Genomic DNA, 236,339 nt, shown 5'->3' with positions numbered 1-236,339 from the left:
CCCCGGCCAGCTGAGCCTGCGGGCTGCAGGGATCGGGTTATTCCTGCCTCATTCCCTGCTCTGCGGGCAGGAGCGATCCGCCGCCGCACCGCCCCCGAGGATGAGCGCATGGCCTCGGGCCGCCTCTGCTGGGCTCTGCTCCCTGAGCTCCGGGCTCTTGGACGCCGCTCCGGAGAGGGACGTGCCCCGGCCCCTCCGAAGGCTGTGGGAAGCAGCCGAGCCCGCCGGGCAGCGAGGCACCGAGCCCAGCGCCATCCCCGCACCCCTCAGACGAGGGACGGAAGCTGAAGCGAGGCGTTTCTGATCGCGATACGCGTTTAGGTGTTCCCGGGCATCCCCAGCCCGCTCGGCGGGCCTAACGTGAAATAAGCGTTTGTCTTCCCGTGTCTGCTTTTTAACCTTTGGTAAATTAACATTGTTTTTATGAGCTTTGGGTCTTCAGAGGTGCCTCTCCTGGTCTTGGCATTAACTGTTTTATAGCAATAGTAAGGCAGTGCACTTAGTGTAATTAAATCCGGTGTGTGTAAAAAGTGAGCAGAGATCAGACGTGAGTTTGAATTAATACTTCAGTCTTTAACCGTGCAGCAATATCATTAAGATTATTCGATATGGAGTATTTAAGGCAATTCAGTATGAAGTAAGTTTTCCTAGAGTGTTACAGTTAGTGTTCTCCTAATTAGAATATTTTTAAAGTCTTGGTTTGAACTTTCACCTCTCCTTGCAAAACTTCACATATTTTTGAGAAATTCTAGCCTAAGTCAGATTATTCCTGAGTAACTATTTTTATGGAGTAGATTTCATTCCCTCACACCCCTTATGACCTATACTGCAGCCTATATAATTGATCCTTACAAGATGTTGTTAAGTTAGTCAGGGGTAACATCTCTGTTTTCTAAGTGTCATTAAATGTCTCAGATAAATCTCAGAGGGAGTCAGCTGTGGATGGGATTTAAAAATCCTCGTTCTTGATTTGGTTTCTTAAAGAATTATTTTTCTGAACTGGGTTGTATTGAGGGTTAATATTAAATTATTAATATATTTCAATATTAAAATTCTGAGCTGGTACAAAACTAAATAGACTCTGATAAATTCCTCTTTTATTGACACTTGTCAGAACTAATGACTGAAATTTTCCTTAAGTTTCAGCTATTCATCAGTGCCAAGGAAAGGAAAATGTTGTCTGTCGAGTTATTGTGGTACCAGAAGTGCCCTTTGGTAAAAATTGCTTCACTTGTTAATTGCCTCCAGCACTGAGGTGAGTGAAGAAGTTCTGATACTGATGTACCACTGTAAGTGAAATTTGTTCTACATGAGAAAAGCTTAATGCTGGAAAAAATAAGATTTGCAAAATGAGAGCATGCAGGTGTCAGGAAGGCAGATCTCCAGAGGCAGATGGAGTGCAAGGTGAGTTGGAATCACAGAATCCCAGAATGGTTTAGGTTGGAAGGGACCTTCAATTCATCTCTTTCCAACCCTGTGCCATGGGCAGGGACACCTTCCACTAGCCCAGGTTGCTCCAAGCCCTGTCCAGCCTGGGCTTGGACACTTTCGGGGATCCAGGGGTAGCCACAGCTTCTTTGGGCTCCCTGTGCCAGGGCCTTCCCACCCTGACAGGAAAAAATCTGGTAAAATGCAAAAGTATACACTGGCCTGTAAATTAACAAACTATAAATATTTCTAGGAACCTTTTGCTGAAAGACATGCAAAAAGAGATTCAACACATTTAAGCCACGCTAACGGTGTCCAGCTCGCTGTGTTTCTAAGAATATTTACTTGATTCTGGTTTATATTTCCTGTAGGATTTAATGGTGGCACCATGGATCTCCTCTGCGATGTGGCGTTCTTGCTGCTTTTCAGGATGTGAGAAAAGGCCACCAAATACTTTCCAAGTGCAGGCTGTCCTCCTGCCAGGACATCCACATGAGGGTTTTGTGTTTGGGGGCAGCTGTGTGCAGGTGCAGAGCTGTGCTCCCCAGCAGAAGCCCTGCTTGGCACAGGGACACTGCTGTCATGGCCAGGGATTGGGGCCACGGCCCTCATGCTCAGCACTCCCTAGATCGTATCCAGGTACTGGGTCCAGTTTGGAGCTCTTCCTACAGGAAGGGTGTTGGCAGACTGGAGGAGGGGAAGCCAAGGGAGGCCCCCAATGGTGGGGGCTGGAGAATGTTCCCTGAGAGAAAAGTCCACGGGAGCAGGGCTCAGTCAGCCTGGGGCAGGCAAGGCTTTGGGCACCCTACACATCCAGCCCCTTCCTGTGAGGTTATTGAGCCAACTTCTCTCAGGCAGGGTGAGAGGTGTCAAGAAGCCAAAACAAAGTTCTAGATGAATAGAGGGAAAACCTGTTCCCAGGAGGACACTCAACAGCAGCACAGTTGCCCAGCAAATTATGCCATCTCCATCCTCAGAGGTTTTTCAAACGTAGGCAGTTCGAGCCCTGAGTGGCCTGGTCTGACCCTAGAGCTGACCTGCTTTGAGCTGGAGCTTGGACAGGGACCTCCTGAGGGCCCCTCCAGGCCAAGTTGTACCATCATTCTGTGATTCTGCACTTGGGTGCACACAAGAAAGCCTGGGAGATGGACAATATTGTATTTCGATACAATACAATGCTGTGTGTTGGGAGCATTTTTGTTCTCTGCAGCAGGTAGCAAAACCATGCAGCGTGAGAGCTGAGAGAGCTTTCATCAGCTCCTGCTTTCCACTGTTCCTGCTGTAATGGAAACGTTTCTTCTACTCCTTGCAGCAGCAAAATAATAGTAAAGAAAATTACTCCAGTCAACTGAGATGATGTTTCCATCCTTCCAGGTAAAATATTTATTACCTGTTAAAGTGATTGAAGGTCACCCGTTCACTTTCTTTCAGAAACCAGCATATAGAGGGAAGGAAGAGAAAATATGTTTTAAAAAATCTGGAGGTGGAGAACTGTAAATAGGAGGCAAAAGATGGGAAAAATCAGGAGAAAATGTCCATGTCAGTGCATTACTCCGCCGCGGTACTTTACAGCAAAGCAAGATAAGGGTATAAATAAATGATAGCAAAGGAAGACTAAATGGGCATTGGTAGGATGAGGTAAGGTCTGCCCTAGCAGTAGTAAAATAATCCCTTTCCCTTGCCAGGTGTCCCTGTCAGAGAGAGTAGGAGGGATTTCTGAGGCATTTACCCTTTGGGCAGGGTACAAACTGTGCGGAGCAGCTTTGCTGAGGATCAGCTCAGGTACAGTGGGGCAGGAGGAAAAGGCACTGAGGTTGTTCTTATGAACCAGCACCGGCTCAGGACCAATGGCTTTGCTACAGTTTAAGATTTAGAGTCTTTGAAAATAAAGCAAGCAAGCTGGGTGATCTTTAATGAAAAATGGCGGATATTGTGAATGGGAAAGAAGAGAAATTAAACAAGATTGCTCAGCACAGATTGATATTGTGGTTGTAACTGTGATGTGCCTCTTCCTCCTGCCAGAGCTGTAGCAGTCTGGTAAGAATGTCCAGTGGCAATCAAGGGGAAAAGCCCTTTTCTGGATCATAAGAGACTGGCTAGATAATACCTGAGTGATATATCTGCAGAACTGCACAGATTGTGGCTTTATTTTGAGGCTTGTAAACAAAATAAATGAGAGGGAGAGAGTTGGGGCACAGAGGTAATATGAATAAATGTGAATTGTAACAGAATCCATGTCGCTCAGGGTTCAAACTGTACAAATTCAGGATTCTATTGGCTGTATTCCTCTGGAAAAGAAGTTTGGCATGAGGCACTACAGGCTCTTCAGGATTTCAGGCCCTGCCATTATTAAGTACTTGCTTTCAAAAAAGTCACTTAGTATTTAGACAGTCAGTGGTGACCTTAGAGGGAAAGATACTGCTAAAAACATCACTCACTAAATCCAGAATGAGCTGGGAGTGGCAGAGACAGGAGCAGGTAGTAAAACAGTGGATCTCATTGAGGAAGGGTCAAGGACTTCTTTTTACCCCTCCAGTGTATCCCAGAAATTGCAAAGTACTTGACCCCAACAGAGCTTTAACGGAGAAATGCACTGCTCAGGCAGTGAGTGAGCAGGGGCACCAAATCTTCTACCTTTGATGGGAATGGTGGCAGGCAAAGTTCTTTGATGCAAATTGCTTATAAGAAAGCAGGGGGGAAATGTCTTGAATATCTCAGCTCTAAACTTGCAATATAGCCCAAAAGCTTTGGCAGCTTCAAGGGCAGGAGGCGTTCCAGTGTAGGCACGAGTCAAACAATCCCACAATCACACCAGCAGGACGGTGCTGTCAGTGATTGGTGGTAATTCAGAGATGTTTTCATAGCAGCATTCAATTGCACGGTTCAGAAAGTGATTGTATCAGCAAAGTAAAAACTTTGAGATCGAAACTGGCCAAGAATTTGATGAGTAGCTGCAAGATATTATCAGCTTCATAAAGTAAAGTTTCAGGCAGTGATCAAAGGGTTTTGCCAGTTTGATAAATGAAGGATAGTTCCAAGTAGCACACCCTCAAATCACAGAAATGGCCATGCAACTGGAAGAGTATCTGAAATTCACATTCTTCAACATTTCATGAGGTAAAACCCCAAACTCACTTAGACTGAAAAAAAAAATGTATTTACAAAATCTATAGCCTTAGGGCTTACACTCAGAAATTCATAATATTTTCAGAGTATTAGTTCTTTGAAAAGACATTTTATGTCTCCTTAGCTTTGGAAATGTCTCCAAGGCACATTAAGACATTTGACTGAGAAGAGGTGGATAATTAGTGGCATCATTTGTAAACACATGCTTAATTGGACTTTTGGAGAGGGGTAGCATGCACTTAATGGCTGGTATTAATTCTGCATTTGATATTTAAGACAGTGTATTAACAGGTGTAGGATGACAAAGCATGTAATCATTTCATCCGATAATTATCTTATTACAAATATTTTAATTTGTTGGGATTTTTATTTTAGGCTTTACCTTTATCCCTTTAATGCAGTAAGAGAATTAATTCCACTAATCTAAAGCATGTTGTTCAGCCCCTACAAAATCAAAGGTAATAATTGTTTCTGCTTGCACGTGCTGCCAGAGAAAACCAGAACTGAGGAGAGGGCGGCTGTTTGTCTGCCCAAGTGACACCTTTGTGCCAGTGCTCGGAGGCACCCACGTTCCCTGACCCTGTGGGACTTCACAGACGTGAAATGCAGCCAGCTGGTTCCATAGGATGGGAGGAGTACACTGAACACCTGGCTGCCTTCCCCCTGTAGGGTGCTGTGTGGATGGTCTGTCCCATGTAGCCAATGGATATTCCAAATTCAGGCTCAAAAGATAAAGTCAATTTCTTCCATTCCCATAAATCCAGGGCTGGGATCTCATTACAAGTAGTCACTAAAGGAAAACAAGAAAATGTTGCTTCTGTGCTCTGCAAAGTGGGCAGTGAGTAAGACAGAACCCAGCTTGGGTATCAAACTGCAACTGGTTTTCCTTGTAACTCCTTATTTATTACTTTTATTATAGTAAGTGGACTGAGTGGAAAGAAATCTTGTTTTTTATCTTGCTTTCTCAAAAGATTTCACACATCTTTTCAGAAGGGTCTAAGTAGTGTCAGGGCAAAGAAAGCAGAATGCTCCAGCTCTGGTGCTTAGCAGAGGTATTTGAACTGAAATAGGGACATGATTAAACCCTTTTTACAACTTTTACAACAATCTGTCATTCAGCAATGTCCTGCTCTCTGCAGTAAGGAAACAAGGGCGATTAAAGCCTGCCAAATGATGGGAAGTTCTGTATACAATGTTTGGAAATAGTTTTTAAAGAAATAACTATATAGAAAGTGTTGCAAAGATGAATTCAAAGATTTATGAGGTGTATAAAGTGTGTGTGGGATTAACTACAGGCAGAGACTAACCCACACTAAAGCTGTCTCTTGCACTGATGAACTTTTCATTTGTGGTGAAAAAACGTGCAGTGCCCTCAAAAAAAAATTTAGCACTGGCTATTCTCATCCTAGGGCTCTGGGCAGTATTTTAAATATGTGCAATATTTTTGGTGTGTGACACAAGACAGCCCAGCAGCAACATTAGAAAAAGGAGGCTATTGGGAGGGAGAAGCAATACCTGCACACAACTTCTTGGGATCCAGACAGGAGCTGGAGGCTGATCGTAGATGGAAACAGTGCCACTGAGTGTTCCTGTATTGAGGCCTGACTTGTAGCTGATTAATACATCTACTGATCTCTAATTAGGTGCAATTAATAACCTGTACACAACTGCTGCCTGGGTGATATTTAAGCTCATTATCTGCTGCCCTCTTGTGGAGCATGGGACAGAGAAAATCAGACCCCTTTATTTTTATTTTTTTTTTCCCTCTGCAAAAAGATTTATTTTTTCTTCCAGTGAATGGGCCAACCAAGAATCTTTGCTGAAATCATTGAAGGCATATGCTTGCACTGAAAATCATACAAAAGGTAAATAAGTATGAGGATGACTTGGTCTGCTGTGTTGATCTTTACAAGTAGTGACCAAAATTTATAAAGCAGTGACCAAAGGCATATTTTGAAGGAGACAAGAATAAGGAGAAGGCAAAAAAGGAAGAGAGCAGAAGGAGAAGGAGAAAAAAAGGGAAAAAATCCTGAAAAAAACCCAGGATACATTTTAATGATCCTTGGCTTAAGCCAGTTACAGGTAATGAATTACTATTCCTTCACTATTTGATATCTTATTTCAGAAGATTTCCTGTAGCACAGACTTACCTTGTTTTGTAGCTGGTCAAAGCCTGCAATCCTCAACCCAACTGTTTCCTTGAGTGGAGAAGCTCAGTGGATGATTTTGCCACACTGTCCTGGTTTAGGGCAAATTTGGGAGGAAACTTGCAAAGGGGTCCCTCTAGAAAGCAGATTCAAGTGGCCCCCTCCCCCTGCTGATTTGGGAAAAGATTTCCTTGGAGAGGAGTGTGAAAAAAAGTTTATTTAACAAGCAAAGTATTCACAAGCATAAAGAAATTAATAATATTAAACAATAAAACCTCTCACTGTTCTGAAGAGATGGCAAATTCAGACAGTCCTCGTCAGGGGGTGCAGTTTCTTATCAGTCCCTCCTGTGCTGGAAAATGCTGTGTCCTGGGCCCAGGTGGGCCCCAGGTGTGAGCTCCCAGTGTTTATGTGGTTTTTCACTCCAGAGCAGGCTGATCAGTTCTGAGGAAAAGAAAAGCCCCAGTCCGGGGAACTGCTCTGCCTCAGCTAGCTAAAAACCAACTAAAAGCAAAGGAGAGCTCTCCCTGCTGTCCGTGCTACAGACAGCACAGTCCATGAGCAGGAGTGCAGGGCAGCAAGTGCAGGTTCTGAAACCAAACCGTGTGCTTCTTCTCCCCCTTCGCTCTCAGAACCAGGCTGAAAGGTGCAGAACTTAATGTCCAGCATAAACAGAACAGATGACTGGGAATACAAGCACCATAAAGTCACCCCAGGACACACACTTTCCAGAGGCTGCTTAAATTCTGCAAGCCTATCCCTGAGCTGTGTGTTTCAAACATAATTTAGGGAGGTTTGCTTTTAACTCATCTGTTTTTTCCATTACTTGAACTTCAGCAGCGACCTCAAGAAATGATGGAAAATAGGTGTTTGCCTTGGCTCCAAAGCCACATGTGACTACCAAAGCAGCTGTGCCCATTTCTTTGTAACACAGCTCTGCTCTCTAAATGGTGGAAGTTCCCTGACTTTGCTGCTCCAGCCTGGACAGCCCTTGGGCTTGGGTTCTATAGATCTGAGGTCTGATTTATTTGGGGGTGCTGGAGCATATTGAACACACATTTCAGCCCAGCATATTAACTAGGACTTTGCAGCTGGAGTTTCTTTCCAAGATCACAGTTGCCAGCCTTATGAATTAGGGATCTACAGTGGACTTTGGTAGGTGCTCGGGGCAGGCATTATATTAAGGGTAGAGGTCTAAAAAATAAATAATTTCTCTTTTTGGGTTCTATTTCCACTATTCTTTGATTATTTTCAGGCCAAGGGATGGAAAAGCGAGATCGTGGCTGTATGTTATTACTTACTTCTTGAGTCTGTGGTTCTGCTATTTGGCAAATTGCTGCCTTCCAAAAAGCAGCAAGAACAGAGTTTGGAGAAATACAGCCTCACACATCTGCTTCAGATTTGCCGCAGGAGGAGAAATGGGATGTGTAATTCCGGTTTATGGACGCAGCAGATGTCCATACATCTTACATGCACACACACTGAATGCAGAAGACTTAACCTTTTGGGATTCACTGAAATGAGGCACAAGGCTAGTGAGAAGTACAGAACCGTCTGTAATAATGGTTTCCACAGCACTGCTTTTTGTGAAGTCCTAATTCTCCACAGGGTCTGTAATGAGGAGAGCTTTGTTGCCGAGTGTCTCTGTGCAGTAAGAGAAGAAAAGCAGTTCAGGCCTTATTCCTACACTGTTCTTTGTTCCTCAAGAAATCTGTCAGAATATAGATTTAGGAGGTAATGGCCTGGAAGTAAAATCCCACGGAACTGTCTGTGTTAAAAGTTGTCAGAATTTACTGCTGTCTTTAAAACAATAAGTGGAAAGGCTAGAACCTGTTTCAGGCAAAGAGGGAATAAGAGGGAATAAGGCAATCTTTCCAGACCAAGAAAATTATGAGTATTAATGTGCAGTCATTTTAGATTTCTGGCAGGACCTCTCTCCCCACAATATTTGTCTTGTGTAGTTAGAAATGGAAGCATTACTACATTCTGCTTCCATGACCCCCTTCATGGTAGCTGATTGGAAAGATCAATAATGTGCCTCAGGTTGTGAGTCATTACAAGTTTATTTTTCAGTGTTGATTATTACAATGTACGTGGGCAAGTCTGATCAAAGCAGATTATTTACAATACTCAGCAGCACATTTCCAAAGCTGGGGAAAGTGGTTTCAGAAAGAGCTGACACATTACTACAATGTTTATCATTGTTACAGCCTCAGTGGGAGTCTGGTTTAATCTAATTAACATGACAGTGGGAGCACAATGACAATAAAAATTAGAAGCACTGAAGCACTCTGTTGTGTGGCTGGTGTGACTGGGAATTACAGACATTGCAATGAACGCACAACGGGAGGATGCTCAGGGGTGACTGCTGCTCAAAGAAGACTGGTTTTGTACTCATGACATTAAGCTGAGATTGTTGTGGGTTTTTTTCCCACACAGTCTGCTCTGAGCACCCACTTTAGGTGTTCTGCATTGCATTCTCTGTTCTCACACACCTCTGAACTGGCTAAACTGGCAAGATGGCTCTGGTCAGAGGAACCCAGACTGGTTTGGGGTGGAAGAGTCCTTAAAGCTAACCCAGTCCATTCCCTGCCACGGCAGGGACACCTTCCACTATCTCAGGCTGCTCCAAGCCCCATCCAAGCTGGCCTTGGCCTCTTCCAGAGATGGGGCAGCCACAGCTTCTCTGAGGAACCTGTGCTAGGGCCTTACCACCCCCTATTGTAAAAAACTTTTTCTTAAATTCAGTCTAGATGTCTTAGGTTTTCCAGGAGCCACAAAAATTATCAGTTTTTTTGGTGATAATTTAGTAACAATAGAAAGCACTATCTTTAAAAAACAAGTTAAAACACGCCTACTTCAAACCTCAGAAGCAATTTAAATAGTACTGTCAATAGATACCGAGGCTTTGACTACCATAAAAAAGTAGGCATTTTTGGGAGCTTTGTTCCATACTTCTGTGTTCTTTAGAGAACTACCTGTTGTGTTCCAGGAACAGTTATGCTGAAGTAAATCTCACAGGAGGCAGTTTCAATTCATGAAACCTGGTGGGTTCCTTTTCCCACTGCTTTCAGTGGTTGATTTTGCAGAAGTCTAGTGGGTTGGTGTGCATGGGGAGGGGAGACCTAAATCCACAAAATCCACAAGTGGAGGAGCAACTTTCACAAACTTCCAGGCCTGGCACATATCCTGGTCCTAAACACCTCCAGCAGGAACAGAGGGAAAAAAAAATCGTATGTGTCTAAACAAGTCAGGGATACAGAGTTGTTGGACAATAAAACTATAGAGTGTACACCTGATTTCACACAGCAAGCAAACAAAATTTTAATGTCCTTTCTTGTGAAATAAGTAACAGTAGTATTGTGTAGCTATTGATCAGAGGAGACTCAAACAGGCCACCCTGCTGAAGGATTTGTCAAAGGCACCGACAGACCATGAATAGTGACTATCTATGAATTTTTACAGAAAACAGGCATCTACTCCTCATCCCCAACCTATAATAAAAAGTCTTTTAAAACATATGCATCAAATACCATAAACATTGCAGCAGAGCATTGGCCAAAAGTCAAAGCACTCTGGACATAATTTCTCTATAGGACATAATTTCTCTTCATTTCTGGCAGTTTTTTGATGATAAACTAGGGAAATATGATAAAGAGAAGTCTTGGAACACAGTAGGGATGAGGAAGCCGTGTGAACAACTTGAGAGAGTGTAAAAATGACAAGAAGAAAGCAGGGTGCAGGAGAGAGAGTGGTTTGGTAATCAGCCCATGAGAGGAGGATGTAGAAGTCTGGCGATTCAACGTTAGCCCCACATTGTTTCCTCTTGTATGAATTCTTAAATTTCTCAGGATTTGTGCCCTGTTGTTTGCCTTTTGTAGGAGTTGGAACCTAGATTTTCTTCTCAGATAAAAAGGTGGGTGATTCTCTGTCACAGCAGGGCAAGAGGACTCATAGCTGGAGCAGATTTCCAGAACTGCTGTTGGTGATTGTGATAATCTCAGCTGGATGAGCTGAGCTGCTGCTGTCAGGAGGCAAAGGCCACATCCCACCTCTCTGGACTCTCTCCTGGCCAGAAGACTCAGACTTGGAACTGACACACCAAATCTGCTGCTGCTTCTTGCCTCTCCAGAGTGCAGGGACAATCACTGACACCTAGTTACTGCTGCCTCACTATGGGGAGCACCAAGAATGCTGGAAGGGGCATGATGGGCTGTTGTGGTTTGACAGTGGCCAAACACCAGGCACCTGGGCAAGAGCTGCTCACTCACCCTCCCCTGCCACAGCTGGGCACAGGAGAGAAAAAATTAACAGAGAGTTCATCAGTTGAGATAAGGACTAGGAGAAAACACTTGAAAGGCCAAAACAGGCTCAAAGGTCCAAAGTGAATTTATTACTAACAGAGTTAGAAGAGGATAATGAGAAGTGAAACAAGCCCTTAAAACATCTTTTTCCCCCCATCCCCTCCCTCCTTCCCACCAACAGCACAGGGAGACAGGGCGTGGGGGTTTGGGTCAGTTCATCCCCTGAGGTTTTCTTGTGCTGCTCAGGGAGAGGAGTCCTTCCCCTGTGAGGCCGTGGGGTCCCTCCCACAGGAGACAGTTCTCTGTGAACTTCTCCAGCATGGCTCCACTCCCACGAGCAGCGGCCCCACCACACCTGCCACAACGTGAGTCCCTCCCACGGGCACACAGCCCTCCCAAAACTGCTGCAGCGTGGCTCTCTCTTCCCACGGGGTGCAGTCCTCAAGCACAGGCTGCTCCAGCCTGGGAGCAGGGCCCCCTCTCTCCAGCGGGTCTCCCACTGGGTCACAGCCTCCTCCAGGCATCACCTGCTCCAGCGTGGGCACCTTCCCCAGGGGCTGGGGGTGATCTCTGCATCCTGGGGATCCCTGTGAGTGGATCTCTGCATCCCTGGGGATCCCTGTGAGCTGTGAGTGGATCTCTGCATCCCTGGGGATCCCTGTGAGCTGTGAGTGGATCTCTGCATCCCCTGTGGATCCCCACGGGCTGTGGGTGGATCTCTGCAGCCCCTGTGGATCCCTGTGAGCTGTGAGTGGATCTCTGCATCCCCTGTGGATCCCCACGGGCTGTGAGTGGATCTCTGCATCCCCCTTGGATCCCCATGGGCTGTGGGTGGATCTCTGCAGCCCCCTGTGGATCCCCACAGGCTGTGAATGGATCTCTGCTTCCCCTGTGGATCCCTGTGAGCTGTGAGTGGATCTCTGCATCCCCCTTGGATCTCCAGGGGCTGTGGGTGGATCTCTGCAGCCTCCTGTGGATCCCCATGGGCTGAGTGGATCTCTGCATCCCTGGGGATCCCTGTGAGCTGTGGGGGGATCTCTGCATCCCTGGGGATCCCCACAGGCTGTGGGGAGATCTCTGCATCCCTGGGGATACCCACGGGCTGTGGGTGGATCTCTGCATCCCTGGGACTGGCTCTGCTGGACATGGTGGAAGCTTCCAGCAGCTTCTCACAGAAGCCACTTCTGTGCCCCTACCCCTGCTACCAAAAACCAGGCTGCACAAAACCAACACATGGGCCCACAGAGATGAGTAGAGTGGAACATCTCTCCTATGAGGAAAGGCTGGGAGAGGTGGTGGTGCTTACCTGGAGAAGAGAAGGCTCCAGGGAGACCTCAGAGGCCCTTCCAGTGCCTGAAAAGGGCTCCAGGAGAGCTGGAGAGGGACTGCAGACAAGGGCCTGGACAAGGGGGATGGCTTTAAGGTGAAAGAGGGCAGGGATAGATGGGATATTGGGAAGAAATTCCCAATATGAGGGTGGTGAGAAGCTGTGGCTGCGCCATCCTTGGAAGTGTTCAAGGACTAGAACAACCTGACTCTAGTGGAAGGTGTCCCTGCCCATGGCAGAGGGTAGAACAAGATGATCCTTAAGGTCCCCCCCAACCCAAACCAGTCTGGGATTCTATGATTTTGACTTGAGGATACTTGGAATTCTTTTGCTTTGTAAGGAAAACTAATTGCTTGGTAACTCTTTATTAGCAAAGCTAAGATTGCCTGGGAGCTTTCTGGAGTGTAATGAGCGGCCACAAGTTGGGTATCTGAAAAACAGAGAGGTGTGCGGGCTCAGGAGGGACTTTTGTATGGAAGGATTTTACCGGAGGAGGAGGAGGAGGAAGAAGAGGAGAAGGAGAAGGAAGAGGAGGAGGGATTCTCTGCCACCAGAACGGCGACAGAGGTGAACGTGCAGGAGAGGGCGCTCGACAGCAAGGAGTAACTTCTGGTGTGACAACATCTCTCTAAAACGCGAGAGAACAGCTGGTTTAAAGGTTTGGTTGAGGTGGTATTTTGCATAACCTCAGAGAGTTAGAGTGGCCAACTGATCATCCATGGTTTTGGTAGCTAGTGCATTCAACATGAGTGAAAACCTGATTGCTATCCCTCCAGTCAGCAACTCCAGCCTTCAATCAGTGGGGAGTATAATCTTTACCAGTCCTCTCTAATCAGATGTGTGAGAGCAAACTGGGTAGGAAGTGTACAGCTTCCTTTATTTCTTGTGTCACACCACTACCTCAATCCCAGCCGTGCATACCAGCCTCTGCAGTGGACTAGTTCCTTGTTCAATGAGAAAATCCCCTTGCAGAGCCTCCACATTGCTACAGTTAGTGTTGCTTGCCTGTGTCCCCAGAATGCTGAATGAGGTTGCAGCTTGGGCTGTGTTTATTTTCAGAGCTGTAGCCGTGCAAGGCTTTTGCAGACAGCAGAAATATTCAGAAACCCAGACACCGGACCACAGTCAGGGTCTACTAAGTCTTTTTCCCTGGCAAATCCAGCATTTAGGGGAGCTGCACTGAGTGGCAACTACTTCTACCCATCCTGTCCTCAAACAGGACAGAGTGTTCTTCCTAAGCACCTAAGCACCTTCCCCTTCACCTGCTTGGCTCATTTAAGGCCAAGCTGCCACTGGGCTCTCTTTGAACATTCAAACTCCAATCCCATTTCATTGCTGTGACAGCTTACTGGCAAGCAGAGCCCTGTGTAGCAGCGGTGAGAAGGTTCCTAACCCCTCTTGGTGCCTTTCCTGCACTGCTGCCTCACCCAGAGCTGCAGTTACAGCCCTGCCAAGTTGCTTCTCCTCACTCTCCTTTGCAGACACATCTGATACAGACACAGCTGTGGTTTGGGCAGCTCATTCTAGTGAGAGTTGTCATCCGTTGTGACCACGCTGGGGGCTGGTGCTTCCTGGGCTCCACCTGGAGTACTGCATCCAGCCCTGGGACCACAGCACAGGGAAGATGGGGGCCTCTTGGAGCCTGAGGAGGCCACGGAAGTGCTCCCAGGGCTGGAGCTCCTCTGCTCTGAATCCAGGCTGGGAGAGCTGGGGGTGTTCACCTGAAGAAAAGAAGGCTCTGGGGACACCTTAGAGCCCCTTCCAGTGCCTAAAGGAGCTCCAGAAGAGCTGGAGAGGGACTTGGGACAAGGGCTTGGAGGGACAGGACACAGGGAATGGCTTCCCACTGCCAGAGGACAGGGTTAGATGGGATATTGGGCAGAAATTCTCTCCATCCCTGGAAGTGTCCAAGTGGATGGGGCTTGGAGCAGCCTGGGCTGGTGGAAGGTGTCCCTGCTCATGGCAGGGGGTAGAACTGGATGGGCTTTAAGGTCCCTCCCTGCCCAAACCATCCCATGATTCTATGATTTTACATGAACTTCAGTTTATTTCTTCTTCTTTTCAGAGGATTTTCGCTTTGCACAAGGCAAAACTCTGGAAAGGCTCAAGTTGCCACTAAGCTCCCCCAGCCTTTGTTGTGGTGTATTGTTCTTGTCCATGGACTAACAATACAGCCAGCGCCTTCAGCTGGGAGCCAGCAGCCAAGTGGAGACCAGCGATAAAGAGAAGGAAGGAGGAGCAAGGGAGAGTTTGACCTCAGAGCTTTTGTTTAAAATGCTGGTTCTTTTTAGTATTTCCTCTTGCTATTCTTTAGGTATTTGGGGAAAGAGAAGGGAACCATAGCCAGACCATTATGTACGCTTAGTCCATAATCTAAACATTTTTATCATCTTTTTTTTTTTTTTTTTTTTTTTTTTTTTTTTTTTCCTTGCTTTATTTTATTGGTTGTTCAAATAGCTACAGAAATATACCAGAGAAATGGAGACTAAAATTTTATTCTGGGCAGTGTGCCAAGTAAAAGGTAATTGTTGGCAAGACTCCGAGGTTTGGTTTGCATACCGCTTTCAGTCCACAGCAGGGATCCTTACAGCTCAATTATTCTATACAGACAAAATGCTCAAAAAGCTTCATTTTAAAATGGACTGACTGGCTGTTAGAGAACACTAACAGCCCCGATTTCAGCCTCCTGCCCGTTTCTGTGTTCCTGGGCTCTCTGGTCCATGACAGAGTACTGAAAGACTCCCCAGTTCTATCCAGCAGTTACTGCAAGATGTGGCAAAAGTCAGCCTTAAGGTAGTTCGACTGCTGAACATCCAGTGTGCCATCAGAAATGAAACCAGGCCACCGCTGCTTCTTCTGTTGGTTATTTAGACAGGCAAGAGCTAATTTGTGCATGTGAACACATCAAGGGAAAACACATTAAGGATAATACAAACAACTTGCCCCAAGGAGAAATTCTGTCTGGATTTAAGTGGAAGAAAATCACTGTGAGAACAATTAAACATTGCACTAGGCTGCCAGGGAAGTGGTAAAATTTCCCTCACTGGAAATATTCAAGGTTTGGCTTGACAGAGCCCTGGACAGCCTAACTCAAGGGTCCTGCTTTCCTGCTTCCAGCAGAAGTTTGGAGCAGATGGGCTCCAGAAGTCCCTTCCAAACCGGATTTTTCTGTGATCTAGGATAATACTTTTAATTATCATGTTTCAAAGTTGGGATAACAGAAGAAGGTTGCTATTTTCTCTCATGTCAGGAAAATGAGGATTCCGGTGTCTACGGAAATACTGACTTTATTATGAAATAGAAAAGGAAGGAAAAGCAATAGTTGCATTTCACTTACAAACACCAGTGCAACTGACTATGGTCAAAACCAGTCTGGTAAAACTGAACTGCACAGGCAACCAGGAGAATGTAGGTTTCTGCTAAACATCATTGAAAAAAGCAATAAAATCGTCTCTTTTGATCTGCAGAGAGTGGTTTTAATGCAGTAAATATGACAGTGTGTTCAATACTGCACAGCAAAACAGCTGGGACTGTGATGATGGATGTGTCCAAAAGCAAGCAAGTTTTAAAATAAGTATTATGGTTTCCTATAACTGCCAAATAAACACTGGCATTTAAAATGCTTTGAAAAAAACCTACAGAATTACTAGTGATTTGATAGAGTTTATCAATTCTGAGTAGATCATTACTACATAATCAAGGCCACTGCTGTTCCTTCTGTTGGTTATTCAGAGAGGTAAGAGTGAAACCAAGGAAGGTACTGTGCTAAAAAAAAGCAGATTAATTGTTACCCACATTAACAACTGGACAAGCAACACAGTGAGTGTAAGAAAATCAGTCATGCCCCAGTTAACAACATCTGCATCTGAAAGACCTTGTGCCCAGGCTTTATCACACAAATAAGTCATGGTAATAATTAACTGGAAAGGTTTTTGCTGGCTGTTCCGCCATGAGGATGTCCTGGTGCTGCCAAGGAGGTGATGCTCTCCTTCTGTCCAGGCACACTTTGGGTGAGTGCAGATGAGCTGGAGAGGAGCAGGAAGCTGACAGGATCCCAGGGATGAGGGGTGCCTCACCCACCGATGGGCTTAATCTGGGATTGCTGTGAGGCTGCTCGCTGGGTGGCTTTCTCAGCCCAGGAGCCAGGCTTGGGTGGATGGACTTGTGCCTCAGCATCAACACTAAGTGAACAGAAAAACTTGAAAACACTTTGTGATCCATCTACTGTAAGTTCAAAACCTTGGAGGGATAAGGTTTTTATAAAATTATCTGGAATGAAAATGAAGCAGACAAGACAATCACTTCAGAGAGGGGAAAATACATCAAAAATCCAAACTATTCCATTTTCCTTTGTGTGTCTCCTTTTGAACTCTTGCAGGCCTTTCAGTGTGCAGGCTGGTTTAGCAAATCCCACTTTATTTGTTACATATGTCTCCCTGGATAGGGTCCTGAGGAGAAGCTTCTCCATGGAAAATGGAGACTTGGAACAGGAAAGCTGTATTTAAACCCCAGCCATGCTTGGTCCTAACGAATATACTTGGAATAAAAAGCAACCAAAACCATCTGTGGCCAGAAGAAGCAAATCCAGATGTCGTGGGGACTCAGCCCTCTCCTTCATTAATCATGTCTGCAGGATCATTCAGCTTCTGCAGCCTACGCCTGCTGGATTTTTGAGGGGTTGTTAATAATACAGGAACAGCAGCTCACTGGGTAAGAAAGTTTCAGTCACGTGTTTGATAATAAAATGGAAGCAGAATTTCTTACTCCTCTAAGCAGAGTCACTATGATTTCCTTAGTTAAGATGGGAAAATGACAGGTTTAATTTCTGGATTTGGCATCTTGCCTCACTAAACCCTGTTCAGAGGCAGTGAGACGCCTCAGCTTTCCCCTCCTACCAGGCTGCCTGCTACAAATCCCTCCCTCTGAACTTATTCACCAACCACTTAGGAAGGTTTTGGTCTTCTCAGGCAGGTGTGGCTGCCCATTTGGGGCAGTAAAGAACCCACTGGACCTCCAACAGATGGCTTTTTATTGTGGATTTTCTGCTGAGATCAGCAGATTGGGCCGTGTGTTCTGCAGCCATGGGAGCACTGGGCAGTGGGAAGGGCACTCAGCTCTGGTTTATTCACTGGTTTATGTGCACCACCTCTATTTTCACATGAGGGAGCAAACCCATGAACTTTGTTTGACAATGAGGGAACTTCAACAATGAATTTGTGAGATCCTGTGCATTTGTTGTTTTGACATGAATGTCCCAACTAATTAAATTACAGCTTCTAATGGCAGCTGAGCAGGAATGATCACCTCATTTGTCATTTAACAGATTTCATAACTAGTGACTAAGCAGAGAAGGAAATGGTGTTTAAATTTACCAAATATGTTTTGTGTATTTAAAAAAACAGGAAAGTTCAACACATGTATTTTATTTTCATTTCCATATATACAAAACCATGTGATTTCTTGGCCACTTGGGCAGGCAAATGGAGTGTGCCACAGCTGGAGGTGATTCTTAACTCTGGGATTCCTTCCTTTATAGGAAATAAAATCCAGAACCATATCTTCATGACTCTGAGTTTTGCATGCCTATTCAGAGTTTTTAGTCTTGTCCCAGATGCCCTCAGTCCCGTGGCATGTCCTCACAATCCATTTCACTCCCTTACCAATTCCCAGGGGTGCTGGGTTTGCTGCACCTCTTTATTTTCCTGTTCTTCTAGATCCAGCATTGCCCCCCAGCCTTCCAGAAGGAGACTCCAACTTCAAAGAGCCACAAGGCTGACATCAAAAGAACAAGCACACAAGCTTGAAACAGCGTTCCTATCAGGTTCCTGACACGGCAATGACAGGGCTAGCAGCATTCCCACAGGAAAACTGGGGAGAAAACAAGTCCAAGGCAACGTTTCACCACAGGGCTTGAAGAGCAATTACTTCTCAAGGTAAGGCAAAGTCTCTTGTTCTTGTGGGGTTACTGATTTGAGGGGATTTTTTCACTCCAGGTGTGCAGTGCTTTCCCTTCTCCACAGCTGCTGCCTGGAGCTGTACTTGGGACAATCTGTTCATTTGTAATAAATAAATTTTAGAATCTGTTTTAAAAAGCAGTCTCGACAGGCAATTTGGTAATGCGCCCTAAGTACTAACAGATTGTGTATTTGGTTGTAAAGAGTACCACTTGCTCAGAATAGATTTGCAAGTGTTTGGTTGTACTCCATAAGAACTGGGAACCCAAGAGCCACTGAAGAGCCCTTGTGGATAGAAACCAAAAGAACAGAGCTCCCTCGAGTGAGTATCATGAGCACTGTGCTGTTCCCCTCAGTTCTGAGAAGGAATCCTGGGGGAGCAGCATTCTTTTGTTGTGCTTACCTGATGACTTAAAGGCCCAGCTGCTTGAATCCTCCCACTCCAGAATCTCCAGTGTCAGAAGAGAGAGAAGTTTCTCGTTGTCATTACTGGGAAGTTTTCATCACCCCATCACACTCTTGGGCAACAACGAAAAAAGAGGTTTTTAACCTCAAGTTTTCTACCTTTCCACTCAAAAGTATTTAGTGTATGAGGAACCAGATGTTTGTTGTTTGGATATTGAGGATGGAAATTCCCAATTTGTAGCAATGCTGATATCTAACTGAGCCCTGCTATGGGCTAGGGCTATGTTTGTGTATATATATTTACTAAATGCAGCTACAGAACTCTGCCATGTCACCATGAATGCATTATCAGAACATTCTATTGCAGGAGTTTCAAAAACCTCTCAGATCATGTATCACATACAATTCTGTGTGCAAAATTGACATATCTAAACAATTTCCAACCAAGCAGGGTAGAATAATGAGTGTCATTTAAAATTTGTTGGGGGTTTTTTATGAGCACTGTTTTTCAATAAGTATTCCAATTAATGTTGTTCACATCTTGAATGTGAGCAACATAATAAAACATAATTGGGAAGAAAATAAGGAGTGAGAAAGGGAACCAGCAAAGCCTCCTCTTGCTTTGAACAGTGCACTTAGCAGCTTGATTATATTTTGATCTACATAACCTTTGAAAGGTAGAACTAGAGATAAAATTATATAATCTCACCACCATTTGCTATTGAAATATTCCTCTGCCTTACTTTCCCTCCTTCATGAGTGGTTCAGACTGTCATCCGTACTTTTCAGTTACAAAAATAAGGGGTATTATCTGATTTCTTCATTTGAATAATATCCATAAACAATATTATAACCTCTTTCCTGGAACATTCAGTTCATATATGAAGCAGCACGTCATATACTGTCTCCACACCATGCTTTTTCATTTTATCTTGGTATAAGAAATATACTTTCTATAGCAATTCACTGGCACAACCTCCTCAGGGGCATGGCAGAGCCTCTGTTGCTGAAGTTCTCAAGGTGCAATGGCACAGGGTGTTAGATCATCTCTTTAGACTCCCTTTCCCAGGAGAGGTTTGAGGAACTTTCGAGGTCCCCTCCAAACCTGGGCTGTTCCATGATTCTGAGATTAGGAACCTGACAAAATCTGCTCTTCTGTGTGTGGGTTTTCAGTGCTCCATGCTGGTTGATCTCTCAGAATTAGGGTAGTAGCTAAAGCACAACCAACTCTTAATTTTCTTTTAAGGCTATTTTATCAAAATGTTATTTTTGATTTTCCAGCCAGAACAGCTGTGATTCTCTTAGAGTATCTTCTGCAGCTAGATTTTAAGACCTCCTCCTAACCTTTTGAAAATAACTCATAAGAATAACATTTTTGTTTCACTTACAGGGAAAGGATTCAGAACATACTTCAACCAACAGTCTGTCCTGAGAAAAGGGCTGTTTTTATTTTGTCACACATCTCTCACACTGTCTGCAACCTAATTTTGACTTTCAGACAATAATGATTAAGAGTTTCCTCTAGCAATAGATAATTATTATTTATTCGCTGCAGTTTCATTACATTCGCAGCCGGCTGTGTCAACAGCATGCTGTTATCCTGCTTACAAAGTCAGTGGCCTTAAAATGGCTCCTTTCCCTTGGAGAAATCCTAGAGGGTAGTTTTGGATCGTGAATCATCTCTCCCAATGGATTTCACACACCTTTCACTTTAGTGCTTCTGTTTGATAACAAACCATGTCTCAGGCACCAGGAAGGCTGTGGGGGACCACACACAGGGTGAACCTGTGCTCCCCCTGGAGCCAAGGGCTCTTGTGCAGCCTGTCAAAGACACTGGTTCCTTGGCACGTCCCCTTTATGGTCACACAAAGAGAAGCAGCCAGCAAGGTGGCCAAGATTTTATCAGTCCCTCTGATGATACCTCTGCAGGCTGTCAGCCCTGTGGTTGGTGTTAAGGACTGTGTGTTTGACTAACAGCCCTTGGAAGTTCATTCCATGGTATGCCCATGGCGCTGGGAAGGGATCTTGTCATGTGTGAGGCACATCAGGGTTCCATCACAGTGGGAGATCAAATAGATGAGATTGTGGAGACAGCCTCCTTCTCTCTCCCACCCCCCTTCCTTCCTTCCTTCCTTCCTTCCTTCCTTCCTTCCTTCCTTCCTTCCTTCCTTCCTTCCTTCCTTCCTTCCTTCCTTCCTTCCTTCCTTCCTTCCTTCCTTCCTTCCTTCCTTCCTTCCTTCCTTCCTTCCTTCCTTCCTTCCTTCCTTCCTTCCTTCCTTCCTTCCTTCCTTCCTTCCTTCCTTCCTTCCTTCCTTCCTTCCTTCCTTCCTTCCTTCCTTCCTTCCTTCCTTCCTTCCTTCCTTCCTTCCTTCCTTCCTTCCTTCCTTCCTTTCCTTCCTTCCTTCCTTCCTTCCTTCCTTCCTTCCTTCCTTCCTTCCTTCCTTCCTTCCTTCCTTCCTTCCTTCCTTCCTTCCTTCCTTCCTTCCTCCCTTCCTTCCTCCCTTCCTCCCTCCCTTCCTTCCTCCCTCCCTTCCTCCCTCCCTTCCTTCCTACCTCCCTCCCTCCCTCCCTTCCTCCCTTCCTCCCTTCCTCCCTTCCCAAGGCAGAATACAGCAGTGACAGTGCACTGCACTTTTTTACCAGAGCTCCCAGTACTTCCACTGGCCACCTCATAGGTCCAGAGGATGAGAAAGCCTGGACTGGGGTCATGTAAGAAACCACCTCTCTGTCCATGTCACTGTGCCACAAGAGAACTCACAGAGACAGCAGAGGTAGATCTTCCTCCCTTTGTTAAGAAAGAAAGACTTCTCCTGACCCTCTTCACTCAGGAATTCACTTTCATTTTGCCCCTTAGGATATAATACAACCTTTAGGATATAGTACAAAGCAGGTGTTTAGAGAAGGAATTTTGGGGTGTGTAAAGATAAACACAACCCTTAAAAATTAAGATTTCATAGGAGAACGAACAGGTGGGAAAACACTTGTTTTGGTTCTGGTGTTATTTTTGTTTTGATTGTATTACTTTATCATCAGTGCAAGTGTCACATCAGCTTAAAATTTAATGTGGCAAATTTCTTATCTTGAGGATGGTCTTTGTTTTAAACAGTACATAAATAGGATCATTTATCTCTGTTCCTGATTTGGCTCACATTTCTCATGGTGTCTTTTTAAGATGCTAAAGACACAAGCTTTGCCATTAAAACACAGCATTTCCCTATCTTGAAAAGGAAATCACAGTCTTTAATTAGCAAGCATTTATGAAATGCCTGGGGATCCTGAGGATCAGGTAGTACCAAAGCATAGAATGTTTTAACTAAATAAGCTCTTCAGTTCTCATTTTGTTTTTATCCTAGCTGTAATTAGACAGGGAGGTTTCCCATTCAGTGCACATTCTGACATCTGTTCTGGGATATGAAGCTTCTGGGATTTGGCATATTTTCATCTGCTAAACGATGAGACAGAACTGCAATCCACTTCATGGCTCATGAATTCTCCAAGGTTTATCTCTCCAGACTCCTGGAGCTGACTTGTCCATTACACGTGACTACACGTTATGAAAATCTCCTTAGCTACATTTGATGAAAGATGCACTATGCTGAGCAAAGCCTGAATTCTCCTCTGAATTAATGCTTTCAAAATGCACACCAGTAACCAGTATTTCCTCACGGGTGTCTGCTCACACAGCTCACAGAGATGCAGTGAGCAAACCACAGCAGCCGCCTTGCTGAGAGCTCTCAGGCAGAGTCTAACAACCAAATATATTTAAACCAGCCTGGTTCACATTTGACCTCTAGAAGTGCTGTTGATTAAATGTTTTAGCTCAGCTGAGGTCTCTGTAGACTTGTGAGATGCTGGCTCAGTGATGCTCTGGATGAGCCTGCTCTCCTCGAGGTAGAAGCAACTGCTCCTTCACACTTAGATACAACCAGTGTGTGCCCAGAGAACTTGAATTTTGGAAGGAAAGAGGTTGTTTAGCACAATACTGAACTCAATGTCAGATATCATCTGCAATATTTCAAAGCTGATCAAGTTCGGTGCTTGTTTAAAAAGATTCAACCCCGAAATGTTTCACCATTCTGTGATCAGCTGAGTGGTGTAGCGATAAACCTACCAACCCCACAGCTCACATTGGCAAAACTCAACTATGTGAAAGCAATTTCACAGTGAGTGGCAGATGTGTACAAGCTGAATGAGAAGTATTTAATGGTAAAATGCGTAACTTCCAGTCACTGTGAACCTCCAGCGTGTCAGCAAAATCCATATTCATTGCAACTCATCAGCTCCATACAAAACATATGAGGCACAATAAGGGATGGCACCCTGCCCATGGCCAGTCAGCTGGATTAATGTTATTAAAACAGCAAAAAGGAAGGAAATACTTTAGAAAGTCACATCTGGGTATGATGTAAAATTATTATTCAGGGGCAGGAGAATTCAGATATCTGTTCCATACTGTCTTACATTGCTGTACTGCAGACTGGTGCACTTGCCTGTTTTAAGAAGCTGTTTCAATCACTGGACAATATTTACTGAAGTGATATGTATTTTAGTGCCCGCTTGTGTAGGTTTATTGTTCATCCTGAAATCAAACCTACAATAGCAATTTGCAATATTCCTGGGAAGAGTGGGACAATACGGCCCTGAAAACTGAGCCATCAACCACAGAATCACAGAAGGACGGAACGGGCTGGGTTGGAAGGGACCTTAAAATCATCTCATTTCACCCCTGCCACAGGCAGGGACACCTTCCACTAACCCAGATTGCTCTAAGCCCTGTCCAGCCTGGCCTTGGACACTTCCAGGGATCCAGGGGCAGCCACAGCTTCTCTGGGCACCCTGTGTCACACCTTTATCACAGAATCATAGAATCATCAAGGTTGGAATAGACCTGCAAAATCATCGAGTTCAAGCATCGCCTCAGCACTGCCACTGTCACCCCTAAACCACTGCACACACGGCCCAGCGCCAGACCCAGCTGCCTCTTGGACCCCTCCAGTTTAACTGTGCTTTCACTGTGGCGCGGTCTTTAACGCGGCCTCCGGGGAAACTCCGGAGGCTCCCACCGCCTCTCCGAGGGGAGGTGGATTTTGCAGTGACCAGTGACAGTGGGGCAAAGCAGAGAAGGGGACACCAAGAGCAGCCGGGACAAGCGTGCCGGGGGCCCAGAGCCGCCGCGGGCCGTCAGGCACCGCGGGTGCCCGAAGGGTCCTTGAGGAGCCCCTGAGGAGCCCCTGCCCGGTCCCCGACGGGTCCCCGAGGAGTCCCCGCCCTGTCCCCGACGGGTCCCCGAGGAGTCCCTGAGGGGTCCCCGACGGGGCGGGGCCGGGCCAGGCCCGGGGGCGGCGCCTGCGGAGGAAGCGGCGGGAGCGGTCCGGGCTCGGCGGGAGCGCGGTGCCGCCGCAGCTCCGCACCGAGCCATGGGCGCCTCCGCCTCCTCGGCGCTGGACGACAGCAAGTGCGCCTACATCCGAGGTACGGGGCTGGGGGACGGCCGGCAGCGCTCCGCGTACCCCGGGGCTCGGGAAAGCCGCCGGCAGCGCCCCGGGAGCCCCGCGCATCCCGGGCAGCGCTCGGCAGCCGGCGGGACAGCGCGGTTGAGCTGATTCTCAGCGTCCGATGGAGTTTGGAGCATTTTCTGAAGGGCGATGCTTTAGAAGTTTCCAGTGAGGGAATTATAAGTAGACGGTGAAACTTGAGGGAGTGTGGAGCGCTGCGGCGGAGTCTGCCCGTGTGACAGATCCCGGTGCTCCAGAGCCGGCAGCTGCCGGGGCACCGGGCTTTGCCTGAGTGAATCCACGCAGCAGCGCACGGGCTGATGCACTGCCAAGCCCGTTGGAGGCAGTGGCAACCCTGCTACGTGGGTACCTTAGACAGTCTGGACTGCTGTGTGAGGGCAGTTCTTTATCCTATCAAAATGTTAGGAGAGAGCAAATAAACAGAAAAGGCTTTAAATGATGTATATTGCTATTAAACTATGAAGGGAGTGTAATTCTGGGGTTTAGGGTGTCTTTTTGTTACTTGAATAGTTCAGTATGAAACACATCTTATTCTTACCTGTGCTGCTTATCACTCAGACAGCAGGTAGAGTATTTGCAAAGCAAATTTTAAGGCTGAAGATTTACAAGTGGGATAAAAGTTTGCATGAGAAAAGAAAGGCCAGTTCTAGCGCTTGATGTATGATGCATGCAGAGCCCTCTCTCTTGTGGGCTGGGAGATCAAACTCTGTGCTGAGGATTTGGGCCGGAGGGGGACTCCTGGGTGGTGCCCACAACCCGGCTTGTGCTTGGATTTCTTTGCTTTGGGATTTTTTTGTGGTGCAGAGGGAGTGTAAACATTGAGCCGCTCCTCTGTTAGGACTCCTTTGAAATCACAGAGGGTCTTTCAAGAGATTCCCATATGGGGAAGGATGTCCAGTTATTAAACGGCTTTTACCCAAAAAGCAGTCAGCTGAGCTACTGGCCTCACACGCTGAGATTTTTTGACAGTGTCCTGTCAGTACCTTTCAGTTTTTCCTGCCCCATTCAGTGTGGTTTCAAGTCCCATCAGAACCATGAGGGTGCAGCCTCCCTGGATTTCTATTTTTCTTTACATTCATCCCCAAAATTGCATTTGCACAGTTCAGCGCTTTAAGTTCCTGGTCCCTGAGTTGTGAGCACCTGAAAAGGTTGATGTCTATTTACTGAATTAAAAAAAAAACCAAAAAAACCAAACGCAAACAGTTCAGGAAAGGAAATTCAGGGAGTTAAGGAGTTTATTAATTTAGGGGAAATCATGCAGGTCCTTGCCCTGGGCATCATCTAGAATTAGAACTGGGAGCTAAAGCCGAAAGGTTTGGAAATCCCTATGTGTAAAGCAGGGCTGATATCTATGTCTGAGACTTGCCTGCAGCTCACAGGGAGGGTACCTTGGTCATTCTGAGAGCTCTGCAGCACTCCAGACACAGCTCTTGTTTGCTCATCGCATCTTTTCACAGGCAGGAGCCAGTGGGAAGTAATTGTGGAAGAAGGAACTAAAATCCTGCGCTCATCCCCTGGCTCACATCTGCTGTTCGTGCTGTTCATGAGGATCCCCCACTCGAAGCTCATGCTTGGAAAAATTATCAATGAGGCACTTTATACAGAGGCTGCCTGTGAATTAGCATTTTCAAGGAGGAAAAGCAATAGTGAAGAGCATCTTAAATGGAAACAGAGCGCAATTTGACCAGCTCACCAAACCTATTGCTGATGTTAGGCTGGAGTCCGCCAGAGCCAGGCCTTGCCTGTCAGTCTTACACACCTGGGTGTGATTTATTTGCAGAGGAGCTCTGTGGTGAGCTCCTCATTCCAAGAGGGACCACGTGGAAGCACTGAGTCTGCAGCTTGAATAAGCAGTATGTTTTTTAGCTGGCTTTCTGAAGCTTAGGTGGGTTTTTCTATGGGCTGTCAGCTTTGGGGGTTCTTTTCCTCCACATGTGATGCAGGGGTGTCCTCAGTAAAAAGGAAAGGGGAAGACTTGCTTTTTGTCATCAGAACTGTCAGTCCTTAGGTGCTGGAATGGGAGAGCACTGGTGAGGGAGGGAGATGGGGAGACAGCACACCAAAGGAACCAGCAACGCTCTCCAGACTTTGTGCATTTCAGGATGCTCCCTCATATTGGCCCAAATACCAGTACCCTGAAGACAGGAAATCCTGAGTATTACTTCAAGTGAGAGCTTGTGTAGTTCATAGTTGTTTTCCTCATGATATAATTTAATTTCTTTCTGCTGTAATGATAATTTAATTTGTCTGAAATTAAATGGATTGTAAAGCCTTGTAGTTTACTTAGACAGCATTTAAGCTAAAGCACAATGTAATGAATGGAAATGAGGGGCTGAACACTAAAGGCAGAGGGTGTCCTGTGCAGGGCAGTAGTTGGACTTGATGATTCCTGTGGCTCTGTTCCAGCTCTGGATATTCCACAATTCCGTGTTACAGCTTCTACATCAACACAGGTACAGTTCTACAGGTTTTCTGACTTCTGGAAGTCTGTCTGCTCACATTGTTTGTGGGATGAGAGGAGAACCAAATGAGGACAAGAATTATGTGAGATGTAAAATTATGTTGAAAATATGCTAAACCCAGTCAAACAGGTGCCTCTATAACCCCTCAAGAACCTGCCCTCAGCACAGGCATCCCCAGGTAGAGCCTGGGAGCCGCTTTGCTGTCTCTGATTTCCCGTGGGTGAATGGGGATGAGCCTTGTCAGACTAGCTGGAGAAATGAATCCCAGAGAAAACCAGGAAAGCATCCCACGCAGCGTCTCAGTTACTGAATGTGAAGCCTGGGATTTCCACCTAAAACTGCTTCCAGTTCCCATGCCCTTAGGGAAAATGTGGTAGGGCTGAACCAGCCAACTCGGAAAGCTGTGTATGGTTGTACACAAGGCAACACTTGGGCAATATCATGACCTGAAAGTCAGAAAATATAATTATTGACCTGGTAATGTGCATCCCCTGCTGCAAACAATGCCTAAGAAGAGAATAGACAATGCCAGTGCATGATCTTCCAGGTGGTCTTCACAGGGAAACTGAGGCTGTGTTTGAAACTGCAAGAGCAGGGATCTTCCTTGTGAAGTTTGAATCAACCACCTTAACACTTAGCTGGCAATGAAAATGCTTTGCAGAACAATTTTTGCACTCAGAAAGTCTTTGCATATATTTATATCTCATGAAGTTACAATTTGCAAGCCATCGCAACATCTTTTGTCTTTGTCAAGTAGAAATTAATGGCAATTTCTCCTTGTTGGGGGATGAAATAGTGAATAAAGTGTCAAGACTAGATACTCCTTACTCCTACCTGAAGGAAATGAATGTCATAGTGAAGTAATGGAAAAATGAGTCAGCAGGGACTCCTGTGAGCAGTGGGGACAGTTTGTGTCCTCTGGGAGAAGGTGTGTGGAGGGTATTTAGGGGGAAGGGAGAGAAAGCCAGACCACATGCACTGCAGCATTAGTAGTCTGGAATCCTTAGCAGTTTCAAAGGTGTCTTTCTGTGGTGTGCCGCACAAGCCTGTTTTTCTAACCAGTCCTATGGAAAAATACATTTTCCCACCTATTTAAATCCGTAAGATATTTTAAATCCACACACATTGTAAGCAGTAAAATGATTTAAAGCCCTCTGAAATGAAAAGAAAATTTTATAGCAATTCCTCTAGATTTTGGATTTTGGACTGGGGCATTGAAAAAGATGACTTGTGGCAGAGATAATCCTGCTTTGTGGGGTTTTGGTGAGACTACACGGGGATTATTCAGGCTGTGACTGAAATGGAGTTTAAAACATGGCAGTAATAATTAGGAGACTGGGAGTTTGCCATGTGAAAAGCATTTATTAAAAGAATTTGTGCTCTCAGTTTGATGAGGCATGGGCTAAACTTATGATGGGAGTTGTTTGTTGGGTGAATTGTCTAATGATGCTTAAGGAGTGCTACACCCAAGAGGGAGTGGTCCAGGGCGGTGGTGGGGAGTTACAGGCTCGGGGTGCAATCGTGAAATTCAGGAATCAGCTGAAAGTGCCTGCTAAAGCAGCTTAGTGGTATGTCCTGAGAGATTGTGCCAAAGGTATCATCATTGCTGATGGAAAAGCCTTGCTTAGTGTCCCTACTGGCAGACAGGAAACCATCGAGCATGATGATCTTACAGCAGGCAAAGATGGAAATGCCTTAAAGTCTGATGATTTTCCATTTCTGCAATCTCAGCGGCAGGAAGTAGTAGGTGACCAAGCTCTGCTCTGTCATGTGTTGTGTGTCGGGACTAATATTTTTTTTTTAATTTGCAGAACTGGAAAGATTTCAAGCACCTAACATCAGTAGTTTCAACAGGTGCATCACCAAAACAGTTCAGCATATGAAAAACTGAACTTCTCTGAAGGCTGTTTTTTCTTAAGAATACTTGGTATGCTTGACCATATCCTGGCTATCCATTTCTATAAACAGACATCTGTCCAGAGGATGAGGCTTTGTAGTCATTTGCTTTGGATTTGTTTGTTTAAATGCAGTTTCTTCCTTCCCTTCTTTTCCATCTCTTTCCTCCCCCAGGCAGGTGGGATCTCCCAGCGCAGGGCACAGTGGCTGTGACCCTGCGGCGCCCAGGATGCGTCCTGTGGATTTCCTCATTGTTTAGGAAGCTTTTCCAGGCAGACCTTCCAGACACTGTTCTTTTGAGGTGACAGTGAAAGCTATTACTTGATGTCTGTAAGAAACTTCCTTCTAGCCATCTATTTTATTTCGGAATTTCAGTGTGGTTGGGATTTTGCACAACAGTCACACACTGTAGGTGTGTTCTATACAAGATGTAGCAGACTTGAAAAAGCAGAGACTCCTATTCTGGCCGATTTTAGAGGGTGAAGAGGAGCCTGCTTTACCCTTTACTTGAAAGACAAGATAGGAAATGGGTCATTAGCTTTCCAGGAAATCAGCTGAATAAATTCCACTGGTGGTACAGAGATGAGTCCCACCAGCTCAGAGGGACAGAACCAAAGTGCCTGATACAGCTCTGGAGTGAAAGTCTCAGCCAGTATGCACAGAGCTGGCAGGAGGAGTGCTGCAGAATGGAAGAATGACTTGGAATTAATTGTGGAAAAGCTGGTCTTTTTTTGGACAGGCACTCAGCCTGGGTGTTGGATTTTCTGCTTTAAACTGTCACTTATGCTTCTGGTTTTAATTTGGCGTGTCACTGCAAGTACAGCAGGGTTCTATGCAAGTCCTGCTGCACTCCCTGCCTTTGCTTCCAGCCTGTTCCAAGCTGGGTTGTTCCATGTTCCAGAAATTCTCTCCTCCATTTTCTGTAGGTGAGCATGGCTGTGGCATCATACAGAGCAGGAGTGCCCCATCCCTGGAAGTGTCCAAGTCCAGGTTGCCCAGGGCCTGGAGTAACTTCCTGGTCTCGTGGAAGGTGTCCCTGCTCCTGGCAGGAGGAAAGAGATGGGCTCATTCCAACCAAATTCTACAAATGTGGGGTCTCTCTGGACTTAACAGCATCTAGTTTATAGCTCTTAGAGGCTGCTTTCCCTTTTCCTCTGGTGAGGTTTATGGTAAAAGCTGATTGGATTTATCTGCAACTCCCAAAAATCTAAGGAAGAGGCAGAATAATATTTTCATTCAGAAGCATGTATTAAACCCAGAATTCACGATAGTACCATCGAGTCCAATCCAAATAGGGATAAATGCCCACGGAAGGAAGCAGTGAAGTAAAGTGCATAGGAAATTCAGATTTCAATAAGCATGTAAGATTCTGTTATATGCACCTTGCAAAGTTTCCAAGTTCTTGAAGACTGTAAGAAATGAGATTTTTAAAGGAAAATCCTTTTGGCTTTACTTGTTTTCTGTGAAGTTTTAGTGCTCAGAGAGATTGTTGATTTTGGAGCCAGTAGCAGATTTTCATCTCACAGTTTTGATGAATGGTGCCTGCCTGTGCTGGAAAGGAGAGGAAGCTTTTCTTTGGGTTTTATGGCCTTTAATTTAAGGGGCCAAGTGCTTTTTCTTACCTTTCGACTGAGTGCAAGCAAAAGGCATCCAGGGATGTGATTGATGGAAAAGGTATTTGCCACCCAAGTGAACAGAATTTACTGTCCTTGGTAACTTTCAGCTTTGGGAGACTAAGGCAGGATATACCTTCTCTATTCCATTTCCATTGCTCAAGCAGTCTATTATTAACTTCTCTCAAAAGCTCCACGAGCAATTCTGGAAGTTTCCAGCCATGTTATCTTGCAACAGGCATGGTCAAGATTTCCCTGATCAAAGCAGGAGGTGAAATTTTTCAGTTTTCCTTTGTTGGTTTGTCAGAAGTATTGTCGGTGATGACACCCCATTTACCTTCAGTATATGGCTTGAGGTTTTCCTAAACCCAGAAATCCCAGTTACCCAGTTTGTGTCCCAGAGCTGCGTTAGGCTGTTCAGCAGGATCATCCCAAGCCCCTACGTGAAAGCAACCCCCATACCAGAACTACCCTTAAAGATGATGTGCTGCATCACTGCGTCTGAAAAACGAAAGGTGGCTTTTCTCTGGTCTTTTTTCGGGTAGCGTGAGGGAAGGGAAACCACAGGGTTGTAGGGGAAGGCACACGGTATTTTTCATGTTTTTCTTGTCACTGTAGAAGAAAATATGTACAGTGTTGAATGAGGCACAGGGCTCAATAGAAAAAGAGAGAAACAGGCTCATCCTTGCCCCAAATCTATAACTGAGACACGCTGTAAGTGTGCTGTGCCTTTGTAATTGATCTTTTCCAAAATCTTGAATACTGGGAAGTTCTTAAATTAGTGCAGCTTGGCCACAAATGATAAGACAACCTTTGCATCTGACAGACATTTTATTGTTATGAAAGGGAGAAAAAAGCAAGCTCTGAGATGATGAAAGCAGCTTTGTTGGTGATGCCTTTGGGCAGTGGCAGCTGCAGAGCCAATGTCTAGGTGGGGAAGGATGATATTCATAAGGAATGTGCTTTTAAAATACAGCTTTTTCCTTTGCATGGAATAACCACGCTGTTTTCTTCACACTTAGAGAACAATTAAAAGTTGTTTCAAGTTTTTCAACATATTTGCAAGCATTTTACTTGCTTTTGCAGTTAAAGGACAGCGATGAAACAAGGCCAACTCTTACATCAAAGCAAGATAAAACTTGTGCAAATGGCTTAGACTTCTGAGAAGAAAGGGTTTGCCTGCGTGGGTCTCCTAAAATCTTTGTCCTATGTCTTTCTAGTAGTCTTATATATATTAAAAAAAAGTTTGCTGCTGATTCTACACTGAAGGTTATTTTGGTATGGATAACCTAAGATTTTAGTGACTTTGTTTCTCTAAGTATTTAAGTGTTATATCTTGAATTCATAAGCCTTTAATTTTCATGCTTCTGTGATATTTGCTAATAGGTCTGACCAAGCAGTTCTCTTACACTTTGGCTAGTACTGAAGCTTTAAGCCAAAATATTTAGATCATTGTAGCACTACCAGAGTTGTTATGTAGTTATTGCATCTTTTTTTATTGCATGTATTTTAAAGCTAGGGAGTTGTCTTAGCTGCAGTGCAGGAAGCAGAAAACAAAAGCAAGGCTGACTCTTGGGCTCTTGTGAATACATGAGTAAGAGGTTAAAAGCAGTATGCTTTTCAAAAGCATGTAGATATTTTTGGTACGGTTGAAATTCTTTTAGGAAACCAGTGAGCTGAGGAGTAAAGTATTTATTTTATGAGTAAATATTTTAAGCTGAAACTAGCGGTTGAAGTGACCTGTCGGGTGCCGTTTGCGATGAGGTTGGTTCTAAGCCTGCAGTTGTGCCGTGCCCGGCGCCCCGTGGTTCCTGAGGAGCGGGCAGTGCCAGGGATGGCACCCACGTTGTTGCAGGACGCTCTCAGTGGCTCTGTGCACTCCCTGTTGGGTGCCCACCGGCCCGGTGTTTCCCGGGTGGGTTTCGGGGTGTGAAGGGGAGAGGCACCAGTGCAGCCGCGGCGCTGGCTGGGTGCTGCAGCAGGAGCCCGGTCACGCTGCGGGGGCTCTCAGGGACGGGGCTGTGCCACCCCTGGGTCGGAGCAGCGTGTGCTGCTCCCGGGCCGCCTCAAGCCGAGCTGCTCCCGGGCTGTCACAGCGGCAGCCACGGGCTGCAGCGGCTCCTCTCCTCCGTGGAAAAGAGCGGCAGGCTTTTGGCTTGCTGCCCACTCCCTGTGCCTTCCCAGGAGCAAGCCGGGATCTGTCCTCCAGAGGGAATTCTGCTTTGGAGCTTTTTGCAAAGTGGGTGTGTCAGCTGATCTCCAGGCTGGGCTTTTTACACGTCACTGCTTGAAGAGTGAGCACGGAGCATCCTCCCGTGAGCAGATTCTGCCGAGAAAAGCCGCCCACGGCAGTTTGTGGGCTCTCCCTGACACCACCAGCGGTGCCTTCTCAAACCACAGAGCGCTTGTAAGGACATCTTTGGTAATGCTGTAAGACAGTCTGCTCAAAGTTCCCCAAAATGCTGGTGTTCTTCCAGGTTCATTCCGTGTAGTGGTTCTAGGGCCAGGGAATGTTTTGGGTGTGGCTCTCATGCATTGCAACAGGTAGCCTGCAGAAAAGGCTCAGTTCCATGCGGGCTGTTGTGTGGGGTGGGGTGTTGGTCCTCAAAAGGAGTGTGGCACAGACTTCATTAGGTAATGCGTGTTCCTGGTTCTTAACTATGTAAGCAGGCAAAGCTAAAGCAGAAGTCCAGGGACCTGAAGACACAGAACCAGGCTGTGGCAGGATCAGGAGAAGCAGCCTGTGCCAACCCTTGGAGCAGGGACAGCCCCTGCAGCAGCTCCAGCTGCACGCTGCTGATGGATCCCAGCAGGCAGAGTCAGTGACTGACACGTGCTGGGGACCGGCTGGACCCTTAAGCACCCACGGAATCATAGAGTTTTGGAATGGTTTGGGTGGGAAGGGAATTTAAAGCTCATCCAGTGCCACCCCCTGCCACGGACAGGGACACCTCCCACTAGCCCCTCCCACTATCCCAGGCTGCTCCAAGCCTGTCCAACCTGGCCTGGGACACTTCCAGGGATCCAGGGGCAGCCACAGCTTCTCTGGGCACCCTGTGCCAGGGCCTCCCCACCCTCACAAGGAAGAATTTCTTCCAAATATCCCATCTAACCCTGCCCTCTGGCAGTTTAAAAATCAATCCTCCTTGTTCTGCCACTATCTGCCCTGTCCTTCATTTTTTATAAGCCCCCCTAATGTTATGAAAGGCTTCAGCAAGGTCTCCCTGAAGCCTTCTCTTCTCCAGGCTGAACAATCCAAGCTCTCTCAGCCTGTCACTAAATGCTTTCACATCCAAACTTAGAAAAAAATACCTACAGCTTCTGTATGTCATAAACCCATCTGAGGTTTCCCCTGGAGATGTATGTTCCATGTGAAGGGAGCTGCGGGTTTTACAGGGCTCAGAGGCCACCTCTGGCCATGCATACCAGATCCCTGCTCATTTCCTGGGATAACCCATTTACTACTGATTTTTGGTTCGTTGTGCTTGGCACTTCAGCCAAAAAAATTACCCTCATGTGCTGTGTCTGGAAATTTGCTGCCTGCCAAGGAGCTTTTCCTTGCTCATTCCAGAGGTACACGGGCATTGGTGCTTCAAATTTACAGAAGATGCCAGCATCATCCTGCCACTCAGTATCCCTCTCACTCAGCCCCTCTCATCTTCTGTCTCAGGAAGGCATTTCTAAAGCTTCACGTGGTGTTTCCCTTCCTCTGCATGAAACCACAGTTGCTGTTTGTGCTGTGATTCTCTGCAGGGCATTGTTGTGACGTTGGTAACTGGAGACACCAGTCTTAGAGGAGGATTTGGGATGTTAAATACCTTGGGTGAGCGCTGTCTAAAGACCAGCTTGCTTTTACAGAGCATGATACAGAGGATCTTTATGTATTTTCACTTGATATTCCAATATTGCAGTGGTCACACTAGAGGAAAGGCAAGTTTTCATCAACCCCAGGCAAAGATTTAATGGCAGAGCCTGTGCAAAAGAAAGGACAAAAATGCTTTTTTTGCTCTTTAAAGATATTCTGTAAAGTAATATCGCTGTAATTTAGTCTGCCAGACACTTTCCAGTGTCTGCAGTTGCAAGATGAGGCTTTGCCAGCCTTCAGCTGTCCAGACCGAAGTTTCCATGCTGAGCATCTGCCCCGAATTGCCATTTAGAGCAAACTGCAGCTAAAATGGATGAGGGTTTTTGTTTGGGGGAGGGGGGTGTGTGTTTGTTTTTTGTTGTGGTCATTTGGGTTTTTTGTTTGGTTGGTTTTGCTTTGTTAGTTTTTGGGTTTGTTTGTTGTTTTTTTTTTTGGGGGGGGGGGTGGTGGGGGGAGGTGGGTTGGGGTTTTTTGTGTGAATTAGGCTAAAGAAAACATGTTTTTCTCTGTTTGGACGTTCTTTTGAGCATCTCAGGTATGGCCTGCAGGGAAGGGAAGGGTTTGAGGACCATAGAGGTAGAATAAGGGAAACTCGAGGTGAGTGGGAAAAGAGGTTTCCAGCCACTACCCATGTTCTCCTGCTGGACTAAACCTTTTTGTTTCCATGTTTGCCCTCTGTGCAGGCTAGAAAAGGCTGCAAAGCCCATGGCCAGCAGCAACTGTCCACCACCGTGGGCAAAGCAAACACAACTTTGTGCCTTATAGGCTTAAGTGTGAATGGAAAAGCTCCATGGATCTGAAGCCCCAAACTCATTGTTGATGCTTGAAGGGGACCAGGGCGCAAAGGCTCATCTTTGGTGTATTTTTATACTGCTTCATTCAGTAGGAAGCCCCAGATTCATTGCTTGGGTTTTTTTCTTTCCTTCTGAGATTTCCTGAACACCTGCCAAGCTACAAAAGCTGTGCTTAGCTGATCTTGCTGCTATTTAATTTCATGCACGAAGAGTTATGGCTGTTAATTTGGGGCTTGACAAACCTGGTCCCTGATTTTCTAGGGAACTGATGGTTTTGATGCGTTCCTGAATTTCCAGCCAGGTTCTTGCTGTGCTCAGGCACTCAGCACTTCTCTAAATCAGAAAAAGAAGGTGTCAGGAGCTATGTGTGAGCTTCTCCTGTAAGTGGTGCATGTTAAGTCCAGCTTCACATTCTGCATTAGGCATAGATCTGGTTTGCTGGGGTGGTGTTTACCTGCTTTTAAATATAAATCAAGTTGCTGCTATTTCCAGCTCACTATCCCGCAAACTTTCTGAGTTCTGCAATGAATGGGACAGGTACCATATGAGGTTGATAAGGGGATGGTATTTTTAGGTGTGATTGTAAAGGAAAATAACTTTAATTACTGCTGCTTGTGCTCCATCTTTGTTCTGAACCCAGGAAGTAGTAGCAGCGGAACTACTGACACGAGGAGTGTGTGATGGTTTGTGAGCACGGCTGAGAGAAGGATGTCAGGGCTGCATCTGATGTGTCTGCAAGGAGGAGCTCCAAATGCTCCAGGTTGTCAGCTGATCAAAGCTGATGGTGGTTTTTATGGTGCTTTTGGAGGAGAAAAGGTCTTGGATTGAAAGGGATCTTTAAAGCTCATCTTGTTCCATCCACTGCCATGGGCAGGGACACCTTCCACTATTCCAGGTTGCTCCAAGCTCTGTCCAACCTGGCCTTGGACACTTCCTCTGGAACAAAGCTGTCCTTTCCACAGGACAAGAGGAAATGGCCTCAAGCTGTGCCAGGGGAGGTTCAGATTTAACATCACGGAAAAGGTGGTCAGGCATTATCAGGGGCTGCCCAGGAAGGTTTGGAATCCCCATCCCTGGAGGTGTCCAAGGAAGGCCTGGACATGGCACTCAGTGCTCTGGGCTGGTGACACTATGGGGAGCAGGCACAGCTGCGACTCAGTGGTCTGGGGGGGTTTTCCAACCTGAATGATTCCAGTATTCTATGTTTCCATGATGTCCTACCAAGCCCAAGGGAAGCAGTGGGGAGGAAGGGTGCCCAGAACAAAGTTGAGGTTATATTTGGTGTGACACACCCTGAAGATCTGCGACAAAAGAAGCTTTTGGGGAAGACTTTGGAGACTGGGCTTGGTGTGTTCATGGCCGTCCCTTAGGAGCTGTGGCCACATAGTGGTGACATCAAAAACTGAGGCAGCACTGCGTTTGTTCGAGGAAGAAGCTGAGTTGCGAGTGAATGAAGGAGGAAGGCCCCATCTGAACTCAGCACCAACTTCCCTTACAACTGGAAAAAAACATGAAGCTGCTCAGCACATCCCATACCAGCACGGGGGGGACTAAAGCTGGTACCACACTGGGAGACATAAGAGTTACCAGCATAAACAAACGTCCCACACCAATGTGTTGCTAAGAGTGTAAACTACGTGGTAATTTTGAGCAAGAGCTTGTGGTTTGTTAGTTACTCATCTCTTGCTACATGGCTTTTCCTTCGCGTGCCTTAAATATTCAGGCAGCAGGAAGTGTGGTCAACTGAAATGTTGCTCTTTCCCTAGCACTTGGCATTGGCAGGTGTTACTTTTGTGATCATGAACCAAATTCATGATTGCCTTGGGGGGTGCTCCTAAACCTGTATCTCACAGGGTGTTGGGGCTGAGCAGTAGAGGGAAGCACTGGCTGGGATTGTTACCATCTGCAGAAGAGCTGCTTTTAAGTAAAATCCAGCCTATCTGACAGCTGAGTGTCTGGAGTTCTGCTGTTGGACGGGATGAGGGGCTGCCCCAAAACTCAGGCTGAATTTGAGGATACTGCACAGTGTTGAGTTTCTGTGGCTGTTGTGTTTGGTCGCCTTGGCTGAACCGGTGCCAGGGCTGTGAGTGTGCACAGCCTTGGGAGGATGTGAGAGCTGCATTTCAGATGGGGCCCATCTCTCTATTCAGAGATTTAACTGTTTGGATGATGAGAATGGAGACATCTGTAAAAAGTAACATTCTCTCTTCCTTCCAGAATAAGGCTATGAGCTTTCCAGCTGTTGGCTAAGACAGGTTTTCCTGTTGAAATAACTTTTGACTGAAGTAAGTCTATAACAATATGGTTATAGTAACTGAAAATATTTCTCTGTCAATTCTAGTTGTAAATCCAAGTGTTTTGATTCATTGTTACCTCTTGTAGCAGCGGCTTGATTCAAAAAAACCTTATGAAATCTTCCCACTTATGGAAGTGCCCACTGCTGGTAAAATGCAGTTTTGCTTATATTCTGTATTTTCTTTACCATACTGTGTGTGATTAATTTTCTTTTATCTTCACAGTCTCACAATTGCAGAACACACTCTTGCTTTCCTTCAGAAGTCCCATCATCCTGAATAATGCAAAGACAAGCCCATAACATTCATTCATGTGGTTCTTGTTTGCAACCACAATAAAATGGATTGCGCCATATATCTGTCAGCTGATGCTATCCTATATTCAGAAAACATGCTTGGGATCTTTTTTTAGTTCTGCAGAGTTTAAAGATGGATACTTATTAGGCATCTCTCTGATGTGTAATTATTCTGGGCTGAATAATGTTAATCAGAATATATGCAATTTATATATAGTAGAAAAGCAAAGAAGAGTGTATGTTTAAAAAATTAGTTGATTTCCAGAGCAGATTTGTAAAAAAAGTGGATCTAATGTGCTTAAGAGATTTCTATTTTCTTTTAAATACCTTTTTCAAGAAACAATCCATGTTTGCTGGCTCAGGAGAGTTTTACTTCTGTATCGTGGGTGTGTCTTGACTCCATTTGTGTGTTTTCTTTCAATTGCAAGGTATGGTATTTTACAAATCAGAGGAACCCTCAGAGATTAGGAGTTTAAAAAAGCATGTCAGGGTATCTGCTCAGTCTGGAAGCCAGGGCTGCATGATCTCCTCTGACTTTGTTGGTGTCGCTCTGTACTAGACACTCTTGAACGAGATAAGATCGTGTTTCTCTCAGCGGGTTCTTCTTGAGCACACTAAGCAGATATTTTTAATACACCCAAACAAAAATTGTAATTTTTAGAATGTCAGTTGGCGTTTAGAGCTTTGGTTTGGCTTTAGAGGTGGTGAGCACCCACCTGGCAACTGGTGGTTGGTACCAGCTGTTCTGGGAACAGGAGGAGTTGCCTCACACCAGTGGCAGCAAAAGTAATTTTGAAAAATGTGTGTTTGAGTTTTCATTGAGTGTATCTTCTTACTGCCAGAGGTGCTTCAAAAGGGGAAATAATTACAGCAGGAGGACCTGACCTCATTTCTTGTTCAAAAGGGGTTGTAAGAAGACTGTCATCTCCTGAACTGTGGATTTGGGGCTGTTGGCTAAGGCACACGTCCCTCAGAGGGATCTGCCTGCAAGCAGAGTTGGAAAGCAGGATGTTAAATTTGAGGCCTGTGTTTTGTTGTCCTGACCTTGGCATTTCTGAGACTAGCGAAGAAAAAGTCCTGACTCCATGTAAGCCCAAACCTTTGGAACCAAGAGGTTCAGCCTGACTGACTTGTTTAAGAAGGTTTGGTGCACTTTTACTAGTAAAGCTCAGAGTAGGGCAGAGACCATAAGATGCATTTTTTTTTTCAACACTCTCTATGTGTTTTTTCACTGGAAATTACAAAACCACCATGAATCTTGTTGGTGGGGTTTGTGAATACACTTTTCCAGAATTCCTGGCTTGTTCTTGTTCTGTTACTCTTTTCACTGCTCTGGTTTTTCCTTAATCAAGAGCCTGCCTGTTTGTGTGAAGCTGCTGGGTTTATGCAAAACCTGTGGTGAAACAGTTGGTGAAACGGTTGGCTCAGAGATGCTTGAAAGGGCAAAGAGCAGAGAAACAGCATCTCAGGGTAGTGAAAAGTTCTGCTGTTGCGTGTGTAGCACACAGCCTGAGGAGTGCTCCTTGGAAGGGATGATTGACTGTATAGTAAGGGTCTTTGGGAGCAGTAGTAAGGGGTGGAAAAGTCTCTGAAAGGTTCTTGTGATTCAGGAACTCTTCAGGATGTTTTGAAGCCACACTGGATGCTAAGTGAGAAAATACTTCATAGAAATTCAGGGCTCATCTTTAGCTCATCAGGCTGGTGAAGTCCCGTCAACCCAAATGAGGATAGAAAATGGGTTTATATGGTTTTCCCTGTATTTGTTTCTCAGAAAGCCACAGGCTGCCTTTAAGCCACCCTTGAAGAATGCAAACATGGCTTGAAATGTAGCTCTAGTGAGGAAATGCAGGCAGCCTTTGGAGGAATTCGGGTTTGGATGAGACTCAAAATGAGCATTGTTAGACAGGGGCTAAATATGCTTAAATTCACATTATTAGTGATTACTTCTGCATTCACAAAGTGAAAATGTGATCTGATATACATAAATTTACCAAATAAAACCCTTATCACACAGCTCTTGCACACTGCATTCTTATGGCGGCTGCTTTTTTCTTGATGCCATAAATAAAGCATTTTACAAAACACAAGAAGATGAAGAACTCAAGTTTTGATACAGACAAGTGAAACATACTCTTTTCCGGAAAGAGAGAATATATCAGCATCACATGGCAGGAGCTCAGGTTGGATTGATGGGGAGAACTTCATGGAGACCTCTGATGAAAGAGCTGAGACTTACCAAACTGGAGCTCCATAACCAGTCATACAAAGGCATGAGACATGAAAGCAAAGTGTTAAATGCACTGACTGAAGCACTGCCACCATGGATATAAACCCAAGCCTTGAACATCTTCTGGTTGGTTATAGCAGCCACAGACCATGGTGTACAGGCAGGCCAGTTTGATGAGTCTGCACAGAGCGGGCCATGAAGGGACACTGTGAACCAGCAGGAGAGCTCTCACCAACCCATTTCCCAATAAATTCTCAGGAACAAATTTCCTTTCTTAATAATAACCTGCCCAGCTGCCTTTCTGAGCCCTGACCTCACGTGGTCCCACTGTACAAACACAGCACAGGGGGAAGGTGGTTTTGATTCGGTTTTTTCTTTCAAGTCATGTTCTCACAAGCCCTTTGAAACATGAAAGATAAATTAAGAGGAAATGAGGCATCTTATCTCCTTTTTTTTTCAAGAGAGAAGAAGCATTGAAACATTGGGGTGGAAGAGCTGTGCAGCCAAGGAGCCACAAGCACAGGCTTAGTGAGAGGGACAATAGCTGAGTGGAGCTTCTTCCCGGGAAGTCCTCTTAGAAATGGAGAAAACAAACACCAGTGGAAACTATTGTCCTCTCAGTGATGCTTTCATGAGTGTTTGAGGAACTGAAAGTGGTCCAGGAGGAAGAAGAATAATGCACAGCACTTAGCATGTCAGGTGGCTGGATGGAACCCCTCTGCGCTGATTTCACTGAATAAAAGAGGACTTTGGTGAAAGCAGCCCCATGGAGGAAACAAGGCGACTGGGACCTCCAGAGCTGTGTGTCACCAGCTTCCCGTCACAGCAAGTGACACTGTGGCTGTGCCTGTCTGGGAGCAGATGCTTTGTTGGGCTCTGGCCTTTCTCTGAGTTATGGTTAGAAATAGCAGCCTGAAAAAGAAAATAAATACTTTTGAATAGTGTGCCGGAACAAAGAGGCCTTAAACACCCATATTTGCACGGGAGAGACTGTAAGAGGAGTGTTCCTTTGTGTGTGTCCTCTGCAGCATTGATATCAAATTCCTTCTGAACACAGTTCTTTGTTTTCCTCTTTGCCTTAAATTCCCCATACCTATGCCCTTGTCACCTGGCAGTATTTCTGCCTCTGGTGATGTGGGTTGCTGGCACTGGTGCGTTGTAGGAACAGAAAACCTGGGGAATGTAAAGGTAATCCTTCATCTTTGATACTGCTGCAGCTGCAGAAAGTTTGGGGTTGTTTGTATTTTTACTTGACCTCTTTTCAGGATAAAAATTTGGGAATTATTCTGGATTTGGCAGCAGAAGGTGTATTTTTATTAGTAAAGTCACAGCTTTAATTTAGGAGTCAAAGGCACGAACTCTGCCAAGTAAGGAACAATTAATGAAGTTTAATGGGTCCTTTTAGCTTTGCCAAAGAAAAACCCCAAAATGTTTAAATCACTTTGTTTTATTCTTTTACAGTGCTTTGGAAATACTGGGATCTTGATTATGGCCTTGTTCAACTTTGAATGGGAGAAAAGCGGGGAAAGGAGGCCACTGGCAGGTCTCCCATGTTTAGAAGCCCCAGGCGGCCAGAGGGCCATCTCCCATCTTCTGTCTTTTCCCATTGATTTTGTTTTCATTTGCCTCATTTTCTCTGCTTCTTCCCTTGAATTGTCCCTGGACCAGATTTAGTAGGGGCTTTTGGAGTGATTTCATTGGTTTCACAAGGGAAGAGGCCAGTTCTGTTCCTTTTGCACCCATTTCACATCTGGAAGAAAGCAGAAGGCTGTTCCCTGTCCTGCAGTGGGACTTTGGGGCAGCAGCAGATGCTTTAGGAGAGTCAGAGTAAAGTGTGAGCAAGAGAACCAGACCAACATTGAGGAGTGAGAGGAGATGTGGTCAAGGTCTCCCTTTCCAGCAGCATCAGTGCCAACCCTTTCTTGAAGGAGCCTGGATCAGGGGGCTGATGCTCTGCTACTACTTCCCAGTGTTTCTGCACTAATTATAAAGCTGATATGTTGCATCAAAGAGCTGTAGTTTCCTTTCCTCATCTGTAATAAGCTCACAAAAAACTGTCTTACACAGGGTTGGGTGAGCAGCTTCACGTAATAATTATACATTTATCTTCTAAATTCGACCTTAATTGATGCTTTTTAGCAGTCATGTGAAGAAACCTTTCCCACAGGATGAGGCACCAATGCTTCCTCCTGTCTCACCTGCAGGGTGAAAAGTCCAGTGAACAGTGGATTTCCTGAGGGACATTACCCTCCATGGAGAGGTAGAGAAGGGTTTGTCTGTGAAAGAGGAGACCTTCAGTTGCATGAGTATAGACCTTTTTTAATGTTTGGCAGTATTCCTTGCAAAGGAATGAATGCAATCCTTTTTACAAATCAATTTATTTCTAAAGATTTAGCAAATGTTTTTAGAGCTATTTTATTTTTCTGAACATGACAACAGATTACCAGCAAGGAGGGTTTGTCTGGTTTGTCTTAGCTAAGGCTTTGAAGGATTAACCACAGTGCAGTGCAGTGGAACATTTTTGTCTTGCAGGATGTGTCAGCCTTGAACAATTTCTGCTGTAGCATCTGTATAGCCAACAAAGTCCATGTGGCATCAGAAAGTGATCCCATTGTATCACCCTGCCGTGTGACAAAATATATAACAGATTAAGGAGATTTTATAAGCTTTGTAACAACAAAATATATGATTGATTAAAGAGATTTTATAAGCTTCACTCGAACTTCTAAGTTTTATGAAGTCAAGTCTCTCATCCTCTGCCCAGTGTTTTGCTCAGACAACAGTTACATTTTCCTGCAGTCATATTCCAGTATTATAACATGAAACTAGTGAGAGCCTGAACAAATGACTAAATATGCACTGCAAAGGAAAAATGTTTTCATTTTTGTTTTTCAAGCTCAGTGAAAAGTGGAAAGTCAGGTAAAAAAAATAAAAACTCTTTGGAATGTGAATTGCATTGTACATACTCCTCTTCCTGTATTACAAAATTTTATTAGAAGCTTAATATTATATTTATATATATATATGTATAATTTTTTGTCCTTGTTAGAAGAGGGGGATGAGGAATAAAATCAATTACTGATTTTCACAAAGAGATGGCTCTTTGTCCCCCTCAAAATGCCCTTTCACAGTTGCTGCCCTACAGAGGACCAAGGCAAGGAGGTGCTTGCACAAGCAAAGCAAAACAGGTGAATTGGAAAATAGTCCCAACTGGCACAACTGTGACATGGATGTGGCCTTGGGCTTCAAAAATCTGAATGGTCCTTGTTGTTTGGGTTAAAATCTGTGTATTTACCCAGGTGTTGCTGTGGGGTTCAGAATGGCAAGAAGGGGCTCTGTGGCTGAAATTATTTCTTGTGATAAAATTAAGTGGCATGGTTGTGTTGCGAGGTCATTAAAGTAAATGTCCCTGCTTTGAGACCTCTGTTTGGTTTAGAGATTAGTCTTGGTTTTACCCTTCTTGCACATAGGCTTAGCTGAAAATCTTTTGCAAATCATGGGATTTACTCATTTTCAGTGTATACAGGAGCCAAAAGAGAAGCAAATACCTCAAAATTGATGAGGAAAATTGTAGGAAAAGAGGCTCCAGTGTTACCATTATTATCATACTCTGTTTTGTGAGGTTTGTGTGTTTGTTGAAGAGAAATGGAATAAAATCCTGCCATGGAATAATGGCCTTCTGCTACAGTGCTTAAAAAATGATACCTTTGTGGGAAATATGGTATTCTGAGGAGTCCATCTGGGCTAATGGTGAAAGGAGTTGGAATGGCGAGGGAATAAAGGGAATTTATGACTAAGGTAAGGAAAACTCAGCATAAATGAAGCCCCTTATGGAAAGATATGTGTGTACTCATAGCTTTGGCCAACATCATGTACTCCCTGGAGTGATTTTGTGATAGAGCTATGTAGTGTGGTATAAGTTGGCAAAGTAATTAAGAAAAAAGAAATTAGTAAAAATATCTCCCAGATCTGTATGAGCATATGCTAAGCATTGCATGGAGATAAAATTTTCAAGGTGTGTGTGTCTATATAAATATATATATTCAGAAAAAAGCTTCAACTAATATAATGAAGCCGGTTATTTCTGTTATCTGTGTCTCTGTATCTTCTTGTTATTTTGTCTTGTGGATGGTTGGGCAGTGAGGTAACTGCCACCCGAAAGGGCGGGAAGGGGGAATACATCATCCTGATTTAAAGGGCGATGCAACATTGGCTTACATTTTTGGAATGCTGTTTAGATGTTCCCAAGAAACATTTTTGTGTGATCTCCCATGATGTGTTATGTGGTGCTGAGACCCAGATTGGAGAAAGCTGCTCAAGATATGCCTGGTGTCTGTGTCCCCATGAGCGGCTCAACTTGTAGCTCATGGAGTTGGAAAAAAACCCCAAAAACCCCTCGAAAACCATTGGCCTTCACCAAATTTATATACCACAGATCATATTTCAGTTTCATGTGATCCCCCAGGAATTAGATTGGGTTCATTTGGTTATTAAATCCCAAGTCCTTCTGGTGCTGTCAAAGAAGCTTATTTATAGTCTTGTCAGACCTTATTGTAGCTTAATCTGACCATGAGTAATTGTTTCTAGACAGAGCGTTGCTGCTTCTAACCCCATTACCAAGAAAGGCTAGATTTCAGCAGCCTTTGAGATAAGCTTATCTGACACAGTGTTAATCAAACCCTTGGCTTGTTTCAGCCTGATTAACCACAAGCACTGGCCTTTATGTAATTCATGATTATTAGGATTTTTTAACCTGACAGAAATAACAAAAGCAACTCGTGAAATCTTCCTTCTGCCATAAATAAGGACTGGGCAGTAGGAGCAGGGGAAGGGAAAGCAGGCTGCAGGAATGAGTCTCTGAGTTTGACCCAAGAGCCACTCTGTGTTTGTGCAGGATCTGTGCTCTGCTGTTTGTTCTTCATTTTAATAATCAGACAGCATTCAGAATTAACTTAAACCAGTGCCATAGTTAGGCCACAAGCTACTCTTCACAAAACAAGCATTTTTTATGGAGTGCATGAGGTCTCACTCAGCTCAGTCTGCTCCCAAAGCTGCCTGGGAACAATATAAGTATGTAAACCTGTGGAAATCTATGGGATAATTGCCCATCTCAGTGTTAAATTCAGCCTCGTGTAGTGGAGCACTGGGGGAAAAGCAAAGTATAGGGGTAAAATTGTAGAAAAGGCAATCTGCAAGGTTGGAATGGAGCCTGTTATTTTTGGCACTTCTTTTGCCATGAATCACGTCTAGATGGACTTAAAAATGTGTTTGTTTAGCTTGCTGTGAAACAAAAAGCTTTGCTTCTGATGGAGCACAAATATCACACCCACAGTCTCAGCTGCCAAACTTGTGAAAAAATCTGATTTTTTTCACAAGACAGCATCAGTTTTTTCCCTTAGAAAAGATGGACTAAGCACCCAAGGAGTGCTATATGCTGAGACTTGCTGCTCCAAGGTGTGATGGGTGTTACCCACTCCTTGCACAGAGTTTTGGTTGACTAACAGGGATTTTACCAGCATGGCAAACAGGTGATTTGAGGGTGTGTGCACACCACTGGAGTTACGGAATTTTAAGTTTTTTATTGGTAGCAGTTTCCATTAATATAAACCAAGGCTGGGATAAACAATTGGTTTCACTATTCCACCAGGTGCAAACCACATGTTCCTGCATGGGAAGGAGGGGTGGTTCCACCAGAACTGCTGGGTTTGGCTGAGTGCAAACAAACCTGTGAAAGGTGATCCAGCCAAATCAGAACCTGGGATTTGTGTCTGCCATCCCTTTTTGTCATAACAGGTATTAAGTCATGACTCAAAATAATTGAAATTCTATTTCTACAAACAAAGATCAAAATGAGTTCTGCTTTCAGCAACAAAGAGGGTAGTTTACCTTGCCTTCCTAGATAAAATCTGGGAGCACTTGAACTTAAACACTTCCTGGGTGGTATTGTAAGTACTGCACAAGGAAGGAGACTGTAGGAAAGAGGAAATCAGTTGTAAGTCCCACTACACTGTAAATCCCACTGTAAATCCCAGAGCTCTGGAAGGTGGTGGGCACTGTCAGGATAAGCCAAACAGAATCACTTTCATAGGTTTTCTGTTACCAGATGCATTTAACAACTGATAATGATGTTTGCAGTGAATGGATGATCTGAGGAAAAGCAGTTTTTATGGTGAGTGGCTGCTTCCTTCTCCTCCAGCATCCAATTGAGCATCCAGTCCATTTCAGAGCTGCCAATACTGACATCCAGCTTTCAGGGTTTATGCATATCTGCAATTTCAGACATTTACCTCAATCAGAGTTGTGCTTTTCTTGGACTTGGGATGAAGTCGGCCCAGGAGTTGAACACTGGAATTATTTTGTTAACTCATTTTGCTGCTACCTTGATGGGGTATGAGAATAAGGCTGTGTTTATGGATAGAAAAATGGATGGATGGATGGATGGATGCATGGATGGATGGATGGATGGATGGACAGTAGTAATTGTAAAGTTCAATTTGCATTACGGCACACAGTGTATATATAGATTAACTGGTTTCTAGTTTATCATTTAAAAGCATGTCCCCAGTTGTGGGTTACATCCTGGCTTGTGAAGCACTGTGTGGGTATGATCAGCTGATCATTTTAGATTGTTTTCTGACAGCTTTGCTCATGGCCTGGTGGAGGAAATAAGACAAAGTGATTTGTTCCTGTTCTCTTACTGCTTTACTTGTTTGAAGTGCTGGGGGTGCTGACATGCAGCACACACAGTGCCTATTTCTTTTAGATTTTATTCTTTTAGGTCCAGGATTTGTTTTAATACAGCAAATCATCTACTTCCTTTACATTCATGTCCCCTAGGGCTTAAATGTTGTAAGAGGATACATCAGCCCCCAGACCTCCAAAGAGATTCATATCACTGATAGTGGTATATTTGGAAAACCCTCTCCAAAGGGTGCTGTGTGCAGGCAGTTGTGCTGTCAAGGGGAAGGATTGTGAACATTTTCCTACTCTTGGAAGGGTCATCTTACTGCCAAACACCAATATTTAAGTGAAATAGCTTTTATGGCAAGTCCTTCACTCTTTCCATTCTTAACTTCCAAGTGGCTGAAGTTCTGGGAGTGTGAGCAATCACTCTCTTGTATGCCAGCCAAGAAGTTATTGTTTTCTGACCTTTTTTCCCCGAGCTTTCCTGACCTGCACCTGGACTGGCCACGTGGCAACATGTTGAGAACAGGCAGGGTGAGCTAGATAGGCTGCACTGGGAGCCAGTGACTAAGCCAGCAGGAATTCATCTCTTGGGAGAATTTGCTGAAGAGTGCCCTTGTTTGAAAAAGCTGTATGTCAGTTATTTCAATAAAAGCAGTGAAACCCCCACTATAAAGTTGGGTATTTGAGGTGATTCGGTGGGCCCAATGACTTGGAGTTACGTACAAGTGTCCAACATGGGTGACACAATTAAGAAGGTCAAAAGCAGGGGAAAAGCAAGGAAAAATAATCTGAGGGTGATTACTGATTTCAAGGGGGGAACAGGTAGATGTTTCTTGTTTCTCAGTGCAGTGATGTTTGTTTTTACTCTTAAATGAGGTAACATAACTCATGCTAAAGTTTTGTGGTCATGTGCAGGGGCAGTTCTGCGGAGTGGGAGGTGCATCATGAAGCATTAGTAAAGTTTATTCTGGAGCAGGATCTAAGCCCACAACAAAGGAGGAACAGACCCTTGCCATGTTAATTTGATGGAAATCCTTCCACCTCCATCACAGTAGTCTTTTCCTGTTGGTAATTTCAGTTCATGGAATCACAGAATATCCTGAGTTGGAAGGGACCCACAGGGATCAATCATTGAGTCCAACTCCTGGCCCAGCACAGGAGCAGGAGGTTGCATGCAGGCTCATCCTGGAACTGATCAGACTCCTCATTCTCCTAGGATAAACATCCCAGCTGCTGGGATTCAGATCCCATTTATAAGGCCTGGAGCTATCCCGTTGCCAGACCAGCCAAGTGGGAACTTTGGCCATGCTCCATATAAACAGCTCTGACTAAGCCAGCCACACTAAATTTGGAAAAGAATTAGGGGAACTCATTTTTCAACTGCCCCAGATTATTTCATCTCCAGTTGCCCCATGTTATCATTTCATGGGAAGAGCTTCTGTTACTCAGGACCGTTTCCATTGTTTATTTTCAGATAGCATATTTTTATTTTTTGCAAACCAAAAGAGTTTAAAGATCCATTGAGGAACAATGGATCAAGGGTCTGTCTGCTTCACTTCCCACCTTCAGGTAGCACTGCAATTGCTGTTCATCTGAGCCCTGCAAGGCCAGATCCTCATGCGGTGCCACTCACAATCTCTTTAAATAAACTTTTCTTCTAATTTTAAGAGGGAGGAATATTTTTAATGCAAAGCTCCTTTGCAACAAGTAATGTGAAGATTGGAAGAAACAGCCAGAAACATTTGCCTCTTGATTCATGTTTTGGTTTGTCATAAATATAGTCTGCACATAAAAATAGCATAATCAATGTCCTATTTCTGACATATATGTTGTGAATTGTAAGGTTTCTTTCCCTCCAGTCATCGTGCTTTAAGCTGATCTAAGCAGTACTGACAGTGAAGAATGACACTTCTGAGGCCATTTAGCCTTAATTGAAAGACTTTGCCAAAATTACAGGTATTTCCCGTGATTGTTGCAAGTGTTTTCCCAACACCAGAATTTTATTCTTTGTCCCACTTCCTCTACAAACTTTTACTGCAGGATGCAGGCAGTAGTCAAGTGAGGTGCAGTGTCCCAGAGCCCTCTCTAACAGATTAAGAGGATGATACGAGCTGGAAAAGAAAAAGCCACAGTGCAAAACAGGGACAAACCCTGAGCAGGAAACTCCACTGGGGCTGGGGCCAACAACATCCTACTGCTGGCTGGGATCGGGAGGAAAAAAATGCTACAAAGAAGGTTTGGGGAAACTTTGTCCTTATTTGGAGAATGTCTATGCCTCTACCCAAAGCAGGCTAGTTTTTATAAGGCTGGGATGTTCTGCTCTAGCAGCGCCATATCCTGCTATTATACCCAAGCATATCCTATAATCAGTATGTCTCTAAAAATACATCTTAAACCTGAAGATTTGGAGTCCACATTGTCACCGGGTGCTGTCCCACAAGTAACTCTTACATAAGTGGTGAATTGACTCTGCTTCTGACATCCCTCCTGCTGAGTGGAATGGCAGTTCCAGTGCTGAGCCGGCTCCTCTGTGTGCCTGGAGACGGCTCCAGGGCATCAGGTCTGTTTCCCACTGCTGGTGTGGGATTGGGATGGGGCAGCAATTGGGCAAAAGGGTTTCCAGTTCAGTGGAAGGCAGCAATCATATTGGTGCTCACTAAGGAGAAGGCTCCAGCTCACCCCTCTGAGCTGGTTACACAGGAGCAGCTGGAATAAAAGGTGGTGTTACGGAATGGAAGCGTTGGCATTGCCCCTGAACTTGGGGGATGCGTCTTATTCTGCATCACACTGGAAATTCACCTGCAGAAGCAGAGGAGCTGGTATGTAGGTCTGTCCTCTCACGCACGTCCATGTTAGGAAATTAGGGAGCAATTCATAGAATCCCACAATGGTCTGGGTTGGGACAGATCTTCAAACCCATCCAGTCCCACACACTGCCATGGGCAGGGACACTTTCCACTAAACCAGACTGCTCCTTGCCCCTGGCCTTGAACACTTCCATGAATTCCATTTCAGGAATGCTGTGTGACAGTCCTGGTCTAGAAGTCCATATAAAGGCATTAAGAAGTCTTAGTTCGGAAATTACCATTTTTTTCTTGTACAGAAAATATTATGTTTTCCACCCCCAAGCAGAAAAAATAAAATTCTGAAAGCATTAGAGTTGCTTGAGATGTGAAATTTCTCTGTTGTATGCTCAGAAAAAGCCCTTTGGCATGGAGCTCCCTAATACCAAGAAGAAAGGGATCTCTCCAGTATCCAGGATGTTTGGGATGCTCTCTAGATCATAGGCCAGGTTCTGGCTTTTGCATTGCTACAGACCCTTTCAGTCACATATATGCACATGCCTTTAATTTTAGCCTCACTTCCCTGTCTGCAAAGCACCATTATTTCTTTGGTAGGGTTAATGAGTTAATTGCTTGTAAATTAAGATTCTCAGAAGTGAGACCTCAGTGTGTTTATTATTGCAGTTGCTGCTACCCATGAGATCTTGATCACAGCGAGACAATACCAGATTAGTGTTTATTGCAGCATGACTGAGGATATGTTTACATTAAAACAAAGACGAGACTGTAGTGCCCAAGCCTAGAAAAATCTTTTGTAGAGCTTTGACTCAGCTTTAGAATCTCAGTAAGCGATAAAATTGGCTCCTTTGGCTGAACATTAGCCAGTGTCACTGGTTCTCTTTGAAACCCCTTTCAACCCTTGACCACCCTTGGACTCCAGGGCAGCATGTCCCAGGGAGAGGCAGAGAGCATCTTTCCTTAGATAAATGGATTTGGGGAATTCTTTGCTTGCTCTTAGGGAAAAGGGGAAAAAAAAAAAAAAAAAGTCCCAAACCCAATGTTTTCCTGGACAAATTCTCTCTGAATGCATCTCCAAAGGTTTCCTGATCTGGGCAGCAAGTGGCCCTTGGTACACTTAAGAGATCTTCTCATGGAATTATGGAATGGTTTGGGTTAGATGGACCTTAAAGCCCATCCAGTTCCACTCCCTGCCATGGGCAGGGACTCCTTCCACTAACCCAGGTTGCTTCAAGCCCAGTCCAGCCTGGCCTTGGACACTTCCAGGGATCCAGGGGCAGCCACAGCTTCTCTGGGCACCCTGTGCCAGGACCTCACCACCCTCACAGGGAACAATTCCTTTCCAGGATCCAATCTAAACCTACTCTCCGTCAGTGAGAAGCCATTCTCTGTGTCCTGTCACTCCATGCCTTTTCCAGAGTCTCTCTCCATCTTTCCTGTGGGCTCCCTTCAGGTACTGGAAGGTCACTGTTAGGTGACCCTGGAACTGCTTCTTCTCCACAGAGAAGAGTTTGGGTTGCTGGTGAGAAGTGCCTTGGTTCTGTGTTAGAGGTTGAGAAGCCATGTACATGAAATACATTTAAATCTCTGTTTCACCTCAGGGAAAACAGAGGCCACCATCAAGAACTTCGGCCCCCACTACCGCCGCCAGTACGCCGTGGCTTTCTGCAGGCATGTGCAGGAGGAGCTGGAGCAGCACCGCCACTCCCAGTCCCGCTTCCTAAAAACCAGGGTAGGAGGACACTGATTTTCCTGTCTGTGACCCAAGTGCACACAGCAGTTTGCATGTGCAGACACTGGATTTGGGTCATTTTGGTTTGGGATGGAAAAGCTGCATCTGGGTGCAGGTTTGAAGTTTTATTTTTGAAAATTCATCTTTATTTTGGTCTCGTTTAGTTGTTTATCATGGCACAAGAAGAACCATGACACAAATTTCTGGTACAAAGAGTTGGACATTTGAACAAAACTGATCCCTTCTTGCTGGTTGTAAGGTTCTGCAAAATCCAGGGATCATGCTTTCAGGGAAGAGATTACATAGGAAACGTAATTAATCCTGTCATCCATGGCTCAGGGTTCTCTAAAGAACATGGCAATAATTCCCTCTGTGGAGTGAACTATGGAAAGCTGTTTTTTATTAGAGGGGAGACAAAAAGAAAGACAAAAAGAGAGATAAAAGTCTCTTTATTAGAGGAAAATGCAGAGAACCTTCAAGATTAAGAAGATAAAAATTTAAATGTTCTGAACATACTGGAAATCATGGATTTCCGATTCTCTTGAAATGAGTAGGTAAAGCAGTGAGGTGGGATGTTAGGAGATCTGTGTCTTTCAGAAAGGTGCATATCAGTTACTATAGCACAGATGCAAAAGCATTACAAAGAAATGGAAAACAATTTGCGATATGATAATAAAACCCTGCTTTTTGTATCAATGAAGTATTTATATTACATAGTGGAAAGCTGGAGGTGGTGAACTCCAAGTCATTCTGCAGGAGTTGGAACTAGATGATTTTTAAGGTCCCTTCCGACCCAAACCACTGTAGGATTCTCTGATCTTGCATTCAGCATGTCAGCTGAAAGGTAAATAAATCTCTGTCTCAGAAATCTGGCAGTGTTTTGGAAAGCAGAGCTCTTCTGCTGCCTCCTCGCCTTGGCTACAAGAATTTACTTGTGTCCATAGAACCTTCTGAAATCAGAGATGTTCATGACTCCAAATTGCATTTGAAGGCTCAAAAGCCCTCAGAGCAGCATTATGGAAATGTAGAAATAAAAGTTTCAAGATGGTCAGTGGTGCAGAGGAGGAGTCTCAAATGTCACCAATTGTCCCTGTAGCCCATGGGGGAAGCTGGGACAGTTCTGTACGAGGCAGAGCTGCTGCACTTCGCTGAGGACCTGAAGAAGTGGAAGGACAGATACGTCGTGATCAAAAATGACTACACTGTGGATTGCTTTGACACCAAAGAGGTGAGTGCTGCTTCTGCAGATCTGCTTGTACATTCCCAGATAAACCAATAGCAAGTGGATTTGCTGCTGCTGCCGCCTTGCCCTCAGCAATAGGAGGTGAAATCTTGTCCTCATCAGGGTGTCTCCAGTGGAAGCCCCACAGGGATGTCTGAGGGTACAGCCAAGTGCCCTTCCTTGGCCAGATACATCAGCAAGAACTAACAAATCCTTTTAACAGCATTTGAACCTTCCTGTGCCTGTCCCAGAACACTTCTCATCTGTACATCTCTGTAATAAATCCCTGTGCTCCTGCAGTTGGATCTGAAGTAGCAGGATTTGGGTGGCTCCAGGCTGACTACAGTGGAGGTTTTTGCCTGGAAGCTGCCATAGTCAAACTAGTCCTGGCTGACAGATCCAACAAATTGGGCTCAGGAGAAAATCCATCATTTTTCCCTCCCTTCCATCCCTGACTCCTCATCACAGCAGATGAGCACCAAGAGGATATTTGCAAATATGTTTTTAACATTTAATCATGTTTTAGATTTGACATGCCTAGGGAACATTTCCAAAATTCATCCTGACAAAAAGATTCTCCCTTTGGGCAGTATCTCCATACATTAGAATCACAGAATATCCTGAGTTGGAAGGGACCCACAAGGATCATGGAGTCAACTCCTGGCTTAGTCAGTGAATTGTGTATTATATGTTTTCTCTCTCCTTAAATCTCTATTTGACAATACTTCCTCTCTGTTGATTTTCCAGGCCTACCAGAAGGGAGCCAGCCCTAAATATCACGTTCTTCCTGCAGGAGGCAAAGTCCTGACTTTGGAAGAAGATTACAATTTGCTGTCTGATAAACATTTTCCAGACCCTGTTGGTAAGTCCTGCTCAAAGCTGAACTTCCAAAGCCCAGGCTCTGTTCCTTACTCTGTTCTGGGAAGGCTTTCAGGCTCCAGTTTAAAATGGGGTAGCAGAAGATGCCCACAGCCCTTTTCCCAAGTTCAAGCACAGCTCCAGAGTGGATGAACAAAGCAGATGCTGTAAGAGAAACACTGGCTCCCTTTCTTCCCAGCATACCGGCACAAAGCTGCTGTGGAAGCTGTGCAGAAGCAGGGCAGGAACCACAGCACCATTGTTCCCAAGCTTTGTTAATATTCCTGATTTATTTGTTTCCATTTTTAGATGCCAGCTGTCTGTGTTGACTTGCAGCTGATACTAAGTCCCACAGAGAGGGCAGGAAGGTGGCTGCTTCTGAGTTTGTTGTTTCTGGGCCAGGAACTGCTGTGCTCCTGCCTGCCCCTACTCCACCAGGACAGAGAAAATTCAGGCTTTACAAAAGCAGGTCTCACATTGCAGAATCAGATTTGGAGAATGGGATGCCATATAACTAAAGGGATAAGGACACCTTGAAGACAAGGATTATTTTTTGAGTCCTTTAAATCCTTAGGATTTAAAAGCTAGGTGCCCTCTCACACCCTTTCCCAAGGCACGGGGCAGTCAGAGGGGTTTAGAGGTGGTCCTGTGTGTGTCACCACAGCTCTTCAGCAGTTGGGGTTGAGTGATGTGGAACACCCCAAGGTTGCTCATGGGCTTCCCATGGCTCTCCCTTCAAAAAGAGCATCACTTCATCTTTATGGCCCTACTCCCCATCTGTGAGGTGCTGAAGACTCCAAGGTGAACCTTTTGTGTCTGGGCTCTCAATGAATGTCAGTGACTCCACATTGGGATTGGTCATCCCTAAATATGCTGTCCAGCATCCCCTGTGTGCAGGGACCTGGGGCAGGGTGGAACTGGAGGTACTTGGTGCTTTCTTTGCATCACCTGCAAAGGCTTGAAGGGACGGTTTTTAAGGGAAGTCATGTGTGGAAGTCCTGGAACCAGGGAAAGCACTGCTGTTCCAACGTGGTGTATTTAATGCAGTTTATTTCTATAAGAAAATCCATATACTCCTAAATGATCTTTATGTAGAACAGACCAGAGCTCCCCACTAATTTACTTATCTGCCATGAAAACAGTTTCCCTAGCAGCTGCAATCCAGTGAAATAGTTTATTGGAAATTTTGCCAAAACTAGATTTTTGTCACCTTGAATACAAAGCAAGAGGCCATCAGGTTGCTGTGGTGTAACTCAGAGAGGTGGTTGAAGCCAGCGGATTGTGCCCATCCCAGCCGCGTCCCCCTGCCCTCCGCGCCCAATCGCCTGGACTGAGAAGGACATTAACCTGCTGGCAAAGGTCTGGCACAGAGCCAGCCCCGAGGAAATCTGCAGCTCTCAAGCAGAGGTGTTTTTGTGCAGGCTCAAGTGAGGAGGCAGCTGCAGCCTTCGTTCCGCTCCCGAAGGAGTTCCCGGTATACCTGTGGCAGCCCTTCACCCGGCACAGCTACTACTGCTTCCCAGAGCCAGGGGCACAGAGACGCTTCAGCGCCGTGCTGGGGGACTGCGTGCGGCATTCCAACCACGGTGAGTGCGGGATGGGACTGAGCCGGACATTCCAACCACGGGGAGTGCGGGATGGGACTGCGTGCGGCATTCCAACCACGGTGAGTGCGGGATGGGACTGAGCGGGACATTCCAACCACGGTGAGTGCAGGATGGGAGTGAGCGGGACATTCCAACCATGGTGAGTGCGGGATGGGGACTGTGTGGGACATTCCAACCACGGTGAGTGCGGGATGGGACTGAGCGGGACATTCCAACCACGGTGAGTGCAGGATGGGACTGCGTGCGGCATTCCAACCACGGTGAGTGCGGGATGGGACTGAGCGGGACATTCCAACCACGGTGAGTGCAGGATGGGACTGAGCGGGACATTCCAACCATGGTGAGTGCGGGATGGGGACTGTGTGGGACATTCCAACCACGGTGAGTGCGGGATGGGACTGAGCGGGACATTCCAACCACGGTGAGTGCAGGATGGGACTGTGTGGACATTCCAACCACGGTGAGTGCGGGATGGGGACTGAGCGGGACATTCCAACCATGGTGAGTGCGGGATGGGGACTGTGTGGGACATTCCAACCACGGTGAGTGCAGGATGGGACTGAGCGGGACATTCCAACCATGGTGAGTGCGGGATGGGGACTGTGTGGGACATTCCAACCACGGTGAGTGCGGGATGGGACTGAGCGGGACATTCCAACCACGGTGGGTGCGGGATGGGACTGCGTGCGGCATTCCAACCACGGTGAGTGCGGGATGGGACTGAGCGGGACATTCCAACCACGGTGAGTGCAGGATGGGACTGAGCGGGACATTCCAACCATGGTGAGTGCGGGATGGGACTGAGCGGGACATTCCAACCACGGTGAGTGCGGGATGGGGACTGTGTGGGACATTCCAACCACGGTGAGTGCAGGATGGGACTGAGCGGGACATTCCAACCACGGTGAGTGCGGGATAGGACTGTGTGCAGCATTCCAGCCACGGTGAGTGCGGGATAGGACTGTGTGCAGCATTCCAACCACGGTGAGTGCGGGATAGGACTGTGTGCGGCATTCCAACCACGGTGAGTGCGGGATGGGGACTGTGTGGGACATTCCAACCATGGTGAGTGCGGGATGGGACTGAGCGGGACATTCCAACCACGGTGAGTGCGGGATGGGACTGAGCGGGACATTCCAACCACGGTGAGTGCAGGATGGGACTGAGCGGGACATTCCAACCACGGTGAGTGCGGGATGGGGACTGTGTGGGACATTCCAACCACGGTGAGTGCAGGATGGGACTGAGCGGGACATTCCAACCACGGTGAGTGCGGGATAGGACTGTGTGCAGCATTCCAACCACGGTGAGTGCGGGATAGGACTGTGTGCGGCATTCCAACCACGGTGAGTGCGGGATGGGGACTGTGTGGGACATTCCAACCATGGTGAGTGCGGGATGGGACTGAGCGGGACATTCCAACCACGGTGAGTGCAGGATGGGACTGAGCGGGACATTCCAACCACGGTGAGTGCAGGATGGGACTGCGTGCGGCATTCCAACCACGGTGAGTGCGGGATGGGACTGCGTGCGGCGTTCCAACCACGGTGAGTGCGGGATGGGACTGTGTGGGACATTCCAACCACGGTGAGTGCGGGACGGGACTGAGCGGGACATTCCAACCACGGTGAGTGCAGGATGGGACTGAGCGGGACATTCCAACCACGGTGAGTGCGGGATGGGACTGTGTGGGACATTCCAACCACGGTGAGTGCGGGACGGGACTGAGCGGGACATTCCAACCACGGTGAGTGCAGGATGGGACTGTGTGGGACATTCCAACCACGGTGAGTGCAGGATGGGACTGTGTGGGACATTCCAACCACGGTGAGTGCGGGATGGGACTGAGGGGGACACTCCAACTGTGGTGAGTGCAGGAAGGGCTCAGCCTGGGACAGTGTCACCCACCCAGGAATGCTGGAACAGCTGCAGGAAAATGCAAGTCACTCATGAAAAGTGTTTGGCTTCAGCGCCCCAAGGAATGAATCAACACAGCCCTGCTGCTTGCTGTGCTGGGAACACAGTTGGGTGGGGTTTGGGGTGAAGTGGGTCTGAGCTTGGGGAGAAAACATGGGAATTGCTTTGGAAGTTGTATAATGATCCAAAATCCCTAGGAGGTGTTTATTACTAAGGCACAGCAAACCCTCACCTGTGTTTGCACGCTGGCTAATGCATCACAGCTATAGAGTCAGGAGTAATGGAATATTCTGAATTAGAAGGGACCCACTAGGATCATGGAGTCCAACTCGTGGCCCTGCACAGACAATCCCAAGAATCCTACCCTGTGCCATACAGGAGACCAGGTGTGTACAACACAGAGGGAGTGTAGTCCTGCAGCACATTCCCATGTTGTTACACACACATCACTCCTGATCAAACATTGGGCCTTTCCGCAGGTGTTTCAATGGCAGCTCAAGCCCCAGCCATGGTTAAGCCTTGTAACTGGTCCATGAATGGTGTGTAGGACACAGTATTGATTGTCTGCACAAAGATGAATTCTAAGTGTCACTTTCTGAATAGGTCAGACTAGAAAACCTTAAAAAACCCTTAATTTGTGACTTGCTAGGGTTGTAAAAACAACTCCCATGAAATTAGATGATCATTTATGAGCTGGATCCTTCAGAAAAAGAAATGCTTTCCTGATTTTCAGACGACATTTTTTCCGCCACGATGCCCTCAGCTCCCCACTGATCTCCAGGGTCTTCCATGCCTTTAGTGTCACTCTGGAGTCCCATCTTCTCCTGCTGCTCTTGGTGGAAAACGGGAACACTCAGCATCTTCTCCACTAAACTCAGCTGCTTGGGTCTGAAGTCCAGGCTGGTGGGTAAATGAATTGTGAGTGCAGAGTGTGAACAGTCCCTTTTATTAGCAGAAGTGGCTGCTGGTGAATGGTTTTTAGCTGTCACTTTAGTCTCCTGGTCATCAGCTTCATCCCATTGCCCTCAGACAGCTTTCTCCTCCTGTTCTCCCTGGATCATTCTCGGCTGCCATCTCTTTTCCCTTGTTTCCGCTGCCAAAGGCATTCCTGGTTTCCTTTAGGACTCCATTTCCATGAGGAAAACACACATGACTGCATTTCTAGGCAGTTTCCTAAGATGTGCAGTTACTTGTGTGGTGCTCAGGACTGGTTGGTTTCAGGGGCCGCCTTCACAGGAAATGTGGGATTCCCGATCCCGATGCTATCCTCGTGGTGTACACACCTCATTCCTGGTCCCAATGCTGTCCAGGTGCTGTACAATCCCCAACTTCATTTCCAATGCTGTCCAGGTGGTGAACAGCCCCCATTCCCAGCGCTATCCAGGTGGTGTACAGTGCCCTGACACTCTGGACTTGGCTCCTCACTGAGGTTTGGGAGGGAGATAGGGATACAGTCAAGTTTTCCTGGCACTCCATGACTTGAAGCCTGTTCATGATGTTTGGGGATTTTCATTTCTCTCCTAGAACAAGTGTAATGGGTTTGACATAGCTTTTGGCTGCCTGGTCTTTCCTTAAAGTTCAGCACATCACTCTAGGGGCCAATCCTAAACTGGCAGAAGCTGGGTTTAGATGACATAAGAGGTCTTTTCCATCTCCAAAGCCTGCAAGTCTGCACTTCATTATATTTCATGTGGCTTAGCTATTGCTCATTTATGCATCTGTTCCAGGATTTATCCCTCTCAGCTTTTCCTGTGGTCCAGTTTTTTTCTGACAGACAATGCCTTAAGGCTCATCCTTACTTCTGCCCAACAGGATGAGAAGCAGATAAAGACAGTCTGGATTAGGATCTACTGTTGTACCAGGAAAAGAGTTTTAACAGCCATCAGGGAAGGAGGAGCCCCTTTTATGTGGATTTCTTGGAGTTATGTTATCCCCTGGAGATCCAGGTGCTACAAGTGGAAAAATTATCATTGACAAGCACCTCAGTAACCTGAACTCTGCCCTTGGAGTGAATTTTTTTCCCAAGGGCTTCATATTGATTCCTACTCATTCGCACATCACTGAAAAATATTAGTTTATTAATACTTTCAAAAGTCTTTTTTTGCAAACACTTCTGCTGACAAAAACACGTGTCTGAGCAATCTTACAAAGTTACAGCTATGTGCAGCAAAACACTGGGTGGTAAGGATTGCAGTAAAAAAAATATTAAAAATAATTGAAAAGAGAAAAGAACTGTGAAAAATCCTTCATGTTTGATTGTGAAATATAATTTAGCAGCATAAGGAGCATGGACCAAGGCAATACTCACTCCACCTCTTCCCAAAGTTCCGAGTTCCCATTTACCAAGGACAAAGATAAATGTCATGTCTGATCAGAAGTAGCCTTTCTGTCCCTGCTGTGATCTGCCACTCCTGGAAAGGAATGTACTGCACTGGGCTTAAGCCAAGGACTTGGAGGAGTTCGTGGCTACAGTGTGTTTTCTTTCTCCCAGGAAGCAGAGTTAAACACGGAAAGCTGGAGTGAATCAGCGCTGGGAGCTGCCCTGGCATTCAGCTGCTTCCTGTCCCCAGTCTCTCTGGTATAAATACCCAGCCCAGCCTGTGTTTCTGGGATTTCTGGGTAGAGCAAAAGAATTGGGATTTAGTGAGCACCACTGGGAAATGGCATTGAGATGTTTGGAGTGTGGGCTGTTGTGTCATTCCCCTCTCAATTTTCCTCTTGTCTTTGCCCTTTATACTCATTGATGAGGGCTTGGTGGTTTGAGGACACAATGATCACCTTCAGCAACAATAAAAGATCAAATGCTTTTTGGGTTTTAATTTGTGAGCTGGTGTGATTAGGGCTGATTAGTGAGAAGACAAGTACCCAGGGCATGGCAGAGGAACCCAAACAGCCTGGTGGGTGCAGGGGGTCCCTGGAGGGGACTGCTCTGGGGAGCCAGTCCTTCCCAAGTGTCTCTAGAGGTCAGACCTCTAGCAGTGTAGGATTTTTAAAACTCCTCAGCTTTTTAAAGAAGCTGTGCTTGAGTTTAGGTGTGTGGAGGAAGCAGTTTAGCATTTTCCTCCAATTTCTTAAACTGCTCCTGCCAGGTTAGATGGGGGTGGGAGCATGGCATTCTTTGCTTTGCCTTATCTTCATGATCCACTTTGATCCACAACCTGGACTTACCTGGTTCCATCTTGCTCCCTGTTTCTTTAGTGAAATACTGAGAAGTGCACACCTCAGATTTGGGGGAAATCTGCTGCTCAAACGGCCACCTAGCCCCCATCGGGGATGTTCTATCAGTCCCACAATGAGTGAGGGAAAGGCTCAAATATTAGATATTCCCCAGGTTTTAATCCTTTATGTTTGCATGCTTTGAAAGTCAGACTGAAGTTTCTTCTGAGTACTTCTTGAATTGGTTTTTTAGGAGGTCTTCTTGCTTCCTATATGACTTTCACTCAGTATTTGCTCTTGGAAGTGGAGAACCCTGACCACTTGGGGCTGGGATAGAGGGAAGCCTGCACGATGGAAAGGAAGTGACTAGTTCATTCTGGGAGACAGTGAGTTTCACTTCTTGATTTTATTTTTTTTCATCTGGTTTGATTTCACATCCACATCTTGACAATCACCCTACTGACACAGGAAGCTGAGGGACTTTCAAAACCATATCTTGTCATCTCCTATTTCAACAGAAACAACAACAAAAATTATTTTGAGCAATAAATATATTAAAGAAGTATAATAAAGAAATACATTAGGCAAGAGAGAAAGACAAAAGCTTGTGCAGGGCAGATCTTTTATTGCCATCTCTGACTTTCAGGGTTGCCATTATCAATATGTGCATTTCCTTTTTCAGATCTGAATTTATCTGACAGATGTTTTTCTCATAGTTGTTTCTAAATTTCCTATGTTACATGTAGAGGACTCACCAAGTCTTGGACTAGAATTCAGAATAATTCCAGGAGCACTGATAAAGTTTGAGAAGCTGACATGAAATCCTTGAGCTGAGGGATGAATGTGTCTATATATCTCTACATATGGAGCAGAGCACTTGCCAGGAGTCCAGATACCACTTTGGAAGGGTTTCTGAGTCTTCATGCCACAAACAGGGTGGCTTTTCTTCCCTGGAGCGGGAGATGAAGGGAAGGAAGGATTTTCTTGTTGCCTGTTTCCAATGGATGTGGAGGGAGCAATTAAAGGAGAACTGAGGAGGAAATTGCTTTTTATGACATTAAAGAAAAATGTCCTTGTGTACTGGGATGAAAGTGAGGCCTTTTGGAAGATCTGTGCGGTAATTTGGGTTGGGAAAAAGTACAAATGGAGAGAATATTTACCCCTTCATCTACCAAGACTTGTGTCTTTGCTCCTCTCAAGCAGCTGCTGTACTTGGGTTAATTAAATCCCTTTTTGGTTAATAATATAAGACCATCTGTGATCCACATGAGTGGCTGAGACCGTGGTTGTTCTTTTACCAGTCACATGACTTCCAAATAGATTTTTGAAACTGATGTGTAAGCATCCATAGGAATATTAATTTTGTCATAACAGACAAAGCCATGATGAGGCTCATGGCGTGTTAGAAAAAAACTGACTAAAACTTTTAGGACATAGATTTTTTTTACAATTTAGAATATTTTGCTTGAAATAAGACTATTTCTCCTCTTTCTAGGGTGTTTTTGCTCTACAGCAAAATGCTGACTGAATGTGTGTTCATTCAGTCAGCATGGCTTTTGCCTTTCCTGCCAGCCTGGTTTCCTACACTGTGGTGAGGATTTTCAGTCTGTAGGAGTGACATTCATTCTGAAATATCAGAATGATGAATGTGCTAAAATCATAGCTGCCATTACATTCTTCCTGTTCCTCTCACCTCGGGCTGATTATCTCCTTCTTATATACTGCCAAGCATGGGGTGGTGCAGGGGAGCCACTGCCCTGAGCCCACCACCCCAGCCTGTTTTAGGAGACTCATTTGTGCAGAGGAAGGTGGTGTTCAGGCTCCAGCTTTGAAGTTCTGCAGCAGAGAAATCACAGAATCATGGAATGGTTTGGGTGGGAAGGAACCTCCCTGCCGTGGGCAGGGACACCTTCCGCTAGCCCAGGTTCCTCCAAGCCCCATCCATCCTGACCGTGGACACTTCCAGGGATCCAGGGGCAGCCACAGCTTCTGTGGGCAGCCCATGCCAGGGCTCACCACTCTCACAGGGAAGGATTTCCCCTCAATATCCCATCTAACCCTGCCCTCTGGCAGTAGGAAGCCATTCCCTGTGTCCTGTCACTCCATGCCTTGTCCAGAGTCCCTCTCCAGCTCTCTTGGAGCCCCTGTAGGTTCTGAAAGGCCACAATAAAGTCACCCTAGAGCCTTTTCTTCTCCACATTCCCACCTACTCCAGGAATATAGTAGCTGGTTTGGAAAGCACTTGGAAAATGTCAGAAATAAGTGATACTGTGATCCTTTGTGTGTGCTTATGCAGTGTTCATTAATTTTTTAGACTATGAAACCCACAGCTGCTGGCCCCCCCACTGGAGGTTCATTGTGCCCTGTCTGGTGCTGCTTTGAACAGCTTTAATCTGGGTGCTGTGTGCTGATAACCAAACAGTTAACCCTGCTCAGTGATGGTTTGGTGGCCACGGAAGGAACTTGTGCTGCAAAGCTCTATTTGCTATAAATACAGCGTATTCTTACAGGGCTGTATCATGTTTGGAAGTGACCTCATCTAGCTTCTGTTGGTGGTTAGCAGCCTCACACCACATGCTCTGTGGGTGATGTATGTGCCAGCACACTGCCTGCAGGAGATCCCCAGAGTGGGAGGTTGATGCCTCACAGGCCCAGAGCACCATAGATACTTCACTTTGTTCTGTTTGGATGCTAACAACACAGGACAGCATTTTGTGAGGGTAAAACGTATGTCCTTTTATTTAGGTCATCTTCAGCTGTGCTTGGGCCATGTCCCAAGCCCCAGGTAACCTCCCTTTTCCTAAGGTGCAGTTCCTGAGCTTTCCTCATCTCCCCAGGTTCAAAGCATGTTCCTTCTCTTACCTTCTCTTACCATCCCGGTGGGGTTATTTTTTGGAGACAGAATTGCTTATTTTTTGGAGACAGAATTTCCACAGTTTAATTTTGTTGGAGTTGATGGCCATGTCCTTTTTACCAGCTGTCTGTGGTATCGTAAAAGCAGCAGCCCTCAAAATGTGCTGGAGCTCACGTGAGCTTTTAGAAAGGGAAATAATTTTTTATCATGCTAATTTATTTTTATTTGAAGGGCGTTCCGTAACTGTGGTTCTGGGAGGTTGGCAAAGTGATTCCTTCACTACAAGAATGTCTCTTGTCCCCTGATGGTCTCCAGCTGCCTCCACACCAAATCCTTGGCGGCTGGCAGAGTGGGAACACTTATGTTTGAAGTGCCAGTACCACAATCCTGTCTCTCTCCTATCTCTGTATTATTTTTTTTTTACCAGCTTTTATTTTAAAATAACTAAATTAAAAACAAACAAACAAACAACAAAAAAAACCCATATAGAAATTGTTTATTTTTTAAATTCCAGAGTGTGTATAGTGGAAAGCAGGGGAAAAGCCAGTCTAAATATATACAAAAGAAACAGATGCCAAGGTGAGAGGGGAATGACTAGGAAGGATGAGAAAATTGGGAAAATGTAATTTGCATTTCTTAGCATGAAATCTGTTCTCTTGAGAGCAGCAGTGTCCAGTGGAAATAAGAAGGGGTAGAAGCGCCAGCTTTTGCAACTGCACTTCAAATTCCAAATATTTCTTAATCTGCCTCCTGCTGTCTATTTGTAACATCACAAAAAGGAAGGCCCTGCACCAATACCTGTACTGAGGTTTTTGTGTACCAGGAAAAGGCTCTCTATATAGGAGATATTTCCTGCATGCAGAATCTGAATGGGATGCTGCAGGAGGCAGATGAAGCCAGGGTGGATTGTTCCTGAGTTTTAGTGGTCACATGAAGGGCGTTACGTCAGAGTCAGCATTTCTTTAATTAAAACCTGTGCTCTGTGAGCTCAGACTTCTGGATTCTGGTTTAACACTTGTTCAGCTGTGTCTTTGGGCCTCAACCTTGTGTGAAATGTCAGCCAAAAGGCTGAGGTTATTCTTTGTGGTGGAGCTCACTTTGTCCACAGTCAATAGACCCCTTCACTGTTACTGGATTGCAGCTGAGTTCAACCATTAACCCAGTCATGTTCACCACTAAACCATGTCCCCAAGTGCCACTAGTGACAGTTATTGTTCAGAGGGACAGCTTAAATGGGATGTTGAAATAATCACTTTTTAACAGCTATGCCATGTTACAAAGACATCTTCCTTTGCTTGTGATTAAGAAAAATCATCATCCGAGTGATTAAACCTTCTCACCAGCAGCCCCACGCCAGCGGTGTGCAGTACAGACAGATGCACAGTTTGAACTGAAATGTTCAAAAGCAGATTTTGTATTATCTGGATTTGCTGGAAATCCAGTTTGAGCCATTGGCAGCTGGAACACTCAGCCTCTCTGGTAACGAGGCCCTTCTGTAGAAATTCTTGCACAGAGCTCTCCAGTGTTCTGACTGGTGTAATTCCAGTTGCTCTGTGGTTGGACATACGTGAAGTGTTGGTGAGTTACAAAGGGGCAGCCTGTCCTGAGGGGCTTTAGCCATGTCCATCTCCAAGGGTGCAGCTGTCCTGGCATGGACGGGGCTGGGAGGGCCCACAGGACCTTGGGAATGAAGATTTTCTCTTCACTCCCCAAACATTGACCTGCCAAGGGACAGGAGGAGCAGCTCATAGCCCTGGGCACTCCATTAGGAGACTGCCAGTCCCAGGGCAGCCCGAGCATGGGTGACAGCTGAGACTGGGAACGGGACCCTCTAAGTTAACTCTTCTGCACCAGGGGCAGGTGCTCTCAGACGGTGTCCAGTAGCCTGGTCCTCTGGGTATCATTTTGATGCGTTAAGGTTTGACATAATTACGCTTTTTAAAAGAGAAATTATTCACTGAAAGGAAGCTCCTTCCTTCCCAGAAAGCTTTCTGCAGTCCTGAACAAACTGAGCCATACCATTGGGACATGTGCAAGTTTGGGGAGATTTATAAAGTCATGGTGCTTCCAGTTGTCCTTCCATCTCCCAGAGTTGAAGGGAGCTTTATGGCAGTTACTCTTGCATTTATAAAATGAGTCTGTGGTTAGCAGTATGTTACTGAAATCGGGCTCTATGCTTGCATATGTAGGGTCTCTAGGTATGTTTTCTTTTTTAAAAAATTAAACAGAACAAACAGATTTTTGTTTTTATCTCCACACATAAGGGATTTTATGTTCATTAGCAGCTGGAGAAGGTGCTTGGGTGATTTTCCAAGTGCAAGGCATCCTGTTCTGTCCTGATAGTGCAAGCACACACTATCAGTCTGGGTACCTGTAAAGCCTCACTGGCCTTTTGCTGGAACACTCAGTAACGTTCCTGGCTTTATGTGGCATTTGGGTAAGGAATACTGCAGCCAGCACTGTCCTAAGCTGCTCCCCTCCGTACCACCAGCAGTTCACGTGGATCACTCAGGATAGGTGCCAGAATGCCTGAAGGGAAGCCCCTGTGAGATCTTGAGGAGAGAGGAGCATCCACGGTGCTTTCCCCTGATGAGCACTTGTCCCTGGCACCACTGGGCTTTGCCACCTGCCCCGTTTGCAGCTGCAGCTCTGCTGCCATGGCCCACGGCCCAGCTGCTCCCTCGCACGCGAGCGTGGCTCCCCCAACAGCCGAGCCCTTGTTTCCCTGGCCCTGCTGTGGCTGCCAAGCCACTGCCCTCCTGCAGCCTTTCCATGGGCTGCTGGATGGGATGGGCAGAGCCCTGGCTCTGCCCCGCTGGGGTCGTGCGGGATGTGCATGGCAGCTCCTTTCAGCTGGGTACAATTCCCTTTTCTTGAGCCCCGTCCATGAATGTGGTTCTGTCTCGTGCCTCGCCAGCAGCTTCTGCACAGCCTCACGCTGGATGGATCTACTTGTTCAAAGCCTTAGCACTGAGGCAATCTTTTCCTCCTATGGAAAGTGAGAATGAAATTGCCTAAATTAAGCAATTGTAGCAGCCTTGAAGGATAAAGCTTTCTTTCTGCTTGGAGTTGTTTTTGTAACAAGACTGCCGTGACTGTGTTTGTGTCCTGTGTTTACTGGCATAGGAAAGAATGTGGGATTGGGATTTTAGCCACTTACAGCTTGATGTTTTTCCCATGAGCTATTGAAATTAATCACTCTTGGATTTTTAGCGTCTTCTTCCCACTGTATTACGGGCTTGGGGACAGTCAGAACAGAGAGAGAATACTCCCTTAAGCATGGATTTAAAACACGATGATCTTAGAGGACAGACTCTTGTCAGCACTGGTGCATCACCATCCCAGCAGTCTAAGAACCAGCCTCTTGGATGGTCTCTTGTCCCTTTGGGTTAAGAGGGAGCACAGCTGTGAAGGAGGAAAACATGTGAGTCATGACTGGAGGGCTGTGGGAGCTGCAGTTTTCCTTCCCTGCAGCCAAACCAGGCCCTCTTCTCATCAAAATATTTTGAGCTTTATTTTGGGAGGAGAAAAGTTTTTGAATGCGATGCTCCACCTCAGTTGCTCAGGTGGAACACTCCATTCTTTCATTAAAACTGTGGTCAGAGGATGTTCTCTCAGCACTGAACAGTCTGACTTACAACCAATACTGATATTTTAGCACCCTGGTTTGTGACTTGCTATGACAAATGCTCTAAATCCTGGAGGTGGCAGTGAAGGTAGGGTTGGGATTTTACCTGGCTGATTTTTTTTTTGTTTGATCATTGTATGGGCTTGGAGAATTTGTGTGATGTCTTTGGCTCTCCAAATATCTGCAGATGAAGAACAGTATCAAGAGAGTTGCAGTGAGAAAGTTTAGTGCCCCTCGGGGTGTTTTACAAACCTTCCTGCAGTCATTGCAGCCAGGCTAAACTCTGAAAGGGCAAATTCTGACATTTGGGCTCTGAGCAGACCTGAAACCATGCAGCTTTCAAGCAGTTTTCAAGCTTCAAGGATAAAGCCCTGATGACATTAATTGTAGGTTTATGTAGCTTTTGTTTTTATTGGAGTATATAGAGGAGATATTTCAGGCATCACTGTGGTGTTAATCCTCCATGTTTCCCATAATTTCTCTAATCCCTGCATTTATGCAAGGCTCCTGTAAAGCTCCTCTCTTGAGCAGTTTTCATGAACAAGCCCAAAGAAGTGTTGCCTGACAAGCAAGGCTTGAGGACTTCTGACTCTTTTCATCACAATTGTTTGTATGTATCAGTACCTTCTAAAGCAGCATAATTCCCTCTGAGTCAATCAACATTCTTGTTCTTCCCTGCTTTCTTCTTGGAGTGCAGAACAGGACTTCAGCTGCTCAAGGCTGCAGCAAATAATCTTGGAGAGGGGACAATGAGCCTTTGTGGCTTTGTTTTCCCATAAAATAATAATCCTGACACTCTGATAGTGAAGACACAGCACTTCAATCCCTGAAGTGTTTGGGGGTGGTTTTCTCATGCAGGTTTGCCAAGCAGCCACTCTGCTTCACTTTGAGAACAAGGTGTCCCCGGGCCACCACACTGTTCTCGGGAAGAGCTCCCATCTGGCAGAAGTGGCCTTGCACAATAACCAGATATTCCAGAGCTCTGGTTGAACATTCCTGAAATACTATGGGAAATCAGCACGATCTTGTCAGGAGTTTTTGTTCTTAACTGGTACAAGCATAGTGCTTTCTTTGTTAAGGTCTGTTTTGTTGTATATCCACAAAAAAAAATCTTGATCATCAGTTTCTTAACAAAATAAAGGAACTAAAATGTTATTGGGGCGTGTTAACTCAGGATTTAACGATTTATCCAATGAGCTGCCTGTCATTATCATAAATTAAAGAGGAAGAATTCCCAGCTGTTGGCCCTGCCACACTCTGTCAGTGTCTTCTGTGTGCTACCTTACATTGCTCACAGTTGAAAAGGCAAAGCATGAGCTTTTCTATGTTAAGGCACTTCTAAATCTTAGTGAACGCCCAAGATCTCCAGGCATTTGGGCTTAGTAAATTATTTAAAAATACCACGGCTAGGTGCATGTGGAATGGGAAATGGATCAGAAAAGGATGGTTATTTTTTGAAGGTTATTTCTGGGTAAATCCTTCATGTTACTTTTTGTTTTCTCCAGACTTTCTCAAACAGACCACGTATGAAGTGGAGGCGTTCTTAGAGGCCATTCAGTTCTTCCGGCAGGAGAAAGGCCACTATGGCACGTGGGAAATGCTAACTGGCAATGAAAAAGAGGTAAAGGAATATATTCCTGATGGGGGTTTTGGCTTTGGGTATGGCAGCTCTGAGGATAGTGAAGATTATAAATTCTCTTGGCAAAAAAGGGCATCTTAAAAAAGAAAATTTAGTAGATAGAAATACCTGAGATTTTAATGCATCTCTTACTCATATGTAAGTGATAATTTGTTTTTAATAAAAACTTCTGAAATAGAGTCTTGCATAGTAAGGGTTACAAACTCTTAAACACCAAAAATCTGCGTACTTCAGTTCTGCAGAAATGAAATGCTAAGCCCAGGGTCTGGGTCCATACTTGGGCACCCAGCTTTGGAGTACTCATGGTAGCTGAGAAACCCCACAATCCCACTGGCATCACTCCACATGACTTTTAGTGCATTATTTACACCCTGATTTATATTTTTTTCCAAGCACTGAGCACTCAGCAGCAAATGTTTACTTAAGTGCCAACTGCTGGCTGTTTTCTGTGATAAAATCTGGCTTCCCTTTGGAAAATGGAAAAAACCTTAAGGAGAGTGATTTGTTTTAAGGAACCAGATTATTGTTTTAGAAGAAGCCTACCTTTGAAATGCTGAAAAATGTGGAATAGGAAGAAAAATCTATAAACAGTGTCTCTCCCACTGCCATCGTGTCAGTGATTGAAGTTCCCTGCTAACATCTGATAATAAAATCCTTACTTCAAGGAATTACATGAGGGTTTTTCTCCTCTCCCCTCCTCCCTCATGTTATGGAGCTACTATAGTGCTAGTTTCATTTTATGTTTTATTTTTCCTATTGCTTGCCAACAACTTACTCATAACCCATATGTCTCAAGAGAGCTGTAATCAGAAGACATCCAGCCTAGTTCCACTATTATCTTCTTAGCAATAATTCATTCTGTAAGTATAGTGTGTTCTCATGGCCTGCTTGGACCAAACATAATAATTATTTTAGGCAAATATCCAAGCTAAGTGAGTGGTTTGGAGCAAGCAGGCTGAAATTTGTTGCTGTAAAAGTCCCTGCAGAATGCCAAGAAATGTATTTGCTGACACTCATTTGTGGTGGCCGAGTCCTCACAGTGTCAGTGCTCCCTGGGGCTGCAGCATGGCTGGAGTGGGAGCATGAGCTCAGGCACCTGAAGGAAGATCCACCAATGCCTTAAAAGTGTTCCCAGAGAACTCAAGATTCTTCACAATATGAAACTGTGGAATCACGGAATATCCTGACCCGGAAGGGACTCACAGGGACCATTCAGTCCAGCTCCTGGCCCTGCCCAGACACCCCAACAATCCCACCCTGAGAGCGTTGTCCAAATGCTCCTGGAGCTCTGTCAGCACCTGGGGCCGTGCCCATTCCCTGGGGAGCCTGGGCAGTGCTCAGCACCCTCTGGGGAGGAACATTTTCTTGAGATCCAACCTAACCCTCCCCTGACACAGCTTCATGCTTTTCCCTTGGCTCTTAAATCTATCTGATCTGTTGTCATGTTTATTATTTGTGATAGTTTGCGTTACTCACGAGACCTTTTTTAAGGAAGCGATTAGTTCAGGACCTGAATTAGTGAATTGCTTTTGACAGACACTTGAGTCAGCAGAACTGAATGTGAAGTGCTGCTGTGGCATTATCTAGAAGTACCTAAATGAAACTACAATAAAAGTGTATTGCATATTCAAGGTATATTAGAGGTATATTACAGCAGGGTATTGTGTGTTGTATTTCCCTAGGGACTGTTCATGCCCTGTTTGACACTGGGCTGCAGTCAGAGTCCTCCTTTACTTGTGGTGCTCTAGTTCCTGCCACTTCCCTCTGCTGGTGTGGATGCATGCCTCAGATCCTTCTGGCAGCTGTAATACACGAGGTGCAGTGTCTGGAAGCACTGACATGAATGAAAAAGCCCTGGCATGATGAAAATGGAAAGTTGAGGGGTGTTTTTGCACTCTGTATTGGCTCTGCCAGCAGCTGGGTAGAGCATGGATATGATCCTGAATGCGGATTGTGCTGGGCTGTTGGTGCAGTCTTCTCAGGCCAGAGACGGTTTCTATAAATAAAAATGTGGAGAGGGAGGCCTAGAATCCCAAAATCATATGTATTTTAAGTCTTGCATATTTATTTGGTGCTTTGAGTGGGACGGGTAAGGAAGGAGTTGCAGTTCAGATCTAGGCAGAGAGTGCGCAAAGCCTCCGTGGGTAATTCCTGGCAGCCGGGAGGGACAGCTGAGCCACTGCCTGCACACATCGCTCTGTGCTGCAGTGCTCAGCCTTCAGGTAAAGAACAGGGTGTGAACTTGTCATTTTCCTCTCCTGACCGTACAGATCCTGAGCAACCTGGTGATGGAGGAGCTGCTGCCTAACCTCCAGACGATGATCCTGCCTAAAATGAAGGGAAAGAGGAACGACAGGAAACGGGCTTGGTTTGGGGTAAGGACTGACACTTGCAGAGTGGCTGTTGCTCATAGCAGCTCTCTGTGGGTGCTGATTCTGATCTCTGCTTCTCAATTTGATTTGGGCCCAGATCGTAGAGGAAACCTATGGCTTAGTCCAGCAGCAGGTGGCAGAAGAATTAAGTACCTTGAAAGAAGAATGTAGAGAATTTGCAAAAACTCTTGAAGGGACCATTCGTTCAGACATGGATCAGATTCTGAACTCCAAGAACTTCTTAGCTGGAAAAATCAAAGGTTAGTGGAGGAACAGCTTTACTTTGGAGCATTTCTCTGTTTCCCATTGTGTCGCTCGAATTACCAGATGTGCTTGTTTTGAAATCCCTATGCGTTTTGAGAAACCCGACTGGAGACACCCATTTTCAGAACACAAATGAGCGTCTGCCGTATTTGATGGGAACTTATACCTGTGGCCACTGTGAAAATACCGGGTCTTTTCAAATTGGAGCTGACAGGTTTTGAGTATCCCGATCAGAATTCATTCTGCTTTCATTTTCACTTGCACAGTCTTATGTAGTGAAGATACAGGTCACATGAGCATAATTAAAAGACCTGATCTCTAGGAATGCACCACAAAACCAGGTTCTGGTTATGTGACAAGTACATGGGCTTCCAAAGAATATTTAAGCCAAAGGGCTTCTTAGGTGGTTTTTAATTAATGTGAAGTAATAATAATTTTGTTATGAATATAAAAAGGAATGTAAAGAGCAGGCAAAATGTTGTTGGTGCTGCTTAAGCTGGCAAATATATAAATAAATAAATAGCTGATAATCCTACTCAGAGCTGCCCTTTCCTCTGTCCTCACAATGCCCCCAGTTGTCAGTGTTTGCTTAGGTGAAGCTTGGGACAAGAGTTTTCATTGTCACCCATAAAGCTGTGAACTCCTTTGACACCCTCATCGCCTCTGTGGAGGTGTGACTCCTAAGAAAAATACAAACCCACCGAATTAACGGTAAAGAGATAAGTTCCAATTACTTCTTTCACTGTCTCTAAATGCAACTGTTGCCCTGTGTGACCCTTCAGGCAGTGTTTCTGAGCCTGCCCAGAAGTGCTGCACAGAGAATATCCAGCCATTTCTCACCTCCATCCTGGAGGAGCTCATGGGCCCCGTCAGTTCTGGATTCACGGAAGTGCGCTTGCTTTTTGATAAGGAAGTGAATGAAATCATCCAGGACTTCCAGAAGACTAATGACATGACCAGGCTAAAGGAGGTAAGACAAAACAGAGCTGGAGCCTTTATATCAGCACAAGTACCTTCTGGCTAGATCTTGGCTGGCAGCAGGATTTGCTTTCCCAGGTGGAAGCACGTGAGCACTTGGTTTTGTCATTTAGAAAATCTTGTGGTATTTGTGCAACTGGAGCGCAGACACCAGAATTTGGGTTAAAGGCAAATTGTTACATTCTCTATTTAAAAATTGACCTCTGGTTGCTTTTCTTTCAAAACCTGTATGGGGATGCAGAACGTGGATCAGCTTATGACCCTGCCCTTCAACTCGGTGAAAATGGAGCCCTGCTATCTGAAAGTGAACATGCTCCAGGAGCTCCTGCAGGACCTCAAGAGCCGCTTCAAGGTCTATCACATCGATTTTGTCATTCAGAGGACACAGAACTTCATGCAAGAGGTACTATAAGATCCAGTTTTTCCTCCTGGGAGAACAGGTTAGGTTTGTCCTGTGAATCTGCTTCAAAGTAATCTTGATAAAAGCAGCAAAAGAACCTCAGAGTGTCGCTCAGGCGAGGTACAAATAACAAAACCTGAGAAAAGCAGCTAGAAGCTGCTTGACACTTATATTTGTGACACTCTGTGTATGTGTGAGTCATTCAGCAAGGTGTGAAAATTTTGGATGGATCATCTGTTCCCCTGAACTTTCAGGTTCTGAAGTCCCAGCACCTCAGCACCCAAGAAAGCTGTGTGTGTAACTAGTAGGGTGGCTAAAATTCACCTGATTCCCTTTCTCAAGACTCGAGTTTTCAGGAAGAGTCTTAAATGTATTGTACCAGAATGGAATGTCTCTTCCTTGGTAGTTGATTTTCTCATTAACATAAAGTAAAGCAATTCATGTTAGAAACTCTGAGACAGACAACATCTCAGGGTGTAGGTGCTTTATCCAGCCTCACTTTTCAGGGGACTGGTGGAGGTGACAATCGTTCCAGATGAAAACTGAAATCCACCTCTGTGTCCCCTCTTCTGTGTGTTGGTATAGGCTATAATTCTGCTTTGCCTGTATTTCTCCTGGATGCCTGGCCAGAAGTCTCTGAGGAGCTGGCCAGTGAACTGATTACAGTTGCCAGATCACAAGGCACATTTGGTCTTGGAGCTCTAAACTGAACCTGTGATTTTAATCTGTGTTTGGGATATTTATTAATCTGCTCAGTAACCTTGTGAAATGGAGCTCGTCCAGATCAATGGAGTAGAAGTTATGAATATGGAAAACAAGTGTCTAGGACAGTACTGGGATAGGGTTTTCCTAAAAGCAGCTCTTCTGAGTACAGCCAGGACCAGCAGCCAAGGAATTACTCAGAAATAAAATTCTGATTTCATGTCTGGGTCTTTCAGGGGGTACCATTCCAAAATGCTGCCAAATAAAGTATCTTTCACTTTGTGAAAACCATGAGTCAAGACAAAGAAGTTGACAGAAAATAAATCCCATATAAACCAAGAGGTCGTTTTTTGTTTTTTTCTGAACAGAAGTCAAAATTAACAAGAAATAAGTTAAATTATAGCACAAGTTATTCTAAACATGCTGTTATTGCATCTTCCTCTTTAAAAGGCTGGTATTTTCCTCATAAATATATTGTGTAGTTTCCCTTTTTGTCCATGGACGTTTATTTCATAATAAGTAAAATCAGACACGTCTGTGTTGGTGTAGTATTTCGTTAAAATATACTTGGCGCGGAGGGTGGAGCAGGATTCCTTGCCTTGGGAGCTTGGCATCCTCTAGTGGCCAATTTCAGGAAATCTGGGAGCACGCTGCTCAACCGGTTGAAGGAATGCCCCCCCTGCATATCTCCCTGTACTTAACCAACAAGAAAATGTTAAAATTTGAACGGGAACAGCTAAAGAAAAGGCAAAGCCTCATTAAATAGACTCAACTGCCACTTGCAGAACGGTTTGTCTGAAATATCTTCAAAGTAGGGGTGTATCATTCTTAATGATAAGCTGAAAATATGGTAAATGCCAGCTTAGCTTAATTCTGTGAGAAATGATTGCTCTCTGTGTGATTTTGCTGATTATTATTTGTATTATAATGAAAGTGACTGAAAATAATGTGCAATATTATTTAAACACTTTGTTTATTAATGTTTAATGGTACAAGTCAGTGGGAGTCTTCTTACTAGGGATAATGAGTTTTGACTGTGGTCTGTGTCACAGATAATCAATTCTACATTTTGGCTCTGTTTCCATCAGTTTGGGTGGTGACATGAGACCAGAACTGTACAAGAAAGCTGGGACAGCATGATAATGATACCACAGCTTTAATTTTATTTATTTATTGCAGCATTTCAGTGCTCTTCAGAGCACCTTCTCAGAAACACCATTTAAATTAACAGTTGCACTTCTCATGTTTCCAGGAATTTGATGTTACTGGTCTTTAACAGACTTTTTTAATTACTATTTTTAGCTGATGGAAAATGCAGTTTATACTTTTGAGCAGCTGTTCTCTCCAAGCCACCAGGCAGACTCGGCCAAAGTTGCAACAACCATTGAAAAAGTCAAGCTGAGAGTGCTGAAGGTAAATGTCATGTAGCACATTTGCAGGCTGCCTTTTTGGAAACAGAGAATATATTTGATATGAATGTACCTCTGCATTTGAAACAAGATAAGCTTTTACTGTCTAGCTGAAAATATTGATTTGGTGCCTGTTTGGGGGATAAAACCTAGTTCTGGGAAGACACTTATAAAGTATTTGCATGTGCAGTCCCTTTAATTGTAGGTAAATCAGATTATTAATATGCTGTGGATCGGGATAAATAATTTTTAATTAACTTTATAATTAGCCTGCCACTACTCTCAGAAAGGGCAGTGCTGAAATATCTGGGGAGGGCAGTTGGGGGCTGTTTCTATCCTAAGAGTTAGAAGAAGCGAAAGAGATCCCAGAACCTAGATTTTAGAGTGATTTTGTAGAAGCTGGACTAACCTGCATGGCCATTCAAACCCCTGTGCACCTGTGATGCAGCAGCTGACAGGAACCAGTTCCCTGTGGGAGTGGTGAATAACCCCAGGCGTGTGTGGGCTTGTTTCTTTCTGGTGTGTTTTGGCAGCAATATGACTACGACAGCAGCACCATCCGCAAGAAGATATTCCAGGAGGCACTGGTGCAGATTACCTTGCCCACAATGCAGAAGACACTGGCTTCAACATGCAAACCAGTAGGTGTCTGTGACTAAAAACCTCAAAAACCAATAACGAAAGGCAGGGGAAGAACAGCACCTTGGCAGTAATTCCTTAACACTGTAAGGCAGTTTTCTCTCAGAGAACTGCAGATTTCCTGCCTGCTCAGTGCTTAGATTTTCCACTTCATGGGGTGGGTAGATGTGTGGAGCCCAAGGAAGATTTCAGGACACAGGGACACTGTGTATACAATTTGCTTTCTCAAAGGCAGTTGAAGTCCTTTGCCCATCCCTGGTTCATTCCCTCCCTAGAGATCTGAAGTCCCTCAAACTGAGTTCTTCTGTACAGATGGGATGCAGGGATGAGCTGGGCCTTGTGTTCATTCCTCTGCAGCAGCACCCAGAGGCACATCCAGGACCTGCCCAGCCTGTGCTCAACTCCTTCAGCAAGAGACAGCCCTTGCTGTTGGTGGTGTTCAGTGCAAGGGTTGCACAACAGTCAGGAAATTATCACAGAGACCATCTCTGTTCCCCTCATCAGACAGGACATGTTCAGTCAGTGAAGACCAGTTTGCTGGAGGTGGTATCCATGAGGCTGCAGCAGGGGATGGTTGGAATTCTGTTCACCTAGGCTCAGAATGAATAGTCTGAACCCTCTGAAAGCCCTAGGCACCCTCCTGTCTTATCCTGTGCCTGCTGAAAGGAGACTGCCCCAAGCCATCCTGGCATCCTGCCCTTCTGTTTCCATGGATGTTCATCTGCTCCCCTTGGCTATGAGCTCTCACCCCCAGTGTGCTGCTCTTGATTATGCCCAGTTGGTTTCAGTTTCAAAAACAAGTTTAAAATTAAGCATTTTGCCAAATTATACTTGTGAGTCTTTGAGTGGGGATTGTTAAAATTTACAACTTTCAAGAATATATTTAAAATCAGTCCCTTCTGTACATCACTCTCCTTTCCTTAGGATCCCCAAGTAATAGTCTCCTGTAGAGCATCAGCAGTGCCTTCAAGACAGGGTGTTTGTGCACAGGGACAAGCATTTTATCACCTGGAATATGTGTGCAGACACCGCATGCCTCTTTCACAGAGGAAGCAGTGCTGGAGCAAACTTCCACAAACCCCTTCTGTTTAGTTTTCCACCAGCCTTTTGTATTTGTGCCTCTGCAGAAAAGAGCAGCCAGCTCTAGAAGCCAAGGTGTGGCACAGCTGACAGGCCCTGCCAAGTCCTGACCTTTCACTTGAAAATATCCAGGTGATTTATATGGGTGCCTCTTCTAGAAGTGGGCAGAGGTCACTTAATTTACTTTTTATAGACCACCAAGCAGCTGCTTGATTATAATGATTCAGTTAGACAGCCTGTTGGGTATAAATCAGTGAGCTCAAACTGTTACACACCTATTAGAAAAACAACACCAAACCCCCATCTCCCTTGCACCATGGATTTGCCTCCTTGGACAAACAAGTTATGAGGCATATCCTCAGCAGCTGTTTGTTTCAGCAGGCAGTGATCTGTAGTGCTTTTAACTGTGGTTGCACTGCAGGAACCCTGTTTGGTAAGTACATAATTGATTGTGGAACGAAGCTCATGGAGTCATAGTTCAAACAGTGCACCCCAGGAGCTGTCACGGGGTGTTGCAAGACCTGCTCCATGGCATCTCCAAGCTATTTGTTTGCAGTAGGACTCAGAATCCCTCCGTTTTCTCCATCTGTTCCTTTCTTCCCTACCTGCACAGGAGCTGCAGAGATACGAGCAGTACATTTTTGCTGATTACACAAGTGTGATCCAAGTAGAGAACGTGTATGAAGAGATTTTATATCAGACACTGCTTGAAGAGGCCCTGAAAGGTGAGAACATTCTTGAGGTGACAGGAGTAACATTGCAGCCTGTGGCCCATGAGCTGTTCCCTCAGAGCTTCCCAGAGTCCTCACCTGGCTGTTCCTGTCCCACTTTCTCCAGTACTGGTGGTTACATCCCTACAGTGTTTTTTTTCATTTGGCTCACTGAAGATGTGCTGCAAGCCCTAAAATCTGAGTTATGAGGCAGCTTTACTAAACCCGTGGAACTCTAGAGTGATGGCTTGGCACAAGCCTTTTTCTAACAAAACGTAATTATGGCAACTTCACTTGATCTCGATTCCTTCGAGGGCCATGGAGGGAAATTTTGTCCTTCCTTATAAAAATTTGGTGATGACTAAATGGCAAGACTATGTCAATTGCAAGACCAAGAGAATTGCAAAGACTAATGGCAACAGAGATTAATTTCCTCAAATGAAATTAACTGCTAGATGCAGTTTCCAGTACTCACTGATGCCAGTGCAGTACTCCTTGCAGATCTCTCTGCTTCTGTGTCAGAAAACAAAACTATTCTTTATAAATATTATATATATATATATATGAATACTTATAAAATACTTGTATCTCTCTATATGTGCCTGTCTGACTATACCCTGGATAAAAGACAAGCAGATGTACTGCACACGATGTTTTCACAGATCACAGGCATTCCTGTTCCAAAACAGCAGTATAATAATTGTAACCGCTTTTAACACTTTTATTGGCATATTCAATGTAAATCCTTCTGCACTGAAGCATTACCATTATGCGTCGTGGGTCCTCTGCTTCAGAAATGCTTAGGTCAATACTAAAGTGCCGTTATTCAAAAAATAAAATCCCCATCCCCAGAAAAGAATTGTGAACTAAAATGAAGCAGAAAACGAACATTAGCATTGTCTTTAAAATCAAAATGTACAACATGAACTTGGGAAAGCACTGTATGTTCTCCCCCGTGCCTCTGTCAGCCTTCCCAAAGCAGTCTGGTGTTTGTGTTTTATGCAGTGATCAAAGAAGCTGCCGTTCTGAGGAAGCACAACCTGTTTGAGGATAACCTGAACGTGCCCTGCGAGAGCGTGTCCAGCCTGACGGAGCTGAGGACCCCCACGGGATCAGCACAGGGCACCCCCGCCAAGGTGCCCACAGCTGCCCGAGCTGAGAGCTCGGACACCGAGAGCCACGGCGAGGAAACGCTCGTCGTGACAGGGAAAATCGTGTGGGAGAAGGACGCTGATGAGGGAAAGTCACCAGACAAAGAGGCAGGCGCCTCTGGCAGCGCAGCTGGTGGTCAGGCCAGCAGGAGGGAAGCAGTGGCTGTTACAGACACTGGTGACAAACAGGAGTCCCCTTCGGCTGGCCGCACTAAGCAAGGAGCTGCAGAGGGACAACGCGCGTTGGAGAACGAATCGGAGCGTGTAGTGAGCACTGAGAGAGAGCTCGAGGCACAACAAAAACCTGTGGAGGAAAAAGTAGTTTTGGAGACTGACACTGCAGTAAAAAATTTTGGAGCCAGCCTTAAAAAAGAACTTAAGGTACCTGAAGGAGCAGCAGAGGAAGAGGTGACTTCAGAGAGTCAAACGGTAACAGCTACCGTGTCTGTCAGCAGCACTGAGAAAGCAAGCACAGAACAGGAGAAAGCTTCTGAGATAAAGCTCGCTTTCCCACCTGAGAGTGTAACAGATACAGACATTTTAGGGAGTGCCGAAAAGAAAAGCAAGGTAGAAAATGAAATTATGGAAAAATTATCTCAGAGTGAAAATGCAGTAGTAACAGGGTTTGAAGGTGATAGTAAAAAAGAAAGTGGTGAGAGTTCTGAGACAAAGATAGTTTCCCAGGATGGAAAGACAGGGAAAGCAGGGTTTGGGGATAGTCCTGAAAAAGAAAGCCAGTCACAAGAAAGGAGTTGTAAATCCCCCGATGATGTGAATGAGATAAGGAGTTTGCTGATGCTGACAGTTGAGATCCCAGCAGATACTCCAGCTGAGAACATAAAGGAGGTCTGTGAGGGCGAGCTGCTGAAGCTGCAGGAGCACCATAACGGGAACTCCGAGTTGAGTGAAGTGGCTGTGGCAGAAATTCACATGAGCCAGAAGATGAGGAGTGAAGATGCAGCAGAATGTGTGGAGTTCAAGGAGGAGCGGCCTTCCTCAGCCAGCCTGGGGCCAGATGGTACGAGTGTAGAGAGCGTGCCCAGGGGGGCACAAGCACCGTGGCTGGTGGAGAGCTCGGCTCCGCCTCAGGCGGCAAAGGCAGAGGTGGAGAGCAAGCCAAGTGTGTGGTCCCCGGGTGCGGGAGGTGAGAGGCTGCAGCCGGAGGAGCACACGGGAAATGCGGTGGAAGACAAAAGGCTGTACGGGGAGGAAGGAACAGGGAACAGCCACGCTGTCCCGGGGGAGGCTGGGACACAGAGCTCCTTTCGGAGCCCCGCTGCAGACGGAACCACGAAGGACGTGCCCATCCTGGATAGAGCAAACCCGGGCCCAGGACTGCTGAAGCCGGTGTCCCTGGTGCCGCAGCAGCCCCGGGGGCAGCCCAGGGCAGAGAGCACGGCAGACACGGAGCCTGGGGGGCGAGAGCGGGAGCCGGGAGATCGATCATCTTCACCCGCAGGAATTCAAAGCACAGGAGGAAAAGAACACCCAGGAGATGGTTCTGCACAGCAAAACTCGGAGGAGTAAAAAGCAGCTTTCAGCCCAGCCCTGCAGGACCGATTTACTCCAGCAATCCCTGTTCAGTTGTGAATACTCATTCGGGTCGGGGCTGGAGGAAATGAGCTTTGTTGTGGTGTCCCCAGCTCCTGCAGGTTTCCCACGAATCCCTTCCTGAGGGATGGGTGATGGGTTTCCTCTTGGTTAAAACCAGATTACTGCTGAGAAACCTTACCTGTCACTTCAAATCTGCTCCCTTTTAAAGCTAGAGAAAAAGTCTTTAAATGTGACCACTGAATGCTTCAAATGCCCAACTATCATCAATTTATTTTAACAACTTAGCTGTTCTTAGGGATCCTCTTGATTTTTCAATGCATGGTTTTGACAAGTACTGCTCTGATTCTGGTGGTTGGTACATACATACTCGAGGATGCTTTTAGTATTTGCATGCAGTATACAGGAAATAAAAACATTTTTTAGTAGTAAACAGAACCAAATAGTTGATTTAGTAGATTGCTGAAAAGCCACACTGTGCAAACTCTACAAACTGATTACTTAATTATTTTCAAGTTTTGGCAGATAGCAAAGACAAGCAAATAATCAGATGATATTTTTTTTTTTTTTTTTTTTTTTCCTCTTATTGCTGTATTTAAAAAGGGGAAAGTATGGGAACAGGTTTCTCAGTTACCCCTCTGCACTTCGGGGTTATTTAGCCTTCCAGAGCACTTTATGGCTATTTTGTTTCGTGGAAGGGAGGGAAGAGAATGTTTACAATAACTATAACCATTAGGCAGCATTTCTCTGGTTTAAATCCCACTATAAAATAAATTCACTTACAGATGTTTGATATAGAATATTGAGTCCTGCCATTCCCATTCACACTGAGTTACTCAGGTCTGCAGACCGTTTTAGGTGTGGAAATCATGTAATAAGTGGCAACCGTTGTAAAATAATGGAATCATTGCATGCAATTTCTAATGCAGATGTTAACCGAAGTGAAAGGCAGACAGAGGTTGTTTTACATGTGCTTAGATTTTGGAGGGCAGAATCACATCACAAAAGCAGTTATTAAAATGAGACAGTTGCTTTCGTACATACGATCTGTATCAAGCCATGGTCTTGGCACAGAGTTGCTTAACTGTGTTTTTTGCATCTCAGTTTGCACAGAAAAGCTTGGAGATGAAACCCAGGATTTTAGTAAATTGGCCTTTCAAATGCAAGACCTCACTTTAGAGGTCAGTTTAAGGCACCTTGAAATTCTGGCCCAATGTTTTGAGCCTGTTTCTGAATGTCATACAGTACAGGACAGCAAAGATTAATTATAATTGCTGCAAGGACTGCAGGATTTGTGCCTATAAAGACACGGGAAGAACTAACAAAGTCCCAGGAGCTTAATGCGTGTTAGCATTTAACTTCAGCATACTGTGCAAAGTCTTTTAATGCTATCAAAATATTCTTTGATACTAACAGAAAATTTACACTAGAGGAACGGGCAAATATTACTGTGTGAGGAAGGAACCTTGTTGAGTAACTGGATTAACTGCTCTGACACGGCAGTAAAATAAATGCAGTTCCTATTTATTCTAGAAACTGTATTGTGGTATGGAAAGGTGAAGATCACAGATGTTTTCCTTGCAGAAGTATTTTGACTCATTTCCTCCTTATATTTCATGCAAAAATACTAATTTGTAAACATACAAACCACTGCCAGCCAGTTTTTTTTTTTTACAAATCATTGGTTATTTCACTGTCAGCTGCTTCACCTTTACAAATCATTAACTATTTTAAATTGGTATTGAGTGTTAAGTGATTTCAAATTTATGAAGTGCTTGAGTTAAGCAGCAGCAAGCAGCCTTTTAAAGCTAAAATTAGGGGATGTGATGGGTTTTTAATACTTTTTTTGTTTGAAAGAATTAGCATGGCAGCAAAAGAGACTGCAGCCTCCTGCAAAAGGAAGCTAATTCTAATATGAATTAGATACAACTGTACAGAGAGAATTTTGCCTAAGTATTCCCATAATGGTAATTTTGGAATTATTTCTGTGGCAGGCCTAGATCTGGGTAATATTTTCCTGTTATAAGAGTTGCGTTGCTGAATGCAGATGCTGAGATGTTTTTCACCAGTGAGATGGGGAAGGATGGGGAAGGTTCAGCCTGTACATTGCCTGGTTCTGCAATTTAAATTGCAGTTCCTCATGGCCAGGGTACTTTTTTCTGGTTTTGGGCATTTTCTGCCCATTTGCAAATGGATAAAGTAGTGCTTTTCTAGTCTTTACTACAGTTGGTTAGAAGCGACAGCTTGGTCAGACGACCTCAGCAATCTGCAAGGTTACGTGGGACCACCTGATCAGAAATTATAATAACGCACCCATTTCATCATTTTTGTTGCTTTCTTGCAGTTGCCTTCACAAACTGGGAACTGTAATAAATCGCCTCTCGTGGCCTGTGGCCGAGAGTCGGGCTGGGGTGTTGAATTCCATGGGCTTTCCACTGTTTAAAGGCAAGGACACGAAACACATTGTATTTGCTTGGAACTTTGTACAAACGCTTGTCATGGAAATAAAGACGCTCTTCCCTTCCATTGCTGGGAGGCTGCTTTTGTGAGTGTGTGATAATTTGGGGGACTTTATCAAACAAACGTCCCTCAGGCAGCTGGGAGTCACGGAGGTGTTTCCACGGTGAGGGAGTTTTTACGGGAGCACGGAGTGACAGCGTGAGGGGGAATGGCTTCAAACGGAGTTGTTAGATCGGGTATTTAGGAGCAAGTTCTTCGCCGTGAGGGTGATGAGGCCCTGTCACAGGGTGCCCAGAGAAGTCGTGGCTGCCCCATCCCTGGGAGTGTGCCAGGCCAGGCTGGACGGGGCTCTAATTCCGTCCCTGCCCGTGAAGAGTCGAGCTGTGCAGCCCCTGCCATCCCGAGCCGTTCCATGATTTCCCGGCACGCTCCGCGCGTGAGGCTCGCTCGGAGCCGCTCGGCGCAGCGCCTGAGGGAGCGCGGGGGGCGGGGCGCGGAGCACGCCGGGAGCTGTAGTTCTTCCCCTTTGTCCACGTCGACCCTTTCGTTACGCGTTCCCTGCCGGCGCACGTGACCCCCGCACCACGCTCCCCCATTGGGCCGGCGGCGCGCACTGGGTGGGCGGTGCCGGAAGCGGCGGCGGCGCGAGGCCGTTTCCTTGGCTACGCCCCCGCGGGCGCGCGCGGAGGGGCCGGGCCGGGCCGGGCCCTTCCTGCCCCGGGAGCCGCGGGAACGGCTATGGGCCCGCAGCGGGACTAGCGGGCACCCGGCCGGCCGCCATGGCCCTCAGCGGAGCTCCGGGCTGCCGCGCCGGGGAGCGAGGGCCCCGCTGGAGGAGGCCCTGGAAGCTCCTGGCCCTTGGCCTGCTCTCCGCCTCCTCCGTGCTGGCGGCCGCCCCGGGCGCCGGAGCCATGAGCAGAGAGGAGAAGCGCCGGCTGGGGTGAGCGCGGGGACGGCGGGAGGGAGGGAAGGACGGCGGGCCCGGCCCGGCCCGGCCGTGCTGGGCAGGGGGTGTGCGCTGCGCCCGGGGTTGGGGTGAGCCGGGCGGCTGCGGGTGCAGAGCTCCGGGACGGCGTCCCCTGTCCCTCCCTCTGCCCCCGAACGCTCCAGAGGACGCGTGGCTTCGGTGCCCGCCCGTGTGGGAGCTGCGTGTGCCGGAGCCTGGCGGGTGTTTTGGGCCAGGTCACCCGGCTCTCGGGGACACGCGGCCCCTTCTCCGCTGTGGCATCAAGCCATGTGCTGTGTGAACTTGTAACTCGCCAGTGCTTGGGGGCTCGCCTTGGAGGTTTCAGCCAGGGTTTGCGTGGAGCTAGGGTGAAAGTGATCAAAGGTAAGTCTAAATCCTCGCTCGGTTTAATTATGGCCGTGCCTCTGTGAGAGTGCGGGAGTCATAAAAAAGGTAAATGTTTACGTGTGTTCTGCCTAGTTCCTGTATGTGACCTCAACTGCTTCGCCCCCCGTGCATGTACATGGAAGAGGCTGATTCTTTTGTGGTAGTTTTTAGTTGAAGGGTAAATATTACAAAGTGTGTGGAAATACATTTTCCTGCATAGAGTGTGATTGGTTTTTTTAATAAATTTGCAGTCAACCGCTTTTTTGTCTTAGTATGTTATTGGGGCAGTTTAATCGTCCTCTTCTCAGCCAGTGGTCAGTTGTACAGAACAATATTGCAAAAAGTCTGCTGGAGAAATAGTTTGGATACTCTCACAGTTGTTAAGGTTGGAAAAGGACCTCAAGATTATCAAGTCCAGCTGTCGAGTATAAGTTGATATTTAACCCCAGTGTTTGCAGTTACTGGGGTTCTCCTGCTTGGGTTCTTAGGATAATTTGTCTATGCAATCTTTTATATGTTTTCATCATGAGGCTACACAAGGAGTTGAAGTTTCATTCCCCAATTTGTTTTTAAAATTTTGCATTGCACTTAAAATACCATCTGATGCCCCAGGTATTTGCAGGCCACGTCCTGCCATGGTTTGTGTTTTTCTGTAAATGTAAGTTTTGGCAATTTTCTGTGTGGTGCATCACCCGGGAGCTTTGTGTATTTATCTGGGGTTTTGCTTGCTGCAAACTGAGAGGCACCTTTGAAAAGCACCATCCACTGTTCTTTTGATGCCTTAATGCACTTGATGAGTTAAAACTACTTCTTGTACTTCCAAGTCATTGAACTAAATTGAATATTTACAATATAATTGTGGTGTTCTTGGCTCTTTTATGTTCGGTCTTATCAGCAGAGATTGTGAATTATGTTGATGGTAGAAATTAGCATCCTTTTTTTCCTTGCAGGGCTCCTTAGTGAAACAATTAGGAGTGATCAGAAGTAGTGCTGTGTCTTAAAAAAACAATGGTTTTTTTGGGGAGTTTTTATATATAGAAGTATTTTGGTCCTTTCAAACATATGAAATAAATGTCAGGGTTTTCTTTGGTATTTGTTTGCCAGGAGATCCCCAAATAATTTCATGTTAGGTGAAGAAAGAGTCTTTCCTTTCTGGAGTGGACAAGAGTAGCTGAATCAAGAAAAAAATATTATTCTGTATTTCATTTACTTGAGTAGAGTATGTTAATAGAGGACCTGCGCCTGACATTCAGATATTAAAGGGTGATACATGGAAGGTGATGTATTAAAGGCCATTAGGAGACAAACCACTCATGCTTTTTCTTTTTTCTGTTTTAGAAATCAAGTGCTTGAAATGTTTGATCATGCATATAGCAATTATATGGTAAGTCAAATACTTGTTCTGTGTTTTTCAGAGGAGTTATTGCTGACCTGGAGGGGAAAGCAGCCTACAGTGTATGACATTCTATAGAAATATCTGGGAAGGAGGGGTGAAAACAAAGCTAAAATAAATAATACCACCTGTAAAGCCTTTAAAAAGACCTTAACAGATATTACATTCAGGAGGGTTGTGATGGCTTTTAGAGTGGTAACTAGGAGTTGCTTGTGGTAACTCTCCTAATCCCTGCCTGATCTTTCCCAAACCAGTTTATCTCATGTCAGGCTATCAACAGTAAAGTATTTGGTTTGAAATTCCAGGAAAAGGAAGCTTGAGAAGAGCTGTCTTTAGGCATCAAATTTTGGAGGGCACAAATTGATCTTATTTATTTTGTAGGTAAAAATGACATTTAATGTTCCTTCAGTGGTAAGCCATGTCAGATGCAGTTTGGGCATTATTCTACAAACTGTATAAGAGAAAGGGGATCTTGTGCCATATGCAGGCATTCCGGGCTGTGCCCAGGATGTGACTGTCACATGACCATAGGCCCTACTGGCTGTGGTTTCTTTTGCTCTGCCTTGTGATTCCTGTGCAGGTGTCCCCCTGTTCTGGATCTCTGAGCCATTCCACACACCCTGGGCCGGCTCAGTTTAGAAAAGCTTAAGAATAAATACTTACTTGGAATGGACTTCCTCAAGTAATAATTACTTTCAAATATTCTATAAGTAATACACTTCTGAGGAGAAGAGTGTAGATGTGACTAAGATAAATATAAAAGATTAACTCTTACTGGCTTTATATGGACATTCTTGCACATTCTTTGTGGCTGTTGCAGAAACCCGTCTCAAGTTGCATCAGTTCCTGCAGTACATACTACTGTCTCCTGGCAGCATCTTGCCACATGTCCCAGGTTCTGTGTTATGGTTTCAACTTTAATATGTAATTCAGGCTTAAATCTCAGGAGTTAAAACTCTATACAGCATGGGAGAGATACAGGACTGTGGAGTAGACAGAAAGCCAAGTAAGAGGATTTTCAAAGGGGCACAGTTTCTCCTTTTAACTTAAGCTCTGTACTTTTGAAACCTTTAGCAGTTCAACATCAGGCTTTTTGGTTGTAATTTTTGTAAACTATTTCCTTGAAAAAACACTTGGCTTGGGTTTCCTCAATGGAAAACCTACGTATTTGGCAAAATTGGATAAAATATTACAAGGATCTGTGCTCCTACTGTTCCTTGTGTGATAAATTGGCAACTAGTAGGGGTCTTGCCACATCTGAAGCAAGAAAATTCTGTTTGAAGGAGAGGAAAAACTTCAGCTATCCCGGAAACTTTGAAGCCAAAAGGATATTTATTTGCCACGTATGCTGAAACACTAAACAAACAGAGAAATGTGACTTGTTTGTTTAAAGTTGAAGAAAAGATTAGAGTATCAGACTTGATTCTGACAGCAGGAGAATGAAGTAATTTTGCAGGTGTTTTTGAAACAGCCAGCTGAAAAGTTTTGATTTTCTGTTTCTATTAATACATGTTTTAGATGTGTATTTAGAAGACCGAAATTTCATGTTTGATTGCAAGGGAAACTCCCTTGCCTTTTTTTTTTTTTTTTTTTTAAGTTGTTAACCGAAATTTAGAGAAAAAGCTGCTGTTTTTTTCAGTCCTTCAACAATTTTTGTAATAATGGGGATATTTTTCTTCTAGGCCATCAGAACATGTGAAAATATCAGTCACTTGAGGCCAGTGACAAGTTGGGAAGTAACTCAATCCAACAGCTGCTTATATTCTGCTGTAGGCAGAGAATAAGTGAAGTTTTATTTTTCTGAATGCTTCTAGTTCTTTATTTGTAAAGCTAAAAGTTTATTTTTCCAGATTTTTATCACATCTCTTATCGAAAATTTAAGCCAGAGATCTCAGTTTTGACATTGCTTTTGTTGTGTACTTCTTTAATCTGTTTCTCTGAATACTTTGCAGACATTTTCAGAAACTTCTGAGCTGTATTTAAATGATCTAGATTCTGCCTTTCATAGTTAAACTTGAGGAGAACAAAGAGTTGAGCAAAGACCAAAACACTCAGGAGGGTGGTATACAGGGAAGCAAACCATCAGTTTGAAAAGAAGTTGCTGTAAGAACTGTTTATTTATAGAAGAATGTTCCTTTTTAATTTTTATTTTATGCTTGAATACAGATTATTTTTGTACCATATATTTGGAAAGATTTTGAATGTGTTTACTTGCAGTTTTAGTGCAGCAGTTGAAGTTGTCTATCCTGCCACATGTTAGTTCCCCACTAAAAGTCAAGCTGGAGACCTCAGTCCAGCAGCCAGTTTCCTGCTGAAACCAAGAGAAAAGCTCCATCCCAAACCACTTGTGTTGAGCTTCTAAAGGAGACAATTCTGTGTTCTTTGGAGTTAGATATATTTAAGATTCATGGTCACTGATGTCAGTGTTATATTTGTTATATTTATATTTGTAAAAGGCTCAGTCTTGTTGGGGTTTTGTTGGTGTGGTGGGGTTTTTTCTGGTTGGTTGGTTTTGTTTTGTTGGGTTGTTTTTGTTTTTTGTTTCGGGTTTTTTTTGTGCATGTTATCTTTTGTGTCTTATGTAGTAATTCAGCAGTTTTTTATTTGAACTTCTGAGTTCTCTTACCTGTCACTGACTGTCCCCCTCAGCCAGGTGAGTTCATTGTGCAGAGCCCAGTGAAGGGCCGTCAAGGTGATGGACAGGCTGGAGCATCTTTTCTGTAAAGAAAGGCTGAGGGAGCTGGGGCTGTTCAGCCTGCAGAAGGGAAAGCTCCGGGGAATTTAAGACGGCAGTCTGTCAAGAAGACAGAGCCAGGCTCTTCTCAGCGGTGCTCAGAGGAAATGGGCACAAACTGCACCACGGGAGGTTCCCTCTGAACATGAGGAAACACTTTTTCACTGTGGGGTTGAGCAGGCACTGGCACAGGGTGCCCAGAGAGACCATGGAGTCTCTCCCTCCTTGGAGATGCTCAGGAATTGTCTGGACATGGTACTGGGCAGCTGGGTCTGGGTGGCCCTGCTCGAGCAGAGGGCTTGGACAAGATGAACTCTAGAGGTCCCTTCCCACCTGCAAGGCTCTGTGATGGCCATGCAGCTTTTCTGAAGAGCAGCATGATGAGGATTCCTTTGACATGCTCCAAGAGTGGCTGTGAGCACTGTTACTGATTCCCCTGTTTTGTTCCCAACAGGAGCATGCGTATCCAGCTGATGAACTCATGCCTTTAACTTGTCGTGGACGAGTGCGGGGTCAGGAGCCAAGTCGAGGGGATGTGGATGATGCCTTGGGAAAGTTAGTGTCTGAAATGTCACTGTAAACATCTAGGAATAGAAATACAATTGGCAGCCCATAAAATTTGTTTGTTCGGTTGATAAGGCCAGAAACTTACGCTTGTAGGAAGTATTTTTATTATCATGAAGTTAACTGATGTGAAATTGTACCTTAATTTGAAGAGGAGAATTGACTAGTGAATGAGATCCAAAGATACTTTTTTTAACCATTCTCCAGGTATTTTCTATAGGAAAACCTTCCAAATGTGGGCTGACATATGTTAGTAGTGGGGATTGTAAGGGTTAATGATCAGCTAAACAGAACAATAAACTCTTATCCGTGCTGCTGGCCTCATAAGTGATATTTAAAGTGCTTGTTTTTAAGTAGAAAGTTTCTGAAAACAAGCAGTCAAATGATTATCATGTGTACGATAGCCTGAGGCCTTTGCTGAAGTATAAAACATTATTTTGGACGTGGAAATATTTTCTATTCTTTCTTTTAAGGGAGGTGACAGTACAAAATACTGATCCTTTGGCTAGCAAAATGTAGATTGAAGGACTGGAGTTTTCCATGTTAAATGGAATAATCAAAGGCAAAGTTGACCTACTCTAAAGGCATTTGTAATTGATACCTTTGAATATGTGCAGTTTATCAGTCAAGTTCTTTAATAACAAATAGCTGATTTTTTTAAATATCATGGTTTAATGTCTCTAAGCACAATAGTGTTAATCAAAGCTGGAATCCTTCTCTTAAATACTGCTTCTAATTGTCTCTAGGATATTGAGCATGTTATTTTTTTGGCTATGTTTTGTTGTGTACAAATGTTCTTTGGTTTAGTGATTTCCATATAATCCTGCTGCCTTGGAGGTATCCAAAGATACAGCAGATGAAAAATGTCAAGAAAATGTATTTTTAATTCTGGTCATGCATTCTTTTTAATAACCTTTTTTAAAAGTAACATACTTTTATGTTTGTTGGCATTTGAGTAAAAATACCTTTCAGTCCCTTAGATGCATTATATGTATATATTGTTTCTCTGTCTTTATTCTGTACCTTATAATTAGTTACATTATTATGTAGCAGATTTCTTATCTAATCCTTTTTCTTGCCGGTTCTTGTGTTCTCTGCCAGTTTTTGCAATCACAAAATGGCAGGGTGAGGCAGCTGGGTCAGTTCTGTTTCCCTGGAGAACTTAAGAGCCTTCCATATAGATGTGAAATGCATCATTTCCCTCCTTTTGTACGGAAAAAGTTGTGGATTTGTTAGGCAGTTGTGCACAGTCATTAGTTAATCTCTGTCTCCTGCAAAACAGCACACACAGAATGCCCTTATGTCTTTACAAATCAAAGAGAATTATAGGAACACTTAATTAGAATTTTGTCACATGTTGCCTGCAAGGTTTCAAATATTGGGCACTTACTGAAATCCTTGGTGCGTGCTCCTCAGTGGGCAGCTTTAACTGTTCTGAAGCGTTCAGTTTTAACACCATCATGTTCTGGAAATTCTATTCTGTGTTGTGGGTGTGTCTTAGCATGGGAGCAGTTGTTGGAATTAGACATATTTAAGATACAATTATAATTCCTGGGATGGGGAAAGGTCCCCTCAGCTTGGGGTGCACTAGAACAGTCCTGGAGAAAACCTCTGCTCCTCATTAGGATGTCCTGTTTCAGACAGCGTGGAGCTGACTTGATGCTCTCTTCTCACAGAACAATCACAGAATCCCAGCCTGGTTTGGGTTGGAAGGACCTTAAAGCCCATCCAGTGCCACCCCTTGCCATGGGCAGGGACACCTTCCACTAGCCCAGGGTGCTCCAAGCCCTGTCCAGCCTGGCCTGGGACACTGCTAAAATAGTTCTTTATTTTAGAGTAAATAAAGTCGTTCTGTATTTTAAGCCTACCACTTGCTAGTGCTGGAACAGTTTCTGGTAGGAGAAATTTAGCTTGGAATGGCTTTTGATCTCAACATTTTTCCTTTTTTTGAAAAAGCAAGTGAAACAGAGGCTGGAAGAAGAGTTGAACTTTTATGCTGGGTTTCTCAATAGATTTGATTGGAGACAAGAAATAAAAATTGAATTTGCTTACCAGAAGTTAGAAAGCTTTGCAGTAAATAAATGTATGTGTAATCATAGCTTCTTTGTCAGCTTCTATTCTGGTCACTAGCAAAGGTGAAAACCTTAGAAAGAGGTTTTGATATTAAACATCTTGAGTACAATTAAGTTTTTGCAGCTGGATGTCTGTGAGAATTTAGTTTCTTCCCTGGTATCAGTTATGATTAAAAATCACTTAATTCCTACACATACAGATCTATAGTAAATCTGTTTTAAATTTTCTTTCATAGGTTTTCACTGACCTTAATTGATACCTTGGACACTCTTGTGGTAAGTTTGATCTGTTGATAAGCTTTGATAAAACAAAGAGATTGTCTTCTGATGCTCAGACTTATTTTTAGAATTCTTTTTTGTGGCCATAGATCTCTGGCTCTGTTTGAAGTGACTTTTTCTTGGGGGAACTTTGAAATGCTGTGGGGATGGAGTTTGGAGTTGGTTGTAATAAAACTACAGTAGTTCTTTCACATTTCACTGATACTTTTTTATATTGCTCTTTTTTGGCTCTAAACACAATAGAGTTTGCTTTCCCTTATAGTCTAAAGCAAGAGGCTCAATTAGTGGTGGGCATCTCTTAATAACCACTGATGTATTTCTGGTTTTAATTGTCTGCACGTATTTCTTGGGTAACTTTGTGTGCACTGAAATATCCTGTGTGCAAATACACTGTGACTGCATTAGCTATACTGGGACTGAACACCCGCTCACTGTTGTATTCCAGGTGTTAAATAAAACCAAAGAGTTTGAAGAGGCTGTAAAAAAAGTAATAAAGGACGTTAATTTAGATAACGACATAGTTGTGTCTGTCTTTGAAACCAACATAAGAGTCCTTGGGTGAGTAACTTTTGTTTTCAAAACTTCTGAAAATGTGGATTTTAGTCAGTGTCTTTAAGACACCTTTCCCAGCTGTTCCGCCTAATTGGAACAGTTGTGCCTTTGTCAGATCGCCTGAGAGTGGTTTAAAAAGGCAAGGCAGGACTTGCTGCAGTGGTGCTGGATCAAGCTGCCCCCATCTCACTGCTGCAGTGATTAAAAATCAGCTTTGCTGATTAAGAACCCCGTGTGCATGCTGTGGGTGCAGTGGGTTTGCTTAAGAGGAACAGGCTTGCAAATGGCTCTTTTCAATACCTGATTTTCCAGATTTTGATACTTGGGATTATAGATCATTTCAGCTTGGAAGGAACCTCTGGGGCTCAATGCAGGATCAGAACGTGGAATTTTAAGTTATTATATGATGTTTTAGAGGTCTTGGTTGATATTCCTGTCTAAAATTGATGAATCAGTGATTCCAATGATAATAAGAATTGCTTCGAAATACTGGTGGCTAACTGATTATAATGGGAATTGCATCAGCAGTCGAAAAACGAGGGCCATGGTTATGTCCATGTCATCTAAATTGTAGAGAGTTGTCCTTGCTGTTCAGATGAACATACCTTTTGAGATGTGGATAATTTCTCTTGTGTTTAGAGGTCTCCTAGGTGGGCACTCAGTGGCAATTATGCTGAAAGAAAAAGGAGAATATATGCAGTGGTACAATGGTGAACTCCTGCACATGGCAAAGGAACTGGGCTACAAGCTTTTACCTGCTTTTAACACCACTAGTGGTCTCCCTTATCCAAGAGTAAGTTCTGTTTCTGTAATGCAGGATTGCATCTGTAATCAAGACTTCTGTTGTTTTGATTTTATATCTGTTTCCAAAATAATTTCTAAATCTATTAAGTGGACAGAAAATTGAAAGCTGATAAATTGCAGGTACTCTCCGGAGCCAAAAGTAGTGGGATATTTAGAAAACTAAATTTCCAGGAACACTTGTGATGTCCTGCCTGATTTGTTGCTAAAAAAATCGCTCAAATTAGATTTTTAGAGCGTATTCTCTTATTTAAATGTCTGGTGAACCAGGCAACAGGTTCTTGTTTGGGAGGTTTGAGATTTAGAGTATCTGTGGATAGTTCTCTGTGCATGTCTAAGTTGGCAGAGCAAAACCAAATGGATCTGTTTTTTCTTGTCTTTAGAAAGAGCATAGATTATATACTTGCTATACAATCATAGGAGTATAAATTCTTTCAGCTAGGAAAAATAAAGATGTTAATCTATTTTTCTCTAGGTAAACTTAAAATTTGGAGTAAGACATCCAGAAGCACGAACAGGAACAGAAACTGATACCTGTACAGCTTGTGCTGGTACCTTGATCCTGGAGTTTGCAGCTTTAAGTAGATTCACAGGAACATCTATATTTGAGGTTTGGTTTCTGTGATACTTTATTTTTTTGCCTTAGGTCTTTAGCATTCTGTTCACATTTTGTAATTTTGGAAAAACAATTCATGAAATGGATGTCTTAGCTGAGCTGCACAAAAACATTTGTATATGTTGAGATTTATAGTGTTTGTGGGCTTTCTTTTAAGGTTTGATTTTTTAATCATTTTTTAAATCACAGGAAATAATTTTGGTTGAAAGTAGTTAGAGTAATACAGAAGTGTACAAGATAAATATTCTGAAGATTAGAAGGAGTTCTGAAATTGTTAGACATGAAACATCCTGTTCCTTTCCTAGCATCTTAACTGAAATAGCCAGTAGAATCACAGAGTTTGGTGTGGGTGCTTCCCTGATTCCCTGTCGTTGTTGCAGGAATATGCCCGGAAGGCGCTGGATTTTATCTGGGAGAAGAGGCAGCGCAGCAGCAACTTAGTGGGGGTCACCATTAACATCCACACTGGAGACTGGGTCCGCAAAGGTGGGGCCTGAGCCACAGGCAGGGAGCAGGGCACATCCTTCATACCCCCAGCATGCTTACCTGCACTGCCGAAAGATATTAATGGGATAGGCACTGGAGAAACCTGCTGCCCCAAAGCCTGGATCTGCTCTGAGTGAGCAAAGCCCTCTCTGGTAGAGAAACTGCTTTTATTCATGGCAAAGTGTTCCCTGATGCTCTTTAACACCAAGAGGGAAATGCCTTGGGATGAATTTTCAGAGACTTTGCTATAAATACATAGGAAAAATATAAATAGAACGGGAGAAGTGATGTCCTGTGAAATAAGTGTCTCCAATGCATGCCTGTCCATGTTATTCCATGCAAAGGCTTTGGCATAGACATAGTGTTGATTCCATCTGTGCTTTAATTCCATTGAAAGGAGGCTTTTCCTTTCACTGGAAGAGCCTTCAAAATCAAAGTGGGAAAATACCCATGTCACTACTTATAGTAAACCCACCTTTTTATTTTCTCTTCTTCCTAGATAGTGGAGTTGGGGCAGGAATAGATTCATACTATGAATATTTATTAAAAGCCTATGTCTTGCTGGGAGATGACAGTTTCCTGGAAAGATTTAACACGGTAAGTTAACACCTTGCTCAGGTTTTGTGCCTTCTGCAGTACAAATTTCAGAGTAATTGTGTTGTCAGCTGTTAGACTGAGAAGGGATCTTTAGCAGAATTTCTGTGACTTCTGCTGTGTTTAGTGCCAGCTGTTTTTACTGAGGGTTTTTGCTAATCTTGGGTGATTAGCTGTCACTTGAGCAGTTATTAACCCCATCCAGTAAAAATCAGAACCTTCGAGGCCTTTATCCATGTTCCCAGTATGGGAGAAGCTGTATTTCCAGATCCTCTAGGAGAGTGCAATACTGCAAATGTTTCTGTAATAGAACGTAAGGGCCTCTTCTTCAAACCCATTGTACAATTTCATTCTGTCCTGGAGCAAGAAAAATACCCAATGTGGATCTTGCTTTGCACTGCAGAGCCTCAGGCCCAGGATACATTTAAATATACAAGCTGAAAACCACACTTAGATTTTTATTAATTCATAAATTACTTAGCAAGTTGGTCAGCATCATAGTTCTTTCATAAAAGCATTATTTATTTTAAAAATAGCAATATCCATTAAAAGCATCTTGGATCATAAAATTATTTTATATCACATTAGCATGATGTCTTTATTAGAAGTGAAATAATTCCATAGTTAAAGGCCTGTTGTAAGACTTTAGGTGTAATGATGGTTTCATGGTCCTAAGGCAGCCCCCAGTGTTACATTTTCCTTGAGCTATATCTATTAAGTGTTTCCTGTCAGTTTGGCTCATGTGCTCAGGATTCCACCTTCTGAAAGCAAAGTTTAGGATGGGAAGTCAGTAACATGGTAAGTAATGTAGGTTTAAAAGTTCTGCAGAGCCATCTGGTCCAGCTGCTTTGTTTGGGTTTTTTTAACCCCTTTTTCCTCCTGACATCCATACGCTTTGTAATTCTGTTGTTCAGAGAAAGCAATTTCAGCTTTCTTTAGAGTGTGCTTTAAAATTCAGCCAAAACAAATGTGCCTTAACTGTGATAGTTCCTGGTTTATCACACGGCTGCTGGATGTACTTTTGTGTATTTCTTGGAAATGTGGTGAGTTTTCCAAGGGTAGTACTGTGGGGCTTTTCAGTATTTACTACACTTGGTTTTAGTTTGCAAAAGAGATTAGTGGCACTGCCAAATGTTGTAATGATTGGGAATGTAGTAGTGGCTTTTCCATTCAAATACAATGCCCATCTGGTGATCCATCTCTGTTTTGGGGAATGAATTGATACACAAAACTCCTGCTTTTCCTGATGTTTGGCAGCACTATGATGCCATAATGAGATACATCAGCCAGCCACCTCTTCTCCTTGATGTTCACATTCATAAACCAATGCTAAATGCTCGGACCTGGATGGATTCTCTGCTTGCTTTCTTCCCTGGATTGCAGGTAAGGTGTTAAACACATGTAGAGGTGGTTTTAATAAGAAGGAAATGATTAACTGGGTTGGATATACGATTTTCAAGTCAAGCTTGGTAATTTGATTTTCAGAAATATTGAGGTAACATCCCTGGAAGTGTCCAAGGCCAGGCTGATGAGGGCTTGGGGCAACCTGGGCTAGTGAAAGGTGTCACTGCCCATGGCAGGGGTGGCACTGGATGGGTCCCTTCCAACCTAAACCATTCTGGGATTCCATGATTTCTGTACTTAGTCTTCCAGTCACTTCAGTGCTATGATGCGAGTTAATGTGCTTTTCTGGCTGTGTGGAGTATCAGGAAAAGTACGCTGATGAAATTTTCTTCCTTCACAAAAAATACTCATGAAAATGCCATACTCATGAAGACTCATATCCAGTTAAGCTGCCTTTTAACTAGTCACTAATTTGCTACTTTATGTGCCATTGACATCTTTAAGATAAACTAAATCACATTTTCATCCCGGTTCTCTGTAAATGTCGGAGTTCCTTGTTCTACATAGGCAATAATTTTAATGAGTTCACTGATTTTGCTTAAAAGACTCTTGAGGAGTATCTGTGACTTACACTGATAGGGATTAATAATTCCAGCATGTAGTGAGTGTTCTGTAGCTTTACATGAACTCACCGTGAGTGTTTTTAACCTTGAGTAGTATTCCTATGCTTGGTGAATTTACTTTTATTTTTAATTTTAGGTGTTGAAGGGTGATATTAGACCTGCTATTGAAACACATGAGATGCTGTATCAGGTTATAAAAAAGCATAACTTTCTTCCAGAGGTAAGGTAGTGGTTTTTTGATTGTGTAAATCAAAAACTTGTAATTTTGATTGTGCAAACTGATTCTTACTTCAGTTTTTTGTACTTAAAAAGGAAACTTCAAAAGGTCAGGTAGTTGTATTTAAGCCAAAAGACCATCCCCTGAGCAAAGCTTGGTTTATACCTTAGTATGAAATAGTAGTGAATATATGACAGAAGCGGCTTTTCCCAGTGCACATTAAGAGTGACTAGGTAGACTAGGAAATTTTTAGATATCTGACTTCTAGCCTGTGGTATTAATTTAGAAACAGCTGCTTAACCATCTGTCAGTGTGCGGTGACGCTTGACTGCACTGGAGGTGTCAGGTGGTAGGTATGTGTGCACAAATGGTGTTTATCAAAGTTAGGCTGGTTATACATAGTTAGAAAAATTAACACAGTTAACATAGGCGTTAACGTAGAATTCAAATAAACCTGTGTCTGTTCTTTTTCATCCTCAGGCATTCACAACAGACTTCAGAGTTCACTGGGCTCAGCATCCTCTGAGGCCTGAATTTGCTGAAAGCACCTATTTCTTGTATAAGGTACAGTCACATTCATTCCTCTGGCCTTTGAGCACTTTTTCTTGCGCACATAATTTTGTTGCTGTTTTGTTTCAATACAGAATTGAGTAGCGTGTTTCCAGCTTAACTTATTCACTGGAGCCTAAATTTTATCCAGTTTAGGATATAAACAAGATGTAATGCTTAAAATTTTTGTTTGTTTGTTTGTTTTATTTCATAGGCTACAGGAGACCCTTACTACCTAGAAGTAGGAAAAACCCTCATTGAAAACTTGAACAAGTATGCCAGAGTTCCCTGTGGGTTTGCTGCAATGAAAGATGTTCGTACAGGAAGTCATGAAGACAGGTGAAGTTTGCCCAGTTATTTTTTTAAATATAAAAATACGGAAAAAATCAAATTGCCCTGTGTAATTAATTAATCTTTGAGGAGTTGTCTGTCTTCAGTCTGATAACCAAATCTTAAATTACCTGTTTGTAATTGTATTGAACTGTAAATGCATTGAAACAATCTGTAAACTGTTTCAGTAGTGTTATAGGGTGATCTGTAAGAATATTTTTAGTTTAATAACCTTTCATTTGTCTGAGAGCAATAGATGACTTGCATTCAGACTAAATATACTTCAAATGTGTAAGTTTGTCAGGAGCTTTATTTGTTTTGGTTTTTTTCTATAAAACTATTTGTTTTTTTCTATAAAGCTCCTCTGCACTGAATGTGCTGAATCATTTCCCTCCAAACACAGCTTCTTCCAAGTGGAAGGAATGCTAGTGGAATTATGTCCAAGTAGTAATAGTCATGAAGTCTTCAGAGATGGAGCACTATGAGTATTTATTTTACTGATCTAGAAATGAGGAGATCTCCCTAAAGGACCATCCCCTTTTTCTCCACAGGATGGACTCATTCTTCTTGGCCGAGATGTTTAAATATCTGTACCTGCTGTTTGCTGATAAGGAGGACATGATTTTTGACATTGAAGACTATATCTTTACTACAGAGGCTCATCTGTTGCCACTCTGGCTCTCCACTACAAACCAAACCATCTCAAAAAAAAATACAGTATGTAATGGCTCCAGTCTAAATCAGTTTCTGTGGTACAGTTCCTTTTTTTGAAGGGGAAAGGGAAATAAAATCAGGAAAGATCATAGTTTGAGGAAGTGCACTAGTTTGAACACGTTGTTTAATAGGCACTATTTCATCATATTAACAGTCACAAGAGTAGGAATAATGACTGGATTCTGCATTGCTGAACCTTGTGAGATAAAAGAAAGGAATTATTAGCAAGATTTAAAAAGACAGTCAATCCCCACTTCTGTATAAATTGGAAGATAACACAGTAGGATACTTTTGTCCCCATCTTTATTTTTTTAATTATTTTTTCTAAAGCCTGAGTTTTCCTTGTTTGTTTTAGGACATGAACAAATTTTGAGAGGTTTTTTGAGACAGCTGGGGAGTTAATTTGACAAGATACAGCTGCAGACAGATTTGGGATGTTTAATCACTTTAGGCTATGCAGTAGGCACCTATTGCGTAAATATGAGAACACTTGCGGATTTATAAATTACTTAACTTTCCCAAATTACCTGGAGTAATGCAGCATCACTTTTTTGATTTTGTGGTCAATAGGGTGACATAATTTGTCTGTAAGGCAATAAAAAAAAGGAAGAGAAAGAGAAGATGGTGTCTGAGACGTCAAGGACACAAATTCCCTTATTTGTGCCTCTATTTTTAACATTTTCTAAGAGTTTTACGATAATGCCTGGATCAGAGGAGGAAAAGGCTTATATTGTGTCTCAAGCCATGTATCCTGGAAAAATCACCCTGTCTGATGGACTTCAGCATTAAGCAGTGACAAATCTTTAGTTATTTGATTTCAGTGTTGAATACTGGTTATGTTTTAATGGGTTGTGGGTTTGGTGTTAAATGTTCCTTCAGGGTGGAAACCCCACAGCCTCTCTGAAATGTTCCTTCCCTGAGAATTTATCTTTCCTCTGAGTTTTGGAAACAGGCTGTTTTCTGAACTAAGCAAGAAGTTCTCTGAAGGGTCTGAAGGAGCATTTTATATAAATTTTGTTCCAAATATAGGAATTTAATACCTTTGAAGACAGGCGGGGTTCCTACAGCTGGTTCTGTGTTAAGTGCTGGCCTAACTTGTTTTTTTTCTCTTGAGAACTGCAAATGTTAATGAAAGGCCAACAGAGAGGATAGAATAAATTGCTCAAATGCAGTTTTTTAAGCTCTTTGAGTGGAAGCTGTAATTGGGCATAATCCAAGTAAGAAAAACCCATTGAAAATGGTGTCAGGTGGCTGAAAGGCTGTGACGTCGGGTGTTCCTCTTTTGTGGAATTTTATCTGAACAGATGGAATGTGTAAATGATTTTTAACATAAATACAGTGCTATTAAAACAAACTGTGAGAGACATACTTGGTACTATCAACCCAACATCCTGTTTGTATTTGCTCTCATAAACAAGGAAGGTCATGTCTTAGTGACAGCCCTTTAGGTTTTGGGGTTTAGGGAGCCTTTAAATACTTGATTTTTCACTGGCCAATATGTTGCAAACAGGAGGGGTGAGTCTTTTCATATAGATAAATACTACATTAATTTTTATGGGTTATAAAATGAGCTTGCCAGTTATCTATAACCAGTTATTTGCTAAGCTAAGGACATGCTAAATATGGCTCCAAACCACCAGACGTGTTCCACATGGTTTCACATGTTACAAACCAGCAATTTGTGCAGATGTTCACTCTGCCATCTTTCCTGGAAATAGAAATTGTTTGAGTTATATAAAGATTCATCCTTGCTCATCCAGATTTGCAAGTTTCTGTGGCTCCTGAGGAGGAGAATCTTTTGTTCACATGAAAAGATGTGCCATTTTTAGAATGACCTAAAGCCTGCAGCTGGTCACTCGCTGTAAAGCCAGTGTCAGGTGAAACCAGAACTACTCCCTTTACTTGTCCAGCACATAAAATACAGGGCATTGGCTTTGTCATGAGCAGGCTTGAGAAGTACTGTCTGCCAGCAGAGGATTAGCTGTTTCTGAAAAAAAAAAAAAAAAAAAAAAAGAAAATCCCCCCAAAACTGCATATAAATTTAGTAAATTACAAATTAGAATAGATATTGTATTCATCTGTCCAAGGGGTTGCAGTGCACTGGCTCCCCCCTATTGCACTCAGCTGCCACATGTCCCCAGAACACAGATTACTTAAGTTAGGCTTACCTGTTGATGTTCTTTATGTAAAAATATAACCTGCATTTTTTTACTCTGTATCTTTCATTTTAGAGCACAGAGTACACAGAGCTGGATGACAGCAACTTTGACTGGAGCTGTCCGAACACCCAGATCCTCTTCCCAAATGATCCCATGTTTGCCCAAAGCATCCGTGAGCCTCTGAAGAATGTGGTGGATAAGAGCTGTCCCAGGGGCATTTCCAGAGCGTAAGATGGACATTTCCTCTCTTTTTGTTAGCACAGGACTGAGTGGAACAGGGTCTGCTCTGCGGGGAAGAAGCATGAGGTGGGCTGGAGCTGGCAGTCCTTGTGGGATGGGCCAAAGGGATGATTCCTGGTCACAGGAAAAATAACTTCGGATTTCTCTGGCATCCTCAGCAAGACTTAGTTTGTTTCCAGCTGGAATTAGCAAGTCTTTCAAAGCAAAAGGAGCTGAGTGAGCTGCATACCTCAGCTGCAGCTCCCACTTGGAGTGCTGCAGGAAGTGTGTTTCTCTGATTTGTAATATTTTTGCAGTCTCTTGAACAATTCTCAAAGCCTTATTTGTAGTAAGGAAATTATGCTGCCACATTTTTTGAGGAATTTAGGGCAGTGTTAAGGCTGACAAAGTTTGTCCTCCTGACCACTTCTTCTATATTTGTATTTCATGAATAAAACTGAGTTGCAACTGTATGGGGCACACTGGGTTTGGTCACTGTTGCAGTAATGCAGACCATTTACAAATGAAAGAGAGTTTATGGCAGTTTTCTTATCAGTACTGGGGGCGGGGGGGGGAAGGTTTTGCACTATAAAATTATTGATAATACAGACAACTTTAAAAAGATAACTTGATTGAGAAGTTGCATACCACTGAAGCTTGCACTCAGTATACCAAGAATTCCAATCTTGTGACAGCAGGGATAACGCTAGAGTTCTGTTTCAAGGATAATCAGGTTTTTAAATCTTTGATCTCTGATGTCTTTTGGCAGAGAAGAGAGTTTGGGAAGTGGACCAAAACCACCGTTGAGAGCCAGAGATTTCATGGCCAGTAATCCTGAGCACTTGGAGATCCTGAAGAAGATGGGAGTCAGTTTGATCCATCTGAAAGATGGACGAGTACAATTAGTGCAGCACGCAGTGCAAGTAAGATGACCTGGCAGGATTTTGTTCTTTAGAGATCTTAGCAAAGTCCTCCTAGCAATGATACTTGACTCCTGGAGTTTCAGGAGGGACAGCCACCATGTGGAAGGAGGCACAGGAGCTGGATATTGTAGCTATATTTAGCAGGCTGATACCTGTTAATATTTTGCCTCAGCAACACTTTCAACTAGTCTTCCACTAAATTAGGTGGAGGCTGCTCATGTTGAAGTGAATGTAGCCAACAGCATGTTGAAACACTGCTTTCAGCCTGCGATACTGCCATCTCTTTATGAGGTCTATATATTTGTATATTTTTAGTTTCCTGGGTGGTGCAAGTGTTAAACATTTTGTGTGACCATACATGAGTGGAAGTGAGCATCCACCCTGTGTGTTGAAGCCTTTGTAGCATTGGTCTGAGCAAACACAACTTCAGTTTCTTTTCCCCCAAGTTCCTCAAACATTTAAGATAAAATTGTTTATTGATTCTTTTCTCTGCAGGCAGCGAGTTCCCTCGATGCTGAGGACGGCTTACGGTTCATGCAGGAAATGATCGAACTCTCCAGCCAGCAGCAGAAAGAGCAGCAGCTCCCTCCTCGTGCTGTGCAGATTGTTTCCCACCCCTTCTTTGGCAGGGTGGTCCTGACTGCTGGGCCAGCACAGTTTGGGATGGACTTGTCCAAACACAAAGCAGGGGTATGTGAGGTGTGGGTGTGTCTGTTCCTTTCCCTGTTGCACAAGCCTCAATTTACAGTACTGCTGTTTGAGGGCATCCAGCTGGTCCTCCAGGTAATCAGTTAATTACAGTGGTTAAAACGACAGGGCCCAGTGGTGACAATGACAGCAGTGACAGTCGTGGGGATGAGTGGCTTATCTGTCTGTACTCTGCTCCTGAGTCATCAGCCATGCTTTAGGATTTAAAACACACGCACAGCGTGAGTTGCAAAGCAAGCTTACCCAGTCTGCAGTGCACAGCTAAGGAGATGGTGATTTAGAGGAAGTTTCCCTTCTATGTCAGCCAGGAGCTGGCAGAAGCTTTTTAGAGTTAGAGCAAGTTGTTCTAATGTAAGCTTTTCTAGAAGGCTCTGTAGATGGAAGAGGGCAGTACCACAGAGGCAGGGGTCCCTGTGGGAAGCAGTAGGAAAACCCACGTTGCAGCCCCAAAGAGGATTTCCAGACCAGCAGTTCACAGAGACAACACTTCCCAGGTATAGACAAACCACACTGATGATGAGAATTAGGTTTTTATTCAGTCATTCATTGCTTCTTGAGCTCCAGTTTCAGGGCACAGATTGTCTGCACTGACACAAGACAACACTAAATGCATTAGAGTGACTGAAGGAACAGAAATACTCGGGAATCTTTCACAATCATGACCATAGTGCTCTAATTCTCTATTTGTTTTTGTTTTTTCCAAATAGACAAGAGGATTCGTTGCAACCATTAAGCCATATAATGGATGCTCAGAGATCACTAATCCTGAGGCAGTGAAAGAGAAAATTGCTTTGATGCAGAGAGGCCAGTGCATGTTTGCTGAAAAGGCACGAAACATTCAGAAAGCTGGAGCAATAGGAGGCATTGTCATTGGTAAATACAATTCCAAGTTCCTAATTTGTGTAAATGTAACCTAATTTTACAGATTTGAAGATACAGGAAAGCTGACAAACTTTAAGCAGAGAAGCACAGCAATTGTGCTCTCAGAAGATGAAGAGAATGTTCGGGGTTTGTCTGGGTCTGTGTAGACACAAGTTGGAATGGGGGGTTGTCAGTGTTTTTGCAGATTAAAAATTGCTACTTTAAGGATTGCAGGGTGCTGTCAGTACTAAGTGCTGAGGAGGAATCGGGATAGAAATGAAAAGTGGAGAAAAACACCCCAGGTTGGGGTTTGCTGTGAAGTGACTGGGCAGGGGAGGCTGCTCCAAGTTCAGCTGATCTAATGGGAAGTTTGCCTTCCTCCGGTGCGCTCTGCCTAGATGACAACGAGGGCAGCAGCAGTGACACAGCCCCTCTCTTCCAAATGGCTGGGGATGGCAAGAACACAGATGACATCACCATTCCCATGCTCTTCCTCTTCAACAAGGAAGGGAACATCATCCTGGATGCCATCCGGGAGTATGAGGCTGTGGAGGTGCTCCTTTCTGATAAAGCAAAAGACAGAGGTAAGGTTAGAGGTGATTTATGTAAATCCAGCTCCCATCTGTGCCGTGGCACAGTGGAAAATGGACAGGAGTGATTTGCACTGCAGCCCAGAGGTGCTGTGGTTTTCTGTTTGACACTGGAATTCATTTTTAATTAAGCAAGCCATTATCTGAGAGATGTCATTGATATCCACTCCCCCCACTAGGTAACATCCAGAAATGCTGTTCCTAAATGTCACTTTGGTTCATGAGAAAATCCAGCCTTTTGGATTTCTTTTGAACCCTTTTTGTCATCAGCTGCTTTGAAGCAGCATCAGGAACAGTGTGTTTCCAACGCCCTACATTGTGAGCATCTCTCCTCACCAAGATCCCCAGTGACATTCCTGAGACCCAAAAGGAGAGACAAGTGCTAGAACTATTTTGCCTATCTAAGGAGAAGTGGTTAACATGGGAAATAAGTCTGCTGACCTCAAATGTTTTGTGGGTGTTCTTGTATAATGCAAGAAAATTGCAAGCTAATACATTCCCAGTTGAAATGTTTGAATGCAGCAGAAAATTCCAGATTTCCCTCTTGTAAGCCTTCCTTGTAGCACTGCTGTGTCCAAGAAGAGTAGGTAAGAACAAAAAAATCAGCCTATTTGCAAAGGGGATATGCCAAAATCTTGCCTTGTTTCTTCCTAATTTACAAATCCCTCCTGTTTATAACTGTGCTAAGTGCTCTGACAAAACGCTAAATACAAGGTTAGAGATTTTTTTTGAGAGTTTGTAATCCATTATTTGCTTCTTCCCCCCTCCTTGTGCTTCCGTTTGGAATCCCAGCAACAATCTTTAAAGGTAAAATGATTCCAAACTACATTATTGATAGCAGTAAGTATCCCATGTCAACAGTGGCTTGTGCAGTTAAGATTCCCTAAAAATCCCAAAGTCTCAGTGTCCTGCTTATAGCCATGAACATCAGACCCAGAGTGTGGGTGCATGACTCAGTTGGGCAGTTGTTGGGAGCTAAGCTGGGACATGAGAGATGTGTGTTACTTGCTTTGCATGGGGAGCCTCTGGCTTTGGCTCTCTCAGATGCACAGTTCAGTAAACTTAGGAAACTCTGTCCAACTCCCATGTGCTCCGATGTGGGATCTTGGTGGATCTGGGAGTGCTTTAAAATCCAGCATTAAAGTTCAGTGCACGCAGTGGGTATTTGCTTAAGGCTGAAGGAGGGTAACTGGCACTGACCCATAAGTCTTTCCTGAAGTTTGAGGAACCAAAATGAGCCTCAATATATTGTTTGCCTTCATGTAAAATGTGTTTAAAAGACTTCCCTCCTAAACCTCTGTAAAATACATTCCTCAGTACCATTAAATTTTCCTATCACTGGAAATTCTGCTCTTCCTTGAAGAAATAAGGCCAAGGGAAGTGACCTTGATTTTGGAATACATAATAAAATGCTGCATTCCTGCAGTTGTTTTAACTTTTTTTTTTTCTTTCCTTTCAAAGACTTGGAAATTGAAAATATGGACCAGAAGTCATCTGAAAATGATTCACACAAACCAAGTTCCGAGGAAGCTCCTTCAGAATCTCAGGATGCTGGAGCAGTCAGCGAGGAGCCTGAAGAAGGAGTAGAAAGCTCTGCTGTTGGTGACCCTGATCCTTTGTCCCCTGCCAGCACAGACAGTGCCAGTGTTTCCACGGCAGATCCGGATCCCCACGCCCCTGGACCTGCAGGGGCCGGTGCTCCGGAGCCAGCATGCACACCAGGGGACAGCCAGCCTCAGGAAGAAAACACCCAGACAGAGGCCAATTCTAAAACTCACTGGGATAGTAAAGTCCAGCCTATGGAATCCATATTAGCAGACTGGAATGAAGATATAGAAGCATTTGAAATGATGGAAAAGGATGAGCTATGACTTTTAATAGTAACTTATTTGTTAATAAACAAATGGAGACCTCTTTGGGTAGAAGTGAGGCCCTGATATCCAAGAAAACATATTCAGTATTGGGATGAGCAGCCAGGTGTCACCTGGAAAACGACATAGAATTCCAGCACAGGCTCTTTGTGTGTTTTAATTTTTCCTGTTTAAAAATGGGAACGTGCAATCGAAGCATTTGTGGCCCCGTGGCTGGTGCTGTTCCCCAGGGGACGAGCCTGACTCGTGCCTTCCAGGCTCCGAGGGGACTCCTGGGGCTCTGCGAAGCAGGAGGTGAGCAGGGTGGGGTGACAGACCATGGAGTGGTTCTTGATGGGCCACCCAGCCCTCCCCAGCTGAAAGCCTTCCTTACAGCAGCAGGGGAATGGTTTCCAGGTGTTCGCACAGCTGGAAGCAGCCTGGTTTTGTCTGACATATCACAGTGCTGCTCATCACTCCTTGCACCCCTTACCATGAAGGAACCACACGGGGACCTGGGAGTTCCCCTCCTGCTCTGCTTCCGGCTGGAGGAGCTGGACAAACCAGAGGCGGAGCGTGAGCAGGTGCCATCAGTGGGGCCACCAGGAAAAGGCGTGGGACCGTCCTGCTGGCGGCTGAGGGGAAGCAGACGAGGCAGGTGTTGAGTCCCAGGTGTTCCCCTTGGCCTCCCAGGTGGAAAAACTCCAGTCTGCCCCAAAATCTGAAACAGTCTCGGAAAGGACACAGCTCCATCAGCTGTAACAAAACCTTTTTTCTACAAGTTTGACTTTCCAACAGCTTGACTCCATTGTTCTTTTTATATACAACTCGTGGATGCGGTGTTTCAGGCAGGGAGGCCAGGGCCAGTGGGAAAAGGCAACAGTTCTGGCTGTTGGGTTGATAGTTCAGAGTCCAGAGGTTTTATTCCAGGCTCTGGAGCTTGTTACAGGTAAGTGGGAATCTGAATTTGTTTCCCCATTATGTTTAAGTAAAAATGGGGAAGTTGAAATAACATGGAGGCATTCTGACTGTGTCCAAAGAAACTGCCAAAACCTAATTAACTTGATTTATATAAACTGCTTTTAGTGAATTGTGGTTCAGAAAATGGTTTTATATTAAAGACTAAATGAACACTGCCTATTATGCTGCACCAGGCTAAAAATGCAGGTTTATGTTCATCATTGCAATGGAGTAAATAAACAGGAAGCCCCGCTCTGGACTGCACCTTTGATTTAGCTGGTGAAATGACACATGCTGAATATGCAACTGTTAATTAGCACAGCCATACTCTGTATTTATACTCTGTACAGTGAACAATCCCAGGCAGTGTTGGATCCATGTACTCAGCCACACTTGCTTTCAAAAGTCTCAGAATGCACAGGCACCTTTTGAGAGCATGGCAGTCCATCTAAATATCATCCAGAACTTTAAATCACCAGGGTAGGAGGGAATCTGAGGAGGAATAGTGAGTAAGTGTCCTTTGAAAGAAATTAGCTCTTAAATGGAGTTGTCATTCCTTTGCACAAGTAACTGTCTGGAGGTTTGGACTTGAAGCAGCTGGGGGGTTCATCGGGGAATGTTTTTATTGATGGGTTTTGTTACATGAGTTCATAGAGAGCATTTGACCATGGGAGCCTTGTAAGTGTCCTTGGTTCCTTGTTGCCCTGGGAGCACCAGGACGTGGCCAAGTGCAGGATCAACCCATGAGGTGCAGATCAAATGTTTTCATTCAGAGAATTCCGCTGATCTGTCAGTGCTCAGTGCCACAAAAGGAGCATCTTTGTTCCCATGCTTTTTGACATGGACATCATCTTCTTGGTAGCTCTTTCGGTGGAAATAGTTATTTTTATATCCTAGAGCCTCTGGTCATTACTATCTCAATATAGCAGCTAAAGGTTTTCTTTTTTTACTTGCGGATTTAGGTGTAGATGTCAGATTTTATGAAAAGGTTAACTTTCCTTGCCATCACCAGCTCATTTTTAGTAACTGTTCTCTCCACCTGTTAGTAGAGCAGCAGGCATTACCTTTCAGGGATCCCAGAACTCCATATGGATTTAGGGGGCAGCATTTTGGTGGTGGCCTACCTCAGATAACTGTTGCGTCCTGCCTTTTGGAGTGGTTTTTGTTTCATTTAGTTCTGCTTCACCTTTGAAACCATCACAGGAGCCATAGCTTTGTTTACAGAAGTGAATCAGGCAAGGTTGACCTTTTGGGAAAGGATTAAATTGGGAGGACAGTTTTATTCAGGTTACTTTTACTTTGTGTTTCCTTATGAGGACATAGGCTTTAGTTTAACCTGTTCATATCATTCTGGGAAGAGTTCAGTTTTCTGTTACGAAAAAAGCAAAAAGAATGTATTCATCAAAAAGAAAAACCCTTTTGGAAAGGGGAGAGTGTTCTTCCCAAATGTTTGGAAGTCTGCTCCCTGCATATGGAATATTGCTCCTAGATCATTAATCAGGAATCACCCTTTGTGTATAGCATTGTACATTTCTTTGTATGGTATTGAACACTGAAAATTTCAGGAATCACAGCTGCAACTAGCACTTATTCCATGCCATGTAATTCAGATCAGTCAATTATTTTCTCATTTGATCTTAGAGGAATCTTCTTAATTGTTTACATTTATAGTTTCCTAATGAAGTTTGAGAATGAGCCCAGCTCTGGTTCTTTTCCTCCTGCCAGTGTCCCTGAGTAGGCACCAATGAGTGTGAGTTGAGAGGTGAACAACAGGACATCTTATGCAACAGGCATCCGTCAGAACATAGAAAACAAACCATTCTGTGAATGAAAACTGTATGTTCAGATTTTATAAGATTTTTGGTTTGTTTTTTTTTTTTTTTAGCCAGACCAATTTACAGCCGTATATTTTCTTATGGAAGATGTCTAATAACAGGTGCTGTAACACTATTGTTGGGTTTTACTCTCTGGTGATAAGTGTACACAATATTTCTAAGGGCAACTATGTACTGTGATGTAAAAGTCTGGGCTAAAATGTACATAATCCATGTACATAATTGTGTACTTGATTATAACTGCTGATTGTAAAGATTTAATAAAATGTAAATATTCTGGTCAAGCTGTGCTCAACTGGTGTTCATTCCTGCACTGCTGTTGGCTGTCATTTTCAGCAAGGCAGTCCCACGGATCCTTCATTGGCAGCCTCGTGGCTGCCACCCTGGAGAAGCCTGGAAATTTTCCCTGAGCAGTTGCCTGAACCCAGAAGTGTTGTAATAACCAAAACACCTTTTCAGTCTAGAACTGAAACTGGACAGGCCCTCAGCAACCAGATCTAACTGGACTATTGCACCCTCTCTTCTCTATGACTTGGGCATTATTATTTTATTTTTAAATATTAAAAGCCAGAATCCAGACCCTCAGAAGTTCATTTTGACTGCTGCACCTGTTTTATTTAGAATTTAAGAAACAGGTCATGCTTGGACCTGCTGAGGTGTGTCTTGGAGGGTTGTATCCCCCATCCTTCCTCTGTTACGAGGTCTCCTCCACCGCCTCTATTCCTGTAAATTTTTCCTCTCTGCAAGTTAGGATTAAGATGCAGGAGCCCTAAATTGCAGTCCTTGTTAAGTGCTGAGGAGTGTTTATGATATGAAGTAGAAACCATTGCCAGCCTTGCTAGGGAAATGCAAAATTCCTTCAACCTACTGTTTCCTGTGTTCTGGGAACATCAGGACTGAGGGACTGGAGTGTTTTGGAGCAAAGGCCCTTTCTGCCTCCTTTGAGGAACAAGGGACACTCTGCACGTGTCCTGCACCCGGTTCAAGGGTCAGAGGTGTTGCCTGTGCAGGCAGAGGGATGTGGTTGCTTCAAAGGCGAAAATAAAACGATTGACAGCCAGGGAGGGCTGTGCCCCTCCCTGTATTTCTTTTATAACAAGAAATCAGGACTGCTGAGGTGTTTCTTCTTGGATCTGAACAGGTTCCTGACACTCCCCCAGGATGATCCTTGCATGGATGGATGCCTGAAGGACAAGGGAGGCATGGTGGCACCAAGTCCTCACCCTTCCTATTAAAACTGTATTTATTAATTTATGCCAGTGGCTGTCTTGAGGGCCTGTTGCTCAGTTGTCACATTTCCATTTTCCATGCAGGGCACCCAAAGGTGTCACACCCTTCACCCAGAGGATTTGGGCTGCTCGGACTGAAATTCAGCCACAGCTGCTGCTCGTCCCATCAGTCACACTGGCTCCAAGCTGCTGTGGCAGGAGTTCCATTTTCTCCCAAAGTGCTCCGTGAGAAAGTGATGTTAATAAACGTCTCCAGCTGGAATGGAGCCTATAAAACACTTGTCCTGGGGAAGTTCTCCCAGTCTATTAATGCCCAGCACAGGCAAATCCATCTTTCCTAATGCTTTGGTGGAAAGCACAGGGTGACGGGCTGGGGCTCCTGCAGGGGAGTTTCAGCCAAAATTGTGCTAAAACTCCTGTGTGGCATTCACTGGTACCCAGAGGTGTTTTGGGGGAGCAGTGGGGCCACCCAGGGATGTCCCAGATGCCTCACTGGCTGCCACGACAGGACAGAGCTGGTGGCAGCAGTGCAGGGCAGAGAAGAGAAGCAATCTAGAAATCCAGATTGATCCTTAAAAAACCCAACCCAAACCCTACCCCAGCATTTCTCTGCCCTCTGCCTGGGGCTGCCATCAGTCAGGAACGCCGGGCTGGGAAGGATTTTGGGCACAGGCCTTGGCTCAGGGGATGCTCAGGGGTTCAGGAAGGGACACGGAGCAGCAACATGGGTGAGAAAAAGGATGAGCTGGTGGTGCTGAATTTGCTGCATTTCAAGATTTCCCCATGGACCTTCCCTCTTGGCAGGCAGGTTGATGGTATGAGACGTGTTTTAGGCCCCCCTCCGCAGCAAAAGCCATTTCCTCATCATCCTCTGGCCCAGTGCTCCTCAGGATTGAAGAAAATGAGCAAAGAAGGCTTAGAAAGGCCTAAAGGAGGAAAAATCCGGGCAAAAGATGCTCAGATGAGGAGAGAAAAGGCATCTCCGCCCCGTGCTGGCTCTCCAGCGCTTTTATGTAATGGAGCACATGGCTCCCCACGTTCCTTGTGGGGCTGGACACGGGTTCTCTGACTGCCAGGCTGGAGCATCTCCCTCAAATGATGTCAATCTTCACTGCACTGGCATTACAGCATCATAAAAAATTAAAGAGCTGCTATTTTGGGTAGCAGCTCTCTCCGAGTCAGTGAATAAATGCAGCTCCATATGACTCACTCTGGGGGATTATTAATAGACACAAAAGCAGAATGCCAAAAGCCCAGGAATATGCTCTGTTCCCACACGGAGCTTTCTAGCTTCTCACAGCAACTGCTCTTGAGAACTTTTTGTCTCAAAATTTAATTTAATATACTAAAAGAATTCAATATATAAATTTTCCATTGAACTTGCAGCTTTAGCAGGGGCCATTCTGCAGGGGTGGAGGATGGTTGCTCCAGGGTACCAGGCTTCATCCAGGGTGGCAGAGCAGCGGGGTGGAGAAAGGGAGTCATTTCAAGAGGGAAGAATCACAGGCTCCTTCTTTTGCTGCCAAGGGTGTCCGTGAGGCTGGTGCTGGAGTCGGCTTTTATGGAGGAGGTTCACAGTGCCACACGTGTTGATGATGAAGATGATGATCCTGAGGATGATGATGGTGACTCTCCCATCTTCCAACTCAAAGTGAGCATTTCCCTGGATGCCATGGGTAGATGCGTGCAGCTAAACTGGAAAAGAATAATATGATTTTTTATAAAGCAGAGACTTTGAGTTCCATCCACTTTCCTATCTTGCAGTACCCTGAGCTGCAGCTTCTTTCCCTTCGCCACAACAACACAGTAACAATAACAGGAATTTCACTCAATGCTTACCCAACTTTTTGGATGTCTGATCTCCCCAGCAACAAAGCAAATAAGGTGCCCTTCCAAGGCCATCCCTGCATTTCTTGTCTCCTCTTCCCTAAACACCTACAGAATTAAATTAAACCTGCCCAGACAGGTAAAAGCTTCTTCAGCATAGCGATGTTGCTCAGACTCCCCAACACCCCACAAAGGACCTGAGTCAGGGCACTGGTTTTAGTCATGGAATCCCAGAATGGTTTGGACTGGAAGGGGCCTTAAAAATCATCTTATTCCATGGGCAACCTGGAACAAGGCTCCCTCCTGCCACGGGCAGGGAAACACCTTCCACTAGCCCAGGTTGCTCCAAGCCCTGTCCAGCCCAGCCTTGGACATTTCCAGGGATCCAGGGGCAGCCACAGCTTCTCCGGGCACCCTGTGCCAGTGTCCCAGCACCACGGGAACTGGAAACCACTCTTTTTGTGCAAAGCCCATATGACATTTGCTCTTTGACAGACACACACACCACCCAGCCTCTCCTATCCTGAAGGTCTGGTGTGTCAGCCAGGCTGATCTGGAGCTGAGTCATTGCTAAATCCACAACGAAAAAGACAGGAAATTACCATTTTACAGACCTGGTAAAACCGAAAGAGCTGAGAACAGAACATTTATCTCCAGGCTGGTTCTCGTGTGATGACAGCGATGTCTTCCGAGTACAAACACGCTTCCCTGGTGCTTCATGGGCCCCTTGGCTCCTGTCTCATCATCCAGACTTCCCATACCTGTTGGACTCTGGGGCCAGTCATCACCCTGGGAGTTCTTACAGCAAGAAAGAGGCACACCACAAAAACTCCAGGGCTGCTGCTGATCCCTCCCCTGCAGCCGTGGCAGCACCGGCTGCCATCCCGCTGCTGGGGCCAGAGCACACCCAAACGCACAGCCCACGACAGGATGAGGGTGTTCTGGGCTGCAGATTTCACCTCCTGTTCAAGCACTGTGCTCCTGCTGTTTGCAGGGGCTCGTGGAGGGGCAGTGAGCCGGCCTGGGGCTGCACAGCCCACGCGTGCCCACCAAGGGCTCTGCCAGGGGGGACACAGAGATGGCTCTGCTGGATCCCGGCAGGGAGAGCTAATTCAAAAGAACCAAACCTCAGACTGAGTGCAAGGGAAGAAATTAATGTTAATTGGGGGGGTGGAAGAGGCTGGGAGGGGGCACAGGTGAAGTGGAACTCCCAGTGATTAAACAAGAGGTCCAACACAGGCCAAGGCTGGGTCTGGGGCAGGCAGCAGCTCCCCAGTTCCCCTCCCAATGCCTGGGGCAGGCTCCAAGGAGGAAAACCAGCACCACTCCAAGGGCTCTGGACAAAGGAAGAAAGCACTTCAAGAGAAGAAGCTTGATTGCACCACAATTTCCTCCAAGATCCCAGAAAATGATGTGGCGCTCAGGAAATACTGCATCGGCCTCCTAAAGAGAAGTTTGGGCCTCAAATCACTTCCCTGGCACTTGAGAGGAACCTTGAAATTCCATTTACAGCCAAGCATAACATACCAGATGGGAGCAAGTTTTCCTTCTCTTCCCAGCCATCCTCCTTTCCACGCTGCTGGATGTATTTTAGCAGAGCAAAGCAATGAGCTCCAAGGAGAGATGATGCATTTTCACCCCGAGTAATCTTCTTAATATTATTACAGACCTTCAGCTGCCACATATATTTAGACTTCTAACAAAATCTGCCAGGATTTTGCAAAGGTGCAAGAATTACAGCAGGTTCCACCCCGGTGCCACCCAGCCAGCAGCACAACAGCCACGACACCAGCCCTTCAAATATTGCCATCGACAGGTCCAGCAGGGCGGCTCTAATTCACCCACACGTCTCAAGCTCCTGCTGCTGGCTGGAATACAAGCACAGGTAAGATGGGAACTGCTTTTTCTCCTCTCACTAAATGCCCAGCGAAGCACAGCTCTCCAGTGCCAGCAGCAGCAAGGGAAATATTCAATAAAAGAACTATTCAAACGAAGACCAACACGGTGCTTGTGTGGGGACATTCACACACGAGGCGTTCAGCACCTGGACAAGGAAATGCTGCAAAAGAACAGACCCCACCCCACCCCTCCTGCACTACTGTGAAAGCTTTCCAAAGTGCTTTGCAGAGAAGGGTTCGTGGGACCAAGCCCCAGGACTCTTTATTAATTAAAGTGTTTTAAATAATTGAAATGCAGTCTCTCGACTCTCCCAAGCGTAGTCACCTGCTCAAGAGCTGGCATAAATTATGGGAAAAAAAATCATATCCAGGAGGAGAGAGACAACACCGTGAAGAACTCATCACAAAACCCACCAGCTCTGCAGCACTGAGATGCCACAGCCCCAGGAACAGGGATGTGATGGGAGGGAGGCCAGGATACTTGGGAGGGGCTGCCTGGCCAACACTGCTGCTCAAAGGAGCAAGGATTTAGGGAAGTCAGAGCTGGCTGGTGCTTTTTGACCATTAATAGGGTAAAGCTGAATATGCCATGGAGGACCCTGACACTGAGCTTTTATAGGGCAAGCTGTTGAAGCTCTTGGTTGTCCGAATCCTGGAATACAGCAACCACTGGGCTCAGACTGAGGGGCCTGGGGAGCCTGCAGAGCTCAGAAATACCTCCTACCTTTAGGAAACAGCCTCACAGCTGCTGCTTGGAAAGCTGCTCCCGCTGGATGGGCTCACACCCAGCAACTCCCAGCTCTGTCCCCACTGCTCATCCCCTGCCCAAAAGCCAAAGGTAAATCCAGTGCAGGGGTGGCAGCAGGAGGGAGCTGGGGGTTTCTGGAGATATTCCAGGTACAGCACAGTACTGATGGGGAATGAAATCTTCTGATGTGGGCTGTCCAGCCCCACTCAGAGTGAACAGTCAGGGAAAACTCTTTAGTCAAGAAATTCAGCAATCACTTAGATATTTGCAGAGGTCAGAGGTGATCTCTGAGGGACTTAGATCCTTTAGAGGGATCTGATTTTCAGAAAGCCCAGTGAAAGATGGCCAGTATTTGGGCTGAGTGCCCCCCTCAAGTGTCAGCCACATCCTAAGAGATGCTGTTAATGTACCCTCAGTCTGTCCACACCCATCCCACAAATGAAAGCAACACAATGACAGCAAAGGACACCGACAAAGCTTCTCCACTGGATGCAGTGCAAACCCTGTCCTCTTATGGCATCAAAGCTGGAAGAAATATCAGCACAGGTAACAATCTTCTTTGAAATAATAAATACAAAAGCTGTATTTTTTTCTTTTTTTTCTTTTTTTTTAACTCATGACAGCATTTGTTAAAAATATTACATCTGCTTCTGAGAAGGTAATATCCTCTCCATTTAATATGGAAAAATAAACTCTACAGGACACACAACACATCCCCCCCAGTTGGCACAGAGCTGCTTTAAGAGATCAGATCCACGGGACACATCAAGGCAGAGGAGAGGTTTGGTCTTCCTTGTCCCCAGACTCTTAAAACATCATATCGTAGGAATGGTAAAAGACAGGAATACATAAAAACAGTAAAATGTTTATTTTCTTAGAAAAAAAGAGATTCAAAATGATTGTGATCACACTCCCATTCGTGCTCAGCAAAGCCAATACTGCAAGCTTAGTCCTTGATTAAGATACCTTTTAAATGAAACTTTTTTTTTTTCCTCTTAAATTACAAGTTCCTGCTCCTGTATCACTTCCAGTATTTCAGTGATAACATGCTTTTAATGGGTAACAGTTTCTCAGCTTCTTCTCAGCTGAGAAACAAGGCCTGCCATGGCAAAAACATCCCATCTCCAAAGCCTGGGATCACCAGCACTAACAAGCACTCCGGCCCCAGCACGGACGGACACACAGCTCAGGGGTGTTTCTTAGATGCTCGGATGTTCACTTATGGAAGCTTGGTATAACACTACCTCATCTGATAGAAAACGGGCCAGAAGCCTCAATAAAATCAACAACGTCTTTTGGATTAACTTTTAAGGATTTGCTGCATATCTGGACACAGAAAAAAGTGAGAAGTTGCAACAAGTTTTAACTAGCAGCAACAAAAACAGTTCCTTACGAGTTCTTAGCAATATTCCTCATGTGTTCATTAGGAAACACTGTAACTGAATGGAGCATATAATGTGGAAATGGTCTTCTTCTGTTATGGAGCGCTGTTCACTCGAGGAGACGTCCCAAAGGTTGTATCCAGAAGGCTGGGTTGGATCTATTTACACTGGAGGTGCTCCTGGGGCGAGCGCAGAGCTGGCACTATGTGACATCCTCCTCCTCCTCTGAACAGTAGTCACGACCCTGCAGGGACAAAGGCCAGGCAGTTGGTACGTGGAGACAGCACACGGGAATAAATCCAGGGAACGCTTACAGAGAGCAGCTCTCTGAACTTGGGGGTTTAAGTTCAGAGCTGGGCACAAACCTCAAACACAGGGAATTTGCAGGCAACCAGGATAGGAGACACTTCCTTTTCTGTCACTATTAATCTCATAAACATCATCCCCCATGTACTGAATTCCAGGGGGGATCCAACGAACTGATTTACAAACCTGCCTGATGTAAAGACCTGCCTTGATGGACACAGGCCCGAGATTTGTTGTGAAAGGATAATCTCCGAGGCAAAAGCAACAAAGCACATAATCCTGCGAGCAACACAAGGCAGCTGCTGTGAACAAGAATCCCTCATCTGATAACCCCGGAGAAAAGTTTAACCCCACAGCAAAAGATACCATTCGTATTGAAATTATGCTCCTACTACAGGGGATTCAGCCTAAGCCTCACAAAACACGGATTTCTTATCAGAGCAGTCACGTTATGCCTTCTATCCCATGCCAAACACAGGTGTGGAGCAGCATCTCTCTGGGTGTTCCCCCTGGGATGGTCTGGAGAGGGCACATCCCATCCCTCCCTACCCAGTTCCTGCAGAGCAGCAAGAAAGGAGCTGCTGGGAGCTCCTGTCCTTGCTTCCCTGCACGAAACCAGCTGGAGCTGAGCTGTTCAGTACCAGCCACCCTGGGTATCTTGCATCAAACAAGTGCCTCAAATGAAGGACCCAAAATCTCAAGCTCTGGACAATTTCCCATTGTTCCCTGTGTGCTGGGTGTATCACCTGAGCACCTGGAGAAGGAGAGGCAGAAAGGAAAAAAAAAAAAAAAAAAAAAAAAAAAAAAAAAAAAAAAAAAAAAAAAAAAAAAAAGAGAGAGAGATGTGTCTTAACAGAGATCAGTTTTTCTGGGACACACAGCTGGGCTGCACACCAAGAACAAAGGCTCCAAAACATCTCTGCAGTCCCAGTGCCAATGGTGGGACTGCAGAGCTGGCTTTGCTGGAGCCCAGACCAGGAATGTGCAGTGCTCTGACAGCTCCCTGTGGCCCAGCACTGAGAGCAGAAGGGTTTTCTAAGTACACTAAAATAACCCCCAAGAGACTCATCAGCCCAAATTCCAACTCAGCAACCACTGACCCAGAAAGAAAGGAAAAAAAATTACATTTTTGAACTAAAATCTGTGACTCAAAAAGAAGGAACGCTGAATTCTTTGCAGTGAAGCACAAATCTGTTGGTTTTCTCCAGGCCAGGGGCCACATTTGGACAAAGCCAGGAGACTGAGCTGGTGATGACGAAGGCTTGGTCCAAAATGCTTTGGAGCTGTGAAAGGCAGCAGCAGTGACTGAGAGCTGAGCTCGGGGCATTTCCAGGACATCCATTTACCTGCTCAAGAGGAGCCCCATGGCCCAGCACTCCCCACTGGTGGCCATCACTGCTATTAAAGCCTCAGGCAGACCCAAATCTGACAGAAGAAAAGCCATCCTGCATTTTTTCCCCTCCTACTCCTCCTGCCGTTCTTCTGCTTCTGGGCTTGCTCCGTGGCTGCTCCAAACCAAGGTGCTGAGCAAGCCCTAGCCATGGCACAGACACACCGCCTCCCACCACGGCCTGAAGGCCACCAGGAGCTGGGCTAATCCTTCCAGACGTGTCACTTCCATCTGCACACTGCTGGGGATGGGGATGGGGATGGGGATGGGGACACATCTGTATCCTTCTGGTGACCCGGCCAGCTCGGGTGATGCCCACGCTGCGGTGAGTCCCAACAGAACTTCGGTCTAAACGTTACTCCCCAGGTGCATTTTTGTCAGTGATAACCAGGGCAGCACTGCTCAGGAAGATCAGAGAAGGAATCAAGTGCTCTGTCATCACAGCTTTCCCCGCTGCACCAGAAATCCAAGACAAGGGCTGTGCCCTTGGTGCTCCTTGGGCAGACAGGCAGGGGAGGGCTGCCCCTCCCTGCTGGCAGAGGAAAGGCAGCTTCAGCCCCAACCCAGGAAAATACTTGAAAATGTCCATTTTTGAGCTGTTGGTTGACAGATGCTGGAGCAGATGATCCCTTGGTCACTGAGAGGCTGCTGTGTTTGACACGGGCAGTTATCCTGGTGGGGCTGGGAACACCTCATGGGAAATGGTCAGCCAAGAGCTTGCAGAAACCACACTGCCCTAGTGGAAGTGTCCCTGCTCGCTGCAGGGGTTGGACCAGGTGGCCTTTAGAGGTCCCTTCTAAGCCAAACCACTATCTGATTCCATGATTCCATGACTGGCAGTCAAAATCTGTCCAGGGGAGCCGGAGGCACAGAGCAGGTGGCTACTGACAGGAATGTGTGGCCCACCCATGGACTAAGTGAGCTGTGGGCTCAGTCCCTGCATGGGCCATTCATTCACTTAAAAGTTGGACTCAATGATTCTTGTGGGTCCTTTCCAATTCTGTGATTTCTGAGAAGTTTTAATGATTGAAAGCGTAAATGAACTATGCTGACGAAGATGAGATCTGTAAAATGTGCCTCCAAGTCCATCTAATTCCTGAGGAATCCCATCTCCCACCTCTGCAGTTTCAAAATAAAACTGCCAGCTTTCCTAGATGTTCACAGAACACCATGAGTGTTTCTAAACGAGTGAGTGAATTTAAGGTACATTAAAAAGCAGCCTGATGCTCTTTTCTTGCTGCCTGCACCCAAACCAGAAGGGCTCATCCCCTGCCTCTCCCCTCGCTGCACCTCCAAAGTGCTCCCCTCTTGATGCCCCTCCAGGGGATGCTCATGATATTCTTTTAGGGAATAAAAAGAGAAAGAAAAAAATCGCAGGAAAAAGGCCTTTTTCCCCATTGTGTGGGTGACAGGCCAATAAACAACACGGCCTGGCTCAATGGGCCCTTGTGCTGGAGGACCGGGCCAGGGAGGGGAGGGACAGGAGGACGAGGATGGAGGGGAAGGAGAGAGAAGAGGCAGGGGAGGAGATGTGGGAGGGGAGCAAAAGGAGGTAGAGGAGGCAGAGGAAGGAGAGCAGGCCTTTCTCCGGGGGGCTGGGGACACAGTGGCCCCTTTGAGGGGCCGCGCCGCGCTGGGAACCCTTTTCATCAGCCCGGTTTTGTTTACAGCGCTCTCAGAAAGGACGGGAAGAAAATGCCGGAGGCGGCACTCAATCATTGTATACTGTGCTAATTTTTGTCCGTTTCTCATTTTGTTAGGGAAAAAATCAATGGAGTCATTAAGAGCAATCCACTTTGCTAATGAGTTTCGGCCTAATCGCTGCGCCCTGGCGTACGTCGGGTTGGCAGCCCGTTCCCAAGGGCGCTCCCTCCATCCCGTACAAGGAGCTGCTTTGTGCCCACTCCCTGCTGCCATGCCCAGCGCTGCTAACGAGGGATGCAGGGAGCCGCTGCCAGGCATCCTTCCCACGGGCTGGGCACTCTGCCACCAGCTCCCGGGGGCCAGGTGAGCGCGCTGCTGGAGAAACCCCTGCCCAGCAGCCCCACACCAGCGCTGGTGCCCAGGACCAAGCTGACCCACAGCGGCATCCCCCACGGGCACGGCAACACCGCGTCCCGGGCTCGGGTACCCATCAGAGCTCACGGCAACACAGCCTCACGGGTTTTAACCTCATTTTTGTCCACGAGCGTGTTTGCACTGTGATTATTTTTTACAAGCCACCACAGCCACGCAGGAGACGGTTCATGATGACGGGACCAGCGATGGTTTCCCGCTGGTACAGCTGCCCAATTGTTTAGCCATGGTCCCTTTTGAACCACAAAGCCAGAGGTGCTTCTCTTGTGGGGTTACAAGCCCCAAATATAATCCCAGGAATTGCCTGTCAGTTGTTCCATTACCCCTCAGCCTTTTTCCTATTGGGAGACAGTTGCCTATACACTCTGCCACAGCAATAACACACACTTCAAGGAGATAATTCCTCCAGGTCATTGTACTGCTCCACGTAAGATTCAGAGACAGCAGCTGTCCATCCAACCACGTTCCAGAACAGCCATCAGCAAGATGTTTTTGCTAGCAAGCACTAAATGGGTAAATTTTTCACAGTCAAGACTTCCTATGTTGCACCATTTAAATTTTATTTCTATTTATTTCATGCAAGCCCTGGTGGGACAGGGCCCCTTCAAGGCAATGGACTTGAGCTCACAGGGCTGTGCCCAGGATCAACTCTGCTCGGAGCCACGCCGTGCAACTCATGGAATCCCAGAAGGGTTTGGGCTGGTTGGGAGGGACCTTAAAGGTCATCCCAGTCCCACTCCCTGCCATGGACAGGGACACTTTCCACTGTCCCAGGTTGTTCCAAGCCCTGTCCAGCCTGGCCTTGGACACTTCCAGGGATCCAGGGGCAGCCCCAGCTTCTCTGGGCACCCTGTGCCAGGGCCTCCCCACCCTCACAGGGAAGGATTCCTTCCCACTATCTCATCCAACCCTGCCCTCTGACAGTGGGAAGCCATTCCCCGTTGTCAAATGCTGCTCCAGGCCCTTGTCCCAAGTCCCTCTCCAGCACTTGCTCTGTGTCCTTCCTGTGCTGCAATTTCTTTTCAGGGGTAATGTGGAATTTGCATGGAGTCCGGGGAATCAGGGTCCAAATAAATTTGAGACGTAAAAAGAAGAAAAAAACAACCAAAGACTGAAGAAACTTTAAGAGAGACAGGTTAGTTCTTCATTAGTGTTTTATAGCAAATCTTTTTGAGTCCAAATGCAACACCTGACTAAATTAGTCTTTGATCTAGCCGATTGGAGAGAACCCAGGTCATGACTTCACTTACCTGAATACCAACACAAATGGTATTTAGGACATGTTTCTATCTTCTTAATCAGAACTGGTAGTTCAAAACCAGATTTATCCCATCACAGGAGTACAGTGACTGTCCCAGTCCCAGCTGCAGCCAGTGGATCCCACACCTCCCCTGCTGGGCACAGCAGATCTCAGATTTATCCAGTAGCAGCTGCACAGTTTCCTTTAGGAGGACTGTTCAGTCAGTTTCTGCTTCCTTCTCTGGTTTCCAAAGCCATATTTCTGTGTATTTCTGCCTTCATCTCTCAGGTCAAACAAATCACTTGTACTCCTGACCCACATCTTTCTAATTTACTCCAGGGAACGCTCTCCTCGAGCCTAATTGCTGCTATTACCTGTTGCTCATCCTCCACTGGAATATATTTCTGTGATTTCAGGCTAATTTTCAATGAATGATGATAAGGCTGACTGCAGATGAGCTGCCTCCTTCCCACTGCCTGTGTCTGTTCCATTTCCCCCTGAACTCTGGAACACACGTGCTTTTTGTCTCCCAAAGCAAAGCCTGTGACTCTACTCACAATAACCTCAGCGAGTGGGAAGCCCCAAGAGGACTCGCTGCAGCTGCTGCCAGATGTTGGGAACATTTCTGAGCCTGTTCTGCCACCACTCAGGGCCTCGTGCTGAGTGCACACAGGTCCTCGGTCTTCCCCTTTGCTCTACCCTCCATGGTCTGCCACAGGTCAGGAAGTGTTTGCACAACCCTTTTAGGCACGTGGTGGGATTCTTGGGGCTGCCCTGTGAGTTGGACTCCACGGTCTCTGTGGGTCTCTGCCAGCTCAGGACATTCTAACTACAGCTGCAGTAGTAGAGTAACTACAGCTTCTTGTGCTTGTTGACTGCTCAGCTCTCTCCAGCTGCTCCCAGTCTCCCACCTAACCTGCAACTCTGGCTTCTCAACAGGTCTTGGGAGTATTTTTACCTCAGATTCTGGTGCTTCTGAAAGGACTGGGATGACTCCAGCAGAACCAATATCTAAGCCTACATTTGAGACTGACTTTCACCTTCTCAGTCAGCCCTACCCCAGCCCTCATCCCAGTATTTCTTCCTTCCAGCAAACCCTCTGAATGGCATTACCAGCATCACAGGCAGTTCTGTACATGCCAGTTCAGCTACAGCTCCTGAAGCAGGGACAGACTCACTCAGAGACAGAGCAGATGTCTCTCTCTGAACAACTCACAGTATTTTGACACTGAATTTTGGTAGACAGAAGCTCCATGCTTCATGACATTCTGTTTTTTACCTTTGGGTGGCATTTGCAGGAGGCAAATGGAGCAGTAGAGTGGAAAGGAGGAGGATGCAGTGGAACTTTGTAGGGGCAGCCAGGAATGTGCTACCAAGGACAGGACGTCCAGAGAAACTCCCCAGACTGTTTCAATAAGGCTTTTTCTGATCTCCAGGACTCATAAATACTTCCCGTTAGCAGCTGACGAAACACCAGCCCATGTTCTTTCCATTTCACACTTTGGCTGCAGGAGTTTTATTCCAGCTGCTCTCCCTGTCCACGGAATGGCTGTGCCAGGTCCAAGCTCCCCTGTGATGTTCTGGCTAACGCTCACACATCAGAGTGGTTGTCACACTTGGATTTGGTGACCCAGCACCCCTTGGGATCTCAATGGAGCCGAGGGTGTTTTGCTCCTGACTGGAGTTTCTGCAGCACAGCCCACAGAGCAGCATCTCCATCACAAATCCAACAGCCACGGTAACCATGGGAACACCACAGCGTCTGGGACCTCACCAGCCACAGGCAACAACCCCCACACCTCTGCAGACTTTTTCAGCTGCTCACTGATACAATTCTAAATGTTTGACCGCTGTCCTCCATCTCCCCGGAGAAGGGACTGAAAATGCAATTTACGGATCAGACAAAACCCCTCATATTTTCCAATCTTTTTGGCATTTGTGACAACACCTAGAACAAAAAAGTGCTGCGAGCAAAGATGAATTAAAACCCCCCCAAATTTCTCTTATGAAGACTATTTCCTCAGGCACAGGAGGTCCCCAAGGAACACAAATCCCACATTCGGCTGCGCATTAACTCCTGCCAATCCCATCAGCTGTTGGGAACTTGGTCTCTGGCAGATAAACTGTGGATTTCCCCGGAACAGACAATCTCCTGACCCTGAAGATAAACTATCCCCAAGATAATGAGCCCGGGAGATCACCTGGGAACATCACAAAGCGGATCCAAACAGCTCCCAACACAGGAGACAGGGTCAGCTGCACCTCAGCGTGGCAGCTGGGGAATGAGGGTGTTAGTGCTCTGCCACAGACCTCGGGAACAAAAATTATCCAAAGCCCATAATTAGATACGGCCTGATGGCACTGTCTGGTCTGCAGATAAGATACATCTTTGGAAAGTCCATTTCACTGGAGTGAATGTGCTCAACATTATGGAAGGTGGTGATGTCCAGGAAAAGCATCTGAATATTCACAGGGTGAATGCCTTTATTCAAAGGAGATACAGCTGTATTACGGATATGTAGAAATTCTACTTTTAAAGGCATTAGGTTAAATAAAATCTTACCCCTGTGAAATACTGGGTACAGAAATGTTCTTCTCATGAGTCTATGAACTCCTGACTTTTACTCTTCCCCTTTCTGTCTTCTTTTGTTTTCATAGTTTTTATTTTTTTAAGAGGAAAGTAACAAATGTGTTGCTTGGGACAGACATGAGATGCACCCACTGCAGCACTCTGACTCCTATGACCAGGAGTGCTGACAAAAATGGCAAAGCTTGGAGCCATGCAAGTAAAAATTTCCCTTCTACTCTGCAGCCCCACATGACAACTTAATGGAATAGAACAGAAAAGAACAGAAGAGTGGAACAGACTAGACTAGACTAGAAGTATTTCAGTTGGAGGGGACCTATAATCATCAACTGCCTGCGCACTTCAGGGCTGACCTGAAATTACAGCATGTTGTTAAGGGCATTGTCCAAATGTTTCCTGGATGCTGACAGGCCTGGGGCTCTCTGGGAAGCCTGTTCCAATGTCTGACTTCCCTTTACATAAAGGAATGCTTCCTTCATATCCACTCTGAAACTGGGAGTACAAATTAGTGTACTGCTACTGAGGAAGCAAATATTTAATAGAAAGTATTAAACAAGATGTACGACTCCAAAACAGACAGTGTAAAGAGTAAATTGATGTGTGAACATCAGCCCCCTCATCTCCCTCAGCCATTCCAGGTGTGAGCTGAGCTCCAGCTCCTTCACTGCTCTCTCACAAAGAAGTCAAGGGTCTCATTTAAGAGGTTTCTGAAACACACAAAAGCTGCTCTCAGGACAGCTGAGATACACAAAGAATTATTCATCCTGTTCTTCAAATCATCTCCAGCACCATTATTTCACTGGCACAGCCCTGGGGCAGGGTTATCCATGCTCACAGCCACACCGTCCCTTGGAGCCAGTGGCTATTTTGAGAAGATTCAGCAAGAAATTCCCAGGATATCCCAGCTACCACCAGCATTAAGACTCCAGTTGGCTCCCATGGAGACGAGATGAAAGATCAAATCAGCAGTGATGTAAAATCCCGCCTTGCTCTTCACCTTGATCCAGCATGTATATCCTGAACATCTGAGTTGGCCTGCCATTAATCTCAAACTGGTGACATTCCCACAAAACAGAGGATTCTCTCAGTACCTCCTGCAAACTCTTTACCTTCCTGGTCTTCTTCGCACTTGAACTACCAAACCAAGGAGCTGGGAGGGAAATCTTGGAATCTCCAGATCATGGAGAACATGGAGAGCTGCAGCAGGCAGGGCACTGTCCTCCCCATGGAGCTGGGAAAGCTGTGTCCACCCCTGAGGGAGATGGGATGTTTACTTTACTGTGTCTTACCTTTTCAATTTTTTCATCAAGCATTCTGAAGAATTCTTGTTGGCTTTCGGAGATGTGCATGCTGGAAGGCAAAGGAACAGTATCAATACCAACAGGATTTCTTCCATTATCAAACAGCCCAGGCTTGCTGAGGGGCCCAGCTGTCAGCTTCCACCACTGTGAAAAATAAATCACTTCATGCTTTCATCTACAATGTCAATTTTTAATCTTTTTTTTCCCCTATTTTTTGTTCACCCACAAAATATTACTGCATTTAGCTCTGTGTACACGTGCAACATCTGGGGTGGTGACTGGGATCCATATGCATCCAGAGACCCTTCCCTTTTCCAGGCTGACTGCAGGGAGTTAATAGCCCAGCACCGGTCCCTCTGAGAGGGAGAGTGAGAGCCCCTCTCTGTCAGGACAGGAGGTTTCCCAGGACTGCCAGCCTCATCACCACAGAATGAGGCACCCACAACGTGAGGTTAACGACTGTCCTCTTGTCCTGCCACTTGTTATGGGGGAGACTGACAACTGCCACAACCTGGTCAGGGAGTTGTGCAGAGCCAGAAGGTGCCCCCTGAGCCTCCTCTTCTCCAGGCTGAGCCTCCCCAGCTCCCTCAACCTCTCCTGGTGCTCCAGACCCTTCACTTCATCTAATTCTGCACCACCAAGAGGCTCAGTGACAGGATTTTGCATTACTAAAGAGGACTGGAAAATACTTTTTCATTGTCTATAAGACTCTTGATGGTCACATAAGATCACAGGCCCTTCCCCATGGGGAACTTGCAGGGCTAAAACCATAGAAAGGATGGGGAGACAAGGGTGAGGATGGATGGCAGGTGGTATTTGGGGTGCTTATTTATGTGAGGGGATGGTGAGAGCCTCCTTCATGCACAAGTACTACCCCTCCAGGAAGGTGAGGCTGGAGCATCCTCTGGACCCGCAGCAGGGTCACAGGCAGCTGGGGAAACGTGCCAGGGACTCCACATGCAACACAAAAAGATGCAAAAAGGGAGGATGGGGACTGGTGCCAACGGCAACAATGATGCCAAACGGTCAGAAGGACACACGGCTCTTGGAGATTTTCCCCAGCACAGAAAGCTGGCTGGGCTTGCTGAATTCTGACCCATCCCCTCTTCCTCAGCGATCCTTTCAGCTGTAATGAGTTAATGCTCTCCCAAAGTGCCCCACGACGGGCTGCACTTCCCCACAAAGCTCAGCATTGAGCCCTCCCTGCTATCGGCTGAACGTATACAAAGATCTGCTTATGTGAGACACAAATGAAGCTCAGTTCACAAGAGGAGGGCTCAGAAATGGCATTAAAACCTAAAGCTGGTGATTCAGGAGCAGGAACAATTCACCTTTCAGTGGCTGAGGGAGTTCTTGTCCCCAGCTGTCTGCCTGTTCCTCAGGTTCCCACCTCCACCTCAGCTGGGGAAGAGATGCTTCTTTGGGACAGCTGACCCCATCACCTGCATATTCAGGCACCTTGGAGAGGGATTTTAGGGCAGCACAGCCCTTTCTGAGCAGGGAAGGGCTTGAAAAATAGTCTTGCCTTTACAACATCATAAATCCAGTTCCTAATAAAGTGAGATAATACTGTAGTGACTCACCCCAATCATAATTCATAAGAAAACTAAAAGAAGGTGGGGGGTGGAAAAAAGGACTATTGTGTAGTAATATCCCTGAAAATTCCCACAGGATAATCCTACAGATCTGGTCGAGTGGAAGGTGTCCTTGCCCATGGCAGGGAGGTTGTGTTAGCTGATTTTTCATGTGCCAACCCTGAGAGTCTGTGATCTGGCAGGGTAAAACTGGCCTGAAATAACCACTCTCATTTTATGCTTCAGGCTGCTGTCACTCCCTGAGTTATGAACTTGTCCCAGGGTACTTGGGTAGGTGTGTTTGATCATTCAAGGTGTCACTGGGTCAGTTTGGTGATGAGCAGACAGAGCAAGAGCCTGTGAGGTGGGGGCAGGGTGCAGCGGGAAGCCCTGAAGGTGTGGCATGTACCAGGACTGGGTGTAAAGAGGAAGGACCAACCCTCCTCCCTCAGTCAAAGACCCCCATAAAGATACTGCTGGCTTCCTACATGCCCTGCTTTTAGAGTCCAGGGCTCTGGATGGAAAAAATCTGAATCCTCCTGCAGGGGGAAGAGCCCTCAGTACCTCCTGTGAATTCTTTACTTCCTGGTCTTCTTTGCACTTGAGCTATCTAACCAAGGAGCTGGAAGGGAAATATTTTCATTCTTTTAAGCATTTGAAATCTTTTTACTTTTCAGCTGACATCAAAATATTGTAAAAGAATTTATAATTTGATACTTAGTCCATCTTTTGTTTAGAAGTAACAGATCCATTAGACCAGAACAGTACTGTAAGATGCATCTAATGACCTATCTATTAATTTCTGCTCTTCCAGCTGAGTAGACCTTTTCCACCCAATGCCACCCTGCCTAGCTGTCAGAATTGCCATAATTTTAAGATGATAAACCTTAAAAAAAAAATTGTACATTACAGCAGCTGTTTGCTGACTTGGCAATTAGCAACTCAAACACATGTAGCCACTTTATAAACAGAAATGCAGTGGTAGGTGGGGCAAACACTGGAGGATCTATCCAACAACCTTATGTTACATACTGCATCTCTCTGGGAATTTTCCTTATTTTTGCAGGTCTGTGACAGAAATATTTATCTCTGTCAATGCCATGTAAAAAATAGGCTTTTTGGTCAGTTCTGATTTCTGCAGGGACTTTTCAAATTAGAGTTTTATGAAGGAATGGAAGCCCTGGCCATGCAATTCCTCTGCTGTGGATGTACCAAAAGATGACCCACCAAAAGAACAGCCAGAGTAATTAGCCTCATGTTAGAGCCCCTTAAATACATCTCTGACCCTGCTGGGAAGGACTGAGCCACAATAATGAAGTACAGCTTTGCTGAAGAGTGCTTCTGCCTCCTCCTCCCTACCATGAATTTCTTTGCAATTACATCCAAAGCACTCGGCTTCTCCCTTTGAAAAGAGCTGAATTACCGCAGTCAGCTGATGAGGAAATAACTAAAGTTTCCAGACCTGAAATCATGTTCAAGGCACTTGACAGGCAGCAAGTTTAAGTTAGTAAGTGCCCTGAAGGCAGGGCACAAGAACAGCATTTCCACTGGTGTTCAAAACCCAAATCACAAACCTTCATCACTTGTTCTTCATGACCCCTTATGTGGCTCTGTAATCTGTTATTTTTCAGCCAATCAGTGATTAAAATGTAACACTGATCAGATCAGATAAGAAACGAGTTACTACTATCAATAACCAGCTCTACCACAAGAGGCAAATATTTCAAGTAACACTGACAGACCCCAGGCAGAGCATGGGCATAGAGCTGCCAACCAAGCAGGGAAGAACTCGCAGCTACAGAGCAACCTTTATTTTAACAACCTGACCAGCCCCAGTCCCAGCCCCAGCCCCAGCCCCAGTCCCAGTTCTAGGCAGAAGAGCTGCTAATGTAAACCAGGAGCTAGCACAAACCTCCCTGGGACTGACCCAGATGTATTCAGGAACACTAGTGGATACAGAGAAGGTCGTAAGTTGTACAGAAAGCTGAGAAACAGCACAGGGTCTTCTGTTAGGCACAACAGGATGCATCTCACCTTTTTTCAAGTCCTGCATCTTTGCTGTGCAAAGGAGAGGATGCTTCCTCTCACTACAGGTGATCCTACCTGCAGTACTTAACTCAGCATGACTTTAGGGCTGCTGGAGTCATCATTTGGTCTTTGCTGGGCAGTAATTGTGAGCCTCACAGACACTGCTTGTGTTAATTTGCATTATGATTCAAAAAACAGAAATTGAACTTACTTTGCTCTGGGTTGATGTACTAGTCCTGGGATCTCTTTATTAGATTTAAGTCTTGCATTTGAACTGGCACTTTTTTCCTGAAACACACAAAAAGCACACAACAGAGGTGGCATCAGTCTTTATGAAGCACACAAAGGGTGACAGGTATTTGTCATCAGGGTGTCACACTCGGCTGGGTCCAGGCTCTTCTGCCCACACAACCAAACAAGAAAAGCTCAACAAAAATGAAATTAAAGGTAACACAAGAGATGAAATTACCCCAGGTGGGTAATTTTTTAGCATCCTGGGCTTGGTGGCATGCGGAATTGCTTCTGGGTCACTGGATGACATCCAGGGATCAAACTCCGTGCTGGCCAGTAGCTCTCCAGCAGTCCATGGAAAATGGGGGGTGCTCATATAAATCAATAACAACACCAGCCTCCACCTTCACCAGAGCAAGGCAAAGCACTGGGAAGGCAGTGCCAGAGTCACCCAGCACCCACAGGCTGGCTCAGAACAGAGGGGCGGAACAGACGCATCAAGGAACTGTCTGCAGGAGAGAGCATGTGCCAGGGGTGCCAGTGAAGAGCAGCAAGGGCAGACATGACCTGCTCAGGGGGGCCCAAGGAACCAAATCAGCCCTCAAGATCACAAAAATAAGGATGTGGGGCTGCTGGAGAAAGTCCAGAGAAGGTCACAGAGATGCTCCAAGGGCTGGAGCCCCTCTGCTCTAGCCAGGCTAGGAGAGCTAAGAGTGTTCACCTGCAAAAGAAAAGGCTCCAGGAACACCTCAGAGCCCCTTTCAGGGACTAAAGGGGCTCCAGGAAAGCTGGAGAGGGACTTGGGACAAGGGCCTGGAGGTAAAAGGGGAAATGGCTTTCCACTGCCAGAGGGCAGGGTTAGATGGGATACTGGGAAGGAATTCTTCCTTGTGTGCTGTATTCTGTTGGAATGGTTTATTCTTGCTTCCCCTATATTTCATGTGTTAATGGTTTACCCCAGATTTTGTATACTCCCTTTTGTTCCCTATGTAGTTATTCCACACCCTTTGTTCCAGCACCTTCCTTGTCCATCACCTAAACCCCACCTAAACTCCCTGTCAATTACTGTAAAACCTATCCCTTTTATCCAGAAAGTTCTATGTCTGTTATGTACTCTTTGAAGCCCCACTGGACTCTGTAACACAATCCCTCCCACAGAGTACCCCTATTGGTTTCCCCAATTGTACTGTCCTCCCCTCTTCTCCTCCCCAGCTGTATCCCATTGTTAATGGTTTGTATCTACCCCTGTTACACCCCCTGCATAAAAACCCGTGCACATGGGTGCTCTGGGCCTGCTTCCCTCATGGACCCATTCACAACAAACACGTGGATTTACCCAGGAGAAGAAGGTCTCCTGTTATCCTTTGTCCTGGTCCCGTGGACTCCAAAGGCTCAAGGAGCGTGCCCCGGCTCCTACAGGTTCCGTGTGTCCTAAGGCTTTGCCCAGGGAGCACGGTTCCCGCTCCTGTGGTACCACCGGGGTGCTGAGATAGCCTACACACCCCGAAAGCCAAAAAGGCACATCCACAGCTGTGAGGGTGGGACCCTGGCACAGGGTGCTCAGAGAAGCTGTGGCTGCCCCTGGATCCCTGGGAGTGTCCAAGGCCAGGCTGGGCAGGACTTGGAGCAACCTGGGATAGTGGGAGGTGTCCCTGCCCATGGCACAGGGTGGCACTGGATGGGCTTTAGGGTTCCTTCCAAGACAAACCAGTCTGTGTTTACAGACAAGAACACAACCCTGTCCTTTGCACAGGAACAGGACCATTAAAAACATCTTTAAAAGGCCTGGGAGGGGAAAGAGAGAGCTGAGAGCCAGCACTGCTCGGTAAGACCTCCTCTTCATGCCATGAGCTTCTGTAACCCAAAACTCAGTGCACACACACATCTATTATATCCAAAATCCTCTGGAGGAATCCAGCCCCTTCCAGATCTTCCCAGTGCCGTTTGTTAGGGAAAGCTGCTGGTGCAGATGGGAGAGGTCTGAGTCAAATCTTAGAGCTCACCTGCTCCACAAATCCCTTTGTATTTCTTAGACATGTCACACTCACGGCAATTTAAGAAACATAAACCCAAGAATAAGTGGTTTTGTGGGTAATTCTGGTGGTTTTATTTAGCCTTATTTAGTCTTTGAATGTCTGAATCACACAACGAGATTTTGGAAAGGGCTACTAAATCACTGAATTAAAAAAAAAAAAAAAAAGGAGGCTGTCTAGCAGTTAATATTTTAATGAATAATTCTACAAGGGCTGTAAACATCAACTGCCTCAGCATATTTAACACTGTTTAATGCATATTTTCTAATCCTCCTAGCCAGGAAACAGTGCCTTGCATGAAAATAGCAGTGAGAGAGAAACAAGCCCTTCTTCCAAGCCTTAACAAGGGTGTCTGTGTTTGCTACACCCCACCAGCCACTGCCTGCTCAGGATCCTGTGAGATCACACCAGAGAAGCAGAACAAAAGGCAAAATCACTTTTTTCAAAGCACCTTCTAATTTTAACAGTTCTAGGAGGGTGTGACATGTACATACATGTTGTGTGTGATGAACACATGTGTACACAGACACAGAACCCATGAGCTCATGTCTGACCCACGTGGCTGTCAAAGCAAAACAAAAAGAGAGGGATGGGTCTCATGGAGAACACAATGAAGCCATAAATCAGCTAAACCCCAGCCTCCTGCACCAGGTGAGCCTTTATCCTCAGATCTACTCCACTGGAGGGAAGGGGAGACTCTGATCTACAACTCCTGTGTTGGGAGCTGTGATAAAACAAGGCAGTACAAACTCAGCTTTGCACACCTCTGCTCGTGGTTTGGTGTCAGTGCAGCTCTATCAGGAGCTGGAATTAGCCCAAATCCCAGCCTAAAGAAACTTCTGGCACTTAGGAACAAACAGAAAGACACAAGAAAAGTTTAAGTTGCCTTTTCACTGTGGGTCCCAGAGCAATATTCAAAATATTAACTGACACACATAGGAAAAGAGAAATAAAATCCCTGTTTAGTTGACTTCAAGATTACAGAGTTTACTCTTTCCCTCCTATTGCTCCTGGTAATTACCACACCTCAATTATCTATTACAATTCTCCTATTTAAGCAAAGAATATGTTACCTTCTCCATCTGTTGCTCAGCAGGAACAGACAGAAAAGGAAGAGTTAAGAGAAAAATAAAACCCAAACAGGTCTCAAATTGGCTCATTGCTTTGTTTATAGCTCTTATTTATGACAGTGACATTTCATTCCACTGATCGAAATATTGGCTTGGATAAGAATAGCTATTCAAAAATAATTCTTCCAAATGCAAACAAATAGATTTTTTTTTTTTTCTCATCACTTTGAAGACAAACTGATTCATTAGAAATTAATGGCTGGGCTTCTAATACTAAGCTAAAAAAACCACCTTGAAATGCTTTAATGCAGTCAGACTGTTCTTCCAGACTGACGTTGGCTGAAGGGTCACTTCTTGCATTCCAACCTCATTTTGTCCCTTATTTAACATTAAATAAGTTATGACGCACCAACAGAACCACAGCTGCTTTTAGAGACCTAATCTGTTGCAAATCGAAATGAATATGCAGAAGTTTGGTTTTAATCTAGCTTTGCTTATAAGGATTATTTCCAATAAATGCAGTAAATGCTGCCTCACACCACAGGCTTGAAAGGAAATCCCCCAGGATGCTGCACTTGCAGAGCAGCAGTAGCAAAAAGAGGAAAATACTGGACAATTTATTCCACATTATTTTGCAATTAATCATTATCAAGGTAAGGCTGTCATCCAATCAAGGTGATTTCATGTGATAGATTTGTTAATTATTGTTAATTTCTCCATAAAGGATGCACCATCTCCAGGATTTCAGGGCACTAACAGATGGCAGTGACTCTGCTGCCAGATGCTATTAACACAGCAACAGCCACTACTGCCATTATAATTAAATATCTGTCAGCATTTCCCTTGATGCCTCCCCTCTGATGAACCCATTTCTGGAGACATGTGAACTTCATTTGAAGTATTTTGCTTTTCTTCATAAGGCTGCCACAGATTGACTCAGGTAAGCTGAGTCCTTATAAAATAATATTCCTGATTTGTATCAAGATGACACTTTTCTTCAAAGGAGCCAACAGCCCCTTTAAACTGCTTTCTAGAACCAGGCAAATCATCATTTAAGTCAGTAAGAAGAAAAAGGAAGTATTTGTTTTCTTTTTATACCATAAAATATTCTTTAAAATAATTGTATTTGAAAAGTAGGAACCAAATGCAACTCTTAGAAATGGTCTGAGATGTAAAATTTCAATACGCCAGCCCAGCACTTTTTAACCTCACTCAATCACGAGCACCAGCCTCAGGTAGTAATATCTCATGTGGGCTGTCTGGATCCATCAGGATGAACAAGGGAGAAGCACTGACCTATGAGATTTCACTGGAGTTTCCTTGCTTTATATGTACATAAAGACTCATTTTCTGTGCTATCCTTTGGCAGGAAGAGAGCCACTCTTTTTTTTTCTATCTGCCTGGAAGCAAAACCACCTGAAAATGTTATCTAGAGTAGCTTTATAACGAAGGAGCAAACCAAATATGGAAAAATCTCAGATACTAGTCAAAGGAGATTATTCTTGGATGCAATTTCATTAGAGGAATCACATCACCCCTGCCAGAATGTGTACAGGCATCCAGCCCAGAAGGGTGTCCTGGGCACGGCATGGATCCTGTACATTGGATGGTGCTGACACAGGAGTCTGAGTCCTCCTCTCAGTACCCACACAGGAAGAAGGGATGATGAAAACCACAGACCCATCTGACCAGGAGCTTTGGAAGCCAGGCTGGGGAGGAGCTCAGTGTGCACACACCAAGCACCAAGCAGTGCCTCACAGGATCACAGAACATCCCAACTTGGAATGAACCCACCTGGACCAGCTCCTGGTCCTGCACGGGACACTCCCAGGACCACACCAGGAGTCTGAGCGCTCCGGATGCACATCACCCCTACAAAATACACCAGACACTAGAGCCAGGGCTTAGCAGTGAATTTAACCATCATGGCACACTGGCAGGAAAGGATTCCTGTGGTGAGAAGACACCTCAGAAAGACATTGTCACCACAGTCCCTTGGCTGTCCTGCTGCCTGGAGCGCCTTGACCCTCACAGGGAGGACTTGAACACATGGCTGTTATTTGTGCATTTGGGTGAAGCTCAAGGTCACATTTCATAACAAAATCCTTGTCTTAAACGGAATGTTTTAATAAATCCTCCTGCTGTGCCAGGTCAGTATCTCCCCAGCCCAGCATGAAGGAGTCGCCCATGATGCCCCAGTCCTGTCAGTATCTCCATCCTTGGAGATGTTTAAATGGTGTCTGGACTTGACCCTGGGCAGGAGGTTCTAGACAGCCCTGCTTCAGTCACTGGACCAGATGACATCCAGAGGTCTCTTCCAACCTCATCCAGCCTTTAGTTCAGTGATAATCAGACCCTGGAAGAAACCCACGTTTGAGTAGGTTTGTTGAGTTTTATTCCCAAGCAGCACTGGGAGAGACTGAGGCCATCCAGGCACGCAAAGGGAAGGCAGCAGCAGACACAGTGCCTGGCATTCACTTTAGAAAAAACCCTGATTCTGCAAACCCAGCCAACATCACGCAGCGAGTCTGCACTGACGCAGGGATTGTAACCCAGGCTTGGCAGGGGAAAATCCTGTGCTTTCATCACGGATCCAAAAAGTGCTCCAGAGGGCAGACCTCATCCTTAATAGAGCTTCTCCTTCCCAGGGAAATGACTGGGAAATTCTGTTGCAGCATCTCCAGCTCCTGGAATGCAATATGGAAGAGTAGGATTCATAAAATTCCCTGCCCCATCCCTCCCCCTCCAAAATTACTCAAAATGGGATAAAAACAGGTAAAAAAAGAGAAATGTGTAAATCCTGAGCAGCTTTCTGCAGCCCACCAGAAGGCCTCCATTGCTGAGAAGTCAGGGAATGCTGGTTTTGATGTTTATTTACCAGTCATGCATAGGGGAACACACAGTGGTGCACTTACATATTTGTAATTATTTTTAAATGCTTTTGAGATGTTAAAAACTATGAAGGGACTATTTTCAGAACACCTAACATGCCCTTTACACTCAACTCAAGCTGCAGGAGCTCAAAAATCAGAAAAATCCAGCTGAAAGTATAACGTCAGGGGGGCAAAAAAGAAGAAAACAGAAAGGAAGAGGAAGGAAAAAGCTCCCTCTGCAGTGAGTTGCAGGACTTCTCCTGCAGTACCTAAATATAGTTCACCCTCAACCCAAGTTGTTGGCCTTTGAGCTTTGATGGAGGACATCCTTGAAGAGCAGGGAATAATAAGAGGAGGGCAATTCCCACCACTGAAGGATTTTCACAGAGCATATATTTACTATGTAGAATGGGTACAACTTTCTAAAAATCCCCATCATCTTTTCTCCCAGTCAATATTAGAAAGTCTGGACTAGTTAGTTACAGTAATTCCAATTAATTCTGTCGAGTAGCCAAACACCGGGATTTTGTGTGAAAAACAGACATGGGAGCAGCTGGCCTGACGACAGGAAATCAGGACAGGTAAACAGATGAAATTACAAATAAGGCACATAATAAATCCTACAGGGAAACTCTTCCCTGCACCTTGCCATCCTGCTCTCTTCCTGAGCTTTTATCAACCCACATGTGTGAATCCTTGAGGTTCTTTACAGCTTGGGACGCTAAGGTCCAGAAAAATAAAACCTGGATTTCTATCTCCAAGTTCCTTTCTGCAGACAGACTGATAAATCTCAAGGTGTCCCCTACAGAAAAGAAGTGCAATCACTGGTGAAATGCCTCTGTTGTGAAATATGAGGATTATGCTGCCCTGACCATCAGGGTTTTCTGGTTCCTTCAGCCTCCGCAGCACCCTGAAAGATCAGCCAGGATAAGAAAATGAGCGTAGCAGAGATAAATAAAGCCAGAACACTTGCCTCCAAAGGTGCATGAAGTTTCAGGTCACACAGGAAATTTCCCTGTTCCTGCAGTGGGAGCCCTGCCCATCCCTGTAATAAACCCAGAGAACACGGGCAGGGAGCAGAGGAAGGGACACGTCTGCAGGACTGAGAGCAGGAAGGGATTTGCAAAATGAAGATGGGCAACATCCCCTCTATGAACAGCTCGGCAGGAGGCTGAAAACTGTCCCTCACAGCTGTATGCCCCAGGATCCAGGTGGCAAGGTGCCTTAGAGAACGAAGAACAGTTGCATCAAAAGATATCCAAAATACTGCAAATAAAATGCTATGGGCAGAAAGGTGTCCTGCTCTCCAGCTCTCATTAATACACCTGATCTTCAATGGCTTTGGTACATTACACTGCTTGAAACTTTTATCTAGCAAATAAAAAATAGATAGAAAAAAGTTAAAAACTCCATTACTGATGACCTGGAAGACTAGGCTGACTCTTGAGGAAACTTCAGAGAGCATTCAGCAACAAAAAGCACTTGGCAAGCTTGCACTTCTGCAGGTATGTTGCTCTTCTGGATTGCAGAGCCACCCTAGATAACAAAACCTGGATCAAAAATTAATTTTCTGCTTATTAAGCCTGTGTCATCAATTATTCTGTCTCTCTTGCCCAACCAGCTTTTACAAAAATACACTTCATTTATAGGAAATGTAGATATTACTCATGCTCCCAATTCTTCGTGCATGTCTCCTGAAGGCAGTTTTCCACCAAGTGCAGTAACACAGAAAGAGCTGGCAATGAGCATGGAACAACAGGACTGGGTAAAGTCTGTGAAGTATTTACAGCCAGGGACAAATGGTGTGAGAGGGAGTCAGGGTGTCATGGTATTCCTGCTCCATGAAGGCACCTTGCTGAAATGGCAGGAGGCCAACAGCCACCACAGCTTTGCAGAACTTTTTACTGGGATGGTTTTGAAGAGTTTTCTGCCCTTCAAACATATATGAGAGAACACAGCTAGAGAAGGAGGTGTGCCCTGTTTAAATAGCTGGGTCTACATTTTCAGCAGCTGTAGTGATTTCTTAAGAAGCTTTTCTAGAGCCAAAATTAGTATTTTTCAGCCTGCTTTTGGAACATGCTCTACTTTAACCCTTTGTAAAATCAGTTTTCTAAGAGATGTCTTCACATGCAATCAAAGCCTCCTAAGATCTTCCTGTGTTGTCAAAGCCAACCAAGACCGACAGAGATGTACACAGATCCTCCCTCACTGCCTTAATACAACATTTGGGACTACATAGTAGGATGGGCTCATGGAAACAATGGTGACCACCAAACAGCCACTTTGAGGAGCTGTTCAGAGCAGCAGTTGGTTCCCCCCACCTGCAAACAACAGCATGGTGATGGTGCTTCTTGCAGAGTCTGGGGTTATGCTGGTACCTTTGATCTGTCAGCTGTAAGTTTGGGCAGACTATGCTTATGACATTGTTCCTGTTATATCCAGGCAGTTCCACAAAGCACTGACATCCTCCTAGACGTCAGGATAATGACAGTGTCCCATTAACCAAGTCTTAACAGGGAATTTAGCCGGATACACATAAGATGGAGCAGCTCAGCCATGAGAAAAGGCTGAGAGAATTGGGATTGGCCAGCCTGGAAAAGAGAAGCTTCTGGGCGACCTCACTGTGGCCTTGCAGTGCCTGAAGGAGCCAAAAGGAAACATGGAGACTGTTTAGAAGAGATGGGGTGCCAGGACAAGGGGAAATGGCTCCCCACTGGCAGAGGGCAGGGATAGATGGGATATTGGGAAGGAATCCTTCCCTGTGAGGTGGGGACACCCTGGCACAGGTGCCCAGAGAAGCTGTGGCTGCTCCTGGATCCCTGGCAGTGTCCAAGGCCAGGCTGAACAGGGTTTGGAGCAATCTGGTCTGGTGGAAGGTGTCCCTGCCCATGGCAGGGGGTGGGATGAGATGAGTCGAAAGGTTCCTTCAACCCAAACCACTCTATGATTCTATGAAGATACTTTTCACTCTCTAATTCCAATCTGGGATTTACAAAGGATGGAACAAGGGAAAACAATGAAAGTCAAAGTCCTTCTGGGTTTGTTGCTTACAATTAAGAGGAAAACCCGAACTAATTAAAGATGTGGTACAAATGAAAAGATCCTGTTAAGCCATATGTAAACAGAGTGAAATGGTAGCAAGAAATTATGAATGAGGTAACCCTGAGAAGCGAGATAACAGAAAACCAAGAGTGGTGCTACTCAGCAATACAAATACATTCACTTCAGGAAAGGTTTGCGTGTTCTAAACCAGCAAGAATTCCCTATAACAGGCTCTCATTCTCCCAGCACTGTCCAAGGCTCTAATTTTGAGATTTTCAGTAATTGCAATTATGTAAATGCCACTGCTGGAACATATTTTCAATGTCTGTATTTTGCTTCTCTCAACGTCTGTTTTATTTGCATTAATTCTCAAATTTGCACTAGGCATAAGATTTAAGACCCAAGAGAATGAAGTAACAGCTCTTGCTACACAGCAAATTTCAGCACTCCTGGGTGAAATGTACATTTTAAAGGACATAATAGTTGGAATATTATTAAGTATCACATATGTACTATGACACACGTGAGAAGCATTAGGACTGCAGGAGAAGTCTTAACATCTGATCTGTGTATTTTGTACCATCTTCTCCTGGGTTTAGCTAGCAGTTACTTTTGAACAGCAGAAAGAATGATTATTGTTTCACAAACTATAGTGGCGTGCTCACTTACTGCATTTCCAATCCTCAGCTGTATAAGCATGGATTTTGCCTGGATTCTGCCAACACATTTATCTGAGAGTAATACTGAGAAGAGAAACCATATACATCAGAAAGATAAATGGTTTAAAAATTTTATAAGCCACTTAAATCAGGAACAGAGGCTGGGTTTTAAGTGTTTATCTCCTCTAAGTTGCCTTGGAAGAAGAGCAGATAAATAAATGTAACTCCTAAGTGCTGGCAAAATGAGGCACCAATATACTCCAAGGAGGATGTAGAAATATAGCTCTGATGCAGGTGGTGCAGATTAGAAGATATCCAAACCAATACTGGGAGAAGAACTAGCCTAAAATTCAATTACAGTCCTGGAAATACTCAAGTCCAACATTTAGGACATTAATGGTTGGATTCAATTACCTCATAGGTCTTTTCTAACCTTAACAATTCTGTGGTTCTATCAATCTAAGATGACAAGTATTTCAGAGTCCCAAAATGACTGTATGCCCGTTATAGCCTTTACTATCCACTCCGCTTTTCCATCCTCTCATCTTTGGCATCCCCTCCTCCCAAAACCACTCCTAGAAGGTGGGAGAGGACAAGGAAAAGACTCAAAATGAGCTCTGCCCTTCTTTTCCAGAAGGCATTAAATCTTTCCTCCCGGAAAGGGTGAGAGCCAGCCCAGGCTGCTGTGTCCATCAGTCCCAGCAGTGCACGGCCATGAGCCCAGCCAGGGCTGGGGTACACTGTCAGCTCCCTTGGGAGCAACTGGCCAAGGAAAAGGAGAGACCACGCTGTGCAAGATCAGGCAAGCAGGGATGGATCCATCATTCACCCACAAAATTTCAATGTCTCCTTGATCAGAACATGAAACAGCGTAGTGAAACAAGATCAGTCTCCTCAGATCTTCACCTGGTATCAACCATCACAAAAGAAAGATATTTCAAAATACCACCCAACTGCACCACCCCAGGGCATGTACCCAAACCACTTCAACAGATTTCTGTCTAACCTGTTCTCCAAACTCCTATCCCACAGGTTTTCCCAACAGTCTGTCTTTCATTTTACCACTTTCCTCAAAGTTCAAACGTTTATCCTACTACCCAAATTTAATCCTTGCCTGATGCCTTCCTGCCTCTCTAAGGAGTAATGGAGAAAAAACATGATTGTCGTGCCTTTTAAAGCAACCTTTCCTAAATCAACCTTCTGTATTTTTAGGCTAAACAAATCAATTCCTTCCATCTTGCATTACAGCTTATGTTTGCTGAGTGTCCTATTCTTGTCACTCCCCTCTGGCTCTTCCCCATCTGCCCACATCTTTCCTACCAAGCACACTTCCAATTTCAGCCACAGTATTTAAAGGCCCTCTGAAGTCAGGATGGATCACATGCATATTTTTTTTTCCTGTTTTTAATTCATTACCTCAAACAAGCGAGGTTGACCTGTAAACTATGCATTCATACTCAAAAAAACATAAGGTAATAGAACGTTGAAGGAGAAATTAGCTCAGCTCACCTTCTCTAATGGCTACAAAACATTTATGGTACAGTGCTCAAGATCTCTCTCAAGCCAAAAAAGTTGGTGAGGATGGTCTGTCTTCCTGCCCCAATGCTTGAAATATTAAGCAAAACAATTTGGTGCTAACAGAAATAACAGGAAGTAAAAAATCCACATGTCCTATGACTCACAATCCATCATGTCTTCTTAAAATTAACCAAAATCACATGCAACATGCAAAGCAGGTGTTCTTAAATCATTTCAATTTTGCTATCCAAACAAAACTGACTTCCAAGTCTGTAAGTTGATTTCCAGCCATTTGCAGACACCAAGTTTTAACACAAGCTCTATTTTCTTTCCAAGTGAGGGGAGTGAAGAGATAAGCACCTCTAAAATTTACACAGGGTTGTCCCATCAGAGGAATGTTGAAAAATGATGGACCGGCATGTCCCAAACAGGAAAAGTTCTCTGCCTGAGTCAGAAGTGCACTCCAATGTATGGTCAGAGGCATAGTACTTAAAATGAGGAGAAAACTGGAGTTTAGTATGGAGACATGGCCTCATTTTTCACTGCAGTGTTGCAGTATTAGCATTCAATTACTTCCCTACACTTGATTAACTCCTTGTTGAATCTTAATGTGATAATGAGAACTTAAATTCAAACCATGTACCATGTCAATGCTATGATCCTAACAGCAAAAATAGATTTTAAGTCACCCAAGCCCCATAATCCCTCTGCCTTTTTATAACACTGTGATTCATATAAAAGTACAGCAGGGGCATCAGGACAAGAATCATCCCTGATTGCCTCTAAAAACATTAACAAATAAAATCTATTTTGAAACCAAAATCAGTTGGCTTAATAGTTCTCACTTGTTCATCTCTCCGGAAACTGAAGAACAGCAGAGACGGTGATCAAGCCTCTCTGGAGATCCTGTACCTATGTTCAAGCACCTGGTTAGATCATTCATTCTAACAAAACTTTCACCTTTTCAACAACCCACAGCAGAGACACATGATATGAATCTCTCTCTTAGCCCTTCTCTGCCTCACACTCCATAAACTCTTAAAACCAGACTAGAGACCTACCAAACCCGTAACATCAAGACCCAGCAAGGAGCACACTTGACCTTCCAGCAGGCTCTTCAACTCTGTAAGAAACACCAACAACAAACAGATCACGCAACTTTACAAAGAACACTAGAAACATCAAGCTTGGCACTTAGCAGCCAAATCTAAGAATCTGAAAAACCCTAAACTTCCCAACCTGAAGGATTGCAAAAGCAGTTTTGAAACAGAGGCATGAAATGTGCGTGAGGATCATGTGTTCTCCTCACCAGTGAAATGCAGGACTGCTCCAATTCCCTGACTCCTGACGAAGAGCACAGCCTCCCGCATCACTGAGGCTCTGGGATGCAGTAGAGTATGTCCTTAGCAAAGCACGTGCCTAAATTCACTGTTGATAGTTTCCCTGATGTAAACTTCAACCTGGGCACACTTTGCTCCTGGATCTGCAAAGCACTGCAAGGACCGTGGCGTGTCATGGAGGTGCCTAAGCCCCCCGTGGGTCAATGGTGCACAGGCCCATCCACGGCTCTCCTGATTCATGGCCTGCACAAGTCTTCCAGCAGGTGGTGAAGACTTATCTTGCAGTTATTAAACATGATGATAAGAGGAATAACTCCACACTGGAAGGACTCTGTTTAGAACAGCTGGGTAAGGCCCGCAGGGAGGGAAAACCGAGGGGGAAGATGAGCGGACAACCTGCCCCAGGAACAGCATCCTGTGCTATTGGCAAAATTGCTGAAATAACCTTCAGCAGAGAAAGAAGGGCAAACAGCAGATGGGGATCACAAGATGACGGCACATTTTATGATGTTTGAACTTCACTTAAACAACAGTTATCATCTGAGTGTAATGAGCAGAAGGAAATATATTCCTTTCAGTCAAGGTTCCTCTACTTCTTTCTTCTAAATGAAGGGTCACACATGGCTAAACTTACAGCTATAAATAAGCAGGTGGTAACACTGCCCTGTCCTAATTAAGTTCTAGGGCCATTAAATCCCTTCTACTGCTATGCACATGGCTTGCTGCTTTGCATCAGCCATCGCAAGGCCTTGCTACGAGCTGCTCACCTGACTTCCTGCCTCAAACCTGAGCTCCTGTGCCCATGAACTCTCTTCTCCAGCCCTCCCATGGACTTTCCTGCTGCTTAGCAGCACCAAGTGAGCAATGTGTGATCATGCAGCCCCAGAACGGGTTGGTTTTCAGCTCTCTCCCCCATCCCCTCACTTCTGAAAGGGCACATGGAGCAGCTCACTCTGCAGCTGGGATGCAGGGAATGCTCAGGATGTTATCAAGGCTTATCTGGGAAGACAAATGCTTAGATGATTAGGTAGTCTGTTCATAATCCTCAAATTCAGAGTTTAGTTTAAGCACAAATTCGTGGGGCTTAAAACTGCTTTCAGTGCATTTTAATATGAGGCATGTTGGGCACCGGGGGAATTGCACAGCCAGCACCATGGGCACTCAGCACACACTCTCCTGAACTGACCAGAAACCCTGGCCACCATTAATAACACCGTATGTGTTCTGAGAGTATTTTTCAATACCTAAAGGTATTTATTTTCCTCTTAGCAGGTCCCTCTCTCATTAAGAGTGCAACTTCACAGCCAGTTTGGAATCATGGAGTGGTTTGGGTTGGAAGGGACCTTAAAGCTCATTCCTTCCAACCCCTGCCATGGGCAGGGACACCTTCCACTGTCCCAGACTGCTCCCAGTCTGACCTTGGACACTTCCAGGGATGGGGTAGCCACAATTCATGGTCACTTGACTGAGGTCAGACACCAAACAAAGGAAGACTGCAGAGGAGAAACCACAGATGCATCAGGAGTCTTTCATTCCAAACATGCAATAAGCTGGACTTTCCAAATGAATTAAGAAAGCAAATTTCACAGCATAGTTATCTTGCTGAAAGACAAAAGGACCTCTCAAAGTGTTGTTTAAAATTCTTTAACATTCTTTAACATCAAAGTATTGATTTATACACTGTAGAGTTACTATTTATCACAAAAAGACAGAAGACAGTGAATAATTTTGAGACAAGAAAAATAATAAAATAGCTACTAATATAATTTAATTCTACATGCAGTACTCTGCTTCTTGTTATATTTGGTCTCAGCTATCAGCCTACTGTAAAAGCCAGCCAAGAATTCTTCAAGCCCTGCCAGAGCTACAAATACTGGCCAGAAATATTTGTAATATCACAGCTCAGTTTCCAAAAAGTAAGATGCTGGACTTTTACAGCCAGAAAAATACACGGTGCAAAGGACAATAAAAAATGATCTTACTCAATATTGTTGAAATGCATTGCATCAAACGAATGCAAGTACTCTTAATCCTGTAGGACTGCAGCATGACAAATACACTTCATCTAGATACTCAGGCCCCCTGAGTCAAACCAGTCTGGAAGATTCAGCCTCACAACTGCTGGATGTTACTCAATTAGCGTGAGGCAATGATTTCCAGCCCTCAGCAACCAAGGCAGCCTCCTCCTTTGGAGAGCCAGACAGCTTTACCTTGGATTAAATGGATCGATTTTTCCACTGTGTGCATAGAACAGCACAGTCAGGCAATTTGAGTTTACTGGCCCCATTACTAATGGACTTTGCTGATTTTTTTCAAAGCGCTCATAAAATACAAAACATGGTTTTTTATAATGAGGTGTAATTGCAGCAGCAGCTTCTGCAACACATGGATCTCCGAGGAAAATGTGTTGACAAAGACATGCCCTTAAGAAGCTTGGGGTTTATATTTCCTTACTGTAGGGTACAGTATCTTCAGCCACAGGCAGTCCTGTTCATTTCAGCCAGCCCACCTGGTGCAGGAAGTCCTGCTTCCAGGAGAAGGACACCAGCAGAAATGAGTATGTCTCAAGGAAACCTCTTTGCTGTATGATTCAGAACCCAGACGCTCCACAACACTAGTCAAGGTAAATCCCATGTACAAACCTAACCAATCAGGAAAACATTAAGAACCCTATGTCTTCATCTTGGATCAGGAAAAATTAGGACAAACCCGAATTCTGCATCGTGGCTCAGTCACAGGTGTGCAGATGCCCAGCCTCCAAGCGAGGATAGCTGCTCTAAGATCCTATTTTCATCCACCCGACTGTAAAGCACCAGCAAAGCTCAGCTGCCCAACTAGAATATTTACCTATTTAAAGTGAAAAAATGCCCTGAAAACTATCAATGATTAGAATCAGGAAAGTTCTTCAGATGAGTTCACGTGTAAATATATTGAAGGGACTGACTCTGGAGGAAACATAAAGCAGGATCTGTATACTATTTTAAAGAGGATGAGAAAACTCTTCTCCATTTTGACAGAATATAATGATGACTACTTACACATCTGTGCTAATTGATCAGAGCGGCTGAATCTAAGCTTTGACTAATACCATAGTGCAAAGCTGCCTGAGAAGGAGGGATTTTACAATGGAACATTGTTTAAATGGAGGAATACATTAAGTAGGATTTTGCTGGTATCTGTCCTAAAGCTGGATTTTCTCTAGGGACTGGGATGATGAATAATAATGATTTGGAGACTACAACTGTTTTCCAAAACCCCAGAGAGCACCAAGCCAGGAAAGACTCGGTTTTGCAGGATTCAAAGTTACCTGGACAGCTTGGACAAATGTCCTGAAAAAGTCAGGAGTTCATTCCAACAAGGCCCAAGTCCTAGGTAGCACACTGGCAGAAATAACCAACAGGATACAATAATATATTGATATATCAATACCAAAATAACCAACATGGAAACACTAGTTTATGCAGCAGCTCTGCTGGACAGGATCTACTCAGGATCCTGCTCTTGCAACCAAGCCAGGCCTCGTCCTGATGCATCTAGAAGCTGGGATGGCTGCAGAGTGCGTGTCTTGACTACAGGAAGGTGTCGTGTCAATGGACAAGAACAACAAGGGCTCCACATGAATCAGAGAGAACACTCCATGAACTAGAGCTCCTCAGCCTCCAAGGTGACAGCCGTGAGACAAAATGCTCTCCTGCTCTCCATACCTACAACCACCCCAAGGACCACGAGGATATGCAAATGGATGAGTAACATGGATGGCAACGTGTTTAACTAATACTTTGATGGCAGCTCTCCAGTCCTTGCACTGTATTCTTCACAATCTCAACATGCCTTCCCTTCTCTATCAATCCTATTCCTAGCTATCAATCCTATTTCATGGGTTCTTGATTCTTTTCCTAGTCCACTCCCGTAACTTTGTTCCTGACAACTTCTTTATTCATGTGAGGCAATGAGCTTGAAGCAAGAGCAGAATAATTATTTGGTATCTCCCATCCCAGTGTTAAGTTCCTCTAAACTCAATTAATCACGAAGAACCACCGGCAGCTCCCTGTTTGCCAGCAAGATACACCAAAGTAATAAGTGATTTCACATTCTGCTTTTGAAGACAAGCTATTAAATTCACATACTGTATTACTTTAATCAAGAGTAGTTAATTAAGCTGTTCCCCTGATATGAATTTTTATCATTCTGCACCAGCCATACATAACTTTTCCAGGACTCAGACCGGGGCCATGATGCATGTTTGCAATCTGTCTTTCCAAATTAATCTGTCACCACTCGTGAACTCAAAGTGAATCCAATACATTTTGTCTCAAAGGCAACTGGGCCCAGTTAGGGGACACTGGGGATTGGAGGGCAAGTGATGCTGAAGCACCACTTCACGGAAGTGTTTCAATCATTTACAACTCACCCACCATGACACAAAACACTTTGTTAATATTTTAGTCTGTTTGCCTTGTTTTATTTCCTTAAGTGAACTCGGCTTCATGCTCTAGGCTACCATAGAAAACCAATAAAACCATAATAAAACCAATTCAATAACTTATATGCTCATAGTAATCATCAGCATCCATAATGCAGGAGTCATAAGTGCAGGCCATAAAGCAAGTGAGATCTGGAGTGTCAGGTTATTAAAAACATTAACCTATGATATGAATCTAAGTCTAAATTTATTACAAGCAAAAACCCTCCAACAACTCTCTGTTCCCGGAGCTTAAGGACAGGCTAATGCAATGTTTTTCTAGAAAAAAAAAATTCAAACACAGCAGCCAAGGAACCAGATATGGATCTTTTCTCTTTTAAAGTACTCACAGAAGTAGGATAGCAAAAAGACAAAAAAAAAAAAAATGACATCACTATTTGGCTATATGACTTAATCATAAGAAAATAGGTTTATAAAGTAAGAAAGTGAACAAAATGAAAACTTGGACAAGTTTTTCAAATATTAACTGGGAATACTCTGTTATTATGATGTGAGAATTGGCTGGAATTTACCTCCAGGAAAAAAGGAACATAGAGAAGATGTGTCATCCCATCTAGCCTTTTGTGAATCTATGCCATCAAGTCAAGCCAAGCCTTCCATCATCCCATCCACTTTTATTTAGGTTTTCTAAGAGGCAGACTGATGAGGTTGATGTGAGCTGGCTCTTTTCACACCTCACAATTTTACATATTTTTTTAAGGCAATACAACCAAAGGAGGAGGTTTAACAAGGGACTACTGGATCGCCAGCTCCATCAAGAACACACTGAGCTGGCCCTGGAAAAACTCCTGTCTATGGAGACAAAAGGAGAAGCACATCAGGGCACTTAGGTGACTTATCTTTTAATGAAGATAGAAAAAAACCACTGTATTTTGTTTATTTAAGTGAGAAATCAAGTACAGCCAGAAGAACAGTTACCAAAACCCAGCCAGGCCCACAAGGAATATGCAAGTCCACTCCATGAGCCCTTGAATCAGCCCTTGGCACTTGGGCCTTCTATGTGTTTTTCCCATTTAACAGATTTGTTTAGATAAACTCACAAATATGGGTATTTACATAGCATGAGAGAATGGTGTATTTAGAGATTTTAAGTGGAGTAACATTCTTTCAGGCTCATCATAAAATGAAAGCATGCCAAACTTTAACTAATGAAACGTGTTCTAACACCGAGAAACTTATAATTAATCCTCGCCTTAAATCATCTCAGAGAGAGTTATGAGTCTAATTACCATCAGTTGAGAAACTGCTCATGTTACTGAAATGGCTGAAACCAGACCCTGGGTAACAGACAATCTGAATCCCTCCCATCCCATGACCAATTTACAGCTAAGCCCTGACTCACTGCATTAAGTCCAAAAATATTTCTCGGCATTAGCGACAGCTCACTGCGGGAGGAACAACGGACACGGGCATGGGGGGAGAAATCCCCTCTAAACTCCACTGCTTTACAGAAAGGATGAAGATAATACATTGCTAAAATAGTCCTTTTTTTTGATGTTATTTTTTTAAAAAGATCACCAGGACTATTCTTAGAGGAGTTACATGGTGTGCAGGTTGCAGTGAGCGAAGGCTTGGCCGGTGGCCAGCCCTGGCTGGATTTGCTGTGAGGCTGAGCGATGCCTTAGCTTGGGAAGAGATTTCTGCTTGCTTTTCTAATGAAGAAAAGGAAAAGAGGATGCAGAGAACTCCATACACAGCCAGCTAAGAACAAGCTGTACCCTGGAAAGATGTTGCCACTGTCTCCTCACATCTGCTGTCACCCAAGCCCTGTTTCACTGCTGAATGTTTTCCCCAGGAAGGAAATGAGTGTAAACACTTCAGAGGCAGTGTTCCCATACGGATGTTATTCTTTGGAAAAGCTGGGCAGGACGCAGTGACTTAGAGAGACAGGAGATCTCCAGCAGCAACAAATCCCACAAATATCCAAGCTACTAAACTTGTGAATGCAGCCAAGCCCTGACAAAAAACCGTAAGGCACATTTTGACCTTGACTCACTCTTAGATGCTACAAAGCAAGTTAGAGCTGGTTATTTCAGAGCCCCACCAGTCACCTGAAATGGCTGAGATTTCCTGTGCCTAGCTCAAGTGACTGCTTGGCTAAGGGAACATGCTCTCCAGCCCTACAAAGAAGTTGCTGATGCCAGAGAAGCTGCTGACACCCCATCGCTGGAAGGGCTCAAGGCCAGGCTGGGCGGGGCTTGGAGCAACCTGGGATAGTGGAAGGTGTCCCTGCCACTATCTTTAAGGTCCCTTCCCACCCAAACCAGTCTGTGATTCCACGATTCCATGAAAATGAAAGGGTTATTGGCAAACCCACAGCATTTCAGCAGAAGTGCCACACTACCAGCACTGCTCCAACCAAATCACCCTCTGTGTTCCACTGCACCAGAAAACCAAATCTGTCCCTCCTCTCTCACACAGCAGCTTTGTTTCTTTGAAAGGCTAAAAGGAAAGGAGAAAACCAAGAGAAAAGAGCAGACTGATGGCACTCCCTCCCAAACTGTGCCTCCACACCATGGAGCCCAACCTCCAAATATACACAGAATCACAGAGGCTGGGTTGGAAGGCACCTTAAAATCCATCTCATTCCATCCCCCACCATGGGCAGGGGACACCTCCCACTAGCCCAGGTTGCTCCAAGCCCTGTCCAGCCTTGTCTTGGACACTTCCAGGGATCCAGGGGCAGCCACAGCTTCTCTGGGCACCCTGTGCCAGGGAAGAATTTTTTCCCAGTATCCAATCCAACACTGCCCTCTGGCAATTTAAGGCCATTCCCCCTCAGTTTTGTCACTCCAGACCCTTATCCCAGGTCCCTCTCTCTTGTAGGCCTATACTGGGGGAAGCTGACAGCACAACAACCCTGTGTCACAGAACTTTCCCCCGCCTAGGCTGTACATTTTTTTTAACACCCTCAACTTTGGAAACTCCCCCCAGGCCACTCTCCTGGAAGTACAAGAATTTGGGATTAAAAGTACTCGTTTGGATGAAATTTTGGGGGAGAACTGGTAATATGCAAGCCCATTCTTGCTGTGTTTGCAGGCAGAGCAGCTGCTTCTGATTCCCAACACTTGCCTTCAGGTGCTGCTGCAATACAAACTACATTTAAATATATATACACATACACAATTATAATATGATTACCTTATTAAGAAGCACTGACTTTGTGTTCCCATGCAGAGATTATCTGTTGGCTTAAATTATTTTTTTTAAAGCTGCCTGTCTTTGATGGTATCCCATGGAAAGATTACAAATTAGATAGAGCAGCACATGGTCCACACAGACCAAATGTGGGAGATGAAAGCAGAGCACCGAGAGCTCTCTTTGAGCTCCAACACTGCTTCTTCCAGGAGCAAGGAGCAAACAACATAAGAAAGAAAGAAAGAAAAAAAAAAAAAGAAAAAAAGAAAAAAAAAGGGTTTTCTCAGTGAGAACAAACATGAAGCTGCATATTAACTTAGGTCAGTATTACTTTGGTATCTGTATAAACCACAGATTCCCATTAGAAATTATTCGTGAATTATTCAGGAGACTTTTTAACATACCTACATGTAATTCCAAACTCTGTACGCAGAGGAGTCTGAATTATTTGCTCAGTTTTTTCACAATATTGCAATACTTGCCTTTACTGGCATAAACTTATTTCCATAGAGGTTTTTTTTCTGTCCCTGACTTTTTCTTACTCAAAAAAATCCTGAACTCTTGAATGTTATAGTCTTTCATTGTTTCCCCTTCTCCCAGTCCAATTTCTTACTCGTCTTTCCACCAGCTGAAATGCAGAAATCCCTTCCAACACACATTTGAGACTCCCAGCTGCCTGCAAAGCAGCTGGTCTTGACTATCCACAAAATCAAAGGGAAACAACCAAAGTCCAAAAGCTCAATTATAGTGAAAAACAGATGAGGCTGAGCCCCTTCCAGCCCTGGTGTAGGAAAACACAGCGCAGAAGGATGAATACACTCACTGTTTTATTCCTGGAGGTGGCTGAAGCAGTTCTAGTTCAGCCAGAGGCAACCCAGCTCTTTTTTTCTTGGGGGAGGTTGTACAGGGCACCAGTAAAACCCAAGAACACCCGGAATGTCGTCAATCCGTGAGTGGAGGTTGCACCCATCCTGTTTTAATCCACCAGCAGGGATAAATCCCCCTGTTTGGGTCACTCACCTGCTCCCTGCGGGTCACACCACGGCTGCACAGCCCCCCAGCAGCACAGAGCCCCTGGACAGGGTGCAGTGAGGTGCTGTGCCCTTCCCAGAGCTCCCAGAACCGCACACAGGTGAGTGAGCGCATCCCCAGTTCATGCCAGGTCTTTGGAAAACCTGGATTTGCCAATCCTGTCACCCTGAGCACACAGCAATTAAGGCTAAAGAGCTAAAGGACCCGTTAATGCAGCTAATGAGCTTCCCCAGCAGCCGTCTCCACCTCTCTTTCCCTTTCTCTAGAGAAGACACCATTAAATCAAGATCTTCCCTGCTGTCTGCCCTCATATCCCAAAAAGCCTAAGCCTAAGCCCAGCCTCTGCCCAGACCCTGCATTTCCCTGGAAGAATTAAGAAGAAAAGAAGTCCACTCAAAAACCTTCACCACAGATTCAAGTAATTTTGAGCAAAACACCATTTTCTCCACAGCAAACGTGAAACATTTCCCACCCTTTGCTCACATCCAGTAGTGAAGCACAGCCAAAATACGGAACAAGCAAACACAAAACTCCAGCTTGCAGTGGTGGGAATGTTCGTGCTCAAGGATGATGCGAGCATAAAATTGCCTAACAGGTGGAAACTTAACCAAAGCAGTGACTATTGAAACAGGAAAGTAACATTTCACACTCATTTAGTACAACAGACATTGTCTACTTAAAGCTTAGTTAAATAACCAGTACTCTCTGCTGCAACTTGTGCTCCTGGGAGTACTCCTCAGTCTTGGATCTTCTAGTTTATATTACCTGGAAAGGTATTTTTTTTACATTTCTTACTAAATAACCAGAATGAATGGGGGAAAAATCAAGCAAAAAATAATTTAGGTGATGAAAAAAGTCTCATGTGGATTGGATTGTGGAGAAAAATGGCATTTTTGTTGTAAAAAAGGAGACAAAAGCCAAGTTATTTCAAAACAATTATGGTACTGAGTGGACTCGGAGCTTCTGATTTTCTAATCCCGAACAGTGGAGCAACATAGCTTTTAAAAAACAGAGTCAAATTCAAAGCTGAAAATGTTCATTTGAAAAACTATGTTAGAAAATTGTCAAATAATGGTAACTCAGATTAAGCAACACTGCTATCATGTGCTGTTCATGGCAAGAAGTTCAGGGCTGCCCCCGAGTCTCTTCTCACCTCTCCTTGTGGTGCTTCCTCTCCTTTTTCCCTTTCTCGTCACATTTTTCCCTTCCTCCTTTTACCCCTCCAGCCTATTCCTGGGAGGGTCACTTAACTCCCACTTACGCACATTCCTCTTTGGGCTCTGGACTGCTTTAAGGTCCCTTCCAACTCAAATCTTCTGAGATTTTATGGTTAAATCCCCAAAACTGGGTGCTGGAGATCTTCACATTTTTCATTTGATTGGCTTCAAGTTCACTTCCTTTAACTGTTCTTCAAAGAGCAGAAATTCAAATCAGGAAAGTTTGCAAAAGAAAACATTTTCTATTGAAAAAAATACCTGCAGTATAAACAAGTTCCAGCCAAAACACATTGACTGCACAAAGGATCTACCTGAAACCAGCCCCAAAAGTCACAAGAGCTTGACCTCAGCTTCAAAACATGAAAATTAATAAATTCATGGAATCACAAAGGTTGGAAAATCTTTCTAAGATCACCAATCCAATCACTGACTCAGCACTGCCAAGGCCACCACCCCACACACCACATTTGTATTGGTTTGGGGCCTAAAATGGCACATCCCTCCCCCCCTTTTCCAGATGCAGTTCTGTATTCAGACTAAAACAGAGATCACAAAGGCTGTATGGGTCAACAACTTGTGAAGTACCTATGGATGAATTTGTTATCTCCCTGCTCTACAACAATCTGAAATTAGCACCTCACCCGATACGGAAACCCTGGACCCTACATTTGCTCCACAACCACTTTGATTCAAGGAGTCCCTGAAAATAAAGTGTGAGCAGACCCACATAAAATCTATAATTAAATGTGAACAGATGAAAGGCTGAACCTTTGCTGCTATCACAAGGAGGTCAGGAGATCAGAGCTCATCAGTGGTCAGGAATACTCCAAACTGGGACTCTCAGGCTGCCTGGATTTACAGCTTTAGTCTCTATCAGTGACTTCTGATGATTTTAGCTATTTCTGCATGATCCATTCTGCCTGTATCTTGCCTCATCCTCTGTTCCAAAACAGCAGAGTTAATTATTAACACCTACTAGGCAATTGCTGAATAGCAAGTACCAAAACAGAGGATACAGAGAGTTTCTCTAGCTGACAGCTTGCAAAATCCTACAGCTCATCTTTCTTAAAGCTTCAGTTCTGCAAGTATGGAGATGCTCATGTTCTTTATATAAAAAATTAAAAAGATTAAAAAAGAATCTGAAGGTTCCTGGCTCTCAGAAACTCTTAAATCAAGAACTTGCCACGACTGCTGACTCCTCTCTTTCATAACAGCTCTGTTTCCATTCTCCTCAACAGCATCAGCTCTCCCAAAGAGGGGAAAAATCCCAGGCAGAAACTCACCTGTTAAAATGATACAGGCATGCAAACAACACAACCTGTATGGAAAATGACCTGACCTGCTTCCACAAGTGACAGTGGGAATGTCTCTGCAGGTTTTGCAAGAATCCTTTCCACCAACAATGTGGGCTGGTCCTGAACCATGCTCCTGAGAGCTGCCCATCACTGCTACATTTTCTCCACCATCAAGCCCGCAAGAACATGTTGCTCCTGGACACTGTTATTTTAATACACTTTGAAAGAAACAGAATTATGTATTTTTAAGATTTCTACTTTAAAGTCACATTTGTCAATAACCTAAAAAATCGTATCATTCTATCTCTCCATAGGGCACTGTGAGGATTTATTCAACAAAGGGGGAAGAAGGAAACAAGGTCTGGTCTGAAGAAATGCACCTGGAACACAACAGTTTTTGTATGATTTTCTGACTTGCTAAAAATATTTATTAATGGTGTTAATTTATCTTCTAAATTTTCAAAATTAAGTACGGGAGGAAAAATGATTACTTCTTCACCAGAACCATCTTAATGGAATCCAGAAGAACATTAATATCTAGTGCAATCATTTACTTTGATGTCTGTATAATATGCAGTGACCCGTAAGTGGAATGAGCTAAAACTGTCATAAATTCATTATGAGAAACCATTCTTTGAAGAATATCAATGCAAATTTGAAATGAAGTGGGCAATATGGAAATGAGCTAACTGCACAGCGTTTAAAATAACTGGCTCCAGCAACATTGTCCTTTCTGCGCACTTCCATTTCAGCAGCAAAAAACACTGGAGAGGCTGGGTCATGAAAATTACTTAGTACTGATAGTGATAGGGCAGCATTCATTTACAATCTCAGACTCTGAGGAAAAAAAGAAATCCAAAGGATGATTCTATAATTCTCATTTCTCTCAGAAAGGGAACCTTGGATGGCATGCAGCGCAAAATGTGCCAGCTCAGGCCCTGTCAACAAAGACTGGAAGAAAATACTGCATCTCCCCGGGGGTTTTCTAGGTATCACCTTATAAAAGTAGAATGCAAAATTTCTCTTAGTATCCTACAAAGGTTTGGGTTGCAAGGGACCTTAAAGCTCACCCCAGTGCCAACACCCTCCACTATCCCCGGCTGCCTCAAGCCCTGTCCAACCTGGCCTTGGACATTTTCAGGGATGGGGTACCAAGCATCCAGAACTATAAAGGTATTTTCCTCCATGGATATGGAATGCACCTTCCCCAAGTGGGGCCCAGCCCCTGCCCCACCCTCTCTGTCCCAGCACTACTCAGAGTGGCTCTGCCTGGAGGAAGCAGCGCCTTTGCCCTCGCAGGTGGCCAGGGCAGGGGGCCAGCGGTGCCCAGCCACCACCTCCTTTATCCCAGTGTGAACCCTGCCACCTCGGGCAGGAGGAGCTTGGCATCACACCCCTCCCTCCTTCATCTATTTACTTTTGAATTTTAATCCCTGGCTTCCCTTTACTCACTGATTTTGGGGCTGCGCTTTTGTAGCAGCGGCTTCTGTTTGTGGTTTGTTTCTTCAAGGGGAGGGAGGAGAGTCCAGATGTGGAGCAGCTCCATGCTGGGATGTGAGGAACCTGTGGGACCCGTTCCCACAGAGCTGCCCCGGGCCCTGGGGTTTGGCTGACACAGCATCTGGGCAAAGTGGCTGCCTGTCCCTGAGGGAAAACGTGTGGGGGAGCAGGCTGGCTTTGGAGCCCTCCATTCCCTGCTCTCAGGATGAACAGCACAGGAACCTCTGACATTATCCCATCTCCATGCACAGCTGGTGATGCCCACTTTGTCCTTTTAGCGCTCCTATGCCCCGGGAACCAAAGAAAAAGGGCATCTCAATTTCTTTTTCCCCCCTCACACAATAACCCAAGGTGCATTTTGCTGTGTGTTTTTGTGGGTTTCACCCTGCCTGGATTCCAACACAAGAACCAACATCTCCAAGTATTTCATTAAGTTGAGGCTATATATACAGAGAGAGAGAGTCTCATATATATATATATATATTTATATATATGCACCATCTGTATGTATTCCATACCTAAAGAGGCTCCAAGAGAGATGGAGAGGGATTCTGGAAAGGGCCTGGAGTGACAAGACAAGGGGGAATGGCTTCAAACTCACAGAGAGCAGGGCTGGGTGAGTTACTGAGCAGAAACTCCTCCCTGTGAGGGTGGCGAGGCCCTGGCACCGGTTGCCCCATCCCTGGAAGTGCCCAAGGCCAGCCTGGACGGGGCTTGGAGCAACTTGGGAGAGTGGGAGGTGTCCCTGCCCATGGCAGGGTGTGCACTGGATGACCTTTAAGGTCCTTCCAACCTAAATCAACCTGCGATTCTGTGATTCTGCGATTCTGAAAGCAGAAGGGAAAATAGGTGGGGCAAGACAGAGAAATTAATAGCCTCTCCTTTATATATAAAAATATATTTCTAGATATCCATCCCTTACAGTGGATAATGAACAAACAGGATGAAGTTTTCCCAACGCTTGTACTGGAGCTGACCCTGTGCTGGTGGAACAGGGCTCCTGGAGAATGTCACACACAGCAAGGAAAGCAAACGAGGGGCCAGCACAGGATTTAACACACCCAAACTCTTCAGGACAGACAAAACCCAGGAAAATCTCTTCTTTCTAAGGGTTTGACTCTCAAGCATTTTTTGTTTCCTTCCCCTTATAAGGAGAGCATGAGCAAGTTCTATCACAAAATTGTGTGTTCTGAAACACTGCCACGGCACAATGGTTTAAAAAAAATAATTGGGACATTAGAGACAGAAATCTTCACACTGGAATTTGCATTAATACGTGCTAACTTCAGTTTTTACGAAGCTCGTTACCAATGTAGTGCACCAGTGCTAAAATAAAAATGCAGTTATGCATTTAAAACACTGCAATTCAAAGCTTACATAGCAATAATAAGCAGCACTGGCTTCAAATATTTTAAAGTACCAAATTAATTATATTTCCATGCTTAAATTTGCCCTTGTGGTATTTTACATCTGTAGAAAGGAAGACACCACAAATACGCCAAGTAAACTTGGTGGCTATTCTGTTTCTTTTAGTGGGCTTATTTCTTTTTAATTTAGTTTTTTAAGCACCTAGTTTGGGCAGGTTGGTAATAGAATTAAAATGTATTTTCCCAAATTGATGTGGAATTCGACATATACCGATCTTTGCACTGCACATCAAAAATATTTATGACTGATGTATCTATAACATTCATTTTACATCTTGTGTATAATAAATATATTTAAATAGGTGTCTTCCCTTTCACATATTACATTTTATATGGCTATTAAGGTGTTTCATTCTGCATTTTCTGCCAGGCTTTTAATTTCACACACTTCATCTATTACTGTCTACTTTAGACACATCACTACAGAACATGATAACTGGTGTTGAATACAGAGTCACAGAGGCGGGGGATTTGCAATTCCAAGTAATGTGGAGCTGGGTGATAAATGGAGAACAGCAGCTGGGCTGAGAAGCTCAAGAGAGACAAAAATCACATTTGCAGGTAAGTGGAGTGGAAATTTGTGGAAATTGGGTAAAACAAAAAGCAAAACATTGTTATTAAAGGTGGAGTGAGAGGTAGCAAGAGCAACAGAGAGGCAATTTTCTCCTAGCTCCAGCAGGAATTCATCTCAAGCTCTAACATGCAATTTCACTACGGAGCTCCAGGATGAAACGCAGGATTATACCTAATTATTTTGGGGGTTTGGATAATAAAACATAAAAATCCCAGCAAGTGGCCTTTTGTGCCAGTGCAGCCCAGAAAAGGATGAATAAAAGTTGTAAAAACATCCAAAACCTGAACTGCAATAAATATCAAGATAACCACCCAACAGAAAAGAAATGCAGCTTTAGGGATTTGGTATTTTCAGGGATATCTGTACTATGACAGCCCAGTTCAGAGGAAAATTGATCCAGCTGCTGAAGTTTGCCAAAACAATGCTAAGCTGAAGGAATACCATGCAGCTTCTCATTTTACCCTCTGTGGCAGTAATATTTTAAAATGGAAAGCCGTGAGTGCTGCAGGAGTATGGAAATGAGGACAATTAAATTTGCCCTATTACAAGTATTAAAAAGGCTGTTATGTAAACAGTCCATTCCAAACAAAAAGTTAATAGATCTTTATTAATGTGTTATTTATTTTGGTCATACCATCTTGTAAAATATTAATACTGCCTGAGTTTTGGCACTTTAGCTTTCAAAGTGACAAATCCTTGTGACTAGCCGCCATTAGTTTTGACTAATACTTAGGGCCAAAAAACCCCATTCCAACCTGCTGAGTGACAAACTCAATGCTGGCAAAACTCCCTTTGTTTTGGAGAAGGCTTATTGTAAAACCTTCCCCCAAGAAGATGGGGAAATGCAGGAGAGGTTTTGTAGAGCCACTGTGGAATTGTGGGGAGACGAAGTTTAATTTTAACGTAAGCTGGAGTTCAGCAACACATGTGGCACACTGGTACCAAGCTGGGCATGGAGACAAAGTCCAGGATCCCAATAAACCATCCCAGCCAGGCCTTCTGATTCTGAACTCACAAATAACTATCCTAGCTGCTCATTTACCTCCAGGAATAATAGCACACATGTGACCCTCTCTGCAACATCTCACATGAAAATTAGCACAGCTTCCATGTTTTCTTACATGTGTGTACGTGTGTGCACAAACCAACACTAGTGATTTAAAAACATATAATATGTAATACAAATTACTTCCTTCTTTCACCTATCTACTAGTTCTTCATTGATCTGACTCCAAACATCCCTGGTTTGGCTGAGCAGCCACCAAAGCACATGGTGCAATGACAGCATCCCGTGCAGCCCCAGATCTCCAGCATCTAATCCTGCTACATTCCATTCCCATCCTGCAGGCTACAAGGATGTGGGACTGTCAGCTCAAGTGCAATGACTCTGGCTTTGTTTTGAGGGTGGAGATGCTCTGGAAGGTGTCAGAGGTACCTGGAATGAAACCGGGAGCAGAGAGATCCCAGTCAGAACTGGAGAAACAACCTGACTAAAGAAGTGATTCAGGCCTATGGATACAAAGGAATGACAGGAAAACAAGCTTAGTTTATCTTTTCTTATTTTCTTTCTTTGCCCCTTGTCAAAAGCCTACATTTTAACCCAAGGGGGCCTTCGATTCCACCAGAAAATGTCTTCCCATGGAGCATCTTGTGTTTCCCCTGGCAGACAGCCCTCTAGCACAGCCATTCCCACTGGGCACTGCGTCTTCAGAGTATTTCTGCTTTACTGTGCCAGACCTGTTCAAGTTTTGAGCCCTGCTTAAGCCTCAGGTTGAAGCTGAGAAGGTGGTGATTCACTGACAGAGCCTCATCTCTCCCACATTTGTACCAGCCCTTCTCTGGCTCTTCCTCAAGCAGAATTAAAGCCTGGGACTCTGACCTCAGCACCCAGTGTGAAATGACAGCTTCCCTGATGACTGCCATGTCCCCCCGTTCTCTTTGTCTATTCACGTGACCTTCTTTCTCCCTGACTCAGAAGTACTGCAGCACCAAAAGCAGAGATGGCAGCACATCAAAGAGCCTAAATTACAAGGGAAGTGGGTTTATTTTCACTTGAGCTGAGATTTTATTTTTTTAAAGCAAGACTTCAAAGTACCTTAAAAAAAGTAGCTGAGATGATAATGGGATCGAAAAATTCAGTGGCATCTGAATAACATAATTCAAGCACCAGTATCAGGGGATAAGATAACCCACCCAGAGCAGTTCCCAGACACTGAGGTTACACATCTCATCTGGGCTGTGTTTCTGACGGGATGCGAATTTGCAGCCCTACGGACAATAAAGAAATGCGGGATTAAGAAACAAGAAAGGAGGAAAAAGGGCCAGTCAATTCTCCCACCGCCTTTTCTTGTTCCTAAAATTTCAGCTGCCTGGAAATGGCTGATGAGAAGATGGGATTATGCAAGCATTTGCCAACTTCTCACACGGCAAAGAAATGAAAGCCTCACTGATGGGTAGCTTAACCCATCTTCTAAGCACTGAGCTAAAACTTGTTTACTAAGGAGAACTTGAATAGTGAAACCCCTTTAAAAAAAAACAGAAGTGATGAGGACTTGACAATTCCCAGGATTAAAAAGCTGCATATATTACAGACAAGGTAATCTCCTTATAGTAAGATGAGAAAAGGGAAAAAAGCCTTTTTGGTGGGCAAGACAGTTTTTGTTTTAAAGCATATCCATCCTGTCTCGCTGAAGACTTTCTTGTATTATTGCCTTTTTTTGCTCCTGATAAACATGACAGAGAAGAGCTACATCAGCCTTCCAAATCCTTATTGTTCCATTTTCCAACATAATTACTCACTGCTCCCATCAAACATGACCCACCAGTAGTAAAATAAGAAGCACTGTGCTCTTCCTACATTTCTTCAGGTGAAGAATTGGGTGCTATGAGACAGCACCAACCAAGCGCAAAATAGCTTGAGTGAGTTTTGAATAGACCTTCAGAAAGTGTGTCACCTCAGCAGACTTGAGTTTCCCTGAGCTCTTCCTCCTTGTCATTCTGGTGACATGGTACCTTCTGCCAGTACTCTCACTTAACTACAGCTGAAGGCCAGTCAAAAATCTAACCTAGAATGACGGTATATGCAGAGCTGGAAGGGACTCACAGGGATCACCGACTCCAACTCCTCGACAATCTGTTAAAAACCTCATAAAAACCCTCTAAATCCTGCTCCAAGCTGAAGTTGCAACACCCACTGGAGCATCAGCAACGCAAAATTGCAGGTAGCAAATAGCTGATCTGGAGGTTGAAGAAGAAATCGTATTGCCTGCTGCTCAGCCACAGGATAGGGCAGCAAAATTAACTCCATTTGCCACAGGAATGCACCTGTAGCTGTGTAATGTAAGGATGTGTGTGTAGGAGAGGAAATATAAAGCAGGCAGGTTGCTGGAGCTCACATCAGCATGAGAAGCTGAAAAATCCCAGACTGTGGCTTTTTTTACAGCTGCCCAGTAATGGCAAAAGGCAAATCTTCAGCTGGTGATAATGGTTATGGTTCCTCTGGGATCTGCTGCTGATGTTTCCCCTCTGGACCTACAGATGGAGGGGGAAACCCCAACCATTCCACATGAAGAAAAGCTGCACTGAATGAGTGCAACCAGATGTGAGAACTTGCAAGGACAAGAATTGTGGGATGTCTTTGAAAACTTCAACTGGGCAAAGCCCCAGCCTGCCAATAACAAAACCTAAGGTCCTTCAGCTTTTGAAGAGAAGACACAACAGCTCAGAAATGCCAGAAGTGACTCAACCGTGATTTTTAAGCTGCTTCAACAGCATCTTAGTTATTTCAAGTAGTCATAAGAGTTTGCCTTCCCTTAAGTGGAATTACAAGCTGGTAAAGTGCTCAAATCGGGGCAAAAGAAACACAAACGATTTTTGTGACTGCTGTGTTATGAATATAATGATTTTTTTCTGTTCCAAACTGCCTTCCCTGGGAATTTTAAAATACAGAAAACCAGCAAGTCTAGAGCAAATAATATCTACATAAGTAGGTCATTTTCTCAATGGCAGGGAAGTGCTGTTTTTACTCCAGCTTGTTTGTAACACAGACACACACATTTCCAAATAAAGCGTATTTTCAGATCTGCAAGGGAGGGGAGTGACTTATAATCATGGAGGCACTCACTCCAAGATCAAGTAGAGCCTAATTCAGAAAGACAAGCAGGAAAAAAGTCGTATTTTGCACCTTCCATGAGAGCTTTGCAGGGAGTTGTGACATTTTGGAGAAAATCCTCTCGCCTCACATAAGCCGGAGCTGGATGGTGCTGCACGCTGCATATTCCATTACAAACGCAGAGCCACGTTAGTTCATTAGAGAAGTGATAAGTTCAATCCTTACCAAGTTTTCTTGGTTCCTGGCTGCTATTTTCTGATCATCTTCTCCCCCATTTTTCATGTATTTGACCTCTTCCACTGGTTTGATCCTATACTCATCTGAGCACCAAGAAAAAAAAAGAAAAAAAATAAATTTGAACCAGTGTAGTTCAGCAGCTGGGATAAAAACCAAACTAAAACCAAAACAGCTGACTAGAATAGACCCTAATTAAGCAAAGCAACTAAAAATTACATGTATATCTTTTCAAAGGCTTATATGTGACTAATACAGAGTAAGTTTCTCCTGCCTGAAGCTTCAGTAAGAATTTCAGTAACTCTCTGGTCTAGTACAGCCGTGGCACCAGGAAGCAGGGATGTTTGGTGTGTAGTCTCTCTCAAATTCCTAGTTTTCTGTTTAACATGTTCAATACAAACAAGTTCTTTGCTCCTGGATTTTCAGCCTTAGTGAACCAACAAGGTGTGTACAGTGGTTACTCGAGAGAGGGCTGCTCATGGGTGCTCCATGCACAGCAAAGCTGATGGAGACTACTGAAAATGTAGGTTAAAAGCTGGAAAAAGCCACACCATAACCACTTTGCCTTTTTTAAAATTCTCTTCTTCCTAAGGACACAATACACAGTCACAGAATGATTTCTGGAGAAAAGGCCCCATGCTGACCATATTTTGATTCCCACTTGCCCCACCAAGCACCATTTTTCTTGCACACAAGCATTACCCAGACAGAAATTCACCTTGAAAATAAGTTTAAAAAGTAAGATTCTTGGTTTGTCCCTAATATTTACCAGCTTTTCAGATACTAGAATTCCCGGCTCTAATGCCAGGATAGAAATGTTATCTAACATACAGGTGCTATTCCACAGTAAACCCAAAGCTCCAACAAGGGATTTTTTTTTTTTTCCTTGGTAGGACAAAATGGGATTTCAGGAAATTTTTTTTTTTCCTGCAGCCTGTGAATCCAGTTCTTGCAGGACCAACACTGCCCTTGTTCAGTCGCTTTTTGCTCTCGTTATCTTTGTAGCATGTGAATCTATTGGAAAAAACACCCAGAGTTGTGCACCCACCCTCCACCAGCCAGGATAAACAATGCAGAAGAGAAACTTCATCCCAAAAAAGGGTAAAATATTAATACAAAGTGAAATGAGACACAGTACACTCAGAATAAAGGGCAAAACATGGGAAATTAGAAGACACTCCACAAACTTTCCTCTTTCTCTTTGGGTTTTCAAGCAATTTCTCTCACTTATGCTAAGGGAAAAACAAAGCACAAATAGATTTTTCTGGGTTACTGTATTTAAAAAAAAAAAGAATCAGTATTATTTAGATAAAGTTATTCTCAAGAAACTGTTAACCACAGAGTCTAGAAGTTAAATAAGCCTTGCTTTGAAAAGTAAGGCTTATTTTCAAAATAAACTTGTTTCAAATACAATCTTATTTTAAAAAATACATCATGGTTTGGCATTTGGTCTAGTCCACATCTATACATTTTCTTTATTACAGAGTTCAAATAAACTGAATCTATCAAATAGAAGCATCTCAGATGCAGAGGCTCAAATCAGATGGAAGAATTTAAGATGATGTTATCAGATTGGTAAATGTGAACAGCTCAGGTTTTTTGGGTTTTTTTCTTTTTTTCAAGTGTAATTCAGCGAGGCTGGAGGTGACAATTCATAAACCCAAAAGGGCTGAACACAATAAAGCCTGGGAATTAGAAGTAGGTGATTGACTGCAATTATCTAACTTACATTCTCCTCCCTGCCTCAGTGTTCTCTGTTGTGATTAGCAATAAAAAAACCCACACGCAGAAAAAGCATCAAACTCCCACAGAGGCACGCAGGGATCTGAATGGGGAAACAGATGAGCAAGAGAAAGCAGCACAAAGGACATTTCCCAACCAACAGCCAGTCCATGGGCACTGGAGGAGAGAGGAAGCTCAGCCCAGCCTTGTGGAAAATGAAGAAGGTATGGAGTGGCCGACATTCCGTGGCAAAAATCACCCTGAAACGTGTCTGCTGCTTATTGCAAGAGATTAATTGTGATCAGACACCATATCCAGGCAGCAGCTGATCCTGTGGGGATGGTATAGAAGGCATGTTTCCTTGGACACATCATCCTTTGGAGCAAGTCAAACAGGGCACCAAGGAGTCCCTGACTGATAGCCAGGATAATCAGACTGACACGTGAAATTCTGATACACCCGGATAGGCCGGAGTCTTCTTAGAGATCAAAAATTTTAAATTCACAATGAACATGGGCACGGATCCTTCAAATGCTGCATCATTTGCCAGATGCATCAAGTAGCTCACAACTGGAGAACTGGAGGCAGAGAACTTTGCACAGATTTCTTATGATATTTCCAGCAGTGTTAGTAAACTTCAACACCTTCCTCATGATACAATAAGTATCCAATTATCTCTGGCACAGATGATGTTACTCTGCCCTCCATCCTGCCAACTGCAGAAGTGCAGACACCTGGATAATTTATGCCCAAGATATGCAGCAGCAAGAAAGTTTCCAAAAATAAACCAGTCATTTTTCATAACGTTTTTTGGACAAGTTGAATTCACCACAGCAAACAGCAAGTCTTACTTTGGAGAAATCCAACTTTTCCTTAGGGGAATGGCTTCTGGCTGGGGCAGGGTTAGATGGGATATTGGGAAGAAATCCTTCCCTGTCAGGGTGGTGAGACCCTAACACAGGGTGCCCAGAGAAGCTGGGGCTGCCCCTGGATCCCTGGAAGTGTCCAAGGCCAGGCTGGGCAGGGCTTGGAGCAACCTGGGAAGGTGTCCCTGCCCATGGCAGGGGGTGGCACTGGATGGGCTTTAAGATCCCTTCCAATCCAAGCCCCATGCTGTGATTCTGTGGATACAGATGAAAAAAAATCAGGCAGCCCCTGCAGATGTTGGCAGAATCAGACTAGTAACAGAAAGCGTCTTACAAAATTAATATAAACGTCCTGGCTAAAACTGATGGTATGCGTTTGAGCAGAAGAAATCTCTGCTTGTATCTCAAAAAGCCATAAAGCTTTGACACAATCTAAAGCTGAGGATCTCCTTGGAAAGCCAAGAGATTATCTCCTGGGATGAGACACGCTGGGGAAGGGGTTGAGGGGCCGGCACTCAGGCTCCAGTGCCTCGAGGAGTGATGAACAGCCTGGAGTGCCAGGCAGCTTCCAGCTCCAGCAATCCCCGGGCTCTGAGCAAGCCGTGCACGCACCAAGATCAGACCAGACGGCAAATGCAGCACCAGCCTGTGGAAAGCCAGGGATCAACTTCATTTTGGTTAATAACTGAGCCATCAACAACTGTGTTATCAGCTACACACAGAAATGAAGGGAGCAGATCAGAGATTCATCATGTTTGAAGCAACATCATTACTCATAAGCTCTCCTAGCTCCCTGTCACAGGCAAAATACTTTCCTCAAAACAAGGAGCACTGGTAACATTTGATAGTATTGACTAGTCTCTTGCTGGAAGGAGGTATAAATAGATAGGATTCCACTTTGCAAGGGAAAAGAGCAGCTAAGTAATTATACAGAATTACATAGCTAGGGAGGACATTGTTTGCTGGTGTAATAGAGAAGTAACACCTTATTCACAGGTAAGACAACACCCTCTATTTCAAATATACTAAATACAGGAATTAAAATCAGATCATTATTTGCAGAAGATGGGTCTTGCACTGCATTATGTTATTTTTGGGAGGACACAATGACATACAAGCTTTTTTGACTAGGTGAAGCTAAAATTTGTCTTCTACAGATACTTTACACATAAGGTAAGGTGTTCAGAAACTACAGATTCTGAGGTTCTACTTGTCTAATGTTACTGGCAGGATGAGAGCACTGCAAGTGCAAAAGGGATGTTGATGCAATGCACAGACCTTGAAGTAGATCATGAAGTGTACAGCCATTAATAGTTCTAGGAGGATATGGAAATTAAAGACAGGTTGGATGAATGGGTCCTTAATGCCTTTCTGGTAGGTATGTGCAAACTGCTAACCTGGTTCTGCTCAATAAGGTAAGAGTGACCTGGACTTGAAGAAGTAAAGGATGATAAAACCATCTTTTAAGTTTTACCTCCTGATTTCTACTGAAGTAAACACAGCATTTTGACATATTTTGGTCTGAGCAGACAGAAACAAATCCAGAGAAATCCTGAAATATTGATTGAGATCCAGTAGGACCTCATTAAGTCTGGCAGCCAACAAGATCTTTAAAACTGTAAGAAGTTCAAGATAAAGGAAATCTGTACTCCATGCATGTTTACCTTGGTCTTTTTCTGAAATACAGTTTTATATCAAAAAGACAAGTGAAACATGTTCATGTTTCTTTCTGGTATAGAACTAAAAATCAAGTAGTGAATATGACAAAAAAAAACTTAGTACACTATCATTCAGAATGTGACATATCACATATAAAGAGAAATGCATCCTTATGCTTCTTTCAGGAGCAAAAACAAAATCAGGTCCTGTCTTCTATTATATGGTGTATTATATAAAAAGAGAAAATTTCCAGTAACTCATATGGGGGAGGAATGGCTTTACAGGACTGTCACAGCATCCTGAGTTGAAGAAAAGCAACTCAATTAAATCAAAAGAAAAACAGCATAAATGAACCACAAAAGACAGAAATACTGCAAGCATAACACCCACCACAAAATCACAGGATATGAACCAGAAAGCAGGAACGCTTCTAGCTCCAAACTGTGGAAAGGCATAGGGAGGAAGAATTTTTAAGCTGAATATGCTGCAAAAATTCTCAGCAGGCAAATCTTATGAATGAAGATCTCCATCTGGAAACAGATAATTCCACTCAAACATGTCACCCAGTTGCCATGGCAATGTGACAAAGAAAAACAGCACTCATTAATAACAATTTCAGTGATAAATGAGCATATCAACCTAGAATATTGAAACAATTACTGGGTGGGGGGGCACAAAACTGTGGTGGTTCCCATGAGAAAAATGTCTTTGGCACTTCCAGACATGGCTGTAAGTGCCTTTACCACAGGAATATGGGCAATGACACTAATTCTAGCTCAGTTTAAAGGAAAGAACAAGACTAGAAAAAAGCATAACTTCATCAAATATATCTAGAGCCACTGTGACTTTTGGCAAAATATTTGGTTAAACAGCAAGCCTTTAAATATGTAAATAAATAGAATGCTGATTTACACTGCATTCCCATTTCAGACATCTAAACACTGCATTCCCATTTCAGACATCTAAGAACAAACAGATTTGGTTCCACCGTCATCAAGAGGGACGATGGGTGAGCCTCTTCTGTATTTTTAGCAAGACATCAAGGATCAGGCAGGAGGTGAGTGCTACTTCAGTCATACTCCCGAGAGGGAAGCTTCTAAGCACACTTTCATCTTCCTGTGCCAGGTATTTTTCTGCAGTTTCTCTTGACTTTCTGTCACACGACATGCCAAGATTTATCCTCCATCCACACTTAACCACATGTCTGTTCTGTAAAATAGGAGCTTTCTGTCTAACAAATTCCTCTGCATTGTACTTACTCCTGCCAGGTGCAGAAAGTGCTCCTACCGCTGTGAATGCCACGGATCAAAGCTTCATGTGCTCCCCTCTCCCAAAGGCTTGAAAGCTCAAAGCTATATTTAGATAAAAGATTGAATTGCTTTTTCTAAAAATATTTGTTAAGAACCATAAGAGATTTTGATGCAATTGAAGTGAAACACAGAACAGCAGGTGAGCCACTTAGATGCTGAGCACAGAACATGCCAAACATCCCAGAACAGTTTGGGTGGGAAGGGACCTTAAAAATTCCTCCTGTTCCACCACCTGCCATGGACAGGGACACCTTCCACTAGCCCAGGCTGCTCCAAGCCCTGTCCAGCCTGGCCTTGGACACTTCCAGGATTCCAGGGGCAGCCACAGCTTCTCTGGGCTCCCTGTGCCAGGGCCTCCTCAACCTGACAGGGAACAATTTCTTCCCCATATTCCCACCTACCCCTGCCCTCTGGCAGTGAGAATCCATTCCCCCTTGTCCTGTCACCCCACCCCTTGTAAAAAGTCGCTCCATCTTTTTTGTCAGCTCCCTTCAGACACTGGAAAGCCACTGGAAGGCCTGAAGCTTCTCCTCTCCAGGCTGAACAATCCTAATTCTCCCAGCCTTCTCTCACAGTAAAGCTGCTCCATCCCTCTGATCATCTTGGTGGCCTCCTCTGGACTGGCTCCAACAGCTCCATGTCCTGCATGTGCTGGGATGCTAGAGCTGGATGCAGCTGTCCTGGAGCCCATCTCCAGTGCCACCAGGAAGAAGGAACACTCCAGAATTCACAGCTGCACTGGGAGGACACGAGCAATGGTGAACTCAGCTCTAGAAAGAGCCAGGCCACACATCAGAAGAAAAACCAAAATCACAGACCACCAGGACAGTCAAGGAGCAGAATTAGGCTGCTTGTGTGGCTGCAGCTCCCACCACCTGAGCCATCAACCTTCAGTGCCATGGGTTCATGTCCACTGGAGGACTCGATGGGTGAGATGAGCTACTTAGGTTATTCCATCTCTGTTATGTATGTGGTATGTATCCAACTGCCTGGATACCAGGGAAGTTATGTCAAAAATCCCAGAAAAAGTCAACAGTCAGAGAAAGTAGTTGCAAAAATCCTGCAAATTAATATTTCTTGAACTAAATATTAAGAACTGGATGATATCTAAGATATCTTCTTAGGTCCAGCTTCAAGCACTCACAGAAAGCAGCAGCTTTACGGTTGATTGGATTCAACAGGGTTGAAGCATTTGCTCAGCTGTGAGGGTGAGTTTCTGATTCACTTGGATGTGGACTGGGAGTGAAATTTCACTGGCGGTCCCCCAGTATTGGGAGAGCAGCCTGTCGTCTCCTTCTGTTACCAACCCTCAAAGCTATCAATTCACAGGCAATTCTTGATCCAAGCGATCATGGTTTTACTAACATGAATAGAATAATAAAAATAGCTTAGGAAATAAGCCAACCCATTTTTCTCAAAGGATTATCTGAAAATGCTCATTCAGATTTCCCAAATTAATTTATCTTGCCCTAATCCAATCTAAAAATACAGCCCCGGCTGGGAGTCGAGGCAGTGGACACCACCAGATACTAAACAGAGAACAGGTACACGAACAACACCCAGATTCTGCCAACAAAATCTAAATCCTCTGACAGAACAGCTCTTTAAAAATCAACACACCACACAGATCACAGCACATCTGCAAAGCCCACCCTCAAGCACTTTTTCTTCCTCCTACACAACCCGAACACGTACCCAAGGAGTGCCAATGACTGCTTCTGCACAAGGCAGATGTGACCGCCAGGGCTGATTTTTGGAGGAAAAAAGGGGATTGAGACATTCTGTGTAACAAAAGCCAGTCCTTAAATGGAGGATTCCTGCAGAATTGGAAGGATGTTCAGTGAGACAGGGGTAGCTCTTTTCGAAGCTATCCAGCAGCCCTATGGCATATCCAGTGCTTCATGGAACATTCACCCCCTCAAGGGTCATGCCTACCTGAAAAAATTCAGTAACTTCCCTTCTACTTTATCAAACCTCCCTCCTGCAGGCCCAAACCATGACATGTTTCAGCAGCAACCTCTGAGGCTGACAGGTCAAACAGAACACAGCTCCATTAACTGTCCTGGACATGACCTTGATCTTTGCTGCTGGAGAAGCACAAACCCTCATGTTGCCATATTAACCCACCCCTCACCAGTGCTTTCAGCAGTTTTCAGAGCTGCAAATCTCTCACAGCTCTCAATCCCTTGGGAAACTGTCCTCTCCCAGCCTGATGTCTGCCTCTGGGAAAAGGCACTGACCCAACCCCTGCGCTGCTGCTGCTCCTCGAGTGCCTCAGGTTGTGTATCCTGGGTCTTCTGATTCCTTTGCCCCTAGTCTAAAGGTGATGATGAAGCCATAATTTAGCTCCCTTGTTTCTATAGGTTTAATTTCCAAATTTGGCACATGACTTGCAGAAACAAACCACGCTACATCAGCTGATACAGCAGGAGATGTGCAGCCGAATCAAGGAGAGGGTGACTTGCTTCCCATCTTCAGTTGTTTTCTTCTTAGTTCCCTCTACTTGTTTTTTCTTCTTGGTTCCTACCACTACTTGGTTTCTTCTTGGTCAAAAAGTCCCTAAGACTGCTCCACATTTTGAGCTGTTATACAGTCCAAGCCCTGTGAAAACTGGAGTTGTTCTTACAATTTTCTATCACATTATGAATTAAGGATTGTTTCAACTAACCTTACACCAGGGGCACAGTCCCACTGCTCTGGATCTGCCAGGTCTACCTTAGTTGTAGGTAGGTCAGAGGAACCACAGCCTCAGAGGCTATTTCATTATCTCAGGGAAGATTTTAAAATACAGCCTCGACGTCCCCAAATCCAGTTAATGCTAAACACACAATTTCTGCTTTGCCTGTACTGTCTTTGTGTTCAAGATCCGAGGAAACACCATATGCGAGATGGTATTGAAAAAACCTGCCATGTGATCATATAATTAAAGACTTTTGTGTGCTCCTCTGTAATTACAAAGCCAAAGAACAGTGCTGGTGGTGTGCACTCATAACTGTCTTTCAACCACCTAGATTTCTGCATGCTGAAACTATATAATTCATATAAACATACATATACATATACTCTATACACACAGACACTTTTTTTTACCTTTTTGTTTTCATTTAATTAACGCATAACTTTGAGGCAGATGCCAGGTTGTTCAAAGGAAACCATTTCTCAGGTGGAGGAGATTACAGCCACAGTGCTTGGCAGGAAGGATACCCAGTAAATGCAATTATCTAGCCCACTAAAAAGATGAAATTGAGAAATGAAAGCAGGAGAGGAAACAAGCAGCAGAGAGATTAATTAAAGGAATGGACAGGAAGAAAACAAAGAGTCTGTGCCTTGAAAATATGACTGTTCTTATGAAGCCCCCAGGTGGGTATCTGGATCCAGGCTGCCTTGAACACAGCACAACATGGCCAGCTTGGAAAGGCTCCTTCAACTCCATTTCCCTGCTCTGGTTTGAAATTCTCCCTCAGAAAATTTAAAAAAAAAAACAAACCAACAAGCACAAAATATTTAATTCTTTTCAGGTTTTTCAATGTCATTAATGAAACTCCCAGTCTCTGCTGGGAGTTTCCCTCCCCCCCACCCCCATCTGTCTATGTATCGAACATTCCTCACTTTGGCACAGAACCAGCCAGGAACTATTCAACTGCAGGAAAAATACCTAACTGACCATTTCTGTGAGCATCCCTTGTGCAGCACTGGAGGCCCTTGCCTCTTACAGCTCCTCTAAGCTATCCATCCACCCAAAACCATTCCTGAACGGAGCTGCCCCAAGGGTTCCATGGAAAATAAGTCATTACCACACCCTTGAAATTACACATCTCCTATTATTGCAAACACAGGATGAGGTGCCTTCAGTTTCCTTGTCAATAAAAAAGCCAATTCCTCTTTCCTTAACAAGCAATGCCATTCTCAATCAGTCAACTATTAAATGAGATTGTTGCCCCGCAACGTACAACTTGAAATGGGTTTTCATACCCTTCCTGGCATAGTAACTTTTTTCTATTAATATTAAGCTATCAAATTTTCCCTGCTCACAGACCTCAAAGAGTGCTTGTAAATCAGCAGCTATTTCATTTTTATTAATTCCAATATGGAAGGGACTGAATAAATACCCAGAACCAGTAACATCTCCTCATTGTCAAAATGCCTTTAAACCAAGAGGGGAGATTTAACGAAAACTTGATTTATAAAATACAGTGCACATTTCCAGATGCAAAAAGATACAGAAGTTAATTACATTATTTTACTTACAGACCACCTAACAGCTCCAAAGTAACCTATTGGAAATATTAGTATTTCACTATGGCTACAGATTTTCCATGCCTTCTTCCCTTCCCTTTGGGCAACAGTTTTTAAAAGAAAGCAAAATACTGATGACTGAAAAAAAAAAGAGTTTTGCAATAGCTAAAAAAACCCCAACAATTGAAGTAAGAAATACATGCTTAGAGCACTTGGATTAGGTGAGTACTTTCACCCTAAAATTATTTCAAGATGCACCCAGTTCCTACAGTTAGAAATACAGTATATCATGGAATCAGAGGATCTTAGAACCTGCTAAGATGGAAAGGACCCACCAGGATCACCCAGTCTAAGCCTTGCCCCTGCACAGACACCCCAACAATTCCAGTCTGCGCATCCCTGAGAGCTTTGTCCAAATGCTCCTGGAGCTCTGGCAGTCTTGGGGGCTGTGACCACTCGACAACAAATTCAGGGGATGAGATGCATGTAATTGTAACAAATACAATCATTACACAAATTAGGAGACTTCAGTGGAAAAAATCCAAATCATTACACCACCTTTTTTTTCCCCCCTCTGAATAGCTCAAAATCATTCCTGGAGCCATAACTCCCGAAACAAAGGTGACTGCATGCACCTTCTCAGTACCACAGAACATGAAGTGCTCTGCATTCGAGTTGCCTGAACAGCCCCTGCAGTGCTCCTGTGACAAGAGCAGAAAGGAAAAATAGAATTTAAAAGCAACCTAAACCTGATCCTTTCTGCCACAGCCCCCGCTCCTACAGGTAAGAACAAAAAGTGCATGGCAGGGCATAATGACACCCACTCAGCAGAAGCCAGGCTTTGTTTTTCACAAGCACATGAGGCAGAAGTCTTAACATTTTCCATTTTTTCACATTTTTTTCTGGTGCTAGCTCAAGACAGAGCACTGTCAGTCTTGGGTCTCTGACCAAGGAGAACATGAGACCACTTGGTTGTAATATTTATTTAAAATACCCATGATGGTACAGTGTTTTGGAGAACTACCTCCTGGAAAAATGCCTTCTATGTTCACTTCCTCTATCCTCTAAAGGCACCTTTGGCTGTGTATGCCAAAGATAGACAAATACTTACTGGTCAGGTACCTTTTAATTGTATTTAACAACGATTTCTACCAGTAGATATTTCCTACTATAAAATCAAAGCCTTAAAAATTTCAGCCTTGTGTGGCTGCAATGAATACACACCCATGCAGCTACACAAGGCTTGCCTGGGGAGTTGGGAATAATTCCCCACAGTGAGTCCTACCCGGCCAAATTTTACGCTTTGGGATTTTCTCTTAGTTTTTTATTTCTCCAAATTTGTGGCCCAGTAATAAAACACTTGGAAAATGACTAAAGGAACACTGCAGTAATTGAAAGTATATGGCATTTTTACCATGATTTCTCCTTGTTTGCACCCACAGGTAGGCAACAAATGCCAGAGACTGTCTTTAAAAGATTAAGTGAAAAACTAAGTGCGTCTGTACCATAAAATAAACGGATTTCCTTTAGCACCAAGGCTGCCAGAAAACACATCCTGGCTCCTTTCTAGCCAGCGCCAAAGGCGGATGTATGGCCCTATTTATAGCCCACTAATGCAATTGTGAAATGCACACCCCTTGCACTTCATTTGTATGGGCTGGGGCTGGACTCTCCATGGAGCTAAGCAGCTTGGAGGAAAGGTCACTCCCTGGAATAACACCACATTCCAGAGGCTGCCAAGGCTCGGGGACCCTCGGAGCCCCCTGCCCTCTGGTCGCTCTCTGGGTGCTCTGATGCCAACAGAGAGCTTGCAAATGGGGAAAGCTCACATGAAAGTAAGAAGCAAGGAAGTGATGATCTGCCTGGGATTAAGTTAAGGGATATCAACTGTTTCTCCACCTTGGCTCACCTTCTGTCTCTGTACTGTAAATCCCCACTCAAAGTGCCCAGTCAAACTGCGTGTGTATCATTCCAAACCCAGCACTGCAAAGTTCTGGATAAAAACAGCTCCTTTCCACTAAGGAGAGTGACTTTGCAGAATAATTCCCTCATCTAATACCATGACAAGGGGTTGTAAAAACAGTCCAGGAAGATTAACCACCAGAAGAAGGTAACTATAGAGTGCGAGGGCTGCCTAACTAATTTATGGACACCTGTTCTAAGTCCAACTCTCTTTCAGGTAGGAAAACGTCAGCAACTTTTCCATGGCAAAGATCTTCTATCCATTCAGGAAAGGCATCTCTTTTTGGGTCTTTCTGTTTTTGCTTTTCAAATAGGCACCGAGAAATATCTTCAAACACTGTTGCTCTACTGCCTGCACCATTTACAACTAAGTAATTTTCCAGCACCCAGGTATCAAAAAAGCTACTCTCCTGTCACTTTTGAACTGGTTTTCTTCTCTGCTGGATTGGTGAAAATAGACACTGAAAGCCAATCTTGCAAAAAGAGGCAAGGTAGCTTCTAGGAGCCTGCAGGAACCTTTCCACAGACTTGGATGTCACCCCTAAGGAACAACAGATAGATGTTTCTGCACTTCCAAAGGGGGAAAAAAATGGGGAAGAGGGTAGGAGAAGGGAAAACTATTTCAATGACCATCATTACATAAAGACCACAATTAATGGACAGCTGCTGTCAGAGTCTGGAGTGCACTAAGTGGCCACAACCAACCCCTTGAGACCACACCTGCATCTCCTGCCCCTGGATCCAGGGGCTCTGTTTCTGCTGAGACTTGGGCCTCCAGTCCCTGCCAGGGCAGGTCTGCCTGTTTCTAGTCCTACCTTTGGTCCCATCTCCTGGAGGGACCTCATCCCCAAGCCGTAGGTATCTTCTTCCCATCTCTCCTCTCCCTGTCTTCAGCCTCATCTCCTGTTGCTCCTCACAGCATTCCCTGGTCCTGGTTCATTGCCATGCCTGGGCCTGCTCTTTCTGTATTCTTTATACATCTATATACCTGTATTTCCTTGCTGGAGAGGGAGGAAGACCATGTTTTGTTACTACTCAGAGCCAACCCACAGTCCAGAGCAGCCTCTTCCCTCTTCTGCATAAACAGCACTTTTTCCAAGAGCTGCAGAGATGAGCCATTTCTATACATAAAAGGTGAAAATACAGTTTTAATTCATGTGGAAAACACTTTCTTCACACATATTGATCATGAATAGGTAACTAGACAAACCTGAGGGTGCAGTTTGGTTTTGTTTTGATTTTCTTTAAACTCTGTTGCTTCCTTATGGTAATAAAATAGTAAATTATTGACTTACCAAGGGTGTTCTCAGAGTTACACAACTACATCATAAACCTAGATAACACATGCAATTTTGTTACATTCCCCACACGAATATTACCAGGGTAGGTAGGGTTTGGTTCTGTTCATTTCTCTCACTTCCTGAAACACTTGTTTGGGACTGCCCCTTGTTTACTTAGGTAAGAAGCAGGCTATCAACAAATTGCTAAACAAGGCAAGGAAAAAGAATCACAGAATGGCTTGGGTTGGAAGGGGCCTTAAAGATTATCCCATCCCACCCCCTGCCATGGGCAGGGACACCTTCCACTAGCTCAGGTTGCTCCAGCCCCAATGTCCAACATGGCCTTGGACACTCCCAGGGATCCAGGGGCAGCCACAGCTTCTCTGGGCACCCTGTGCCAGGGTCTCACCACCCTGACAGGGAAGGATTTCTTCACAACCCCTAACCTAAACCTGCCCTCTGGCCATTAAAAAACACGGAGTCCAGTACAAGTCTGGAAGATGCTCGTGCACCTCCACCCTCTGCTACAACGCCCTCACTCACTCATCGGCTTTTCTTCAGCTTTCAAGCACTGGAACAAAATCCACTTTTACAACATCAACTGCTGAAATCATGAACAACATGAAACCTTCCCTTTCAGGAGCTCAGCCAGAGTTTGAATTTAAGCAATGAAAATCTCCTCCTTTGAAACTCACAGTGATACTTGGTTTTAGACCCCTGAGACTGAGCTTTCAGAGAATGGGTGCCTACAGGCCGCTCACTTCCATGGAGCTTAGATTAAGAACAAGTAAGTGCCCGTGATTGCACCAGAAATATTTTTCATGTCTGAAAATGTCTTTTTAAAAAGTTATAGTCTCCAAGTATGGAATTAGGACACAGCATGGGGCTGGTCCACTTGTGCATCTATCCCCAGCATGAGTAAGAGCTGATACTGCAGAACATATCAGGACAGCCACATGAACTGGAGCAGCTCCTCGTGGAGTTTCCATCAGCTAACCACCACAGTCCATAAAATAAAGGCTGCCAGGCCAAGGGAACTGTGTGTTTGGGTGCAGTGAGACCTTCTGATCCCAGCACACATCCACACTTGACAGGACACAAGTTCTGTTGCTTAAGCTACAGCATTCCAGACAACTTCAGCTCACTGAAGACAGCCACACTGTCTTCTAGAATAAAGGAAGTCTCGTTCCCAATTTTAGCTTGTTGGGGGGGTTTTTGGTTGTTTTTGGTGGGGTTTTTTGTTTGTTTGTTTGGGGGGGGTTTGTTGTTGTTTGTTTTGTTTTTGTTTTTTCCCCTGACAATTAAGGGGAAGGGAGAGCAGTTATTATGGTATAACAGGAAGGTGTTATTCACTGAAAACACTTCTCAGGTGTTTTTCTGACTGCAAATTTTAACTGAAAACTTCCCCACTTCAAATGGCCAGATGACCTCCAGAATTTTGTGTCCTAAAACAAGATGGGTTTAGAAGTTACCTCATATTCGTTAAGGACATCTGAACAGTCTTGCCAGGCCTAGAGATATTTTTAATTGTCCTGAGCAACATCCCAAGACTGAAATTTTCAATAAGATGATACTTCTCGCCTGTTAAGGAAAGAGCCTTCAAAGCAAACTAATCTCTACAAAGGTTTGGACACACTATTTTTGGAGATGACAGTGCATATTTAGGAAAGATAAATCACAGTCCAAATTCCCCCTTGTTATTCTCCTTCTGCACAGAGTGGACATATTTTAAAGGTTTCAATTATTTTAGCAATTTGGCTAAAATTTGACTTCAAACTAAGTCAGGGTTCTGCTGTCTTTGACAGAGACAAGGAAAGAAATACCTGTGACAAGCCAGGGATGAACAGAAGGGAGACAATCCCATAAAACACACAGGAAGAAAGGAAACATCAGTGTGAGAAAGAAAACTGCTCTAGAGCTTGTGAAGCAATCAGATACTATCACAGAAACCTAGAATGGTTTGGGTTGGGAGGGACCTTAGAGTCCATTTCATTCCACCCCCTGCCATGGGCACGGACACATTCCACTGTCCCAGGTTGCTCAGAACCGCAACCAGCCTGGCCTTGTGCATTAATCAGTTTTTCCATCTCATTACAGTGCTTACTGCTGAAGATTTCCTTTCCTAACCTTCTCCCAGCTGTTCTGAGATAAACTGGTTTATAAACTATTGGACTTTGCATTCAGCTTTATTTAGACAGGTTTAGCAACTGGAGCTGCTCTTAATAACAGAAATCCCACCATGATATTCCCATTTTGTCAGAAAATTCCTGCCTGACACGTTCACCCACCCTTTTGCAAAGCACCCAAGAGCTCCATGGAAACGCCTGGATTAAGCCTCTCAGATTAATGAACATATTCTAGAATATTACTTTCCCAAATCACATTACCACTTACTTTCTTACAGAAAGAATTACTTCAATAACCTCCTCCCCAAATGAACATCCCATAATTTTTTATAAAGGCACAAATAAAATTAATCTACAAGAGATGTTGCATTATTAAAACATATGCTGAAATCAACAATGCTCAAGGCTCTATCATGGCATTTTGTTCTTCATTGGTATTTACATATTATTGTGCTTATGTATTGCCCTGGAAATCAGCTTTGAAGTGGAATGATGAATAAATGAAGATTTATTATTACTATCCTTATTAGAGGGATTTTAAAGTCATTAGAGACCAACAGACATAATAATCATATTATATTCAATCTTCTCTAGAACATCTCCTTTGATAGGCCCACTAACTCAATTATTTAAATACATATTTCAGCAAAATGCAGCATGACTTCTACAGGTTGGGATAGGGTGGAAATTTTTATGTTTTGGTTTCATTTGCCAGGATTTGTCCTTACAGAATTCATGGGTTTCATGATGGGTTTCTCTATTTTGAACACCAGGGTTTCAAATTCACAGTAAGCACCTGGTTCAATGTGTCTGCTCAGCTAAAAATAAAAGGTTAAAAGCTGGAGAAGAAATAGGGTACTAAAGGGCAATCTTAGCCTGCAGTGACTTTTAAAAGCTAAAAAAACCCCCAAATCTCTCTGAAGCCATGATCTCCCAATAGTCAATAGACTTGGCTGCAACCAATCCCACCATGAAAGAAGAAAAATAGATCCAGAGGTTCTGAGGAAGAGCCAAAGCAGAACTGCACCACTCTGAGAAGCTCAGTCAAGTAAAAACTACTCATGGGGGAAAAAAAATCCAAACACTGCTTAACTGGAAGGTACAATCCTTACTATTGGTGCTTTCTGCCTGCAGCTTGTCTAGGGAAGGTGCTAGAGGAAGGAAGGTGAACTGTTTCCAGTCGGGTGTAGTCACACAGCGAGGGGCAATTTCCTGTCAGCCCCGTCCTTCAGACCCCACTGCCTGCCCAGGGAAGGCAGCACTCTGCTCTTTTCCTTCAATCCTCTCATTGCTGTACCAAATCCCTCAGGATTTCCTCCCCTCGGGAAGCATCTGAGGCAATGTGGCTATCACAGCCATGAGGCTCATCCCTGCTAGTTCTGCACAAGCACTTGATGTCACATTAGTCCCCAGCTGCCAACACCGCCCGTGTTCAGTGCTCATGCACAGAGCGGTTTATGCTCACTGACATTCTCAGGGTGTTACTGACACATCAGCCACCTTCCAACCTCACTTGACTTCTGTTTCCCTCACTTTGCAGCCTCCTCCCCAAAAACTAACCTCTAATGCCCTTTCCATCACCTTCTGGATCCTCATTTCCCTACCACTCACCTTGGTTTAGCTCTGTCTAATCATACCACAGGGAACTTTCAGTCCCTACAGGCAGCACAGATACTCAGCTCATGGCCACTGGCTGGGTGAGACACTTCTGTCCCCTCCCAGAAATAAGAAAGGAAGCATTAGGGTGAGGTGGCCCTGGCACAGGGTGCCCAGAGAAGCTGGGGCTGCCCCTGGATCCCTGGAAGTGTCCAAGGCCAGGCTGGACGGGGCTTTGAGCATCCCTGGGACAGTGGAAGGTGTCCCTGTCCATGGCAGGGGGCAGCATTGGATGATCTGTAAAATTCCAGCTCAACTTCCTCATGCGCCCAGTTCTGACCTAGAAGCTGTCTTTCATCAACAAAATGTGCCTTCTAGGGATACCATTCAATGCGTTGTTTAAGTCAGACTCCAACTCTGCTAAGAAGGAATCAGTCATGGACTCTGATCTTTAGGAATGACAAATCCCACACCTAAACTAAAGCATGGGCCAGAAAATGGTTAACAGCAGGTAGGACTCCCGACACCAAAATACAGAACGATTAACAGCCCTCAAATGGATCCCAGAATAGCTAAATGATACTGCTGACACCAGTCCAGCTCTATAAATGGGAGCCTTTTAAAATCCCTTCTATCTTCTTGATCCTCTGACTCCAGAAGCTACTTTAAGTTTCCTGTGTTACAGTCTTTGGCCCACAGCATGTGGTTAAACCACACCAAAAAAAAAAAAAAAAAAAAAAAGAGAGACTCGCATTTTGCTAAAAATTGCTCCCTCACTAAGTATAAGCTAAAATCTAAACTCAAATTCTCTTCAGCAACTGATAGAATTTTCTGTTCATGACAGCACTTCAAAGCCTATTTTAAACAAAAGCAATGTACTGAGCTCACAATTCCAAACCCAGCATCCCCCAGGGACGAGAAGGAGCACTGAACAGTCCTGAAGTTTGTTCAACAACTACTTTCTCTTCAGGTAATGCCTCTGGGAATTCTTACTCTGGGATCCACTGGGAGAGCAAGCTAGCTCTCAGAAAGGCTGGAAAAAACACCAGGGAAGTTTGATGTACTCAGTACCAAGGCACCTGTTTTAAGAGTAACAGTACCAAGGAAGCTTATTCACAGCTGACTTGACTTTCAGACAAGTATCTGGGCAGATCTAGAAACTTCATTCCTGAACAGTCTTTCAGATAATTCCTGACATTTTAAAATCTGTATTTAAAGATTTACATCTTTATCTAAAATACACTTCAGGTATACTAACAGAATCTGGGGCAAAAAAAACCCATGAAGCTGACTATGATCTTGTCTCCTATCACTTTACCTCTCCTGATGCACAAGACCTGGATCACAGACAAGTCTTCACAGTGAAACAGATATTTTCATCCCACATTCCCAGCTTCCCAGTACCACTAAATCCCTCAGTTTCTAGCTTCATTGTACCTTCAAACCCTGTTTTCTACAGGACTTGAGAACTAATGTTTTATTGCTTTACATGACGACAGAAGTGAGGAATTACTTTTCTTACAGAACAGATTTTTATTTTTAGGAAATGAGTCAACTATGTTGGTACTCAATGACAAACATATAACAGAGACATATATAAATACATGAGGGGGTCGTGCAACTCGTTGTTTTTGACCTATTCCAGAATTTGTGGAGGTAAAGACAGTGTAGTGCTGCACATCACTTAAAACGTTATTTTTTCACTAAGGATTTCACCTCTGTTTCAAGAGTCATGGTACCCTCCCCTGGATGGGCCAACTGCTTTGTCATTGTGCTGTATCTTAACACACTTTTCACTTTATATTTCATGAAAGGTTAAGACTCCCTCGTACACCTTCCAGAACATTCATGGTGCTGGGAGAAAGCCAGTCCTGCAACACTCACCCCCAAACACATCTCCGTTCTGGTAGTTCTTGCCCTTCTGAGTTTCCTCTTCATTTTGAACAGTAGACACATGCTTGGCGGAGGCACAGCCCATAGCTTCATTCAGACAGCTCCAGCTGGACCGAACCACAGATCATCTCTAGCAACGCCCGCTCATCCTTGCAGAAATAATCCACCTTCCTGCTCGGCTCTCAAGTCCCTTCCACCTAAACATGGCCAAAGAGAGAGGAAAACATTCACACAAGGTACCCTCTATATGGGGAGCTTCAAGGAGGTAAAAAGTGGAGTTTGTGAGGAGGAGCACAAGGGCACAGCCTCCATGGCCTGAGGCTTCTAAAACCATATTCCATAACATGTGGTACAGGAAGGTCATGATAAAGGTACTTCCACGCTGCCCTGGGACAGAGCACAGCAGTTGAACTCAAAGCCTTTTCCAGTCTGATTCTTTAAACCGTGGCTTGAAGAAAACAACACGTAGATCTGTTTCCCACCCGGCCAGCTATTCTCACAGAAGGGACAGGGTTTTGGGAGAAAATAAATCATCAATATCTGCTCTTCCTTTTACCAATCTACCCATCAAGCCAGATTTTTTTAAATCATTTTACTGATGAAGAGCTGCTAATTGCAAGTGTTCGGACAAAATAACCCCTCTAAATCAATTAAAGATCTTATGTTGCCAGATGCGAAAGGCGATAGTCAGCTGTATTATCTTTTCTCTACATGTTCATTATTCCACTCAATCCATAAAACCTCCATTGCTCAAAAAGAAACTCCCCCCCATTTTAAGAAGGAATAACATTCCCTGAACAGTCCAGATGTCACATAAAACAAAAGGGAAAAATCAAATCCAGAACTGTAATATTTTAAGTTAAAAAGAAATTCAAATTCATAAACTGTTTATTGCTAAATGGTTCTGCACTGGAACAAAAGCTACCTCAAAGTTTGGTGAGATGACATGGTTTGCCTTTCCACCAGCCAAACTTTTCAGAAGAAAAAAAAGTGAGAAACTCCCCCTTTAGCTGAGCTATAGCATAAGATCATACACACGATTTCTTAATCTGTTACTTCTGAGCATGTACTTTACAAGGCGATGGCTCATTTTGGTCCCCGCTGACCACAAGTTTATGTGTGACATCAGACAAGCACTCTTACCTAGGACAGGGAGAGCTGGAGCAAGATGATCTTTAAGGTCCCTTCCAACCCAAAGCTTTCTATGACACAACAGTATCCATTCCGGCAGAAATTCCCAAGGGAAATTGTTAATTTCCTTTCCCTGAGCACTCAGCACTGGCAGCACACCTGCCTCATGCCAGGGCAGCTCAGTGACACACCAGCACATGGTCTAGGAGGGTTCTGCTCCTGCCCCCAGCGGGATTTTCCGGCCCATCCCCAAAGCCGAAGACGTGAGGATGTGGTAGCTGGGCTCAGATGATTCCGTTTCTGCTATGGCAGACCATGGCTTTCACCAAGCAAGGGGAAGCACTCTGGATGCAGAACCACCTCTAACTCCTACTCACAGCCAGCTTCCCCCTTATTGCACAGAGCAGTGCTTCTCTCCATTTGGCGAGGGCGTTCCAGAACATAAAATGTTTATCTGCTTTTCCCTGTTCCAGCAGCCACCCCTCCTGCACAGTTTCATGTTCAGTACATCCCCAAACATGCTCTACGCCTTTTTTTCTTCTCCTGTACATGCACACCTGAGCCTGAAATTGCCCCATCCTTCTCTTCACCCTCGGCCACAGTTCATTACTCACCCCAAACCACAGGATTTTATAGCATCATAGAAAAGCTTGGGTTGGGAGGGACTTAAGGCTCATCTCGTTGCAACCTCTGCCATGGGCAGGGACACCATCCACTATCCCAAGCTCCTCCAAGCCTCATCCATCCTGGCCTTGGACACTTCCAGGGGTGGGGCAGCCAGTGTTCTGGGCAACCTACACCAGGCATTGATGCTGTGATTGGAAGGGAGTGAGCACACCCCTCTGGAGTTATTTTTGTAACCCTATACGGTTACATAACTTCCTCCCCCCCACCCCCTGCCCAGGAAAACCTAGATTTTATAGGAAAAGTCAGTATAAAGCCAGTAAAGTTCCTCAGTTTTTGCAGTTCAGGGAGGGTCACAGCTGACAGTTCATCCTCTCATGTGTCCAAGTGGCAGCCTGCACAAAGGTCTTCATCTCACCGTTGGAGGAAACAAGGATCCAAAGGGATTTAAAGCATCAGCCATGCTGTGCTTGGAGATAGGTAAAGACACACACCAGTGTGGGAGACGGAGGAGAAACAGCAGACTGGGAGAGGGAACTGCTACCTGGACTGGAAATGGAATGGGGACTTATTTTCCCAGAGGACATAAATTTGGTTAAGGACAAATGTTTTTAATGCACCACCTGAAACAAATGAGGGGGTAAACATGACCAACAGAGTCCTTGATTCAGATTTCAGAGGAAAGCAGGAGCCTCCAGGTGGACAGAGCCTGAAAACACTGACTTCTGACTTCAAATACAACCAGCAATATTATACCAGGGAAAAGGGTGTGGCCAAGTATGGGAAAAGAAGCAAGGCAAGGCTTGATGTAACCCTGGGAAGGATGCGGAGGTGTTTGGGTGAGACCTGAGTAGGAGGCTGTCGAGGGGGAATTACTGCCTACCACAGCCCAGCACCTCTGAGCAGCAGAACTGCAGGCACAGAAGTACCTGCTGCATGAATTATGCTCCGGCCATCTTCAATTATTTTTCCTGTTTCTTTTTCTGTCTCTCAGCAGGGACTGTTTACAAAAGGGAAAACAGCTGCTTAGTAATAAAACCCAAATGTATTTCACAAAGGAGTACGGGGTTAGGTTTAGGAAGGAGATTCTTCTGTGAAGCTTTATACAGCCAACATGCAACACAACAAATTGTGGAATACTTAATTATTGATTAATGCCCAGAACAGCGATGGTCCCAGGACCATTGAGCTGCAGGAACAACAAAGAGCAAGGAGATACAGAACAGGAATGCAGAAGGATAAAGATCTTTGGGGGAGAAAAGGAAAAAATATCCATGGTCAAATCTCTGCTGCAGCATTTTGGTAACACACATCAACCTCTAAAAATATGGTCACATTGGAAGGCATGCTGTGATTAAAGGAAATAGATGGGGATACAGGAATTGGAAGGTTCACCTTTTACATTAAAGAACAGCAATCACAGCAGCACCTGGAAAAGCCACATAATTAATACTTGAGTTATGGAGGCAAACTTCTCCGGGTGCCAATAAACTGGGCGGAGAAAGCTACTGAAAAATGACCTCCAAGGTGAGTCTAACACACACTTCCAGGTATGTACCTTGGACTGCTGCTAACATAGTGCTGTGAGACACAGAATAAAATAACTGAATATCTCTCCAGATAGAGATCTTCAGTTATCTTATTCACAAAACCACAACCCAGGGATAGTAGAAGATTTAATACAAATAACAGAGTGGGAGGAAAGCAGCATTTTTCACAGGATGGAATCCGAGGTACAGGACAGCACGATGCTCCCCAGCCTCAGGAAACCTCCCCTGCCTGAGGACTGGAGCCCCCAGGGATGAGGTTTGTGAATCACTCAGAGGAGAGGTGTTGGTCCTCACTCAGTGGGATGCCTGGCAAAGCTTTGGGGATGTGAAACACAGCACTTCACACGGCAGGAGAACAACACATCCGCTCCTCCTCCTCCTCCCTCACTTGTGCACAAATGTAATTTTCCCTTTTGTCTCCCACAGCATTTTGGGGCACACAGATTTTCAGAAGCCAAAAATAAAAAGAAGAAGAAAAAAAACCTCAAACCGTTTGCAGTTCACATTCACCACCTACCATCACTAATTATCAAGATTTGAGAGGCAATTTGCAGGCTCTGATCTGCAAAACACTAGTGAGAAAAATCTCTCAGGCAGATCAAAAGTGTCTACACCACCCCCAAATGAAATGCAGCAGGCTGAGGATTAACATCTTACATGCAGGTCAGAAGACCAGAAAGACTCTCAGATGCTGTACTTTGTACCCCAGGTTTCTTCTGAGCTAAAAACAGGGGAGCTCAGCTCTTAGAATAGAAAATACCTTTGGAAACCCTAAGCAATTCCTTTTTTCTTTCTACTGAGCAATGTCTATGATGCATTTTTTCTTTTACCAACTCGTTCAACACTTTGTTAATCTTCTCATTATGCCCTCACCTCTTATTTCTGACAATCAAGGGCTGCATCCCTGACAAAACACATTTTGCTTCCCCAAACACTTTGTACAAATGGAGGACTTCCAGTGTTTTACAACAAATGCATGTTAATTCATCTATTGCAACAGGTGTATTTGTTTTCATCTTTTTCTCAGCTGCCCTCCAACACAAAAGACTGCTTTCTGGGTCTTATTCAACAGCCAAAAGGCATTTTTTGAGCCAAGAAGATATCACTTTTGCCTTTGAAGTGCACCAATGGCCTAAGGAGGAAAGGAAAAAAAATATTTAAAAAAAATGTTCATGTATGGTCTTTTTCTCCTTCTTCCAATTATTCAAATAGGCATGCACAGTGCAGTTATATTGAAAATTAATCCACTGACTTGCTAAATGAGCAGAGCTAAATGAACAGCAGAATGAGAGGTGTGACAGCTCCAGCTGGTCAGTAAGCTGCACAGATAGACCAGCCCTGACAGACACCGGCTCCACCAGCCTGAGCTCATCAGAGAATAGAAGCAAACGAGTCCCTGGGTAAGACCAGGACAGGTCAGATTCAAATTCAAACAGGGGACCCCGGCCAATCCCACTGAACTGTGAATGCACCCATGTCATCCGCCAGGGAGCTGGGCAGAGCTGAGACCCAACCAATCAGGTGTGTAAGCACAGGAAAATTGGAAACCCCTATAAAAGGGAGGGGGGCTTTATTAAACAATAAACTTTGGTGGTTGTCGTATGAACTTTGGTGTGTCTGTCGCGTGCCTGTCTCCAACATCAGCGATAACTGGTGACCCCGACATAACAGCTGCCACAGGTACTTGCAGAGACACAGAGGGCAGTGAGGACTGGGCCATGGAGAGCGGTGGGGAGAGCTGTGGCAGTCCCAGCGGAGCAGCAGGTACAGCTGTGCGCAGCAGAGAGAGCTGTGGCAGTCCAGACCCTTTGTAAATAGAAGACTCTGCTGGGAAATATGGGAGCACGGGCTTTGGTGGAGGAAGACCCTGTTATCAAGGTATGGACCCTCTTTTTAAGGAAACAGGGGATAAAATATGACAAAAGGGCTTTACTTGCCTTGCTAACGTGGTCCAAAAACCACTGATTGGACGTGACTGAAGGAGCCGCCCTTAAGAACATGGGAGTGGGCTGGCAAATTTATAATTGAGGCAACCTCCATATGTGATGAGACCACTATTATTAATGTCACAGAGCCCTGGAGGCTCATTGTGGACTGGCTGAGGCACTTAAAGATCAAATGTGGTAAGAGGACAGCAGCTGGGACGCCACGGGCACCTCTCACCAAGGCAAACACCAAGGACAAGGACACCAGGCGAGGCAGCAGGAAGTACACAGGAGAGGACAGGCAAGACAGCCACTTCACGTCACAAAACCACACAGTGCCACAAAGCCACCCCGTGCCAGGACGCCTTGCCAGTGGAACGTCCTGCAGCCGTGCGAAACCGCACCGCCACCCTGTGCCAGGACATTTCGCCAACGGAGTGTCCAGCAGCCGCGTGAGACTGCGCTGCCATCCAGTGCTGGGACACCTTGGCAGCGGAACATCCTGCAGTCGCGCGAAACTGCACCGCTGCCCTGTGCCAGGACGTGTCTCCAGCAGAGCGTGTGGCAGCCGAGCCACACTGCTGCAAAGCCACACTGCTGTGAAGCAGCATCTGCCACTGTGCTACGCTGCTGCATCAGGCGAGCGTTCTGCAACCATGCCGGATCACACTGGCCACGCAGCTCCCGCAGACAGGAAGCGCCCTGCAGCTGCACCAAGTGCGCTTGCATGGCCATTTGAACCGTGCGTGCCAGAGCCACACACAGCCCTTGTCTCCAGGGCCGCGCTTGGACCACCTCCCCCATGGAGCTGACTGGCCCAGCTCTGAGACCGCACCTATGACCCAGCCTCCACTGGGCACACCCACTCGCCACTGATTCACGGGCAGACCCCGGGGACACATCATCACAGATGCCTGGATGCCAAGCCAATGCCAGACCCAGAAGTAGCGGCGGAATGGAGGATCCCCAAGTTGCAGCGCCACCAGCGTTGTTGCCACCACTACTGGAGTTGGAGCGGCCCTCGGGATATATACCCACTAGGGATTCGAAAGACACCCATGGACAGAACCAGAGCCACGGCCCCCCTGCAGAACCCTGAGAGAACGCTGCTGCCGCTGAGTTGCCAACAGCTTCACCCAACCTGACCAGCATCTGGCAACAGGTAAAGCAAGCCATGATTGGAAGCAGGGATTTCGAGGGAGAGGACAAAATTGACAAGCCCCTATTGGGTTGTTGGGAGCCAGGGGCCGGGACACTTGAAGTATACTCAGTACAAAGAAACAGTGCAACTGTGCCCAATAAATTCACACCCTTTCAGTGGCCAGTTCTTTCCAAACTACAACAGCTTGTTGCCAAACATGGATTGGGGTCTTTTGTCATTGCTAACTGTCTCGGTTTTGAAAGACAGTTGTCTGCCAAGGAAAGTTAGAGCCTCCCTTGGAATGTAGAATACAAACCCTCTTCCCTCCAAATTATTATAATTTTGCAATTACGGGCTTTCAGGCAAAGATATAGGAATAGGAGTAACAGTTCTTCACCAGGAATATTAAAAAAAAAAGAAAAATACAAATGTGGTAGTACAAAAAAAAAACAAGCAAGGAAGCAAACAAAAATCCTGGAAAAAACCCTGACAGAGTCAGGGATACGACCTGGCACCCTGGTGGTCAGGGTGTTAGAAACAGTCCAAATAAGTCCTCCTGGAGCAACAGATGTAGTTCTGTGGAGTAGAGATGGTCCTGTAGAAAGTCCAGTGGCAATGAGATGGGTCTGGTTTTCCTCTGGGCATCCAGTGGAAAAAACAGATACCTAGATGTCTTCAGTCCCAGTTTTTGTCTAGCTAGGAACAGCTTGCTCCTCCCCCCACTGTGTGGAGCATCTCCCGATGGGATGATGGAATGTGTCATGTCATTGGTGGGCCCTAATGGCCCATTATCGGAAGATGTCCCCTTGGAGGATGGAGGGGTGGTGAAAGAGATAAGAAACACTGCCCCGCCTGGTTTTAATGGCGGGGCCATCATCAGAAGGCATCCGCCCCTCTCTGCCCTGGAGTTACAAGAGAAGGATAAAATATCTCCCAAAAAACAGCTTTCAACACATGAAATAGCATACACATTTTTAGGTTACATAATCCAAGACACTAACATGCTGCAATTTTTAACCACTGAGGAAGTAACACCTTTTGATGTCAAGCAGCTGGCAAAATTGATCTATACCCCAGTTCAATATATGGTTTATGAATCAACATAGCGATGCAGTGCAGAACAGCAAGACTAAGGAACCTAAAGGTCTCACAACAAGACCCACTCTTTAGGGCAGGGGTTCTTCAACTCTTAGGACTACCACCATTGGGGGACCCAACTTCATGCCCGGTTACACCCATTAGTGCTAGCACAGATAAAAGATTAGGGGATGCAGGCATTATTTAAGGTAGCAAACATGGCTAACCTGATCCAAAGGTATTCCAAGCATCAGACAGGGGGTCAGAGAACCACACCTGCAATTCATAGGGAGACTGAAGGATGCCATGGAAAAACAGATCACGAATACTGAGGCCAGAAACCAATTAATTTTATAATTGGCAAGGGACAATGCTAATGAAGATTGCCGGAAAATCACAGAACTGATGCCAAATGAAAATCCATCATTAGACGAGATGATAAATGCTTGTGCCAAGGTTGGATCTGATTCCCACAACACATCCTTATTAGCAGTGTCCATTGCAGCTGCTGTATAACTGACATTCCAATGTTGCAGATGTGGATAACAAGGCCACCTGAGAGCAAACTGTCCCCGAAAGCCCATTCTAATGGAGCCATTTCAAGGACAGAAGAATCTAAACATTAACAGTAACCAGTGTGGGAAACCTGGTCATATGACCAGACAATACAAATACAAAGTCTATACTAACACACAATCTTTTAAAGACCGGGGAAAAGGAAGACCAAGCGCAAGGGGGAGATGCACAATTACACAAGCATCTTCCCACCTTCCTGTGAAAGCCTATGTGACCAGCTCACAGGAGGGACTAGAGGATCAGCTGGAATGGATGTTTCTACCTCCATCAACCATACAACCCTAAGTTCATTAAAGGTACACAGAATCACTCACAAGGCCCAGGGGCCCATAGAGAGAGAACTGAGCGCACTGCTTCTAGGGAGACCCAGTGCCATGTTGCAAGGTATCTTTGTACACCCAGGTGTTACAGACACTGATTTTACAGGACAAATACATGCCATGCTATCAACTCCTAGTCTAGAAATGACTATCCCCGCTAAAACCTAAATTGCTCAACTCAACCCTTTTAAGTCTTGTGTCCCAAAAACAGGTCCTAAACAGGAGAATCCCCAGGTCGTGTGTGATCAAAGACATAATATAGTGTGTACCATCACAACGTCTCGGGCAAGTCCCTCGCAAATAAAGGTCAGTGGGAAGATTGACACATGGGCTCACATCACTATCATCTCTGCCGACACTCAGCCATCATCGTGGCCCACCATGGCTGTGAGATCTGCTGTTCCTGGCCTCAGAGGGACCACACAGAGCTGTTCAAGTAGCAGATCTGTGTTGGTCAAAAATCAGAGGGTCAGACAGCCACAATTCGGCCATATATAACATTGCTGCACCTGTGGGGGAGGGATGTTCGAGTGGGTAGGGACAGATTTCTAACAGGGGCCACTGTATTGAAGGGCGTAAAATATCCTATATTAGCCCTAAAATGGCTTCCAACTCAACCTGTGTGGATACCACAGTGGTCCCTAGAGAAAGAGAAACTGCACACCCTTAAATCCCTAGTAAAAGAACAACTAACTCAAGGACACATAGAACCATCCATGAGCCCTTGGAACACCCCAGTATTTTTTATAAAAAAGAAGTGTGGTAAACTGAGGTTGCTCCATGACTTGAGAAAAATCAATGCAGTCATGGAAAGCATGGGAGCTTTACAAACTAGTATGCCATCTCCTACAGTGATTCCTGCCACCTGGGATATTCTGACTGTGGACCTAAATGATTGGGTTTTTACTATTCCTTTAGATCCAGATGATACCCCAAAATTTGCTTTCATGGCGCCATCCATTAAAAAGCTGCACCAGTCGAGCATTATCAATGGAAAGTTTTGCCACAAGGTATGAAAAACAGCCCTACAATTTGCCAGTGGTACATTGCTCAGGCATTATCATCAGTAAGAGAACAATTTCCAGGGGCGTACTGTTACCACTACATGAATGATATCCTAATAGCAGCTCCAACTAAAGACCTTTCACAGATGCAGCCAAGCCTGATGCAAGCATTAAAAACATTAGGGCTGCAAGTAGCACCAGAAAAAGTGCAGCAGCAACTACCCTGGAAGTACTTTGGACTCAAAATAATGGATCAGACCATACAGCCATGAACAATTTGACTCTCAACAAAAATTCAAACTTTAAAGTCAAAGTCAGTAGTGATTTTTGTTCCTTGGGAGCCATGGTCAGAAAATGCTCCCCTCAACCACTGGTACAAACAGCCAGGAAATTAAGCATGTTCTGCCCTTCTATGAATTGCCTGCCTCCTGTGATGCACAAGTCCTGTGCTTATTAGACATTTCAGCCTCCTACAGGAAACAGGCTGTCCCAGAGAGGCAGGTGAGCACAGCAGTGACTGCCTGGAAGGGGAGGGAATCAGCTCCATGCTGTAAAACCAGGAGCACAGGGAAGCACACCATGGCTTTAAACTAAACCAGCACTGACATGAAACCAGCCCACAGGCCTGTGTCCTCCCCTGGGAAGCTGCACTCAGCCCAAATCCCTTTTCCAAGAGAAAACAGGGATACTGCAACTTGACAGCTAAAAACACCCAGCATTACAGAGAAGATCATCTACCAAGTTCTTCTCAGCAGGAAGAGCCTGCTTTGAATTAATTCTACTAATTAATATCACCAGCTTAACACAGGACAGCCTTTGCTCTGCTGACGCTTAGATCACCTTTTTCATCAGAAAAATTAGCTGACTTTCTTTTCTTTTGCTCACAGTCAGGATTTCTGCTGATCCAATACATGGGGTTTTGACATATTAAAGCAACAAGTGATTTCCAAATAGAAAAGCTCTCAACAGCAACATGATACTTCCCGGGAGCCATGTTCTCCTTCCTCAGACTCTTAAGGAGAAACACCACCAGTAAATCCATGGGAAAAGATTTCAAACATCTTTTGTATTTTACAGAGTAAAATATAAATATGGAAGGGAAAGGGAGTTGCATTGCTGCAATCATCCTCTTCATTCACACAGGGTGGACCTAAAGTAGTATCAGCTTGAAAAGCCCAGCAGCATATGAGATGTCAGTCATACAACTTACCACTTTTGCTGTTTCCAAAGAAAATGATTACATTTCATTCTGAATTTCTTTTACCCTCAAATACTTCAGGAGTAGTGATACAAAGATTACCTCCACCATTACAGAATGCAGTTCTAATATTTAATTACCTTCTCCCCTCTTTCTATGAGAATTAATAGACAAAATTTTGAAGATAGATGAGATTTAATTGGCCAGCAACACTCTAGAATATTTGTTTTAGCTTGCACACAGAGATGGCCTGTTTCAGGTGAGAACCCAAACTTTGCAAACATATTTCAACTGCACAACCTCTTCCAAATCAGTAATGGTACCAGAGCTTGTCTTTAACATAGAAGCAGGTAGTACTCAATCAGCTTTATAAAGATTCAGGACGTTTATCCCCATCAGAAAAATCCCCATTCAGAAAAAACTTTTCACAAAAAATAAGATTATATGACAATACGCAGAGAACACCTAAATATTTCCTGCTTCTACAGCAGAGATTGCTGTGCTTGTTAGAAGGACATGACAGAGAGATGTTCACAGAACCATACAATGGTTTCGTTCGGAAGGACGTAAAGCCTATGCCATTCTACTCTTGCCATGACAGATGTCTTCCACTGTGCCAGGGTGCTCCAAGCCCTGCCCAGCCTGGCCTTGGACATTTCCAGGGATCCAGGGGCAGCCCAGCTTCTCTGGGCACCCCGTGCCAGGGCCTAACCACTCTCACAGAGAGGAATTTCTTCCCAGTATCCCATTTAACCCTGCCCTCTGGCAGTTTGAAGGCATTACCTTGCTCCACACTAAAAAAAAAGATACAGTCAACACCAGATAACTAAAAACCCACCAGCAACCACTATGAGGGATCTGATTAAAAGCAACAAGATATTTCCACTGATATTAGAACCTTGATGCTTTTCCTGTTGAAATAAAGAAGTATGTGCTTTACATTTTTAGGAGAGACTTGTTAAATCACTGCTTTTTCTGGAAGGGGGGCAGTCCTTAAAAGAGCTCAGGTCCAGGCCAGAGTCAGTGTTGACACTTGGAGATGCACCCTCCAGCCCTGGTGGGAAGAGGAGAGGAATTCAGGAGAACAAAGCTGTTTTTTCAGTGTGGTAATTATCCCTCAGGGTTTTCCTCTAAAGCAGTGGGTCTTGTTGATGAAGTGTCTACAGCTTCTACATCAATTATTTTAGTCTGATTTGACATGATGGTCGTGACTGCCTAGGTGCAATGGTTGCATCTTTAAATTATTTTATTAAGGCAGAGCAAGGGGAGTGAGCCTTCAGAAGAGAGATGATGCTCAGACCTACCTGTGCTTAGAGGGTACAAAATATTATAGAATTCTCTGTTCCAGTACCTCAGGGCCTTTTACTGTGTCCTGCTCTGTAAAGCACATCTTACTCTTAAACCATGAAGACAGAAATAAAATTAAATAGGAGAGCTTATTGCTTGCTTTTTTTTTTGTACTTTAGAGGTGCCTGAGCTACCTTCCCATTATGGTAACTGCTGGAGATTATTCTTAGATACACAATAAAGTCATGTACTGAGAATTGAACCTGGCTTTTCTGTAGTCCTGTCTAGTGTCTCACATCACATCAGCCTGAGGTGCCACCACCAGCACTGCATTTTCAAAATCCCTTTGGAAATAAATCACAAAACAATCTTTGGTTCTAGTAAGACCTGGAATTTTAAGATTTGAATGTCTAATCTTCATTTTTTTGTTCTTCCACACACTGATTTCCTTCCCAAACTACTTCTTAATCTTCCCTGTGTGCCACCATGAAGGTAGAAATAACCACACTGAGATGAGTCCTAACGCAATTATCTGTAATTGCACATTTGCAGGGTCTCACCTGCCTTTAGACCCACTGATTTATCCTAACAGCTCAACAACAAAAAGCCCCACAGTCACTGACGGGTTATTCCCTAGAAAATCCTTTAAAGATATCCACAAATGAGATGACAGACCCTGGCACCTCCCTCCATCTCCAGCTCCATCAATGAATGATGAATAAATACACAGCAGCAATTCATCTCTCTGCTCAAAAATCCAGCACGGAATTATCCCACCCCACCCCAGGAAACTGCTTCAACACTACTTTGAATACACACTCTCCAGTTATGCTATGAGCTTCCAGCTTCCACCTGGAGACCTCTCCTCGTATCCTGGTATGCTTGGCCAAGCAGCATGTTTGGGCTAAATTCCTGCCCACAGAAGAAAAGGAATGCAGCTGCAAGCAGGAGAGGGGTGGGTGGATGTCCCTGGACATCTCTGCATCCACACAGAGCCCACAACCCGTCCCCACCTCACTTCCAAGGCATTTTTCATCCAAAGAGCTATAGCAGGAGCTACTTTATGCGCCACTGAGGATAAACTTAACACATAACAACTGAGCTATGAAGAAGCCAAGGGGCTGAGATGCTGGGGACCTGCTGCTAATGTGTCAGCAAGGAAACATTTGCCATATGCACGTCTGCTGCTGCTGCTGCACAATTAGGGGATGCAGCAGTTTCAAGGGGCCTCCTCTTTTTGCAGAGGAGCTAGAGAAATAAGAGATCTTTCTTCACTAACCTGATAACACTTAAATGACAGAATAAGTGCAGAGATACTGCTCAGAACCACAGGGGGTGACTCATTCAGGCTGCTGAGGAGCGATCCCAGCACAGGCACCCATTCCATGCACGTCTGCCTCCTCCATGGCTAAACCGGCAGCTGCAGCCTAGCTAAAAATCAGCAGGTAAAATTCAGGATAAGAGCTAACAAAGCAGCTCACTTCACTCTTAGCTCTTCTGAACAACTGCATAAGGTTCAGTATTTCTACTGTTTCGTTTTTTTTCTATGATTTCCTAACTGTAGTCCCATAGAAATGACACAAGCAGGAACAAAAGGGATGCACACTGCAATCTGTGTTCCCAAAATGACACTACTGACTGCTCCCTCCTGCTTTGCAGGGTAACTCCTCAGCATCAAGGAGAACACAGGATTTTTGGTGCTGAAGGACATGGTACCTGAATGTTTGTGCTGGTATGGTTTGATCCAAGGGCCCCGTGCCACATGCTACTCAGTCTCGTACCCTATCCCACAGGTTATCGCCGAGAATCCCCAGCTGGGAAGGAAGCCAAGAAAGCAGGCTGTGCTCTGAGCAGCAGAGCTTCAGAAACCTCCAGCCCAGAACAGGGAGCTGGAAAAACACAGGGGAGAGAGAAATTGGGTTCTGCTCCCATAAAACCTGTTGTGATGCATGCCCTACTTTCATCCCACCTCCCCATGCAGTACTCAGACATGGGAGTTTCTGGACATCCCTGACAGTGGCAAAAACATTTCCTTCAGCACAGATTTAGGAGTTTACTCCAGTCCCAGATTTGGGCAGTAGCTTTCTCTCTTTTTTTTTTTTTTTTTTTTTTTTTTTCAATTTTAAAAAAAGTCTTAGAACATCAGCAGTTACAGTTCCATCTACACGATGAGATGTTGAATGGATTCATCAACAACCAAGCCTGGATACTCACAAAATAACATCTAAACCATGTTTCAGCCTATGATATAAATAAATGAGCAGCAGACTAGCCAAAACCAATTGCAGTATTTTCAGTTCATGTTAACATAGTTATAACTCAAACACAACCAGCCAGGGCAGAGCTGGATCAGTGGCACTGAAGCAGGGAGGGCTGCAGATCTCTCCTCCCAGAGATGAGAGGGAGCAGACAAGTCAGCAACAGACCTCATTAGGATTTAAAACACAGAAACCAGCTTCTGTCTCTTTTCCAGCTACCTACATCTCATTCCAGCTGGTAGCATCCTGTCTCTGTATTTTGACTTAATGTTACATTTCCCAAAACTGAACAGGATAATTGTGTGTAGGGAACTGGGTCCTATTCTCCATTTCATACACCTGTATAGTGTATAGTGCTCTTCAGCTTTGAGCCCAGTTTAAGCACCTGCTTGAACTCAAAAACCACCACTTAAAACCAATAGTGTATAAAGCACAACCTTCTATTTCATGGTGTAAACTTTTCCTGGATACCACCTGAATTGATTTAAACCAAATACCATGCAGAATAGTAATGAAGCAATTTTTTGGTATATAAAGAGGTTTAGAACCACCCTGAGAGCACTCACACCTCACCCATGAACCCCAGATCAGAAAAACCCATGCAGACCTGAAGCAAAGGGACACGGCATCCTTTTGGAAAAGTCTGTTACGTATTGGGTTGGATTCAGCACCAACACATGCAAACACCACGCCAGAGCTTCCCGCATGCACAGCATGGATGCAGGGACTGCAGAAGGCATTAAATAATGTAAGTCATCCTTGCAAAGTGTGTGCGTGCCTTCACATCTCTGCAGGAACAGTGAAGAGTATAAACTCATCTGTGCTGTCCACCACCAAAAACTGAAACTGGAGCTGACCTGGCAGCCAGGAACCACCCAAAACTATTTTGAGTCCTGCTTCCAACTCCCTTTAGGCAGCACACAGAATGTAACCCATTGAGGAAGGAGCAGGGGATCGGTCACACGGGAGTCCAGCTGTGGGACTGGGAAGCTTCTGGATGCAGGGAGATGAACTGCTGGCACATAGTCCTGCAGTTGTGAAAGGTTTATCACTGAGCAGGGGCAGGCTGGAGGAAATAATCCTGAAAGCACAGGACAAATGGAGCGTTCTCCCACGCCCCCTCACAGCCGCCCGGCCAGACCACACTGGCATTTTCCTGCCAAATGGACACACGAATAGAAAGGGAGGAAAAGCCCAGCTGGAAACAGCCTCACAGCAGTCAAAGCAAGGAGAAAACTCATACAGAGCAGGGGAAAAAATACACATTCTGCTCAGCTGTAGGAGCAGAGAAAAAATGTATTATAAATAATTGAAAAGGCTTCCAAAGACATTGAATACTATCAGTAGGAATTGAAATGTAACAGGATTTTTAAAAATAATTGTACTTCAGAACAATACAAATGGCTATAGGATCATAATTCATGTGGAAAACCCAGGTCAAAATAGGCCAGAGGAGGCATGAAAAAAACCTACTAAAGCTCTGCAGATATTCCTGATGTTTTCAAATTAAGAGAAAACTGATGGGGAGAAGAGTTAATGCAACACTGTTCAATTTGTGAGAGTGGGACAAAATAATACAAGGCCCCTGAAGAAATCAGAAATATGGATTGCAAAAGACTGAGACAACTTTGAAAAGCAAGGACAACAATCTGTTAGGCTGGCCTCGAGGAGGGACTGAGCAGGGACTGGCTCTGAGAGTGTAAAAGCATCCCCCAGGCTGGCCCTCACCAGGATCCCCACTCACACCTCAGAGCAGAGGACAACATCCACAGGCAAGTGAAAATTCACCCACCATACTGTTCTCATCATCTTGAGGACAACACTGTCTCCTAAGTATTTTCCAAGTTCTTCCACTGTACTCTAAGCAGATCTCCTTTTTCATTGGGATCAACTGAGCTGACCCTCTAGCAGTTATTTTGAGTTCTCCTTCTGCCCACACGGATTCTCATTACAATTACTTTATTATTCAGATACTTCTCTTTTTCCAGCTCCATGTCCACACATCAGGGCCTTAGTTATTACACAGTGTCACTAGGTAAGGGGCCAAGGAACGTGTACCTCTGTGAACTACCCACACAGCCACAAAGAATTGCTAACGCCTTCAACAGCCTTCAAACTTTATGTACCTTGGCCTGCTGATAACTTCTGGCAGAAACTACATGAAAACCATCACATTTCAATGGTGCTTATACTCAAGTGTCCATAGCCAGGCTGGTTGGGGTTCTGAGCAACCTGGTCTAGTGGAAGGTGTCCCTGCCCATGGCAGGGCATGGAATGAGATGAGCTTTAAGGTCCATCCCAACACAAACCATTCTGGGATTCTAGGATTCAACAGCACAGCATAAGCTCAGATTTTTCGAAAGCCTCTCTAAAAGGTTGTCAAGGCTTTATGATGTTCCAGAGGGACTTGTCTCTGAAGTTTTTCTAACACTGTCACGTTAATTAATTTGGGAAGTGATGCAGTGCTGCTTAAATTCCATTTATATTTTGTTCCTTCTGTTGTTTTGTTGTTATTTCCCTCCTGGTGTCCAGCAAGGACTAACTGCAGTAACTTGAGTTCTCCATGCCCAGCTCTGCAGGTCCAGCAGGACCATTCCACTGTCCAGGGTCCGTGATTCCCCGTGACAGAGGCACTTGGACACAGCTGCATCCCATGTTAAAAGGCAGCCATCCAGCTGGACACTGTTGAGCTCAAAGGCTCCTTTACTCCCACATTTAGCTTTCTGCACATGAAAACAGCAGCTGCTTTCCTGATACTGCAGGGTCAATTCTGCAGTATCTTTATGGGCTTTTTCTCCCCCTTTTAGGGTCAAGTGTGAGCAGAATCCTTTTTGAAATTAGAAAAAGAGAAGTTTATGAAGGCTGAATCAGGCTGGCTCTCTCAGATACACTTTTATTATGTTAGGAAAGAAATACTGAGATGAAATTCAAAAAACACTGAATTGGATATTAAAAAGAAGAAGGGAAAAAAAAAGGAAAATGTGAGGGCCAATTGTGCAATGTGGTGGCACCACACAAACCTAGCTTTGAAACAGTGCAGCTACAGGTATAAACCAGTGCCTATGCAAGGTCCTGTAGACTGCACACCTCCCTCCTAAACCCATGCCTGGATGGTCATGGCTGCACAAGGAGCCCATAGCTGGAAGCTGATTCCATGTTATTTGTAAGAAAAACCATTTAACTGAGTCCAGTTCCCTAGAACAGCATTTAACTCAAAACAACACAACTCTAAATGCTGCTGTCATTTAATCATTTATAGCACTTGTAAATCATCTGCTGCCAGAAAACTGATAAACCCAGGCTCAGAAAAATCAGCATCCAGAGCAATATGCACCAAAACAGTATAAATCCTTCAGTCACTATTACTGTATTTTTCCATCCCCATATTATATACAAATTCTGAGCAACTGAACTATAACGCTGTAGCTGAACACTTACCAATTTTATTTTAAACAGACTATTTAAAGGTGCCTTTATCCCACTGTAAAAAAAAAAACAAACCTCAGGACAGCAATGGCAGAGAAGCATCCACCCCAGAAATGATAACCAGATTCCTCTCTCTTAACTTTCTTTCTCTTCAGTCGTATGTTTTATAATTAAAAATTACATGACAGAGAGACACTATTTTCTCATTTACAGTGAATCATTTAATACATATGTCAACACTCATAAAAAACCCCTTAACGCATCCAGGTGAAGTTGACATCCTTAAAACTCCAAAGGCTAAATCCAGAACATCAGTGTGAGAGCTTGAAGCTAAGAATGAGCAAGGACAGAACTACTATGACTGGTTCATCAAGAGTGACCAGTTTCTATTCAAGGCCAGGTTGGAAGGGGATTGGAGCAATCTGGGCTAGTGGAAGATGTCCCTCCCATGGCAGCAGGTAGAACAAGATGGGGTCCCTCCCAACTCAAACCATTCTAGGACTTTATGACAGGTTTTAAAAGATGCTGAAATAAAACCTAAAAATTTTATGCTTTCCTTACCTTTTTTTTTTTTCTCTCACTTCCCCTTGGCTAAAATAGAAGCAAAGTCTAAGTGCTCAGGTTTACTAAAAATGCTGTTAAGTTTTAAACCAACAATAAACAAACTCAGGACATTCTGCCCAGAAATCATTTCACTTTGCTTTCTGATAGGCAGCTTTCTGTAATGCAACACTCCCTCATCTCCTTACTCTGCTGTGTGGTAACACCTGAGTCCTTCCTATTTATGACACCACCATCACCACCCCTGGAATGGCTTTTTCAACACAGCCAGACCCAGTGCTTGGCTGGAAACCTGCCACTGGAACTCAAAAGGAATCCAAGCAGCACAAGAAGCAGTTCTGATAAGGATTTCACTGAAATCAGCTTTGTGTTGCACCAGTATCATTCTGCTTCCTCACAGAGGGACTGTGGGAAGTGACTGCTTACTGAGATGGAAGAGACCCTCTAAAGTCCACCAAAACACCAGGGAAAGAGAGAAATGCCATGGGAAGAAGGGAAGAAGTTGCCTAGCAACTCTCTTATTCTGATGGCCACTCGGGTGAAAGAAGCTGAAAGGATAAAGGTAAAAGAAATAATCACAGAAACTTTGTCTCCTCCAAGGTCCTCAGCTGACCTGAGTCCCATTACTTAAATAGTTTTTGATGGGCTAAGCCAGCCTGTGCCAGCTGCGGATGCACGGCAAAAATAACAGGAAACAGCAGCTACCCAATGAAGAAATAAAGCAGCAGAAACCTTGGGAAGGCAGGCTTGATCACCTTCAGGATGCACACAAAGCAGCCACTTGGATTTCCATACCCAAATGCCAACAACTTCCTCCCAAGAAGCACAGAAAGTGCACCAGAGATCAAACTTTAAATACAGCCAAGATGCCAAAACAGGACCAGCAATTCCTGGGGCATTTGCCAGCCAGCACCAGCTGGAACAGAGGCTGTGACCCAAACAGCTCAGTTAATCCTCTCTTTTTAGGCAATAAAAGGAGCTTGTACAGGCCTCTGAATTCAAAGAACAAATGATAATGTTTAGTCAAAATGTGACAGGAGGAATGATGTGGGTGCTCACAGATCCCAGGGCTTAAAGCTGGGTTTTTCAGCAGCTTCAGCCAGGGTAATATACAGATCCCCCAGCTGAGATCCAATAGAACAAGGGAGTTACTTGATGCAAATAAGTGTTTCTGTAGGTACAGTGGTTTAAAAAGAAAAACAAAAGTATTGCTTTTTGCTATTATTTGACATAGAAGATCAATCTGTGTGTGACTAGTGCATTTCAGTCTATAATGTAACTGATAAAAGTGTAATGGAATTAATCTTCATTTGGGGTTGTTTAAGTGCCTTATGGGGGGGAGGAGGAAAGGATCTGATTTTATATAAGCCAAAGTACAGCCTCAGAGAGGGACATTAAGAGATTTTTTTATCAGTGTATAAAAGCCAAGACCGGTATTTCAGAGCACAGCAGACTTATTCATAAGAAGAGGAGTAGTAATCCAATTTTACATGATAAAATCCAAAACTTTTGTATTTCACCATGGCACTTAGCTTCCCTCAATGGTCTGAGAATGAAAAGCCAGCCCAGGCTGGCAATTCCCCCCCGAGTCCCCAGGACTTCTTTCTCTCCCTGCAAGCCGCCACACACCCTCTCAGAATACCAATGACATGGGATGGGACAACTGGGAACCAAACCAAGGGGCTCCAGAACAGGCCAGCACAGTGCAGCCATAAGTTCTGTTTATTTTAGCAAATCTAACTAAAGACATGAGGTAAATACATTGCCCTGGTCACTTCTCACCCATTGCACAGTGAGGAGTTAATGAGGCAGAGCTTGAGGTGCACGGTGTACCCCTGACACTTTCCTGCTCCCCACTTAGCAAGAACATGGTTGATTGATTGATATAAAGCCTTAAAGGATGGATTTACTCACACTTACCTGGGAAAAATATTCCATTTTCCATCCAAGCCAGCTAGAGTGGGAAACACCCTGGAAAGATCTTGAAAATTACAGACCGATCGGCCTTACAAGTTGTTTGAAATCAGAATTAATGATAGTGTTTGAAAGCAGCTAGAGGAAAATGTTAAATCAAGAAATTTTAAGCTTCAGTCAGGGAAGTGAGTGCGCTTTGTTTTGTGGGATAAAGAAAATGTCATGTTACTTGAACGTTCAAAAGCCAGGGACAGTGATTTGAAGGAGCTTTATTAGAGACATTTGGGAATTGGCTTAGGAAGGTACCTCAGAATGTTACCTGGCCTGCCAGAGGGAAAAGAAGAGGGAAATCTTCACAAGAGCAAGTTCACCCTCAAGAGGTGAATGTCACTGAATGTCCATGGAAGAGAAGAACTCCCCTGGGAATGCTCCAGAGCCAGAGCCTAATCTGGGACGGGTGAGCAGTCTTACAGCCTCCCTGCCTCTGTTTAGTCCTCATTAATCCTACTTGGTAATCAACTTCAGTGACAAAAAAACGCCCCAAAACCCCACACCAGTATTCATTCTTGAATACAGATGTGGGCTAAAACACATTTCCTGCAAGGAGTGGTCAAGGAAGAACTATACGCGATGGGTGGTACTAAACTGCAAATACATGAAGACTAGAGAAAACGGCACAATCCCATGCAGCCGGAGAACAACCAGACAATTAAGCTGCCTGAACTTGAAATAAACTTATATTGACAAGCACAAGATAACACAGATTAGAAGCAATAATGTGATGCGGGCTTTACTGTAGACAACTCAATGACAATGTTTCACAGGGATTCAGAAAACTCCATGAAAACTGGACAAAAAGCAACACATAAAGCTAGATCAGCACTGTGATATTTTATTTCTTGCCTTCATTTCAAAGCATAGGATATTCTAAATACTGAGTTAAAATACTTTTTAAAAACTACATCAAAATATTAGTAATGATTTGTATAGCAAGATGAGCTGTAACAGATACTCACATTTTATTTTGGTGATCGGGATTATATCTCACAATCATCCCCACACGAATTTCATCTATGCACATCAACAGTCAACTTGTCTCACCAGCAGAAGGCTTCACCCTGATAGACTGTAATTCAGTAGACCTCTCACAAATTCTAAATAGCCCTCCTGAAGGCACAGCACCATTTCACAGCAAGTTCTAGTCACAATAAACACTCTGCAGAGGTGTCATGATGTGGCATCCTAACATGTCAGGCAATTCTTGCAGATTATGTCTGTCTCATACAATCTCTGGTGAAAGCCCCTCACTGCTGGGAACTATTAGCAGACCCATAAGCAGCAGCTCCTCTTCTTTAATTTCTACCAACCATGGGATGTTGTTCATCCAGATTAAATTTTCATGCTCAGCATGAAATTCCATATGCAGGCCTTGATGCATTCCCTAAGAGGGAAGCGTTTGTATTCCTGAGCAGCATCACAGTCAGCTTATGCTCCCAGACAGCTCCTTGCCAACAGCCCTTCATTAAGTCTTCAACTCAACCAAAGCACACCATTCCATGAGCTGCCCTGTCAATGGATGTTTTCCCTGTAAAGCAGCATCGTATTTCGTACGAGGAGGCTCAGTCAAAATAGCAGAGCAAGGAGAGCTGAAAAACAATCCTGACTGACACATTTCCTCCCACTTCCCAGACTGAGGGCAATGCACTCTTCCCACTTGGATCATTTCCTGTTGGTCCCACACATTGAGTCCACACATTTTCACTCATCTCACCGAGTTACTTGAATTTCCTTTTTTCAAGGAGTATTTTGGACTGCTTTTTTAGCCTAGAAAACCTCTGGAGTAAAACCCTACATGAGCTTTTTTCTTTCTCTCCTTAGACTTTTTATGAAAGTTCATTAGATGTTTCCAACAAATTACTGCTGGCTAGAGGGAAAAGCCCAGCCACCCTCAATACCTTCTTGGTTCAGAGAGCAAAATTTGTATCTTCCAACTCCCCAAGGCAAATGAGGCAAATCTAGGACAAGTCATGAGGGAGCAAGTGAGCAGAAGCTGTGGGTACCTGTGAACATGTGTTAAAGATGTCTCCCCTTACATCTTCCCCTCTGGCATGAAAATGTCACAAAGGTGTATCTGTCCTTACAGATATATATAAAAAGTATGTATATACACGCACATATACATAAAAATGTTGCCATATTCTGTTAGCTTTTTAATGTTTACATTCTAGAGTCAAGAGTTTCTCACGCTTGTACCATAAACAACGGTTGTTTTTTGCATTCCTTTCTGATGAGGAACACTGATGGACTTCTAGCCTGGCCAGTGGGATGGAGATGTGGTAACCTTGTTCTCCAACCCCTGGTCACTGTTTAGAATCTATATAAGCAAGGTCTTGGTAAACAATAAAGCTTTTCTTCAGCCTTCTTCTTGGAGTCAAAAGTGTGTGAGTATTCATTTTCTCTTTGTGTGCTCTAGCGACATAAAAATATGTGTATGTACATCCTATAAAGCAACACAAAGCATCTAGAAGGCACCAATACACACATCTTTGCATTTCAAAACTAGGGTTCCTAAAAATGCCAGTCCTTACCTCTTCCTCCTCCTCCCATGGTACCAAGCTCTCTCAGCTCAAACAGATTTAAGATCATTTTGTGCTAGAGCTCCTGCCAGCTGGTTTCCAGGACAGAAAACATCTCCCATTGTCTTAAATATCAAAACTGCTTTCCAGAAAGGCTGCAAGGCAAGCTTTAAAACTACTTTCCAGTTAATTATCCCAGCACTGGCTTTTAAAACATTTTCCAAAACTGTTGCAAATACTTCCCATGATTATAAAAGCTGCATTTATTTATTGCCTTTAACCTAAACCTCATGTGGTCTTGATTAATATTAATCCAAATGAGAACTCTCCCTCTAAATAACAACACTATGGAACTCCTAAATTAAAGTAGTATATTCTGTGACTCCTCCAAGAAGCTGGGAAGAACTGCCTGCAGGAGAGGAAGGGCCCATAACCCTTGTGACACACGCATGTCAAGCTCCCCAAGACGAGGCACTCACGACTCCAGATGAATTTTCAGTAATCCTGGGAAGCTTCATTTCTGGCAGAAACAGCTCCAGCCTTCAGATTTACGTAATTTCTCCTCGATGCCAAGCAACAGCCAGCAGCCTCAGCTGAGCTGTGTTCTGGTGGTTCAGGTTAAGAACAAGCTGTGAAATCACAGCACAATTCCAGATGCCAGGCAAAGAAATGGCTGCACCCTACTGGGGTTCTGCTCTCCATGTCTTTCCAAACATGAGATGACAAATATAAAGGACTGTTAAGACTTTCAGTGTCTGGCTGAGCAAGCACCACAGGGAAGGGTCTTGTAACAGAGCAAACAAAATTGGTTGCAGCAAATAATCATTCAGGTTTTAATTAAAACACAGCTCTCCAGGAGCACTAGTTTGGTATCTGCTATGACTTGGAAATTGTTTTGTTTGGGGTGGGTTTGGGGTTTTTCACTAAAAACAATGCATTTGTTGTACACTGACAATATTCTTATTATGCAAAACAAAGCTTTATACTACAAAAAACTTTACTTTACACTACGCTGTACACTACTAAAAACTTTAAAGCAGGAGACAAGGACAAAGTATAAATGCTGACAACCCTACAGTGAAGACAGTGTCAGAAACCTTCAGATGCTAATAATATCCTTTCTTAATTGTAGGCTTCTATTGTTAGAGCTTCACACTATGAAGATGGGAAACAACACACATGAAAAATAAATTAAATTTTAAAAATTGCTCATGCCATTCATAAGCATGATCCATCCTATCCCCTGCAGGAGACAAACCAAGAAACAGATAATTCTATCAAAACAGCAGGAGAATGGTACAACTTTAAATCATAAAAAAGGTTACTAAAAGTCTTCTGCTTGTTTGTTTTTACCCCTGCTTTAAATTTTACTCTCATCTGCTGAGCAGAATCTTGTTTTCTTGCTTTAGATAACGACGGCACATTTGGGAGTTTGATAGGATGCTCTCACATGACCTTTCTCTACACCAAAAATTTTTGTCTCTGAGTGCACATATTTTACAACTCTCTATTCCTTTGCTTTAGTCCCTGCCAAAAACAGCCATTCTGAAGAATGATGAAATATTCACCAAGGGCCTCCTTGGTTCACACCTGCAGCTGCTCAGGCTGTAAGGCCCTGGTAGAGGTGAACTATTTACAAAATTGGGGTTTGACAACCACAGCTGTCCAAGGAACTTGTCTCATTTCACCAGGTACAGCACCAGTGAGTGTCTGACAAAGGATGCTGATTTGGGGTTGAGCAGTAAAGATGAAGAGTGACGGTGCCATTGAATGAGACCAAATTGAAACTGCTGTGTAGCCAAACCTACCGGGCTTATCCCTCACACAGTCACCCCAGGAGAAAGGAGGCAGCCTGGCATCACAACCCTGACACAGCTGACCACATCCACGCTGCTTCTGAAGCTCTCGAAGGACTTACAGCAACACCACATGATGTTTTTGATAATCCTTTGAGATAGTTCCCATTCTTTATTTGACCACTTCTTTAGGCTGATGCCATTTTATTGTTAAGGTTTAAATTTATAACATTCTGGCCTGAGAGAAGCCACAGTTCACCCAGACAGCTGAACCCTGACTCCACTAAAGAGGATTCCTGCATTGCTCAGGATTGTCACCAGAAGAGATGCTACAAGCACATTACAGTGTTTATACTGTCAATACTAATTTTAGACTGTAAATGGGTGATACAAATCAGTCCTTCTTTCACATACAGACGTTGCTGGCCTACAGAACATCTATCTTCTTCTAAATATCCCAAATATCTCTTATCATTTCACCTTTGAGCTTTTTCCTTGCACCTGAAAATCCCCTTCTGGTGTCTCTGCAACCTTTCTCACTGTAGCTTTCCTCATGATCAGCCTGTTCTAGAAACATCCTTACAGGTGAGACCAACCACACCTACCCCAGCATGAGTTATTATGTGGTTATTATTGCATGGGCAAGAGAATCATTCCACTAGGACTTAAACATTCGCCATGTACTGTCTCATATTACCCATAAAGACTGCAAATGTTTCACCCAAGGTGAAGAAGAGCTTTGTCTTTCTCAGAGACCCTCTGCTCCAAGCCTGTCACATGAGGCTGATGTGGCAATGCCACCTGAATGCATCTGACTGTTGTTGACCCCATCAACAGCTGCATCATAAATACTTGGCATTAAAAAAGGACAGGTGGAATGTTCAAACCTTGGAATGTTCAAACCTCCCTGGAACTGCTCTGCAAACCACTGGAGGAGGACTGGGAGCGATACTGATCCTACCTGACTCGTCTCCCCAGAAAACATGGTTCCTCTGGGAATCCCTAACAGCCCAAAAATCTGCTCTGCAAAAGTAGAAACCTCCACTAATCCCTGGGATCAAAGAGAAGCTTAAAGCTTTAGGGATTTGGCTGTCCTTGGAATGGTGTTCCAACAGAATTGTGTGTACGTTAGATGCCTTCTACTCATGGCTTTTTATAATGGCATTTGGAAAAAAAAGTACCTGAGGTTTATCCTTCAAAATGGAGACATGCTGCATTTGAAGTCTGAGGGCTTTATACAAATCATATAATTAGTATTTGGACAAAAAGAATTTTAAAAAAATGTTGCTTTTTTCACTGTTTAAGTGCAGGTGTAATTTTTAAGAAAAAGCTGGCTATCTGCCAAGAAAAGAGCTTGTAGCAGAAATTTTTCAGGGGAAAAGCATAATGTCCTATTCAGTTTGTAAAATCCTGAGTATTCCTGAAGGCAAGCAAAGAGTCAGGGAGCATCAGTTAAAGGTTTCAATGCTGTTGCAATGCAAATAGTAAACCATTACAAAAAGAAATTTTAGCAGACTAAGTAAAATGCATTTTAACATAGCATCTTACAAAATTATACCTGCCAGGCATCATGACAGCACAGTTCATTCACTGTGCTTCAGGAATAACCTCTCATAAACCAAAAAGTACAAGATTGTGTAGTCAACAATTGCCACAAGTGTAACGACCAAAAGGGTGATCACTGCTGACACATAAGGAGCACAACCTCTTAATGCAATAAAAAAGCACTTTTACAGGAGATAATGATTTCAGAGCTGAGGTAGTAAGCTGTCATTCTACAAAGATTACTAACCTGCCCTGTATACAGATACAATTGTACATGAGGTATACAAGCACTTTTCAGTACATTATTCACTTTTTAAAATAATTTGTATTTCGGGAAAAAAGCCAAAACAAAACCAGCTACCCACTCCTACCCCCTCAAACAGGCTTAACTTCAACTGCAGAGCCAGAGGCATTCAAGTTGTAAAAGTAAGCATTTAACAGCTAGACAGACTAGAGAATAAAAGCTCTGTGCTGACAATGAAAATTGAAATTGCAAATTTAACATCTTCTCAGATTCCTGAAGCCACCTTCAAATCTGGGGTAGGAATCCATTCAGGATCTGCCAGAGGAGCATTTGGACTCCAGGCACAAGCCAGAGGTGCTCGCTGCCAGCACAAACAGGATTTGGGGAACAAAGCTCAAGGGAAAAGTGCTAACAACTTTCCAATTTGCTTTAAAAAAAGAAAAAAAAAACATGTTTTGGTGTTCAGTATTTCCTGTATCCCAAATGCTCAGAGAAGCAAAAGAAAGAAAAGAAGAAAATGTTCAATGAAAAAGGTGTTTCCCAGTGCCTAAAGGGGCTACAGGAGAGCTGGAGAGCTTTGGGCCTGACCAAAGATTACCTTCATTTTCTCCCTCATTCAAAACTTTACTGTGACAGCGAATCCATATCCAAAAAATTCCAATACTCACACGCCCCGTTCACCATCCCCCCTCGACATGACATCCCACAGGGCTTCCCTTCTAATGCAAGTGGTTTAGTTCTTACAAGTCAACCAACACGCTCACTGAAGTGGCATTCCCTCAGGAAAACATTCAAATGAGCTCCTCTGTTAAATTACAAAACAGATCTGCCTGCAGTTGTTTAACATGCACTTGAGTTTCTCTTACAACAGGGCATCCTTCAGTATTTAGCAGGAGCATGTTCCCGTACTGCTCAATTATTTTCTTGCTGAAGAAACATCAGACCTCTGAAATGAAGGTTAACCATTTCTGACGTGCAAACACCGTGTATGAAGACATTGAGAACACCACTCATATCATTAATGATGATATTGCATTTATATGTAATCTACGTGCATGAAATTCAATGAAAAATACTGGCTCCAGGCTGCAAAAGCAGGTCTAAAAATGGGTACCTTTATCACTCAGCAACATTACCCCAATCTTAACTCTGTGGTCTGCCTTTTATGAACTTAAAATTATTGTGGGGTACTCTTGTTGATAAATAACAATAATAATCCATAATCCTGATGATCTGGATTAGGGGAAAGTGTCTCCATCCTTGGCAGGAATTTTTCTCTAGAAACACAACACAGCTTTGACCAAGACCTTTTCCATGGCTGTGAAGATGCCTTCTCTGCAGAGAGGTGGGCAAACATCTTGTTGGATCCCTTACCAACCCATCACTCCTTTTTTTTTTTTTTTTTTTTTTTTTTTTTTTTTAAACAAATGAGTTCAGTTTCATGAGCTGCGACTCCTGGTGAAGATACAGAGATGCGCATCCAGATCACAATGACACATTTACCACTGGCACTGGGAAGCCTTAATACCAGAATAGCTGGGAACATGGATTCATGCTCCAAGCATCCTGACCCTACTATAAACAAGAATGGTTACCACAAACTATTTGTGCTGCACAGCTGGAACCAGGACCCCCAAAAGCACCAAGGACCAGGAAAACTGCACTCAAGGCTGCGACACAGCAAGGCAGGACAGACCAGGGAAAACAGAGCAACAAAGGTATCTGCTCTGTCGTGGGTCAGGAAGAAAAAGGCCATGTAACGCTCCCAGAGCACAATATGAACATAGTCAGGGAAAAACCAATCCTGTTGTTTCCAATCAATTGAAAAGAAGTCAATAAAGGAAATTATCACTGCTCTGGTAGGATTCCAACCCCAAAACCCAATAAAACCTTCCCCTTTCATGTGCATGTGTTTTCTTTATACATAAAGGAAGGAAGACTGCCATTAAATGAGAAAATAAACTGGTAACAGTCCTCAGTATCAGGCTTTGTTTTCAGCCACTCACAAGAAACTAATTCTTGTATACTGTACATCAGACATGCACTGGCAATAAGGCATTTCACTTCAGTCCTACAGACAGGGATGAGAGAAGCTCTGCCAGGCAGGTCAGTGAGACCCGAAATGGAAGGAGCTCTTTCCCAAGGCTCTCTGCAGATGTGCAGGACAAGCTGCTCAGTCCTGCAGCACCAGGAGGACCAGTACACAGTTATTCACATGGAATTCTGGGCAGTTCTTCTGCCCTTTAATGCTCTCAAGGCTGCATCCACATACCTCAGCAGAAACAGAAGCTCCAATGTTCCCTTTAATTCTTGTACTTGAAAGGAAGTGTTTCAGATGACAGCAGAAGAGAAGAGACCGATAATGGGAAGCAAAAATTTGGTGGGGAATAATGCAAATGTGAAACTGTTAATTAAATACGCAAAATGCTTCCAGAAGCAGGAAGGGATAGGAAAAAAAAACCCAAAACAAAACCAAATGCTGCATCTACTGTAAACAAGTGTGAACACAGAGAATAAATGTATCTACCTTCCAAACTGGGATTTGACTTTCTAATCTCTCGTCTACAGATTTCAGATTTGCTTCTTTTTTAAACACATGTTCTGTGAAGGATGTCTCTGCAAGATTAAGACAAGAAGTATTTCAGCATTTAGAAAAGAAACAGGAAAAACTGTTTGTTGTTCAAGATTTCCTGAATTCCTCAGAACACAGCAAACAGCTTCTGCCCCTGTTTAACATAAAGGGTTTACCAGTATGTAAGTAAACAGTGTCCCTTGTTACCAAACAGGCAGCGGAGAGCTGTGACAAGCTCTGAACAATTCCATGCACAATTCACAAGGCTGCAGATAAGAAAAGAGAAGTTGAACAATTTAAAGCAGCTAATAGAGGAGTGGAAAGAGAGCTGCATGCCATTTCATTATTACTTTAATTTCTGTAGTACACAGGAGCAGCATGAGAAAGAATTCCACTGTGCTGGACACTGTAAACATGGAGCAAGAGCAGGCACCCCAAAAAGCCTGAGATTAAAGCATAAAACAGAAGACAAACAAACACAAGCAAAAGGTCACACAGAAGACAATTTGCAATTCCTACTCTAATTTTACTTCTATATACACAAAAAACTCCAACTGGGTTGAATAATAAACACTACAACTACTGTCATCCAGGCCCTATAAAATGCTGCTCATTCCAAGCACCAGGCTGAGTTTTCAGAACATGGTGGGAACCACACAGAAGATGGAAGGTACCACAATTCCCATCTTACATCAGCGCAAAGAGACATCTAAACGTAAGCGCAGCGGATTCCAGATTAAAATAGATCAGCCCTCAGCCTGTGAACACAATGAATCACCCTCAGCTTAAAAGATGGTGTCCTGGTTTAGGCTGAGAGAGAGTTAATTTTCTCCCCAGTAGCTGGTAATGTGCTGAGGTTTGGATTTAGCCTCAGAGTAATGTTGATGTTTCAGTTGTCGCTGAGCAGAGCTTGCCCCAAGTCAAGGACTCTGCAATGTCCCAGGCTCTGCCAGCGAGGAGTTGCACCAGAAGTGGGATGGAGCGTGGCCAGGACAGCTGATCCCCTGGGCAGAGGGATATTCCACACCACGGGATGTCACGCCCCGTGTGAGAACTGGGGCACTTGGCCAAGGGGGCCGATGGCTGCTGAGGGATGAGCTGGGCATCAGTGGGTGGGTGCTGAGGGACTGCACTGGGGTCACTCATCTGTCCAGATTGTACTCCCTTCTTTAATGGTCTCCCTTCTCATTATAATAATAACAATATTAATAACAGTAATATCATTATTGCTGAATTCAAGTATTACACTGTTCTTATCTCAACCCACAGGTTTTATCTTTTTCTGATTCTTCTCCCATTCCCCCAACATCTATTAAACCGTGCCAGATGGTTCCCAGGAGCTGATCCAGTCAGCTGAGGTCTCTGCAGCAAGCCTCTAGCATCAGCTAAAACATTCCATGTTCAGACTAAACCAATGCTCAGGACACTGCTGGGCTCCTGACAAGAGCACTTCTACGGGAAAAAGGGAGTAAGCCTTTTGGGGGGAGTTTTATGAGGAAAAGAGAGATGCAGATAGACCAGGATGAATCTTATATACACAAACTGACAAGGAGAGACGCGCAGTGATTGATGCTGTACATAATAAACACAACTGGGAAGAGTCTAGACAAGCTTTCAGTGTGCAAATATCAAATCATATGAAACATGCTGGAGGGACTCGTAGCAACCTCTAATTTTAAGGTTCTATCTGTAATGTAAAAGAAAGGCAGCAATAGCCAGCTCCCTGGCTCCTTGCCTAAGCAGATTCTGCTGATTTGCTTAACCAGACAAATCACATAAACCCTGTGGTTTATGAACACCTTTACGAGTTTATTCTCAATGAGTAAATTGAGAAAACTTATAGGTCTGGGGCTTTTTTCCCTGAAGAAAAAGCAGGTGAGGGAGGAGAGTCCCCATTCCCTTCATCCTTCCCCTTAATTCCTCTTCATTTACACAGTGAGCTACAAAACTGCATTTTGCCCAGCACTGCCACTGTCCTGCCCAGTGCTCACAGGATGAATTCTATTTTCCCTTCGAGAACAACATGAAAATATTTTCCCACTGCATTCTTCCCAAACACTTTGCCTAAATTATTAAAAGGCAACATTAACTGCTCCTGCCACAACCCTTGTGCTCTGTATATGCTTCCCACAAAGCACAGCTGAACCACCAATCCTTTATCACCTCTCCAATTTCAGAAATGTATCAGTCCTAGAGTTAAAACTCCTCACATGCTTTTGTGATGGGTAGCAAAGCCAGAAGTGAGTGGTTCACCACAGAACCTGATAAGTAAAGTTAAATTAAATATTTGGGGGGTCTGAAAAGGGAGTTTGATCTTCCACTCAGTAAATAAACAAATAAACAAGTGACCCACAAGATGAATGCAGTTTACCCTGAACACAGGGGGGGATGAACCAGGACTGTATTAAAAAAGTCATGTTCTAAGAGCAACAGATGTTTTCTCTCAAATCATTCCTTCTGGCACTAAAGATAAATCACTGGGTTTCTGCTAGATGCAAAGCCATCAGGTGTAACTCACCTGTCTCACACCAGCTACATGTCAGTAATCTCTACCATGGAGCATCACATAATGTGGAAGAAATTGGATCTTCCCTAGAGAGCTTGCTCTTTATGTTGATTCCCTCTGAAAATTCAGTTTTTTCTCTCTTCTCTTTACTTTTTGTCCTTCTTACGAGAAAAGCTGGATAAAGAAGGTTTTAGTAGACCCATCTTAAAATGCTGAAATTGCTTCAAAGGTTCCCTGATGGAGAAATACCAGCACAACAAGGAGTTTTTAACAGAAAACCTGAATCCAACAAGAAAAGTTAGTTTTTAAGCAATTTAATACTTCCCATCTCCTTATCAGAATAGTACTGATTTTCTTTTCATCAAAGCACTTCAAACACACACATATTTCAACCACAACTTTGAGGGCTCTAAGTTACACATATTCTTATGGTCTGGTGGAAGACAACCAAAACTACCAGCAAAGTCTTTTGGTCCAGCAGTGAAGTGACCAGTTTGCCACAAGTACCTCCATTGTGGGCCAAAAGCAGCATTGTGAGTTTATTTTATTAACAGCAAGTTCACTTATCCTTAAATATGCCTGACATCACCACTGCTCCACATCAGATGCCATTCTCCAACTCAGTCTCCTCCTCTCCTCCAGGCTTCCAGTAAAATTAGACTTTGCATTAAACTTCCAGTAAAATAATTACAGTTGGCAGGTATTTTTCAACACTGATTTGGAAGCCAAGAAACCAAAGCAAAGCAAAGCAAAACAAAACAAAATCAAGTCAAGCATTACCCAACTTCTCTTAGAAAAAGTTTGTTCTGTAGATCAAATACTGTCACTGGTGGGTGGCTTTGCTCTCCACTGTTTCACGTGCTCTATGAACTTCACAGAAGCACTGACTGTATACCTTACAAAATTTTCCCACGATAAAATAGGGGAAAATGTCTCAAGGCTTTCAAAACAACAACAAAAAATGATGACAGAGAGAAAAAGCCCTCCACAAACACAGCGGACATTTTTATCGAGGAGAAAGCAGTGAAAAAAAAAAAGGAAAGCAAGAAGGAGCCAGAGCCCCTCACACAATTTCTAAGCAGCTTCCATCACCACCATCACTTTCTTCTGCATGCAGATTACCATCTAACAAGCCCTTTAGATAATTCAGTCCATATATATGCTGTGTAGGTGTTTGCTAAAACACTAATGCCAGCACTCAGTCACTACAACGGGTGTGCTTTCTACTTTATTGCATTAAAAACTGTTAGAAGAAGTCACAGAAAAATGTGACAAGAAAGAGAACTCCATTTTCAGAAGTATTTTAAGTAGGTTCACCTTCATTTATTTTTCACCAGCATCAAGGCTGTTGTTAGAGCTGCTTCCTCCTGGTATAACTCAGCATTCCCATGATTCCCACACTTTATCATTCCCCTTTCCTGTTTTTGTATTCACTGCTGCCTTTTGAGGATGCTGAGTAGGGGCACGAGGAAGATAGAGACAAGAGCCCTCAGCTTTCTGAACAGCAACCTCAGGAAGCAAGGCATTTAACAAACACACTGGAATGCTGATCTTTTAATTTTCAGGTCATTTAGCCAAAAATGTGATGTATAGAAAAGGAAAAGTGATGTTCTAACAATCTCTGAGGTTTCAAAAACAAGAATTCTGTCCATTCAGAGAAACATACCTAGCACTTCCTCTTCTATCTATACCTACCACTTCTGTCTCATTCCACACTCTTAAAAAAATTCAGGATGTTTAACAAAAAGTGAACCAGGTTTGACTGCAAACATCTTCTGCCAGGATATCTCACAAAATTGCCTGAGGGCTTTAGACACTCAGATGCTTTAACTAATAATTGAACAGGACACTGCATTTTGTATAGCTCTGAGATGGCTCTGAGACCTTTGTCAGTGGTTTTTTTTCCCACATATACAGCAAAGAGGATGGATCGTTCTGGAGATGAGTCACTACTGAAACAACAGAATAAACTCCTGCAAAATGCTGTGGGGTTTCTGCTTAACATTCTCTAGCTCCTTTTTGGGAGAATTGGCAAGGTACTGGCAAATGCTTCTCCCACAGAAATCAAACAGCAAATTTGTCAGTGAAATCAATTTAGAAGTGCTTAACACTAATTTCAGTCTCCACTTACCTTCTCCTCCAGCTTCAAGTTTGCAGCTTCACAAAGCAGGCAAAGGAGAATGGAAAGACCAGGGCGACTGCTGACACCAAACCCACAGCCAGGACAGATTTCTACAGCTCCAGCCAAAGCCCCAGCACATTTGCCACTGTTGTGACACATTTCTGAAGATCACCTCAGACAAAGAGCCTGAATATGTAAAATGCTACAACGTGGTTTAGACTGGCTTCCACTTGTAACAAGTTCAGCAGCAACATCTTTTGGCCCTAAAGCAAATTAACACATGTAAAATGGGGAGAGAGTGACAGGTAGGGGTAAGTGAAGCCTTGATGCCAAGCAGTCAGCAGAAAACTCAACCTAAACCCAGCGCCTCCTGCTGACATGGGCTGTCTGCACGACACCCACCCGCCCTCCCGAAATCCTGGCAGGCCTGGACACTCTCCTTCTGCACAGGCACCACAGTAATTACTGCCATCCAATTCAATTTGCACACAAATCACTAATTAACTCAGAACATGCAAAAGGTACCAAGCCCAGAATCACAGATAATGTCCCTGTCTGTGACCAACGCTAATCTCAGGGTCATCAGGGGACACTGGGCGCCTCCCTGCATGGCTGTCCTATGCTGAAATCTGCCCTATTGTCTCTGCATGCGTCCTGCTACTTATTTATCCCCATTACCTTCTTATTCATCCTTATTACTTTCTTATTTATCCTTATTACCTTCTGGATCTGCACAGCCCCCTGACAGGAGGGTGCAGACGTGGCGGGGTCAGGCTCTGCTCCCAGGGAACAGGGACAAGATGAGAGGGAGCAGCCTCAAGCCATGCCAGGGGAGGTTTAAATTGGGAATACTGCATTGAGTATTAGGGAAAATTTCTTCATTCAAAGGGTGGTCAGGCACTGGAACCGGCTGCCCAGGGCAGGGATGGGGTCAGCATCCCTGGGGGGCTTCCCAAGATGTGTAATAAATGTGGCACTTGGGGACATGGGTTAGTGGTGGGCTTGGCAGTGCCAGGGGAACAGCAGGACTAGATCTTAGAGGTCTTTTTAAACTTTAATGACTCTACGATTGTACTTAGAAGCTACGATAAAGATTGTTATCAATGTCACAAATATACCTTCAGTTACAGACACTTGTACCTTTGATAGAGTTCCTGTGGAGGAACGGGTGCATTCCTACCATCCCTCCATCCCTGCTCCCACATCTGCACAGACGTGGCAGAGACACTTCAGGAGACTGGGCATGGCAAACCCTTTGTTCTTACAGTCACTGCCCAATCACTTCAGTCATTTTATACTGTCCTCAGCTAAAGCAGGAATCTGATGGAGAATAAACTGCTTATATAGCATACAAGTTATAGTAGGACTGAAAACATTCTGATTGGCTATGCATACTTGAGTAGGCAGAAAACATGAGGGAAAAATGCTACTTGCAGTCAACCTAGGACAGGAGGAAAAAAATGCAATCTTAAAAAAAGTGACCAATTCTAAAAGAAAATTAATTTTTCTACTGGCTTCAAAGATACTAAAAATAAGGGGGTTTTACCAAAACAAATCATTAGGTCTATAAACATCAGAATAGGTCTTGTCACTAGCAAACATTCATACACCACAGACACTGAGTAACAGCACACAAGGAACCAATGCACTCACAGTGCACTCAAAATTCACCATTTCAATTAGACTGTCAGTCCCTTAACAGATGATAATCCATCATTCCCCGGAGACTGCAGGAATACCAGCACTTCCTTCAGCACTCATGGAAGAGGAAGATGAGAAAACAACGTAAAAGAAATGAAAGACAGGCAACCCCCACCCCAAACCCAAAAGAACAGTTGCTCGTTTTCATGAATTTTCAGCAGAGGGGAAAGCACTTTACATCTTCATTCCCCCATGCTGAATAGAGGTGGTTGGCATTTTTATACCATTTCACAGACAGGAAAACAAAGGACAAGTAGCACAGCAGAGGCAAAAGCAAGCTCCACCTTTCCATCCCTCTGCTCTTATATCCATGGAAGAAACAGGCCTTTTTTGTTTTCAAATTTGACAGCAAACTTTCATTATATTCCTTTGCTTTCCCAAACTGATATTATCCCAAAAGCTCAGCTGGGGATGTAGAGAAACACGGAAAGAAGCAATTGCTTCTTTAGGAAGCCTTTGGTGGAATCCCCCAACACCCCCAGCCATTGTACACAGACCCCACAAGCCCACTCAAGACTTTAAAGATGAGCTGGCAATGCTTATTCCCAGCAACTACAATCCAGTCCATGCAGTCCATTTTATCCTGCGCCCAAGAGAAACCAAAAACAGATACACTGGAAACAGTGTAGGAATACAGAAGCCATCATGTGATAACATTCTCTCCTAACCCAACTCAAGCACAGGGGCAACTCTTTTCAAAGAGTAATTAAAGTTGTAGGAAGTGCAACACAGCAGGTCAACATGGACTGACCATCATGGCTGTTGGGCTCTTCTGTCCATTTCCTTGTTCCTTCCCTCTTCACCAACTTGTGAGCTTTGGAAAACCAATCTCCTTGCTGAAAGGCACTTCCCAGAACAACACCTGATCTTATCTGGGGTTTCCTTGCAGCAACACAACACAATTGGTAATGTGGTGAGGGGAAATTTAAGAAGAGGAAATAAGAAATGGTGCTAGTCCTGGTGAGAGGAAATGCCGTAAGAACATCCTTTTTACTTTGAAGCAAAATTAGCCAAGGAATTTTTTAAGAGCTTTTTAGAAACGCCTTAAAATTTTAAGCCAATAAAGAAGACCCCCATGGAACAACTTTATGTTGCCTAAGACTTTGCAGATACCACACACATGAGCTTCCCTGCCCAAAACCAGCAGTGGAGCTCTTTGTCCAGGACATGGAGGCCCTGCTGCACCAGCTCTGCGCCCTCCCTCCATTACCTCTGCTGACAAGCCAGTTCTTGTTCCTTGGTGTCCTGCCAGGACCTCTCCTGTAAAGCATCCCAAGTGCCAGCACAAGTGGCAACATGAAACTGCGTGGAAATTTGTGCTGCTCTGGCTTTTGCAGGTCACTGCAACACCACACAGCACGGGTGGGGACATAAAACAGAAATACCAACAAGCCTTCATCTACAGAGCAGGGCCTTTAACCAGCCAAAGCTACTGGAATCACAAATCCCTGTATTCCCACAGCCAATGCAAGTGCTCCCTCTCACCCCACAGTGGGACTGATTTCTTCAATCAAGCCCCATCCCGAGTTTAACTAGTGAAGGCTCATCAATTAAACTTCACCCATACTTCTCCCCCACAAACACACACTCAATTAGCTATAGTTAAGGTGCCATAGTAAAATGGATTTAAATCAAATACTATTTCTTTTTTTTTTTTTTTTTTTGGTTGCTGTTGCTTTGCCTTTTACTTATCTACTGTCTTGCAATCAAATCCCAGAATACAAACCAGCACCACCATGAATCAGGGAACTAATGTAAATGGTGATTATTTTACTGTAACACCAATTATCTAAGTGGTTTGTGGTAGAAAGAGAGAAAGTTTAGGGAACAAACAAGGGGTGCAGCCAGAGATCAAAAGAAATACTGCTCCTAAGTGGAATATTAACATTTCCCCCTGGAAGAGATGACAGGAAGATCGGTAAAGCACATTAAGCAGAATCACTGCAGTTCACAACTGGAATATTTACAAGCTTTTTGGCTGATCTTTAATATTTCAGAATCGAAAAAAAAAACCTGACTGAATCTTTCCTCCTCGGCCTTACCCATATCTGTGGTGCTGTTCTGCCCGATTTGAGTGACAAATTTTCTGTCTGAAGCCAGCCCAACTGCATGTCACCCATTAGAAGAGAAGTGTGCACAATGAGGAAAAGCAACATAACCATAGCAGCCTACAGAAATCAGCTCTGGCCTGGAGCACTCACTCAGAAAGTATTTATTCATAGCACACACCATATGAAGGACAGGAGAAAGAAGCATTTGATCATTTCTGCCCCTGACCACACACCTTGAGACAGCAATCCAAAGCACACCTGTGCCCCTACACAATATCCTTTCAACAGCCAAGTGCCTCCTTTCGGTTTTGCTAGGCCGTGCCTCAGTTTCTCCTGCTCACGTTTCCAGCCTCATGCCATCAGCTGTTTAGCTCTTCACATTCCATCTCAGGCCTCCACCTTGCCACCTCCTTGTTTATTACATTTATGAACATTAAACTCCCACTCTCCATATCATTATTCTGGTTATTGACAGCAGCTCCGGATAGTGACAACCCAGACCCAGCACATTCAGGCTCTGCCTCTACCCAAAAGAAGAGTCAGCCAATGTGAAATACCCAAGGCCAGGCTGGATGAGGCTGGAAGCAACCTGGTCTAGTGGAAGGTGTTCCTGCCATTTCAGGGGCTGGAATGATACAGCCTTCAAGGTGCCTTCCAACATAGGCCATGCTGTGAACATCTGTGAGTATCTCCTTTGCTGGGCATTGGTTGGCCAACCATTACTCTGAACTTCTTCCCAGAAGGTAATTTTAAATGCATGCTAAACCCAAGGTACCTAAAGAGTCCAGTCTGCATGAGGAAGGTAGGGACTGGAGAAAGGCAGTGGGGAGCTGAAGCTGGGGGACACCCAAATGCCAGATGTGCAGGGGAGCCATACACCTTCTAAAGAGGACAACCAGAAAGACATGTGATGTGCTAAACCTCAGCAGCAGTGATATGTACACAAATTTTCCTATTTGTAAACAAATTAACATAGCCACAATGTTTGATTGTACTTCTGTTTTCCATGACGGATGAGTCAGAACTGTTGTTTACAGTTATTTGCAACACAACCCCGCAGTCCATCAGCACTGCCTTCGCCCCACGGAGGTGAAGCTTCAAAAAACATCAGGAAATAGGGATGCACACCCCAGCCCCAGGACTGCACTCTGAGCATTAATACTTGTCATAGACAGCAAGACAGCAGGTAATTACTCCCTGTCATAATTCTGAACATAAGAATAGTATTTGACAAGCAAATCTGTTATGAGAACAGAATTAAGCTACTGAGGTTCAAGCTGATCAAAGGATTTTAAAAAATAATCCAGATTTCACTCTGGATTTAAAAAGAAAAAAAAAAAAAAAAGCACTCCAAAACCCACTTTAAAAAGCAAGAAAAAGAACCAGTTCTTATTTTTGTGATAGCAAAGCACAGAACAAGCTCAGAGTCTTACCACAAAGACATTGTTATGGCTGTAGAGAGCCTGGATGGGCAGTTCCCATCACAGGAGCTCCACAGCCCCCAGCAAAAAAGAGCTGTGGTCTCCCATCTCCCATCCTAGTGCACCATTCCCTACCCCATGTCGTTTTCCTCCTACTCCAGCAATATCTGGAAGCATGTACATTTTCTCCTCCTTACCACAGGCTTTGAAACCATTTTTACCAGCACATGCTTGCTCTCTTTTTTCCCCAATATTCCCCAAAACAAAGCAGCAAACAGGACAGAAACCAAAGGAACTGCCAAAGACATATGCACACAGCATTCCTACGTTTCCCCGTAAGTACAAACAACTGAAGGTCTAAAGCACTGCCCCTGAGCCCACTGTAATTTCCATCAGCTTTAAACTTAGTCCTAGAGCACCTCAAATCCTTCAACCTACTCAACACGGTGGCTAATGACCAGGTAGGAATGAGAAACTGGAGACAGCCTCCAACCGGCATACTCTGCCTTAAGGACCAAAGTCACTCCCATCTTCTGCTTTCCATTAGTCCTTTGACGTTTAAATCAAGGCCCAGAACCAGTCCTACAGGCTGATGATACAGAAAGGTCCCTGCACTCCTCCAGTGCTGGGGTTTTTCTCCCTCAACACTGGTCAGCATTCTCACAGTCAGCACCTCAGCTTAGTCTGCATTTGGAGAAAACCTTATGTGTACGGATGCTAGCTCAGAGAGTTTGATTTCACTGGCACTGAAGCAGCAGACTGAAGCTCACATGCTACTTTCATTTCTACACCCAGTCACACTTAGTATTTTGAAAGCAGTAAAACCATTTCAACATAAAAATTCAGGCATGTTCATGACATGTCAGGGGAGATGGCAGCAGGTAAGGAATGGAAAATTACAGACAAGTAAAAGAAGAATGGGAAATTGAACACTTGAAAAAGTAGAGAGGTCACCAATTTACCCTTTAAAAGAATCCATCAGCAAACCAGACAGCACCATTCACCAGGTAGCAACCATGAAACAGAAATCCAGAAGTCTTCAGGGCTGCCTACACTCTTACTTGCAATTTTTATTCCTGAGGATATTCAGTCACAACCAAGATCAAAAGCAGAGCTGACCCCAGACGCTAGGAAAGCCCACAGATTGTGAGGGATAATTTCCTTGTCCTTATGGCATGGTTAATTCACCTGGGATCTTCCCTCCCACCTCTGCCTCTGACCAGAACTGCATCAAAACTTGCCTCCTGCTTGGTGAGACGATACAGGAAGCAGCTGATGCTGATCATGGCAAACAACAGCCTGTTTGTGCCCTTTCAAAGCACAGGATGATGCAAAAATGCCCCAGAAATGAGTTGTTTCTTCTGCATTCGGCTACAGGCACAAATATACAGAAACACAATTACCCTGGTTATTTACTCTCCACCAAAGAGATAAGGGCTGTGACGACAAGAGTGAGCAAGTGGGTTCCTCATGGGCCTTCCCAGGACAGCAGCAGCTCTTGGGAGAGCAGGGTGGAAGAGAAGAGAGGAAGCACTGTCATCAGTCTCCATCACAGCCAGATCATTCCTGTACCTGATATGTTTTATTTCAAAATCAGGTCTTAGACTGGTGGGGGTTTGCACCTCGGGCTTTCTTTTGGAGGGCAAGCAGGAGGGAAAAGGGAGCAGAAAAACAACTACTTGCCTTACTCATCACAACGGGAGCAAAGAAATCCATCCTCATGCACTGAAGGCATTGTAAACCCCAGAAAAATAGGAGCCCTCGATGGGTTACACTTAAAGAACATCTTCAGTGAACTGCCATCTTGTTTTTGAAGTCTCCCTAGTCCCTAGTCCCTAAGGTTACACTTAAAGAACATCTTCAGTGAACTGCCATCTTGTTTTTGTAGTCTCCCTAGTCCCGTGCTGCTGCCCAACCCGTTCTGCCTACAAAGGAAAGCCAGGGCAGGGCCTGGAAGGGTTTGGACCAATTTTTCACCGAGCAGCAACATCACTAAGTGCTGATTCTGCCACATTTGCTATTGCTCCAACCTCAGCACCTTCCGAAGCCCAAGGCCCTGAGGCTTTGCCCAGCCACCCTTCCCTGACTCGGCAGAACGCCGTCCCAACACCATGTATCCGTGAGGGCAGGACTGGCGGCCCGCCTGGCGCTCGGACACGGGGCAGGAAGGGCGACGGCCCTGTTCCCACCCTCGGCAGCTGCTGGGCGGGAAGGAGCCGGGAGGGAGCCGGGGCACGTCCCGAACTCCCAGCTAAGCTGGGCGGCTGAATCAGCGCGGGTGGACGGTGATTTGCTGCTGACACAGAGCTGCAATAAATCACCACCTTTCTGGAGCAACGAGGAAGTTGCAGGGGTGACTCAGTCATCCTCCATCCTGACGCCACTCCAGGAGCAGAGCCACTTACATCCCCCGGCTTTGGGCTGTGCCCGTGGCCCAAAAATAGCTTTTAAGCCAAATCCTGCAGTCATCATTTAAACCTGAAACCCTTTTATTTACACTCAGCAAGAACTCATGTATGTTTTTGACAATTCTGAGAGTAACCAGTGCTTAAATTATTTGCTTAGCAAAGGAGTCTATTTAACTACAAGAGTTACACCAAGTATGCAATGTTTTCTGACCCACATAGAAGCTAATAATTTGCATTTTATGGAACCGCTTTGCATAGACGACCCATCTTAATGGCCAACAACTTACTGTACAAGAATTAATAATTGAAAAGCATCTCGTCAGCACTGTTATTTGTGTTACAGGTAACTCACAAACCTCATTACGCTGTAGCATTAAATTTCCAATGACCTTCTGCAAAGCTGCTCACTCTGAGAGTCTTTTTTTAAGGCATGATCTCTCAGAATGCCAAGCGATTGCTGAGAAAGTACGTGACAGCTACCCAGAGTCTGTGGGAGAGGCCAGGCAAAACACCCTGTCAGAAATACATCGGCCTGATCCCCCTTTGGCTGAAGAAGTGACTTTGACTCCATGAATCCCCCCTCTCTCCAGCCAGTCCCTCGGCCAAGCTTCTCTCGCAAATTTCTGCCTTAATGCCAGATTAATCCTACTTCCTCCAGTCCCCAGACATCTAAGAAGCTCCAGCTCTTTTCCTCTCTAATCACTGGCTTTTAAACTATTTCTGTGGCACCACCCAAGCATTTGCTGTGGATGAAAGAAGGCCCAGAGACTAGCACAGAAGTGTAAAGGCAAACAAAAATTACATAGCAAAGCCTGCGACTTTCATAGTCTTAGGGAAATTAGGTCCCCTGAATCCCATGGCATCTTTGAGAGGAGTCGAGTGCATAATTTTCCATTATGCTTGTAAAAAATCCCCAAATAAATGTACAACAAAATGCAGCTTCACAAGGCCGAGCATTTATCATTCTCCTAAATGTTGTTACTAAGCCTGAGGTCTCTTAATTCCATGTTTTAAGGTTTGATTTTCCAGAAAACAGACCTTCTTTTGCCAAAATGCCGAAGATGCAGAACGGTAGCTACAGGAAAATCCAGCTGAGAGTCCGTGGCTGGGGAAGGCCAAGAGAGCACCCCCACATTTGGAGCTGCTCACCCCAATGTGCCTGTCCCGCCGACAGAGCCTCTCCGTGCTGGGAACAGTCACTCCTCGCTCACGGTGACATCCTCGCTCAGGGCTGTGCCCGTGCACAATCTGCTCCAGAACACGCTCACTGTCCGTGCTGCTCCCAAAGCCTCTCTGGCATCTTTCTGCGGACTGAAGCAGGGAGATTTGGGGCAGCCAGGGGCTGATTTATCTCTGCGTGAACACCTGCGGGTGTAATTCGCGCAGCTCTCCCAAACAAAACATTTTCACTGCCATAGCAAAGGCAAATTTGCCCGAATCCAATTTGTTTGGTACTTAATTAGCATCTCTGCTGCAATGCTGGAGACAGAAGAAAGAAGCGCTCCCCTCCTCCAATGAGCACCAGGACTTTTTAATCTCAGATACACCTTATCCAGGACGACCAAAGCAGAAGGAATACAGCTCCCTCTTACTATTAAACAGAGATCATCTCAGAAGCTTGTTCATCACAAGGTTTTGATTTTAATTTTGGTAGCCCTGGCTGATAGACTCCCACACCTGAAAACTAGGGAGTAATTTAAAAACATACATCATAAGAAAAACAATTATATCCATTAGACCTTTAAGCGGTAAAAAGAATAGAGATGGTTTTAGAAAACCCTGGCTGGCTTTCTTTTCACCCACTAATCAAACAATTCCCTGAAGTACTCGCAGGAGTTTCTCCTCTCCACATTTCTGAGGCAGGCAAAGAGGAGAGCCAGATCTGCTCCCCGAGATTCAGCCTGGCTTATTCAGCAGCTTCAGCTCTGCTATTTCAGATTCCTGCAAAAATGAAGGCTTAGAAGGGAAAGCTGAGCCTCCGGGCATCCACCAGACCACAACTACTGCACGCACGTAAGAGGCAGGGCTGCACTGGAGGAGAGGAGCAGCAGCCTGTCCTGCAGCATCACATGGCTGGCCATGCTCAGCAGCCCAAACCACAGCCTCAAACACCCAGCTCAGAGAACGCCCTGGAGCCGGGCACATCCTTCGGTAACAAAAGAGCGGCTCCTGCACACCATCAGTGCATTTACTGCACGTCAGCTGTGCTCCCTTCAAGATGCAGCTGGGTGAGCAGGCCTGTAGATGAAATTAAGCAGCAGGATCCAAAGTGGTTATTGCCAGAACACAGAAACATCTTAGTCATCCCTCAAAGTTGAAGCAGCAATGGGCTTACAGCCCATTACCAGCCCTTAGAAAGACAGCATTTGTTTTGGTTTACCAGCCGATTCTTCCCTCAGACTGTTTTCCACTGGAGATGTGCAAATGTCTGCTACTCAGAGCTTTACTGAATAGCAATTTAAAAGGCATGCTCCAAACACAAAAGTGAACTTCAACAAGCTTGCTTCCCCAGGAACAGCACACCAACATCATGAACGTGCACAGGGCATGGAAAATGCTGTTGCCACTGTAAAAAACGGGACTACAAGCAATGTGTTCCTTCCTCTGTGTCTTCCTGCAAAAACAGTCTCCCTGCCCAATATCCATAACTGCACAGGCTCCACAAATCTAACTAGCCATGACTCCAAAACGCAGAGCTCTGTCTGCCTAACTGCATAAACATTAAAGTTGTTTTGCTTTTATTAATAAAATCTTGGGACAGGATGAGATAAAAATCCTAAGGAGGAAAGTCTAAGAGGTAAGTACCTCCCCCTCCCTGAGTAAAGAGCTGTCTTTGTGTGAATAAACTGGGCAACCTAGATAAACTTTTCCTTGTTTATTATAAAAGTACAAGTTCACCAAAGTCCTTTTATGTCCTGATGTATGAAATCATTCCAGCTACATATAATTTCACAGAGCCAAAGGGGTGAGGCTATGGTATTTATAGGTACATTCAGGGCTAAAATTTTGGTTAGCAGCAACATTTTTATGGCCTCAACACCTAACATACTTTTGGGAAAATGCCCACCTGTATATATAGATCCTGCGAAATTTTGCCTATTAAATACATATTTCAAGTGAACTTGCTGTTTATCTTCTTCCAAACTTGACAGATAAAGACTGGGCTTTCCTCTTAAAGATTCACAGACAGAAGGAGAAGAAACTGAGGTCACTCTCATAGCAAGAGGAAAGCCTCTGATCCCATCCTAATGCTTTCAGACGTGTTCACCGGTTTGGTTTCTTTATTCTCCAAAACAGGGCCTCAGATTTCCTAAGCACATATCACACATTAAGACATGAATCTCAGTAAACGATTCAAAATACAAAGAGACAGACAAGGCTCCACAAAAAAAAAGGGAAAGAATGACTTTCTCTTATGCAGATAACAAATTAGGAGCTTACAATGGTTTAAAAACCCGTTTCTCCAACCCTCTTACCCAGAGCCCTGCCTAAAGTCTGCTCAGGACTGGATCAATACTCTACTTAGATCACTTGGCACTGGCATCTCTTCACTCCAGAATTACCTTCCTTTGAAGCAAGCAACAGCAGACATGCAGGCAAAGGATGCTGTTGGATTAACACTGTTCCAGAGATCGTATCCATATCCATATACTACTGTCGTGTAAAGCATCATTATGTAAGCCTCTCTTTTTAAAATAAAATGTTTGTCTGGTCAGTCTCTACTATTATCCCTAAACGATCAGGCTGAAATTCCACCCACTTTAATCATAAGTTTACAGGCGTGGAATAGTAGTAAAAATGACAAGATGAAGAATTTCTATTTGCTTTAAAAACATGGACATTCTACCCATTTTTATCAACAGGATTTCAGCAGCTGCCACAGTAAGGGCACTGCCCAGGCTCCCCAGGGAATGGGCACAGCCTCAAGCTGACAGAGCTCCAGGAGCGTTTGGACAACGCTCTCAGGGATGCACAGGGTGGGACTGTTGGGATGTCAGTGCAGGGACAGGGCTTGGACTCAGTGATCCTCATAGGTCCCTTCCAGCTCCAGATATTCTTTGATTGAATGATTTTGATAATAAATTACCAACCTTTGAGAAGCTTCTTTCAATAAACCAAACACAACTTTACCACCAGTACCCAGAAGTCTGTGACCCAGAGAGCTCCTGTAACCCAGCACAAACTCCTGAATCATCAGCACAAAAGCAAATACTGTAGGTCACTTCACAGCCAAAGGATCCTGCTTTCCTGCCACACAAAGAAAAACTGGAATTTAAACCACAACTATGTTACCACCCATCTATTCCTGAAATGGTCAAGGATGGCCTGGTGGAAGCCAACCTACAGAACAGTTCAGGGACTGAGTTACTGCTGTTTCTGCATCATGCAGCACTTACTAGAATCTGTATTACATAACTTCAAGCTCTTTAACACAACTTTTAAATTCTGCTCTCCGCATTCTTATGCATCCCCTAAAATGTTGCACCAGATCCCGTGCTAAGATTTACTTTGGTTAATCTTTCAACAGTTGCCGAAGTTGCTCCTTGGCTTGCAGCAACTCTTTTTTCATCTGAGTGTTTCTGAATCAAGACTCACCCCAATCTATGTCCAAGATGCACAGCTGCAAAAATCACTTCTTGTATTCGAACATTTTTTTGCATGCAGTCACCTAAATATGACAGTCATAACAGTACCTATGCATGCAAGGTGGCTGTAAACAGGGCTGGGATTATACCTCACTGCAAATATAGAGCAGTCATCTTCATATACCTTCTAAGACCACTCAGCATCCCCACATATAATTCATTTCTGTCTAAAAATCTAAAAAGAAATATGTTCTTCTAGAATTCAGATAAAATCACAAGCACTTCAAATGGCAAACTGTAAAACAAAAAAAATAAAATCCTTCTCAGACTGGACAATTATACCAGAAGTTCACCAGCACAGTAGGCTGCGAACACTAATACCATGAAGTTTTTCAAAACTAATTAAGACTTTTTTTTTAGAGAAGACACTCCATCAGCAGCTATTAAGCCTCCCTGGAACTACCTGCCCAAAGGTCTCCTAGAGTGCTGACTGCTACAAGGGCTTACCAGGAGGAGAACTTCACTGTTCTAGTTTTCCTATGCACCTGGGAGTGGTCCCATCAGAAGAGCTACTGAGCTAGACAGACCTCTGGTCTGACCCAGAATGATTGCTCTTACTTCATTCACAAGATTGAAGATGACAAGAGACCAACCTGCTAATAAATCAGAGCAGAAGTAAACTCATACCAGTAAAAGAAATAGTCTTAACATGACTGATTGCATATCACATTGCACACTGCCTCCTCTGAACATCCTACAACAACCCAGCCTTAATAATACCACCTATTCCCTGAAGTACATCTTTAGATTCCAGTGTACCCAAAATGTGCTTGTGTACATTTATCACAAATGCTATACAGCACACAGAGCAGCCAGTAGCAGTGACAGACATTTGAAAGTGCCTGTGAAATCCCTTTGCAATTACTTATCTGCTTACATAGAGTTAAACACAGCCAGCAAGGAAATAAATAACAACAATAATAATGAACGCTTTCCAGAGTATTTTCGCACACGTATTCAAAATGTAATCCTGTTCCATCCCCTGCTAGAGGATGGAAAAGCAGCACCCTCAAGGGTCGCATACCTTTCCTTGAATGAGAGAAGATTGGAAGGCTCAGGCTTCACACCAAAACAAAGGCCTCTGGAAAACTGACTGCAGGAGTTGCTTCTTCTTCCTTTCCCCCAAACACCTGATGCCGTCACATCCTGTATTTTCAGAACAAGATGCACTCCTAGAGCTGCAGTGCCCAGGCGAGCCCACCGCAGCGCAGCTGCAGACGGGGGTCCCAGAGAGGCACTGCACACACACTGAGGTGTCCATGCTGGCCGACACCTCCCTCTCCTCCCCACGCTCCGAATATTTCCCCCACACCCCAGCCTGCCCCTTCCCCTCTCAGCTCCTGTCTCTCCCGGTGGGGTGTCATCTCCAGCACGGCAGCGATGCCTGCGCCAACCTTTGCGGCGCGGCCCGCGCATCATCGCCTCCTCGCTGAGCAGATTCAGGGAGACAAGCCCTGCAAACCTCTCCTGCAGCAATGCTACCTCCACCACGACGACAAGAAATGGCCAACTAGTAACGGACTGCTTGAGGGGCTGCCAGCTTCAGCAAATGTGGCTGGAATTGTGGGTTTTGTTCCATTTAGGAAGCTTCCAGTTGAGCGTTGGTCATCTTGCTTGACCCAGCCCCTGGACCGCAGTAGCCCAGAGCCCGCACAGCATCCCAGGCACCACTGGCTGTGCACAAAGACGTTCGACGAGGCCTTGGATTGTCAACTAAATGAAGCCGAAAGTGAGTTTGCCCATGCGTGCAGGCAGCACCTAAGGCGCTGCAGAAGCTCCTGGAGCACAGACAATCGATAGTAAGTACATCATAATCCCAAAGAGATTGCTAAAAATGTATTTAGTACATTACTGTGTCCACTCATTGTGTTTCCATCCAATATTTGCAACATGCCAAGTGCAGCAGATCTGCCTGATGTAAACAGCTGCCCTAATCCACGCTGTTCTATAGATCGTGTTTACCCAAAGCTGAATGATCATTTCAACCTTTGTTAATCTGATTGCATAACAAACCACAGCAGCCTGAAATAACCAAGCTGCTCTCTCAGGCACACATCAGCTGAAATCAGTCATTTCAGCACCCCGCTTCTTGTAAAAAGCAGAACAAACCCCATCACGGAGAAAGAAGAAAATAAACAAAGCACCTGGCCGCTGCTCTCGCGTCCAGCCACCACGCACATCGCAGCATGCGGATGCCAGGGAGCACATTCGCACCTGGAGCAGGCTGCGAGCACAAGGCAGAGCAAAATGTTCTCAGCCACCGAGCTCCACTGCGCAACTGAAGCACATTCTGCTGGATCTCATTCACAGCTCGGGCGCAGGCTCGCAAGCAAACGTGGATTTTCAAAACATGTAATTGCACGTATATAAACAAAGGCCATAATTTACATGGCAGATCCTATGAAAGCTTATCTAGCACATGACATCACACCCATAAATTACAACTTAAAGCAACTGTGCCAAACTGCTCCCACCCTCCCACCCCAAAATGAAGATGATTAATATCAAACCCTGCTCATCCATGCCTGCGCCTCTTGGGAACAAACACACATGAAGTACCTCCCAAGACAGAGTAGTATATAAAGATTCTTCCGACAATGAGGAGATTTATAATTATTATTGCATCGCGTCATCACAAAGCCTTAAACAAATCAAGCTGCCTCATCATACGACACCTAAGATAATACAAGGTTAAAGAGCATCAAGGAGTATCGATTGACTTCACCTGTACGGAAGGGCAAACACCCCCAGTCCCTGGGCACGGGGATCTTCAGCCTCACAGCTATTACTAAACAGCAAGTTAGAAAAGCAAAATCAAAACACACAGATTTCTTCAAACAGGCTCAGAACCATTGTTTTTCCACTGAAATCCAACCAACCAGGGCACAGGGAAAGTGAAAGGCAGGCGAATGGGGAACTGCACAGAGTGAGGGACGTGTCTCAGCATCTCTCAGCTTCAGTTCACTGGTCCCTGATCAGCTTGGGAAAAATCAAGAGGCGGTATCAGGAGCTAACACGACACTGCCTATTGATCACAGCCAGCTCTCCACAGCACACAACAGAATCCTCCTCTGGACTGATGATACCGGAGGAGGTTGCCTTATGGCACAACTGGCAGACGAGACAGGCATCGGCGGACTCTCTAACCAAAACACTCCTGAATACCTTTGTAAGGCAAAACCAGCCAAGTATCTCCGCTCCAGGCATAAATATCTGCTGCTCCGAGTCCGCGGCTCCCCACAAATAATTGCTAATTATCGCAGCGGCCCCACGCTCCGCCCGCGTCGGGGCAGTGCCCCCGCAGCAGGCCCTGCACCGGGGAACAGAGCGGCTCCGCCGGGTCTGGCCGCGCCAGCTGGGTCTGTCCGTCTGCATCACGCTCTGCCCGCACCGAATTCCCATTTCTGCGCGTTATTACCGATCTGACATCACCCCAGAGCAGGCACAGTCTGACATCTACAGTTAACTCGGTGATGGTGTAAGTGCCGCCCGGCGCACAAGCGGTCGGTGTTGCAATACGCCGCTGCCGAACATCGAAAAAGAACACGGATAAACAGATACAGACCTCGACATACAGCTACACATCTAGAACCCGCCGGAGAGCGGCCCGCAGGGTTCGCTCCTGCCCCGGCCGCGGAGCCGCAGCCGAGCCCCCCGGGCGCTGCCGGGCCGGGGGGACCCCAGCCACCCACCCGCAGCCATTTCCCGGCCAGCCCGCTCCGCACAAAGCCCGCCGGGCCATGAATAAAACATCGCCCGGAGGCGGCGGCGAGGGGGGTCGGCATAGAGAAATAAGGGAATGGAAAGCGAAGCGGGGAAGCGACGGCGGGAGCGGCCCTGCGGAGAATGGGGGAGGCTCCCCCCGGCCCCTGACCCGCAGTGCCCCGGCCCCGGGCGCTCACCTCGGCAGCCGCGCTCGCAGCGGCTCCCCCGGGCCGGAGCGGACGGCGGGCGGCGGGCGCGGGCAGCGGCGGCTCCCGGGCTGTGAGCGGCGGCGGGGAGCCGAGCCGAGCGGAGCCGAGCCGAGCGGCCTCTCGGGGAGCGGGCGGGGCGGGGCGGGGCGGAGCGGGGCCGTCACCGCCGGGGAGGAGCCGCCCGCCTCGCCGGGTCCCCGCGGGGCGCGGGGGCGAGGGGCCCGGCCCCGCTCATCCCGCGCACGGGGCCCGGGGCACCGGCCCCGCTCATCCCGCACGCGGGTCCCCGGTATCGCCGGGCAGGGGCTCTGAGCGGGGAGGCGCCCGGTGAGGTCACAGACGCGCAAATACGGATCGTGGAATCGGTGGGGTTAGGAGGCACCTCTGGAGATGATGCAGTCCAACCCCTCCCCGAGGCAGGGTCACCCGGAGCAGGTGACACAGGTGCCTTTGGGATATTTCAGAGTTAGAGACTCCACACCTTCCCTGGGCAGCTGTTCCAGGGCTCTGCCGCCCTCCATGGAAAGTTCTTCCCCATGGAAGTGGAGGGGCAGCTCCAGTCTCTGCTCCCTCTGCCCAGGGACAGGACCCAGGGAACAGCTGGAGCTGTGCTAGGGAAGTTTATGCTGGAGCTCAGGGGAATGTCCTTCCCCAGAGGGTGCTGGGCACTGCCCAGGCTCCCCAGGGAATGGGCACAGCCCCAGGGCTGCCAGAGCCCCAGGAGCGTTTGGACAGTGCTCCCAGAGATGCACAGGGTGGGATTGTTGGGGTGTCTGGGCAGACCCTGCAGCTGGACTTGATGACCTTGTGGGTCCTTCAACCTTCAACATGGTTCCATGTTGTTAAACTTCTTGTGTTCCATGTTGTTAAACTTCTTGTGTTTTAGTTTTTGTCCATTGCTCCTCTTCCTGTCACCGTACACTACTGAAAAGAGTCTGGCACCACCGTCTTGGCACCTGCCTTTGAGATATTTATGTGGACCTCAAACACAGCCCCCTGTGCCCTTGGTGTCCATGTCCCACTCAGCAGGGGGACAGCAGAGTGCTTCTCTTCCTTAGCATGGAAGTTGTTTTCCAAGGAATGCAATGCCTTTCAGCTCTATGGCATCGTGCACCCAAATTTTCGCTGGAAATATGTGTTTTTCTGTTTGCAGAGGCAGAGTTTTTCATGAAAACAACAGAAAAAAACTGTAGATGGAGGTGAGGCCTCTTTGAAGATTTGGTTATAAAAGCTGTCTCAGACTGTTCCTGACAGAAAATGCTACCATGTGAACTAGAAAGAGTCCAGCAAGCCTACATCCTTTTCATCACTTACGGTTTTAGTATCATCCAATAATCCAGGCAGATAAGTTTTCATCTGAGGATATTTTTCCTTCACCATGATGAAAATGTTGAAATAAATAACAGTTTGTTTGCCAAATCCTCGGCAAGATCCCATTTGAAGTAATTTCTACCTTCAACTTTCTAGCAATCAATTATTTTTCGCTACACTGGAAATCACTGCCGGAAATGTGCATATAAACAACATCAAAACATTCCAGAAGAGGGAATATTTTCAACTTTAGGTTGATACCTGTGAAATTTGGCCAACTTTGGTTTTTTTCAGAGAGCCTGATGCTGTTTCCAAAGGAATGTGGTGCTTTTACAGTGAAAGATACATGATTGCTATGCCTTTATGAACTGTGCTTCCAATAAAAACGACCATGAAAGAACAGCGTGAAGCAAGCATATTTTGTTTAGCCTCCACAAACAAACCTCCCTGATGTTTTCCTAACGATGTGTGCAGCTAGTTAACAGTCATAATAATTATTTACATGCAAATCCATTTCCTTATGTACAAATTTGTTGATGGAGTCTTCGTCTGCCACTCTCACAAAGTCAACAATATGTCTAAAAGCAGAAAATAGTCATTTCCCTGATTTCTGGTATTTGTTTTACTCATTTCTGAGATGAGACAGTGCACACTGGAGAGTTATTTTTGGAAGCTGAAAAATTATAAACAGTGTAAACAATTTCTGATATTTAGGACAATTTTGGTAGTACGAATAACGTCAATCAGCTGTGCCTGGTGCTCTGTCCCCGCCTAGTGATGTTCAAACCAGCTCTCAGTTTATTAATTCACAAATAAATTATGGGTTTATTATCCAAACCAATGCTGGAGGTTGTTCCTGCAAGAAGGGGACAAATTTCATCCTGACTTTTTTGTACATGAGAACTGAAATTGGCTCTCCTGCTTCAGTTCTTCTGCTGCTGTGGAAATGAACTGAATTGGATCTGGGAGAGTCATGGACTAAAAGTAGCCAGAGACAAATGTTTGCAAAGATAAAATTATCATTATTTTTATAATAATAAGCCCCTCTCTTGGAAAGAGGAAAGATGAGGATATAATTGAATATGGAAAGTCAATGCCTTGTACCTGGTTGTCTTCTTTTGAAAGCATCTCCACCTCTGTGCCAAAAGAAAAGAACAAGCCTCTTAAGATAGCAGGTAAAATTGGTGTTTCTACGCTAATTTGGCCTATTTATGAGGGGAAAAAAACCCTGGCTTTCAGTGCACTCCTGCAGTGTAATCAGTGTGTGTGTGCCTCACATGTTCCCTCAGTTATATCAATACAGCAATGCTAATGAGGATCTCCATCTTCCCCTAAAAATGGGAGTGCAGTTCACTTGTCTATGCCAAAAGTATATGTATTGTACCTGTGTCCTACTTGTTATGGGTGAAAAATAGACCATTGCTTGGATCAGGTAGCAGCTGTCAGCACAGCTGTCTATGTTTTAAGCTGAAAACAGTTTCAAATGCCTAAGTTGCCCTGTTTTATTTTCTGAAAGGCACTGATGATTTCCTGATACTTCAGTGAAGCTCTTCATTCCAGAAATGGAAGAAATGAGAGCAGTCATGGCTCACCTTGTAGAAGAATAAGTGAAATTGCTGCACATTTTTCCCAATTAACAGGAGTTCAGAAGAAAAAACTAAAATGCTGCAGAAGCTGCTGCCAGGAACAGTTTAAGGGTTTTGATTAATACATACCACCTCAATCCCGGCTAAAGTAAATTCTGCTATGACAAATTCATCTTCCCTTTAAGTACTGTAGTCCCAAAACATTGAACTATTTCCTATCTGTGCTGATATTCAAAGATTTTTGTAAAGATAATCCTGCAGGTTGGAAAATAGGGTCACTGTGCACGGACTCTGACTGCCAGGGTGATGTAGCCCTTCCTCCATCCCCAAGGACTGCTGGAAAATCAGTCAGGCTCACGTGGACCACACTGCTGGTGCTGCTGGAGAAGGAAGAAAGGGCACAGAAAGGCACGAGCCCTGCAGGTGCAGTTTCCTCCCATGGATTTTGCAGGTTCTCTAAAATTTGGAAGATGTCAGGTACCAACATTTTTTACAGGACGCCGGAGTTGTTGAAGGGAGTTTCGTGCTGCAAACCAACAAGCTGCTCTTTGAGCCGTTCTGCTGCTTGACAAGCAACACAGGAACAGGCATGTGAACTTCCCAGCTCCTTTTTAATGGTGTCTTAACATCAAAGACTTGCTTTACATATTTAAAAGACTACAAATTAGCAGATGTTTGTTTTGCACAGTCTGGCCCTGCTTGTTGCATTCACTGTCATTATTAAAATGGAAATGGATGTTAATCTGCAATACAGAAGAACATGGATTGCAAACTCTGGGCATATGATAGAATGCATTTTAACCAATAAATAATTATCTCTGAATAAATAATGCCCTTGGAAGTAGTGCCCTGCTCTCATTCACCTCACCTAGCACTACACCTGTTCAGAGGGCAAAAAGGAGAATGAAATATTTAGAAAGAGTCAAAGATTATTCTGCATTACTTAACACTGCATAACTCTCCAGAGTTTTCTGTTTCACAACTTCATCATCACAGAACAGGGCCTACATTTAAACCCCAGGACACAAAACAAGCCCAGCTGTAGGAGAAACCCTGCAGATACACCTAGGAATCTTCAGACAATCTTTACTGATCCCAGTTCTATGTGCAGTGCTTGTTTATTTACTCTGCAGATTCAATTATTCTCTTTATACCTGAGCTTGCAATTAGGAAAGATAAGACAAAATAGGCAGATAAGCCCTCCAATAAACCACCCACATTTTGGAAGCTGTATAAACAAGAAGAAAATGTCTATGGCAGAGCATCCAATCCTGAAGTCCTAATTCCAGATTAACAGTTTAGTGAAGCTGTCTGTTAATTTCAGGCAAGGGCTGAGAGAAAGCAGGAACTTTAATTGTGAACTGTTCAACATTTGGATGCAGCACAGATGCTGCCAAAGTTACTGCACTGGGGTTGCAGCCTGAAGTATGCTTCGTGCTGGGACTGGAATCGTAGGCCATGTGCCTGTGCTACAGTCAGGCAGATCAGCAAAGATCACAGAATCACAGAATCATGCAGTTCCCTGAGTTGGACAGGGCCCACAAGGATCATCAAATCCAGCTCCCAAGATCAACTTTTATTTCTGTGCCTGGAGTTCCAGTTGGCCAGAACGCCTGCCCCTTTTATTACGCCACTTCTCCAAACAGACAATATATGGTCTGAAAACCCAGGGAAGGAGTGGCCACGGAGGACTGGGTACTGTGGTCCTGTTCATGTCACCAGCAGAAGATCCCTCTGGCTTTCAAAGTGCAGAATCGGATCCAAAGCACGAGATGAGTTATGCTCGTTACTGAATTAGCACCGAAAAAGCCAAGAACATTTTCTTCTAAGCTGTACATTTGTTTCTCAGTACCAGTCAGGCTTGCAAGACTTTCTCCTTAGGCCTCTTATGCTTTACCACAGCTCATGCTGGCACTAAATTATACACAGAACACTTGTGTGAGCTGTTCTACCTCCTCCTGGGGAAAGGTGGGAGTCTCCTTTTGGGAGGGACGCTGCTCACTGGTCATTTCTTCTCTGGCACAGGTGTTTGCAAAGCACAGACCCACTCCCACTCCTCACCTCCCTCAGGAATTCACACAGTTTTAAGTTCAAGCTTAAGTTACGTTAGAGTTTTAAGTGACAAAAAGAGAACGTGCCCCATCCAGACCCGCTCTGTACAGCGCTGCTTTGGGCGCTGCACTACCAACCCCTACAGGCTGCTGGTGATCGCAGACCACATCCACGTGGATGTGCTCCTCTGGTAAATGCCTCAAGGGAACCTGCTAAGGCCTGGGCTCCAACGGGCAGGGTTACTGGGAAGCCATCCCTCGCACGGGGATGCTGCGCTTCTCTGGCTGTTGTTTGGGGAAGGGTTGAGTTGGTGTGGTAGGAGATAGGAGTGGCCATGTAGTGGTTCCTTGGCAGGGTGCTAGCATACAGTAAAAGCAGTTTACTTGTTGTGATAAGATCTCAACTGTGTCTCCTACATTAAGAGAGAAGGGATTAACACTATTAAATTTTATGTAAATCAGTCTTTCGGGGGCCCATAAAAACACTGCTTGCAGGAACATAAAGCAAAAAACTGGTAACTATAACAGTAATTAAGACTTTGGAGATTTTTTTCATGTATTTTATGCACAAAAAAAAAAAAAAAAAAAAAAAAAAAAAAAAAAAAAAAAGGCAAAAAACCAACAAACAACGTTCTAAGTTCATAACTAGTTGAAGGATAGCTTTGAGCAGTAGAACTGACATGGGTGAAGTCATAATTTGTGCTCTACCCAAGGCATTTATCAGCATCACAGCAAGGGACTGTGTGCCATGTTCAAACTTAAAGCTGTACACAGCTTTGATAAGATCAGGTCTCGGGACTCAACATCTCAGGCAGGCAAACAGGGATTCAATAAGTAGCCTAAAGCCCAGAGTGGGCTGAGAAGAAAAGCTACAAGCCATGGCTGAGTCCATGTTCTAACTGCTGGCACAACTTCCCCCTTTTCATGCACTGGAAGTGGGCATTAAAAAGAAATATATAATTGGGTTTTCCTGCATCTCTTTTCATACCAGAAAGGATAACACACTGATTTGAGAATACTGCTGTTTGTATGGAATTGAAGGTCTATTTCCTTGTGCACCAATGTGTTATTCCCTTTTAATTTCCAAGCTGCGGAAATAAAGAAAAAATATTCTTTTCCTTATGCTGCTATTATGGCAGAGAATTTAACTGTATTCAAAACAAGGCAAAGTTATGATTCCCTTAGAAACTGTAACTTGAGTTAACACTGAGCTCTTCTGGAGCAATTGTTGCTGCACACCTTTACAGAAAACATTAAGCTGACAGGAAGTGTGTGTTATGGTTCATAAGGGAACTATTACATGGAATTTCACAACTTGTAAGGATATGTGATTAATCACAAATGCATTTGCATCATAGCTTTTACAAATAGGTGATGATACAGAGCTGTGGGTTAGGATTTGCCTGCCTTCTCCTGACATCTCAGAGTCAGATATCTGTGCTGCAGCAAGCCCTCCATGGATCCCTTTAGAGTCAGTGAAGGGAAACAAGGACCTCCAAAGGCTGGCGAGTGTTGAAATGAAGTGAATGACCTTCCAGAGGCTTGTGTTTTGCTGGGATAACTGGCACCTGATGTCTAAGCCATGTAAGGTGAATCCACCCTTGGGGCAATTTGATGGTGTTTAGGAAGACAATAATTTCCTCATCATTTTTGGGAGCTTCCTCTCAATAAACATATCAAAAGTTTTGCCTTTCTTTCTCTCCTACATTTCTAGTGTCTATCTGTCCCTCTTCCTCCTTGTCATTTTCAACCTGCAGATCTGTGAAAATGCTCCCACTTCAGCAATACCTACTGAAAAAAGGGTTTTCAGTTTGTTATCAAAACAAACTCCCTTGCTGCCTAGGCTGCTCAAAAAGTTCTCTCTGTGAGGAAGAAGGAAAAACTTAGTAGAAAAGGTAGGGACAGTAACACCAGCTGTTTTGTCATAATCATCTCTTAAGTTAGACACAGAAAGAGGATCTGGGATGGCAATAGGAGGCATTAAAAGGCAAGTCTTCCACAATGTCATAATAGAAACTCAAGGTGATTTAAATCATGTTAATATGTTAATATATGTTAATATATGTTAACATATATGTTAATATATAACACATTGTTTGGGTGTTATTTATCTTTAATCAGAATGAAAAAAAAGCACTTTCCATCATAATGTCTGGACAATGGAGACTATTATGGCCCTAGAAATTCAGATTCAGTTCAAAAATTTATACATCCCAGTGAAAGGCTGCAGAGAGGCTGTTTGGTTAAAAATGGTAGGAAAACATTCTGGCCACTCTCAAACCAGTGAAGGGCAGTAGCAATATGCATTTCAGTTATTTGTTATCACAAAATTCAACTATATTTCTTTTTTAAAGTCCAAAGACTTCTGTGAAGTGGGGTCTTCTCACCAGCTTCTTCTGTTGCTGAACAATAAGGAGAGGTGAGGGGAAAGCCAGGGCAGGTTCACAGGATGATGTGGAGAAGGCTGAACACCTTGCCCAACCCTCCCTGAGTCTGCTTTGGTACAACCTGTCTCTGAAGAACTGAACAGAAAACCTGCTGGTGTTCCTTATCCCTCTGCAGGGTCCCAAATGGATTGAGCAGAGTGCCAGTCCCCTGTCACCCCCTTCAGAAAACAAATCTCTGTAAGGAGGAGAGATGCAAGTCTGCCTATGAGTCAAATGGTGCTTTTCATGGCAAAAAGACAATGGACACCCAGAAGAATATCAGTCGCCAGTGACCATGGGGACTGGGAGGGAATCTGACCTTAGCAACAAGAGAGAGAGAGATTTCCTCCACAGTCTGAGCCTGTGACAGTCCTTGTTAATTGTAGTTTTACAAAACCAGCTGAGGGTCACTAAGCACTTCCCTAAATTGCTGAGCTACAGCCGAGGCAGGAGTTGGGCACATGACTATGTATTAATGCCCACCCAGGTGACTCAGCTAAATATAGAGATAACACAGCGTTTTCTGGGTGGGGGTAAGAGATGAAAGTCTTACCAACAGTGCTACAGGAGAAGAAAGGAACGCTGTAACCTTCCTGCATCAGCTCCAATGACATCTGCAGTCTGCTGTTGCTGGGATGGGGTGCTTCAGGCTTCAAAGTATGGAGGTACCTCCCTTAAGGTTACGCTTGCCCTGGGAGTCTGAAGAAACTGTAAGCCAAACTAAATATTATCCTGCCTCCAAGGACTGTGGCAGTGTCATTTTTTACCGTGTGCTACACCTGAGACCATGCAAACATCTGTTACTGCTTTCTTGTTTGTTTTGAGTCTCTCTGTGTGAGTATGTGAGTGTGCTTTTTAGAGAGGGAAAGAACTGCCAGTCTCTGGAGCTCACTGTGACTCAGAGAACCAGGTGCCATGCTAAAGAAAAGTTGGATTGAACCAAATTAAAAGAAAACACTTCAAAGATCCTTAAACAAGTCTCTGCTAATGTTCAGAGGTGGACCACTTCATCTGGCTTCCAAAACCCCTTTATTTTCATCATCCATTCAATGGTAAAGGGAGATTTCCCACCTTTGCACAACTATGATAAGGAAATGCAAAGTGTTATTTCCTCCCTTGGTGGCCGTGGGGCTGTGTTTGCTTCTGACCTGCTGTTGGCATTGCAAAGGTGTGGGGCAAACCTAAACCTGCAGCTTGTGCTATTTGTGACTTCTGCTCTCGACCAAAAAGGGGAAAGCAGTCCTCAGTACCCAGTGTCCATCCAGCAAAGCCTTTCACAATTGGAAGAACACTGTCCCATTAGCTTTGTTCGAAAACTTTCTCATAGTTCCTTGTGCATCTCCTCTCCCCAGATATGTTTGTGTGGTGTGAAGTGTCTGATTAAATCTGAAGTGTAAGGACTAGCAGAAAACGTGGGGTCTAAAGGCATCTCTCAGCAGTGGCCATGGCATTTGGTGTCTTAGCGGGTGTCAGTCTGTCCTCAAACATCTTCCTTAGGCTGGCCTACTCCTTGTCAGGCTTTGAGGTGTCTGGATGAACAGGACCTCATATTTCATGACTTCATTTAATGTGCAGAAGGTGGAGGAAAAAGCCTTACCTATTTATACTCTTTTAGCAGACGCCCACACTTGTGACTTCAGCTGGTGATGGAGCACTTAAATGAAGGAAAAAACAGAGTAACTACGAGATTGAGCACATCCCAGTTACCAGAAAGCAGAGGATGATTGTTTTTCTGCTTTCATTTCAGTGAGGACTAAAGCACTAACACACATCCCAGTAGCTGGGGAATGAGACTACTCGATTCATCTCTGCAATCACCTGCGCCCCTGTACTTCCTTTGCAAAATAACTGCCCCCATTAATCTTACTCCATGTAACTGGATTAAGTGTTATCTAAGTGTTACCTGTTTTTTCTATACTGTGACCAGACAGGAGCCTGCACACACAGAGTCTCGTTATGTATTTGTGTGTACAACAAAGAAGCACTAGAGGAGGTTCAGCCTCACCCAACTCCGTGGTCTTGGACAGGGAGGAAATCAGCCCAGTGACTTCTGACACTGCACGGAAATACCTCAAAGGTTGTGTCTCTGTGCTTCAAAATAGCATTAGGTCTCCTTTGAATGTGACTAACCATTTCCAAAATAAAAGGAGCCTGTTCTTCCCCTGGCGTGGTGGGGGCCAGCACTGATGTCCCACCTGGATGTGTACTGGGATTGTGGGGACACAGCGTCACTTCGGCCACTCGCTTTCCAGGGAAACAGGAATAAACCCTTCTTGGTTCCCTACCCCAATGGTGCAAAGCTGTATTTGGCTGTATTTGAAGAGGACTTTGAAGATACAAATCCCAAGCATTACGATTTGTTTCAACATGCATGTCCTGCTAGTAAAGTGCTGTGTAAAACCCAGCGCTGCTCTCGGCCAAGAGGGTACAATGCAAATGATTCAGAAACGTGACTGGTGCAGAGCCCATAAAACACAGCAGATGTAAATAAAGCCAACAAAAGAAAGTCTGCATCCCACAAAGCTCTATTACAAAAGATTCTCATAACAATAGTTGCAGAATATAATTTGTATTGTAGGAGAAGCCCCCAGTATCCTCTCCAGCAAAAAAAACATATGTAAATAAAAAAAATCTTTTCCAAGACTCTCTAAAAGTACATAAATCTTGTAGGCTAGGAGATG

General features: G+C 44.6%; 3 protein-coding genes across 8 annotated transcripts; 2 read left to right on the top strand and 1 right to left on the bottom strand.

Annotated features, from left to right (window-relative positions):
- Positions 1-18,050: 18,050 nt before the first annotated feature.
- On the top strand, positions 18,051-81,537 carry NIBAN1 (niban apoptosis regulator 1). 3 transcript variants are annotated; one of them, XM_040073436.2, is made up of 14 exons: positions 18,051-18,265; positions 50,744-50,874; positions 51,971-52,102; positions 52,844-52,958; positions 54,376-54,540; positions 67,622-67,737; positions 70,026-70,130; positions 70,225-70,387; positions 71,174-71,361; positions 71,611-71,772; positions 73,774-73,884; positions 74,414-74,521; positions 76,213-76,324; positions 77,315-81,537. In XM_040073436.2, the coding sequence occupies exons 3-14, from the start codon at positions 51,974-51,976 to the stop codon at positions 78,985-78,987; spliced, it is 3,147 nt and encodes a 1,048-aa protein (XP_039929370.1). In that variant the 5' UTR covers positions 18,051-18,265; positions 50,744-50,874; positions 51,971-51,973; the 3' UTR covers positions 78,988-81,537. The 3 variants fall into 3 exon arrangements, with proteins under 3 accessions (XP_039929370.1, XP_039929369.1, XP_039929371.1); XM_040073435.1 differs by lacking the exon at positions 18,051-18,265 and adding an exon at positions 24,074-24,163; XM_040073437.2 differs by lacking the exons at positions 18,051-18,265; positions 50,744-50,874; positions 51,971-52,102; ... (1 more) ...; positions 54,376-54,540; positions 67,622-67,737 and adding an exon at positions 67,376-67,587.
- A 713-nt stretch (positions 81,538-82,250) lies between these two features.
- On the top strand, positions 82,251-107,061 carry EDEM3 (ER degradation enhancing alpha-mannosidase like protein 3). Of its 3 annotated transcripts, XM_040072787.2 has the most exons (21): positions 82,251-82,411; positions 84,143-84,188; positions 87,386-87,486; positions 89,804-89,843; positions 90,292-90,404; positions 91,038-91,191; positions 91,675-91,809; positions 92,196-92,301; positions 92,801-92,898; positions 94,153-94,278; positions 94,999-95,082; positions 95,560-95,643; positions 95,843-95,967; positions 96,510-96,675; positions 98,904-99,058; positions 99,820-99,973; positions 100,469-100,663; positions 101,389-101,554; positions 101,941-102,126; positions 102,925-102,972; positions 103,594-107,061. In XM_040072787.2, the coding sequence occupies exons 1-21, from the start codon at positions 82,251-82,253 to the stop codon at positions 104,001-104,003; spliced, it is 2,853 nt and encodes a 950-aa protein (XP_039928721.1). In that variant the 3' UTR covers positions 104,004-107,061. The 3 variants fall into 3 exon arrangements, with proteins under 3 accessions (XP_039928721.1, XP_039928722.1, XP_058277677.1); XM_040072788.2 differs by lacking the exon at positions 102,925-102,972; XM_058421694.1 differs by lacking the exon at positions 87,386-87,486 and having other exon boundaries at positions 82,274-82,411.
- A 6,062-nt stretch (positions 107,062-113,123) lies between these two features.
- Positions 113,124-226,345, bottom strand: C9H1orf21 (chromosome 9 C1orf21 homolog). Of its 2 annotated transcripts, none has more exons than XM_040073395.2 (6): positions 226,273-226,345; positions 176,782-176,987; positions 158,132-158,226; positions 126,575-126,651; positions 122,750-122,810; positions 113,124-114,105 (listed from the first exon to the last, which is right to left on the bottom strand). In XM_040073395.2, exons 2-6 carry the CDS (start codon positions 176,873-176,875, stop codon positions 114,064-114,066), a joined length of 369 nt encoding a protein of 122 aa, XP_039929329.1. In that variant the 5' UTR covers positions 176,876-176,987; positions 226,273-226,345; the 3' UTR covers positions 113,124-114,063. The 2 variants fall into 2 exon arrangements, with proteins under 2 accessions (XP_039929329.1, XP_039929330.1); XM_040073396.2 differs by lacking the exon at positions 226,273-226,345 and adding an exon at positions 178,536-178,553.
- Positions 226,346-236,339: the final 9,994 nt, after the last annotated feature.

The sequence above is a fragment of the Hirundo rustica genome, chromosome 9, assembly GCF_015227805.2.
Source record: "Hirundo rustica isolate bHirRus1 chromosome 9, bHirRus1.pri.v3, whole genome shotgun sequence".
NCBI lineage: Eukaryota > Metazoa > Chordata > Aves > Passeriformes > Hirundinidae > Hirundo > Hirundo rustica.
This window is presented reverse-complemented; position numbering and strand designations above follow the sequence as displayed.

Excerpts from the sequence above, each read along its gene's own strand:
- EDEM3 (XM_040072787.2), top strand. The coding sequence starts at position 82,251 with ATGGCCCTCAGCGGAGCTCCGGGCTGCCGCGCCGGGGAGCGAGGGCCC. Across the intron at positions 90,405-91,037 it reads ACCAACATAAGAGTCCTTGG|AGGTCTCCTAGGTGGGCACT; the intron begins GTGAGTAACTTT and ends TCTTGTGTTTAG. Across the intron at positions 92,302-92,800 it reads TGGAGACTGGGTCCGCAAAG|ATAGTGGAGTTGGGGCAGGA; the intron begins GTGGGGCCTGAG and ends TCTTCTTCCTAG.
- NIBAN1 (XM_040073435.1), top strand. The coding sequence starts at position 24,109 with ATGGGCGCCTCCGCCTCCTCGGCGCTGGACGACAGCAAGTGCGCCTAC. Across the intron at positions 24,164-50,743 it reads CAAGTGCGCCTACATCCGAG|GGAAAACAGAGGCCACCATC; the intron begins GTACGGGGCTGG and ends GTTTCACCTCAG. Across the intron at positions 71,773-73,773 it reads CACAGAACTTCATGCAAGAG|CTGATGGAAAATGCAGTTTA; the intron begins GTACTATAAGAT and ends TACTATTTTTAG.
- C9H1orf21 (XM_040073395.2), bottom strand. The coding sequence starts at position 176,875 with ATGGGCTGTGCCTCCGCCAAGCATGTGTCTACTGTTCAAAATGAAGAG. Across the intron at positions 126,652-158,131 it reads CCAGGAACCAAGAAAACTTG|GAAAAAAGTGCCAGTTCAAA; the intron begins GTAAGGATTGAA and ends TGTGTGTTTCAG. Across the intron at positions 114,106-122,749 it reads TTGATGAAAAAATTGAAAAG|GGTCGTGACTACTGTTCAGA; the intron begins GTAAGACACAGT and ends TTGTCCCTGCAG.